Source organism: Indicator indicator, chromosome 1, assembly GCF_027791375.1.
Source record: "Indicator indicator isolate 239-I01 chromosome 1, UM_Iind_1.1, whole genome shotgun sequence".
NCBI classification, from domain to species: Eukaryota; Metazoa; Chordata; class Aves; order Piciformes; family Indicatoridae; genus Indicator; species Indicator indicator.
Window position 1 is genome coordinate 64,146,443 of NC_072010.1, and position 288,358 is coordinate 64,434,800.

A 288,358-nucleotide genomic window follows, 5' to 3' on the forward strand; every position below is an offset into this window, starting at 1 on the left:
GACCTCCCTTTTGGCAAGATGCTGATATTTGCTATTACAAACCCAGTCATGCAAGAAGAAAAGCTTTTCTTGAAACAGAAAGGACACATAAGCAGAGTTGTGCTGCTTTGAAAAGTATTTAGCTTATGTCCAGAGTTTGAAGTATGGTTCATTTTAATTCTTTTAAGTAAAGAAAAAAACAACCAAACAAAACATTTATTTCATAGATCCCACTGAAAAGAGAGACCACCCCAGATATTTCTTTTTTAATCTGATTTAAACTTAATCCATACCATTACTATTTACTCCATTCAGTCTTCATGCCACCCTGTTGCCCTCTGACTTTCCAACAATGTCAGAAAACTTTGTCACTGAAGTACTGAAGACAGTGATTTAGTATGCCCTATAGCAAAAAGAGCAAATATTAGCCTTCTAACATTCTGGAGAGAAGGGTTATATTTGATGCCTCATTTGCCACAAACACTATATTAATACAAGCACAATTAAAAAATGTTAATCTTAAATCAAGCATGTAATTATGAAGACTGATGTCACACACCTAGAGTCACGGCACACTAATTGGCCTTTGTAGTGTCAGTAGTTCAGAGGATGTAAAAATGAATGCTGGTGGTATTCAGAGATGTGATACAATATGGTCACAATTTCTGAAAAGTAAATCAAATAATTCCATCCATCCCAATGCCACCAAAGATGTGGTCGCATATAATATACTCAAATGTATTTAGGAATTGAAAGTGAGAATGAATTAAGATAGGAATAGATTGGATGGAGTTTCAGAGTTAGCATTTGTACTGCATATTAAATGGATTCTGTGGTACATTGCAGTGTGATCCACACACAGTGAACAAGTACAAAGTAAAGTTCAAAGGTAGTAAAAAAATTAAACCACAACAACAACATTCCTTTAGCTGGAATTAGCTTTTCTGAAACTTTCAGGAGGTAAATATTGCACTGGCAAAGCATGATCATTCCAAATTCCCCAGGAAACAAAAGCATAAGAGATGTTGATACTACAACATGTTTTTGAAGACTGAAAACTCAAATGTGATCCCTGAAGACATATTTAGCTAGACTTGACATTCAGGACCAGAAGGCTATGCCAAGTCATTTAAAAGTCCAGGACTTCATTTTTAGCCAGACATTCCTACATTACAAATGCACAGATGCCGTTCAAAGTTGACCTAGAAAGAATTACACGGCAGTAATATCGTAACATGAATCTATCTTCAGGAGTTGTTACACAGTTCTGATTTTGTCTAGTACATCATGCTTCTAAAGCTGAGTTTCAGAAGTGATGGTGTAGTAATGTGTTAGCACTAGAGTGAAAAGCTATCTGGCATAAGGCAGGAAAATCCAAAGCTGTGATATTTCAGCCATCTATTAGGGCTTCAGAAATAGCTTGCAAAAATCCCCCAAACTAAATAAAGTCCTTAAACCCTTTGAACACATCAGAGTTGACAGTGTGGATATCAAAGTCAGCAAGGTCAGGCTATTAACTATCATCAAATCAGAGATCTTACAAACACTTTTTCAGACATGGATATGATTCAAACCCTTCAGTGATATAAACCAACCTGATCAGACTCAAGGAGGTAATAAAAGATGTCCTTAAATCATGAAACCCATGCTTTCCATCAGAGATGTTTGCAAATGCCATGGGCTGGCTTCCAGAACTTCTTTGCTAGGCAAAGCCTAAGCAGAGGGTGAACGGAAGTTGTGGGTGAAGGCAACACACATGCAGGTTCAAGCAGTGAGGATTTCCATATGTATCAAGATACCCATTTTGTGTGCCCTTTGCTTCTTTATTTTTTCATTGAGCATTATATGCATTCTACTCAGCTGTGGAAAAGCAGCAGATTTTTGCTGAAGAGACTGTCAGAGGAGATATTTCTCCTTTGGCTATCATTTGATATTACTAGCTCTTGCACTTGCCACATGAATTCTGAAAGCATGCATCCCTTCACTTAGTGTCCTCCAACACACGCTGAACCTTCTGCACTGTTGGTTTGTCCCAGGCTATCCTGTTCAGCAGTTTGCTCTTTCTGTAAGGAACATCACCATCTCCTGGCCCATTATGAGATCACTTTGTTACTAGACAAATCTCAAAATGGAAATAAAACCAGGTTTATCTGACAACAGTGAAATGTTAGTAAGTGTAAAGTATAGGCCACTTACAAAAGACCGTACCTGCTGCCCATGCTGTGTTTTAGCTGGTGTCTTCTTCTGCCCATGCTGTGTGTTAGCTGGTGTCGTCTTCTCTTTATAGTAGCTTTATATCTTCTCCTTATAGCAGTCTTCCAGTACTTAAATGGGGCCTGCAGGAAAGATGGGGAGTGTAGTGACAGGATGAGAGGTAACAGCTTCAAACTGAAAGAGAGTAGATTTACACTAGATATAAGAGGTTTTTCACTGTGAGGGTGGTGAGGCTCTGGAACATTTTACCTGGGGAAGGTGTGATGACCTCTCCCTGGAATCTTTCAAGGCCAGGTTGGGTGGAGCTTTGAGCAACCTGATCCAGCAGAAGGTGACCCTGCCCATGGCATGGGGGTTGGAACTAGATGATCTTTAAGTTCCCTTCCAACCTAAGCTGTTCTATTATTCTTTAGCTGTTCTTCCTGCTTGGCACTTCTTTATTTCTAACAACAGTTTTTTGGTGAGGAGTCTTGACCTTGCCTTGTTTATTCCTGTTTGCATGTCAACATTTTATGGTTGCTCTTGAAGTGCCGAAGCATGCTGCCCTACACTGCCATTCACTATAATATTTTTTTTTTTTACTATATGAGAATACTAATGAGGTATTTTTTAAATCTGAGTAGTCTGAGTATAGAGTCATTGATCAGCCAATTTGCCCCCATCTATTTACCCCTTCTCTCAAGAGTCAAGCCATTTGCAACCATACACTCTAAAACACCCAATTTTTGATATATTTCCATTTGCATGGTTCATGTCATGCTCTCAGTATCTGCAGGGGCCACACATAACTGGGATACCACGGACATCTGACCTGACAGGCCAAGCACGAGGAGATTCTCTCACAGAGCGCTGGCGTTTAACTTCCGTGAGAGAGGCATGCTTTAGGAGGAACTGGAAAAACTAATAAAGCTAGCATCACAATGAGCCTCATTGTTTCAACTGTTTTTTGCCAGGCCAGTCTTGATCTCCCTTGGCAATTTTTTTTTTGTGTGTGTATTTCTCTTTCTAAATTTGTTGCAATAATAGGCTACAAAAGGCCTAAGTGGTGAGCTGTACTACTCTAGCCCTGACCTTTAAAATTCAGTGCTAATATAATTTGAAGATAGTAAACAAAAAGATAAAACTATTTTTTATTTAAAGGGATTTTTGTCCCTTTTGGGCAGTAATCATTCCTACTAAAATGATAAAAATTGAAGGAGCTGCATGTCTCTGTCTTATATTTGGTACTGAGTTCAGAGGCAAGTTCTGCAGCCCTTAGAGTAGACTGCAGAAGAAGCAACAGGCAAAAAAAGAAAGGGGAGGATAAACTGGTCTGTCTGCGCTGTGAAATGCACAGGGCTAACATCAGTTTCCTTATTCTCTTAGTAGCTTCATCCAAGTGGAGAGTAGCTCAAGAAATCCCTCATGCTTCAAGTGCTCCCCCTTGCCACTGGTCATGTGAGACCAGTGATGGACCACAGCCATGTTAGCTGGCTCACTGCAGCATGCCAGCCTGATCCAGGAGCAACAGTGTGTTATAGACTGGGGATGCTACATTTTCTCTGGGCTGGAAATACTCAGAGCTTTTGCCTAATCAAGAGCTGGTCTCCATACTCTGTGCTGAGTGGAACACTGAAGGAGCAGGACCATTGGTCTCTGTGTCCCATGCACGTACTGTATGAAGAAACAAGCCTTGGTCCTTCCTTTATTCTGACTTCCTAGGCAACATATGAGGGAGGTATAGGCTGGAGATTAGGAGGAATTTCTTCACAGAGAGTGTGATTGCCCATTGGAATGGGCTGCCCAGGAAGGTGGTAGAGTCGCCATCCCTGGAGATGTTCAAGAAAAGACTGGATGAGGCACTTAGTGCCATGGTTTAGGGCTGGGTGATGGGTTGGACTGGATGATCATGGAGGTCTCTTCCAACCCGGTTGATTATATGATTCTGTGTTTAACTCTGTCTTGGACCAGGCTGCCCTTGGACTGACGACACCGTGAAGTTGCAGCAGACATTCTCCAGGGGTGTCCTTCCAGGTCCCTGTCTCAGCCCTCTCACATGCCTTTCTTAGGCCACTGCTGGACAGAAGCTGGGGGGTTGACTGATCTTTCATGCGCACAAACACGAGATTCCATGGTATGTCTGCACTCAGAGCGTGTGCAGGGCTGCCCTGGAGCCAGTGCACTGGTGCTCCCTCAGGTGCTGCCTTTGGGGTTTCATGGCAGAAGGGTGTCAGGGCCACTACTGGTTAGGGTAATTAGGGCTAACAGCAGAGAAGTCTTGTGGCTCTAACAAGTCAACCTCAAAGCCCAGGCCTCAGATTCTACATTTCCAACTTTCCTTCTTCCTCCTCTTCCCCAGTTCTCCTGCTCTGCTGCAGTCATGCAAAGGAATTGTCCATCAGGATGCTGACCCACATGGTGATAACTGCACTGTTCCAGCCTCTGTTGGTGAGTAGCTAACTGTCATCTTCTTTTAGAGCTTTCCTAGGTGAGTTATAGGGATGGTTTTCAATTAAAACCTGCAACTTGACCCCATGGAGATGATATATCTCCCCATATATAAAACCATTTCACAAACAGTACAGTAAAAGGCACACAAGTGACACATTTAAACAAACTACCTTCATTTCAGGTAGGTTATGGAGAAATGCTGGGTTTTTTCTAGGCAGAGGCTACCTTCTTTTCCTTAACAAAGTTGTGTGCTTCTACTACCTGCAGAGTAGCATGCAATGAGATTCCCTGTGGTGCTTTCCAGTATGGAACTGGGCAGCCCAGTCTCCACAAAGCAGTATGAATGGTCCTCCATCCTCTCAGAGGATGAGACCATTTCTCCTTGCAGACTCAGTGAGCAGGCACCCTTGTCTTCCCTGCAAGGCACAGCAGTATGACAGCATACCGTGTAGCTTAGTAAGGTACAGCTTTCTTAAAGGAGGTTTTGTCCCACCTAAAGTTTTTATGTGGAAAGCCCAAAAGGAAGTTGCCAGGCTTAGAAAGGTTTCACTGATGTAATGCCACTTCTCACCTATCCCAGTGAAAGCAACCTCATACCAAGTATTTGTATAGACTTCATTATTTGAGAAAGGCCAATTGCATGTAGTTTCCTAGTAAAAGATGGAAGTTTATGTTGTGGACATTTTCTGATGCAGACTGGCAATCTTCTGAAAGTCAGAGCAGGCCAGTGGATAGTTCTTTTAGCTTCTTCCCTTAAGTTACACCCACTAACTCTGAAAGATATTTTAAAGAGGACAGATGTTTCAGTGAAGGAGATTTTGCCCATGTTGCAGTGCATCATATTGATCAGGAAACACATGACTGCTCTGAGCAGAGTGGCCAGTTCAGAGCATGGTGGATTTTCAGAGCAGCAACGGGCCAGGAGTGCTGCTGAAGGTAACCAGCCACTTTGGATGGAAGTGTGTGTCGGTATGAGCTGAAATTCCCCCCCCACCGACAATAACCAGGCTAGCTCAGTCTGGAAGCAAATGAAAAGCTGTATTTACAAGCAGATGAAATGCAATGAATATGTACAAATATACAAAATTCACAACACTTACAAATATATACAATCAACAGAAAAACACACCCAAGCTCCCTTTGCTTCCCCCCCAAGGGGACCCTCCCAAAGGGGGCCTCCCTCTCCCAGGAGCTTCCCCCCCAGACCCCCCTGGACAGAGAAGCAGAGTTTAGTTAGAGCAGAAAGTTGTTAACTTAGCTGCCAAGGTCAGTGTGTTATCTTCAGCCAGAAGAGAAGAAGAAACAGCAGCCAGACAGCCCAGCAACTGCCCCCACTGCCGAACGCAGAATGTGCAGAATGCCTACTTTGTTTTGGGTAATAGTTCTTAAACATTTCTATCTATCCAATGGAAGTGTTTAGAACAATCGTTATTTTGCTTTCTTACACCCAATAGTGACTTATTTACATTCTTTCACTTTCTCTGTTCTGAACTTTGCAAGGGAAAATTAAAAAGACAGTTTCAAACCATCACAGTCCACCCCTTCTAAACAATTCCATTGGCTGCTACTATAATTTATCTAATCTAAAATAATATCTACAACACTAGGTGAACAAAGACCATAGTCCATTCCGGCTATCTCAGATGTAGATGATTCAAAAGAGTCAAATCACAGGAAAAACAGCAAACAGCTTGTTTCCTCGCAGATGGAGCGAAGAAAGGAACAGGGACTCTCAGGTGACTCAGGGCTCTCAGGGTTCGTGCACTGTAGATCTCATGAACTCTCCTCTTGGGCGCGATGCTGTGTCTGCGCAACACTCTGAATTTAACCTCTTCAGCCAAAGTTAGATTTCTTTGTGGAATACACTGAATTTCACCATTTTCTTGCATCACCCAATAGGTGTGACCAGGACCTTCAGCAGAAACCACCCCTCGGACAGGTTTGGCCTCTCCTGAAGGAGAAAATACCCAAACAGTTTTGCCTAACAGATTCTTTTCTCTGATAACAGGAACTCTATCACCTTCCTCCTTTCGTAACAAATCTGATTGGGCAGGTCCAGCTCGATTCACTGAACCTCTACTATTCACCAACCAGGTTGCTTGTGCTAAATGTTTCTCCCAGTTTTTCAAAGATCCACCCCCCATGGCTTTGAGAGTGGTTTTCAGCAAACCGTTGTAGCGTTCGATCTTCCCTGCAGCTGGTGCATAGTAGGGAATGTGGAATATCCACTCGATGCCGTGCTCTTTGGCCCAGTTTTTTACAAGATTGTTCTTGAAGTGAGTTCCGTTGTCTGACTCAATCCTCTCTGGAGTTCCGTGTCTCCACAGGATTTGTCTTTCCAGACCAAGAATGGTGTTACGTGCAGTTGCATGAGGAACTGGATAAGTTTCCAGCCATCCAGTGCTTGCCTCTACCATAGTCAGCACATACTGCTTACCAGATCGAGAACGAGGTAGAGTGATGTAGTCAATCTGCCAGGCTTCACCATACTTGTACTTGGACCATCGGTCACCGTACCACAAGGGCTTGATCCGCTTTGCCTGCTTAATAGCAGCACAAATGTCACAGTCATGGATGACTTGTGTGATAGCATCCATGGAAATGTCAATGGATCTGTCACGAGCCCATCGGTAGGTTGCATCTCTGCCTTGATGTCCTGACGAGTCATGGGCCCACCGAGCTAAGAACAGCTCACCTCGGTGTTTCCAGTCAAGATCAGGATCAAGATCAGAGTTTGTGTCCACCTGGGAAACTCTTGCAGCTAGATCTGCCTGATGGTTGTGTTGTTGTTCCTCAGTAGCTTTGCTCTTAGGAATGTGAGCATCGATGTGTCTCACTTTCACTGGGATTCTCTCAATGCGAGCAGCAATGTCTTGCCACAGATCTGCAGCCCAGATTGGCTTTCCTTTCCTCTGCCAGCCATTCTTCTTCCAGTCTTTCAGCCAACCCCACAAGGCATTGGCTACCATCCACGAGTCGGTGTAGAGATAAAGCTTTGGCCATCTCTCACGTTCAGCTACGTTAAGAGCTAGCTGGACAGCTTTTACCTCTGCAAATTGACTGGATTCTCCTTCTCCATCTCTCGCTTCTGCAACTCTGCGCGTTGGACTCCACACTGCAGATTTCCATCTCCGCTTGTTCCCAACAAGACGACAGGAACCGTCTGTGAACAAAGCATATCTCTTTTCATCATCAGACAGATCACTGTAAGGAGGAGCTTCCTCAGCACGAGTTACTCTCTCCTCTGGAGGTTTTGCACAGCTTGTGCCTTCTGGCCAGTTTGTGATCACCTCCACCAAACCAGGCCTTTCGAGATTTCCCATTCGAGCTCTCTGTGTTATCAGAGCCATCCACTTAGACCAGGTAGCATCTGTTGCATGATGTGGTGAAGAACCTTTGCCTTTGAACATCCAATTCAGAACTGGCAATCTAGGAGCTAGAAGAAGTTGTGACTCAGTTCCAATCACTTCAGAAGCAGCTTTCACTCCTTCATAAGCAGCTAAAATCTCTTTCTCTGTTGGAGTGTAGTTTGCCTCTGAGCCTCTGTAGCCACGACCCCAGAAACCAAGAGGACGTCCTCGTGTCTCCCCTGGAGCTCTTTGCCATAAGCACCAGGTTGGACCATTGTCACTCGCGGCCGTGTACAGAATGTTCTTAATGTCTGGACCAGTTCGGACAGGTCCCAGACCCATCGCTTGGACTACCTCTCGCTTGATCTGGTCAAAGGCTGCTTGTTGCTCAGGACCCCATTGGAAACTGTTTCTCTTTCGAGTCACATCATAGAGAGGTTTCACAATCTGACTGTATCCAGGAATGTGCAGTCTCCAAAATCCCACTATGCCTAGGAAGCGCAGAGTTTCTTTCTTGTTGATGGGATTTGCCATGGTGGAGACTCTGTTTATCACATCCATTGGGATGTGACGGCGACCATCTTGCCACCGCACTCCCAGAAACTGGATTTCTCTGGCAGGTCCTTTCACCTTGTCTCGCTTGATAGCGAAACCAGCTTGCAAGAGAATGTCAATGATTTTGTTACCTTTCTCGAAGACTTCTTCAGCAGTCTCACCCCAGACGATGATGTCATCGATGAACTGAATGTGTTCTGGAGCTCCACCTTTCTCCAAAGCATCATGGATCACTGCATGGCAGATGGTTGAACTGTGAATCCACCCCTGGGGCAAACGATTGAATGTGTACTGAATGCCTCTCCAGGTGAAAGCAAACTGAGGCCTGCATTCCTCTGCTATGGGAATAGAGAAGAAAGCATTAGCAATGTCTATGGTAGCATACCATTTGGCCTGCTTGGATTCCAGCTCATATTGGAGTTCCATCATGTCTGGTACAGCTGCACTCATGGGTGGAGTTACTTCATTCAAGGCACGGAAATCAACTGTCAGACGCCACTCTCCATTCTGCTTTCGCACAGGCCAGATTGGACTGTTGAAAGGTGAATGAGTTTTGCTGATGACCTTCTGACTCTCCAACTGACGAATCAAGTTTTGAATGGGCACCAAAGAGTCACGGTTGGTTCTGTATTGTCTGTGATGCACAGTTTGAGAAGCAACCGGCAGCTTTACATCCTCTATCTCATGTTGTCCCACAACTGCAGATTCATCTGAAAGCTCAGGTCTGATAGGACAACTTCAATTTTCCTCCATCAATTTCTACAGTTGCTATTCCAAAAGCCCATTTGTAACCCTTAGGGTCTTTAAAACGCCCTTCTCTCAGAAAGTCAATTCCCAAAATACAAGGTGCATTAGGACCTGTTACAATAGTATGTTTCTTCCACTGCTTCCCAGTTAAACTTATATCAACCTCTATCTTAAACAACTCTTGAGATCCACCAGTGACTCCCTGAATAGTTATAGATTCTCCCCCTTGATAATTTGATGGTATTATGGTGCACTGAGCTCCTGTGTCAACCAAGGCCCTGTACTTCTGAAATTTTGAAGTGCCAGGCCACTGGATGTACACATCCCAATAGATTCTGTTATCTCCATTATCCCTTACCTCCCCCTGGCGGAAGGCAGGGCACCCCTAATGGTGGGGATTACCTCCACATGTACAGCTGGCACAACGTCCAGCACCAGAATTAGGATCACTGTTGGAGCTATCAGAGTTGTTCTGGGAAACTGAGGAAGCGACAGCTACCCTCCTGGTATTGCTACCTCGGGATCTGCCCCTCTGCAGCTCCCGTAACCTCTTGAAAAGATCAGAAGTTGGTTGACCATCCCATCTGTTCATGTTCTCACCAAACTGATCACGCAGAGTTATCCAGATACTGCCACGTGATTGCCTCTGCTGTCTGTTTTGGTTTGACCTATTCTGGAATGGCCTCCTTGGAGCACGTCTGTTCCTAACAGCTGAAACTTGTATCCATCTGGAGGAAGAGGAATCAGAATCATCCCCCTTCATCAAGTTGGATATGGAGGTTTTAAGTTCCTCCTTCAGCTCTTTCATGCAATTCTCCATCTTTCCAGACAAAGTTTCAATGGCTGAAACCAAAGAAGTACGTGCAAGACTATCCTCCAATTGCCTCATTTGGTCAGTGAAATAGCCAACAGTGGGAGGCACTCCACCATAATTTCTTGCCACAATCCTGCTTGCCAGAATAGTAGCATAATTAGGAGGAGCAAGCTTAATGAGCTTTTTGGCAAGGCCTGTTCCAACAGGAATTTCATCAGGATTCAGAGTCTTATGATCTCCATACATTACTTCTCTCACAGCAAATTCTCTCAGACGCTTGATTCCCTCATCTATTGTGGTCCAAGGCTTAGGGTTCCATGGTAAATCATCTCTGCTGGGGTACCTCAGCGAGACTGCCAGTAGGAGGCGTGCCCACAGAGAAGCTTTACCAATGCACTTGCCTAGATGCCTGTCTATGCCTGTATCCTTTGAGAGCATCCCCAACTGAGAGGCCGACTTGTCGCCTACCACCAATGCTGGGGCTCCCATATCAAAACACCTGGCTAGCCAAGACAGGACTGGCTCGTTATCTCCTCTGATGTAATCCTTCCTCACATGTCTAATTTCCTGTCTGGGTGCATTAGCTGACTGTATGTCATCCTCATCATCATCATCATCATCATCCTGAGGTCGCTGTCCCCATAATCCTATTTTAATCCTCCGTTGAATTTCCTTGAGTTCAGAGGCACTGCCTGCAGTTGCTAATTCAGCAGGGTCTACATCTCCATCATCCATGTGGGGTCTCAAGAGGTCTGCCAGAGTTTTAAGGCTAACCTTCTCTTCCTCACCAGAAGGATCTTTCTTAACAGAGGGACCCTGAGTAGAAGGACCCTCATCTCCATCTGCACCATCTCCTGCAGCATCTGCATCTCCTCCTGCAGCTCCTTTGCGCTTTCTGCTTACAGTGGCCACCAAATTTACTGGATTGGCTTTCACATTCACAGCAGAGTTGGAGGGAGTAGAGGAATTTTGTGCAGGGTTAGCAGGAGCAGAGGGAGTCTGTGCAGGGTTGGTAGGAGGTGTGCTTTGAGATCCTGCAGACACTGCTGCGTCCGTCTGGGCAGCAGAGGGAGGAGGAGGAGACTGTGCCTCGTTAATGGCGTCTGCCTGCACGGCTATGTCTGTCTGCGCAGCCATTTCTCTCTGTGTAACTATGTCTGTCTGCACAACCATTTCTCTCTGTGTAACTATGTCTGTCTGCGCATCCATTTCTCTCTGTGTAACTATGTCTGCCTGCACAACCATTTCTCTCTGTGTAACTATGTCTGTCTGCACAACCATTTCTCTCTGTGTAACTATGTCTGCCTGCACAACCATTTCTCTCTGTGTAACTATGTCTGCCTGGACAACCATTTCTCTCTGTGTAACTATGTCTGTCTGCACATCCATTTCTCTCTGTGCAGCTGTGTCTGTTTGTGTACCCCTCTCTGCCCGTGTACCCCTCTCTGCCTGTGTAATCGAGTCTGTCTGTGTCGCCGAGTCTGTCTGTGTAACTATGTCTGCCTGTGTACCCGAGTCTGTTATCTCAGATTCTGGCAAAGGTCCCGCAGCTACTGCTGCTGGCTCTGAGTCAAAACTATCGGCAGCTTTCTCACAAACCTGAACTGTGATTTCCTGGTCACCGTAATCAGAATCAGAAACCAATTCCGAACCTCTCTGAGCTTTTCTATGTTTCCTCTTACATCTACGCAGGTCGGAAGAGTGAGTAGCCTTACGTCTTTCTTGACACAGTGCTATCAGCAGCCATATGATTATTCCAAGAAACAACAAAATTAAGGCTAGCACAAGATATCTAGGGTACCACTGGTTCCAAAGACCCTCTGTAGTTGTAAGAGGAGTAACAAACTCAAATGTGTCTGCTAGCAGATTCATAGTTGAGTTACCATATCTTCTAAGCCCAATAAGACCACAACAGAATTCAACAGCATTCAGTAACTTGTTCTTAACCCAAAGAAACGACTTATATGCCACATATCTCACAATCTTGTCTATCATGCAGGAAACAGCCCATCTGTAGACAATCACACTGATAATAGATAAAATAGAATGACTCAGAACCCAAAACAGCTTCATTTTGCTTCCTAATCTGAGCAGAAATAAATCATACAAGCAATCGAGCCCCACGTTGGGCGCCAAAAATAAAAAGTGTGTCGGTGTGAGCTGAAATTCCCCCCCCACCGACAATAACCAGGCTAGCTCAGTCTGGAAGCAAATGAAAAGCTGTATTTACAAGCAGATGAAATGCAATGAATATGTACAAATATACAAAATTCACAACACTTACAAATATATACAATCAACAGAAAAACACAACCAAGCTCCCTTTGCTTCCCCCCCAAGGGGACCCTCCCAAAGGGGGCCTCCCTCTCCCAGGAGCTTCCCCCCCAGACCCCCCTGGACAGAGAAGCAGAGTTTAGTTAGAGCAGAAAGTTGTTAACTTAGCTGCCAAGGTCAGTAGTGTTATCTTCAGCCAGAAGAGAAGAAGAAACAGCAGCCAGACAGCCCAGCAACTGCCCCCACTGCCGAACGCAGAATGTGCCGAATGCCTACTTTGTTTTGGGTAATAGTTCTTAAACATTTCTATCTATCCAATGGAAGTGTTTAGAACAATCGTTATTTTGCTTTCTTACACCCAATAGTGACTTATTTACATTCTTTCACTTTCTCTGTTCTGAACTTTGCAAGGGAAAATTAAAAAGACAGTTTCAAACCATCACAAAGTGGGAAGCAGTACATCTCTTTCCCAAGTACGTACAAACACATATTCTCCAGAGATACTGCAATGCATCTTGTGATAGACCATTTGTTACTTTATAACTATTACAACAGCAATTAAAAAAAAAAAAAAAAGAAAAAGAAAGTGCTAAAATATACTAGACCACATCCCCATTCCCTGTACCATTCCCAGCTCCCAGCTGCATGGTATAGTTTTTCCACCTGAGGATTCATGTGAAACAGATGATGAAGTGTCCTAAGTCATAGGATGCCCATGTGTACAGCTTGCTAGAGGGTACATCAAAGTCTCATCCAACTTGGCCTTGAACAATTGCAAGGTAATCTGTTCCAGTGTCTCGCCAGTCTTGCAGAAAAGACCTTTTCTCTTAATATCTAATTCAAATCTATCCTCTTTCAGTTTAAAGCCACTAACCCTTATCCTATTACTATATGCCCTTGTAAAAAGTCCCTCTTGCTATCCTGTAATGTGGTCTTCCTGGAGACTTCTCTTCCCTATGTTGAACAACCCTGACTCTCTCAGCCTGTCTTCATAGGAGAGGTACTCCAGGCCTCTCATCATCTTCATCACACTCCTCTGGACTTGCTCCAACAGATCCTTCTTGTGTTGAAAGCCCCAGAACTTGATGCAGTACTTCTTGTGTCTTGTGGAGTCTCACAAGACCAGAAGGGGAGAATCACCTCCCTTGATCTGCTGGCCACACTTCTTTAGATGCAGCCCAGGATATTGTTTGCTTTCTGGGCTGCAAATGCACACTGCTGGGTCATGTTGATCTTCTTGTCAACCAATAGCCCCAAGTCTTTCTCTGATTTCAGTCCAGCCAGCCTGTATTTGTGCTTGAGGTGGAGGTGTCAGACCCCTGTAATATGTCACCTAATGGTGAGGTGAGATCTTCTTGTGCAAGGATAGAGTTGGTTTATGTGGTACCTCTTTTTAAAATGGCTAGTCCAGAGATCATGGAAATGAGTTGACCTTCTGGAAGACAGTGTGGTTGTCAGGCTAATGAGAAAGAGAAGTAGGAGACACATGGATGAAAAGGACATACATGGAAGAATCAATGTGTATTTTGTAGGGGGAGTAATCCTGTTTAATCAGGATCACTTAATCAAGTAAATTCTTTCAAAGTTTCTTGATAAGGCCCTTTATGCAAGATCTTTGAAGAAATGGGGATACAAGAATGTTTTTAAAGTAGCTTTCAAACTAGGGAATAAAAGTAGGGATAAACAAGCAGCTGGAAACAGAATATGGGTGAAGTCAGAGATAAATTTATATTGTGACCTACATTATCATATACAGGAGTAGGGAAGTGATCATGCCCCTGTACTCAGCCCTGGTGAGGCTGCCGCTTGAGTACTGTGTACTGTCTTGTCTGCCACAGTGTAAGAGAGACATTTAGGTGCTGGAGCAGGTCCAGAGAAGGGCAACAAAGCTGGTGAGGTGTCTGGAGAACATGTCTTATGAGGACTGGCTGAGGGAGTTGAGATTTTTTGGAGAAGAGAAGGTTGAGAGGATATCTTACTGCTTTCTATGACTACCTGAAAGGTAGGTGTTGCTCTCTCGAGTAACTAGCAGTAGGACAAGAGGAAATGGCCTGAGGCTGTACCAGATGAGGTTTAGATTGGGTATTAGGAAAAATTTCTCTACCAAAATAGTGAAAGAAGTGGCTCAGGGAAGTATTGGAGTCACCATCCTTGGAAGTGTTAAAAAATCCTGTACATGTGGCACTCCAGGACTTGGTTTTGTGGGCATGGTGGTCTTGGGTTGCAGCTGGACTTGATGACCTTAGAGGTCTTTTCCAACCTCAATGATTCTATGATTATTCAAAACACTTTCTTACCTGGTGTAGAAAGAGAAGTATTCACTGTGAGGTGAGTGGGTTTGTTAGTATATACAACATCACCCATGTTTGTCTGAACTGAAAGGAGCTGCAGAGTTTCAGAACGATCTCATGGTAGGAATTAACTGGAAATACAGTCAGAGATGAAATTTGGTGTTCTTGCATTCAAGGTAATTCACATGGGGAAAACAATCTTAACTACATACATACGTATGACAATGGGCTTTCCATTTCCTCTAACCACATAAGAAAGATCCAGTAGTGCTTGAGAACAGCAGTTCATTGTTAAGTAGCAAAGAGATTCTTGGTAATTACTAGGGAAAAAGAGAGTACCAACCAGCGTGCATCATTGCACTATAAATTTATGATGTGTTTTCTTTTCATATGCTGTCATCTCCACTCAAAAGGTTATAGTCCAAATGAAAAAGAGGTACGGAGAATAACTAGAATTTGCTGTATGGATCTGCTTCATAAAAAAGTAACGAACAGAATATGATTCCTCTGCTTGGAAAACAGATGATTGAAGAGAAATATGATAGAACTCTAAAAAATTGTGTGCTGCATTAGAAAATTAATTCACTGTTTCTCACAGAACCAGGGGTCACCAAATGAAACAGTCAGAGACAGCTAACAAAACAGAGTACTTTTTCACACAGTGTATATTGAATTTGTGGAGCTCATTGGCAAAGGATGTTGTAAAAGTTGAAATTCAGGTTCAAAAATAATTTAAGAAACCAATGGAGGGGAGGATGTCAAGGGCTATGGAAAACTAGCATGCAGATACATGCTCTGGCTGGGTCAGTGAGCTGGGAAGGATCTGGTATCAAGCCATGGCAGCAGAGATAGTCAGCGGTATGTGGGGCTGCTTCAGCAGGAGCATTGCCAGGATCTTGGGGCACGGGTGGTCCCTTCTGCCTAGCACTTGTAGTTGGACCACATCTGGGTGTTGTGGACAGTGTGACACCCTTCAATGCAGAAAGACACCGATAGCCTAGGCTAAATTCACCAGTGCAATGTTCAGGGCTGGAGCACTGTCCCATAAGCAGGGGCTGGGGCTGTGGAGCTTTTCCAGCTTGGGGCAGAGATGACTTCAGGGGCACCTCACAGCCACCACAATGCCTACTGAGAAGGGATGGAGAAGAGCCAGTAAGGCCCTTCCCAAACATGTGTGGCAGAACAACAAGGTATGGCAGACATGAACGGAAGCAAGAGGGGTTCAGGCTGGACACTGAAAGCTCTCCTCCATGAGGACAGGCAAGGTAGGAGGCAGGCAAAGCAACAGGCTGCCCAGGGAGGCTGGGCAGACTCCATCCTTTTTGGGTTTCAAGACCTGTCTGGGCAAAGCTCTGAGCAACCTTGCCTGAGCAAGCTGGCCCTGCTTCTAGCAGGGGTGCACAAGAGATGTCCTGAGGTCCCATCTAGCCTGAATTACCTAGTGATCCCACCTTCTTTCTAATCCTCTGATCCTAATTCCTTTAGGGAGAAATTGTTAGAAGTGAGAAAGATCTACTGGGAAAAAGATGATACTGGGTAAGATTGTCCCTGAGTCACAAGCAGTGTATCTGTTTATGGTTTGTGTGTGTGTGTCCTTATGAAGAAAGAGGAGATCTTGCTTGCCTAATCTGGCAGCCTTCTATGAAACCATGACCAAATGGGTAGATGAAGGAAGAGTAGTGGATGTCATATACCTTGATTTCAGTAAGGCTTTTGATAGTCTCCCGTAACGTTCTCATAGAAAAGCTGTGGAAATGTGGCATAGATGGTTGGTCAGTGAGGTGGATTGAGAACTGGCTCCACAACAGAGTTCAGAGGGTTGTGATTGGTGGCACAGAGTCAACTTGGAGGCCAGTGGCCAGTGGTGTTCCCCAGGGATCAGTAATGGGCCCAGTTTTGCTCAGTATCTTTATCAACAACCTGGATGAGGGCATTGAGAGTACCCTCAGCAAGTTCACTGATGATACAAAACTGGGGGGGTTGGCTGACACCTGTCAGGCTGTGCAGCCATCCAACGTGAACTGGACAGGCTGGAGGGCTGGGTGCAGGCAAACCTCATGAAGGACAATAAGGACAAGTGCAGGGTCCTACATCTGGGGAGAAATAACAACAGGCACCAGTACAGGTTAGGGACTGCCCTGCTGGAAAGCAGATCCACGGAGAAAGACTTTGGAGTCCTAGTGGACAGCAAGTTCTCCATGGGACAGCAATGTGCCCTTGTGGCCAAGAGAGCCAATAGTATTCTGGGGTGCATTAAGAAAAGTGTGTCCTTCTCCTCCACTTCTCTGCCCTCGTGAGACCACACCTGAAGTATTGTGTTCAGTTTTGGGTTCCCCAGTTCAAGAGAGACAGGGATCTGCTAGAGAGAGTCCAACAGAGAGCCACAAAGATGATTAGGGGACTTGAATGTGTCTCCTATGAAGAGAGACTGAGAGACCTGGGGCTGTTTAGTCTTGAGAAGACTGAGATGTGATCTGATTCATGTCTATAAATATCTAAGGGGTGGGTGTCAAGTGGAGGGGCCCAGGCTCTTTTTGGTGGTGCACAGTAATAAGACAAGGAACAATGGGTACAAATGTGAACATAGAAGATTTCACCTCAACATGAGGAGAAACTTCTTTACAGTAGAACAGGCTGCCCAGGGTGGTTGTGGAGTCTCCTTCTCTGGACACTTTCAAAACCTACCTGGATGCATTCCTGTGCTTAGGACTCCCCTAAGTGATCCTGCTTTGGCAGGGGGGTGGACCTGATGATCTCTTGAGGTGCCTTCCAAGATCTAACGATATGTGATACTGTGAAATAATAATGGACAATAATAAAATGTAAATTTAATTATAAATCACAAAATGTTAGGGGCTGGAAAGGACCTCAAAAGATCATTTAGTCCAACCGCCCTGCCAGAGCAGGATCACCTATACCAGGTCACACAGGAACTCATCTGGGTGGGTCTTGAATATCTCCAGAGAAGGAGACTCCATAAGCCCCATGGGCAGCCTGTTCCAGTGCTCTGCCACCCTCACAGTGAAAATTTTTTTCCTCATGTAAACGAGATTCTGGAGTCCCTGTGAAGAAGTCCTGAAGCCTGAGAGTGACCTGAGCTTTATGACAAAAAGAAACTGTAACCACACTCGACTCAGAGCTTTTCTACAGAGCTATTGCAAGGAAAGGAATGCAGTTTAAGGCATCCACTCTATCTTGGGCATCCTTGGCTGGTTCCTTTCACAGCATTTGCTATTACATGGCCAATTAATCACACCTGCCCCATGGCTACAGAGGTGCCAATGAAAAACTTCATCACCCTGCACAGTCCTCAATGCACTCAGTGATGTGTACGGCAGAAAGAAAACCAGCTCAGGTTGTAGGGTTTGTAGCTGAGAAGACCTAGCACAGATGTCTTCCAGAGTGTCTCGAGCTACTGGATCTGTAGTGCAGCAGACGCAGGTCTGGCAAGGCCATTTTCACCTGTTTTCAGACTGGAATCAAGTTTTGATACTGAAAAAGTCTGACAGAGCCTGGCAACTACAGTGAAAGAGCTGTTGGTCTTTCTGAAGTCCGTGGTGGCGTTTCATAAAGGTCCAATGTGCTGGGAGTGTGCTGGTGGCTCCCAGCCCTGGCACATGTTACAGCACACCTGCTGGTGTAGAGCAGTCACTATGTGAACTGCACATAGGGAAGGGCATGAGAGATATTCCCAACTCTTGATTACTGAGAAGGCTTTACAGTTCTCACTTCTCTTTTTAGCTTCTTCTGGTAGAAGAAGGAGAAACAATCTCCTCCATCAAGTACTAGCCAGATGCCCAAAACAGTGTTGCTTTGCTCATGTAATAGGGCTCTCTAAGACAGCTCTGTTTTCATGAGCCATTTCAGGATGATGCATAGTCAGTTTTAGCCCCAGGTAGATTTTAGCACAACTAAGGCCTTCACTTGCAAAGAAGAAAACATAGGTGGCATTGCACCTGAAATCTAGACCTAGGGCTGCCATCTGTTATATCTCAGTCAATGCCTTGTTCCACTTTGTGTAAGAGCTGAGGAACAAGCTTAAAGCATCTTATTTTTCTATCCCTACACAGCTATGCCTGATTCCCTAGGGCAAAACTTTACCCTATCAACTTAATTGGTATAGATGTTTCCAGAGTTTGGTACTACAAATCAAGCAAGAAATTCATTTTAGAGCACTGGAGCCCTGTACTTTCTCTCCCTCTCAAGTCAATTCCAAATGCTCCGCTCTACAAGTTTCTCTTCTTTTAAATTACACTTCTCCCATGGTAGTAAATAAATTTGTTTCAAGCACACATGCTTCTCTTCTTTTCAATTACAGTACCCTCTCAAGTAATTTAATTTCTTTCAAGTCTTCAATTCACATCCAACTTTCTCTCCAACAAATGTATACATCAGGTAGCAGAAATACATCCCAGGCTCTATCTTTACAATGGGGGTTTTAGAAGGTGAATTTTGTCTCCGTTACCTCTAAATTGTCTAAAACCTTTTAGGGTTCAGCAAGAGGTACACAGACCAAATGACACACGTGAAAGCTGCACAAATGGGCTTTTGTTTGAGCCATCTCCTTTGGTTCCAGCAGCTGCCATAATCCAGCCACAGGAGTGATGGGAGCACTGAGTGTCTGAGCTGCAGACATTTAGATAGAAATGTATTCATTTTAATCTGCAGCAAAAGCTGACACGGCAGTGAAACCCTATGAAGGCTCCATCACTAGCTGTTGAGGGCTGGTATTTATCTCGCTCTTGTCTTCACAGTGTTAAAAGGTGTGCTGAAGGATAGGGCTTTAGATGCACATCAAGGATGAATAGAGGGCTGAAAGAACTGGGGGTCAAGGACAGCCACAGGGTTGAGGCTGGAATGATCTCTACAGGTTCTATACAGAGGCGTACATGAAAGCCTGGAGGGCAAAGCAATCTGCCAATATGTGTACTCCATCATTCCTGTGAATAAATACAAGACTGAGGTGACCATTTGGGTACCTTCTGCGTGTACACTACTAAGATTAAAAAATGAAACATGGAGAACTATGGACATAAACTCATTACAGTAGAGGCTGACTTAACTTACACACATAATGATAAGGGTTTCAGACAGTCAGGCAATGCATGGTCCTCACTTACTATAGCAAAGAGATACATGGTTGGACTCTGGCAGGTGTGTAAATCCATCCAGCTGAGTTAGTAGCTGGCTGAACAGGCAAAAATATTTCTCTGATGCTTTACTACAGCCATCTGTCAGAAGATGGGTAGAGCAGTCAGTAATCCATGAGATCCCCAAGGAGCTTTCTTCTGCCTTTGCTCATTTAATCACAACAGTGAGAAAAGATGATTCAGGTTTCACAAGAGATATATAAGGGTTATGAAAGTGAGAAAGACTTCCTCAGCCACCTGTCCAGAGCTGACATGACCTGATCTCTTTGGCTTGTACCTGTGGACTGTGGTGTATTGTTGCTCCTGCTCAGCCTCAAGCCCCTGCAGATCACTGGGCTTGCAGGCCCTATCCTCTTGCAGGGTGCCAGACAGGTTAACTTCAGCACCTCTGATGAAGAGCCATTACTGATTCCTGGTGGCTGTGGGAAATAGGTGTTCACACTTGCTCTCATTTTGGACATTAAAATAGAAAGCACACTTCTGTCTTCAGTCTGCTCAGCTAACTGCAGTTCATTTCTCTCTGGATGTGGCTTTTATGTGCACCCCAATGGACACTTGCTGGGTTTGATTATTGACTCTGTGTTAGATGAGATTCTGCCTTTTTCTCTATTTTCCCTCCCCGTGTCACTGTTGTTGCAGTTCATTCAGTAGCTGCCTAATTCGATAGCTCTGTCCCAGGACCTGGCACCATGCTTGTTCTGTCTCTTTGCCAATACACTGCTATTTCTCTCCTCACAAAAACGTGTTTTCCTAACACCCAAATAGTGCAGGGAGGCCCATATGTTCCCATAGCCCATGTGCTCTAAAGTATAGCAAATTACTGCTTAGAAAAAGCACTCTGTGTTCGCCTGTGCCAGCCATGGCACAATGCCATTCCCTTTTGCAGTACAAAGAAGTTGCAGGTAGGAAGTTCACAAGAGGAGATCAGCACTAATGTGCATATTGGAAATACAGGTGCAACTAGAGACCAACTCAACTGGTACGCTCAGTATGTAGTATTCTGTGAGACAAAAACTTCCCACATTTTAAATGCTACACAAGGCACACCCTGAGCTCCCCTTCCTGCACTCTGATGATTAAAATCTTTCAGAGATCCATAAATCACTGAAACCCACCTTCTAGCCATTTGGAGAAGGCAAAGATGTTGTGCAGGAGTGCACAGACATTTCTGCTTGAGTGAAGTGTTTGCTGAGGCCTCATTAAATGCCTTCCCCACTTTACCTTTGTCCTTCTGCATTTTACTTATGTGTCAAACATCATTCCTTGCAACCCTCTCCCTATTTACTCCCCTCACCGTTTGAGCAGGCACTTTGACTTCACTGTACCTCCACAGCTCTCTGAAAGCCTAAGTAGTGGAAATTATAGGAGTAAGTGGAGCTTGTTTCTGACCTACTTCTCACCTTGCTCTTCCCTGGCAGCCCCTGGCTCCGCTGAGCAGAGGAACTATTCCTTCTTAGCAGCCCAAGGAAGGGCTGAGGTAAATCTCCCATTTGCCATGTGCAACTTTGAAGAAGCAGCTGTGCTTCATCTTGCTAGGAAGAGCCACATGACTCTGCTCACCCTTGTGCACAGACACTCCAAAGGGACCAAGAGACAAAGTATTTGCTGAAAGGCTTCTCTCAACGTCATAGGTGGCTATCCTCTATTTCAGTCCTGTTTGATACTGTTAACCCTTTTTGGGTGGGAAATTGAATGTGGAGTCTGCTTCTTGCTCCAGTCTTCCTGCAGGCTTCTACAAAGAAGTGAATCTCCAGCCCTCACCAGGACTGAGGTCTCCTTCCCATCAGCTGGCCTCCTGTGAGCCCTGCACCTCCAAAGCTGTGCAGTTTGGGGTTTATTTCACAAGTATTGTTTTCACTTGTTTTGTTCTGGGGGGGTTGTTTCAGTTTCTTTTTCCTAACAGATTTGGAATAATTAGGTTTGGTTTCCCTCTTCACCTTCACTTTTAGGGTATTGCCCATGTTCTGTACACCCTCAGGAGTGGCAGAATCAGAGGTCTGGAGGAGGATAGGAATGGAGATGGACTTCTGCCTGCAGACAAGAAATAGTGTGAGGAAGAATGGATAGCCTATTTGTGTTGACTGGGAGACTGGAAGTAGGTCTGAAAATGAGACCTGAGATAAGGTAAAGGAAGGAAAGGAAGGAAATTCCTGACATAGTACAGGATCAGAGTGTGAAGGAGGCCTGTTCTTAAATGTATAAGAAATCAACCTGTTCTTGCAGATAATCACAACAGGATACCATCAGCATTATTCATATTAGCTGATATTTTCAAATATGTTTCTATGTAACAGGAGAAGAAAAGAATACGTTGCAGTTACTGCCACCAGATGTTGGAGCTACTGCTGTGGCTTTTGGTCCCATCATGAGTCCCAGATTATATTCTTAATTTATTAGTCCTGTTGCTGCTGTTGTCATCATCATTTCTGGAAGACAAGAATTTCACCTCTCTAGATGCCATCTAAGCACTTGACTAAAAACAATCAGTTCTTGTCTCAGAGTACATGTAAACCACTTCTAGGACAAGAGATGACTGGCAGATACAGGTAGGTAGTACAAGAGGGGTGATGCTGGTCAGCATGATAGGTTTTAATATCAACCCACCAGTGGCCCCAGAAACCCCAACCACACAGGGAAAGATGATATTCTTTTTTAAGGTTTTAAAGTAAGTTTTTCAAGGGAGCAGGAAGATCACATCTTAGTAGACATGAAAGAGGAGCTTCTCCAAGCATGGCGGCTTGTACAGGAAAAACATGAAGATGTTTGCTTAAAAATTCAGTGAGCGAGTGAAGAAGCTCGCAGGACAGTCCTTACAGAGTCAGCAAGTTCAGACTGTGATGAGCAGTGCATGGTAAGGGTCTGGAAATAAAGGAAAGGCTTTGGAAATCATAGGAAATTGCATGTATTGGACATGTAGTGAAGGAGCTCAAGGAGGAGAGAGGGAAAGGGGTGATACAATCAGACCAAGAGGGTAGGAAATTGTCTTGCAGCAGCAATTTGTATGCAGTTCAGCTAGGCTAGGTTTCATTTATCACCACCACAGATACCAAAGTCAGTGAAAAATAACTGAGTAATGAGGATATGAGAGAATCTTTTTAGTAGGAGAAAGAAAAGGCTTTCCACAGGAGTGGTAGCAAGTTGAGTATATGAAATGGATGGGAAAGACCACGAGGAGAGGAGACCCAAAGAAGCCAGGCAGGCTTCATGTGGATGACCAAGAGGCATGCAGTGCACAAACTTTTAATGCACAAAATGTGCTGGGCTGAGTTATGGGCCCACCTGTGAGGAGGAGCTGGGCAGCTCCCACCCTTACAGGGGGGATGTCCTCAGCATTGTACTGATGGTGAATATCAAAGAAGATGCTGAAATGCTGGAAGGCAATGAATGCTTGAAGAAAGTTCAGATAGCAGCAAGTATCCAACTGTGTAAACACACTGAGAATCTCCTCACACTGTTAGCAGGGGTCACTTATGTCCTTATGGTAGGACACACAGGCCGATGAAGAGGTGGGGGTGCAGGAGAGAAGGAAGCCCAACCTGCCCTGATGCTGCCTGAGCTTGGGCGGAACACCTGCAGCATCATGACCAGGCCTCAACTTCCCAATAACTTTCCCAGGTGACATTTGCCAGGACTCTGAGGACTTTCCTGTCCTGATCTCCTGACCTCTGCATGAAATTCACACTTGTATATGCAGTACTTTGTGTATCTTCTTTCAGACACTTCAGTGGTGCACTGCACATGCTGACAGATCACTTGACTGTTCAGAAAAACCTCTGATACCCATTAGTCTCCCATAGACCTCTGCTCCTGGCCATCAGGAACTGCCATTTGCAGTTCCTCAAGCCAACGTTGTGCTTCGATTGGGCAAATTTATTTGCTCCTTAAGCAAAAGGGAAGCCAAACATAACCAAACATTTGTGTCAGGTAAAACAGGCACCATGTGTCTTTTGCATTAGATGCAGACTTTGGTCCTTTGAAAGTATATGGCTGTGAAAAATGTAACTGCCCCAATTCCTGACAGGTTGTGTCTTACCATCCATAGCAGACTTTGGCCTTTTTATTTACCTTTTCTTTTTTCCTTTTTTTTTTTTTTTTTCTCCTTGTTGCTTCTTCTACTGCTCTCAGAAGCAATATATCAGAAGATAGAGGCTGGAGAGCATGTGCATAAACTGGTGTCAAGCATTGTCCTGGAATGCCATTAAACTAAATACAATTCCTGGGAGCATTTCTCTTCATTTAAAAATAGTTTTGCTTTATGCATATTTCAGCTTTTGCAATTTTAAGTGGTTTTGCTGTCAGAACCAGGGTGATGATATAATATGTCTGAATTTATTCAGTAACCATATAAATTGCCCACATTAAGTATAAATTAATTTTGAGCCTAGCATCTGAATTTACACAGCCTGGGAGCTGTGTAGTATTTCATCTCTACTGAAATCCTTCAACATGATTCCAGTCCTTGTGAAGTAAGGACGGGGGACATACGACAGCTAAAGGATGGATCACTTTATTCATAATAATTTAAAAGCTCATTAACAATAATAAAATTGTTGGTGCCATCTGTGGCAAAGAGATTGCTAATTCATTCTCAGACTGACTATATTCATCATCTCGTTTCACTGCTTGGCCTGTGTTTCTCTTCGCATTCCGGAAATCTCTGGGTTTGCCATCGCTGGATCTCATCTCATCGCTGGATGTTTGGATATAGTTTTTGGAGGATGCCACCTTTCTGCTCCTTCTGCTTTACTACATGGCTAGTTTGTTGGTCATTTTCTGACCTTCACAGAACTTTCACAGAATCATTAAGGTTGGAAAAGACCTTCAACATCAAGTCCGACTTGTTTCAGGATGCAACAATTGTTTTCGTGTTTACTGCCTTTAGCCTCACACTACCCAGCTGCCCGGCAAGAGGTCACATGTGTGTATTCCAGTTATTTCACTTTGCAGATTGGGTCTGAGGGATGATCTTATTCTCCTGTCTTTGGGTTCAGCAGGATTATACCCTCAGCTGTTCTGCCTTTTGCTATCGAGGTCATGGCAGGCTTAACCTCAGGCAGAGTACCAAAGACCTAATAAATAGGGCTTATTATTTTGGTACCATGCTAACCTGGTTACAAGCTTCCAGCTGGTGCATGTCTGACTGGAGGCTGTGCAGTGTTGCTCTGAGCAGCATCTCAGTCCTGTGAGGAATACGAGGCAGCTGATGTGCCCACAGAGACTGCATCATTCCCAGCAAGTGAGGCATGGTACCAGGCATGGGGAGGGGATGCAGGTCACAGTGTGGAGAGGGGTCTGCGGGAGCCATGGCCATTCTGCCACTGCCCCTTTTCTTGCATCTGATATTAAACAGAGCAGGATGTGACCTCTACTTTGAAATTAGTCTTTCAGAGCAAAACTCACCCTGCACAGTGGCTTCCAGGAGCATGGTCTTAGCATGTATCATAGCAATGTCTTGACTGAAGATCACAGTGGGCAGTGCTCAGGTGCTCATCAGTTCCCCTCAGCCCTTGCTATCCTCGTGCCTTGTGAAGGTAGCACTGGAGTATAGGCTGGACCACAGCCACAAAGTGATCCAGCAGGGCCCTGACCATGAAATCAGGGCTGTAGGTTGAAACAGGGAGAACATGTTCAGCATGAAGTTGAAAGACCCTCATACTTAATGATGTAGTAGCCATTTTGGAGATGCAGGTATACAAAATTACATGCAGTAGTGAAGCAATATAAGAGGCTCCATTAAGGCATGCTGCACACCTAAATGTGCATGGAAGTCACTCATCCTGCCCTGCAGCTATGGCAATCTCTAGTAGAACTGTTTGATGTATCTTTTTGGCAGATCAGCTTAAGTTACCCTCAGCTCGTGTCCTGAAGTTCACTTTCCAACCAGGGCAAAAAGGCTCATTTTGTTCCTAAACTTCCTAAAGTTATGGAAACACTTAGCAGATAAAGCCCTTTATCAAGAGTTACACAAACTTCTCTACCCCATTCCTCCTGCAGACGGCTTGGCAAGTCTAGCATACCAGCTGTGCCCTGCTGATGGGCAGGCATAGCCTGCATTTGCAAAAGGCAGCTTTGCACATGCCTTGAAAATATTAAGGTGAGTGCTGCCTCTTCAGATCTGATCCTCAATGCTTTCTAGATCACATGGGTAATGGCTGATGCTTTAGCTCCAACACAGTGGTTGGAGTATTTCTGTCTCTTCTAGAAGTGCCAACTACCAGAGGCCACAGGACAACTGCCTCTACTGATGAACACAGCACTGCTCATGAACACCACACAAGAGTGGGGTTGCATTCAAAACCAGCATCAATCCCCCCTGCCTGCTTGAAAGCAATTTCTTTACACAAATGCTGTACATGGGTACCGTCAGCGATGCCAACCTGTATCTGCAAGATGATGCTCTAAGAGTGAAAATCTTTCTGGCAAACAGTCACTGCTTATAGTTTGACAGCGTCCAACCCATCAGCTAATGGAGAACATGTCTGTGATTTATTAATACTAGAATTTCAGTTGCATGCAGATTTTAAATGTTAATTATAAATACAATCCAATAAATAAATCTTCAGGCATTTTAGCATCTATGCTATATATTTAAAAATCCTGACATTTTTATATTTCCTAGAATATACAGAATTTTCTGGTTGGACATCTTATTGTCAGGAGAGCTGTTTGATCCTAGGAACTGCCATTTAAATAAGTGCTTCTTTGCCTCGTGCATCTACTTTTTGCTTAGTTTTTCTTACATTGTGTGCCTACTTGATTTTTGTAATTTGTCTTCTTTAGCACTGACTTTCAGAAAATATGCTTTGTTATACAAGTCAAATATAAAATAGAATCAGCTGAGTGTGATGGTTTTAAGACTGTGTCTTTAATTTTTCCTCACAAAGTTCAAGCAGAAAAATGAAAGAATGTAAATAAATCACTATGGGGTGTAAGGAAGCAAACCAATGATTATTCTGAATACTTCCATTGGAGAGATAGAGATGTTTAAAAGTCAGTACTCAAAACAAAATCCGGGTGGTCGGGCAGTCTGTCCTAGAATCATAGAATCATAGAATCAAGAAGGCTGGAAGAGACCTCAAAGATCATCGAGTCCAACCTGTCACCCTAAACCTCACGACTATCTAAACCATGGCACCAAGTGCCACGTCCAATCCCCTCTTGAACACCTCCAGGGATGGTGACTCCACCACCTCCCTGGGCAGCCCATTCCAATGGCCAACCACTCTCTCTGTGAAGAACTTTCTCCTCACCTCCAGCCTAAACCTCCCCTGGCGCAGCTTGAGACTGTGTCCTCTTGTTCTGGTGCTGGTTGCCTGGGAAAAGAGACCAACCCCTTCCTGGCTACAACCTCCCTTCAGGTAGTTGTAGACAGCAATGAGGTCACCCCTGAGCCTCCTCTTCTCCAGGCTAAACAGTCCCAGCTCCCTCAGCCTCTCCTCATAGGGCTTGTGCTCAAGGCCTCTCCCCAGCCTCGTTGCCCTTCTCTGGACATGCTCCAGCAATTCAACATCTTTCCTAAACTGAGGGGCCCAGAACTGGACACAGTACTCAAGGTGTGGCCTAACCAGTGCTGTGTACAGGGGTACAATGACCTCCCTGCTCCTGCTGGCCAAACTATGCCTGATGCAGGCCAGGATGCCATTGGCTCTTTTAGATCATAGAAGGAGATCGGGTTGGTGAGGCAGGACCTACCCTTCCTAAATCCATGTTGGCTGGGCCTGATTCCTTGGCCATCCTTCAGGTGCGCAGTGATTGCCCCCAAGACAATCTGCTCCATGATTTTCCCTGGCACTGAGGTCAGGCTGACAGGCCTGTAGTTCCCAGGTTCTTCTGTGCGTCCCTTCTTGTGGATGGGTGTCACACTGGCCAGTTTCCAGTCTTCTGGGACCTCTCCAGTGAGCCAGGACTGGTGGAAAATGGTGGAGAGAGGCTTGGCCAGCTCATCTGCCAGCTCTTTCAGCACCCTAGGATGAATCCCATCAGGTCCCATGGACTTGTGAATATCCAAGTGACTCAACAAGTCTCGAACTAATTCCACATGGATTTCAGGAGTACAACACTGCTCCTTGACCCCATCAACCAGCTCAGGAGGCCAGTTATCCTGAAGTCCTCCTGCCTTACTGTTGAAAATGGAGGCAAAGAAGGTATTTAGAACCTCAGCCTTCTCCTCATCCTTAGTTACAATGTTACCCTCCACATCCAATAAAGAGTGGAGGCTCCTCTTGCCCCTCTTTTTAGCATTAATATATTTATAAAAATGCTTTTTGTTTTCCTTCACAGAAGCGGCCAGTTTAATTTCTAACTGTGCTTTTGCCTCTCTAATTTTTCTTCTACATGATCTAACAACATCCTTAAACATATAACTAGTTGCCTCCCCCAACTTCCAAAGGCGATAAACCCTATTTTTTTCCCTTAAATCCTTCAGGAGCTGCTTGCTCATCCAGGCCGGTCGTCTTCCCCGCTGGCTCGTCTTACGGCATGTGGGAACTGCCAGTTCCTGTGCCTTTAGGAGCTCCTGTTTGAAGTAGGTCCAACCATCCTGGACCCCTTTCTTCTTAAGGGCTGTTACCCAGGGAACTTTCCGAATAAGTTGCCTGAACAACCTGAAGTTTGCCCTCCGGAAGTCCAAAGTGAGGGTTCTGTTACTGCTCCTCCCTATTTCCCTGCATATTGAAAACTCCACTACCTCATGGTCGTTGCACCCTAGACAGCCTCCGACCATCACATCTCCCACCAGCCCTTCTCTATTTGAGAACAGCAGATCAAGCAGAGCCTTGCCCCTGGTAGGTTCACCTAAGAGCTGCATCAGGAAGTTGTCATCCATGCACTCTAGGAACCTTCTGGACTGTCTCCTCTCTGCTGAATTAAGTTCCCAGCAGATGTCTGGTAGGTTAAAGTCCCCCACAAGGACAAGGTCTGATGATCTTGAGACAGCTTCCAGCTGCTTATAGAATATCTCATCGGCCTCCTCGTCCTGGATGGGTGGTCTATAACGGACTCCAACCAGGATGTCAGTTTTGTGCGGCCTCCCTCTGATTTTAACCCACAAGCATTCAATCCTTTCTTCTGCAACCTCAAGTTCTGAGGCATCAAAGGATTCCCTAATATACAGGGCCACCCCTCCTCCTCTTCTCCCTTGCCTGTCTCTCCTAAAGAGCTTATAACCCCCCAGTGCGGTACTCCAATTATGAGAATCGTCCCACCATGTTTCTGTGATGGCAACAACATCATAGTCTTCCTGGTGAACCAAGAGTTCCAGTTCATCTTGTTTGTTGCCCATACTGCGTGCATTGGTGTACATGCACTTCAGCTGGGCTGTTGATTTCACCAGTTTATGTGGTCCTCCCTCCTCTCCAGGGAGACTGGTTTCCACACCCACCCCCTTCAGACCTAGTTTAAAGCCCTCCCAATGAGTCCTGCCAAGCCCAGTGCCAGCACCCTCTTACCCTTTCTAGTTAAATCCAACCCAACTTGGTCCAGCAGGTCGGGTGCAGTAAGAGTTGCCCCGTGATCAAAGAAGCCAAAATTCCGCTGCTGGCACCATGTCCTAAGCCAACAGTCTGTCTGCTCCGTTCTTCTTCTGGATAGATATAACACACACTCACATACTGACCTTGACAAGCTAAGTCTAACAAACCTCTCGGCTTCTTGGCTTTTCTTTCCCTTTGCATGCCAGCTCTGGGAAGGGGGGAGGAAAAAAAAGAAGTGGGGGAAGAAGCACGGTGCCTCCCTTTGGGGGGCCCATGAGGCTTTGTTGTGTTTTTCTGTTAATTTTACATAGTTGTCAATGTTGTGAATAGTATATATCTGTACATATTCATTGTATTTCATCATAGATTGTACTTTTGCCTGTAAATACAGCTTCATTTGCTTCTGGACTGAGCTAGCCTGGTTATTGTCAGTGTGGGAGGGGGATTCCAGCTCTTCTCTGTAACAATTACATATTTTGGTGCCCGACATGAGGCGATTGCTTGTATGATTCAAAATGAAGCTGCTTTGGCTCCTGTGGCATATTACATATTCTGTTCTGACTGTGGTGATTTATAAATGGGCTGTTTCTGCTATGATAGATAAAATTGTAAGGTATATGGCACATGAACTGTTTCTTTGTTGCAGAAAGTTGTTGAATACTGTTCTGGTTTTATTGGAATAGGGAGTTACGGCAACTCAACTGCAAATCTGCCAGCAGAAGCATATGAATGTGCTATTCCTATTGCAGAGGGTTATGTGAACAAATGGAACCCTAAATTGATTATTATGCTATGTTTGAATCTGGTGTTTGCTGTAATAATCATATGGCTACTGGTAGCACTGTATTGAGAGAGACATGGAGCTACTTGCTCTAGCAGTCTGCACAGATGTAAAAGAAAACACAGAAGAGCACAGACAGATCTCGAATTAGGTTCCGATTCCGATTACAGCATACAGGAGATCACAATTAAGTGCAGAGAGGAGAAGGCTTATGAGAGAGCTACTCTGAGCACCAATAGCTACTCTGAGCACCGACAGCTTTGGCTCTGAACCAATAGCTGAAGAAACTCTGCCAGAACCTGAGGTAGCTACTGTGGTAACACAGGCAGCCGCCATGAATGAGGCGCAGTTGTTTCCACCCTCTGCTGCTGAAATGGAAGCAGCAGTGGCTGCAGGGTCTCAGGGTACCTGCTGTCTCTGCACAGAATCTCTTTGCCCCTATTGATGCTGCTGTGAATGTAGAAGATAACCAGTGAATTTAGTTGCTACTCTAACCAGAAAGCACAAGGGAACCACAGGAGGAGGTGCAGAGGGTGCAGAAGGAAGTCAGGATCCTTCTGTTCAGGGACCCTCTATTAAGAAAGATCCTTCTGATGAGGAAGAGTCTGTCAGACTTCTTGAGACCCCACATGGATGGTGGAGATGTAGGACAGGATATGGGCCCTAGTAAATTAGGAACTGTTGGAAGTGCCTCTGAACTCCAGGAAATTGCACGGAGACTTGCAGCAGGAGCATGGGGACAGCGAGTTCAAGAAGATGAGGAGGAGGAGGAGGATGATACACAGTCAGCTAATGCACCCACACAGGAAATTAGGCATGTAAGGAAAGATGACATCAAAGGAGACACTGAGCCAATCCTGAGCTGGCTAGGGAGATGTTTTGATATGGGAGCCCCAGCCTTGGTGGTAGGCTACAAGTCTGCGTCCCAGTTGGGGACACTCTCAAAAGATACAGGCATAGACATGCATCTAGGCAGGTGTCTTGGTAAAGTTTCTCTGTGGGCATGCCTCCTACTGGCAGTCTCGCTGAGGTACCCCAGCAGAGATGATTTACCATGGAACCCTAAGCCTTGGACCACAATAGCTGAGGGAATCAAGCGTCTGAGAGAGTTTGCTATGAGAGAAGTGATGTATGGAGATCATAATACACTGAATCTTGATGAAATTCCTGTGGGAACAGGCCTTGCCAAAAAGCTCATTAAGCTTGCTCCTCCTAATTATTCTACCATTCTGGCAAGCAGAATTGTGGCAAGAAATTAGGGTGGAGTGCCTCCTACTGTTGGCCATTTCACTGACCAAATGAGGCAATTGGAGGATAGTCTTGCACATGTTTCTCTGGTTTCAGCCATTGAAACTCTGTCTGTAAAGGATTGCATGAAGGAGCTGAAGGAGGAACTTAAAACCTCCATATCCAACTTGATGAAAGGGGATGATGCTGATTCCTTTTCCTCCAGATGGACACAAGTTTAAGGTGTCAGAAACAGATGTCTTCCAAGGAGGCCATTTCAAAATAGGTCAAACCAAAACAGAGAGCAGGGGCAATCATGTGGATTATCATCTGGATAACTCTGCGTGATCAGTTTAGTGAGAACATGAACAGATGGGATGGTCAACCAACTTCTGATCTTTTCAGGACACTACAGGAGCTGCATAGCGGGCAGAGCCCGAGGTAAGAATATCAGAAGGATAGCTGTCGCTTCCTCAGTTTCCCAGAACAACTCTAATAGCTACAACAGTGATTCTAACTCTGGCACCAGACGTTGTGCCAGCTGTACATGTGGAAGTAATCCCCACAATTAGGGGTGCCCTGCTGTATTGGGTTTGGCCAAGCTGGAGTTAATTCTCCAGTGCTGTGTTTTGCAGCAGCAGTTGATAACATAGCAGTGTTTTGGCTACTGTTGAATAAGTACCCAGGCTATGTCTTTTCAATGTTTCCCTGCCCCAAGAGTACATTGAGTGATGGGCAGGATCTTGGGAGGGGACATGGCTGAGCTGGCTTACCTGGACTGGCCAAAGAGGTATTCTGTGCCATATGACGTCAGCTCAGATATAAGAATGAAGTAAAAGAAGGAAGTGGGAGGATTGGTCCATGGCGTCTATCCTCCCAAGCAACTACCAAGCTTAGAGAGCCCTGCTTCCTGAGACCGACCATCGTCCTGCTGATGGGAAGTAGAGACTAACATCTCTCTCTTGCTTCCGCACGGTCTATTGCTTTTGACTATTATTGTTATTAAATTCGCTTCTATCTTATTATTAGCTTTGGTCAATTTCTTTTTCTTCTTCCTCCCCTCTTCCCCTGTCCATTTAAGAGGGGGAGTGATAGAGCGGCTTTGGTGGGCATCTGGCCTCCAGGCCAGAGCCAAACCACCACACCTGCCTTCTGCCAGGGAGAGGTAAGGGATAATGGAGATAACAGAACCTATTGGAATGTGTACATTCAATGGCCTGGCACGTCAAAGTTTCAGAAGTACAGGGGCCTTGGTTGACACAGGAGCTCAGTGCACCATAATACCATCAAATTCCAGCTCTCCACTGTAACGCTGGGATTCCTTGAGCTCTGCACCTGACATCATTGAGGACGTATCCAACTTCCAACACCTTATAGAAACACTGGGAATAAAATAAAAGCAAACAATCTGACCCCAAACAAATCTTGGCAAAAACCACAGACTATTAAGTTTGTGATTGTCACAGAAAAGTACAGACATCTTTGGTGAGAATAAGCTGCCAGCTAGCACCAATGAACAATGCTTGACCTTTTGGTAACATCAAGAGAAGAGCTCTATTAATACGTGGTATTTCCTCTGTAGTAAGGTTACATCCTGCCTTTGCTGGAAGAGAAACTCAGACTAACTTTTGTTCTTTATCTTACAATTCTAGCCTGGTAAGAAGAAATACAATTAATGCTGTGTAGCTTGGTATTGTGTTCAGCTTTAGATATTAGGTTATTTTCCCTGTGCAACACTGCTCAGATTAATGACTGAGCCAGGGGACTTGTCTTCAAGTGTCAAATACGAGTCTTCCCTGCTTGCACTTCAGCCAGTTGAGGCTAATTCCTACTGATTTGGAAATGATTATCCAGTCCTGTATGTGCAGTTGAGTCTCAAGAGAAGCAAACAGAAGTTACTCATTAAAACTTGTGCTTTTTGGAGGAAGAGAGGATGCCTGACTTTTATGCCTATACCAAAGCAGCATTCATTATGCTTTTTTTGGGGGGAGGGGTGCTATTTATAGAAAAAAGTACATTTTTCTATAAACTGCACCTTTAGTGTGGCAAAGCTTTTAATTTGAATACTCCAAGAGCATGGTACTGTTATGAACTATTGTAACGTATTTTAAAAAATTGCATTACAGCCAGATATGCTTTTAAAATAAACCATCTGCTTTAAGCCACAGTTCTTTTGATCTTTGCCTGTAAACAGCCAGTCACCACTTCGAGACAACAATCTCTGGGAATGGAAGGAGAGGTGTGAAATATCTGGGAGTCATTAAGCAGTGCAGCAGACATGTAGTTACAAGTTGCCAGGAACGGTAAACCCTGCTGTCCTGTGGATCTGCATACCCCAGGCCAGCAGCAGTAACAAAACAGGATGCTCTCGGGGTGCCGTATTCCACCACTGCTCCCAGGTCTGCTCATCACAGGAAGCTTCCCCTGCCCTTCCTCTCATTTTATTCCTGTAAAAAAATGCAATGCTGCTTCATCCCCAACTCAGTTGCTCCCTAACCAAGGCATCCAGGACTTCCTCCTTGGAGCATCAAGAAATTAATTTTGGCTGTATCTTTATATGAAGCCATACTTGAAAGATAAAAAAGAAAATTCACATATTACCAGGTAGTAACCACCCTGAATGTATCAGGATATGAAGGTGACAGTGGGAAGATGCAGTACGCATCACATCTACTGGCACAAGCAAGGAAGTAGACCAGCTGCTTTACCCTCTGCTGCTAATGCTCCACGTTCCCAGGAGGTCAAAGGATGTAAAGGACACACTGCACTGACTATGCTAGCATGAAACAGAGAGAGTGCATTTGGGTTTGGGTTGTTTGTTGCTGTTGTTTCTTCACCCACCTCCTGTAAGAGTGTAGTTTTCCCTGACAGGAAGAAAACTGGTTGGACCCAACCTAAGTGAAGAACGGTGCAAGGCTGTGTGCTAGAAAGTGCATGCTACTGGTAACAGTTTGTACTGTAAGTTGGCTCTGGCATGCAGCACAGCAGGAATCCCTTCTCCATTCCAGGTTTGCTTTGTGCTCAGGACTTACTTCGATGATTTGTGAGGTGGCTCATTTGGATGTATTACATTTGTATTCAGAATGGCAGAAGCTCCTCAGCGATTTATAACATGGCTATAAATATTAAAATGGAATTCAATTTCAGACTGCAGAAGGATGTAATCTGTTAAATAGGTTTAGTAGAAGAGACTTGCAGAGTCTTTTGCTAGCTTATGGAATGTGGGTCTGAACAACGATCAGGATTTGACCAGTTAGTTGCAAAACCGATGCTCAGGCAAGCTTGCAGGGTCTGAAAGCTCTTGCAGTGGGTGTTGAGGTTGAGCAGCATCTAATAGTAATTTAATCTACATCTTAATCTAATTGCACTATAGATCTCTTTCACAAATGTGTTAAAGTTTAGACTAGTATTTTATCTAGGATGAGGGGATCGATTTGGGCAAAAACAACTACATAAGCCAGAGAAAAAACAGCAGAAATTTAACATGAAATCGTGTCTCAACCAAAGAGATAACCAGGGGGATGATGAGAATAACTGGTTAGTATATTCCATATGAAATTTATGGTGGCGCTGTTCAGTTAAAGGTTGATAGAAAGCAAACTTTTAAGAAAACTCACTTCCTGTCAGGGTGGAATGGTCTCGTAACACTGCCATACACCTGAGCGCATATCCACCAACCTCAACCATGCTGAGAGTCTATGACTTCCTGTTTTGTGTTCTATTGACGATTTAAGGAATAATTTAAAACCAAGACTTTAGGTGGCCTTTGCTCTAAATCCTTTTCTCAAAAAGCACCTGGTAAAGAGGCAGGCTTAGAATTCTTATTAAAAAAGTTATTTGGTGCTTTAAAAACTATACATCTCTGCTGTTGGTTGAGGCACTCTGTCACAGGCTTCTGTCTTTTGCAGCATTAGTTATAAAGGAAGCTACCCAGCAAACCCCCAGTGTGTCTACATCATCAGGCCTTCACTGTCCTTCTACACTTCACTATAATTTTATAATTAGCTTCCATGGGGCCTAACAATAGATGAAGCCCTTGAAATCTATCTCTCTGCTAGCATGTGGCTAAACACACATGCATTAAAGTGCTTTTCAAAATAAAGCAGCAAGTTCTCCCTTTGAATTTGAAATAATGCCTTCCAACATTATTTTTCAGGTGAGAAAAGGTAAAAGGCAAGTGAATGAAAACCAAACGTACACAAATTAAAAAAAATTTTGTCTTTTGAACACTGTATAAAATCTGGTCATGCTAAAATTATGTACCTAAGAGTTATGTACCATCACAACAGACACATGCAGACTTAGTTGCTACCCAAAGAAACCCCTTCAGGAATCAGTTTAAAGTCACGTGTGTAAGATGGGAGTGCTTACTGTAACTGTGAGTTGCTTTATTTGAAGAAGCACGGGAAAGCATTTGCAGCAAGCTTGGCAAACACTAAAAAGGTCCCCAAACCCAATGCTACAACAAATTTAAGTTAATATCTCATGTTAGTATGATGGCAATAGCACACATGCTTCTGGGCACAGCCTCAGCAAATTAAATTGGCCAAGAACAGGGCCCAGATGTTGTTGTTCAAGCACAAGTGTGGCAGAACAGCCTGTCTCAGGTGAGTTTCAGCTTTCATTAATGGTCTCATTTGCCTCCAGAACACACAGGAGTTTTGTTGGTCTGGTCAACTATTTGCAAAGGGACTGGTCAATTTTCCAATCACTGCTACTTTCAACTTGAATACACTGAGTATCTTGTACGTAGATAGTTAACTGTGTAGAGTGCAGAGTCTCAAACACCAGCTTCTCTGCAGTTGAGCATTTTGCCTGAAAATGTTCAAAGGGGACTGTAACATTCATGAAAATCAGTGAGCCAGTATTTTAACCCCTTTTTAGAGTTCAGGGCTGACACAACCTTCCAACACAGAACATCCAGTATGTGATTCTGTAATTCAGTCAAGGAGAGCTTATTGGGCTGTTTCCATTTGCTTCTACATACTGATAAAATCAAGAAATTCCATAGTCACACTGAAAAAGATTATGGAGAAATGTGATTTAAAAATTACTACAGATTTGCTCAAATCACCTATAAAATAATAGTGTCTATACAAAATATTCAGATACAATGTAATATGTTTTTTTATTTAAATCCAATTTGTAAAGGTCCCTTTTTGAACAAAACAAGAACAAAAAATCCCCAACCAACTCAACACAATTCAGAAGGCTTATCTCATTTATCATATTCTTCCCCACTCTTCATTTATCAGAAGACAAAGCAGCAACTTATATTATTAGTGCTCATATAGTGCACTTATATGAATTTTGGACTTGTGTATTAAGCTTTAAATACAATGTATTTTCTGTGAGCATAGCCCGAAAAGTTCACAACATTACATTTTCAAAGCATGTGTTAAAGAAACCAGGACAATAAATGTATATCCAAGACAGTCAAACTCAAATATTTTGACTTGGCAAACTCTATAACAAGTAACAGCAATTTTAAACTGCGTACAAAGCAGAACAGTGCCAACATGCCTCCAGTCTGTGAGCTATGGTAAAATATCAAGCACACATATAAAGGAGAGAAGCCAAAGAAAAACTGCCACAAATTCAGAACTAACCTGAGGCACACATCCAACGAAGGCAGCCCACTTTCCCACTCTAGAATGCAAAGAGTCCAACAACAATGAAAAGCACTTCTACGCTACAGGAAGTCAAACAGCAACGTCTTCCAATTTAGTCTCTGCGCTTTTAAACAACTCGTTCAAAAAATTTAAAGATGCACATCTAATTATACCAAAGAAATGTACAAACTAGAAAGTCAGAGAAGCTCCAGAACATTGCCACTTTCAACCTTGCATAGTGATAGCTGGCATTGATATTGCTACCATAGCTTCAGCAGAAGATATGGAAAAGAAAAACCTTACTTCTAAGTGATGCACATAACGTAACATTTTCTTCACAAAATTCAGTTAAACGTTGTTTTAATAAAAGGGAAAACAGCTCTAAAAAGGGATAGTGTTCACAAGCTTAGAAATAAAAAAATACAAAACCAGAACATCCCATAATAAAAAAACCTAAAGTAATAAACATTCCATTGTAACACCACCTATTTTGTCACTAAATAAGCCCCATACATGCAACAAATTACAACTATTGTATAAGGCTGTCAAATTAAAGGTTTACTTTTCGTATAAACAAAGTGTAAAAATAGCAATAAGTTGCAATCTTCAAATTTAATGCTATGTGAGGATTTCATCCCCCCAGTTTCATTTGGTAGCAATTTCAATATGTGTTTGACACAAAGGTCATTAATCTAGGAACCATGATACAAATACATTGTGCCTAGGACAGTGTTGTCATATCTCTGTTCGACCTTGACAGAATTGGAATGCTCAACAACACTACTAAGTTCAGGGATGCTTTCAGCAGTATCCCCAAAACCGTGATAGTGTCCATAGTGTAAAGTATCTCCAGGATCTTCCACCCACGAGGGTCGGGTAGAAACACAGCTGCTGGGGCTTCCGTTCAGATGCAGAGATCCACACATATCGGTGGAATTATTCATGCCTTTTTCTGGTTCCTCGGTGCCATTACTGGTATGAATTCGATGCCTACTGGGAGAAGTTATTCCAGGAATTATTCCATTAGGTGTTAATGTTAAACACTCCTCACGCTTGACATCCATTCCACTGAGCTGTTGTGCGGCGGTGAAATCCAAATGTCCATTGATGGCACATCCATTTGTCAGTGCATTCAATATGGAGCTACTGCTATTCATATCTGCATTAAGAAATACACCTGTCACCAACAATTAAGAATAAATCAAAACACATCAAAATGTCTCCACTATACTCTGCTTATTTAAAATATGTTTCCATACATGGCTTTCAGAATAATCTAACCTTTTTATTTATAACAATATAGGTAGTTCAAAGTAATGACAGCTGACTGATAAGCTTGTAGCGTGGATTCTTGGGTTGACAATGCAACTATCCATCTACATTCAGTGTGTAGTATGTCTATAATAATCTTGGCAAAGACAATATTGGTTTCTTAGTTTTCTTCATTTAACTCATAAAACTGTAGCAGACAACATTCTGGGCAGTGCTTTGTAAAGGTGGAATAAAAGGCATCTTTCCACCTTAACCATAATGCCCTCTTGCAATGAAAGATTATGTACATACAAGACCTAAGGATCTGTGAGAGCATAAAGGGTTGTGTTTTGGTTTTTGTTTTTTGTCTGTTTTGTTGGGGTTTTTTTCACCTGTAATTTATCTCAGCCTTCCCTCCCCCTTTCTTTCTAGTGGTAACTCTCATAAGATAGTATGGAGCGAAATAGGCCAAATGAAGAAGTTTGGTTGGTTATTGGTTAATGGTTGGACTCAACCTTAAAGGTCTTTTCCAGCCAAAACGATTCTATGACTCCATATTATGTTTGAGTGGCAATATAAAAAGTTCCAGAGTTCCTTTAGCAGCAAGTACTTCAATTTATCTAGCAGCTTGCTAGGTAACATACCAGGCAGGTTTGTATTTAATGGTTAAGTTTATAATAGCATCTGTACAATCCACATGCAAAATGCCATAAAAGAGCAACAGCAGAGTGCACAGAAGGCTATAAAAGATTAGTAGTAGGCAACAAAATTCTAAGAATGTGCATGCAAAATCCACTGACAACTGTTTTAAGGAAATTTCTCCTTTAAGTTTAGTAATTAGTACAATAGTTTTTATTTCCATAAACAGGTTTCAACACATTTTTGCAGTGGTACTCAGAGTACTAGTGCAAAAAAAAAAAAAAAAAAAAAAAAAGGGATGATGTATTCTGCCTTAAAAACACCTACTGGTAAAGGACATCTAAAATTTACATCTATATTGGTAAAGATGAGCAAGGCAAACATGAAACTACAGACTCATACAGTGACATCTAAAGCTTTTACATTCTGCTCTGAGCCTTGGATATGTGCACATATGTTTATGTATACACGAATGCATAAACTTACGTGCAGAATAGGATTGCATTTACTGTGCATTTCCAATTCAAGTCGGGAAGTCTGTTGCCAGCTTCCCCCATTTGTAAAACATTGGGCTCCTGTGTAAGTGACACATAATGAGTACCACTGTTCGACAAGGAAGAATCGCAAGTTCTGTTTCTCTTTCGCATGGATATTATTTAAAATATGAGTTATGATATTGACACTTCACACACAGCAATACACAATGCCGAGAAACACATTCCATTTGTAACTCATTGAATGAATTAACTGGACTTTCCTGTTTAGTTCCTACACAAGTTGAAAATAGCCATGTCATCTGAACTTACTAACCACAAATTCTTATTGAAAGTGGAAAAAAAAAAATTCCAAACCCATCAAGACAGCAAAGCTATCATTTCAGTGATAAAAACACACTGAAATAATTTAACCTAATATTTATTAACTGAAAAGTGCAAAATTTTAACTGCTTAAAAATAGATCCTTATAGGCTGGGCTTTGCCAATTTAATAAAGATGGCACTACTGTTAGTATGTAGAAGTAGGTAATGAATAATTCTAATAATAAGATGTTATTAATTGTTAAAAAGTAGCACCTATAGTAATAGAGTATATTTATCAAAGACAGTAATTTTTCCATAAATAAGAACACTTTCTAATTTTAAAGTACTGGTTATATATATATATATATATATATATATACACACACACACATTATTTATTTCTAATATATTAAAATATCTATTAATTATAATTCCCTTTGGTGAACCTGATCTGTGGTACAAAGCACAAACACGTTTATCACAGAAAAACTTAAAGTAAGGAATTGATTTTTTTAATGTAATAATGCATTATCATTTCCATGCCTTCAGTTATGAAGCTCATGGAAAAAGCTGACCCAAGACAGTTTTAATCAAAACACTGCACATGTCTTGGGGTTACCAAAAGCATTTCCACTAAGTAGCCCTTAAAAAACTTAAGAGCATTAATATCCATTAACACTAGTAACTTTTTGACAGTTTCATGAAGATCAGTAGGAAACACAAAAATTGTTTTCCAAGATACATTAGATGCAAATACTAGTTTACGATCTGTTATATGCAGCCTTATCGCCATTTTAAAATCTCACAGCAGGATCTTGCACTTACGTCACTGTGTCTGAACAGATTCTGGACACATAGCAAGTTATCTTGACTATTCTTCATAGTATCTGAACTATTTTGAATACAGTTGCGTCGTAACATGTTAATTAAGCACTAGGATATGTTTTCCTATCAAGTCTTCTTATAAACAATTAAATCTATTTAATGAAAATTAAATGACTAACCTAAATTATTTCTGAATTTCCTTTAACCTGAAATTATAGCAACTAAAAGCAAGGCACAATGTAATACAAGCCTGAAGTTAAAAAAGTTAAAAGTGGAACAGCCACCGTGGACTCTGTTATCTGAAATAATAATAAACTTTCCCTTTCACCATTACAAAGTATTGTGTGAAACAGCTAATTTTAGATACCTAATAAACCCCCAATATAACGGGTCTTACAGCAATACAATAGTTTCCAAGACTACAGACAACAATGTGCAAAAATAAAGGACTAAGTTTTATACTTAAAAATAAAATGCATATTGGTTCTTGCAACGACAAGGAGTTTGCATTGCAGAAACAGTGTATATTTCAATTTCTTTGGGTCCAACAGAAGAACTCTCCTGTTGTTTGGTGTCTTCAACCATTTGAGTGTTGTTGTAGTTAACAGGAAACTGTCCACTCCCACCTGATACAACAGCAAACTCTCTATCAATGTGCATATTGTCAGCATCGTCCTCAACTCCTCCATTCATCATTGGTATTAAGCCATCAAAGCTGTAAGCTGATTAAAAAAAAAAAGGTCAGGTTTAGTCACTGGTGCACACTTGAAAACACAGCAAACAAATAGATGAGTACTTGTGTTATTAAAGCAAAAGCTTTTGGCGAAGAATTTGGCTTGTTTTGTAAAAATGCTAGTTACAAAGATGTACTGATGATCTTTCATCATTCAGCTCTACTGTTTACAGAGCACCTCAAGAATAGTGATTCATTCTCACCCCAGTACACTTTTTACATTGATATGATAGTTATTAGTGCTGCTGATACATTTGAGAGCAGACATGCCAGATTAGAAATTTCAGCTTCTGCAGCTGGGATGTGTATCTTCGTTACTATAAAAACCTTCAAGTGAACAGAGCAAACCTTTTGGCTTTGTTTGCAAAGGTCTTAGAAAGTCATACTGGTAAAAAATACTCTGCTTCTCCAAGAACTCTGTAATTGCTTAGATCTTGTTCAATTAAAACATATTGTCCCAATTATTTGCTCGGTCTAACTTAACCACTGGACGAACCGTTCATGCTGAAAGGTAATGCAGCACTGCTGTTTCACAGTAACGTATGTATGAACAGCTAGCCCAGTGTCACTCCCACAGACTGTGAGTAAATACAACCTATGGAGCCATTTCATGAAACTAAGAGATTGCTAGTTATGAACAATGAGAAGAAACAGCTCTTCAAAACAAAATGCATTATCTTCGACTTCAAGCAGTGCCTCCTTGCAACAGAACATGAATACACTGAAGACATCTTTATGTAGCTATTAGGAGCATCTGCGTACCACTTAATTTTCTCATTTGATGTAGCTATTTATGGACATTATTCCTGAAAAGCAGTCTTGCATTTACTTTCATAGGCACTCTTCTCCATCATGCAATTTTTTAGTTTAGACCCACTACATGAAGTAACATATTCACACCGTTATAGAATGGTTTAGGTTGGAAGGGACCTTGAAAGTCATCCAGTTCCAACCCTCCTGCAATGGGCAGGGATACCTTGCACTAGACCAGGTTGCTCAAGTCCTCATCCAACCCGGCCTTGAACACCTCCAGGGAGGGGGCATCCACAATCTCCATGTCAACCTGTTCCAGTGCCTCACCACCCTCACTGTAAAGAAATTCTTCCTAATGTCCAGTCTGAATCTTCCCTCCTCAAGTTTAGAGCCATTCCGTTTTTTTCCTATCACTAGAAGCCCTTGTAAACCCAGTCTTCTTGTAGGCCCCGTTTGGGTACTGGAAGGTCACCATATCCTGTTTGTGATTGGCTATGGAGTATCTGTTATCCTGGTATAGTGGAATGGTGGCTGGTTACCAAGTACTAAAGCAAGTATTACAGAGCTTTGATGTTAATGTAATTTATGTTGTCTATGTCATGTTTAGACACATTGCGTTGGTCTCAATTTCCCTCTTGTTATCTGGAATTAAGCACTATTTGAACCCATTTCATTTGGCTTACTGGAAGTTACATCTGTTAGAACAATACACACTTTTAACTGTGAAAAGCATCTTTAATTAAGACCTTCAAAGTCCCTTTCCGGATGCTAGACATAGGAGAAAGATACAAAGTTTGAGTGTAGAATGCTGCATTCTTTTTAATATGAATTTACTGGGATGACCAACAGAAAGAAAGCAGAGAATATTCTTTACCATGTCATTCAAGGTGTTTATAAGACATAAAAGAAAAAAATTCATATATAGCCACTAAAATAATGTATTTCAGGTTGTACTATTACACCATTGCTGGCAGAGGAAGAAGCAATATCCTTTGTGCTGAATAGAACTCCTTAAAGTTCATTCTATTCTTCCATCCTCATGTGAAGCATCAGTTGGAACATGATCCTGGAAACTCAAGGTATGTTAACTTACTGTCACAGACATAATCCCTCTAGATTTGCATTAAATTTCTTTCATCCATCTTAGCTAGCAAACAGTTTTTGAACTGTGAAGGAGAAGGAATAGAAGCCAATTTCAGCAACTACTCCTCCACATATTATTCTTGGCATGTGTAACTTTAGCACTTTCTGGAAATAGAAATTTCTGAACACACCAAGATGGAGACAGGGAGAATTAGAATCTTGTGGCACAGAGTAACCGTATTCATCTGCTTCTCATATTAATATGCAACTTCCATTTGTATGTGAGTTTGTCAACAGTGCTCAACATTCACTCTGAAAAGCTTAAAATGTTTATTTTCCTTTCTTGTCCACAGTTATCACCCCACCCGTTACCTCTAGGGGTCTTACCTTCTGTTCTAGCCTTCTTCACTGCAGCAGACTCTGTATCTTCAAAGGATCTCTTTCTACTTGGTCCACCACTGAATGAATTGGGACCTGCATTCTGATGAACCCCATTTAAGGTACTATTGCTATAGAAACGATTCAGGTGACAGTTCTGGAGGTTCAAGAGAAACTGGGCACATTCTTGGAAGCCCTGGGTATGAGCAAGGTCTGCTGCTGTCAGGCCACTGGCATTTCTCAAGCTGTACAATACAAAGAAACTGAATTACACTCATTCATCAGGCTAGCTTGTTGCTGCTGCTGCCCTTACTGACTATCTATCTGTTGGTGATGAGAGAAAACATACACTTAGCAAATTTCTATCAAGAAATTAGTTATCAATCTTAATTTTATAACTAACATATATCTGGCTTCTAAGTGAGATTTGGGAGACAATACACTTTAAAACAAAATCAATACGCTATGTGCCTTAAAAAAAAAAATCTTCCTATTTAAACTTCTCAAAATGCTTTATTCTAAAATAGTCTGAAGTACCTGATATTTACATAAACTTCAGACTAACTTAAGCCTTGATTATTCCCATCTTCTGCAGTTTATTCTGCAATCTATTGCAAAAAATTAAATACTCAAACTTAACATGACTTGGCAATTGTCCATGGCATTCCAGTTTCTAAAGTAACAACATCATCACTCTTCTTCCTAACAATAAAATATATACATATATAGAAAAAGACAGATAGATAGATCAAGACGCTATACTTGTTATGCTTTGCTTATACTTTTTTCCTGGTTTGTTTCTCATTTCAAAGTGTGTGACATCATAAGTGCTGGAACTTGCGTTATTATTTGAACCAAGACTTCTCCAAGCACAAGAGAATGGTACTGGGTTTTGAATATTCTAATGCATCAAGAAGATTAGAAATGAAATCAGGCAAGAGATGTGGAGATGTAGAGGTTAAATTTGAAGGATTGCTGTATCATATGCATGTACATGAACATACGGTATGCCCGTGCTTAGAAATACAGAATAACTTTTAAGTGCATTGCAGTGGAGACAAGAGGACTAGAAAACTAGACTGTGAAGTGAAAGATGCCAATAAATCTTTCCTAAGCTTTTCCTGCATTTCCAGACAGATGTAACTAGTCAGAAAATAGTTTTTGTTTCTTGGCTTCAGTAGTTTAGACAAGTCCATTACTTAAAATTCAGAAGCAGACCAGCCAGCAGAATAAGAATTCAGATTAATAGACCTGATTCTATTGAAATTCATATGGAATTGAAAACAACTCACTCCAGCTCACAGAGAGAACAAAGTCCAGTTTTGCTTCCTAGATCACTGCAATTTATTTGCTATAAAAATGAGACCAAAAAAAATCTTTAGAAAGTGAGTATGACAGAAAGACTAATTTCATTAATGGACACAGCTTAACTACATGAAATCTGGACGAATAAGTCAAAACACCACAGAATCAGAAAAAATCATTAGGCTAATTTCATTCCATCCCACAATATTCTAAGTCAGTATTTACTTGGACTATTAGTGAAAATCCAAGGAATAGCAGCCAAGAGTGGTCCAGAAAATGAGACTTTAGAAGACTGTGAAAATCTAGTTAGTCAAAAGAAATAGACCTATCAGTTTCAAATACCTAAAAGATAGCTGCAAAGAGAAGAATCACTTCTGTGTGACAAGCGTAAGCAGTATATGAATGGGACTAATATGAACAACTGGTATTTCAAATTAGGTATTAGGAGAATCTTCAGAATACAGAACTTGCTGAATCTTCAGAAGGCTCTCTTCCTGCCCCTTCTGCCCCCATTTTAAGAGCAGATTCTGGTTTTAGAAAGTCTGCAAAGTAATAACAATCCTTGTCCATGCTAAGCTAGACAGCCTGGTGAGTTCCCATCTAGCCAACACTCAATGCTCTTGTAGTAGTTCTAATTGCATAGTATATGGACAAAACACAATGCAACTGCAACTTAAATTACAACATACCCATTTTGGTCAAAAAGAATAGCTCACTTCTCTGAAATCCTTTTAAATCTGTGAACCTCAAAAGGACAGTAAAGAAAATCTAACCAAGAACAAATTAAAGTTACGCAAAGATAAAACAATATGGTGTTGCCTGACCACCTAATTTAATAAAACTTCAAGGACTAAGTAATTCTGTAACTTAGTAAATATTACTGAGTAACAACTCTGCTTTGAAAAATGGTTTGTAAGAGAGACTATAGTTAAGTCAGTAGTTCCTGAAGGAATGTTGATTTGATAGAAGCATCTGGAGATGTAGTAAGATGCAAGTGTGTAAGGCTATACGTGACCAAACTCTGGGAAAGAGAAGTCATTTCCCAGAAATAAACAAACCTTAAATTAGTGTTTGCCAGATTTTAAAATGTAATAACCTTTGCTATTTTTAAGATCTATCAACTTCCCACCTCTTCCTGAACAGCTTACTTTTAACAGGTACAGAAAGCTGTACTTGTTCTACAGGAGTATCTTGGAATCACTGCACAGGTGGTTGTGGTACTCAAGCACATGGATATAATGGAAAACGATCAGGGGGCTGGAACACCTCCCCTATGAGGGCAGGCTAAGGGAGCTGGGGTTACTCAGCCTGCGAAGTTTCCAGAGAGACCTAAGAGTGGTCTTCCAGTATGTGAAGGGGGCCTACGAGAAGGCTGGAAAACGACTGTTTACAAAGGCCTGAAGGGATAGGACAAGGGCCAATGGTTTTAAATTAGAGAAGACTGGATTTAGGTTGGATATTAGGGGGAAGTTCTTTACCATGAGGGTAGTGGAACACCGGAACAAGTTGCCCAGGGAGGTAGTTGAGGCCCTATCCTTGGGGATATTCAAGGTCAAGCTCAACAGGGCTCTGGCAACCTGATCTAATGGAGGTGAAGAGCAGTTCAATCTCTTATGTATAATCCCTCTGCCAGCCCTTGGTTAAGAACTGCAATTATATATAAATGATTAAGTGAAAAGAAGGAGCAGCAACTGAAGATTCCTTTAGCGACTAAATAAACTATATAGGACATGGACTGTATGGTTAAAAAAAATAAAAATCGCAAGCAGGAAACTCAAATCCAAATCACTATATTTAAGTAAATTTTCAAGTACTTCAATTATTAGAGATGCTCCTTATAAAAAGGTTTCTCTTCATTTCATACAGCTGACTATATAAAGAAAAAGGATTTAACTAGGTAGAGGATATTACATTTCAAAATAACTTCCAAGACCTGAGCTGTGAAAGAAAAGCAGTGGGGGGGGAGGGAGGCAGGGAAAGAAAGTGTAAACCATTGGACAGCATAGATGGAAACAGCTCAAAATTTCATGTCTCTTGGGGGGGGGGAATATATTTTTTTCCAGCCATCCTCTGTTTTTTTTATAAGTTAAAAACCCTTCAGTACTAGTTTTGATCTTTTACCCTAAATAACTTGAAATAGCAGAAGGTGCAAAGCTCAGAACACACTGTTTGATATTAAATCTTCAGGCACGCAGCCCTTTCGTTACTGGTAACCATACAGCAAGTATGACAGCTCTATTTCTGTAACTGCCATTACTCAGAATTTAAAAATGAGTAAGGAAATCTCCTGCAGTTTTGTGGGTAGGGTTGGTTGGGGTTTTTCTGGTGATTTTGGTTTTTTGGGAGTTATTTTTGTTTTTTTTTTTCCTCTTCCAACAAAGACGCTGAACTTGAGAACAAACTTATGTTTCTTTCAGGGTTTTTCTCTAATCTAGGCTACCCAGCTGAAATGACTAGGCAAATAATAAGCTACGTAGATTGGTATTTTTCAAAGACAACTTTATGAGGGAAGAAGCTACCAGTAAGGAAGGTGTGGAAGAATGGAAAGAAAGTCATACTGAAGAAATGAAAATCAGGCTAGGTCTTGAAGAGTTACATGCATTTTATGATTAATCAGTCTTTTATTAAACAGTATTCATTGACTTGGTACAGTGTTTTCTAAAGGTTGGCCTAGTTACTGTTGAAACAGCTGTGCTCAAAAAAGTAAAATTTCCTCTGTCTTCAGTAAAACAAACAAACAAACAAAAAAAAAAATGAAGGTGTCTCTGAAGACAATCAGTCCAGCTACAGGAACAAATGGAAAAACTGAGGAAAGGACATGGAAAACTAAAGCTCTGAAATTACAATTCTGTTTTTGGAACCTACTCCAGACAGGAACATACATGAAGGCTTGAAATGATGAACAGGAGAAAAATTCCTTACACAACCCCACCCAGAACTAAATGGAGTTTTGGAAAGTGGTCAGAAAGTCAATCCACCCTACGTTTAGAAAACACATACCCTGCATCTTTTCCAAAGCAATACAAGTACTTGAAAATCAAGAGTCCTGTTAAGATTCTTTCACTTGGCAGTAGTTCTTCTGCTTTATAGTTTATTCACTCTTTCCATGTAACCCTTATTACTAGAAACAAATGAGAATTATACAGCTTCATTTTATTACTCTCAGCCTTGCTGTAGGATAAATCCAGGAGCTGAGAATGATAAAGTTGTATTGCTTTTCTTGAAGTACAGAAGCATGAGATGCTAATTCCAAAGCAGAAGAAAGACAAATGCAACTGGAAAGATGTATTTTCATATTAAAAAGTTATTCTAAATAGAAAAGTATCCACCAGAAAAGTTGAAGAAAGCCTGGACTTTGATGGGTAGACGTAGGTGATCTTAGAAGTTCCTTGACAGATTACATTTAACACTTGAATTGTTCTGTAGTGACAGGTGTTTTATAAATAAACTAAAAATGTGCACTGTTAAAGTGTTTAAGCTATGACTTTTATATATACATTTATTCACACACTTTCTACAGTGCTTAAAACAACACTCTCATAACACATTTTTCTTCTTCCATCAAGCAATGGCCACAGGCAGTCTTCAAAACTGACTAATCTTGGCATGAAGACCTTCATTTAAGAAAAAAAAGTTTTTCTCCCTTAGGTTGACAATCAGAATTCCCATTTTAAAGGCTCTGTTCATCTGAAAATCCTGATATCAACTTACAGCAGTTATATTGCTTCATCAGTGTCTTCTTTATGTTTAGATTTCCTTCTTCTGAAATGCTTTTCAAAATGCTCTGAGTGTAATTAATTTGCTGTTCAAAACCAAAGGAGATCAATGTTATCTGACACAACAGAATTGTTGTACAGAAAGATGAAGTTAACTTGCAGTTCAGCTTCAGTTTAGGAGGATATTTCTATTATTTCAGTCTATCCACAATTTGTTTTAAGTCCACTGAAGGAAGAAAACAATCTGAAGCAAGCTCTCAAAAAATATTCAAAGACACTTCCAGTATGCTTAAGTTACAGAAAGTAAAAAATGAAACAAAAGCAAAATGAAGCAAAACAAACGAAATAAAATAAAACAAAACTTAGAATTGTTTAAATGTAACTACCTTGGTTTGAAAGATTTACTTCAAGATAAGTTACAAAATTTAATCCTAGAAGGCTTTGTAGGAAGAAAAGATGAAGACTTGCACTTCTCACACTGAATTACCAGCTATATGGAATTGACTTAGAAAGAACTTCATTCTTAGTTGATTCAATTGTTTATATTTTTTATACTTATTGGAGGGGAAAAGCAAGTACATTTCTATGTTTCTTTAACATAGAAATACATTTGAAATATACTACCACTTATAATGTCACATACCTTGAAAAACAAAACAAATGTTTACTACAAAAAGTCAACAGTAAATATTTTTGAAAAAGCCATTCATATATGTAAAAAAATTCCCCTATTTTAAATAGTGATTACATCACCTACATCTTACTGTGTTTTTGTTAATGCCATGCGACAATCTCAGAAAATAAACCACAGTTTTCGTACATCAATGTAATATCTGTTAAAAACCACTGATCTCAACTTATCTATTGTTAGTTTACAAATAAAAATGTAGATAATTGTAAATTAGGGTAAGCAAAGCATGCAAATCTATAGATTCTATATCTGAATTCCTAGATTAGCATTAAAACCAATCACCGCAACAAATACCTCAACAGTATGCCTTGTGTGCAGAAAGGAAGCGATACTGAACATTCAATGCCACAACTGTAAGGTTTTCGGAGAAGCACCTGTGGCAGTTTCAGCAGTTTCTATATGGAATGCTCCCCCTTTCTAGGATTACTTGAAAAAATCAAGTCAATTCGAATTACGTAGCTGTAAAACATTGACATGTGTAGTTTTTACAGTTTCAGAATCTTCTGTTTGATTTAAACGGGCAATGGTGCATAAACAGGAAACTTATATCATAAGGGATCACATATTTGCAGGCAACATTAAGATTAAAAGTTACATTAACATACATACAGTGCTGTAGCACGTTATTCAATATGTAAGCCATTATCATGTGACCACCTTAACAACAAGATACTAAGCCTTTTATGCCTTTAAAGCATTATTACTTTCATCCTGAAACCGATTTGCCAGTTCTTCACTGAAATTTATATAGACTGGATTAAAATTACTGGTCAACTCATGGCTTCAATTACTTTAAATTTAGTAGGCTGTATCTCCAAAGAATTAGTAACTATTCCTATACAAAAATTAGCAGATACAAGGATTAAAACAAAACAAAGGAAGAAAGAGAGAAAAAAAAAAATCAGAACACTAAAATGCCCACAGTGAGAGAAAAAAAACGTTTCCTAAATAAACATCAGTATACTAGTCTAAAATTTCTAAAGCAAAATGATTTTAAAACACAAAACTTTAAGTGTTTTAACCCTTTGGTGTCCAAATACAAAAGTTGGGAAATAGTTTAGAACGTTTGTTTTTTTTTTCCAGAGACCAAGAGGAAAATATTCTTAACTAAACAGATGTCTGTCACTGCTGGGGAGAGGTATTAAAATACATGCTGGAGAGTGACATATGGGCATCTACAAAAGCACAAGTTGGTGCCAAGTTTTTATTTCACAACAAAACTTATTGCAGCTGAAATTATTTTAGACTTTTAAAAACAATGGTACATTTTCTCAGAACATCCCCCAAAATCAGTACAAGTTGAATACACTAGAAAGAAGGAAGCTCTTCTTTGTGAAGCCACTTTTTTCAAATAAAAAACAAGGTTCACTATGAATTATGCAGCTCTAATGAGTTCCTAGATACTTCAACTCACAACTGAGCAAATGCTGGCAGAAGAATGAACTCATTAGCCATAGCAAGCAACATCAGAATTACTACAAGCATCACCATCAGGCAGTGATTTATTGCTATAGCTGTACTCCAATTTATATGCTTTAAGAAATACTTCAAACAGTAGACTTTAATTTTCAGTATCTCTTGTATAAATGATTCACAAGTAAACTCCTGCCTGAACTATATAGTCGTGTCTGACTTTGCCTGTTATCAGCAATCAACATTATTTAAAAAATCAGGTCTGATTATGCAAGAAATGATTCCTAGACAACTTACTAAAAGGAAGGTATGAAAGATGATAGTAACTCTTAGAAGACAATCTGATTGCAATGCAGCATAACTGAAAAGACCTTCCCTATTGAAATGAGTATTTCCTTGATTACTAGCAAAAATTAAGTCCCTTATTTTAGTGCTGCAGGCACTTTCAGTCCAAAGACAATGTAAGAGTTACTTCACTAGCCAACTTTATAGAAATGATTCATGTTTCAAGAAACAGACCAGGAAATGCAGATAATGTTGCTTACAGTGAGAAAAGCACTATGGCAGACAATTAAGGAAAGGTTCAATGCAGACTCTGACTTGAAAAGATGGAACAGCCCTGCAAAGCAGTCTGCAAAGATGCCTCCTAGTAGCCAATAAAATCATGTTATTTTTTCTCAATATACCAAATGAAAACCACCAGTAGCCTAGAATTAGAAAAGCTAAGAAAGCTTCTATCAAATGTGCCAATTGTGGAAGATAGTTTGAGATCTTTAGTACAAAAAACATGTATAGTAAGAGCATGGCAATAAAACTAGAGAAAAGATAAATTAATTTTGAAGCATTTATGTACTAAATGGGAGGAAAGAAAAAAACCAAGAACAAAAGGACTAAAGGTATTAGATGGATTTATTATTTCACCATAATAGGCATGGAGAGGGAGACTATTAAACTACCGAAGATTTTATTTCTTGTGACAGAAGTCACTCGATGCTCTTGCTTAAGCAGACTGAAGATCTTCTGGATTAAGAAACTGCTGAATTGCATAAAACCACTTTAAATGAGCTTCACACAAGACTTTCTTCAACTTGCAATTTCCTCCATTTAAAAGAAAAATTTACCTGCCATATACAAGCAACACCAAGCAAAGCACAAAGTAAACAGAGGCTGAAACAGAATACCATTTTCCTAAATTAAAGCTGCCAAAGCTCTTCTAGAGTTTACACTTCCATGCAACAAAGTATAGGTGGTACTCTGTAGCACACATTAGCAAACTTTTCTGACCAACTTGAACATATTCTGTGCCATGCCACAGTTCCTTAACGTTTTTTGTCCAGGTTCAAAGGTTTTAGTTGAACAATGACCAACCTTTCAATAAAGACACTATCTAGAACAGCAAACAAATTCCAAATTAACACAGCAGAAACAAAAGCAAATGGGTTGCAATTAACAATTCTTTCATCACATACCCAGTCCAAATCTATCAGCAAATCAAGCACTTATACGTATCCTCACCACCATCCATGTCAGGACTAACCATCAGCACTAACCAGAATACTGTATTTGGGAATACACTGCACCCTCCTGTCTTCCACTGTATCTAACTTTTGCTCTCGCCAAGTTCTATTTTATAACACTTCGGTTTTTACATCTGACCTAACCACACCTGGGTTTCTGTTGCTGGTAACGGCTTATCTTACAGAAAAAAAATAGCCTGTCTGAAGGTGCACAATGAACATTAGCACAGTATAGTATGTGAAGGCAGATCACTCCCAACAAAAAACCCAAATCCTAACATTCCTGTCAGAAATCTAAGCTATCCTCATTTAAAAATCCTGGCAACACTTCAGTGTTCTTTATCCAGCTCTGTTGGACTGAAGCTGAGAAACAGTGCTATTAAATCACAGATGAATAAGCTCCCCTACTGAGCTGACCCACCATACCCTGTGAACTTTGTGTTCCAGAAAGGTCACAAAATACGAAGAATTTATTCATAAAAAGTACAACCACTTACACTCTTCTCTATTTCTGAACTCATGTCAGCAACTAATGTTGTTACTCCATCCCCACTAAGAATAAGCCACTCTCAAACTGAAGAGGAACTCAGTGGTAAGAGCTTGCCTCAGGTTCCTGTAGATATTCAAGTAGCTGTAACTGAAATCTATCCTTTTTCATCCTGGTTTACTCTAAGACTGAGCCTTTCTTCCACTTTTTACCAGTTATCCATCATGCATGTTCTGCTTCAGTATTTCCAAACCTTTCCTTGATACTAAATCTGGACTACTGCCTTAGGTTCACAGTCACAAGCATAAAATCAAACATGGAAGAAATCAATAAGCTTTACTTGCAATTATTTTGTAGGAGAGTTTCGCCACTGAAATATACAGACCACTTTGACTCTGCCTTTCTGAAAGGATTTCCCTAATGATTTCCAACATCTGTAGCCTCCACACTGCAGAATGGTCACTACAAGAATACTATGCTGACAGCCCTTAAATGCTTGTAATATATACAATGACAAAAGGTTTGCCATATAAAATGAAAGAATAGACACACTTTCCTCAATGATACTGCACTATCTAGTAATGCAGCAACAGCAGTTAATTCAGCAGTTTAACTGCTACCTGGAGAGCACACAATCAGGTTTTGCAAGCATAATAATGTATGAAGTGGCCTGAGAGTTTGGAAAGTACCAGATTATGGAAATATTAATAATACACTAATTAATGGGCAAGAACCACTCTGTTGAAAAAACAATTAATTCCTATTCCTAAACAAAAACTATTAAGAACCTGAAGCATTATTCTCAAGATGACATTAATGACCTTAAAACTAGGATGTTGATTCATCTACACTGAATCAATACAGCAGTAAAGCTTCTGAAGTAAAAAGGTGACACAGTCATCGCAGCTGACAAGAATGTTAACAACAGAAATGGACCGCAGTTCAATATTAAGTTTGACAGTTATGGTAGCTAGGTATGAAAAGCAAGGAAATTTTAAGAGTCTACAAATATCTACTAAGATTTTTTTAAAATCAGGAAGAAATCTAGAAACTAAGGGAAGAGATCTCTGAACCCTCAGGTCTGCCCTTCAAGAGAACAGGCCATGCAAGTTTCCTTTCCCTACTGGAAAGAAAATGAGGATTTAAGCCACCAAAGAATAGCTGATTTTTGTGTTATCATCATGAAATTTACATATTATTCTTATGTCTCTTCAATAAAGGTGACTGAATTTCAAAAAGTCAAGACATCTCAGAGATATCCATAGGAGTGGTCACAATAAAACATGTGAAACAGACTTTGCTTCAGACAGAAATTATGACAAGAATGTCACAAAGGGCTAATCCAGTTGCATTAAAACAAAAATCTGTATTGGAGAAGTTTCTGTTATGGAGGATGGAAGTTATGAAGATAATGATACTTTTTTTTAATTATTTTACAATATGAGAAATGAATTTGCAAGGAACAATCAAAACTAAGTCACTCTCGAAGAACAAGAATAAAGTGTTTGCTAAAAACTAAATGCCAAAGACAGGACATTTCTGGCATTATAGAAATGGAAGCAAAGGAGTGAATTTATGCATTCAAATGAATGCAAGACAGCTTTAATAAGAAAGTGGCTGAAGTGTCTGCCTGAACTAGATCAACAACATGATATGATTCTGTCATCTAGTAGAAACAGATGTACTAGTATATTTATCCCAGCATGTCACATTCTCCTCAAGCCTGGAAACCAGAGTATAAGAAACCAGAAAGGACCCTTGTCTTGTAGCATCCCATCATGGTATGCCAACTACTTTTTCCAAAAACCTTAAGTTTTCTGGCAAGGAAGTTGACAGTTTTCTATGCTACTATTCAAGCGTCTTGATAACAAAGCCCTGAAGCAAGCAAGTATTGGTGCTCAACTGAATGGGTGCATATCAAGCAGCATCCTGTCCCACAAATCAACACTTCCCATTATCTTGGGATAAGAAGACTGTTTGAAACTTCTCTCTTAGCTTTACATCAGTCTCTAAGGAACACGCAGATGTTCAAATGGCAGTTGCAGAAGCATTTTTGCTCAGAAATAAGCAGACATAATACACAACTGCATGAACATGGACATGGAACAGAAGAGAATTCAAATCATTAAAATTAACAGCTGCATCTGCTCATGTTTTTTTTTTTTTTTTGATTCGACAGTATTCTCTCTTTATAGCTGAATTTTATATTTATATATATGCTGTAATGCAATCTATGTAACTATATCAAGACCCATTTCAAAAATAGTGTGAAAAAGTAAATCAAAACATGGCACCAAGAAGGCTTTTCCTCCATTAAGAGCTGTGGACACTTGTTTGCCACCACAATAAATAATACACAATTAACCATACATAAATAGCATAATTATGCTTTTTAGTGAAAACCCAGCAGTTATTATGGATACTTTAAAAGGTACTATCCACATTAAAAAGTCAGTTACACAGCAAACCTTTTCACTCATATGAGGACATTGTGACCACCTGCTTCCCCCTCTTCAAGGGTCCATGAATACCATAGTTAGTGGAGCAACCATTTTTATGGCTGTAGGACATACTGTGCACAGAAAATGCTTCAGCTAAAATGAGAAGGTAAATACCACAAAAAAATCAAAATATTTTCACTAGGGTACAAGTATTATTTTAAAGTATTATTAAAAATTTACACAGGAATAGAGACCCAAATTCTCTCTCATCAATTAGGAAAACAATGCAACAACTTAATGAAATTTAGAGACTGCAACACACTGTATTTCTATGTAAAAGCAATACACTATCAACCCTGAAATGAAGTAAACTAATACAATTCAAATAAGGCAGTTTTATTCAAACTAAAATTCTTCCTTCTAACTTTAATGGACCTACTGTAAATATTCTTTGGTTTCCAATATAACCAAAGGGGTGAATAAAGTAGAAATAAGGTAAACAGCGATATCAAAGGCTATACTAGTCCAAGTTACTTCATTTTTAACAGCAGTATTTCAGTAATCACTCTAATAGAAAATACATTTCCTCCAATATTACACTACTGATTACTAGTGTAATAGTGAAAACTTTACATCCCTGTTCTACTTTCTATTAAAAAAATAGGGAAACTGCAGTATTTACAGTATATACTGTAAATATCAGGTATAAGCAGTATATTTGAAGATTTGGAGTCACAAGGGATATTCTGTGCATCTTCATGTAACCAGATTTTGATACATTAACTGTATGAAAAGTTGGATTAGAAGATTAAATCTCCATCAAAAAAGGCAATATTCACCAGCATTACAGATCAGCACTTTAGTTCCAGATAGTGCTTAGTTCTGTATTTAATAAAATTCTTGCCTTTGTCCTATATATAGTCAATTCCAATTTCCAAAAATATATACAAACTAGGGCTTGAGTATATGGCTACAATCCCCATACTTATCTAAGTGAAGCCATAAAATAAAGGTGCATCTACAGGATGTTACAGAAATCAGGAGATGAACGTAATCATTATAGATTTGGGGCTAGTTTTCAAACCTAGATAAACCAAAATTAATCAACATAAAAACTGTATACATGGATTTTGCCTAATTCAATATACTGGGCCTAGAAACTACATTCTATGGAAAGAATTCATCACTAATCAGTCACTAGCTAGCTTACTCAGGTGCTAGGGCCAAGTCTAAATTCTCTAAATGACTAAACATGGGTTGCTCCATCAGCCTTTTGCATTTGCATCCCTGGGTTGGTATTCAATTACCTATACAACTTATGGCAAGTCTATCCTGTCAAAACACAGATGGAATTCAAAGTTAGAAAACTGAGAATTTAAATTATCTCCTGTTCACTAAAACTGTTATAAACCTACGCTACTTCTGCTGCAGGGAGTTTTGGTCAAAGGCAGATAACACTCTCACAAGTTTTACAGAAATGTTTTGCCTATGGCTTGCAAATATGATGTTTAAAAAGCAAAATTTAAGTTCTGTAAGTTAAAAGTTGCAGCCTTAATCTTCAGCCTGTTACTCAGCTACATATTTTTAAAGTCTTATGGATGTTACACATCCTCTTCTTTCCAGCAGACTCTTAACTGACTCATTTCACATTGTTTATGCAGTTCCCCAACTTCTCTTTTTGTTGGATGCTCTGTGAAAATCACAAAATTACATACTAATTGATGATGATAATTAAGGTTTGCTCAATTCCACTGTAAATTTAAACCCAAGTTTATCTTAAGCTAAATGAATGTGAGTGCAAATATAAGACTGATTTTATGAATCTACCAAGACAACTGCCTAAGTTATTTCCATGTCATTTGTCTATGAAGCAACCTCTTCATGTAAAGCAATTGGTTCGTCACTATTGTAACAGTGTCTTGCACAACTATTAACTTAAAAGGTACTCTACTTCCTGAATACTCTATGGTATTATTGAAAGAGTTAAATTTTATGGACAAATAGATTTGTCAGGGCAGCATTACAAAAACAGTAAGATGGAAACCAAAGGGTAAAACAAGAAATTAACTACATGATTCTTATTTCACTTACAACTTAGAAGTTTCATATTGCAGGTTAAAATACAGTAACTAGTTACCATTTAAGATAAGGCTAGTTCTCATTAAAACAAATTGCTAAAGTATTTACATTATTATAAGCCATAGAGCTTATACTCAACATTTCTAGGTGAAAACTGCATCCATTTTGTCCATGCTGTAAGTTGCAAAAGTTTGTGAGATTTTCTGAATGTTTTTGCAGTACATAAACCTTTAAAGAAAAAAGTTAACAGGGCAAATACACAATATACTAACAAATAGTACTTAACTAACTGTGAAGAGTGTGAGAGATGCCATTTTGCACATAATGTTGCTTTTGCATTGTTTTCTTTATTTATTCACCAGTGCAAGGTGTAAATTTGTTGTAAAGATAACTAGAGACTAGATAAACTGTAAAATTTGAGGTCATCTGACGTAAGTGCAAGAATTTTAATATATCAGATATATATACAGTATTAACATAGCACACTGGTATCACTTAAACTTTATTACTAGATAGGCAAATATCTTGGGCTTCATTACAGTTGAACATGTCTAGCTGTTTTTTTTTTTTTATCAGGTGCCTGCTGTTTTGATTTTTCTTTATGACATTAGGATATCTATGTTCACTGGTCTAAGTTAGTTAGCTTAACACACAATAATCAACAACAACAAAAAAATACCTCACTTACTCTATTTGCGCACCATGAGCCACAAGGGCACTTATGGAATCCATACTACCAGACCGTGCTGCTTTATGAATAGGAGTTTCACCAACATAATCCTGTAAAGACAAACTACATTTTGTCAAGCATAACCTTTATAAAAATTAGAAAGTAGATACATAAAAGCAACATTTATTAGCTAGCAAAATGCCTCAGGTACTTTAAAGTTTGCAGGGGGCAGTCATGTACATTAGGTATTTGACAAGAAATCATGCTGAAGGCATATAACTCATGAGATAAACCTTATCCAATAACTAGGCAATCAGCATGGTCATATTCAGCAAAAGTTGTTAAAACCTCCAATAACATACACCACCGTAACAGGTTATTCTAACACCTTTGTTTTCTAGCACTTTTGTTTCCTAGTGTTGGACTGAGCGAGCCAGCTTGAATTCAGAAGTAGCATGGCTGAGTTTGTGGGACTACACTACTTTCAGATCTTGCTGACATGCGGTACTGTACTGCATCATAAATACTTGCCAGGTGAGGAGTATGTATGCATAACTTTGCTGTAATAGAAATATGCTCAGAGTTCACAGGACAGACCAGATCTCTCCTGACACAGACACTTTGACTTATGTCCTATATGCTCTTTTTTTTGTATCTTAATTTGTTTACATTCTATCATGCTTAACTAGCACAGCAAATCACCTAGGTCTTCATACTACATGCAAACATACTCGCAGCAACCTACTGCTTTTCAGGCAACTCCTCTCTACAAACTACCTTCTCAGGTAACAAGCAGAATCTACAGCAACTTTACAAATGCAGCTGGCAAACAGGTGGTAAATTCCATGCATCACAATCTACAGGCTCCTGCTCAAACTCAGTACTTGTAATTAACCATCAGTATCAAGAAGCACAGAGAAGAATCTGTAATGACATAGGCGCTTGAAGTAGGAAGCAAATGTCCAGTTACTGACTTCCCATATGACTTAATTATCATAATCTTCAATTCTCAATGCATATCAAGTTTGTGTATTTTTTTCCTTTCTTCCCTATCCTTTCTCTTTCCACTTTTTTGACAGACATTTTTCAGCTCCACTAACACTAAACATGTTCTAACTGTACATGCCTTTTTGCTTCCCCATTGTTTTTATTACATTATCAGCAATAGCTATTAAAGTAACACAGCACTTTTACTGACTCACCAGTTTTCACACACAACACTGCTCACACCTAGGTCTACAGTAATGGTTACAATTTAGCTCTATTTGAAATGTGTATATATTCAAAGTATGATCATACTACTGTCTTGATAGAAGGTAGTGTTTTGAATTGTCTGCCAAGCATCTGTGAAATTAGAACACATCTTTTTTAGACCATGTAAACATAACTTGAAGATTAGTATCGGACTATGTGTTATACACTCAGTTTTCTACTTGTCAAATGTTTCACATGGTAAAGCATTTTTCCAGCAAGTTACAAATCCCCTGAGAGTAAACCAGTTTAGCAGTGCTTAAAGATATATATTCAGCCAAACAGTGAACCACCTGGCACCCCCAGGAGGGAACAATAATGGTACCAGACAAAATTTACCTTCTTACAGACTAAGGAAAATTGCTGAAGCTGACACAAAACTTGGAGACAGAAGAGAGCAGAGAACTCCTTGGGGTCCCTTACTGCCTAGGAAAGAGCCATACAGCCCTTCTTCCAAAATGGCTTGCTGTAGCTGATGAATAGAAGACTATTCATCAACTTCCAATAAAGTTTATACAATTTCTCCTATTTGCAAATTTTCTTGAAGCTACAGGAAGACAGAAGTATTTAACAGAGAATACAATTAAATTATTATTTATACCTGGAAATTCACTTGACACACATTTATCCATGAAGGCTTTCTCCATAGTGTAACACGCTTTCCTATCACGGAAGCTGTCTGCGATTCATCATTTAACTATTATGTACTCCTCCCTGCCTCCCCCTCTGCTTTTGCTATAGAGGTGAAAAGTGCAAATAAGAAGCAATTTGCCTTTTCTATTTAGCGTTACTATTTACAGACCCAAACCTACTTAAAAGGATAATCACTCCATATAAAGTTAAGTTTAGGGAGAGTTAACTCAGCTAGCCATACATATGACTAAGAGGAAAAAAGTCACTACTAGCTTCATAAACCTAACACATCGGCCACAGTAAGATCTATAGAACAGAATTAGGAGGTATTGCTGTGGGAAAATGCTAGGACTGAAACAGACCTTTGCAAAAGCAACCCTCTCCACTGTATTATAAGAATAAGCTACGTTTATAGTGGCAAAAAATCCTGTCACCAAAACCCAGAAAGTTTAGTATCTCTGAAGAGAATATATCTGAAAACAGGTTCTTTCCATCACCAGTCCAGGGAAGTTTTTCTTCTACGAAGCTAAGGAATTGAAAAAAAACTTACAGAATGACAGACTATGAAGATTAATATTTGGATAGCATTTGGTTTAACTAAAGCACCTAGATTCTAGTCGTTGCTAATGTCACCTTCTTTGGAAGTTCTCCTATCAAACTAAAGCTTTTTGTTTTGAAATAGTTTGTACATAGTTGCCTAGCTCTACAAAGGAATTCTCTCTGAGTTATGTGCTGGACTGAAAGAGAAAAAAAAAGTCTCCAACTGAGTTCACTTATTTTTTTCAATACATCCAAAATGAAGTATACAGAGGAAAATAAAGTACTCTATGAGTCTCATAACAATTCTGTTTTGATTCAACAACTGTAATGGATACCACCAAACAAAACAAGCAATATAAAACAGAAGTTTTCCCAAGAAGTTTCTAGAGGAAATTGTTAGATATGATTGTAGAGTTTGCTAGTACATTTTCATGCATAAGACACCTTCCTGGTCTTTTTTTTCCTGGCCATGCGGAGCAAACAAAGTTGTTTTATTTTGAGGGGTCTACAAATTCCCAATATATTTCAGTTTGATACAATGCCTTCCGTATTTCAGGATGGGACACATCACTAACTTGTATTGTCATTTCACATCTACAGCAGAATGTTTCAGGGTCCCATTTACTCTTCTGATGATGTAACACTGCACCAACATCTCAAACTCATCTCATAGTCCAGAAACCACTTAGTAAATAAATGAGCAAAGACCAATTGAGTTTTATGAATTTAGCATCAAGACAACACAAGTTTGTTCACTTGTTTTTGTGGCTTGCTGTTTTGTACATAGTGCTCCTAAAGAGGTGGTAAGAGCCATGAGGTATCATGAGCACATTTCTTGCAACTCACTGACACTGTCAAATGCCTTCCTCTTTTCCCTTGGAGGAGGGCCTACCCTTTTGCGAAGACAAGGGCAATCTTTCCTAGCTTGAGGTCACAGCTAGATCACCTTTGACTTCCATTTCATTTTACTCCTTAAGTATTTAGCTTCCTTCCTTATTCCCTTTTCTATTTATGAGGCTAAGAGTCTTGCTTTTTTGGCTAGATTTCCTCAGTAAATCTCTCAGCTTGATTTATCAGTTTGCTTTCCCTCACTATGCTGCTTAACCTCAAAAGACATTTCCTCTACTGATTAAATATTTTTCTCAAGCTCTCTTATTCCCAAGCTTCTTTTAGATGTGGTTATTTTTCCACTTCAGTCTAGAGTTATTATTTACTCTATTTTCCCTCTTTTTTGGCATCAAAATTTCTGTTGGCTTTAGGATCTTCAAGTTGAACTTTGAACAGATTTCCTGCTTTGTTTTGCAAGTTCCAAGTCTCCAGATATGATTCAGTTAATTTCACTGGTACCTTTGTATCTTTTACAAACAAGGATTACTTACCTGAAAATACTTATTTTTAAAACAAAAAGCTCCATGCACATTTACATTGAAAGCTTTCAATTATGTGTACTGGGTTTGGCTGGGATAGAGTTGATTTTTTTTCATAGTAGCTGGTATGGTGCTGTATTTTGAATTTGTACTGAGAACACTGTTGATAATATGGGGTATTTTAGCTCCAGTGGGCTAGGGGTACACAAGCAGCTGGAAGGTGACACAGCTGGAAACACTAACCTAAATTATTTTAGGAATATCCCACACCATATGACAACATGCTTAACAAGAAAAGCTGGGGTTGGAGAGGGGCGGAGGGGTGGCTGTTGCTGCCTGGGGACTAGATGGGCATCAGTCAACTAGTGGTGAGCAACCGTGGGAATTTTTCATTGTGTGTGTGCTTTTTAACTTAACTTTTTATTTATTTTGTCATCACTTGTTTTGCTTGGCTTTATTTTTCTTTGTTAACCTATTAAATAATCTTTATCTCAGCCCATGGGGTTTCTCATTTTTCCCTTCCAATGATCTCCCTCAACCCACTGGGGGCTGTATGGTGCTAAGACAGAAACACTATTTTACCTGATAAGAATACAAGGTAACTCCATTCTTTAACTCAACTGACTGAATTTCAAAGTTGTATCACCTGACCACATTTACCAAAGCTGTTTAGACCCAGTATCCTACCCTTTCTAAAGCCAAGAAGTAGAGCTGGAGAACACAAAATATTTTACCCCATTCTTGACTAAAAACGCTTTGAATTCACAATGGTTTCTCCTGAATTTTGAGTGCAGATGATAACTGATGAAGTAGTTTATCCAGACTTAGTCCAAATTGATGTTTAAAGTACAAAAATATAACATACCAAAGAAATAAGCATTTTCTTCCTTCCCATCAAGTGTATCAGTGTTTACAGTTCTTAATAGCATGAGTAGTCTAACCTTCCTAAATCTATTTGCCATCACTGCCACAGGATAGGAACTGGTTGGATGAAAAGTAAGTTAGCATAACCTGCAAGGATGCAGTATTTATCCCTTCTCCTTAAGGCAGGCCACACAAAACTGGGGTTTTTTTAGCCAGTCAACACAGGCAACATACAATATAAATGTTTCCTAAGCTGATGCTAGAAGGGAAGTGTATTTAAATGAAATAACAGGCGTTTTAATCAAATAACAGGCTTTTTAATCAAAAAGCACTCATGGATTACCTGATGTTAACACCCTGGAATCAATCTGCATTGTGGCAAGTATATATAAAAAAAGCAACCTCATGGAAAGCAGCAGTATAATTGCTTTGAACTGTTACAGTGAACTAGGCATGTAGGCAGATGCAGGTCTGGAATCACATTATTAAAAACTATTAGCAGGTACTACCCATTGAAGGGGCAAAAAATAAAAATAGTAGGACTTTTTCTGAAGGTCACCGCTGAATAGGAACAGGTGGATGATTGCTCGGCTCTTCAGCTTTGCCCTGTTAACTTTTATAGTGATCCTAGGCAGGGAAGAATTGCTCACAGATCATAGAGACTGATGGTTCTAGCCAGCACATATAGTTATTACATAAAGAGGGCTGAGCATCACAGCATATACTTATAGAACTCATTTGGGGGACAAGGTGCAGTTGGGACAAGCTGTTGCCCAAGAAATATCCTGGACAACTGTCACCAGCACTGAGATAATGCATTTTCAAAGTTTTCCTAAACTTCAGGGCAGACATGGGCTACAATACAATACCTCAGGGTAGGTATGAGAAAGCATGCAAGCCAATTCTATGGAGTTCCGGAGGTTTATGGTAAGATTGAGAGACTTGACTGGATTCCTTTTTGGAAGCTATCCTTTTCTTTTTCCAGAGATGATGGGTTAGTCTGTAGCAAATAACCAAGAATCAGTTTGGAAGGAAAGTTTTACTAGCTTAAATATCAAGTATTCCCAGATCTTTCTCAGCATGTGTTTTGTATCCAGTGTGTCCATGGAACACTTGTCCTCACACAAGCATTAGTCAGTGACTATATCTGTTTGAAGTACAGCATCAGTCAGCGAGCTGGAAAGAATAAACAAAATACGCATCAGGAAATAGTGCTCCAAAAGCTCAAAAGTGTGGGTGGAAGCCCTAGATGGTTACTTGGAAGTGCTTGGAAGTTAAGTAAGGAACCAAGATAATTTATTAAGGAGTTCAAATCAAACAAGAATAGTAGAATTTGACTGCAATTCAATAAACAGTTGGAAGGAAGTGGGGAGGGCAAAGCATGCACTATGCTTTACATAGCCATGTAAGAAAAATTCTAAATATCCATGGGATGAGTTTGCTGCTGTAGGTACCACCAAGGTACATAAACATTCAGAACTCATGCATGTGAAACCAGTGTGGCAGACCAGTGGTACCCTAACAAAGAATTTAAGAAACTTTTTTGTCTCTATTACCATTTTAATTAACAAGACCTACCCTCCTGTCATTGAACTACATCTAAAATACCTCTTCCTGTATGTTCCATCAGTATTTTGTGAGGGCAAAGAAGTTCTTAGATTCAGGTGCAATCTGAGCCTACCATTAACACCACACAAGACTTCCACAGTGTCAGCTCTCATCTGTGTTTAGTGTCCTCTGTCTGTCAATACCTCAATCTCCCCTTAGAAGTCTACAGGATACTAGCATCACTATCTGATCAAAAATTTTAGAAAACTAGAACTTTTCTTTCCATGGAGGACCACAGACCTATTATTTGGATTTGGTCTGGTGACAGGCATCGATTTATAATGACTCCTGAATCACTGACTAGTCTTGGCAACTTCTTTAAGATGGAATGAGTTTCCTGCCTGCTTTTAACTGCATATTATACTGTCTTCTGCTTTACTTTACAGTCATCTGAATGTTGCCCTCTGCCCATGGAGAGATCTCTCTCTGCACTCTTCTCATCTTCTTTTGTGTGCTAGCTGCTACTTTCTTCTTTGCTATAACCTCACTTACTAGAAGTTCCAGGACATCAAGCTTGCTCTTCAACTTCATTTCAACCTCACTGGTGAGTTCTTCTCTTTATCCTCCTAGTTGGAAACTTTCATTCTTCTCATTCATTCATTTTCATTCATTCTTCTCTTCTCATTTAGCAGATATTTGTACATCTTTATTCTGTGCATGCCATGTTTCCTCTCTAATCCCCATTTCTTTATATTCTTACCTGGTCTCCAGATGCATTTATAGTTCTTGTATTTTCTCTTCTGAAGATTCTACCACTATGCAGCAATAACTTATTGCGTAAGTTATGTTTGTCAGGTATCAAGGAGAAGATGCGATCTATAGCCTCTGCATCCAGTCACCTTCATTGTTTCTACAATTCTCCTGGTGTCACACAGCTGTTCTCAATGCACCAGCCTTCTTTTCTGAAAACTCAACACAAACTTCCCCATTTTTTTTGCATAGCTCAAAAAATAAATAACCAAACTCTAGAAATGCAAATGTTCAAATTCTTCAGCAGACTTAACTCTATTGCACAGAAAAGAGTCTGGCCATTAAATATTTTAATAAAAGTATGATGCAAGATTTAACATACCAGACATTTTATGGATACTGTGCTATACTACAGCTTTAAGTAAATGCATATGCTGTAGTATTAATTACTCTCATAGAATACTACAAACAGTAACTTTCAGTACTGTTATAAAGGCACATATTATGTACACCCAGCATATATAATAGATCCATTCAGTACTGCAAACGTTTTCTCCAAAATCATGTTAGTTTTAAGCACTTGATTTTGTTATTGTACCAGAGTACAATAGTTCTTTACAGGAATTTTGCTCTATTAATACACTCTCTGCTAAGAAATAAGTCATCTTCCATACTAACAGTAGAAGTAACAGAAAAGTATTTTTTAAAAACTAAATAATAATTCAAAAAACCCTAATTCATTCTTTGTTAGTAAAGTACATGCTTCTGATCTATTTGCAGTAAGTTACTAGAAAAGGTTTGGAAAAAAAAAAATCTAAAAAGGGTTACAGTATGAAACCAGATTCACCTTAAAATACACCATGGCAGACCTAACTAGTTAAAGGTATGACCAAATCATCGAGTACTGCAAAAATCTCACGGTTCTGTAGGTTATGGTGAATTTTTCAGTTCTTAGTGTATATAATGAGAAACGTGTTCCTCACTAGTCCTTTCTTTCCCTTACAGAGGCATTACAATACCAGAGTGTTTGCTAATGCTGCCAACACCAGAGCAAACCATTTTGTTCACAAAGTAGCAACATGTCGAAGTCCTAAAACAAACGTTCTCCAAACCTTTAGTGGCTTAAAGGACATTTATTAGTCCTATATCTACTATAATGAAAAAGGTCTATAACTGATAATGAAGTCTTTTAACTTCATCTGATATTAAAAATAATATATCTGTATGTGAATTTAAGGATCACACATGTAGTAAAAAGGGACTGACACTCTATTTCCAAAACTAGATGCAGACATAAAATAGACGTGAATCCATACCTGTTTGTTTATGTTGGCCCCCACTTGAATCAACCAATTCAGGCACTGTGGATGTCCTCCAAAAGCAGCAATGTGGGCTGGTGTTTGAGCAAAACGTGTTGTACTGGCATTTACAGAAGCTCCAGCTCTTACTAACTGCATTAGGCACTCCAGCTATAAAGACATGAAGAAGTAAATGAAAACATGTTACACAGGTGTGTCATGACAATTGGCACATGTTAAAATAAATACATACACATATAAACCCTAGAAAAGCTAAACTTACTAATAAGACTATACAGAAGCAAAACAAGAAAGAATATGAACATTAGGATTTTCCTCCTTCTTCGGCCTTACCTTACAAGTAACTTTTTGGAATGGGGGAAAAGAGGGCATAAATATCTCAGATGCAACACAAAAGATACTTAGTCTGCTTTTGTTAAGGAGGAGAAAGAAAGAAAAAAAAAAAAGGCTCTGACCCAGCAAAGCTGCAAACATGATACTACACAGACATTATTAGATAATGTTTGCCAAAACAAGACCGTTGTTAGGAGATACATAGATGAATTCTCAGAGAAGTTTAAAGAAAAGGAAGCCAGGAAAAAAAAAACAAGAAAGACTAAGTTTCTTTAACGTTTTCTGCATAACAGAAACAGATACTAGGGAAAATTACTACTAAGGCTGCATGCTTGTGGCAATACCAAAAAAAGTAATTTTTCTTGAGAAATATTTTTTAAATGCAGTATTTTGTCACACTATATTTTATTTTCCAAGCATACTAATCAGAATTGTCAGATATCCAGTTACTATTTTTAAATGTTCATAGCATCACTTTGTAGAAGCTAGGAAAACCACAGCCACAATGACCTCAACTTTCAAAAATAGTAAAAAAAAAAAAAAAAAAAAAAGCAGCTCCTTTCCTGTCACACAGTAACATTGCCTTTTTGTTTGATAGGAAAAGGAATGCATTATGCTAAAATAAACAATTTAGTCTAGGCTTCCACTTATTGTGGTTAGAAAACAAACAGCACTGCACACATGCAACAGTGAAACAAAAACCCACCATGCTGACTCAGGGCACTGGTTCATATAAAAACAAAAACCTAAGGGTCAGTCTCTCACAGTTAATGTTTGTTACCTACATCATGGCTAAAGAATAATCTGTCCATAAAAGAGAAATTAAAAACTATCAGTAAGTTGGGCAGCAGCTTGATTCATATGTTCTTCCCTATTGCTGTGTGTCAGTCTTTTAGTTTGTTTTTTGTTTTTGTTAATCTGTAAACTCCTGATCTTGATGAATTACATACAGAAGGTAAAAGTACCACCTGCTGCAGTGAAGTATTTTGTATTAATTTTGCAAATATATTGTGAACTTCAATTGCTTACTCCCCCCCCATAGTTCAAGCAAACACATATGAACTCTATTCTTTAGGATATACAAAAGTACTTTTTTGGATGGTAATGGACTTGACACTAGACACGGAAGTACCATTAACTCACTAATTACAGGAAGTAAATGCACAAAGGTGAGGGTAAGTGAAATATTGCAATATTAGTGATTCTACCTCCATAAACTCCCAACATTACCAGAAACAAAATACCTTTTCAAAAGCAAACAAGTACTTTTACTACCAAAAATATTTACATCAAAAAATATTGTAAGAAAATGTATAATTCTAATGACAGACTACCCAAATACATTTTGTATTGTCTAATCTCAGACTTTCCTTGGTGTTCACATGCTAGCAACCCTAATATTGCTGCTAATACCTAATAATTGTAACATAATTGTTAATAAGCAATGTGATGGAAAAAAACAGCCACACCAAGAGATTCCTCTACTATAACTGGTGGGAAAAAAAATCAGCCAGTTTTTAAACAAAAATACTTTTAACAGAATTAATTTGAAAACACTTTCTGACAAGCACTGTAACTTCAGGAAAGTGTAATATTTCCTGCACAGAAATTGGGCTGAAACAATTTCCAGAACCAGACAGGCATTATAGCCCATCAGTTGAAAGGGGAAAAACATTGGAATTGTTTCACCAGTGTCATCTTGCACTGTTTGAATCTGTTTTGTAAGACAGCTGCATGTCATTAGTGGTGCTCCCCAGGGCTGAGTATTGGGGCCAGTTCTCTTCAATAGCTTTATCAATGATCTGGATGAGGGAATTGAGTGCTGCATCAGTAAGTTTGCAGGTAACACTAAATCGGGTGGGAGCGTTGATCTGCTTGAGGGTAGGAAGGCTCTGCAAAGGGACCTGGACAGGCTGGATCAATGGACAGAGTAAAGGCCAAGAACTGAGTGCTGCACTTGGTTCACACCAACTACAGGCAACACTACAGGATTGGGGTAGAGTGGTTGGAAAGCTGCCCATCACTAAAAAACTTGGGTGTGCTGGCTGACAGCCAGCTGAACACGATCCAGCAGTATGCTCAGGTCACCAAGAACGCCAACAGCACCCTGGCCTGTCTCAGAAACAGTGTAGCCAGCAGGTAGAGGGAAGTGATTGTGCCCCTGTACTTGCCACTGGTGAGGCTGCACCTTAAATACAGTGTTCAGTTTTGGGCCCCTCACTGCAAGAAACACATTGAGGTGCTGCTGTGTGTCCAGAGAAGGGCAACAAAGCTGGTGAAGGCCCTGGAGAACAAGTCTTAAGAGGAGCAGCTGAGGGAACTGGGATTGTTTAATCCAGAGGAGGCTGAGGGGAAACCTCACTGCTTTCTACAACTCCTTGAAAAGTTTTAGTGAGGTGGAGGCCAGTCTCCTCTCCCTAGTATCAAGTGACAGAATGAGAGGAAATGGCCTGAAATTGTACCAGGGGAGGTTTAGATTGGGTATTGGGAAATATTTCTTTACTGAAAGGTGGTCAGGCACTGGAATGAGTTGCCCAGCAAAGCTAAGGAGTCACTATCTCCGGAGTTATTGAAAAAAGCATAAACATGGCACTTCAGGACATGGTTTGGTGACCATGGTGATGTTGGGTTGATGACCTTAGGGGGCTTTTCCAGCCAGAACAATTCTATAATTCTGTTTCTATAATTCCGTATTTGTATGTTGTTTTTTTTCTCGTATGCAATTCTTTCCCCCCCTCCCTCATTGTCTCTTACAGGATGTTTCATCCCATTAAAAGCTTAAGTATGTGTCTTTTGAATCATACTGTCAAAAAGACCTGCATTATGGAAGAACAGATAAATTACTTGCATGGATAGAAAAAGTCACATAAAATCCAATACCTCACCTGATTTATGCTTGAACTCAGGACACACAAGTCTACTTCCATTAAAGTCTTCCAGAAAATATTTTCCATCGTATTGTTTTATTTAAAACAGAAGTTGAACTAATTTAATGAAGAAGAAAGACAGGCCTCCACCTAGGTCACTATACTGGCAAAATTCCAAGGAAGAGACAGGCATTTTTATCTGTAATACTTTTGTTCCAAAAGAAACAGAATGTACTTATGACTGTTTTGCTTCCTATAAGGTAAACAGTCAAACGGCAAAGCCAAAAGTAGGAGAAGAGCACAAGCAAATATATGTGGTCAGAGAAAATAGAAATACACCCATAAGCAATTAAAAGGAAAATTTAAATTAAGGTTGGTGGAAGATGAAGTGAATTAACACACTTTTTTTTTTTTTATTCAAGTCCTTTATTTTCTGCCTCTGGTAGCTTTTTGGATTGTTAACAATTTTACATTCTGACCAATCTTCTCAGAAATCTACAGAAAGCAGGGTAATTTAGGGCACTATATAATTAACTCTAATTGGAATACAACCATTCTAATGGGAATTAATTTCCATCTCAGAATATGATCGCTTCTCTACAGTCATGGAATGTCCTGAAAATTCAAAGTTCACCAGTGATACTCAACACAGCAAGTACATTTGGGCTTGCTACTACCTCTAGACAGAAGTCCATGCTGTCAGTAAAACCTGGGACTGCAACACTTGAAACCATTACAAGACTAGAAGCCCCAGCCTTCAGACTTCATCTTTATTGATACTATTGTTGTATCAGTATTCCCCACAAAAAAAAAAAAAAAAAAAAAAACAACACCCCACTCTTTCCTCATTCACATATTCATTTCTAACAACTTGACTGTTGCTCCTACTGTCTTACTGTGGCACAATCTACAACAGCATACAAGAAGATAGGCCTACATAGTTTTATTCTAAAATTATTTTGTACTGTCCTTTGATACAAATGAGGGCTTTTTTCTATGTTGAAACTGAGCAATAGGTAAGGGGAAAGAAACACCTCTCTTTTGCTGAAGTTCCCCAACCCTAGATTTGGTACTGTATGCGTGTGCACCTGTGTGGGTACACATAGGAACTTGTTTAGATTTTGCTGCTTGCAACAAGTTGTTCCACAAGGACCTTTTCTGGAAAGGAACTGTATCCGTTTTGTCATTTTAACCTCCTACAGAGCTGCAGCTCGAACTAATATGTCTGGTCGACCATGCTGCTAAATGTCAGGACAGCCATGAAGTTCTGTCACCACCACTTTATTACTTTCAGGGAAAGAAAAATAAATTAATGAAAATCTCAAAAAAATCTAGGGGAAAACAAAAAGGTAGTGAAAAGATTCCTGTTCAGTAACTATTAATGAACATTTAAAATTTAACATTTTAAATCTGATACTTTGAGAAATAGAAGGAACTTCTCCATTGGAAGTTTTGATGAGTTTGGGGGAAAAAAACCCATGCCATAAATAAGAATATAAGGCATGCTTATGAGTGTCTAGTAGGAGCAGCTACTGTTTCACTGTTGGCAATTGCTCATTAACTGGTAAAAGTATAACTATGCCACACAAAACACAAACGAAGTCAAGTTTGGGATCTTTTTCAAGCCTTCTGTGTAGTCTGACTCAGAGAAAGGAACACTACCTAGTAAGACTATAAAACATGCAGATAACTTCCCTCAGTTACAACTGCCTGGACCTTGTCACAAGGTTTCCTAGGAAGTATATATACACAAAATTCATAACCCATTCATAACCCATGTCATTTTCTGAAGTCTCATTTCACTTTACAGGTTTTTTCCCCCTTTAGAGGAAGCAACAAAACCATACATCCAATTTTCCTGATACCTAAGCATGAACATGACAAATTGTAAATACAGTATCTTGCAAGCTGACTTGTTCCATTTGTTAGCTCTTTCTGCAAGTCTCTTCAACAGAAAGTAGAACGTACACAAAAAAGTCACATAACCTGGCATGGTTAGTAGAAAGCTGAAAATGCTTAAAGGAAAAATCACAATACAACTCTCACACTTCCAAGACAAAAAGCAAGACTGCCACATGCAGAGAAATTTCTCTTCATGCTAAAGAGAAATTTTTTTTGAGATGGAAAAAGGTTAACAGAAGGCTTTTAACACCCAATTAGTATCTTCACATTTTCTATAAGCATACTTCCAAGGTAAAACTCAAGGCACTCATAGTAGTCTAGACTATTAGCACAGATAAAAGGCTGCTTTAGGTTTTGTTTGTTTTTTTAAGGACGACTTCACTGAGTTTCAAAAATATTTCTCAAGCACTGATGATAGCACTTTACATATAGAAACAACATCTTAATGTACTTTCATAAACAATGACAACTGCCTGAGTAAATTCATTTTCGTTCTCCAGAACACCAAAAATAAGCAAACAAAAATATATTGGAAATGGGACAGAGAACAACAAAAAAAGCCCCGAATAATCCAAACTCCGACAAATCGTTGAGAAAAACAAACAAACAAAAACCAAACAAAAAACAACACAACAAACTGGGACTCTCTAGGCTGAAATTCTGCTACATTAGAAACTGGAAAGGCCTACATAAAACAATAGTTAAAATACCACTCATCTTAAGACATAAGTTCGCGTAGCTACTTATGTTTTGATGTTTTCTGCATTGCAACGATGCCAACGCAGTTAATTCCGTACTCGTATCTGCGCGCGTACAAACCATAATTTGTTTTTCATACTGAAGGCAACAGAGGAGTACTTTACAGGCACAAGCATCTTCTTCCCGAACTCCTAATGAGCCGGTAGTCATAACACAGGCACCATAACAAAGCAGTCTCCAGGTGTGGAGCCAGAGGACGATAAAGGACCATGACTAGACTCTGCAGACAAAGCATGCAGCACGACGACAGGGTGGGTTAGAAGGGACGCTTGGAACGGACCGACGCCCCGGCGTTCTCTCTTGCCTCGGCTGGTCGGCGCCCGCCGGGAAGGTCCGGAGAGGACCAGCGTGGGAGGAGCCCCCTGCCCCTTCTCCTCCCCATTGGCTCCCGCCGCCCTGAGACGGTGACATTGGGTGCCTTTTGAAAGCCCAGCTGTGAGACCCAGGGCCGCTTCTGCCAGCCACTTTGCCGGCAAGGCAGCGGAAAAGAGAAGCCGCTCCCACTGCCGGAGAGAGGATGAAAGATTTGGAGAGAGCAGGTGCCACCAGCCTCTGTGATCTTCCCCACCACCGCCTGGCTGACCGCGGGGGGCAGAAGAGAAGCTCTGGCCTCCCGCGCGATCCCCTCAGGAACAACGCGCGGCAGGACAGGGCAGGCAGCACGGCGGCCGCCTCCCGGCAGAGCGCGCGCAAGGGGCTAAGATGGCGTCGCGTTGCGCGCGAGCGGGACTCGCGCCCTCCTTCCCCTTCACAACCCCCCACCTCCGGTTCCCCCCGGCCGACCCGGGCCCCACCTTGCCGAAGTGCGCGGCCCAATGGATGGGCGTCCAGCCGTAGAAGGAATCCTCAGCCGCCAAGTCGGAGCGGGGCGAGCTCTGAAGCAGAGCGCACAAGGCGGGCAGGTCCCCATCGCGGCAGGCGCGGTGCAGGGGGAAGCGCAGGGTCAGAAGCTCCTCGCTGGAGAAACCCGCCTCCGGGCCGGCTCCCAGCGACATGGCGAGCGGGAGGGCAGGCAAGAGAAGGAGAAAGCAGTGGCAGGGGTGGCAAAGGGAGGGAGAATAGGATAGGAGGGAGCGGAGGGGAGGGGAGGGAGAGAAGAAGCAGGCAGACAGGGACGCGCTGCCGAGAGTAGAAGCGACGGCGACTGCGGCTACCGCTAGCTGCCCGAACACAAAGGAAGCGAGGCGGGCCCGCACGCGCCGCTCCGCCCCTGACGGGCGGGCCCGGGCGCCCCTTGGGGCGCTGAGGAGGGAGAGCAGAAGGGGAGCGTCGGTGGAGTAGGCGCGGAGCGGCGAGTAGTGCGTGGTTGCCTGCTTCTCTTCTCTTCTCCCCTCCCCTCCCCTCCGCTCCCATCCCCTCCCCTCCTCGCCCGCGGCTGTTTTCTTTGCCTTTGCCCGAGGCGTGAGGGCTATGCCAGCCGCCTGAGGAGCCTGGTTTAGCACCACCCTACGGGGCAGGGCGGGAGCGGCCTCCTCAGAGCCGGCGCCAGCGGGCTTGCGGGCGAAAGCCAGTCGGCGCGGCGGTTTTTGCTCTGCTGCAGGGTTATCGAGCATTCCCGAGCCTTTGCTAGGGGTGGCGGAATCCTGGAGGATGAACGCGCTGGTGGCTTCCAGCGCGCCGAGTTGGTATTTCCGGTAGGATTATTAATTCTCCAGAGCGCCTGTGCAGTTAGTGGTAGTTAAGGAGACAGGGTGCTCGTCTGTGTAATAGCACGCACGAAAGCAGATTTGATGGAAGCCAGCCCTACCTCATCCAGACATCAAATAATTTTGTTTGCCTGAGCAAACTCCTCTCAACTCCAAAAGGACTGGTCATATGTGTAACATGTTTCATTGCTAGGAGCCCTGAACTAGTATCTTAATATTCAGCTGTGATGTTTTTATGCACCATATAACTGCTTTCAAGTCGACTTTAAGCACTTGGAGATCACTATGGGTTTATTGCTGCATAGTGGATTGCATCCCAAAGGGTAAGTTTACTAGTGTCAAATTAAAATGATGCTGCCACGTTTTTAATTTCAACTCGAATGTTTCCACAAAAACTAGGAAGCTTTTGTTGGTTACCCCTTACTTCTATCAAAAGTATTTGACAGAATCACAGAATGTTAAGGGCTGGAGGGGACCTTGAAAGAACTAGTCCAACCCCCTGCCAGAGCAGGATCACCTATACCAAATCACATAGGAACACATCCAAGTGGGGTTTGAGTATCTCCAGGGAGGGAGACTTCACAAGTCCCCTGCACAGCTGTTCCTATGTTCTTCAATTTCCACCCATTGTCCCTTGTCTTGTCATTGGGCATCACTGAAAAGAGCCTGACTCCATCCTCTCGGCACTCACCTTTTACATATTTATAAACACGAATGAGGTCACCCCTTAGTCTCCTCCAAGCTGAAGAGCCCCAGCTCCCCCAGTCTCATAAGGAAGATGTTCCACTTTCTTAATCATTTTTTGTGTCTCTGGTGCTGGACTCTTTCAAGCAGTTTGCTGTCCTTGAACTGAGGAGCCCAGAACTGGGCACAATATTCCAGATGTGGCCTCACCAGGGCAGAGTAGAGGAGGAGGAGAACATCTCTCAACCTACTAACCACACTCCTAATACACTCCAGAATAGTGTTGTCCTTGGCCACAAGAGCACATTGCTGACTCACAGTCATCCTTCCATCCACTAGAACCCCCACTGTTCTCCAGCAGGTCAGTCCCCAACCTATACTGATAAATGAGGTTGTTCTTTCCTAGGTGCAACACTCTACACTTGCCCTTGTTGAAGTTCATTAATTATATTGATGGTAATGTGTTTGCATAAATCTCAGTACATCCATTTGCCCCTGAAAATTAAGGGATATTCCTTTTTAAATATACACTCTTAAGCAACATTACCCAGGAATTATAGAATCATCAGGGTTGGAAAAGACCTCTAGGATCATCAAGTCCAACCATCAACACAACACCACCATGCCCACTAAACTATGTCACAAAGTGCCAACTCTACATGCTTTTTCAACACTTCCAGAGATGATGACTCCACCACCTCCCTGGGCAAAGAAAGTACAAAATAATCTGATTTAAAATACCTGGAGACCTATTCATTTAAAAAACTTTCTTTTAACTAATTTAATCAGGTTAAATTGATCATTAAGGTATGAAATACCTTTTCCTTAATATAGGATTTCTAATTTCTCAGTATGTTGTTTTTCTCTCTTGTAGAAGAGAAAGCAGTAATTGTGGAAAATAAAGTGTTTATAACTGATTTTGGATTCAATATTGTCCGTGAGAAATGTCTATTTTGTGGTGGGTAGAAACTAGTATCCGAGATTATTTACTTCGTTTGAATGGTATTTTAATTATTTTTCTAATTGAACTAGTAGTTAAATGTATGAAGATTGTACATTTTTTTTCTAAATCGTTGTTGTTGTTGTTTAATTCTTGGGGGTGGGAGGGAGGGAATGGACATGAATTTGAACTCTTGGACTGACAATGCTATCACTTTCATTGAAACTGTCATTGATTGTGGATTTATATGCTGGTCACAGCAAGTATTTATTGTGGTTCCATAGAAGTTCCTCATGTTTATCTGGCTTCTTTGGATTTTGGCAACTGTGTAGGCACAATATCCAATTCTCAGAGGTAAGATTTCCACAAAAATTAAAACACCTACCTGCAAAGAGAAAGAACTGCACCCTGGAACACAGCCCATCATAAAAAACCCTCTTGACATATGCTTCCCAGCGCAAATCACATCAAATAGTCTTCTTGTGCATATGTAAAATCATAGAAAGGGAATTAGACATACAGCATATGGAGTAATATTTTAGTCTTTAGTGAAGTGATTAGCAAATTCATCCACTGTGGAGGGGTGCTGATACTGAGTGGGTGCTTGGTTGGATTGTACTGCTCTCATGCAGAGAAGGTGCTTTCCAGAAAGCTGTTGCAACAGCAAATAGAAGATTTGGCTTAAGATTTTCCTTAAAGTATCACAGTGATAGTCGAAGCTAGAAACAGTGGATTTAGACTGTAAAAATTATAGCAAAACAAAATACCTTTCTTGTGTTCTCAAAGTTCTGTTTTGACCTGGAGAGTCAAATAATATGGCTCTGTGTACATAGAAGAAACAGCACAAGTCTGGTATCCAGAACTATCACTCTTAACTATGAATTTATAAAAAATTTTGAACCTATGTTTTTATAGTACTATCAAGATAGAGAATATGAAGATAGAAAGTGTGCTTTCAGAAATTTTTGGGTTGACCATGGCTGTCTTCTTCATTGTGTCCTTAATTAAACTGTAGAGGCTTGTTTCATTAGGGTTTTTATCTGCAAAATGGGAATAATTAAATCGTGTGAGTGGAGGTCAGAAGCTCAATCAAAGTGCTTTGAGGTAAAAATATAACACTATGACGTTAATATACAGGTGAGAAATTTAAACACTAAGAGTTACTACAGCTAATATTTGTATTCTCTAGGTTGTATTGTATCTTCACCAAAACAAAACAATACTTAGGTTCCTATAAAGCTGCAAAATTGTAAATCTCAGATTCGTGCGTAAAGAAGGATGACTTACAAATAAGCAGTTCTATAGACGGTGACACAGAAGCACGAGAGAGCTAAAGGCTTTGGCCAGGGGAGGGAGTACTTTCAGCAACACCCACTTTTCAGTTAATTTCCTTACTCTATGCCTGACGAAACCGCTCGTCTTAGATTGAATCTGGCCTTTGTTTTCACAAGTAGTAAGAGTTTAGCATCCTAGATGTATCTCTTTCTGGGTTATGTGGATTTATCTATAGCTAGGCAGGTGCTAACACTTTACATCAGTGTGCCTCGTTTGGGGATTAAATAATGAAGATCCGGTATGATAGAATGGTTAAAGAAAGAAAACCCAAAACAAACAAAAAGTCCCAGCCCACAGTTTATGTTATAAAAATGGTTACTACCGGAATGCCTGGCATTAAAGAATACAGCTTGTTAGACTGAAAACAGACAAACTGTTCCTTACAGCGTTGTGTAGAAGCACGAACGTAGTTGCTCACATGCTGTTTGTAGCTATCATAAGAAAGAATAAATATTTAAAACATGAGGATTATATTGAAGATGAACAAGAATTAAATATTCCTGAGCTTGAGAAGATTCGTATTTAAGATTTCCACATGTTTTTTATCTTTTACTAGGACATAGAGACTGCCATACCAAATAACGGCAGGGGCCTATTTTGTTTCCTTATAGGCCCTCTCTTTATCTTTTAGCACTCCCTGCAACATAGAGGAGTGCTGTTGTATTCCTTTTAGAAAGGGGGAAGGAGAATGCAGAGAAGGGAAGGGGCTGTAACAATGCCATGCACGAATTCTTCATGTGGAGCTGAACCTTGGCATCTTAAGTTTTGTGACTGGGGTTCCTCGTTAGGAGATCAATGTTTTTTATTTCCTTGCTAATGATCATTTCCAAAAGTTCCAAAATAGGCAAACTCTCCATATGAGACAGATGCCATAGTCAGTCTGTAGCTGATATATGACTTGGAGAGTCACACCTGTGTCTATTTTTTAAATAGTGAATCCAGATAATTATAAAAATGTATATGGTTTAATATTTGGCTTTTCCATTGACTTCCTTGATGTGATTTGGGCTTTACAGATTAATTTGTTTTAAGAGAAAGTAAATGAAATTTTAATTTTAAATGTTTTCTTTAACTGCTATCATATGTGAAACTGAGGATATGGAATTCTGGTTTTAACTTTTTATAACATTTAATTTTCTGTATACTTTTATCACTATTGTGGTTAGTTTCTGTACAGAACAGTACAAATCATTAAGATATTTTTGACAATCCGTTTAAAAGATCAGATACGTATAAATCTGTTATGTGGTTCTGGCTTGTTTCTAGATGATAGGTTTGGTTTCACTAACAAACACAGCTGCTATTATGGTCTGTTTGCACATAGGTTATGTCAGGAAATTGGCAGTCAGGGGTTAAACTGTAATTCACAGTGTTTTAGGAAAAAAAAGGAAGCAGTAATACATAACATTTATGTTTTATGAACTGAAATTCTTTAGTAGGGTGCAATAAATAGTATGCTTACAGTATTGTTTACACACACACACAAAAATGTATTCCTAATTTGTTTACAAATGAGAACATTTCACCTATTAAATTTAGTAGCCCACATTTTTGCAGACCTATTTGCATTAATTTTCTTTTCCATTCTATTCCTGGTCCTTAAGGGAAGTGAGAGGTTTGGTTTCTGTTTCTGTTTCTGTCAGATCAAGGAGGTAGATGTCATGTTTCATTGGGGTGTTTAACAGAACTAAATTTCCCCTAAGAAGGAAACACAGAAAGACACAGAAGAGTTATAGGCACAGCAGGGTAGAAGAGATTGGCTTTATTTTAGTCAAGTTTCCTTTTATGTTCTCTTTTGGCTAAAGGATGAGAAAAAAAAAAGATCTGTAAATGAGGACTTCTTGAATTTCAGTAGAGTCTAACAAGTATAGATTTAGAAACTAAATACATTATTTTAAAGATGTGTTTCGTAAAACAGAATTTACTGGCTTACATAACTGTAATGTACTCAGCTTCTTCTCTGTGCCTTTCTTTACATAATTCATTCAAATTCTTCCATTCTTCTTGTAGCAATCTTGCATTAGTTACAACTGGGCTTTATTTAGTTGCCCATACATACGTGTCTTGTGCCATTTGAGATGCCCAAGAGTATCCTTCCTCCCTGTTGTCAGCTGCTGCTGCAGAAAGTTATCAGTTTACATAGGTTCTCTGTTGTTATCTTCACAGAGCTAAGAGATATGATTGTAGTCTAAAGGGTTCCTAGGCTGCATTTGGTGTCTCCTACACAAATGATGTCTCCTATATAAATGTCATTTGCATGGATGTGCCCAGTCACATAAGTAGTTTCTCACGTTTTCTATGTTCTATGCCGAAAATCTCCTGTCGTTGGAGGAGGTTGTCACAGAGTTGCTGGCTGCCTCCTGTTTTATGCCTGAATCCATTTCTGGATCTGTGGGATATTATGCTAGCTACTTGTGTTTTGTTTTATTTTCCTGTCTAGAATCTTTGGGGAAGAGGTTGCAAAAAGGCAAACACATTAAAACATACATTTATTTATTAATTTATATGTTTGTTTGTTTGTTTATTTATTTCTGAAACAGTGACCTGCGATGAAAATATAACCTTTCTTTAGATGTCATGAATTTACTTTGGCAATGGTGGAAACTTCCCATCATTTTCCTAGTGTGCATGGAGGCTGACTCATCATTTCAAGGGACTTTAGGTTTGTTTTCTATTTTTGGTCGAATTCAACAAGTGAGTCATGTACCACTTGAAGTATTTGGGTTAATCTGGATTTTTTTTGCTGTATTCACCTTTCTTCACTGAAGATCGAGTGTTCTGTTGCAATCATTCCCAAAAGAGAATGGGAAATATACATTACTTTTTCAGATGGAAGTTATTAGGAGAAACAACTGAAATATTTTGTAAAAATTGATTTAATAAATTTAAAAGCATCAGTACTCAAGTGGTAAAACTAAGTTTGTGCAGTATGTGAGGCCTCTGAAGGCACAAAGATCAGAAACTTCATAGCAGCAGTAGCTGCTAACATGGAAAAAATGCCATGAGTGGAAAACCAGTAAACTGAAAGTCTTTCATCCTCCTTTCCAGTCCTCAGTTCTCAGAGTTTTGTCTGGCAAGGAAAGCAGAGAAACTGTCTGACTTTCAAATAATTGCTGATGTATTACTCCATTGCAGGCTAGTAGCACAGAGCAGCTGCGCCCTGTAGCCAAAGCCAACTTCTCTCTTTCCCATCCCCCATTTCTGACTGCCTTCCCTGGAGAGAGCTATCTCACTACTAAATAAACCAGGGTTGGGTTGCTGGACAAACCAAGATTTCATTAGAAAAATATTTACTCATGCATAAAGAAGCCCTTTTTAAAAACTTCATTGCTTAGGAAACGATGTGATTTCGTGAGTAATAAATAAAAACAGATTTGTTACGCTACAGTTGTAAAACTACCGTCTTTTATGAGCCTGGGAAAAGTGACCTTGTTCATTATAAGGCTTTGTCAATTCTGCCTCCATGCAACTATTCTCTTCTTGATCCATATGAGCCATCTGGACCCAGCTTAACTGAGAGGTCTAGTACCTAAAAAGTAAGTTAATTATAGTTGTTGAATTTTTGACAAAATACCCTTCTTTCCTGCAGATTCCTTACCAGTTTTAAGTGAAAATTTGCATTTATCAAAGTTTTTACTTTGATTTTTACCCGTATTTTTTACCCATGTTTTTACCTGTATTACGGTAAAAAATTGTCCTGTAAGAAATCAATACCAGACCATTTCCATTTATATTTAGTCTGAACTACAGCCATAAAAAGGTCTTTCAATGCCCTCAGCTTCAAATTCTATGTTTTGATTATTAAAAAAAAATAAAAAACAAAAAAAAAAGAAAAATTAGGTGTTCTCAGCAGAGCTGCAGGACTGCCAACAGTTTGTATCTCCACTTAGCTTTACATTTAAGATTAATGTAAATCTGACCTCCTGACTACTTGTGTTCAGTAGATAACTCATATCTGAAAAATCACACGAATGTGTGTAGGAGTCTTGCTCAAGTTTCTATTTAAATAGTTGGCATGCTGACTCCCTGAATTCCTCCTGATATTTCATTAGAGATGCTGTCTTCCTACGCTGTCTTGCAGTGGTGAGTAGTTGCCATGTTGTAGCCCACTGTCCAGTGATGAGGGAAGTGACATGTTCACGTCATTTGTGTTGTGCTCTGAGTATTTAGAGTTCTCAGGAATGCAAAGCATGTCATGAAAATGTCAGTGCTCTCACACCCTGAGGAAGAAAGACTACCATGGGGCACTGCATGTCATGACTGGGAATTCATAGCTGCTGGTATGGAATCTATGTAATTGAGTACAACAGATCTTTCACAGCAAAATAGACTTTCGTATGTTAACAACCACATTACCCATAACTACTCTGTGTACTGTTTTGTTTTGTGCTTGGATGGAAGCTTGAAGTGGTATGTTTATGTAATATTTATTCAAATGTTAAATGAAATAACAACCAAATCCATAGCTTGATTGTATCTACATGGATGTGGGGTTAATAAATCATGTAATAATTTTACAGTTCAATAACATGTAAATCTTTCCATGAAAAGAAACAACATTTAATAAAGGAGAAAACACCATATCCTCTTTGCTAGTGTTTGGGGAGGTTTAGTCCTCAATCATTTAATGAAGGGCATGCTCCTCCCCAGACTGTGATTTAGTAAGGCAATTGTACCACAATCAAAGAGAATGGTGCCTGGTTGTTTCAGTTGTTCATGAAAGAGCTTGAAAAGGCTACACAGCCTTCATTATCAGATTAGATTTCTGTTTTAGCTAGCATCCTATGAAAGGAGCCATCTTGTGGTTGTCTCTTTTTCAAATGTTACTGTAATATTGTCTTGAAAAAAGGAAGTTAAAGACACAGCTATGCTTCTGTGATAATTTTTCTTACGCTTGTTTAGAAATGCTGCCTTTTGAGTAAGACTTGACCTCATACCTGTTTTCACTCAAAGAATTTTTTTCAATCATGCTTCTGATTCTACCAAATCTTCAGAATTAAAACGCATCTCTCTATTCATAGAGGATTAAACCTGATTATGTTTAGTCTGTGTCCCCTACTAGTTAATCCACCCCAATGTTTGCTAGTCCTCTGAGCTCTTGCTTAGAGCTCTAATCTGCACTCAAAATTTTGCTTTAAACTGCAATCAGCAGCATATCCTCTGAAATGTGACTTTTAGTAGAACTGTTTTCTAAATGAATGCTAAGTGATTTGTAAAAATAGAATCTTCATGAGAAAATAATCTCTGGGAACTCTGGATTCCACGCATGAAACTGAAGCATCCTCACCCTTTCCTTCTGGGCTTCAAACTTGACTTAGAGACGCAAAGTTAGGTAATACCACAGTGTGATTTCTTCACCTCTTTGCTGATACACAAGGACACTTAGCAGATTTAGAGTTTGATTAATCCACACGGTCCTGAATAGGTGTCAGCAAATCTGTTTTGTGTAGATTAGCTCACTAATGCTTGTATCAATTTAATTAAGTACTTTTTTTTTAAGGCAACCATAGCTAAACCAAAGTTACATATAAACACAAGCCTCTGTCACAATTTGTAAAGTTCCATTTGCTTAATAGTATTCCATATAGTATATATGATTCCACTTGGATAGACATACGTCAGCTGCAATTGTTAGTAACTAAATGTAACATCAAGGCCAAGGATCACTATCATTTTCTGCAAGTACAGAAAAATGGTACAAATTTGATTGGATTGCTACATGTTTAGAATATTGATTGAAGGCAAAAATATATGAACTTTATAGTTTCTGGTAAATTTGTTCACATATTACAGCTAACATATAAGTGAAGTCTTACTTCAGAATGTGCCATTTGAGGTTTATTGTATTTCTTTGAGTGTGAGGAAAGACTGTTCTAGAAAAAATGCAAATCTGTTTTGGGGTTTGAAGTGAGACTAATGCTTATTCCTGCTGCAGTGGGAGGTAGACTTTAAAAGAAGGAAAGCTAGGATTAGTAATAGTTTTTACTACAGCTGGTTTGGGAAGGCAACACAAAAAATTATTTTAGGACATCATTTGAGTCATTGGATTAAAATTAGACCTGACAGAATTTTCAATCAGAAAATACCAGTTAAAGGGGTAAAAATACAACTTTTGACTGAAAATGTGTGTGTGTGGATTAATTTAGACTATGCTTTCTTTGCCTTAAAGCAGGCAGTGTAACATTTTAAATTTGAAACCTGATTTCTTTAAAATAGTCAAAATAACTCAAAACATCAAAATAGAAATGAAATGTTTTTAAATTGTTAAACAAGATGCTTAAGTTGCTTTTTATTTATAAAACTGATAGTTTTATATTTTCTCTCCAATTAAAAAGACTTTTTAAAACTACATTTTTCTTGAGATGGAAAAAAATACTTCAAGTGTTGCTCCAAATAAGATCAAAATGTGACATCTCACTATCTGAGAGAACTACTTCCTTGAACAAAATACCATGGTTGCAGAGAATATAAGTAGAGAAATCAAAAGTATACAAGATTTTGGCATAATCTTTCTATAACACTGTGTCTGAACTCATGTAAGCACCTCAACAATAATTCTCAGGCATAAGTATAGATATTTACTTTTTATTTTAATCACTGTTCTTTATGCTGCATTAAGTAAAGGAGACACTATCTGTGTAATGAAAGAAATAGGAGAGGATTCTTGCTTGGGAAGTCAGTTAAAAGCAAGTGAATGAAAGCATCTTCCATCCAGTAGTGGTGCTGGTATGATAGAGATGATTATTCTGAGCATTAGAAGAAAAAAGACAAAATATATATGAGATCATTTTTGAGAGAATCTGCTGCTGTATAGGAGAGTAAGTCTTTAAATGTATAAGGTTCTGAAAAATTATTGATTAAATATGACAACTAAAATAATAACAGTTGCATAGTTAACTTGCCTCATTTCCCTACCTGTTAGGATGCAAAAGCTCTTTAAAAAATTGGATCTTTGAGGACAATCATCCCAGTTATCAGGAACCACAGCCTGACCTCTGTTTCTGCATGTTCAAGAGGGAATTGAAGCAAAAGCTTATTTTTTTTGTATGTTTGCATAAAAAAAAAGGATTTACTTTCATGAAACTAAAATCAAGCACGGATCCCAGACATGTAATTGTCTCTTTAATTTCTTTTTCCTTTTTTTTTTTTAAGTTAAGAAGTGTGAAAGTCAATAATTTCGGCAATTGTAGTGTATTTTGAAGAGAATAAATATGCATTCTAAGAAATGTGGAATGTAATGACGTTAAAAGAGGATCAAATATGAAAACAGACTGGTTAGAAGAGAGTCCGTTTTTAAATGTTACATTCCCTCAATTGTCTAAACTCTGTGAAAACTGTTTAAAAGTGTCAGTGTATCTTCACTTAAGAGAATTGAACTGAGTTTATTAGAATTACCTGTATCCAACTTCCAGTAATTTCATGTTGTTAGGTGAATTTGTAGTCATAGATACGTTTTTACCTAGGTCAGCATTTCCATGTTAATGAGTAAGATTTTTTCTTGAGTATGTATCACTGCCATCCACTGTTTATGGAAGCTTATAACAGATCAGCCTTAAAGCTATCTTAAAGGTAGTTTGTATAGAGTATTTTTGTTTCTATGAACTAGGATTACACTGAGTTTGCAATCTTTTTTAATTGTTATTTTTAAACAGTAGGGAAAGAATTTTTAAATTGAATTTGGGAATAGTTAAATGGCAGAATCTGGAAGAGAATGTAATGCTCTCATCTGGAAATTCATACAAACAAGAAACTTTTAGTCTCCCTGCTGCTTTTTCCACTTTGGCATGTTGCGTGAGCGTCTAATTTGCTGATTGTAAGCTTTTGCTTCAATAGTAAACTACTGGCTTGCTAAAAATAAAATCCTTTTGATACAGAGGGAATTTTTATACATCTGTGCAGGAATATGAGCTGTATTTGTGCATTGAAAAGCTTTTAGATGTCATATGCATGGTACTGAATATACAGTGTGAGAGTCTGGTATAATCAGTGATGCTTCCTGTGAATTCACCTCCAGAAGAGTGTTGTCCCTTTTTTCTTTCTTTTACTCTGGTATTATAACAAGTGAGTAGTTATTCCATTTTCTTTTTATTAAATCTTAATCTTGAGAAGCCTAGTGTATTTTTTACCATGCCCAGTAGATGTTAGACATTTTTTAAAGCAGCTAAACACTGCTAAAAGCCTTGAGCACCTCCGGTTCTTGCAGGCACCAGCTTGTGTTCATCAGTGTCATCTCTTCTGCAATATCTAAGTCCACTTCTGATCTAATTGGAAGGAGGTGAATTTTCACTGACCTTGCCAAAATAAACAGAAAAGGTTCAAACTAAAATACTGACTTTGTTAATTAGATTGGTAATTTTGCTAGATAAATCTATGGCAGCTAGTTGGCTGGCCCGAAGAAATGGTTACAGCCCAAATTCAGCTATGTAATTGTTAACGGTGAAGATCTTGCCTTATGTGCAGTTTCAGTACATGTTTTCCTCTATCTGCTAGGCATATTGCAATGCCTTTTTTTTTTTTTAAATAACACACCTCTGAGCAGAATGCACCAAGAGTAAACAGTGGTCTGAAAGTAAAAGCTTTTGGCAGTGCAAAGCAGCGTGTTAACCTGGAAGCATCTTCACGTAATAGTTTCTATTCTCCACCAGTAGTAGCAACATTCTTATATCAAAATCTAGTATCCTAACATGCAGATATTCTTTTATTGACCAGACTTTTTTCACAGATACACAAGACATTTTAGGGAGAAAATAATATGTGTTTTATTTAATTTTGGTGCTGCCATTCTGAAGAAGTTTGTGAAATTAGACCTAACAAGCTTTATGGAGCATCTTACAAGCATGAAAACCATTATTTTTATAAACATAAAGGAATTTTGTAGCCCCAAAGGAATGGCAATGTGTTATTTTAAGCAATCAAGCTATAAGAGACTGTCTGATGTCATATGTTGGCATAAAAGTTAAAGCTGAATCATGCCAAGTTTTAAAATGACAGATAGTACTGTGTCTAAAATGTGTTACCTTTTTAGTTCCTCCTTGCATAGGGAATAATTGCTTATCACAGTAATGAAATAGATGGCAAAACTTACAAATCAACCTTGACTTTCAAGCATCTGGTGAGCTAAGATATATCCGAGTAATTAGGATAACAACCTGCATTATGATAGAAAAGGTTTAGTTCATCTGCTGTTACAGATTTCTTTTGTTATCCTGGATAAGGCATACTAGTCCAAATCCACAAAGGCTTCTTGCTCCTGTTGGTAGCAGCTGAAACCAACTTCAAATGCCTGTTGCTTTCTTTAGAAGTTTAATGACTCTGCACCTAAGCCCATATTCACTGGGAAAATCTAGGAGAACTGCTGGGACTCCATGATTCTCCAAGATTTGTGAGGGTAAGTAGAAGCAGAGCTACTACAAAAGATAGGGGCATAGAAATACATAAAGAAAAGCTTACAAGTTTCTTTAATACATCAATGGTGAAAAATCTTTGATACAAAAGCTCTAATATATTCATAGCATAAGGCACATTATCACTGAAAAAAAAAACAAGCAAGCAAACAAAAGTATAAGCTACAGATCTGTTGTATGTTTAAGAAATGCTTTGAGATTTTTTTTTCTCAATGAAATACTTGGAAAATAAAGCTCTGTGTGTGGATAAGAGCCATTTGGCTCAAATAATCCCAAAATTTGGTGCTATGAGCAAAAATACATTGAAAGAGTTCCAGGCAGTTGTGATACATAGTTACACAGCATAATAATTCTTTGCTTTCCACAAGTGTAACATGTGAAATTTTGGCAATATGAAAACACATTTATTAACATGATTTCTTAGCTTAATGCAATTTATGATTTGTATTTAAGGTTCATAAACCATAACCAAAATAATTACTTGCTCATCTGTATGTCAGAACCAAGCAGGAATATTTTTCACTTTTAAAAATCATATTTCTGATTTTTTAATGTGTGGCCTTGGACTTGTGGATTCCTGCTTTTTTACCACGTGATACTTATTTTCCAAAGGAAATAACACTGTCACGTTTTTCTCCTCAAGTTTTTCTGCTGCCTTTTGAAGGAGCAATGTAGGTGACTAATTACTAGCATTCATCTCATAGGAGCCCATCAGTTTCAGAGGTACATATGGCATAACATGTATGTGATGCTTTCTCCCCCAGCATCACCACTGGCTGGTTCAGGCAGTCCACATTCAGCATACCATCTCTTTTGAATTCCAGTCTAAACAGATTTACACTGTGGCAGTCTTTTGGCCTACATCCTGCTTGCTCTTCTCCAGCTGCCACCACCATGGATCAGTTGGATCCATATCCACTCCTGGGGGAGAGTAAGGAGAAAACCTGCTATTTTAAACTAGTTGCTCTGGCTTGGGTTTCCCCCTCCACTCTAAGATGCACTATGTAAAAGCCAAGGCATGTATTTGGGTTTTAAAACATCCAAGGGCAGATGTTGTAGTGCTCCATCTAAATCAGTTTGTAGAGGTAGCATATAATGTTTTTGATGGTACCAGACAGAGCAATCAAGTTTTCGTCCGTTGTATAGCAAAAGAAACATCAAAGACAGCAGCAGGAACAATAGTGTTAAGAATCACTGCCCTGCCAGCACGTCTGTCTTAGCCTTGACCAAATCTTTATGGATCATTGTCAATGTCTATTCAGCCTTTACTTCTCATTAAAAATGGTAGGGAAAAAAAGATGCATGCCATTGTTGATATTTTTAAAAATTGTAAATTAAATGTACATGTGTGACTTCAGGATATGTACATACCATCAGTATTTGGAACCTTGTCTGGGCATCTGCATGCTCTCCAAAACGTTTAGAGCTTGGGGTGAAAAGACAATATATTTAAATGTTGCAGTCTGGGGGAAAAGCTGAACTGAAACAGGAATATTAATTCAGAAATTCAGTGGGGAATTGTAAGAATATTCAGGGACCAGGCATGTAATGAATTTAGAGCTTCTGAAGGGAGATGTAGCTAGTGGACAGTTTGGGAATGGGCATAGTGCTAGAGCGTCAAATGAATGGGATGTTTCCTGGAAATGAGAATCAGGAAGGAAGGAGAATATTAATGATTGTTTGAACCTAGCTTATTGTTTCTCAGCTCTAGCTACCTATTTGGACTGTTCTGACCAAGAGCTAAAGAGATCTGCCAGGACAGGTTTTATGTACTAAGTTCCATTATTTGAGATTAATTCAGTAGTATAGATTTGGGACATGGTTATCTACCTCTTAGAAGTGTTAGCTCAGTTTTATTCAGGATTTCCATGGTTTTACTGCCAGGCAGTTTAACTGAGAGTAACTCAGTTCCCCCCTGTGTCTTATATTATTGGAAAGAACTCGTAACTGTCAAGAATTTGTATGATGCTTTATGATTTTTTTTTCCTTGCGTAACTGATGTAATTCTTACGCAATATATGTGCTACAGTGTTACCTGGGCTCTACACTGGCCTACTGCTGGCAATGTAAATGGGAAACCCTATCATTCAGAACCGTGTAATTATCAGAGCAAGTATGTCAAGAGTAGAAGCAGTGAGGGTGCTGAGTCATAATTGGTGGAGTTCACCTAGTGATGGCTGTGACAATTCCTGCTCCCAGCTGTCCTTTCCATCCCATGACGTGCAGTTTTCCACCCTGAGTGCAGAGATGGTTCAGCTGCTCATGTAGCAGCTGCTGAATTTCTGTACTTGGCAGCCAAGCATATTAAAGTAACCCCAAATACTTTTTGGCTTACCTTTAAACATTGCTCAGCCAACTGTAGTATTTCAGCAGTGGTTCTCCAACTAAGACGTGGCTGCATGGATCCATAAATGTCTGGGGAAAGGGAGATAGGACTTATATTGGTGTCGTAAAAGAGTCAAGATGTTGGATGGAGGAACTTAAGAAGAAACTTCTTTACTTTGAGGGTGACAGAGCACTGAAAGAGGCTGCCCAGAGAGGTTGTGGAGTGTCCTTCTCTGGAGACTTTCAAAACCTGCCTGGATGAGTTCCTGTGCAACCTGATCTAGGTGTACCTGTGTTAGCAGGGGTGTTGGACTAGATGATCTCCAGAGATGCCTTCCAGCCACTACGATTCTATGATTCCATGAGAAAACAGTTGTATTGTATTCTGTGCTGAAAAGCTCAGAAGCATTTCAAGGCTCTTTGGTGTGAGAATGTGCCCTAGCTTTAACCCAGCTACAGATTTGGAGGAACCATAAATCCAGGACAAGTCACCTCTGATTATGCATCAGAACTCTTAGAGTGGGAGTCAGCTTCAGCTTCAGAGCTAAGGAGATGTCTGTTGTGTCAATTTCTATATGTGAGTCACATGCTTAATGCACAAAAGGTTAAGCTGATACAGTCAATGGTGCTTTGAAACCAGTTCTGTGTCTTTCTGGATTATATCCTCTCCTTCGATTGACCATTCCAGGAATAACAGTCAATAGTACCTTATTTCTGAAGGTACTAACGACTCCTTGATGATCTCTGCCTCTGTGCTTCCTTTGTTGTTGTTTCTCTTTCCCATTTGTTGGTAAGAATCCTGAAGTCTGGGATGTAACTGTCAGAGACTTCACGTTCTCCTTCAGGAATCTCATGAGTGTTAGTGTATTGAATAGTTTTTGCTATATATTATGGACTCATCTTCTTGATGTGCCAGTTTCGCTCAGCATGCTAAGGCTGCGAGTAGAAAAAAGGCAACCTGCATCATCTGGTGTCCCTCCTTCCACAAATAAACTATCAAGTGTTTCACCAAATCACTAAGACCTTTTAAGAGTACATAATGACTTGCTTGTTTCTCTGTCTTTCATCCACGTGGGAAGGCGTTATCGTATTAGTCATTCATCTGTGCCTTGCCTCTAGTGTTCTCTTTAGGGCACAGCTGTTGTCTTGGTCTAAGTTATAGTTAGTCCTTTGTGATTAATTTTATCCCTTGGTTACTTCATTTACTATGAGATTGCCTTTATAGCCAGAGCACCTACAATTTTCTCCCAATATTGTCATCATTTTAATACTAAAAGAATTCTCCATAGATCTGTGAAATGTCCTTTTATGCTGACCATCCTTACACTTCCTTGCCAATACTTTCTAGGGTTTTTCATTAGTCTTTTAAACACTGTTCTTCCCAAGTGTGTCTGAAATTAAACAGAAACATTGTTCAGAGAGAAAAGGGCTTCTGGTAAAACAGATGTCACTTGCAGGACTGTAGATCCTCTCCCTTTGGCAACTGAGACAGATTCTGGCTAACTTATCAGTGGGCATCCTGCCCTCTCAACAGATGGCCAGAAATGTGCAGAGCCAAAAGCCCATCTATAGACACGGAATGTTGAAGAGTGTATGCCTAGACACAAATGTTGAATGAGCTTTTTAGGCTGAACTTTTGTGCCTGCAAACAATCTAGAAGAAAGGGCAGCTTTTTAATAAAGGAACATTCTGTGTCAACATATGGCTGCTTTGGTGTTTAGAGCAGCTGACAGTTACAGGAGAGGGAGATCATTAAGTGATCAGCATATTAGACAACTTGCTCTAGTTTTGGTTTCTTTCCATTGGGGATATCTCCTAAATTTCACAAAATTATTTGAGGAAATCGGGGAAATCTGCACTACAGTTACTCAGATAAACTTATGTACCCTTAGAACATAATTTCACATATATTTTAGTAGAAACTCATTTTCTTATGGCTTTGTCATATTTGCCAACAACTGTAAGAATCAGAGACATTTTTATTGTCACAAAACCATCTCACAAAATACAGAAGTTGTCACATGGATGAGTGAGAAAAGTTTGTGCAGCTTCTCACAGTAATATGTAGGAACACCACTAGTTCTTAATAGGTTTTTAAGGGAAAGGCAGTGACCTACACTACTGTAGTTGGGCAAGGAAATGTGTATTGCAACAAAGAGATATATGCATATAATTAGGTCAAGACTTTTGCCCTACATTTTCCTACAGCTAGGAACACTCACTGATACAATGTCTGTATACATGGTCTGCCTTTGCTCATGTCTGTTGAACTCTCACTTGTCTGAACTTCAATATCAAGCAGGATTGAATCAATTGCCTGGCATGTTAGATAAAGGCAGAGCAAACTGTGGTAAAACACTTATTATGCCAATATACTGGATAATACTAAGAAATCAATGGAGATTTTTATGTGTCAAAGCAACTCAGCTGCAGGATTCATATGATTTTTGTATGGATGTAAGCGAGGGGTTGACTTTAGCTTTGGAAGAAAACAGAGGCAGGGATTAATGAACTGAGGGAAGGACCCAGTATTTTCATGTGAGATGAGAACTGAAGGAACTTGTTGTTTGCTTTACCATGCAAAGAATGTTACAGGTGCTTGCATGCGGTGGAGCATGAACCAGTACAAAACAGAGGCAACAGAAAGTCTTAAGTCTATATCATCAGTGTATTCAGACAGCTTCTGAAGATTGTTCTTTTGTGTCCAAAGGGAAAATTCATGTTTAGGTAGTTTGTGCTCTGGCAGAAACAATAGCAAATGCAACAAGAATTTGGTAGTGTATGCATCTTCCCATGGAGGCTTGGCTAGAGACTGTTGAGGTGGCTCATTTACAAGTTGTAATAAACAGCTATCACATAATAATTATTTTCACTCAATACCAAGCCTGTTTTGGTGATTGACAGCTGAAAAGTCATCTATCACATTGGTATTCACCTATATTGTTTTGATCGAGTTCCATCCTACTTTCACATTGATTAGCCCTTACACCTTTTGCTACAATTCCTGAGTAATTTAGATTCTGTCATTTTTTTGAGTGGCCAGAATTGTACATCCTGATGGTTTTTTTTATCTTGATTGTCTATGGATGTCAACTGCATATGTGAGCTTCCATAGCTGATGATGATAAGGTCAGCCACTGAGTGAGCTCACTAGCAGCATGCATTCAGTAGCACTCCTCGTAGGCTACTTCATAAAAGCATGGGGTTTTCTTTTCAGTTCTTTGTACGTCGTACCGGTGCAAAGTGCCTCGTGAACTCAGCACCAGCTTTCTGCTATTTACCAACCTGTTTTCTATTCTCTTTTAGCTCAGCTAACAATTACTTTGACTAAATACTAGCTGATGCATAGTCTCATGAGCAATGTGAGATTTGCTTATTAATAGTATTTTATTTAAATAATGAAATTCACAATGGTGTTGAATTATGGTGCTTGCTTCAGAAGTGTTTTCAAGCACCTTGTCTTTCTAATATTTTAAGCACATGCTGAGGGTGTAAGGAAGGGGAGGACATAGCCTAACTCACTGGGTGGAAAAAGTACATCTTTGTATTAGCACTGTGAGAGAGGCCTAATCAGGGACCTAATCAAGAAGCTGTAGAAGCCAAAGGCTCTCTAAGATCGACAGGCCTGGTATGAGGCTATTGTGCAATGTTTTAGAGCTGAGGCATTGTGTTTGCTATTCTGACGGAGCCCTGCATGAGTTGTGAATGGGAAAATGGAAGCCAATACCAGTTCCTGTTAAAGTTTCTTTTTCTGTATGGGAGTCTGTCAGCAATTTGGCATGCACCCTGAAGCCCTACTGTCACATGGGCTTGTTTCCTGACCATATCTCTGCCACAATGTTTTCACTATCCTTTGTCCATCATTTTGTCCTGGCTCTTCTGCTGCACCTGTGTGCTTTTGAACTGCTTTATGCATCTGCAAGAGTTTGTCAGACTCTGGGCAATAATTTTTCTCCCTCGGGAAATCCATGTTTTCATACTGTATGAAGCTATCTGGCTGTGTTCCAACCTGCCTGAAAGCATGGCTTTGAACAATAAAGTGTGTACACACAAATACCCTAGTGAGCTCTCAAGTAAATCTCTAGAACCAATCCATGGGAGTGCTACCTGGGAGTCTTATGATTGGGGAGTCTTACTACACAATGCACCAATTACCTGCTACCAGATTGGAATCCATCTAGCTTTTAAGGGGCTGATGAATTTTAATTTTTTTATGTTATGCAAGAAAGGAAGAGCTTTCATTCTTATTTCATGCTCTAAGTTAAATACTACTTTCATTATCAGAGAGATTCATGGGTTTAACTTAAAGAAAAATTAATCTCATAGCCATTCATACTATTGCCAGGTCATTAGAAGGAATCTCACCACATGGATTTTTGGTAGTTACAGCACACACATCATAAGCTGCAGATGCAGGTGCATACTGAGAAGTGTTTTATACAATGGGCTGTAGGCCAAGTTGAGAGTTGAATGTATTCACCATTCTTGTTGAAGCTTGGCCACTGTGTAACATGGGAAACTTGGGGAGAATCTGAACTGCTATACTTTCAATTTGGAGACAATGGGAAGAATGGCCATTTCAAAAATGTATGGTTCAGATTTGCACTAATCCTGGATAGAAAATAAACTGGCCATCTTTGAGCCTGGATATGTAAGAGCAGTGCTCACAGGACCCTGCTTCTGTTCCCTACTTAAAAGCTTTTGGCTTATCAAGTTATCATATAGTCATTCAGTTAGCAAGTGTGTCGTGTCAATGAACAAGTATTATTGAATATACTTACATGTGTTACCATGGTTAATTCTACATACTTAGCACAGAACTACTGGGAAATGAGGAGATTATTGGGACAGTTAATTTGTATTCCACATCTAATGCATAATACGGAATTTTGCTTTCTCATTTGTAAATAGAACAGTTGGGAGCCAGGGTGGACTTGAGAGAGCCAGCAGGCACTGCTGTCAGTTTAGTCTTGAGTTATTGCTCAGGTTAGAGTTTGCACGATTGCTAACCTTTGTGATTCTGCTGCAACATTTGGCATTTTCCTTAAATTTTTAGTCCTTTGTTAGACTTCAGCAAAGCATTCAATGCTGTTTCCCACGGTGTTCTATGCAAACTGGCGAGATACAGATTGGATGGGTAGTCTGTGAGATGGGTAGGAAATTTTCTAGCAGGTTCCACTCAGATGGTAGTGATGCATGGCTTTTACTGTGGCTGGAAGCCTGTCACAAGTGGGATCCCCCAGGGATTGACACTGGGCTTCAGGCTGTTCAACATAATGATCTGGATTATGGGATTGAAAGCACCCTTACCAAGTTTGCTGATGACAGTGAGGGCAAGTGAGGTAGATGCATCAGAAGGGACAGCCATCTTACATAGAGACCTGGACTGAAAGAGTGGACAAGCAAGAGCAGTATGAGGTTTAGTAAAGTGAAGAAACTGAACATGAGTCAGCAATATGCCACTGCAGCAACCCAGGCAAAGAAAATCCTGGGCTGCATTTGCAGAGGCTTTACTATCAGAGACAGAGATGTGATCATTCCACTCTGCTCAGCTCTTGTCCAGACACTCGTGGAGCACCGTGTCCAGTTCTGGTCTCCTTGATTCAAGACAGACACAAATAGACTGGAGAGAGTCTGAAGGATGGCCAGAAAGATGATCAAAGGGCTGGAGAACCTGCTCAGTAAGGAAAGGCTGAAGGAGTTAGGTCTATTCTCCCTGGAGAACAGAAGGCTCAGGGGGACATCAGAGTACTCCAGATGCTTAAACAGTGGCTACAAAGAGGACAAGTTGAACTGGGAGAGGTTTCATCTTGATATAAGAAAGAAATTTTTTACAGTGAGAATAACCATTTACTGGAGCGACCTTCCCAGCAATATGGTAGAATTCTCATCACTGGATGTTTTCAAGATGTGACCAAATGGGTGCTAGATGATTTCAGCAAGGCTCCCTTTCCACACGAAAGATTGGGGCACATGATCTTTTGAGGCCATTTCCAACATGGGCTGTTCTGTGATTCTATGACTGTTTAGAAACCTGGGTTTTTTAAAAATAAAAGTAAAGATTTTAGCCATAGATTTTGGAAGCTGGTGCCTGAAAATGTTAAAAATAATGTAGAGGGTAAATAAAAGGAGCAGAGAGTGAACTGGAAAGTGAATCTGAAACTTTCTGCAAATCAGCCCTCTTTATGTTTGAATCAGTTTAGAACTTGTAAAGGCATAGAGTGTTCAATATTGTAAAAGTCTCTCTTTGCTACAGTTGGTTGTTATTCATGTTTATTGAGAAGATAACTGAACTGAAACACCAAGTGACCTGCTAAGTTGCTCCCTAAATTTTAGAGTTTATATTCCTTAGCACCAAAGGAATTTTTTTGCCCAATCTTTTCAGAAATGTTTATACATTTCTAGGTCTTCTGCTGTCAGTTTGGCTATTTTCTCCTCTGATACATTTCTAATATTCTGCTGTATTACTATCCATGTAATTTTAGGAAACTCCACCTTTCTGTACTGGCCTTAGTTTTGAATTCTTACCTTTATGCATGTACCTCCTCTTTCATTGGAAACAAAGTATCTACACATTTCAGTTTCAAAGGAAATGCTTGAAAATATGACTGGAGCACACTCTAGAGGCTCAAAATTTCAATGGCATATAAATAACTCCAAATTTATTCATATTTCAAATCTTGTGATTTTAAAGCCAATCTCCTGATTTTTTATATGTCTTTTCCATTTATGGTGAAGATCTGAAGCATGATTTGTGAATGCTATGGATTTCCTTATCTGCCTTTCTTCCAGAGAACTATCTTTTATTACTCTTAATCTGATGAGAGGGGGCTGGGTTTTCTATGTTCTGCTGAGTTTTACATCTAGGTCAAAGATTATTGAAACTCTGCCAGTTCATAGAGATGCTGAGATTATTTCTGGAGTGTTTTGCAAACTAATGACATTCATCTTGGTAGTTTTATAAAAGGATTATCTCTGAAAAGGACTAAGTGCTGCACTTCATAATATTAATTAGAGGGCCAAGACACCAAGTATACATACATTAAAAAATTCTAAACAGGCCTGTGGGTACCAGGAAGTTGTATTAAACTTACCATGCCAGTTAAAAGGGGTTACTACCATATATGAAGGCTTGTGTCCTCTTCTGTTTTACATCTTGTCACATGACTAGGAAACTTGCATGAAGAGGAGGAGCAAATTTGATAAAACCCCTGACATATGTTGTTTTGAATCATCCAAGTTTGACCATGTGTCTCCACTTTGAAGATCTTTTTTTTTAATCTGTATAATATCTCCAATAAAATGTACAGCTTTTCAAGTGCAGCAAAAGGACTAGTGTATTTTTTGGACTGCTGACACTGTAGGATCATGTTTAGTAATGGGTTCACATTACTATCTTGAAGGATGGTGCAGATAGGGCTCCATGTAAAACTGAGTGACCTAGACAGCTGAATGTTGTCACTGTATCTTAGCAGCAATTTGTAAAATCATTCATGCTTCTAAGGTGCCAAACAGGCAGCTATCAACACTGTCACATTTTTGTTATTATTTTCAGCTATTTATTAAACCTACATATTGCCTTCTTGGACTGTGCTGATCATATATTATTTTATACTGACATTCTAGACCCTCAAAGATGAATCAAACTCAGGCATCCCTGCCTGTCTGGGTGTGAAGGCCACATCCAGTAATCTCAAGACCTTTCTTTTTTTAAACTGCAGTTGCTGTCTGCATTCCCACTTCTCTGGCTGGTCATTGCTTCATTGCACAGAAAATATGCCCTCCAGTCCTACATTGCTTATGCTGCTTATTTGAAGACTCGGGGCAGAATCAGGCATAACCTGTAGCAACCCTGTTGGGTACAGCTTGCAGGGATGTGCTGCCCATTTGCAAAGGATCTAGCCTGGAACAAAGCCAGTTGGCACACTTTTGCAATCAGAACTCTGCATGTGCTCAAGACCAGGAGATGTGGCCAAGGCCGCTGAGGGATGTGCTGATTCAGTGTGTCCATCCTGGGGCAGGGATTTCCAAACTAACCTGTGAGCTAACATTTACATTTGGGGTGGTTTGGTTTGGTTTTGTTTGTTTGTTTTCTTCTGTAGTTGGTACAGAGCCTTTACATTTTAGAAATGGTTTGAATGACTGTTTAGGCCCTCAAACTGCTGTCATCATAGTTACCAACCTATAGCAGAAACCACACAGTTGGAAGTCAGGGATAAAAGGACAGGGAAAAAATCAAGGATAAGAGAGACTCAATTGGACCAAATCCATAAGCATTTATTCCTCTTATATGAGGAACAACTGAGAGCATGTCTGAGCCACTATATCAAAATAAGACCATTAATAATTATTAAGAGAAGGGAATGCCATGGCAATAAAAAAACAGTGGGAACAAAAAGCCTGAGGTGCTTTATTCAAAAGAAGAAATGTTCTACATATATCTAGGGTAGGCTGGACAATGCATCCAAGCAGATTTGCTTTCCCTAAAAATTATAACAGTAAAACTTTTAATTGAAAAATGCAACATGATTCTGTCTTAAAAGTTGAGAAAGCTGAAATATTTTCATTTGAAAAATCAAGGGAAATTTTGAAAACTTCTGGTATCATTTGGAGAAAGGGAGATTTCAAGGGAAATTTGTACTTGGTTGATGTCACACTTTCCTGTCAGAAGACAGTTTTACTGGTCTTACTGGTTAGTTTTCAAGAGCAGACTAAACCAAGATTGTCTCCCAGCCAAAACATCTTATTTCTATTAAACATCCTTTTAAAAAGTGGTTGAGGTGTTCCTTGTCATTTGATCCTTGCTGGCATTCTCTATCCCTTAAATCCTAAACTTGGCCAAACTCTGGATAGAAAAATGATTTTGACAGTCATAGAATCATAGAACTGTTAGGATTGGAAGGGACCTCAAGGATCATCTAGTTCCAAGCCCCCTGCTATGGGCAGGGACACCTCACACTAGATCAGGTTGCCCAGAGCCACATCCAGCCTGGCTTTAAAAACCTCCAGGGATGAGGCTTCCACCACCTCCCTGGGCAACCTGTTCCAGTGTCTCACCACCCTCATGGCGAAGAATTTCTTCCTAATATCCAATCTGAATCTACCCATTTCTATTTTTTTTTTCCGTCCCCCTAGTCCTGTCATTACCTGACACCCTAACAAGTCCCTCCCCAGCTTTCTTGTAGGCCCCCTTCAGATACTGCAAGGTCACAATGAGGTCTCCTCGGAGCCTTCTCTTCTCCAGACTGAACAGCCCCAACCCTTTCAGGCTGTCCTCATAGAAGAGGTGCTCCAGCCCTCTGATCATCCTGGTGGCCCTTCTCTGGACACGTTCCAGCATGTCCATATCCCTCTTGTAATAGGGGCTCCAGAACTGGATGCAGTACTCCAGGTGGAGTCTCACCGAGTGGAGTAGAGGGGGAGAATCACTTCCCTTGACCTGCTGGCCACACTTCTCTTGATGCAGCCCAGGATCTGGTTGGCTTTCCGAATGGCAGTCCTCACTACTGATTTCTATGTGCATGTAGTGAAATCCCTCTGGGAAGAAAAACTTGTTTTAACAATAACTGCCAGTAAGGAAAAAAAGAAAAAAAAAGAGGAAAAAACCCACAATGGGTAAATAAAGTAAATATGAAGGAAGGAGAGAGCATCAAGCCAGAGAAAAGGAAATAACATGCCACGTGACTGGAGTCAGAGAGGAAAAGATCATACTTGGGGTTTGATCCTGAGCCTTCACTTCATTTACTGATTTTGGTGCCTAGCACTGAATGCTAGGTAAGACATCTAGGACAATTTATATATATTACCGCATTACCGTCCAATTAAATAAAATTACTTAATAGCTATACATAAGATAGGATATTCTTAGGGAAGACATCACTCATATTTGTATCTTTCGGTGAGTTTGCTACAACTCTATGGCTTTTATATTTTCAAAAATTGTTCTGATTGTGCAAATGCAAATAAACACATGCAGTAATTTCTGCTTGGACTATAGCCTTCATGCATGCAAACAATACTGCCATATATATATATATATATATAGCTAGTGGCTAGGGAAAAGGTCAGCATGAAATGGGCTTGTTTCTTTCTTACCTGCAATTTAAAAAATAATATTTGTTCAAATATGACTGACTATAAGTGTTATTGTTTCTTTTAACTGTAGTTGACTGTTTAAAAAAATAACAGCTTTATTTTAGTAATTTTTTTAATTGTTCGTTATGTTTGAATGTTTTGTAAGACCTTTATATAAAGATTTTTTAAAAGTTCTTACTATTTATTTACTCTAGGTTAGCCTTCAGATACACTTAGAACCATAGAATCATAGAACTGTTGAGGTTGGAAGAGACCTTTGAGATCATCAAGTCCAGCTGCTCACCTAGAGCTCACAATCCCAGCTCTACTGCTAATACCTCCAGGGATGGTAACTGTACTATATTCCTGGGCTGCCTGTTATCTTTAACTGCTTGCAGAGATGCCTTTGTCCATTGCTAAAATTCAGAGGGACAATTGCACTACAATGAATTCAGAAAATAATGCGATGGCGATATCATTTTGATCTACTGTTACGCACATATATGTGTCAAATCAGTCCACGTGGGCTGACAAAATTCATACTGCCTAAATAAAATTTGCATGTATACAGCAGTCTGAACTCTGCAGTTAAAGCTGGGGAGAGCCTTTCATGGACAGGAATGTGACAGGAAGCAGAAGCTGCTTCTGGTAAAGACATATAATGAAGTTAACTCCCATTCATGGAGCTCATCTTACTGGTAAGGGAAGGCACTGTAAAAGTTATTATTAAGAGACAGACCTAAGAACATCAGTGACCTCAGCACACTGTGCTTTACAGCTTTTGTGATTTTATTAGCTATATGGATGAGGTCACTTCTTGAAATAGCTGAGGGGAAGAGAAAGAAGAAAAAATGCCCGTTGCCTAACATCATACTGCTAAAGAAATCATGGAGCCTCTTGCTGACATCTGGAAGTTCATTTTGTGCTGCTGTTTTCTGTATCTTGAAGGATATTCTAACAAAGTGGGATTCTGCTGTTTTGTTTTGTTTCTGTGAAAATTCTTGAGGAGTAAATCTGAGCCATTCTTTATGCAAATTCTCATCCTGGAAAACCATAAGCAGTCACTGTAATTGTTTTAGTCTTTCTAGTCTTAAATGACCAAAGTAAAAGCCTATTTTATGCCTGCATTTTAAGATCAGAAGTGAGAGTGATGATTATTTAATCTGACACAATCCATAATACAGGCCACATCCTAAGTCATAGTCATGGAGGCTCCATTTGATAACTGGCTGCTGTCTCATCTACTTATTCAGTGCAAAGTAATAAAACGCCTTGAGCTTATTCCTATATAGGGTTGGGTTTTATTTAATGTCAATTCCCATTAGCAAATACCATCACAAGGAAGGATTAGCTTTTTTCCCCTAAAACTAATTGGTTACTGATATTTCATTTATAGCTGCAATTCTAGTTCAGATTGTATTTTAAGACTGTAATTTGGACTTAGTGGTATTTCTTTATTCCTATTTTTTATATATAGAAGCTTTTGTATGAAATCATTGGGCTTGAAAGGACATCAGAGTTCATCTAGTGCATCTTCCTGTTGCCAGGGAGGAACATGTGTAGATGTATCACTTCTGACAGGTACTTGTCTCATGTTTACTTAAAGGTTGCTAACAATGCTGGGGTTATGGCACCTCTTCAGAAAAGCTGTAAAGACATTTCCCAGTGTCCAATCTGAATTTGCCTTGCTGCAGTTTAAATCTGTTCTTTCTCATTTCGTGCACCACAGACATGGAAAACACATTATTTCCATATGGTTTGCAGTAGACTTTCTATGTATTTGAAGATTTGTTCCATCTTTTCACAGAGGTCATATATTTTGTGAACTGTGCTGTGTTCCTGCCTTGCATTCTTCCTTTCCATTTGCTGGTATCAGTAGCTTCACTAGCACATGTATCTGTTGTTATTCTTATCATTCTTTTGTTGCCTCAGGTACTTAAAAGTTAGAATCTTCGCAGTGAATGACTTTTTGATAGTGAATCAACAAAACTTGCTTTTATATTTTAGCTAGATTATTTTGTTCATTCATTGGTTGGCACATAAGATTTTTGAAGCCAGTACATCAAAAATTTTTGCTAAGTCAGAATTTAAGTATTTCAGTAGCTTTTTAAATACTGCTTTTTGTTTTCAGCGCTCCAACATAAAAATTCTCTCCAGCTGAAAAGCAGGTAGGTATCGCTTGCATTTGCCTCTGGTTTTGTGTTGTCAGACTGCACAATTTTGTGCAAGTACTATTCATCTGAGGGAAACAGCTTTGGGCAGCAGGGCTATGTATTTTGTGCTTCAGAAAGCTATAGCTTTGAATTAGTTAAAATAGAGGTGCTACTGGCTAGTCTGACTAGTTCATCCCTGGAAAATGGACCATCATGCAGTAAGGGGTTAATATAATATTTTCCTTCCACTCCCCTCTCTCTCTCCCCCACTGATGGGGAATAACAGAAGGAAAATAGAGAGTTTTAGTTGAGATACACCAATGATTTATGACTCTATTGCAGGAACATCAGATTATACCACAAGAGACGGGGCGGGTTGCGGGTGGGGGTGTGTGGGGAAATTAAATACCTGACCAAACTTGTACAGGAACCCATGCCACATCCCCCCACAAAAATTGAAAATCAGAAAAGAGAAAGCCCAGCCCACGCCCTGGAACAAGGAATTTTACCAACTGTGTAAGATCCCATGAGCCTCACAAATCCCGGCAATGCCCACTTCTGTCATGCAGCAAGCATGGCTTAGAATGGTGTAGGATCTATCTATCTATCTATCTATCTATCTATCTATCTATCTATCTATCTATCTATCTATCTATCTATCTATCTTTTATATACACACACACACACACACACATATATAAATTATGTATATATGGTTTGGCTCAAACCATTGCACAGTGGTACTCTCCCTCCATGCCCATCTTCCAACATTGAAACATCCATGCTCCCTGCAAAGCCAACCTGGATCATTTCACTTCACATGATCCCAAAGCAGAATCATGGAATAACTTGGGTCAGAAGAGACCTCTGGAGGTCTCCAGTCCAGCCTGTGACTCAAAACAAGGCTTATACAGGGATTCCTCTAGTTGGGTTTTGAATAATTACAAACCTCTGGTCTTATCTCCTGTACATGAGATAAATGGAGACAGTTCTATGCTAGGCTGCATTGGACAGGATCCAGACTGACAGCAAGTCTTCAGTACTGGAGAGGTCAGGACAGGAAGCAGTATTTCAGATTTAGCCCCTCAAGTGGAAAGAATGACTTTTCAAGAAGGAAAGCAAAAATCACTTCCCTTGGCCAGCTGGCTACACTCTGAGTACTTAAGGCAGCAGTGGGTTAATGAGGCTGATACAGAGTTTCTGGATGGGTTTAAAACTTTTATTTTTATTTTTTCCCCCATTTTGCTTCAAGTTGCTTATATGAGTTTTCTTTGGAACAAGTAATATTTTTACTTGCTCCCCATGCATGCAACCTTTATTTAGAGTTCAGCACCAGTCTGAATGCTTCTCTCAAACAGTCCTTTTCACTCCTTTGTGCTAGCAGTGCCACATACTTCCTGTGTCTTTAAACAGATCATGGTAACTAATGACCATGCTGGACATGGATCCATTTGCAGGTTTTCATCACTTAAAGCCTTTAAAGCAGTAGCTTTCTGCAGATCCCCTTTTCTTCTAGAGTATGTTTCAATATTATTAACTGAATATTCAGATTATTTGCAGCATTCCGTCTGTCAGTGTATTAATATCTCCCTGCCTGAGTAGAAAGCTGATGCTGTGGTTGGCAAACTCATCTGTGTTTTCAGAGCTCAACTGGCTGTAACGGAGGGGCAGTTTCCGTTTCATCTAAGCACATCCTGTGCTCGTGAAATAACTCCATCATGAACATATGTTACAGGAAAAACAGTTGTAGCACATAGGGGGATTTCCATTTATTCTTAGACTAATGAATAAAGGGCAATGTCAAAGTTCATGGTCTAAAAGCGAATATTGTTTGGCAGTTATTTTTAGGTCCTTTAACTTGAAACAAACTTGATCAAAATATATACAGCTGCAATTTACAGTAAACAAATGCCTTTGTTGAAGCTAAATTTACTTATGTGAGATACTGGTGTTTACAAACCTAGTGAAAAAAAACATTTGACTACAAAAAGCTGAATTCTTTCAAAGTTTGTTTGCTTAGGTTTTTTGAAGTTTTCATTTCCTTTTGGAAGAGGAAACTAAATTATATCCAGCTTTGCAGTCCTGCAGGCATAATGAGTCATCATTTCTTCTTCTTATTCCCTGAGGTTATTTTGCTGAACATTGTGTTTACACACATACACACACACACACGTATTTTAGAATGAACTATACCATAAGTAATACACCCTACAATGTACTTTAGAATAAAACAGATAACCCATTCTGTGCTTTGCAAATCAAAAGATAGAGAGTCATAAATATAAATGACTTAGGCACAAATATTTATCTTCTTATAGTATAGTAGCTGGTCCTCAAACAATCCTGCTGTGTCTTTTTGACAAGTGAAGTCCTTTTCCATGTGAATAAAATTGTCCAACTTTGTCACACAATATTTATTCGTGTTTCATTACTACTACAGAAGATCTGCCCTCATAGTTGTTTAGGCAAAGATCTGAGTGTATTTATCAGGGACTGAATGAAAACTGAGGGCACCTTGTAGTTGCTATGAAGTCAAATGCATTATGGACTGGTTTTGTTTAATGCTTACATAAGTATATATTTTGTTGGACTACTAGATTGATAATTCTCACCAGTTGGAGTCTTTAAAGGCTTAAGCCTACTAGGTGAAAGAGCTAAAGATTTCAAGTAACTGCAGAATTCATTACTTTACTATTTTCACTACTTATTTTTAAGTATGCAAAAGTTTTAGCTCTGGTCCAAACACAATTTTGCATTTATTAAATTAATAATTTTTTGCAACTTCTGTATAAAGGCCAACTTTTATTTATATCAATATTCAAAATCCAGAGAGATTCTGAACAATTTTCCCTATACATTAATTATTTCTTTGTGCATTGGCATCAAGAGAAGAGAGTAAGGAAAATCCCTATAAAGTTCCCCTTGGAGTTCTCTTCATTGAGTTTTAATTTGGAAAAATGAAAACAGTATTCAACAGAGTCTGGAGTCTGGAAAACCTACAGTCTTTCTACATCAGTCTTTCTTTCCTCATTTTGCACTTCCTCCATACACAGCTGTGTCTCTGGATCCAGTCTCTACACAGCAGGAAAGTGCAGTGGTGCATGATCAGTCTTCTATAGCAACTGGAGAAATACTAAGTGCAGATTCTCAGATCTGCTCCCTTACTGGAGCCAGTCAGCAGTCTAGTTTCACTGTTAGGGAAACAGCAACAGTAACAGTGTCTCTAACTTTTTATTTGCTATTTGAGAACATTATGAATGACAGGAAACAGCAGTGTTTGCCTTTTCTCTTCAAATACTTCATGCTTGTGTGGAAGATGTTCAAAAGACTTTATGTTGGTTTGAGTAGAGGGAGTGCAGACATGAGAGGGGCTGATTGCACTTTTCTCCTAGATGGTTTTACAAAACTACCCAAGCTTTGGGTTAACCTCTGAACAGCTTTAATAACAAGGACCAGAAGTTGAAACTGGCACAGGGAAGCCTGCTTGTGAAAGATCTGCTTTCTGGTGGCCCAACCTTACCTGTGCCATATTGGTTGAGTTGTCTAAGGTTAATATCAAAGATGTATGAATCCCAGTGAAAGTCTATGTCCATGAAGATTTCCATGATCAATACCACAGCTAAGGAAAATGCTCCCAAGAAAATAGGGTGTTACCTTTTAAATATATTCACCTACAAGTTTCATGGAATGATTTATTCTCATCAACAGAAGTTGCAGGCAGAAGTTGCCACAAATGAAATTTGTTTGCTGCAATATCCTTTGAATAAAAGATAATATAAGATTTAATACTTTGTGTTTAAAATAGTACTTTTCCTTTATTTTGTACTGAAATTTAGGATAGAGAAAGAGCCAGAAGTGGGCTTTGAATATTTTTGTCTCTCCTTTCTCATGTAAAACTTCTAGTTAGTTCATATAAACTTCTGATTATTCAGATAAACTTATTAGTTCATACAAAGTCAAACAGCAAAGTTCATGCTCAAGCAAATTCTCTCAAAGAGCTTGATCAGTAGACACAAATGTATATTCTGATATGCAATGATGTTCAGCTAATTATTATTAGTTCAGACAGTCCTGTGAGCTTGGATGGGACGGAATTATGAGAAAAAACAATAGTAGTTTGAATCACAAAGGCTACACTCAATGTCAGCCTTTTTTTGTGTGTTTTTTTTTTTTTTTTAGGCTTTGTCTCATTTCATAGTACATGGAAGGTTAAATAGCTAGATCAAGTTATTTTGGTGGCACTGCTTCTTCCCAGTGGCATTAGGCTGTGACATTCAATCCACAGCAGCAGAGCCAAGCAGCACTTCAGGATCTCTGTTTACGTTAGTCATGTTAGACATCAAACTGGAAGGCTCAAATTTAGGTCTGATCCCACACATATTATTAAATTTAAAGATGATGTCGATACCGTTGTGAGGTACACATCACCTATAAATTGGCTACAAAACATACTGAATGTTAAACTCTACCTCAGATTGCCTCACTCGATGTGATTAGACAGTGAATGTAATTTACATATTGAGCAGTGGAAAAATTCTTCCTTGTACTAACAAGGATACATTAAACAATGTCTGCAGCCAGTTTCCTTCCCTTAACATCCTTTGCTTCTTAAGTCATTGTTCAATACACTTCCTAATCCTAAATTGGTGCAGGTAGTACTGATTTAGTGCTATCTGGCACTGATGTCGTAATTGCACATGTTTTTTTTCTGACTGACATGCATGATAAGAAGCTTTTAATTTCTGAACTGAACAATTATAAACTTGTTTTGCTGTTGAACTGCTGTTGAACAATTATGAGGAAAATAGGCAATGCTCCCAGGAAAGCCTCTGGTTTCCAAGTTTAGTCCAATTAGTAAAGATGGAACCTCTCTTATACAGTTTTTATCATGGTCTGTTTCACTGATCAGATAGTGATTATTAATGGAGATGGGGCCAAACATTCTCCATATGGAAAAGTAATCAGGTATGGAGTCAATCCATTATATCAATTACTGAATAATGTAATACAAGCTTATAAATATCATCACATCAAGTCATGTAACATGGTGAAAATACATAGAAATCTGCAGTGCTTTGGAGGTACCCTAAATTATCCAAGGTAAACCCTGAAAAATTTATTTTGCTCCATTGAGAAGGAGACTTTATCTTACCTATTCAATGTCTTTCCTTTTTGTAGCTTTATCTGATAAGGAGCTGGAACACCCCTTCTGGAAACTGGCTCAGAGATGCATCAGCATTGACTGCAGAGCTGTCTTCAGAACATGCTTTACATGAATACAGAAGCGCTACACTGGGAGCATAGCAAACATGGACAAACAAAAAGGAGAAAAAAATTTCAGGCACTCTTCAGTCCAGGGTTCTCACAGTGCTTTATAGTTCAATACATGTGTTTAAAAGCAGGAATATCCTATTTCTTTGTTGGAAACATCAAGTTTCACACAAGGCCACTTAGTAATGAAAGCCTGACACTATCCTTACAAGGGGCATTTTATGTGGTAAAAACTTCAGTGGCATTACACCTAAAACATGCCAGGAGAATATGGCATAGATCTTCAGTATTCAAGGCCTCTAGAAAACCATATTTGCTAAGCTGCTTGGCCAAAATTAAAAGCACTGAAAGTGATAATCACTGCAAACAAGCCTATAAAATTCAAGAAAAAGTACACAAGATTGGGGTTCTTAAATGCTGAGAGCTTAAAGAGAAAAAGGCTGAGAGCTGAGCCAAATAACTGTCTCTTGGGTGGCTGCCATTTTGATCAGCACAAAAGAGATCAGCCAGAGGTGCCTAGAGATTCTGGTGTGAAGAATGAAATTCCAGCTACTGGCATCTCCTTGTGTCCTGTCTGACAGGGATCAGCTTTCCCAGCTGGCCTTCCATGCTTCTCTTGGTACACCTGTGCACACCCTTTGGTCTAGGGAGGTAAAGCTTCAATAATCTAGGTAAGCCTTCAGCAGGGCTTGAGCTGGAAGAGTTTATTTAGTATTTGTTTCCTTTCAAAAGAAGCACAAGGAGAACATCTTCCTGCTAATTGGGAGTGTCAGAAGTAAATTCGAAGTGAACCAGTGATGATACAAAAATCTGCAACCTTAGTGGATATAATGAGGGCTGGAAGGGTGCAGATGCTAACTGTAAGGCAGATGGTGACATTTATTGACTGTAACATTTACTGACAGTAACATTTATTGATGGATCATTAAAAGGCTTCTATCACCTTGGCACTTCAATACCTACTGCATAGGAAACAGATATAGTCCACAAATTGTACTGTAGGACTAAAAATAAAAGCTCCATCAGCTCGTGTGGTCTGTTGCAAAAATAGTCCAGAGAGCACTTGAAAGCTTGATCAAGCTTATAGATGTTATGCTGAGCCTTGCTGTGTGCCAGACTGGAGCCCTGGCCAGGTGCCAAAGGGAGCAAATTCCCAAACCCCTCCCCTGAGCATGCCTTGCTGTCATTACCAGCAAGTGCAACCCCCGCACCCAAAAAATAGTAAGGGTGAGCCAGCAGGTGGTAACACTTGCTGTGCCACGAGGAGACTGATTTCCCATGTGAATGGAAACTGATCCAGTTTTATAGTTTTATCAAGTGTACCCAGTATATTGACCAATTATACAACTGTGAATAAGAATCCTCTTGCAAACCTCACCAATTAACCAATCTTGTGAAATTACCTCTTCAGTCCTCTTCCTTTTTACCTGAGCATTACATTATAAATATGCTGGTGGGAGAGTTGTACATTTTCTTACTCCTGCTCAATGCACTGACCAAGAGCTTCTAGCATCTCTGTGTTCTCCTCCCCTTTCTAATCTCATGTTCTTCCTTCCATCCTGCAATACTTCAGAAATGTCCTGAAAACTCTCTCTACTGCCAAAGACTTTGGAGTAAAGTGGAGGACAGGCTATTCACACCAGCATCAGCATGCTGCATCACTTTGGTAACAGCTGCATGTTTAAAAGCAGAACAGGCACAGATCTGTGACCAACTTTTATAGTATTGAAAGTATATGAACAGAAAAGGACTCTATGAATTCAAGGGTCCGTATGTGTAGCTTCCAACCCAATGGGCCTGTATCTCAGAGTATTTTCTTCCATTAACCTAGTTTATACTAAGTGAATTTACCATGCAGCAATGAACAAGTGTCATTAGCATTCACTCTGAGTGAGAGAATGGCTTTGTCTGTGGTTCTGCTTATTTGACTTCTCACTAAACTTTATCCATCATGCTGAATGCTTGGCCCACTTTGATTCTAGAAAGCACACCGCAAAGTCTGCTAAGGAAGGGAGCCTGGGCAAAGTCCAGTCCCTGCTACTGCAGTCAATCACTTTAACCCACTCATTACGCTTGCCTCTGAAAACAGTTGCATTATTTGTCCCACTGTTTCTGAATAAGTATTGAAGATTTTCCTGGCTAGAAGAATCAGATACCTTTTTCTGATTTCCAGCATAAATTTATTCAGGACCTGTTTATTTCCCTTTGTTCTTGTGCTAGCATTGTCCTTAAATTTAAGTAGCTTCTTGCCTGTCTTTCTGTGATATTTACCCACTTTGTATTTATAGACAATTCTGTACCCTTTCTCAGGCTTTGTTTCACCAGGGCAAACAAGCCACACTCCCATAAGATCACTGTCAGTCTTCTAACAACTCTGTTTCAGTGTGATTTAATATTTCTGGAACATGAGTGTCCAAGTCTCTGTGCTATACTCCAAATGAGGTTTTACTGATGACTCTGTAACACTCTTTCTTACCTTTAGACTCCTTGAAATTCTTCATCAGATATATCCTAAGTCCAGTTTGCCCTTTCTATGGATGGCCATTTGGTCCTCTGTAATTAGAGGTCTTTGCAAAAGTTTTACAGCTTGCTGTTTAAAAAGTGTCACAGATTCATCAATTTTTAAGGGAGCCATGACAAATTCCACCAGCTGGGGATCTACATCTGATATTTCAGCTTGCAGGACAGCTTTCTCTGTGGTTGGCCCAAAATGGTGGAGCTCACTGCCAACTCCCCTCCCCCAAGACCTTCCCCAGGGGAACCTCTGATTTGCTTCCACCCAGCCCACAGTGTAAAAATAGCTCTTATTTTATCTTGTAGTAATGAAATGCAGGGAAAAAAATGTCAAATACTATTGATTAGGTATGCATGTGTTAAAAAAACCCAAATAATCTGAAAATTTAAGCTCCTTTTCTTTTGGTTTAAATTCAAAACATTTTCCATCATTTTAGCCACTTTGATTTGTAGCCATCCAATTCTTTCCTTCATTTCTTTCTCTGACCTCATTAAGTGTGAATAAAACTTCCAAAATGGCAATTAAAATAAATTTCTTTCCATGAGAAGAGCCTGTGTATGACTGCACTGCTGCCTATTGTCCTCCTTCGTTTCTTCCTTTCTCAGGTCTATCCTTCATTTCTATCATCCGTGATTTAGACTAAGCCCTTCACGGCAAGAAGCTTCGTTTTATATTCAACTCTGCCTAAACCAGAGGCACGTTTTATGGGTTTCTGAAAGTACAAAGAATGTAGCAGATCAATGCCATTATCCTGAACGGCACTTAGTAGACAAAGGCAGCGTAGCTGTTGAACTGATGCTCTCGGAAGCACAGAAGCAGAGCTGCATTTTGGGCTATCACAGACTTGCCAGGGAAGTCTGTGGATATTTCCATCTAAAGATCTAAAAGCTGTAAAAGCATCAGTGACTGAAATCAAGCTTATAATGCACAGGATTGCCTTAGCTGCCCTGTCACATGAAGCAGATGACAAAAATTTTGACTGCTAAGACTAAGCTAGCTGAGGATCTGGCAATAAATCTGATTCTGAGCTCTGTCAGAGCATGGTCTTAAGAGGCTGCATGTATTTAAAATAAAGACGTGCTGAAAATATTTCGACTTTTGGATAGACCCTAAAGGCACTTGCCCAGGAAGTAGTAAAAGAAGTGGGCTAGATGCATGAGAGGTTTGAAATACATGTCCAAGGGAAATAAATCAGGGAGTTGAGCTCTGGGGCACCTCTCTTGCAGGTGTAAGTCCTAATCATGCCCAGCATCCCTGTCTTACCTCAACTGCCTGCAGCCTCCATGAGAGAAAGAGCACATTTGTGGTTTTTTTTCTTTTTTTAACCTTTTCTTGTCTTTTCTTTTCTTGTCTTTTCTTTTCTTGTATTTTCTCTTTTCCTTTCCTTTTCTTTTCTTTTCTTTTCTTTTCTTTTCTTTTCTTTTCTTTTCTTTTCTTTTCTTTTCTTTTCTTTTCTTTTCTTTTCTTTTCTTTTCTTTTCTTTTCTTTTCTTTTCTTTTCTTTTTTTCTTTTCTTTTCTTTTCTTTTCTTTTCTTTTTTCTTTTCTTTTCTTTTCTTTTCTTTTCTTTTATTTTCTTTTTTCTTTTCTTTTCTTTTCTTTTCTTTCTTTTCTTTTATTTTCTTTTTTCTTTCTTATTTTCTTTTTTATTTTTTCTTTTCTTCTTTTATCTTTTTCTTTTTTTGTTTTTCTTTTCTCTTCTTTTCTTTTTTAAATTTTTTCTTTTTTTCTTTTCTCTTTTCTTTTTTCCTTTTCTTTCCTTTTCTTTTTTCCCTCCTCTCCCCTCCCCACCCCTCCCTTCTTCACCCTTCCCTTCCCTTCCCTTCCCTTCCCTTCCCTTCCCTTCCCTTCCCTTCCCTTCCCTTCCCTTCCCTTCCCTTCCCTTCCCTTCCCTTCCCTTCCCTTCCCTTCCCTTCCCTTCCCTTCCCTTCCCTTCCCTTCCCTTCCCTTCATTCAGCACACTGCATTCAGCACAATGCATACTGTGTGTGAGCCTATTTGAGAGGCCTGGCCACCATTCATGATGCCCTGGAGCTTAGCCCTGCAGCCTCCAGAATCATGCTGCTGTCACCCTTTGCTCAGAGAGTTGTAGATTTTAGCTTCTGCATGACTACTTTAGCTGCACTCCCTATGGTACTCATTTATTTATGCTTGATTGACAGGCTTCTTAGGAAGAAAAATTTTGTGTCTGCCTATTAAATATTTTGCAACTTGTAAGATAATAAAATAATTGGTTCCCCGCTGTGATCTTTATTCCATTGTCACCTGTGCCAGTACTATACAGCTCATGGATCTGCCTTCCTGAGTTCACCAATGCCATCTTTGGCATATAGATTTCAAGTAACACCTTCAGCTGACAGGTAGTCTATCAACAGCAAAGAGAGATGGTGATGCTGAACTTGAGATATCTGGTTTCAGCAAAAGATCAGCTTCCCTAGAAGACTCAGGATACTTTTGAAAGGTAGGTTTAACTAGACATAAAAATATGTCTCTGGGTTTAATACCAAAGTGTTGGTTTGTTGGGATGAGGTTTTCACTCAGAGGGATGTAAACCTCCCTAGGCTAAAACTGCAGACATAATTATGTATTGCATGGGAATCCCAGCAAAGCAATTGATCTAATATGACCCCTGTGTAGCTAATTACAGATTACCAAGGCAATTTTCATTCAGGTCAGACTGATATTTGTCTCCTCCCCATTGAAATCCTGACCTTGGTTTGGCACAGGGAAGGAAGAGATTTGTGTATCTGGCTAAAGCATCTCATTGCTGCTCTGGGGGAGCTCACAGATGAGATAGTAACAGCTGGAAAACAGAACATGGCAAATGAGAGTCCAAAATGAAGCAGCACCTTTCTTGACCTACCATTCCCTTCCTCTCTGGCTCCCTTTCTTCTGAAACCTGTTGCTCAGGGTAAAAGACTAAATAAAACCCATAGAACTACAGTTGCATTTTGGTGACTTTCAGTTAATTTATAGTGCAGAGCAGAGGAGGTATCTCTACTGGTAACTTTTTGGACAGATAGAAAACTGGTAATTTATTCCTGCTGCTTTGTCTTTCAACCACTTGCTAGTCTGTGGCAGACATTTACCTTCTACCTCATGCCTACTAGGTTTCCTTAGTAACTTCTAAGAATATGACAAAAGCTTGGGAAAGACCACATAAATTTGCAACTGCTTAATCATCACAGAAAATGATGCACTGTTAAATCTAGATCTCTGTTAGATCTCTGCCAAAGTTAGCTGACATATTTAATAGACTACTTCTCTCTATCTTGTTAAAAAGAGGGTCCAGATATTGTTAAAATGAAATACAACAAACAAACAATTATCTTTGCTTTTGTAAAGAGATTTAAGACCTGAAAGTCTTAAGATTCAGGTTACCTGAACCTATATACATGCTGCATATCTGTCATTTGTTTCTGAGAGTCTGTATCAAATGATTTTTCCAGATATTTTGTAGAAAAAGGTGGTTAAAATTATGCCTCTTGATGCTTTCAGAAAGAGTTTCAATGGCTTAAACATTACCAAAATGTGTGCTTAAATAAAGATGTCACCAATTTGTGACTTAGAAACAAAAGTGGGACTAAAGTCAGCACAGAAAAGAATCAGAACAGCTTTAATTGTGAAACACAGAAGGAGGAGGAGTACTGATTGGCACTAATTTTATGTTTCATTGTTTCTGTTACTTCAGAACTCCCACTGTGGCACGGATTCCACTTCCTGGATGGTGCAGACATAAAATATCTGTCTATCCTACAAGCTTGCAGTATAAATGGGCAGTACTGGAGCACGAAGGAGGAAAGGATCAAACAAGGGAGTGCTCCAGAGAGTTTGGGTGGTTTGTTATAAATACCTCATAGGGGAAAGTCTGATAAGGAACAAAGCCACGAAGGAACTGGCGTGCTCCTAAATCTTTCAGACAGTTCCACGTTTTCCCTCTAAAGATTTGGAAACAGTTTCCCCACCTGTGGCAAGCTTCTGTCAAAGGTCTCCAGGTTGACTATCCACACAGCTTTCCAATGGCAAAAAAATAGACATGTGTGTTCTTCATAGCTAACCAGCTATTGTATGGGAACCTGTTGCTCAAAGTATATATGGAAAGGATAAAAGGAAAGACAAAGTTTCAAATGGTGAATGCTAACAAATTTTGAAGAGATATCACACCTCAGGTGCTAAAGAAAATATGCTTCTGTTATGGATTAGAAGAAGATTGAATATTGGAGTTAGATTATCTTATCTCAAATCCAAGGGCACCTCTGTCTCTCTAAGAAACACATGGCATAGCCCTCTGTTTGGGAGGGAGCTCTGGGTCAGGAGACCTCTCCAGAGGTGCTGCTCAGGGGCTGTGGTGGCAGTGGATACAGTGAGCCAGTCTAGAAGCAAACCACAGAGATGAGTTCAGGGTTGGGGGTCTTTGTGGGAGTCAGGTGGGGTATGAAGAGAAGGGAGGAGAGCATGGGCAGCATCAGTGGGCTGATGGCAACAGAGGAACCCTGCAGAGCCCATGCCAAGTCTTAACACTTTGCACGTAGGGTGCTGTCCAAGCGAATCCTTGAGGAATAGGGTTTGCCAGAATAAAAAGTGCAGGAATGCTTTCACTGCTCCATTTCAGGTTAGCCTTCCCAGTCCTGAGTATTCACATTGGAATCCCAACCAGTGCCGTGCACCACAGGGGTGGGAGCTCACGGGAGGAGCAGCAGGGAGGCAGATAGCGAGCTGCGGCATAGTGGAGGGGATGGAGCTAGATGGGGCGAACCAGCGATCCGTCCGATGGGTAAGCAAAAGCAAAAATTGCTCTAACGGGACCAGTCGGGCGAGGAACCCACTGCGGGTGTTTCCAGAGCTAGATGGTATGAATTCAGTCGCCCTGCCGGGCCGAGGACATAAGGGCCCGGGGAATCTGGCAGCTTCGCCTCATAAAGAGGCCACCGCAACCGGTGACCGGCCAGTGGCCTTTCCCGCGCCCCGCTGCGCGCCCGCGGAGGCGCCATCCACCCACTAGGGGGCAGCCACCGCCCGCCTCTGCGGGTGCGGTGCGATAAGTAGCGGTGCTGGGGGGCGCGGAGCAATGGGGTGCGGAGCGGAGAGGGGCGCGGTGCGGAGCGGTGCGGGGCGGCGCGGAGTGGAGCGAAGCGCGGCTCTCCGCGGGCTGCCCCCGCGCGGCGGGGCCGCTCTGCCGCCGCTGCCAGTGATGTCATGGGGCGGCAGCGGCGGCGGTGGCGGTGATGGTGGCGGTGGCGGTGGCGGCGGCGGCGGCGGCGGCGGCGGCGGCGGCGGCGGCGGGGGGCGGGGAGGAGGCGGCACTGCAGCTGCATGTGTCTGTAGCGGCGGCGGGGCCGGGGCGTCGTCATCTGCATTCACATGGGGGCGGCGCCGGCCTCCGCCTGAAGCCCCCGCCCGGGGAGACACAAAACCCACGCGTGGCGCGGGGTGCCGCGACCCCCGCCTCGCCGCCGCCATGAATTCGGCAGAGCAGACCGTTACGTGGCTGATCGCCCTGGGCGTCTTAGAGTCGCCCAAAAAGACCATCTCCGACCCCGAGGGCTTTCTTCAGTCCTCCCTGAAGGACGGGGTGGTGCTTTGCCGCCTGCTCGACCGCCTGCTCCCGGGCACCATAGACAAAGTAAGTGCCTGGCTCTGCCCCTCCACTCCCCCCGCCGCCCTCCGCCGCCCTCCGCCGCCCTTTGTGCAATCGGGCCCGCCGCACCCGGACCCGGCCTCGCCCGCCGCCGGGCCCCCCGCGCCGCCTCCCTCTGCGCGGGAAGGAAGAGGGTACCCTCAGGCCTGGTGGGGTGAAGAGCGCAGTGGGGTGTGTTTGTGGGTGTGTGTCAGCCCCGGTCGGGCGTGTGGCCCGGGGGGCCGGAGCGAGAGCGGGGAGCAGCAGCGGCAGCCTTGCTGAAGAGGGCTTTCTTCTCCGGAGCTACTATTTTGCAAATGTTTTACATAAAAAATTGCTTCGCTCTCTAAATCAAAGTCCTGGATGTGCATGCAAGAAACATGTTTTGGAGAGAGAGGGCTTACGGACTCTTTCTGGTACACCAGGAGCCGGCTGCAAAGTTGTCTACGCAACTGCTGGAATAGTCAGTGTCTCACCTCACTTGGGAGGTGATTCAGCTCATCCCTTCCAGCCTCTGAAGGGCATCTTAATGTTTGATGCTTAGTTTTGTTGAAGGCTGTTTTAGTGTTATTTAGGTCTTCTGCTTTGTAGCCTGTGGAGAAAATTTCAGGTTGAAAGAATGCATTACAGCTCTGTTGTGTGTTATGTTTTGAAGAAAATGTATTCTGTCAGGTAACTTTTATGTATTATATGTGGGTACCCAATTCCTGTCTTAGTTCAGTTGGAGGGAAGGGGTTTGATTTTTCATACTGTGCCTGTAGACTTGGGACAATGCAGTTGTCCCACCTGGTGTTCCGAATTGTAGCACACATTACAACCTGTGTATTGGCAAAACTTTTGTTATGAGCCTATAAAGGTGGTGAACAGAAGATGGATGAAGGTCATCCTGCTATGTTGATGGAAAACTTGCTTGAAAATAGCACTGTATATTTCACCTTTTGCAGACTATTCCATGCATTGGAGCCTGTTGACAGTAGGCTTTTGTTACTTTTTGTGGCTTTTTTTCAGGTAGTCTGCTGACCCAGACTTGAAAATCAGTGTCTTGAGCTTGGTAGGGCACTGGACTGGGCTATCACCCTTCAGTTCTTCAGTTTGCCACCAAATACTGTTGTTAGTGCTTTGAGTTGTGTTGTAGCATCAAGGTCCTAGACTTAGGCTGGAGTCCCTCTCTACTGGATGTAGTAGGTCATTCCTGCACCCTTAAACTCACAAACAAATTAGGAGATGGCATGGGTACAAGGAAACTGTGCAGGAGCCTGTGGTGCTCTTAAGGGGTGATGGAAGTGATGAGAGTGGGCTCAGTGTGTTGGTGGCACTGTTAGTGTGGGTAATGTGGGGTCCACCACTAGCTTGGCAAAGCTGGTTGGCACAGCTGAAGTTACCACTGCCAGCTTTCCTGCCACCATTTTCCTAGAAGTGGCTGTTTGGCAATAGAGCCCTGAGGTGCTGAAGCTTTGCAGTTTTGGAATGCAGTGTGCAAACTGCTGTCCTGTACACTGGGCTGTAAGGTGTCGCTCTGCCATCCAGGGTGATACGTGTGATGCAGGGCTGAGGGCATGGACACCCTCAGTATTGGGATCCCCTGCCTGGCCGCCCATTTGCTTGGGCAGGCTCTGCATGTGCCTCCTTGCCTCCAGATTCTCTTGCCTGGTGGCACCAAGCCTGAGGAGGGTCTTGGCAGCCAATCCCCACCATGCCATTCCAGGCGCTTTCTCTGAGAACCTCACCAAATTCCTGTAGTTTTGAGTCCTGAGCTTTGGGGCAGAAAAAGTCTCCTTGTATGGCTGTCAAGTGTAAATTGTGGTCCTGGACTGAATCTGGGAAACAGGCTCTACGTAACAACAAAATAAATAAAAGAGCACGACAGGAGTAAGTGTTGGAACGGTGTTTACCAACTTAACGTGCTTTTCTGGTATGGTATAACTAGGAGTTGCTTGGTTAGTGTGAATGAGAAACTCTTTTCACAGCAGAGAATCTCTTAACTCTGATGTTTGGGCAGGGGTTGCCTTCACAGTATCCACACCCAGAGGAGGGCTTTGCAGAGGGGCACAGCTCCCCACAGCTCTCCTCTGGAACCAGCCTGGTATGCAAGCGGCTGTCAGGGAGGTTATCATGAACCTTGTGGTGTGGAGGCACGGGTTTGTAGAGAGTGGTGTGTGGGCTGGGATGACAGCCAAGGGTGGGAGAAACACTGGCACTTTGCAGGCTCCTGTCTCCCCGTGCTTCCCCACGTGGAGTAGAGTGCTGGGAGAGGTGGCACCTGGAGGTCCCTGCTGACCTAGTGTGTTTCCTCTGCCTTTGGCTTAGTTAAGTCTGGGGAAGAATCCCCTTTTTTTTTTTTTTCCTTTTTTTTAGATGTTCTTAGTTTTGTGAGGAAAACTGTATTTGGTTTTATGAGCCTTTTATATTGCATTTTCTAACTCACAGATGTGTCCGAGGGACACATTAACTTATTTTTCCATCCAACTTTGTAACTCTTCTTTTTCTCTAGACTCAGCATATACTGCATACTTCTTTCATGCCCTCAGCTACCTTTACAAGTCTGAGCTATTTACATGGTACTTTCTTTTTTCCTAATAAAAACATAAAATTTACACACTTCCCTGTGTGATGTTATTTTTCAATGCCTTTTTTACTACTGTTGTTCGTTATGTCATGTTTTTTATACTGAGTCCCTAAATATAAGCCCTTTTATTCCTTATTTGTCCTGAAAGCCTCCAGTTCAAAATGAATGTTTTTGAAGTTTTAAAGATACCAGGTTTGTCCCACAGATGTAGACTGATTCCAGTACTAAAATCACTTGAGATCATAACTTTCTATAAACACCTGACATCAGTAGACACTTTGAAGACTCACAGGGCTCTTTTTTTTCTGTAAAAACAAAGTAGTAACTAATACCAAAGAGAACATTAAAAAATACAAATTAATGTTTATCAGTGTTTTTTTTTTTTTTAAAGATGTTTTATAGACTGCTGTGAATGTATTTCCTTCTTTCAAAAACTTTAGAAAGAGGATTCAACATGTGCAGGGATGCAGTAATACCTTTTTTGTGTCATTTTGTGCTTTTTAAACCTCTTGGTACCCCGAGAACAAGTAGCAGAAGATTTTTAATAAATAAAGGGAATCAAGTACTTGAGGATCAAATAACAGATTTTTCTTAAGTTCAAAGCCTGGTTATTAAATTCTTCTTTTAGGTTGTTGTGTATTTGTATATATCCTTACAGAGAATAATGTACGAGCTTCTTACCAGGAAGTTTTGGCTAAATTTGTTTACATTACAGTCATCATCTATCTCAAACAACAGTGAAAGACAGTAAATTCACCAGATTTCTAGAACTCTGAAGGGAAATACTTTGGAAAGCAATGTTATTACAGACTTTTTCTCTAATTTTTTGGCTCCCATTTAATGTCATTATGATTATTTTGCATATTGAGAGGGACCATGGCAAGGTAAAACAAAATAGTTGGGTTAGGCAATGTCATGGTACTGCTCAATAATCTTACCCTGAACATGAGAAAGGAAAAAAAAGGAGAGCAGTTATTAAAAAGGCAAACAAACAAAATGCCACAAAACCAATAAAAAACAAGATCAGCTTCCCCCACCTCCACCAAGCCCAGCTGTATCTTAATTTTTTTAAAGCACTGAGATCTGTACTGAAAACACACTGGTCAGTTAGTCTGCCCTAAAAGCATAGTGAATTGCTAAATTCAAGTAATTTGAATGAAAAACTGTGGTTTCAAGTTACAGAATTTCAACTCTCCACTGTAAAATTGAGTTACATGGATAGCAAGGGAGAGGATCCCTGTGGAAACATTGCAGTGTAGTTGTCTGCCTAGATGCTTTTCCTCACAGAGATCATTTTCCAAACAGATTCCTCCATCGTAGACCAGTTTGACCCACTTTTGATGTTGTAAACAGAGATCAGAACTAGAGCAGGAATTTTCCTTGTCGAATGAGGCTTCATGCTCCATTAAGTTTTGTTTGTACTTTCATTTTTGGTCAGCTGTTCGACAGAAAGCATCATTTTGAGGACAGCTTTGTTCTGTTCAGGGAAAATAGGGAAGACACATCAGGGGATGCGATACGGCAGCCATTTGGTACCTCATTGTCCCCTCTTTCCTGTTAGGGGCTCCTGGAGGGGATGAGAGCAGCTGGTTCAGCACTTTGAAGGCAGGGGATGGGGAAGTGTGCTGGCTGTGCGGCTGGGTCTCGCACGCCTTGGCCCCGCTCCATCGAACAGACCATCCCCAGCCCTTGCATTGAGCAGAGAATTAAACAGTCCAGAAGCTGCTGTGCTGTGCGTGGGAGGCTGATCCAGACCACAGCTGCTTCCTCTCGCTGCTCCTGCATCACTGAGGCGTGAGAGGAGCCATGCAGGGCTGGCCCCAGGAAAATAAATATGGCTTTCTCTTGCTGTCTGAGACTTGGTGTGTGGTTCTTGGGACTTGGTTCTTTCTGTGGAGGATTGGGCACTGGTGTTTACATTAATCTGGTTATTTGTTGAGATAGCGTCAGGACTGCTGGCAGCAAAAATGATCTTTTGTCTCGTATACTAGGAGGATAGTCTTTTTAATGACGGAGATCTTTGGCTAAATGGGGTGTTCTAGTTTAGGAAGAAATTAACTCTTTGTGCCTCAGAAAGCAAATGAATTACTGTGTAGGAGTGCAAGCACTGAACAAGAGGCAGACTCCCCAAAATGCAGATTCGGGCTGACATGTGCAGCAGCCATCTCGCCAGCCTTGTCCTTGTGATAAGTGGTATTTTGTGTTGCAAAGGAAGAAGAAAGGCAGAATGTTTGGGAATCAGAGTTAATAACAAGTGGTGATTTTTATAGCCCAGTACCTTTGCAGAGGGTGCAGTGTTGGCTGTGAGCTGACTGTGGAGCCCAGGCAAGAGCTCAGGAACAGTAGTGAACATCTGACCAATGATGCAGAGGTTACTCGTAAGGTAGTAGTTGCCAGGTGCTGGTTGCCCCTGAGCAGTCTGGGAGATTCTTCTGGCAGGATGGCTTGCCCATGCAGCCCCAGTGAGGCTGTCAGGGTCTGCCTGGATGAACCAAAGGGCTGTCCTCTTTCACTCAGTGAAATCTGTTGGGAAGGTATTGCAGCTGCTGGTGTTGCAGCAGCAGGTTATCATAGGACTAGACCTGGGAGGCAGGAAGCAAAATCTGCTTTTTACTCTGCATATGCTCTCTCCCGACAAGCAGTAGTCATTATGTAGAGCCTCCCAAGGAGATTACTGTGCTTCTGGCAAGAATAATCCTCGCCAGACAGCTGTGCCTGCCATGGCTGCATGCTTGGGAAGCACCAATGTGTGTGTGGATGCTGTTGCTCCAGGAGTGAGAGTCAGGTGCCAGGGGAATGTTAACTGAATGAAGTTGTTAGAGAGCCTCTTTGCTGAATGCACGCTGTTCTCAAGTGTTACTGTGAGCAGCTTATGGGATCGTTTGGTCCTGTTGCAGAGTCGTCATTGGCCACATTGTCATGTACCATGTTACTCCTATTGTGAGAGCAAGAGTGCATGGATGCACTGAAGGAGAATACCTTTGCTTTTCCCATCTATGCACTGGCTCAGTAATTGTGGTGTTATCCAGAGAAACACGGTCTGCCTGTGTGCACTGAGGAAGCAGAGGACTTGTATCTGTGTTTGCTGTCTTTTTTCCTCTGAAGTCAAACCTCATTAATGTATACGGGTCTAAACTGAATTAAATAAGGGCATGCTAGACCCTAAGAAGAAGGGCAATTAAGGAAACTGTTGGTGATTAAATTGTTTTTTGTGACAAAATACAGAAAGATAACAGAGTTTTTCTGGTGTTGCTTTTGTTAATGCGATTTCCACAGTTTCTAGATATGTTCTTTCCATGTCTGTGCATAATATGGACAACAGAGAAGGCCCTCAGGTGCCTGCTAAATGCTGTGTCTGTGTGGGAAAAAAGGAAGAGCTATGGGAATGGCACCAGCATGCTCACTTCTTTTACTACTGTGTGCTGGCAGCTGAGGGCACCACATTGTTCAGCTGAAAATGTTTAAGATTGTAAGTCAAGCCCTAGAAAAACTGGAAGTCTGGCTTTAAAATTGAAGTTTACAAATTACATACGTTTGTAAGTGTATTTATACATACATATATATGTATACACATATATGTGCTTAAAATTTGGCTTTGAACCACTGGGAGTAATTCAGTATGCATATTTTTCTTTTTTTTTTTTCTTTTTTTTTACCAGTTTGAGTGAGACATTGCCCAGTGGTTGTGGTTTGAAGAGATGGAACCTTAAAATATTTTGAGTATGACAGAGCTTGCAAAAGTTCTCTGAGCTGGCAGCTTGGAAGTGGTGTGAGTTGTGCACCTTGACTGACTGTGCTTTACTCCCTGATCCTCAGCCAGTGTGACACTGTGTGCTCTTCCTTGACTCTGGTGTGTAAGGCAATGCAATCTTCTCTCCACATCTGTCAGTATGATGTGATTGCTGCCATCACTCATCACCAGCACTGCAGAATCAAGGAGGGGTGGCCATCCTTATCTGTGAGAAGTTCCTGTTGTACTGCCCCTCAACATGGACCTTTGGCACCCAGTGGGCAGAGCCCCCTCTTGGCCCACAAAGTAGTGCTCAAGTCTAAGGGCATTTTGTTCAGGTTTCCATTTTCTTACTCTGCAGTGAGCACCGTTGGACAGTTTGGCAGCTTGCCCAGGAGAAGGTAGAGATTTAGTAATTCAATAGAATATTTTCACACACGGGGAAAAAGCAGTCAAAATCATTGCCCCCCTCCCCACTCCCCCCCACCCCACTTCCTCCCCAACTCCCCCAGCTGGTGCAACTGTGCCTACTGAGAAGTGCTTTTGTTGGTTTTGTTAATGTCACTGGGGGAAGTGGTACAGTTAGACTGGCAGAGGAATTCCCTCTCTGGCATATGTTACATCCACACAGAGGAGCGATGCCAGCATATCTAGCAGCAGAGCTCTCCCAGTGTAAATAAACCCTGAGTGATTGGACTTCTGAAGCCTGAGCTTGGGCTGCAGCAAAACAGTGACGCTCTGTGGGAAATGCTGCAGGGTTTATGTGAGAAAAGGGTGCAAAAAATCCCTACTCACCAGCCCCGCTTCACAGGGTAGGTTTTCAGCAAGCACTGCCTGAATGCTGAACACTGCCCACATCTGGATCTGCACTTCATTGGGCTTTTTCTTCTCAGATCTTCCTGTGGGCACCAAATGCTGTCACCCCCGGAGCTCTGCAGCATGAGGCTGACAGTTGCACGCTATCTGGTTTCCTCTTTTTCTTTAAAATAGCAAGAAAATAAGAAAAACCACAGGAATTATGACTATTAGTTCTCAGCATGTAGGAAACACTGTAAAGAAGATAACTCCTGTAGCTGCAACTAGACCCTCATATGCGTATGTATAAAATTCTTGAGGCATGCTCCTGTGTTCCAATAGACCTCCTGCCTAGTGCACTTCACAAAGTGAGTCTGCAAGAGGATTGTAATTGCAGTTGTAAAGGCAGCTGCCAGTCTTGTATTTGCTAAGTTTTACATGCTTGGCATTTTCAATGTCTTGATGCTGTCTAAGTATTTCCTGTGTGTGTGAAATATTAAAATATAATGGAATATTGAGAAAACAATACTGTCTGGAATGTCATAGCACCCTTAATTTACTGTGTCCCAGGACTTGGTCAAATACTTGCCCCCTTGGAGTCAGTTTGTAAACTTTGATGGGAATTTTATCAGGGTCCAAGGGCAGTGACAAAGGCACAGTACTTCCTCGGCAAAAATCATACTGTTTCCCTGAACGTTGTTTAATACAGGTGCAAATCAGAATGGATGAGCTTAAACAGGTGTATTAGTTTCACAGCATAATTTTTGCAGGACAGATTAAAGAAAAAAGGTGTCTCTAGTTGTTGTGTCAGACTCAAAAGAACCAGTTTATCAAGGCTGCCACAGACCTGGCTGGCACTTTAACCAAACTAAATTGTCTCTGCAAACTTAGCTGAACTTAGTTTTTGAGTGCTATCACAGAATCAACCAGGTTGGAAAAGACCTCAGAGATCATCAAGTCCGACCTATTACCTAATACCTAACACCTCCTGACAACTAAACCATGGCTCCAAGTGCCACATCCAATCTTTTTTTTGAACACCTTCAGGGACGGTGACTCCACCACCTCCCTGGGCAGCACATTCCAATGGCAGATCACTCTCTCTGTGAAGAACTTTCTCCTCACCCTGAGCCTAAACTTCCCCTGAGACTGTGTCCTCTTGTTCTGCTGCTGGTTGCCTGGGAGAAGAGACCAACCCCCACCTGTCTACAACCTCCTTTCAGGTAGTTGTAGAGAGCAATAAGGTCTCCCTCTTCTCCAGGCTAAACAACCCTATCTCCCTCAACCTCTCCTCATAAGGCTTGTGCTCCAGACCTCTCCCCAGCCTCGTTGCCCTTCTCTGGACACATTCAAGTGTCTGAATGTCCTTCTTAAATTGAGGAGCCCAGAACTGGACACAGTACTCAAGGAGTGGTCTAACCAGTGCTGAGTATAGGAGAAGAATGACTTCCCCACTCTTGCTGGCCTCACTATTTCTGATGCAGGCCAGGATGCCATTGGCCTTCTTGGCCACCTGGGCACACTGCTGGCTCATGTTCAGCCTACTGTCAACCAGTACCCCCAGGTCCCTCTCAGCCTGGCTGCTCTCCAGCCACTCTGACCCCAGCCTGTAGCAGCCTGGGGTTGTTGTGGCCAAAGTGCTATTACTATAATTAACTGAAGCAGCTAAGGCACACTATCAGTGTGTTTGAAAGAAGGTCGCTGTTAAGGAAAGCTGGTCAAGCAGGTGAGCATTTCTGAACAAGTGCAGAGGAAGAACTTGAAGAGCTGCAGAAGTCTTAATTCAACCAAAGTGCTCCTGGTTCCAAATGCCTTAACAAGGTGGAAGTTGAGGAAGCATGGAGCCGTAGCTGATGAGTTGGTATGGCCCATAGGAAAGTAAAGAAAGGGTGGAGGGATAAGGGTGTGTGGTAGAAGAGTAGGGTTAGTTGTGAGATTGGAATTGCTGGTCTGGAATTGTTGTGTGGTCTGAAATGGAACAGGAAGGATGGAATACAGAGACTGATGTGGTGATGTAGGATATGCAGCAGAGGAGTGTCAGATGTATGGTTAGCTGTACTAATGTCTATCATAGAGGATACACTGTTGAGTTCTTCCAAAGGATACCCAAAGGACTCTTGTAAGTTCAGGAGAAAACTGGAGTTTGGGATGCCAAGCAGATGAAGGCTCACTGTGTTTAAGTTCCACATGGGGCAAAGAATGTAAATGCACTCTTGCCGCCTTCTGTATCTTAGCTCTTGGTTAATTTCAAGGCTGGGTATCCTTTTCAGTATACAAGAAATTTAGAGGATGTCTTAAGGCACCTGCCTTTCGCTTCATGCTGCGTGCAGAACCTAGGTGAATTCTTGTGTGAACCATGGAAATTTAAAATTTGGGCACTTCAGTTCATGTTTTCCAAAAACTTCAGTCTTTTACTGGATCTAGCTCATATTATCTCTACTGACTGACTGCTCATTCCAAAATACAGGCATCTAGCACATGGTAACTACTATTGAAAAGTTTGTGTGCAACAGGGTTCATACCTTGGGAAGAAGAGGTATTAAAGAACCACAATACTGCAGAAGTGGTAAGATCTGGTGTTCCATCAAGACACCTGATTTTAAAACAAAACTGCACCCTGCTGAGAATCCTGATCTTTGTTTTTAGTCTATTTTTAGCATCCTGATAATGTCATCGAATGTCACCAGCAGGATCTGTGATCCATGAAGTGGGTGGGCTCAATTTCAGGGCGTTCTCCATTTAAAGAACTGGAAGATGCAACTGTGTAAAGTGCAGCTGTGACTCCTGCACTGGACTCCTGTGGGAATTGTGAGGCTCCATCCACAGTCCTCGAAGTGCAGGTCTCTTCACTGACCGTGGAGATAGCACTGCACCTGTCAGTGGTCTCTAGCAAGAAGCAGATGATGTCCTCCTGTGTAGCTGTTGAGAACATTACTGTGGTGCCACTCTTTCCATCCCTGCTGGGTGCAATTTGTGAGAGGAGGTGCTCTGGAACAGAGGCCAGAGCGGGAAACCCTAACACCTCAAGAGATAGGCCCTAGTGCAGGAACTGGGAAGAGGTACAGCTGGGAGTGGTGGTGAGGGAAAGAACCTGCAAGAATTGCTGGACAGTGAGTCACTTGCAGCTTCACAGCCCAGGTTAGTGTGAGAATGGCCTAGTGATTTTTTAAAATCCCATTTTTTTCCCTGAACACAAACCTTGTTGACAAAGCCCAGCCTGCAGCACTTGTGCTGGAGGTGTTTTCCTCTGTGCCACCATGCTTCGTTGGAAATCAGTTGCCCTTGATGTTGTGCCTTAGCCACTGAAAAGGGCTGGACATAAACCACAGCAGCTGTAGGACCAAATGTGATCAATAGGACCCTTTCATTAGCTTGGCTGCATTGTTCATTTACAGTATGATTGCATTGCAGTAAACTCTCTGTGTCTACAACGTGTTTAGAAACCTGGACAGAAAACTCCTTCTGTGAGGCAGATACAGACTTCAGGCTGGATGAAGAGGATAAGGGCAAAAGGATGTGGCATATTGTGACAGAGGACAACACCCTTGTCCACCTTGTCTCTGCAACACCTCCTTTTGTGTTCTTCTCTGATGGTCTTCACAGTGCAGGGCTGCCTCTTTATGGGATTTTCCTCTAGTATCTCTACTTGAGGGCTGAGTCTTTAATCTTCATACTAGGGCAGCTGTGTTCCTGAACAGGACATTTTTAGTGTCTGCTGGATATGCCTACTAGTTTGCAGCTACCTGTTATATTCTCTATTAGTGTCTGTTTTCTAGTAACTGAGATAGTCTTCTTACATAGTAAATCATGTTGTAGTATTGTATGTTGTGCTAGATAAATGACTGACTATTGATTTTCTTTGTTTAACTTATATGTAGCCACTGTTGTCAGTCAATTTCTTTCTGAACTGGGGAGCCCAGAACTGGACACAGTACCCAAGGTGCGGCCTCACAAGGGCAGAGTAGAGGTGAAGGATGACCTCCATCAACCTGCTGACCATACTTTTTAATGCACCCCAGAATACCATTGGCCTTCTTGGCCATGAGAACACATTGCTGGCTCGTGGTGTAGTTGTCCACCAGCACTCCCAGGTCCTTCTCCGCAGATCTTCTTTCCAGCAGGTCAGCTCCTAACCTACACTGATGCATGGGGCTATTCCTCCCAGGTGCAGGACGCTACACTTGCTCTTGTTGAACTTCATGAGGTTCACCCCTGCCCAACTCTCCAGACCGTCCATCTCAACCCATGGGGTGTTGCCTTTCTCTCTGAATTCTCCTTCCCATTCCATTGGGCATGTGTGGGGAGGCTGTGTGTGCAGCTTAGCTGCCAGTTGGGTCTAAGCAATGACAAACTCCTTCTGTTCCTTGCATATTTTCCTCATATACTTTCTCTGTCCAAATGAACTAATGGCAGCCTTTTAAATTTTCTTTTCTGACCACTTCTGTCGTATCTTTTCTTGATGCAGCCTCTCTCTGCATCATAATTTTTTATATATTTGTTGTGGTAGACTAAAATCACAGACATCATAAAAAGGTATGTAACATTTAGCTAGGTAGCATGTATTCGCTTTGCAGATTGTTCTCCATCTTTTCTGGGTGGCAGAGAATGTATTGCATTCCTTGACAGCTGCAGAACATCACACAGATGTCTTCAATGAACTACTATGGTTTTCAGAACTATTCCCTGAGAGATTAAATCTTAATCAGTACCTGTCCCTGTTACCATAAAGAAGTGGTTTAAACTGTTGCTGCTCTATGTATTACCTTCTACTTGCCTCTTTTGGATTCCACTGTGGAGCCCTGGTCCATAATTAAGAATCTGACAGGTCCCTTTGGAATCCCTGTCTTTTCTAATTACTATTAACCTTTTTTATTTGTATTACTAGAGCACATAGAGGTTCCAATTGGACACTGATGCCTCTTTGTACTAGGAGTTGAATGGACATGTGAGATAAAGACAGCCCCTATGAATGAATCAATGGTGTTGGTTTATGAAGCAAATACTGTAGAGGAAAATATGTAACTGCTTTATTTCATGGGCTTTCTGTGTTACTTTTTCTTAAAGTAATTTTGGAGTATGATACATTAATTTTATTATGTTTACTCTTTCTCTCTGAATGTATTTGCCATTATTCAGGCAGACTAGAACTTAACCGTCTGTGGTCTGCATGTATTTGTATTCTGTTAAATTTTGAATAGTCTGTGAGGTATAAATATAATCTATGAGAGAGAAGGGTCACCCTCCTGACCTTCCTATAACTGTTTGTAAAGGATATCCTATACCATGTGATTTTAACATGGGATGGCCCCCACATAATTGCATTTTGAGATTCTGTCAGCAGTGTTTAGTTGATTACTCAGGTTCCTTACTTTGTTTCTTAGCCCTCTGTAGGAAAAGGTTGCCAGAGTCACATTAAGATTTCCCAGCTAAATAACTTAATGAGTTTGTTTTGCGTTAAGGAATCATTAACACTTTAAATTTCTAGCAGGATACAAATGCTAACATATTTTTAGATTTGTTACCCATATGCTTCTGTCTCCCATTAGATAGAAATGCCACTGTAGCCACAGAACTGAGAAAATGCAGCCTGCTTCTCACATTGCCCCTGAAGTTCCTTCCCTTGTTTTTATTATGTGAGAGAAGAAATGGCATTTCTAAAGATTTACTGCAACTTATTTTATTCTTTTGAAGGAAGGTGATTTTTAACTGTAAATATGCATTCGAATGCTGGTATGGCTGCAGTCTCACAGATGTATATTTGGCATGTATTGTAAACTTCAGATCTGAAAGAAGAGGCTGTGAAGATGGTTAGAAGGCTGGAGCACCTCCCCTGTGGGGACAGGCCATGAGATTTGGGGGTGTTTAGCCTGGAGAAAAGAAAGCTGTGGAGAGACCTTATAGCGGCCTTCCAGTACCTGAAAGGGGCCTACGTGAAAGCTGGGAAGGAACTTTTTACAAGGGCTTGTTGTGATCGGACGAGAGGGAATGAACTGAAACTTGAGGAGGGTAGGTTTAGACTGGGTATCAGAAAGAAATTCTTTACAGTGAAGGTGGTGAGACACTGAAACAGGTTGCTCAGGGAGGTTGTGGATGTCCTGTCCCTGGAGGTATTCAAGACCAGGTGGAATGAGGCCTTGAGCAACCTGGTCTAGTGCAGGGTGTCCCAGCCCATGGCAGGAGGGGTGGAACGAGGTGATCTTCCAGGTCCCTTCCAACTCAAACCATTCTGTGACTCTGTGAAAGAGAACTGTTTATGGGGCTGGTTTTACTTTGCTTGTTGTTTTTTTGAATCTTTCATCTGAAGGTTTTTGCCCTCCTTTAATCATATGTCTCTCCTTATCTCTTTTTGGGAGTCTATTTCCAGGTATTGTGCAGTCTCTTGTGAGGTAGTAGTACCTATATCTGGGTTTCTTACAATTATTGAATTCTGTGCTTAATGTATGGAGACTTTAGGAATAAGGAGTGTTAATGTGGATTATATTATGAGAGAAGATGTTTGTTATTTCTTGTTAGAGGTTATTCTTATTTGGGGAGTAGAAGTAATTTTGAAGTTCCTCAGACTGAAAATAGGCCTTGATGAAGCAGAAGCAACCAGAAAAATTGTGGGTGCAAAAAAAAGATGAGGAAGTCTGACCTATAAAGGGAAATAACCCCCAGTTATTATTCAAATAATTTAAGAAAAAAAAGTTATAAATGGCAACTGTGTATTTGTAAGTATAAGGAATATGGAGAAGGAAGCATGTCAGAAGCATCAATGTAGAAATATTAATAGGATTGTCAGGAACCCTTTCTAGCAAGGGATGTTGGCATGATTGGCTGAGCTTGAGATTTTGTACTAGAATGAAGTAAATTAATCAGAAAGTATAGCAAGCAAAAAATGAGAAACCAGCAAAAAACAAGCAAGAGGGATGAAGCTTTTAGTGTTTCCAGGAGGCTTCTCTCACTGCTTGTATCCTTTCTGAATCTCCTGAGATCGTCTTTTGGGTTGCTGTAGCTATGTAGGATTTCTCTGGAATTCCCTTTAAGTGTTTGTTTAGTAAAAAGGTTATTCTTAACCCCCAGCAATTTATCGTAGTACCAAATAATTTGAGGAGTTTAGGGCTGTGTGCATGTGTGTGCTTGCTTGAAGAAAGGAAGATTCTTAACTCATATTGCTATCAAATTCCTCATATTAGGGCATAATGGATTTAATTTAAAACTCATGTGAATTTTGTGTCTAGAAAAGGTTAGTGACTTGTGTTTTAAATTTCTTTGTACCAGGTTCACTCTGTCATGCTGTTGTATTTGTTAATTTTTGTGGTGTCACAGAGATCTTTCATGTGATCTTTCATGGGAAGGCATTACCTTGGTTTGCGCTTGATGCAACGTTTGAAGTGAACCTGATGTGAAGTTCCCAGTGCTATGCTTGTGAGTTTGTGTGCCGTTGACAAACATGTTAATTTAACACATTTTCTTTGTGAATGTAATGCATAGTTAAAGGACAAGATGCATGTGTTGCCACCTTAGCAACTTACGGTGCACTTCGGAGCTAGGCTTTCTCCTTCCAAAAGAACAGGTTGCAGGTCTGCTTACTTCTCAGTCTGGGCAGTGGTTTGTTTGCTAAAGTATTTAATAGAAATTAATGAATTTATCATTAAATGATGCTTAGATGTACACAGAATTTGAGGTAAGCTGTGGTAAAAGTTAAGCCTCAGCCCTAAAAGCCTGTGGGGTTGGCTGCTTTACTGAGGAAGGTCTGCACTTTCAGGGTAGAGGTTGAACTGAAGGCAGCATCAATGTGGCTGCAGAGAGCACATGGCAGCGTTGTCAGAGGCTCTTTTCTCTCAAGTTCAGTCAAAATTTTCCTTTTTGTGAAGTTGCTTCTTTGCTGAGGTAAGGTGAGATTGCAGCTGTTTAATAAAATACAGATAACAATCACAGAGTTACAGAATCGTAGAACAAAATTCATTAGTCCTGGAACTGGCAGATTATTAACCCTGCGTACTGATTATTTTTCCACTGAGGCCTTTGCAGCATTCCTGATACATCTCCTTGTTACAAAAGCTTAAGAGTGAACGTAAGTTAAAACAACGGGGGCACTGGCAGCCCCGCAAACGGCATGGGTCACTCGCGACCTGGGCCTTCACCCTTTGCACGATCCTTTCTCACTGCAGCCCAGGGCGGGCCGCCGTCCCGAGGAGGAGCTATCCCTCGGCTGCCCCTAGTACAGCCACTCAGTCCAGGGCCCGAGGAGCCGCCTCACCTTGCTCTACCCGAAATGGCAGAGGGGTGTGCGTATTATTAATTTAAATTAAAAAAATTAAAAATACTCATCGGGGAAGCCTGGGGGCGCTCCCACCGCAGCTCTCCACCTTCCCACCGCCGGCCGGGACCTGCGGCTGCGGCTGCAGCTGCGGCGGGGCGGGGCGGAGGAGGGCCGAGCCAGGCCGCACCCCCATCCCCTCTCCTCCCCTCACCACCCGCTCCGCGGCGGGGCAGAGCTGTTCAGGGCCGTGGCTGGCTGGGGTACCTTTGCTTGTGCTCCTGCCCGCCGCCCCCGTACTGTCCACGCCATTTCCTGTTCTCCGTGTTTACTTCCCGGTTCAACCCCTTCACTGGGAGCGATCGTCTCCGCCGCCGCTTGAGGAGGGAGCGGGAGGTGAGGGGAGCGACGGGTCGGGGAAGGGAGCGGGCACCACCGAGCCGTGCCGCTCCCCCGCTGAGCCGTCCACCTCTTCTCTTGCAGGTTTACCCTGAGCCGCGGACGGAAGGCGAGTGCCTGAGCAACATCCGCGAGTTCCTGCGGGGCTGCGGTGCTTCCCTCCGCCTGGAGGTGAGTCGGGGTGGGGGTAGAACAGCACACAGCGGGGCTACGAGAGGGGTAATGGGACTGAGGGATGCCCGACTCGCTCTCCAGGCTTGGGGGGTGGTTTCTCTCCCCGCGGGGTGCCGCGGGAGGTGGCTGTACCCTCCCTTTATGGCCAGCGACGCGGGGGCGGCCGGTGGCGGGCGGCTGACAAGATGGTGGCGGCCGCCCCTCCCCTGGCTGCAGGCCCGGGGGGCGGCGGGGAATGCCTCCTCTGCTTCTCTGCGGCTTCTCCGCTTCCCGATGGGTCTGGGTGACGGCTGTGCCCCGGCCGGGCCTCCCGTGGCCGCGGAATGGCATGACTGACTGACTGACTGACTGACTGATTGGCGGCGTGAGTGTAAAATGTGCTGTACCGCGTGGAAAGGGCAATTGAGGACCTCGCTTTTTCTCACCGAGCGCTGAGGGAGTGTGCGCCCCGTCTTCTGCCAGTGTAAGGCGGGGAGACGCTGCTGGCCTCTGTGTCTTGGGGAGGATGCGTGCCCTTACCTGGCTCAGTTACAAGTAAAACCTTTGCTTTTCTGTTCAAGTGGATGCTTAATAATAAACGTATAAATTATATTCGATTTATTTGGTGAAACTGCTTCTAAACTGGCTTTTAGAAGTTAAGTTGGTAACAGCCAAATTAAATGCTAATTAAAGAAAATGGTAGGTGTTGTTTCATCTGTTCAAATATACGTTACATAAAAACCCATCAAACTGCCATCTTTTCCAAACATGTTCACAGGGTTGCAAATTAGGCAGCCATGTGTCACCAGTATATTTAGCTATAGCAAGTACATGCTGCTGTTGAGTTTACTTGGTGTGTGTAAGTGGGAAGGAGCCAAAGCGATTAAAAAAACAGGTTGCAACTTCTCTTGTTGGGAAGTGAGGAGTATTGTAGTTTCAGTTCTTAGAGGCATTTTTTAGGTAGAAAAAAAATGGTTTCTAGTGCTTCTGAACTTAATGTGTTGCTTTAATTAGTTCTCAGGTTCTTATACTACCTCTGGTCCTGCATGTAGTTTTGCTAGGCATTAACAGAATATCATAAAGAAGCTGACTGCTTTCCCGAGGCCTCTAAATAATGAAGCATCATTAGTGAAATTAATGATACTTGCAGGACTTGTGTTTAATCTTAGGCTTTGTCATAAGGAAAGGTGGCAATTAAGATGGCTTTTAGCACTGTTCCTTGTAAAAGGAGACTGTACATTCTTACCTGCCTTCCTCCCCCAATATATAGTGCATCTTGTGCAATTTGTTGTGAGACAAAAAAGCAAAAAAGTTCTAAAATATCTGGAAACCAGCTTCTTGGGTGAACTTTGTGTTTTCTCAGGCATTCTGTTTTGCCTTAAAGCAGCTGTCTCTCTGTTTGTGTTTTCTAGGGTTGCATGAAGGTTTTCATGTTTTGAACATTTGTGTAAGAGCTGATTGAAAATTGAAGTAATGCACATGCGTATGCTACAGAGAATTGCAGAGGGAGGCACTTCAACTCTCAATTCAGAAATAGAGTATTAATGCAAAAGGGGGAATGAATGTCATTAATTTGTCCTCTCTTGACTCACTTCCTACAGCAGGTCTGTCACTGTTTTTTTTAATTTTTTTTTTTTAAATTTTAAGTTGTGACAGGCTGGAAACTGTCATAATGTTGCAACTTTGTTTCTTCTTTTGTAGTTGCAGAAAGCTTTTCTTTCATTTTTTTTACCTGGGAGTGACAAGAAAGGGGACAAAAATGAGTAAAAGAAAAGATAATTTTGGGCTTGTTATCAGAGCCTGAATATCTTTGGGCATAGTCAAATTGGTTAACCTGGCCTCAGGGGCTTCTCAGCAAGCTTGGCGGAAACTCCTTTCTTACATGGAGGTAACTGGCTGCAGTAGCTTCCAGCTCAGCATGTTGGAACAGGAATTATTCCCAAACTACCAGAAGAGTTGAGAGGCTGGCAGGAAGGAGCACAAATGCTTGGGCTTACAGAGCCTCTTGTGTGTATATTTATGGCTTATATGTTGGTTGTTCCCTGGTGTTTTCTCATTAATTTTTTCCAACCCCCTAGCTATGACCAAAGATGAGGGGAATGGCAATCTGGGTTCAACCAGGGTGTAGCTGGCAGGGGCTTGGTGGCCATCCGCTAATCCTGGGCTCTTTCTCCTGTTTCCTTTAACAAGTGTGAGTCAGCCTTTATGGATCTCTGCCTTCCTCGCAGAGATGTCATAGCTCCTCTATGCAGTGTCTATGTAATGCTTCCTTAGTTGTGATCAGTTTTAGAGATTGAATTGAATGAAGAGTGTGAAGAACATCTTTGGAAGTGGTGAAAGGGAATTTTTTCAGAGAGCACAGATTAGTTGATCAGGAATTAATGGTGAGTAAAAATATTTGACAAAGTGGTGGATACCTTTGATGTGATACCTTTAAATGGTAGAAATATTTTGATAATACAGGTATTGGAGGAAGCTGCTGTGGGGATACATGACCTTGTTCTGTACATGAATGTCATGGTTTTCCTAACAGGAATTCCACAGTGTGGAGTTTTGCTTTACAAGGGGTGCACTTGAGCCTGTCATTGAGTTATGTGTGGTTGGATCAGGTGACTTTTGTGCCTAAGTTTGTTGTGTGGTAAAAACATGGTACTGATTTGGTTAACCTCGGCTTGGCATTGCACAAGTGCTTTTTGCTCCTAGATCTGAACTCATCTTGGAAGTAGTAAAATTATATTTTTATGAAACTGAGTCAGAGCTCTTTGCCTTGCTCTGGGGGTCTGTATGATTTCAGCTTTGGAGACATTGTTAGAGAACTTGATTAACTGCTGTGGTTAGTGAAAAGTTACACAGCTGTAGATGGCTTCTTTGGGCTGTTGTCCTCTGTACTGTCCTTTTATTAAAGGATACAATATCTGTTGTCTTTCTGCCCCAAAAAAATGAGATGGAGGTGAGAAACTGTTGGTTTGGAAGTGTTTTGGTGTCTGACAATAGTACTTGTCGTCTTCCTCTTACTTCCCAGTAAGTTTGGGCTGTTAGAAAGATAATAAGATATTCATAAAGGATATTCCAGATTCTAATGAGAATGATAGCTGTTCCTCTAAGGAAAGTGATGGCTCCCTCCCCCCAGCATTTTTTTGATGTTGAAGTTTTTGAGAGCAAGAAGAGTACTTAATATGGATTTTGCAGCAGTCCTTTGTAAGATGAAATCTGGCTTAGTGTAAAGCAGAGCAAATTAAATAACCAGAAGTATGCAAGTATTTGTATTATTTTAAGACAGTGTTTTTGTATGCAGATAAAAAAGAGTCTGAGAGCTATGAAGGGAGAAATGTTTCTAGGACCTCAGCTAGAGATTGAATTTGCAATTCCATGTTTTTTCCTCTCTGGAAACTGTAGTTGACACTACAATTATTTGAAGTAAATGTTAAGTAGTTTATTCTACTTTAGAGCTTCATTTCCTATGATGAGTGTGTTTGTAGATAGAAGGAACTGTGGAGCAGCTGCCCATGCAGTTGGCTCACAACTTAGAGCATGCTATTTCCTTAAGCAGAGGATATTTACTATGTACTGCTCCTGCGGTTTTTGCTTGAAAGGCTGTTTTTCCCCTGAGTTTTATCTTTGAGTGGGTAAGACGTTTAACTGTACTCCCTTCTGAGGAGAATTGACCTGCTTTTCGGAATAGGGTCCTAAACGGTTGCTGTACCTGATGGACTCTGTTATAGAAGAATATAGGTGGACATGTGTATCTGAGATGGAACTCATTGTAGGTGTACAGTACCTTCCACAGAAGTCTGGCAAAAGGGACAAAGAAAAGGTGATGGTCACAGAGCATTTGTTCCTATCCAAACCCTAATAAGGTTTGCCGAAATAATTATCTTGTACCTGTGTTGTGTTACTCCAGTTTTGTTCTCTCAAAGTAGTTTCACCTTCCTCAATACAATATAATGTTTCCTCACTTTTTGACCAGAGCTGCTTGACAGATTACAGGGCCAAAAAGAGGCTCTGGAGAAACTGCTGTATGTTTGAACAGAAGAGAAATTTGTTTGGACAACAGTTAAATACAGACTAGTAGGCAAAAATTGGTTAAGAGAAAATCATGGTAGTGTGTTCTGTTTAAATAGTAGAATGTTTGATGTACTCTGAACAATGCCAAGCTCTGTGTGATCAAATTGCATGAGTAGTGTCTTGCAGCATTTTTCTGCTGGTTTTCAGCAAATAAAAGATTATGCCTGCTTATCTGCAGGTGTCTAATGTTAGTGGGTTACTTGAGCTTAAAAATGTTCTTTGTTTCTGACTTCCATACTGATGGGAAAACCAACAACTGACTAATGGAAAAGGACAAGCCACAGATCTGAGAATCTTTTCTGACCTGCTTGCCTCTGGGATTAGGGTGGTCATTTTACTACAGAGGCAGCAATGCCAAACCCAGGATTTTATTTCTGCAGTAGATTAACCAAAAAAGAAATAAAGCAAACCTGGCAGTCTCATTCTGTTTAAGAAGATCCTTTGCTTATTTACTATTCAGTCTCTTGTACAAGATGGTTTTGCCCTTAAGGTTCAGAACACTGTATGCAAATTTGGGAAGTATAATTTATAGCTTTTGAGATTTAATCAAGGCACACAAGTGTTTGTGAATGTTTGTAATACAGCTCTAGCCTTGGGGAAAAGTTTGTAAGGGATGCCAATGCCATTCTGTTAGACCAGCTAATCGTTTGGGAGCAAGCTTGCATTTCACATGACTTTGTGAAATGCATGTGTAACAGACACATGAATTTGTCTGTTAGGCTATGCTTCTTTTCTCTGAGCTTTATGTACTGCTTTAGACTATTATGGTTACAGTCCTACTGCCACTGTGGCCTTGGAAAAGTATTCTGCAAGTTGGCTTTTGAAGATCTATTTGTTATAAGGAATGTTTACAAAACTACTCTGAGCAGATCTATTCTAGATAATATTAACAGCAAAGTGCAGTGTGTCACTGAAACTTGTCTTGTACATACTGACCTCCAAGACATGACTGTCATCTTTCCCCTCATCCTTTTTCTCCTCTCTTAATATGACAATTTTGAAAATTTGTTTCATGCAATTTGTTCTCAGGTCTTTTGGTCTGTTTTGCCTATCATATAATAGAGAAGTACAGCCTGAGTTGTGTGATTGAAAGGCCACTTGGCACATCTTGGAACCTTGCTAAGATAGAAAGGTGCTGTTACTTGAATACTTTTCATATAATGCCTTTTTATGATGTGAAGGATAACTAGGAAGAAGGCTTTTCTGTAGTGTAGTATATGTTTAAAAGCACCTGATAGTGAATAATTTTTAAAAGACTTAAAAAACCCCAATAGGAAGCAAATAACAAAAGTGAATTGTAAGCATATACTTTTGTAAGGAGTATTGTGTCAAACATGGTTTGGAAATGTGCTGGTATTATTTTGGCTACTTAAGGGCTACGTTCAATATATCTCAAGTTAAAACTACTTCAGAAAGTTTTAATTGTACCATAAATATTTTAGTTCCTGCCAATTCTTTCATATTACATGCTGGTGCGATACTTTGAACACAAAAATGTAAGTTAGTGTGTTTGTACAGAGTCTTTCTGGCACGATGGATCTGCCATGGGTGCAGATCTGTTTGTCTTTCCTGTGTGGACCGTATGTGAGGGTTGGTTAGATGTAAAAATACATCCAAAATGTTTCAGTCATGTTTTGGAGGTCAGTGTGTATGTAGCAGGTTGCTACACATTGTACTTTGGTGTAAACATTATACAATATATATCTGTTCAGAGTAGTTTTGTGAATCCATTGCTCTGTGATTTGGGTGAGGCTTCCAAGTGCCTCATTTGTGGTGTTCATTTGGATCTTAAAAATAAAATGAATTTTCAAGTAGCAATTAAAATGTATTGCACTATTAATCTACAATGCACAGAAGATTTCAGCACTGTACTTTAATGCTCAAATAGAGCAAATTTTTCACAAAAGGTTTTCAGTGCTTCTTTGCACTGAAATTAATCATGTGAGGGAAAGTGGGAAAACTAGGAAAACAGGGAGAAAAGGGTAGATAAAGAGGGCTGGAGGGAAGGAGGGTTTTGGGAGAGTTTCCAAGTCCCTGAAGCAAAAAAGGGAGAAGAGGCTTTTTGTTGACTTGGACTGTTTGCCTGGCTTGACAAAGGAGTTGCTTTAATTTCTTCAGCTCTCTCCTGTCCTCCAGCTCCTTGGCATGATGTGTAGTAAGGGTGGTCTCATCTGTTTGCTTTCTGAAGAGTGAGGGTTGTGGGAAGAGTGGCTCCTGATTAGCACTGACCAAGAAGCAAGCTGTGCAGGGTGTTGGGGATGCCAAGTGTGAAAATAGCTCTTGGGAAGAGATTAGGTGAGCTGCTCCATCCTTCCCAGCAAGGAGCAATGGCAGGTACAGTAGGTTGGATAGTAAGGGACAGGAATGAAGATAGCACTGGGGCAGAGTTGCACCTGCTGTGAGATAAGTATGTTTCAGGAGGTAGGTCTGTGTTTGTTTGGCCCTGCCTACATTTTTTCCTTCAGAGGATGACTGGTCTTGATAATGGTTCTGGTTTTTATGAATTACTTGTGAAGCTGGACTTCAGAAGTTTCAGAAGGGACTTCATACTCCCTTCTATGACACACACTGTTCTTGAATGGTTTTGAAGACTTGCTTTTTTTTTTTTTTTTTTTTTTAGCTGGCATACATACTGGAAGTAGGAACGTGGATAAAACTTGCAGTCAGCATCTACAGTTGTGTGTACTGAATACAGTTACCTTTTTATTAGATGTCAGATGAGTTTCCCAAGCCTGTGTGACAGAGGGCGCAAAGATCTGCCACTGTACAGAGTGTGTTAAAGGTGGTGATACTCTGTGCAAAGAAAACTTGAGTACCTGCAGATCTAATGACTTAGCAGTGTCTTGTTTTTAACAAATGCTTTTGGACTAATGATGTGAAGTGCATCCCTACAATACAGGACATGGCAGTGATTGGTCCCTGCAGGAACGTCAGAAACTTTCTCCTCTCATGATAATGACTATGTTGCATCTGTTTGACGGTGGAGGAATTCCAGCAGAATGGTTGCTGAGATGACAGCTAAGCAAAAGAGTCCAATTGCGCAAAACAGGCTCTATAGCTTTTGTGTATTGATCTTGGCAGAATCTTCTTTTGATTTTACTTGGGATTTAAGAGTCAACATAGGCTGTCTTCATCTGTGTCACCTCAGTCTATGCCCTATCTGAAGCCAGCAGCAGCTAGCTGGTTGGGTAACTTGAGGGCAGGAGACGAGAGAAACTCAGCTGTGAGGGAAGATGATGTGATGTTTCAGTAGGTGGCAGTCCTTCTCTGAATCAGTCCAGGGCCAGTGGTGAGTGTGGTGTCAAAGGGAGGCAAGGAGGGAGGAGAAGAGGGAGCAAAGTCTTTCTGTCAGTGCCATCTTGTGGGCCAAGTGCACATACACGACCCTAAGCACTGGTGGCTCAGAAAGAGAGAGAGGTATTCCTTCTAATGCAGGGCAGTACGCCTGTTGTGTCCTGAGGTGATGCTGCCATACTGGCAGCCTTTGCTGGGGAAAGCCTGTCTGGGCAGCACAGCAGCTGCCCTAGTCAGTTGACTGTATGGGTTAGTGTGGAGAGCTAGTGAACCTGGGAGAAGCAGGCAGGCTGGCATGACCTCGTCTTTTGGGGCAAGCAGGGAAAGTGTGAGGTGTTCTCAGAGTACCCTACACTTCCTGAAGGGCTGGGACTAGAGGCTCATATTTAGCAGATGACATTCTGATTAAACCTTCTTCCTTCTTCAGCTGAAGTAAAAAAACTTCTTCCAGTATTTTGATTTGTGTGTTTCATGCAGCATGGAGTGCTGCTCTATTTCATCATCCAGTTGGCTGCACTTCTTTGAAGTATTTAGAAACTGTTAAGTAGCAGATGCTTTTGAGTCCAATTCAGAGACAAAACATTAAAACCTGAGCCAAGCCCCTGTTCTAGTGCAAATTCTGAGTGGTACTTGCTTCACGAGCCTTAAGAAATATAAAGTGCAGTAGTGAAACTGCCTTTTCAATGGTAAAATAATAAAGGAAAAAATTGAGGGTGAAAACTGCCCAACAGCAATGTGTCATTACTAGCTGGTGTGCTTCCTGGCTGTGAAGAACACCTTCACAGATCCTCTTCTGGTAGTGGCTGAGTTACTTGATACTATTATGATGATTATTTTTTTAATAATGTATGTTCTTTTAAAATTATTCTTCCACTGTCCTATTTTTCACCTGTTACCCCTGGTTTGTTTTCTGTAAGGAGGAGGGTATTTAAGTGATTGAGAGGACTAGTGGTGGTTAGTGAGAACGTGGTGATAACACGCTTAATAGTTTTTTCCAGATATGTACTTGCTCAGTATCTTGTGAAATTCTTACCTGATCAAGTCTTTTCCCTGAGATTTTTACTCTTGCTTCATGAGAACCCCTAGTCTGTTTTGCATGGTGATTTTAGAGGATTGTTAGATACAAGCACCAGCAAAAATGGTGGCTCTTGTCATCTTAGGCTGGTACTGTGGAAAAACAAACCATTACCCTAGCTTTAATTAAATCATCTATCCCATTTCTCTCATCTCCCATTTCTCCAAAAAGGGGCCTTAACTGGTTTGATTCCTTCATTCATATTACTATTTAGATGAATGGAAGGGACGTGTGTGACAGACTTAGGGACATGTGTGACAGACTTTTTTTTTTCTTTTAATGGCATTTGCAGTGTTGGAACAAATTAAATAGTCTTCAGATTTTAGGATGACTTAAATGTGCTGAGTTATTTCTAAATGGGACTCTGTGCTGAAAGCACTGACACTTGCTACTTTTATCTTTTTTTTTTTTCTTAGAGTTCCCCTCTGAAAGGAAAACAAAAAAAGGAGACTCTTGAGTGTCCCAGGGTAGGGTTTGAGTGCGGGTTAAAATTCTTTCCCTTTGCTTACTCACTTGCCAGTCACCAAGCAGAGCTTCTTAGGGGTGCTGTGATGATTCTTGGCATAGCTGTGCACTGGACACTGCTTCTGAAGCCAGGAAAATGAAGTTGAATTGAAATGGCACAAAAATACTTGGTAGGATTATCGGTGGCTCAGTGCAACGTTAATTGGTGGTGAATTTATGTGTAACAGAGAGCCAATGTAACTGGTCACTGTTGCTGAAAGAGGAGGTCTGCTCCCACCTTTGGGACCTTTTCTTACTTTTCAACCGGATCTGTCTATTCTTTAAATGCTTAAAGTTCATTTAAGTCAGTACAAATCAAAGAGACACTGTGACATTTTTTCACTGCGAGCGTGATAAAACACTGGAATGCTCTGCCCAGAGAAGTTGTGGAGTCTCCTTCTCTGGAGACATTCAAAAGCCACTTGGGCACATTCCTGTGTGACCTACTCTAGGTGATCGTGCTCTGGTTGAACTAGATCATCTCTCGGGGTCCCTTCTAACCCCTAGTGTTCTGTGATTCTGTGAGAGGGGGTGGAATTTATCTTCCCCTGTCTCCCACTCATTCATTTAATTAATGCATAAAAATGAAGTTGAAAAAAAAGTTCCTTATTTTAAGATCTGTCGGCAGAAAGTGCCTAGAAGCACTGTTTTAAACCAGAAGGCACAAATACTAATTGCTATTTGTTAGTGAAATTGCTTTTCCATACAACACATGCTGAAACCTTTTCGCGTGCTCTGTATGTTTGTTACGTAGTGCCTGCAAAGTGTACACTTAAACTGCTTCGCATATTGTAACTGAAAGGAGCCTTAGTGCAGAAATCATGACATAATTTTCTGTCACTTGATCTAATTGTTTGTTCTCATTTCAGTGTGTGGAGATTGAGTATCAATCTTCAGGAAGAAAAAGTGGGAGATTATCTCTAGGAAAGTGCTTGAAGTACAGCTAAGTAACAGGATGTTAGTCTATAATAACCTAGTAATTGTTGGAATACGCCATGTAAATCCATCCACCCCGTATGCTTGTGAGCAAACGAAGTAAATTACGAGAAAATACATTTTCATGCCCTTTGCCTTAGGCTAGTTCTTCATCCTAATGTTGCATGAACATTTTGCAAAAGGCAACTTTCGTGTGTAAGTACAACTGAAGTGTTTTCTGTAGTTGGCAGTTAACCTGAAAGAGCAGTTCTTTATTGTTAAGATACAAAGTTGTTGTAATTAACTTAATTTGATGTTGTAAACTCCTGATAGTTAAATTGACCACATATAGATATTATTTATGTCCTAAATTAATTACTTGGCTTGGAGGGCTCTGCAGTTTCAAAAAAGCCTGTCAGCTTGTTGATTTTTCTTTCCTACCTATACTTGCTTATGAAGTTGGCTTATTGCTTATTTTTTATTATTACTTGCTAGGAGTATCTCATTTTCAAATGTCAATATATCATTAAGAATTTGTTGAATGATTGTGACTTCATAGATACTGTCAGCAAATAGAGAAGAAAATGTAGATGTGCTTTTAAAGCAGACCAGAAATCACAGATTTAGTTGAAATAAAAGAATATTGTGATTTAAAATGTTGCTGCTTGTTTTTGCTAGTTGAAACACTCAAGAGTGTCTAATTTGGGCTCATTTTGCATGGATGTAAGTAAATAAATTTGTCTAATAGTGTAGCTGATTAGTAGGTATGTGGTGTACTTATTTTTGTCTGTACTGTAAAAGCATTTCTGGGTCATAACAACTGTAAACTTAACTTTTCTAAAATCCATCTTCATGGTAGATGCTACTAAGGCTTTAACTGAACAAAAATTGTGATGCCCCCTCTGTATGTGTGTGGTCAAAGTAGGTAATTGTTTTGATTTTCTGTAGGAAGGTTGCTTGGTGTCAGCTGGAAGGCTGCTCAGTGCTCTTCCTTTGTTCCTTGGATGGTCTCACACTTTTCTTGGATATGAGTGAAGTCTTAGTTTGGAAGCTGAATTAGTAGCTTCTGTGTGGATGTTGTGTGGCACTTTCCACAATAGTGTCAGATATTTGCAAACTTCTTTTGGTTTGATTTTCAAGACTATATATGAAGGAGTGGTGTTACACCTATTTCACAATGCTCTGGCTGCAGGCTGAAGTGTCAGTAGTTTGGTGCAACTTCTGTGGACCTCAATTGCAGCTGTGAATGCTAAACTGTGAGGGCAGAGAGAACTGAAGTCAGGCTGTGGTCTGAGGGTAGTTTAAACCCTCTTCAGCAATGCAGCATCAGTGACTTGGAATATTGCTTCCACATTCCTTGCTCTTCCCTCTTCTAGCGCCATTTCTTGGCAGACTCCTGGAAGTGTCTGCTAACCTGCTCTGTTATCCACCGAAGTGGCTCAGGAGGGTGAGGGTCAGGAGAGAGAGCTGGGTCTGGCACAGAGTTGGGAGATAGTTGCAGTACTGCCTTAAATTCATTTAAATTCTTGTTTAACTCAAAACCTTGGCTTTTGAGCATCTGAGGAGTCAAGCAATAGAGTAAATAAAATGATATGAGATGGCTTTTTTGGTAGTGATGTAGCAATGTGGCAGACAGAAGGAATTTGTCTCTGCCATAGTTTGCTGGTTTCTTACCATGCCTTTTGATTTCAGCAGTGACATGAACATCTGAAGGAGTAGGTTTCATGAACTTCTGTCTCAGTGAAGATGTTAGTTTAGCACTGCCTACCAGCTCCTTGTTTCACAAACTCAATTTATGTCAGAGCTAAATTGCAATCAGGGACCCATTTTCTGAAACTGGTTTTAATCCAGGTAAGTGAAATGATTTGTCTTAAGTATTGTATAGAATGTGGTGGGTAGAGGGATGTCTTTTTTTGCTTGTGATTTTTTTTTTTTTTTGTTTTCTTTTGTTTTGTTTCCCTAAGGTTTCCTAACTGGTCCCTTGACTCACCTTGCCCTATGTACTGAAAGGTGGCAGAGATGTTGAGGAAAACGGTAGTAACTGATCTGCACATTCACTGTAAAATAATCATCTTTAGATGATGCTAGATTTATCAAAAGGAGGAGAAACAAAAAAAAAGCTCCTGGTGACAGCATGCTGATATGTGGGAGCAGAATTGCCATCTCTCCTGCTAAGCCTCTGCACCTGAACTGTCAGTGTGTCTCCTAGTGGTGAGCTCATGTTTCTTCTTTGTGCCAAGCTGGGAAGAGATGGGTATTTTTTCAGCTGCTGCGTTTTCTAAGTATATGTTGCTAGAGGGATGACATGATTTGGCTTCTACATAAAGCTGTTGACAAGTGTTTCTGTTTTTTCTTTCCCATTCTCTTTTAACTATTGGCATTGTTTTCCCATTTGGGTTTTGAGTCCTAGTCGTCCTTTCTACACGTTTCTGACAAGTGATTTGCCTCACTGTATCTTCTCTCCTGTCATTCCTAACCTACCATTGGGTATCTCAATTTCTGAGATCTCCAAGACAAGTCAGTGCCATCTCTGGTCAAAGAGAAAGGTGTTTTTCTGTCTGTTCCTGCTATTTACTATAGATGAGCTCTAGTGCTGGTCAGGCTTCTGATGCAGCAAACAACTGCCACAGAAAAAAAAGAAGTCTTCGTTTGTTACAGTGAAGGAGGTGATGGGCTGATGAGAATGGGAGGATGCCAGCTTTGTAGCTGAAGATGTGGCTAAGGAGGATTTCCAAAGGCTGCAGTTCTTTGTAACAATACTCTTCCTTTGTCTTGTTTTTAGCTTTTTCCTGAATTGCAATTTGTTAGAGGCTTCTGTTTGTAGTCAACAGCAGTAGCCTCTCCAGAGGATGAACTATGATGGATGAGATGCATGTCCCTCCAGGGATACAAATGGAGGGAGTTAGTATGAACCCAGGCATCTGAAAAATAGTTTCTTTCTAAAATTAAGTGATTTCGTTCTTCCATCCCCAGCTTTTCAGTTCTCTATCTAGCTTTCATTTTCCAGCCTTGAATTGGGCAGTTGCTTTCTCTTGAAGGTCCTCTCCTTTGATGCTAGCGTCCAAACCAATGAGACCTCTATGAAGCATTCGACTGTGATTTGCAAGTGGACTCCTGAATCTGTGACGTGCTCTGTCCATCCTAAGCATGTATAGAGACTAATTTAAATGAAAAAAAAAAAACCAAAGCCTGAAGGGTCTTGAGCTGGTCAAAATTCAGTGTGGGGTTTTTTCTTCCCCTTTTTTTTTCTAGAGGACAGTGTCTGGTACATTTTGGAAATGAACTTTTATAGGATATCCTTCAGAAATTCTGTCATTGGTTCAAGGTTTGGATTTCCTGAAGCTGACTTCTGGCAAACATTTTCTGTGCAATTTCTGATAATGACAGGAGAGGGAAGTTCTGTACAAAATGGGCTTCATGAAAAATGCTACTCCAAATGTTTGAAGTTTAGGAAAGCTGAAGAGAAAATGCAAGATCTGGTAATGGAAAGTGTTAGCACTGATAGGGCTGCCAGGTCCTAGTCCTGCAGACTGCTAATCTGTAATAAAGCCCATCAGATATCTACTAGTGTCTCTTGAAGAGACTTGTACTGTTGGTGTGATGTTGTAGTATGAGGCTCAGCCCTTCAAATATGTTCTTGGTGGTTTTGTTCTGCCACTGGAAGTCCTGGATTGAATTGCATTTAATTGCTGCCTGTAATTGCTCTGAAATTTAAATATGTTCTTGAAAGTCGTTAAGGCAGATCTCATCAAGGTGTGACCTCACTGCTTGCTAACAGCTTCACTAGATAAACTACCCAAGTGAAATTCTACTTTCTTGGCAAGGTCTACCCTCAGGTAACTGTGGTGATGCTTGAAGTGAGTTACAAGGTTTGTTTGAAATAACCCTGGGTTTAATATTAAGACAATTTTTTCATTTTCCTATGTTTCTCTTCCTTCTGTAGAGTATGGAAGCTTTGTAGTGCTAAAGAGGAAGCCTCAGGTGCCCTAATGAAGACATAAAATTCCCCTCACAATGTGAAACTCTGTTTTGTTTCCCTGCCTTTTAAAAAAGTCACTCAAGGCAGTTTATGCAAGCAGATGCAACGTGACTGTGGAGGCAGTGAGCTGTGGCTTGTTTGACAGTTGAAGAACTTTTCTTGAGCAGCTTGCAGAGAGCACAGCTGCACACCTGCTTTCTTGGCTTCAGACACATTTGGACAGAATACCTTGGCCAGTATTTGGGGTGGCAGGGTGGCACTGTAAACGAGATAGTCCAGCACTGGAAGCCAAAACAGCTGCATGTAGCACTGTGTAGGTTAAATTGTTCAGGAAGCACTAGGATCATGGAGTTCAGGTTGGTGAGTTGCTGTGAAACAGAACTTGCATTGCTTTGGTACAATCTGAAACGTATTGTTAATAGCTCCATTTTAAAACATGGCATAAAGTTAGATTTTGGTGTATGTCTGGGAGGAACCGTTTTTATAGCTAGCAAAAGATGTTGTGAAAGCTACTACTGCATGCTTTAAAAGCGCTCTTCATGGCTAGGTTTATTGTCTAAAACTAGTTACGTTGCAAGGCAGCAAATATGAGCTGTGTGATACTGGACAACACGCCAACCTTTGTACAAAATAAGGCAGGCTATTCTAGAAACCTTGCAGAGGCTTGTGTAAAACAAATTTGGTTGACAAACTCTACCAAACAAGTGTTTTTCAGTATGTTTTTTTAAAACAGTGAGAAGTTTTGGGTCAGATTTGTCTAAAAGTTCTTTTTGCTGTCAGAGCTACTCTAGTTCTAATATTAAAAAATGTGTTCACTTAGAATTGTTTGCTAGGAGTTGTGATCTTTGGAAAACTTCAGTGTTGTCTTAACTAACTTGTTGGCTTTGCATTATGTTTATTACAGAAACTGAAAGGGTTTCTTACCTGCAGAACAACTTAAATACTTTTTTATACGTCACGTTCATGTTGTCTATAAAGATAGCACTCTTGTGGCACCAACTTTTTGAGAGAATGTGTCTGGAGATTTGTAAGTACTTCTGCTTTGTCAAAACTGTGTCTTTGTTTTCTAAATGCTTCTGGAGCATCCTATTGGAAAGATTCACTTAATTTTTCATCCTGCTTCTAGAATACCACAATTTTCTCCTTTCTGCTTGTAGAATCTGCTTTTTTTCACATGAGAAGAAGCAGGAAACTCTGTTTGGAAAACAGTTTGCAAACGTTTATTGATTGGGAAAGAAGAGGATACACTTTCCAGGATTTACCAGGAGAGATTTGGGTTAGCCAGAGATGCATAGGATACAATACAGAAAATGACTGTTCCAGTAGAGGGAACGATCTGGTGTGCACATGGAAGCTCTTGTGCTTCTGAACAGGTACCAGTAGTTTTTTAGCTATTGTTTCCTAAGAACAAAATCTTGCTATAGTTGTTTTCTCTGACACATTGCAGTTGTTGCAGTCCTAATCTGTCTTAAAAACTGAGGCAGTTGACTCCAGCTCCAAGAGCAATCCCACAATGCACAAACAGCTCTCAGTGGCACCTTGGGGGCTTCAGGGCAATTTCACTGTTTCCCATTCTCAGTTGAGGGAGAAGTTTTTACTTTTATTTGATCTGTTGAAGACACTGTATCCGCACTAGGTTTCTAGATGAAGCATGATAGAATGTGGTACCTGGGTAACCTCTTATCTTGAGGTCATAGGTGGTGTGATTAGACAACCAGGTAAGCTCTTAGCTGTTGCAGTTAAGTTACGTATAAGCAACCATTATGTGTCTTTGCTTTAAGAAGCCAGGAAATGAAAGGGCATCACCTCAGGCATTGCTGCTCTGTGTGATACCTGCTTTTGCCATATGCAGAGCTCCTTGGTAGGTTTTTGTGTGTTGGACTCCTCAGAGGCTGGATCGTTGCCATTGCTGCCCTAGTTGCTGCTTCTAATGCTCAACCTATACCTTTTTTAATTTTTTGTTTTTAAATCTAGTTGGCAACTTTATGCTGCATTGCTGTTTTCTGTGTTAGAGCAGTGTATTTTGCAGACTTCATCCTTTGTACAAATGATATTTCCAGTGCAGTGTGACTCTGGTAATAACAGGATGTCTACTCTGATCTCATAGCTAAAAGGTTGAGGGTGTCTTGCACTTCACCGAATTCAGCAGGAGGTTGTTTTTTTATGTTTGTTTGAATTTTGTGAGTGTGTTTTTGTTAATTTTTTTTTTTGAAAGGGGTGCAATGGAGATCGCAATCTGAAAGGGGTTTATATGTGCTCTGACTTTGGCTTGTTCTGAGACTTGCCTTTACTGTGATACCAATGATGAATTGTTTGAGAATGCTGTAGCTTCATGTGATTTGGTTGACATAATTTCTTCTTAAGGTATTGTGTAAATGACAATTTAAATGCTTTGCTGTCAGCGTTTCAGTTAAACTTGGAGCCTCATCCTTAGCATGCTTAACTTCAAATCTGAGAAAATTGTGAACCCTCTGCAGAAGTCCCATTAGTATAAACTCCACAGTATCAGCTGTGGATACAGGTCAATATAGTGATCCATAATGCATTCTTGTAGACTGGAGCTGACTTTTGTGGCATTTAAATAGTAAAGATTAAGGGGGTGGGGGGGAGGGGCACATGTAGGGTGTGGAAATCAACGTCTTAGTATCATATGGAATTTTTGTAACATGTTATTTCTGTTCTGTGCCATAACTTGAACACTGGTGTAATGATACATGCTACTGCTTCTTCTTGCTAGTCTCCTTGCTGTCCTTTAAATCTAGACATAACTGCTAGCTAGTTTTGAAGAGGAACAAAGTTCATAGTGGTGTGTAAGGGACTCATTTAGTTATATTAGCATTATTAATATTGCTACAGTGTTTACATCTCTTAATGGTGAATATAGGTTGTTGTACATATACTGTAGCTGTGGGCTGCCCTTGTAAAGGGAAATTCTGGTAGTCCACAGCCATAGGGATCCTGCCACTTCCCCAGTGTTGGATCTACAGACTGCAGTTGCAGAACAAGTTGCTCTAGTGAGCTGACATACAGAAAACTAAGGCTGAATAGGTTTCTACAGCTGTGCTGTCTCACACCTTGATTATCCTAGCCAGGTCCCACATCGGGGAGGTGTGTAGTAACATCTGTGGGAGGTGTTGAATAATAATTGCCTCTATAGGTCAGTGCAGCTGCATCCTGTTATCCAGGTTTTGTCAAATTTCTGCCAGGTACTTTCTCTTGTAATTTCTTTTGCATCTTTCAGTATGACTATTCAATTGTTTAACTTAGTTTAAAAATTTAAATCCCATATTAGTTGTAAAATTGTCTGAGGCATGCTTTGCAGTATTTTGGGAGTAAAGGGTAATTACTGTTGCACAAGCAACATTTTACCAAGGGGTTTTCTATAGTGACTGAGTTAGTGTGACTAATTAACTTAGCTGGTCGTTAGTGACCTGAAGAAGACACTGCCAGTTCAGGTCAAAGGTCCGTTTACCTTATCCTGTGAGGTAGCCATCTGTAACAGATGTTTGGGAGAAAAGGTGTAAAAAACCAGTTAAAATAGAGCATGACACCTTTTGTTAAATTTTCCCAGCTTCTGACTCCATAGCTGAGGAGCATCTAGAGGAGTCAGGGATGATATCTGTATCACTGTGTATTTAATAGCTCAGTGGACTTTCTTCTATGACAACACAACTCTTTACAAAGCTATTTTATGTTGGTGCTTTTTTTTTTTTATCATGACAGCATGCTATGACCATAACCTCCAGGGTTAATGTATGGATTTTATACAACCTTCCTATTGTTTGTTCAGCTGCTTCAGCTGGTGGTCTAAGCAATGGCTAACCATTGTCTTTTCACTTGTCATTGGGAATACTTAATTTATAGCTCAGTTTCATGCAAACATAATGATGGGCTTTGGGGGTTTAATTAATTTGAGGGTAGGTTTTGCATTTGTTAGCCGTGGATTTCACCTGCCATTTCAACTTTTGATCATCTAGAAGATCATATGGTAGCCTTTTTCTAAGAGTTCAAGTTTTGACTACTTTGAATAATCTTGTATCTTTAGCAAGTGAAATTCACTCCTCTTTTGTGGAATCGTGTAGTATGTTGAGTAGTGTGGCTCCCAAGTCAGATCCCAGTGATCTCTCTTTGATACCTCTTCCATATTGATAACAAATTGTTTGCATACAGCTCCCTTGTACTTCTTTAGTACTTTTGAATCTTCAAAGAGTCCCCTAGATCTTATTACTTTCGTTTAAAGCAAAAGCAACCCTTGATGAGATGCTTATTCAAAAGATACCTGGATATGGTGAGTTAACTGAACTACCCTGTGTCTATGGCTGATTGTTCCAAAGAGCATGGATGCATTTTGGAAAGATTAACGTTGTGTTGGCTTCAGAAGGAAGTAATTATTTTCTGTTTCCATGTTTATGCAAACCCCATAAATTCTGTTCTTTATTATAGCTTTTATCAGTTTACAAGGTTTAAGCATTACTGGTCTGCAGTTTTCTGGATCTCTTCCCTTCTTCCTTGATCTCTAAGGGCTTGGTTTGTGTGTGCTGCCTTCAATTGCTCTGCTGCTGAGGCTGTGCCAAGTACTATGTTGCACGCTATTGTTAAAATTTCAATTTAGTATCTGAATGCTTTGAACTGACAGGTATCGTGTAGTCCTGGCAAATCACAAGGCTGTTACACTTGGACAATCAATCTTACTGTTCTGTTAGTTGTAGCATCCAGATTAATTATTTTTTTATAGCAATGCTCAGGAGAAATGTTGTGTTTAAAGGAAATGGAATAGCCTGCCATTTCAAGACTTAAAGATGTTAGTATAAAAAAGGAAGAAATGGAGTCCATGTGAGTTGCAGATGAATGTATTAACTGCTGTTTACAGATGATTATTTGAGGTCAGTAGAGTCTCAGTAATGGACATGGAGAACGTAGGAAGGTTGTTTTGTTTCTCCTAGCATATAAGCTAAGGTATACTCAGAAAAAGCAGTCATTGGCAAGGTCATTATAAAATGGAAGAAAGTGATTCTTTGCACTGGTACAGAGCCGTGCAAATTTCTGTGGGCTTTTGTAGAAGTTGAATTCACACAGGCTAAAAAAAGCTATGTAAGGCTTTTAAATGTAGGTAGTCCCTGTTGGAAGAACATCTTGGTTAAATATTTCTATGTAATATTTGCCTTTCTATTTTCTTCCATATGGTCGTCTCGTTGATGCAGGCTTTGAGGATGAATAGGCTGTCATTGATTGTTCTCAAGTGCTTGTCCTGATTGCACGTAAGGCATTTCTGGATCCTCATGGGAGGAGTGTCAAGGGGAGCAGCTTTAATTCCGGGGTCCTGCTGCATGATCAGCAGTTAGATTACAAGAAGAGCTCAGAATGAAATCTTCTCTGCCAATCACTGTGCTGTTACAGCTTGTAAAAGCACATGGTAGCATAACTGAATCTTCATCAGGAGATCCCAAGTGCTGGTGTGTCTTGATGAACATCTTCCTAACCTTACAAGGCAACTCCCACTGCAGGCATGGACTCCTTGACCCTGGCTGGCTGCATGGAGGTAATGGGAATAAAAAAAACCTCCTTATAGATAACCAGAGATCAGATGGTGGCCAAAGCGTGCTCTGTTCAGCGTTTGCTGCGAAAACACAGGACCTGTGTTCTGGATCAGGATGCTAGATAGGGCCCAGGCAGCACTGATGAGGTAGTATGTGTTGCAAGTGAGAGGCTGGGTTTAGGACTGTTTATTTTGTGAAAGTTGGAGAATGAATAGCTCTGTTTTGGAGAGGGCATCTGCAACGGAAAAGGTGATAGCATGAGGCTAAAAGAATCCTGGCCCGTGGAGATGAGAATATTTAGAAGAAAAAGAGGAATTGGGGTAGACTGTTAGGTCTGGCTGCTTAACCTCTAGCTGCCCTTGCCAACTTGGCTATCCAAATCCATCATGTACTCTATCAGCTAATAATCAGAACTAGAATTCTTGCAATAGCTGTTTTCTGGGAAAAGGTGTCTTTATTTCTTTCAGCTTGTATCCTCAGGTATTACTATGAATAAGCAGAACTAGTATGGATTTAATTTTTGTTGTTGCTTGTAACCAGGTGGGGGTTACTTTTTATTAATATTTTGAACATGGAAATGTTTATAGATCTTCCTTTAACTGCAAGTTTGAATTTCTTACAGAAACTTATTACCAAACATCAGCATGATGCTGGATCATTACAGCTAAGTGTGTGTGGGTTTTTTTGTTTGTTTTGTTTGTTTTTTTGTTGATGTGCTGTGTGTGTTGGTTTCTTCACACCTCCCATTGTAAAATGTCTGAACTATGACATTTCTCAGCACCTTAAGGCAAGATGTTTCTCTTCCCCATGTTGGCTCAGGTGCTAATCTCATCCAGTACTGACCTGGTTTAGCTTGTGAAACTTGTAGCAAACTTCCTGCCTTTCTGCCTGCTCAGCTGCTAAACTGAGTTCCTGTGGGGGTTTAATAACCCCATGAGTGAAAGGAGTATGAGGTGGAGTGGGAGACTTTCCTCCTGAAAGCTTAGCCTGATTGGTGGATTTGTGAATCCTTTACCTAGGTGCAGCAGACACCTAGGAGCAAGACACAGCCCAGACTTTTTGTAGGGATGACTCAACTGCTGGTCTGGGAGCTGCTGAATGCTCTCAAGTTACAGGCCATCACATGAAATTGGCTTCAGTTTTGTCTTTCTTGCCTGAAAATGCTAGGACCTCCAGCTGACCTGATACTGCTTAGGCAGCTCCACCAGCCCCTCAACAGAAGGAATGGTCAGTTGCCAGAGCACAGGTTATCATCCCTACTTCCTAGAGTAAGTCCTATGCCTTCTCTTTCAAAATGGGTTTTCTGAATGTTGGAAGATCTTGGATCACAACATTTCAGGTACCTGGGAGAGAAGCAGAGACCTAGCCTAGGCTCATTTTTTAACAGCATTTGTGCTGGCTGAAGTCAAAATCACAATATAATCAGAGACTGGAAGGGACCTCAAGAGATCATCGGGTCCCACCCCCTTTGCCAAAGCAGGATCACTTAGGGTAGTCTGCACAGGACTGCATCCAGGTTTTGAAAGTCTCCAGAGAAGGAGACTTCACAACGCCCCTGGGCAGCCTGTTCCAGTGCTCTGTCACCCTCACTGTAAGGAAGTTTCTCCTCATGTTGAGGTGAAATCTTCTATGTTCAGGTTTGAACCCATTGTTCCTTGTCACTGTGAACCACTGAAAAGAGCCTGGCCCCCTCCACTTGACACCCACCCCTCAGATATTTCATAGAATCAACCAGGTTGGAAGAGACCTCCAAGATCATCCAGTCCAACCCATCACCCAGCCCTATCCTATCAACTAGACCATGGCACTAAGTGCCTCATCCAGTCTTTTCTTGAACATCTCCAGGGACAGCAACTCTACCACCTCCCTGGGCAGCCCATTCCAATGGGCAATCACCCTCTCTGTGAAGAACTTCCTCCTAACATCCAGCCTATACCTCCCCTGGCACAACTTGGGACTGTGTCCCCTTGTTCTGCTGCTGCCTGGGAGAAGAGACCAACCCCCTCCTGGCTACAACCTCCTTTCAGGTAGTTGTAGACAGCAATGAGGTCACCCCTGAGGCTCCTCTTCACCAGGCTAAACACCCCCAGCTCCCTCAGCCTCTCCTCATAGGGTTTGTGTTCCAGACCCCTCACCAGCTTCATTGCCCTTCTCTGGACACATTCCAGTACCTCAACATCTCTCTTGAATTGAGGAGCCCAGAACTGGACACAGTGCTCAAGGTGTGGCCTGACCAGTGCTGAGTACAGGGGAAGAATAACCTCCCTTGTCCTGCTGGCTACACTATTCCTGATGCAGGCCAGGATGCCATTGGCTCTCCTGGCCACCTGGGCACACTGCTGGCTCATGTTTAGCCTGCTATCAACCAGCATCCCCAGGTCCCTCTCAGCCTGGCTGCTCTCCAGCCAGTCTGTCCCCAGCCTGTAGTGCTGCTTGGGGTTGTTGAAATGGTTGAAAATGGTAAGCTGTGAATCAAAATGGGTTTTCTTGGGAGGAACTGTAGTTCAGGGATGATGCATGCAGTTTTGTGCTCTCCTGTGAATTTTGAAAATAAAAGTATTGAAATTAATTCACTCTGAACTGATAAGTTCTGCTATTCTGGAACTACTTCTTTCAGTTGGTGATTCTAAATGAATGCTTTAGCAGGCTATATGGAAATTCAGCAAGCCTTTATTCTTAATTTTGGCACTTTCCACAGCATATTCAGGAAGCAATTGAGATTTCTGATAAATTCTTTCCAGAAGGGTGTAACAATCAATTTTTTCTTTCTTGCATTTCTATATTACTTTTTTCCTTTTCCCGCTTCTTTCCACACATCTAATCGTGCTTAGTCAAATTCTGACCCAAGCTGGAAGTCTCAAAATACCAATTCCCCTTTAGTCTTTCTCCTCCATCAACTAATACCTATTTAATACTACAAACTTTATGCTGTTTCTTCTATTAATATGTTTATTTTAAAAAGTGTGTGCATACAATAAAATGAGCCTCTTAGATGTGCTGATAAGCAATAGGTGAAATAGTGTGTTTGAGGTCAGTGGGGCAGTTTCTGTGACTCATGCCTTTCAGTTCATTCTCCATTGATGCTGAATCTGTGCATCATCTGATCACTTGGCTTTATGCATTTGTTCCAGATGAAATGGGAGCATGTGATAGCATTTAAGTTGTGGTGGGAGCACGTGGTAGTGTAGTAAAAGAGCCAGCAGGCTATTTTAAGAGGGCAGATGATAACCTCATGTAGTATAAAATCTTTTGCAGTGAGATGATTCCTTCCTCCTGCCCCCAGCTCTTGCTCTCTGACTTGCTCTGCCTATGTCTATGAACACCACTGTTTTAAAACAAAGTCTATTTCAGCAGTCTTGCTATGTGTCTGTGATACTTGGATTTGGTGGTAGTGACTTAAGCTGGTATTTAGCAGCTATTTTCCCTGTTTTGCAAATGGAGAGCTAGGTTTCAGGTTACATATTTTGGGCCCAGAGAAGTTGGTGTTCCGCTTGTTTTCTCTTTTTTTCATGATAGAATGAAGCAAAAAAAGCTTAATTTATATAGTTGTTTTCTTGTTCATACAACATGGCTTTTGAACATAAGCTGATGCTTCAGAAATTGGTTAAGAAATAATGGCAAAACATGCATCTAGACAGAAGGCATCTGAGATAAGTTATGGCAAGCCATCCTTCCTGTGTCTTTTGGGTAAGAGCATGTAGATATTCTCAGTTTAGCTGACTTGTACTGTATTCACGTGGAAAAAGAAGTACACCTACTCAAGGGACTGGCCACTCCCATGACTTGAAGTTGTTCATATCTAAGTGCAATCATAGTCTTGCAAATGTGACCAGTTGATACTGTTACAGACAGAAATGGAATTAGAAGGTCAGAGTCTTCCATTTCTCCTCTCCCCGACCCCCCATTTTTTTTAATTATATTTGCAGATTATTGACAAACTAATTCAAACTATCAGCATCTGTCTCGTAGACCTAAAAATGACTTCACAGGCCTTCTCCTGCTACATTGATTTTCAGTGAACTAGTTATAAAAGAAGAAACCAGTTTCCTTAAGTGTCTCTCAGAACCAGAGACACAGTCCTTGAATAGATGTTGGCCTTGTCCTTGAGGGGAAAAAAGCAGGACCTAGACACTGTTTTCTTTCTTCACAGCCAGTTTCTTTTGGGGAAAATCCCCTGTTAGTTCTGTGGGTTTTGCTGTGGGTTGTTTAATGTTGTTTCTAAAATTTGTGCCGGTGTTTTTATTAACTATGGTACTGTATCCAATCCTCATGGCAGATTTGGCTTTTGATCTACTCACACCCTTTAGTGCTGAGTAGTGCAGTTTTTCTGTAATATCTGTGCGGATAAGCAACACAAGTAAGTGTTTCTTTCATTAAAGTCACTGTCAGGGAAAAAAGTTCTTTGACCCTCTTGAGAAACTTACTGGTTTCTTGAGGCAGTTCTGTCAGTGCAAAGACTCGAGCTTTGATCTCTAGAGTATTGCTAGGATATGTAGCTGGCTTAGAGCACAGAAGATTAAGTAGAGCTCATCAGTAAATTTAGGAAATTCATGTAACTTGTAGTTAACTGAGCACCTAGTCTTGGACATTGGAATGTGTAATTTTTTTTTTCTGCACAGCAAGTCTTTGTTTAAGCAGGTGGACATTGTACTTCAAGGTGAGTGAAGTAATTAAGTCTAATTTTTACTTCTCATTCAGATGTCTTTGTTCTTAGGAACTGGGCCATTGGGAGAAGGAGGATAAGTTTTCAGCTCTTCTTTGTACAAAGAAAAGCTAGTTAGAGTTCAGTAGAACATCCTTCACCTTTCTCTTGTGGTTTTCCCCAGAACATGTAACTATTTAACCATGATCTTGTTTATCAGATGCACTGGCAGTCTGTCATGGCTTGTGCACCTATTAACCAAAAATTAATTTTTACCATTTTTAAATCACTGACTGCTTACTCCATAGCAGAGCTGTCTGTATTTATTTTGAAGTGCACACTTGATGGATTTTTTTTTTGTTCTCCATTTTGTGTGTCTTCTTACTTACAGTATTATCTGAGCATTTTGGCCTGGATTTCCACAGCTGTGTGTCCTGATGTATTTTAGGAGATTAGTTTATATAATTTTTGTCTCTATATATGAGAGTGGTGAATTTTACTGGTCTGAACATACTTTTGGGTATGTTTCTGACAGTTTCCCTGTTGAGTGTACTACATGGTGCTTACGCAGTTGCTTTGTTTCAGCTGAGAAAGTAGGTGTAACCTGTTGAATTTGCAACCAAGGCATCTCACCTTCAGTGTCCCAATCAAATTTTACGTTCATTAATTTAATTAATATAAAATTTACTTTTGTCTGGAGTTTGGGAAAGTGAGCTTTCTTAAGCTGTAGTACTCGTGTGAATATTTTTTGCTGCTGGATATCTCTTGGTGGTAGTTGAGACTATCACTGTGTGATATCACCTTTCAGATTCAAAACCTACAAAATAATTAGAAAGTCATTTAGGATGAAGGGTGTGATAGGTCTTGTTTTACTGTGCAAGTATGCTTATACAAGTGTAGAGAGTGCTAACCTTCCTGTTTATTTTTTTTTAAACTACATGTATATTTGCTACTAATAGAAGTTCATGGTTAAAAATATCAAATTGTACAACTTCATATTAAGGAACTTAATTTCAGGGTAACAACTTGCTGTGTCACACTCTAAAACCAGACAAATTCGGAAGGCTTCTTAAATTGTATGGTTAATTTCATAGAATGGCTTAGATTGGAAGGGACCCTGGAGATCCTCTTCTTCAACCTCCCTGCCATGGGAGGGGTGCCTCTCAACTAGTCTTAGTTGCTCAAGCCCTCTAAGAACACCTCTAAGAAGGGGACATCTGCAACATAATTTAAAAAAAACCAAGAAACAACCAAGCTTAATCGTGTATTTTTTTTAATGCCATTTTTTCTGGGATTGGTGAAAAATAAATTGTATGTGTTTACTTTTGGCAGTCTTCATATGTTGACTTGGAAACAGTGGCTTAGCTAAAATGTTATTCAGTACTTGAAGTTAATGCTCTGCACAACTGCTAGTACTTTGTTGCAGCTGGTTTGGGTAAAAATCTGGGAGGTGGAAAGCTTGTACTACATCTTCAGGGATGCTAAAGTAAGGGGCTGTTCTAACCTTTGTCCTCTTTGGATTTGTCATAAACATGTAGTTGGATACATGCATGGGTACACAGACACTACAAACTTCCATCTACATTTTTATTGCTGGCTGTGTCTGCTTCTGTAGATAACATGTTAGGTCTTAATTCCTACCGCTACTAATACTTTTAAATATAGCTTTCTAGGTGATGTAGTGGTTTTATAGCAATTAAGCTTTTTACTTATGTGGAACAGGTTTATATGAGCCATAGACCTTATTCCAGATCTTATTCCAGATCTTCTCTTACATTTTATGTATTCTTCACAGTTCAGTTTTAATTTCTGTGGTGAACTGTTACCAGATCACACACATCTACACTGCAGATTTGTTCTCCCAGTTATTTTCAAACTTTCTCTTCTTGTCTTACTCTGAATTTTTGAAACAGAACTAATTTTTTTTTAGCTCTCCCTTATGCTGTGCATTACTACATTTGGGCAGCAGTTAGCTTCATAGAGATTTCTAGAACATTTGTAATCATCTCCTCTTCTCCCTCCATTCCTTTCCCCTCTCAGTTGTCATAGTTCCCTGCTTTTCTTATCTATCCTTTTAGTGCCACAGCTTTCAGATGATAATGTTCTCCTGCTCTAGGAACAGCTGCTGCATAATAGCTGAATGAGACTTAGCACCACTTACAGCTGACCTGATGTGAGAATAAATTAAGAAATTTCTACTTTGTGTGCAGAATTACACCCAAGCTGAAAAAAAAATCTTATAGGTTACCATGGCCTCTGGTTTCCCTTTTCCAGCTGATCCTGGAGTTAACTACCCTGGGAGTGGTGCTGCAATGAAGCAAGGTGTTTCTGGAGATTCTTAGTGTTTTTCAAGGTCACCCATTTCTAACAATGAATTACGTTTTTTTTTTTTTTTTTTTTCCTTTCTCTTACACTTGTTTGTTTCTGCTCCTGTGGCCAAGAATGCTGCAGCCTGTGCACTAGGAACAGGTGGATTGACATGTTGTTTGTGCTCATGCTGTGCTTTGCCAAGCTACCCCACTCGTTTCCTTTCATTTCCTCTGTGTGAGCAGGCCAACATTCTTGTAATCTTTTTGCACTATGGGTCCGAGGCTGCCAAACTGAGCTGGAAAGTGTCCTGCCAGGTTAGTGCACGCAGCCTAAGGGTTACAGCTTATTTTAGGTCTAGCTGGTGAAGTTAACAGTGGCAGCCCTATCTGAGCTGCACAGATGTCTGGGCTGCCAGTAATTCAGCTTCTCATCTGCTACAGTTAATGGTGCAGTGCTTTAAGGAAAGATGCAATCTGTTTTTATTGGACATATGCTTAAAATGTTAATATCCACTAGGAATACTGTACCTGTGTATATTCAAGGTAATAGTCTGGCAAGAGAATATTCATTATGAAAATTTCTATTTTCTACTTAAGCATTTTATGAACTTTTCTTAGTATGACTGTTAGGTGCTCAGAAGCTCTGGTGGTTTAAGGATACAAGCAATTTAAGAAGGTAGAAGGCATTTGAGGAAAAAGCATGGATCTGGAAGCTTGGCTGAACCACCCTCAATTAAATTTTTTTTTTCCCTCCCTTGTCTCCAGTTGTAGAGGTTGCTGTATCAGGAGAAATGCTTTAATTAAAGTAGTATAAAGGGTACCCGAGACCTTTAAATTGACAAATTTGAATAAAAGAATGCTGCTGCAGGCTTATTTTGTGTTAGGCTGCTCTCACCAGGCGTAGTTTCGACCTTACTAATTATTACCCTTTTCACTAGTTCCTCAATCAGTGTTTTTCCAATTTCAGTAGATACTGGTTGTTTCAGGGATATGAGGGATGAACGTTCTTATGTTAGTTTTATTTCCTTTTTGCTACTAGGTCACAAACACCGTTTAAACGGAAGGCTTCATCCACTGAGGCTTAGTGGCTTGGGTGACTTTAAATTACCTGAATGTATTACCATGACCGTTTTGAATGTGGTGGAGTTTAAACAGATGCATATGAAGGTCACTCTTGTTTTAAAATGAAAGGATGGTTTTGGTAGTTGAGCAACTAGTATGTGCTTGAAACAGATCTCTAAGGGCATTTCATTTGGTGTTTTAAGAAATGTCAGTGCTGGAAAGATCCATGTGGCTCATACAAAATGAATTTTTAAAATGGCTTATTAATAGGCTGTAATACAATTACAGATGTGGAGTGAATATACAATGTGTACATTGCTATAGGAAATTTGCCACCATTTGTACTCACACGTTATTCAACATTTCATTAATGACCTGGAAGAAGTCATTAAATTGTTACCACAAAGTTTGCAGCCAATTCAAATCTGCGGGGCAGAAACTGCAAGCGTAATTATGGAAAGCCAGGCTTGTGTATTTTGAATTGGTGGGGACTGTGGAAAGGGAAGCCATGGGTCAGGGCAGTCAGCAGACTTCAGCAGTTAGTGTCTTGTGACCAAAAGGGTCAGTATGCTCTTCTGTGTATACTTAGTGTTATAGATCACATAAGACTCCTTGTTATTAGACAATTTGGTCTGTTCTGCTTCTAGAATACAGTATCTGCCTGGGATATTGATATGTCAGACTTTGAAATCCAGGAGAAAACATAAGGATGTGAGAGTTGTTAACCAATAGGAAAGCAGGCAGATAATAAGAGACATAAAAGGATGGATGAGCTTGATAATCTTGAAATTAATTGGTTGTTAGTTATGTGTTTATAAATTGTCAGGTATTTCTGGTGTTAGGCTCCTAGTACAGTCCTGGTCTCTAATGCATGTGCTTCATGTTAGTGATCATAAGGCATATCTGCATGGGGTCAATTCTATGGAATTTAAAAACAAAGGAATGTTCTAAAATAGTTTCTTTGAAAGATCTGGTTTGGCTTGGTCCTCATCTGAGGTGATTTATGATGGTTTTATACTTACGTCATGACTAATGTTTTATCTGACCGTCTTGGTGGAAGATAGTGGATGAACGTGGGAATAAACTTCATCACAAGTGGAATCTCTGTGGAGTTAATGTTATTTGCCTGAAAAGCAAGGGTGAATTGGAAATGTTTTTCCATGAAGACTTGTTTAATGTCTATATATGCTTGTCACAGTGTTTGAAAAACAAATCTCAGTATTTCCAAGGTAATACTTTTTTAAGCGCTTGCAGTTTTAGCTTTAAGAGCTGTAAGCATGTACAAGTTTAAGTTCACGTTGCTTTTTTCACATGATTTGAAAGATGGGTTATGCTAGTATTATAGAAGATACTTTAGCACACAGACCTTGTTGTTTGGTAATAGTTTGCAATGTGAAAATAACTTTGCTTGATACTTGGAACTCAAAGTTTACTTTTGATTATTGCAGAGCTGGGATGTTATGAGGGGGGTGTTTGTCATCCAGTGATACTGAGTAGGGAAGTTACTAAACAACTCTCATATCAAGATACAACATTTTAAAAATTCCGTTCTCACTGCTGATCTGTCTGTGATAAAAGAATTAAGGAGCATAGTCCACGTGCAAATGGACTGTCTCTTGAAAACCTGGAGCAGACTTGGTGGTTTGTGGGTTTTTTTTGGTTTTTTTTTTTTTTTTCCCTTCCCCCCCTCTTGCAATCTCATGGAAGCTTCCCTTAAAGCATCTTGATGATTTTACTTATGTCAGGGTTCTCAAATAATACGTTGTGACATAAGCAAACTATCACTAAGATAGAAGGGTGTGAGTGGTAGGGGGTTTTTGGTGGAGGTTTGTAGGTTTTTTTTATTGGCTTTTTTTGAAACAATGTATAATCAAGTAGTTGAGTTTGCGATGAGTTTGCCTCAAAACCTTTTCCCCCCCACCTCAATTTTTATCTCTCTAGGTTAGTTTATTAAACATTTCTTGTGTTAGCAGAAAATCTCTGGAGGGTGTCACATCCCTCTTTTCTTTTATCAAACGTTACTAACCAGCAGACTGGCTATGAGTGTGCTGAGGATAGCTTCCTGTCAGAATTGCTTTATGTAAAATGGCAAGGAAACAAATGTTTCTTGTATCCTCCTATTGTGTTTTCTGTGAAGTAGCAGACTGGATCTGTGTCCTGGATACAGGCTTTTTTTTTTATGGCACTATACGTGTTGAGATGATCCAATCAAATCGTTCTTAGTATCCTCTATATAGTCTCAGCATAGAAGGAAATGAGGCTTCTTGCATCCTGTTGTTCTCCAGTTAGCCTGACTTTGGTGAGCTCTTGACTCTATCATAATCTACAATGAAGGTGAGCTTAAAAGGGATTTAGGATTTATTTATTTTTTTTTTTAATTTTAAGGCATTGTTTATGACCTTACTCTTAAACATTCCTTTTTTAAAATAGTTTTATCTCCCCTACAGTACCTTTCTGATCCAGTTTTGGCACCTGTACAAGTGCCTATGTGTCATGTTTTGTGGTTTTTTTTCTGTTGTTGTCTGTTTTGGTTTTTTTCTTTCCTTTTTGTCCTTGTTTGGATCATGGCTATTGTTTCATGGTTCTGTTCATACTTGTAGCTTGGTTATTTTAGAATTACCATAATAAGCTTGTAGGTAGCAAGGGAAATTTTACGGTTCTAATTCTTGCTTGTTTTTGTAACACTTCCCCCCCCCCCCAATTTAAGCAGTGATTAGACTCATCTGGCTTAAATGCAAAAACCAAATTGGAGGTTTTACATATTCTGCTGTCACCATTTCGGTGTTATCTGTGTTCATTATAAATTAAGCTCTTGAAACTTCACAGATCTTTATTTTGGTAAAGTCAGATTTCTTTCTTAACACAACTTTTTTTTTTTTGTGTGTGTACAGCCTTCCTCATGTTTCAGGAAAACTTTGTGAAAATTTGCATCTAGGCACTCTCTTGGTCCCTCTTCTTAGTGTTACACCTTCAAATACCTGAGTCATCTTTAAATGATCTGTAGCCTAGTGAAACTTGATTAAATAATTTATGACAGTGGTAACTGCTTGGAGTATATTAGTGTTTGCCTCTGACTGCTTGAATCTGTGTCTGTTTTGTGACATTCTCTTCTAAGTTCTACATACTCTACCTGTACTTCAGAGATGTCAGCACCTATACATCTGAGGTAGACCTGCTGCTCACTGGGACCACAGATTATCCTCAATCTGAGGAGGGGGGGGAAACTGTGTATTTTAACATTCAGGGACCTCAAATATTGTGAATGGCTTGTGAGATTTTAATTTTTTTTTTTTTAACTGAATAATACTGTAGTTTCCTAAATCTGCTCTACCTTTTGTCAGTGTATCACATAAACCAGTCACAACTCTTCCAGCAAGCCCTTCTGTGGTTACTTCAGTTTTCATAAAAAAATTTCACTTCTCCTGGGTTCAATTCACATTCTCTCACTCCTTTCCCTTTTCTCCACTGTGAATATGGGTTCTTCTGTCTCTGAAGGCTGCTTTTCTGGGGTACGGATTTTCTGACAGTGCCTGTGGAATGGGTCTGTTTCCAGGAAAATAAACAGGGTTTTTTTGACTTTTTTGGATAAAACATGCTATGTTCCAGGAAACTAAACCTCTTACTGTTTGGTGTGGTGGTATGGGTTGTTTGTTTTGTTTTTCGTGTGTGTTTTTTTTTTTTTTTTTGGTGTTGTGTTCTTATTGTTGCTTTTCATGTTGGTTGGAAAGCTGTCTTTAATTATCCTTTTACTAACCTTATGCAAGGGAATACTGTGATGCCTTTCAACCTATGCAGGATCTATTGTGAAGAGCTATCATCATGAGACTTAGGATGAGTTTTCCCATTACGTCAAGCGAATATTTTTTGGTTTTTTGAATCTCCTCTTTCCTTCCTGAAAATCCAGTTGTTTAATGTCATGACCAGCACTTAAAAGTTACTGCAGTATTTTCTACAAGGTAGTTTGAGGTTTGGATCTCCTTCCCACAGTTAAAGTAAAAGTAATGTAACCCTTAGATTTCATCCCTCCCCTTTTCAAACCTCCTTTGCCAGCTAACCTATCCTACAACTTCACTCTTTATAAAATCCATTAATTTTCAGGAAAGCTCTTCTCCTCTGATTTGTAGAATAAAGAGTGTGTAGGTTGTTGTAATAAGTTTTAAAGTATTTGTGGTAGTTTTAAAAGTACTTTATGAATAATTAGGTACAGTGCTTGTGAGCTGCTACAGAAGAAAGAACAGTATGCCAAGAGTAGTGATACCCAGTAAATTTTTTGGCCAAAATGTCTGAGTGAAGGTCCTTTCTTGTGATAATTACATTTTATTCAACTTCCATGAAATTTTAATGGCCTTGGTATTTATTTGCTTGTATTCTTCAGTTTTTCTCAAATGAAGCTGTTTATATATTCTCTTTAAAAATGAGTCATTGGTGAAATTTCATGGTTTGGTGGTGTTGGTTTTTTGCCGTGCCTGTAATTTTTTTGTTTGTTCAGTTTTCTTTCTTTTTAAACAAAACATCTCACCGTTTTACTCGTTCATAACAGGCACTGGAAGACTGATATCTTGGTCAGGCAATAGCTTCTATAGTCATTGTTTGCATGACAGCATAGAAATACTTTGTTTAAAGGTTTGTTTCTATGACTTACTGCGTGTTCTTTTTGTTTCCAGACTTTTGATGCAAATGACCTGTATCAGGGACAGAATTTCAGCAAAGTTCTCAGCTCTCTTGTGGCTTTAAATAAGGTGACTGCAGGTAAGTAGTCTGCTCTTCCCTGGTGCTAGCTTACATTTGCCTTCAACTTAAATATATATGTATACCTGTTGTTACATGCATGATAAAATAAACATGAACAGCATTTTAGAAGAGTTTTTTGTTGCAGTTCATGTTGCTAGGACTTTGGTAGTGGTCTCTCTGGTTCTCTATCTTCTCTGCAGAAGGAAGCTTTGCAGCGGAGCTGGGCTGAGTCTCTTATCTGCCAAGAATTTGTAGAAAAAAGACTTGGGCTTTTCTTGTTCTTTGTTTTTTATATTTTTCACGTGTGAAACACTGAAGTTGACTTTGGCTCTTGTCTGTCATTCCCACATTTGAATAATTTCATCAAGATTCCCCCTGCCCTCCCCCCTCAATTCCCCAGTACCGTCCTTTCTTGACAGTAACAAAAGGAGAACCAACATGTTTGAACCCTTAGCTAAGTGTGTTTCATTTACGTAGCAGCAAGAAATCATGAACCACTCAAGTTCAGCTCTTGGTGGGAGGGAGAGAGCTGCAGAAATAGCATACAGGTGAGATGTGTCCAGTGCTTCATCGTAGGGTGAGGCTGTGCTAAATGATGCCAGGTGAACCCAAGAACAATCAGGAAATGTTAACATCAAGCTACCAGTTGCTGTTTGTAGGCAGATAAGGTGAGAGAAGTTGAGGTAGTGGTAGAACAGAAGAAAGGCTGTTACAAACCCTGGAAATCTTTGGATGGATGGAAGAGTGAAGCTTCTGAGAAAATGATTAATATTTGTCAAACGTGCACATTCAAGAGTTTTTAATAGCAGAGCTGAACTTTTTTCTGACAATCCTACTGAGAAATTTGTTGAATGTTTGTTATTTTAATGGAAACTTTAATGGATACGTGAGGCTGCAAGCCATTTAAATCTATCAGAAGTTCAAACTGATTTTTAAGTATTCAGGTATTACTGGTGAAAATATTTGCAATTTGCACATGCTTTGTTTTGTAGTAATCTTCCTTTTCAGCTCAAACATGCAGTTTCTAATTCAGCCTCAAAAGATGCTTTTGTATTGGTGTATTAGCTCTGCTGTTGCAAGATACAAAATTTAAGGAATCAGGCCACACTTAAAAAAATTTGCTGGTAGTATTTAGGGTTTCTCAGAGGCTGGAACAAATGCATTGCTGTGAAAATAGAATCAATCTGATTGTCTTTTCCTGGATGAGCCTGTGCCAAGCCATAACGGTGGATTTGATGTCTGTTCTTCTACTTGACTGCAGTTAGGAAAAATAGCAAGCTGGACATGGCGATATTTCGAATTACTTGTTAATCTTTAAACTCTATTGGTTACCAATAGTGATGGCTACTTCAAAGTTTTTGGTTAGCATTAGAATTAGCCATAAAGTTAATTCCTAAAGGAAGTCCATGTAGTCCCACTTCTTTCCTGGGTCTGCAAAGACAAAAGATCTTTGTCCTTTCTGTAATGGGCTTTAATCACCAGTGTTTATATTAATACTTTATAGCCTTTTAGTGCTTTTAGGAAAGCAAGTTCACAGTGTGAAGTCTTCAATGACTTCAGTGTATAATCCATACAAAATACACACCTTCGTGTGACTGGTTCTAATGTTGCACTGTTTGACTATGTGTATTTATAGAGGTGGTTTTTAAGGATAGTGATTTTTCAAAGGAAAACAATGGCTCATGGAAAAAGATGTTATGAAGGTGTTTTCCACTGCAGGACTGGGGAAGCTGGTGCAATGGGGAGCATCCCCCATTCTGCTAGTTAGAGTCTCCCAGCAGCTCTGTGAGAGGCCATGGCTGGCACTGAGTATGGCTCTTAGGAGCCACTTCTCGTGCAGCCTGGCCTCTATCTTGCTGTGGTCTGTTCATCTGCACAAGGACACCCCACCCATGAGTGGGCTGGCATCCTGTCCCCAAGGAGGTGGCTGATGTCTAGAACTGGGATGGCCTCAGTGCCCTAGTTGCCCCACTCCTGGCTGGGGCAGTGGGACGAGCCCTTCCCTGCCATTCCCTTGACAACTCCCAGCCCACAAGGACCCCAGTGGCATCCTATCAGCATGTAATGCTACCCTTTGGGTGAACGTCTCACATGTGTGTGCTTCTTGGAGCGGAGTGAAATGGAAAAGGAGAGAGGTTTTGGGAGGGTGTTATTTTTCTGAGCAAGCAGATTTTTCTTATCCTTTCCCTTTAAAGAAGGAATAGCTTAGCTGGCAAAAAACGATGAGACAAAAGAATGTAGGAAAAAGACAGTGGAAGTAATGTTTTAATTGAGAAGATGATGGAGGAGGGAAGAGCTAAGAAACAGATGTGGCTGGCTTTACTTCAAGTTTTATGTGCAGAGAATTCTTGGCCATTAGCTAAAATGATACTGGTTAATTACCTTTAAATATACTGGTAGTGGGTAGGAATGGAGAAATACAACCCTAACCTTCCTCCTCTTTAGCTAGCTGAAATTGTTTTCCTGTCTGTGTGGGGAAGAAACTGCCACAGTCTCAGGATTTCAATTTTTTTTTTTTTATTTTTAATCTTGAATTGTTGAGCAGCTGCAGATACATCAAATTTGCTTTAAGCACATGAATTTTACAGAGGTAAGCAGAAGATATATGCGGATTTCTCAAATCCTAATATATTACTTTTTCCCCCCTCCTTCCTACAGACATAGGGCTGGGCAGTGACTCTGTGTGCGCACGTCCCTCATCTCATCGGATAAAATCTTTTGATTCTCTGGGATCCCAGTCTTTACATAGTAGAACTTCAAAACTCTTTCAGGGACAATATCGGAGTTTGGTAAGTTCTAGAAGGAATGAAATGTGCTATAGTGTGATTAGGTTTGTTTGGTTTGGTTTTAATAAGATTTATAAGTCAACAATAGTGTAGCAAAGTCACTGTTTCCTTTCTTTCATGTCTCTATTTCAAGCCTGTGATATTCTATTTTTGTAGCTTTTCTTATGTTCCAAAATACATGCAGCTTTTTTCCTCTCACACCTGTGTTGTCTGCATGTGCACTATCTTCCTGGATTAATTTCTTTTTCAGTATAAGGACTTGCATTTTCAAAGGTGAAAATCTCATTTTCTTTCTGTCTCTGCCATTTAGCACTGATGATTTTTGAACCTCAACAAAGGCAGTACTTTTAATGTTGGCAGTTTTGGTAGTTATTCCTGTTTTCTGTTACTTTTCAAAGTGACTCCTTCAACTGTCCTTTAGGTAACTGAATGGTAGGTGCAGTTGTGTTTTACAGTACAACCAAAATCAGAATAGAGTACTGTATTGAAACTGTCGCTGAAAGGTGCTTTTAGTGACTGAAAGGTTTGCTATGAGGATTAAGATGGTCTACTGTAAATTGCCTTTTCCATGATTGAAGGAGGCTCTTTTGAACTATGTGGTGATTGCTGTGTGAAACTTGAAACACAATGCTCTGCTTAAGCTTACTTAGGTGTGGTTTGATGTGTTTTCTCTATAGCAGTGCCTATGCAAGTTCTTGCCCTAGGCCACTAATTCCAGTCTCCTACTCAGTTCACAACCCACTTGTTTTTGCTAATGCAGCTGTTTGTGGGACTGGCTGTTAGCTGGCTCACCCCAAGTAATGAGAGTTTTGAGTATTTGTGTCACTTAGGTGATTTGAGCAGCCCTGCAGAAAGTTGCGAAGGGGCAGAGAAGCCCAAGAAGTTGGAAAAGAGCTAGTAACCAAACCTGGAAATTCTTTGCTTGGCTTTGTTGCTGTAGATGATCAACTCGGAACTGTTCTCACCAAATTTGTATTGGGTTTTCCGTACTGGAGAGTCATTTTGGCAGAGTAAATGGACTGTGGGTTGGTGTTGCTGTGCAGTGTTGCTGCTTCTTTTGATGATCAGAGGGCTGGAAGAGACGGGCCAAGAGAGCTGGGGTTGTTCAGCTTGGAGAAGAGAAGGCTCTGATGAGACCTTACAGCAGCTTTCCAGTATCTGAAGAAGGCCTGCAGGAAAACTGGGAAGGGACTTTTTAAAAGGGCCTGTGGTGACAGGGCAAGGGGCAATGGTTTTAAACTAGAACAGGATAGATATAAATGAGGAAGAAGTTCTTTACTATGAGGGTGGTGGAACACTGGAATGGGTTGCTCAGAAGTTGTAGGCGCTTCATCCCTGAAGTGTTTTAATACCAGGCTGGATGAGGCTTTGAGAAACCTGGTTGAGTGGGAGGTGTCCCTGTCCATGGAAGGGAAATTGGAACTAGATTACGTTAAAGGTCGATTCCAACTCAATCCATTCTATGATTTTGTGTATTTCTACTGTTTACTAAGGCAAGACTTTTGTTGTGCAAGCAAAGTACTAAAGCAGAGACACTTGTTTGATAATGAGCTAATCTAATTGTCGAATGTTGTAAATTTGAAAACAAGCAGAAAGCCCCAAGATACTCTTAAGTTACATTTGCCCTCATTTTCCTACAGTTCCTCAGCCACTAAAAGGGTAATTGTTTGCTAAATTGTGTTGTGAAACAACAGGATGATTGCTGTGGATATGAATTAAATGACAGAAGATCCCAGTGATGTTAGGCAGTGTATCTTTTCATTATATCAGCTATACAAACAACATGTCAGTGAGAGTCTGCTACCTGGGTAGTTGACTAGGATTGCTTACATACTCATTCTCTCACAAAGTTACTATTTTTTGTTATACTGGTATTGATCTTTACTTATGATAGAGACAGACTTAATTTATAGTCCTGTTCTCTCATTTATTTGCTATGGTAGAGAACGCTGTCCTCCATTAGCATGCCACAGTGTGAAACTTTTCCTGCCTAACCTTATGGGCTGGGGAAGTTTTAAGCGGCAAGCTTTTTTTAATATCCAGAGTTAAATTAAGCCAAACTCAATTCTTCCACCTAGCCTGGAAAGTTTTAGGGAAAAAGTTCTCTAATGTAAAGCTGTTTTTTGTCTGTAGAAGTTTCAGCTTCTATAGAAAATGGAATTTAATTTTTTTTTGGCACTGAAAATTCTCATTTTAGCAGTGTTGCTGCTTTCTCATTTGAAGAGGCTGTAAGACAGAATACATGACAGTAATACTGGAGATGGCAAATCATACCTTGCAAATGCTTAGAGTAAAAATGTGTACGGAGTGTTGTGAGGAGGAGAGGCTATTTCCATTTTATGGATACCTCTGTTTTGTTCATGAAATAATTGTTTAAATCTTTAACATGATGGTTTTGTTTCTTCTATTTTTCACTAGGACATGACAGATAACAGCAACCATCAGTTGGTGGTGAGAGCAAAATTTAATTTCCAACAGACAAATGAAGATGAACTTTCTTTTTCAAAAGGAGATATTATTCATGTTACGAGAGTGGAAGAAGGTGGCTGGTGGGAAGGAACCCTAAATGGCAAAACAGGGTGGTTTCCAAGTAACTATGTACGAGAAATAAAATCAAACGGTGAGTTTTGAAGGAGAGCACATCTACATAACTTCTTGCTTTGGGTGGTGGTTGGCTGGTTCACTAACAATTGTAATACTTTTTGTTTAAGCTTGAGTGTACTTAGTGAACTTCAGTCACAGCAATGATTAATGCTGTGGAGCTCCTGCAGTCTGGAGTGCTTTAGGACTTGGGGTTTAAGTCAGCATGCAGAAAATACCCCTGTTCTGTTTGCTTGTCTGTCTGTCTCTGAGTTTCTTGATCTGAATTCCTCGAATGCTAGATTTTGGTTCTGATGCTGATGTACTTTAACTTGGTGCTTCAAGTTTAGGTAGCAAGTGATTTCCTGCAATTTTCTTTTAAAAAGGAAAAAACATAAAACCCAAAACAAACCCTCCAAAAGCCAATTAAAAATGACACTAAAAAAATCTCTAAACACATCCCGTTACTTACAAGCAAACAACTACAGGAAAAGTGCCCAATTCTATGAAAATCTACTAAAAGTTAGAAACAGGTTTTGAAGGATAATTGTAATTTTTTTTTATATTTATTGTTCATATACCTTCAGCTTTGCTTTATATAGGCTTTGCTCTTTCACTGTACTTCATGCAGTGAAGCTGCCCTTTGTAAATGTCTTCATGATTGAAGATCAAAACTAGTATCACTTTTAAATCCACTTGGTCTTTTTGGAGTGGGGGGAGGGGCTGTTGTGATGTGGGGTTTTTTTGGTTTTTTTTTTTTCCTTCTTTCCCCCTCTCCTGCCTATGCTTACTTTCAGAGACTAGGGATAAACCTGCTAGGATAAAACTATCCATGGATGTTCTGAGAGTCTTTACCACCCTTCCTTGTCACAACTCCAATGAATACAGACACCTCTTGAGCCATGCTAAAATCATTGACATGACTTTTGTTTAGGCAGCCATAGATGTTGCTTTTTTTTGTCCTCCAGTTGTATCCTCTTATTTTCTTTTCTTGCAGAGTGCCAGTCTTAGATCTGTTGCTGCATTGTCATTTTTGACTAGATCTTCTTTGACATAGTCATGATGTAAGATTTAGCTTTCATTTTCTTCAAAGATCTCTGGGATGCAACATCCTGAAAAGCAGTTAACAAAGCCTATTTTTTTTCTTATCTGTAGTGTTGTGGCAGCCTTCATCAGCCATTATGACACTCTTGTCCCATCATTATTAGTTTTAAACACTGCTGCAGAGATCCTGTTTGAATTTCATGACTTTTGGTCTCTTTTCACTCCAGAGACCAGAACCTGCGTCAGCAGTTGGGCTTCAGAATGGAAGTAGCTTTTAACAGTGAACACACAAGAACCAAAAGTTGCCAACAATTGAAATTAAGGTGGTTGATGTTTCTTAAGCATACTTCACTTGATTAATGTAACACTCCTAAATAGGGAGTTGGCTCCAACAAGCTGTGGGGCCAAGGTTAGTATCAAGTGGTCCTTGCAACCCTGTCTGATTCTTGGGGGCTAAGATAAAATGCTTTCAATCTGTGGTTTAACTAACTTTCACTTCTTACCACCAGAAAAGTTTTCTTCTAAGCTCTTTTTTTTCCTCTGCTGTATAGGCATGTTCCCTGTGATACAAGGGCTTGCTCCTTTTGGCTTTTGCAAGAATTGCATTCTTGAAGTGTGCTCTCATATGCACATTTCCTGCTGTGGAAGGGAATATGTGCCTGTGCTTTTCTCAGGAAGTTGAGTTCATTGCTTAGTCAGCAAATGCATAGAAAACCACTGTTTGGCCTTTTCCAGTACTTCATAGAACTTCATGTCCTGTGTGGTTTCCAGCATTGTTGTGGCTAGTTCTTTTTACTTCCAAATCAGCACAGGAGGTGCTGTTTAATTTATCAAAATGCTAGTTTTAGCATGGCTTTTATGCCTTTGTAAGTATGTTTGAGTTGTCTGAATTTAGCCTTTGTATAATGAGGATGGAAGGAAGTATGACAGAGTAAGTTCTTGATGTCTGTTGATAACTCTCTTCTGAGTTGCAGACAGATTTTCTGCTTGATATATGCTATGCAATGTTTTATTTCTACTACCTTTATGTTCATGTTAGTTGTATTTTAGTTGGTGACCTGGCTTTTTCTAGTTACTTTTGCTTCTTTTAGTCTGAGGTCACTGCAGTGTTTGTGATATTTCATTATGTCAGTTTGCATCTCCTTTTTGTGTTTTTCCTTTCAGATGCACCTGAGACTTGTCATTATTTTGAGCCTTCCCCCCCACCACCACTCTGTAGTGGAAATATTTTATTTTCTTAAATTTACTGAATTCTTCTTAGTTGAAATTAGTTGTTCTTATTTTGCTGATCTCTATGTAGGTGTGTATCATTTTTTTGGGTTATTTTTATAAAAGTTGTTATAAATGGTTCTGTTTTTAACTGGTTTCTGCTTTGTGGGTTTTGTTGAAGGTGTCGGAGAAGGGTTTTTCTAAGATTCTCCTCCCTGCTATATCAAAGCACACTGACATTGCATCCTGAGATTGGATTTCCTTTGTTCTGCTGTCCTTGTTTCAAGAAGAATGTAGTTGATCAGAAGGGTCAGATAGGTTATATCATATAATATACAGGAAAGGGCCTTTAAAGGTCATCATCTGTTCCAATCACCCTGCAGTAAGCAGGGACATCTTTAACTAGATGAAGTTACTCTGAGCCCCATGAAGCCTGACCTTGAATGTCTCCAGGGATGGGGCCTCCATCACCCCTCTCAGCAACCTGTTCCACTGTCCTCATGGTAAAGAACTAGCCACACCAGCAGATGATGTATGAGCTAACAGTCACTGTAGCACTCCTGTGCTCCTGTTCTTTTTTGCTAGTCTTCGTTAGACCGGTTGACAATTCTTCAGTTGATAATCTTATGTTGTCGATTTTTCTTGACTCCCTGGCAACTATATATAACTCACTTCAAGATTTCCCTAATGAAGGAATATTTTAAGTACCTTCATATTTTAAGCATGCTGTTGAGACGCAAAAGTGTTGCGTTTTTGTTTTCCTTTTCCCTGGTGTATTTTAAAACAAGTTAGTAGGACTTGCTGTGTTCCAAGTTCAACACGCCAAAATACGTTTCCTGTCAGCACTAGAATGAATTGGTGTTCGTTTTTTTGTTTCTTTTTTTGTTTTTTTAAAGATCAGCATCAGGATATGATTGTTGAATTACTTGCTCTTGATTGAAGTCTCCTCATGAATGATACATTCATTTTGAACATCTTAACAGTTTTCCAAATACTCTGTAAAATATTCTGACATGAACAGTATGAATCTATCCTTTTCTCAAATGTGGCTGAAAATACTGCAGCTGGTTAGAAATGCTGTCCAGGCAACATGATTTGTTAGATTTTTGGTGATGGTTATTTGGAGAGCTCCTGGGAAATGGTGGGTTTCATTAAATAGGTTCCAGCAGACTGAAGGCATTGGACTGCCAAACTGGATGACAGAAGAAACAAGTTCGTTATGTATATGTGTTTTTGTTTTAATTCTCACAGAATTCATAGTCATGAGATGTTTAGATAAATGGGGTTTTGTTTTAAATTAAAATCCTCTGTCAGGCAACTGACGTTTGTGTAGTTTTAATCTTAGCTTATATAGTTGCTCTGGAGTTAGATATTCAAGAAAAGGAAGAATGAGCTTGCTTAGTAATGGGAACTACCTTTACCCATATTGGTTTCTGCAACATATTGCACAAGCACAGCATGCTACATGATCTCGGAGTAGCTACAACATTGCAAAGGTGTGCCTGTGTTGGCTTAGCTGTGCCAGAATGAGTAGTGTTAGCACAGAACTCTGATACATGTGTGTGACAAACTATGAATGGTTGTAGGACAGCTATTGAAATTGAACACAGCATTTAGTTTTCTTAGGCTGGACAATGACCCTGTATTTCTAGGGAAATAAATTCTTCTGAGATGGAAATTGTTCTTATTTTGCTCTTGAATATGTTTATTCTTTCCACTCCCACGGCCCCAACCCAATGGGAAAAGGAGATTTGTCTGAAATTGCACTGCTTGTGATCAAACTTATAGAATATAAAAACTGGAATAGTAGTGTCTTTACAGGTACCTACATTGTAAGGACCAAAAAGTCTGTTTCTCTCTCTCCCCCACTCCCTGTGCTCTTTTTCATTTCCCTTTTTAAACACTATAACATCTTGCCTCTTTTTTTAGTGTTCTTTGATCACTCTTCAGGAAGTACTCTGAAATGAGAACTTTATTTTTATTCTGCTGTACTGTTACACATGAGAGAGGATGAAAGATTTGTACTGTGTAAACTTGTTAGATATTTGACAGTGTGGCCTTATTGAGGTTTTTTCCTTACATAAAATGGAGCAGGGAGAGGTGAGGTCTTGCACGGTAGAGAGATTTGGAGACTGAGTTCTGAGAGGTCCTTCATGATCTGAGCACCAGTGGCCAGCCAGAACAGGGTGCACTTGCATGGCTGCCATTAAATGTTAGTCAGATTTGAAGAAAAAAAAAATCACATGATCATTTGCTGGGTTTTACCAAAGTGTAATCCATTCAAATGGTGTCAGATTACAGAGAAGGGAATATAGCCTTAAAAAACATCATTTCATATGCCACAAACTTTATTTTGATTCTTGACAGAAATCCATGTGTTACTGACCTAGCTTCTCTTCTGCTATGCTTTCTTGATAGTTATGTTAGTATCACGCCCAGTGAAAATTGTTGTTAGTGGTTCTTCTGGCTGGATGTTAGAGGATAAAAAAATTGTGTGGGAAGAGGCTGTAGTATAATAGAGTAGAGTATCTGCTATTTCCATTCTGTGGTGCATAAGGGAAGGGCAGTTTTAGCTTTGAAAAGGAAGAAGGAGGTAGGAGGGGAAACAACTAAACCACCAAGAAATGCTAGTTTTCTTCTCCCCAACCATGTAGACATGGAGGGTTATTTTGTTCTCTTGTCAAGTATTATTCTACAGGCACAGCTAGACTAGAGGTTGGGACCAGTGAATATTACTAAGAAAGAAATGTTGGTAGTATCAAAACCGCAGAGCGGAGCATGTTACAGTGATGCTTGAGCCAGCTTGAGAAACTGCAACAAGTATAGGTCTGCCCTCATGTTGGAGTTGAGCTGGTTAGTCATTAATCTGAAGACAGAGCTTCGTTGTAGCACTTCACTAGTACAGGGTGGTAGGATCACAGTCCCTGTAGGTGTTAAAAAGAAGACAGTGCAGATGTGGCATTTCAGGACATGGCTTAGTGGGCATGGTAGTGTTGGGTTGATGGTTCTTTTCCAACTGAAAAGATTCTATGATCCTTTATTAGGAACTACATAGTTTTTCTGTTGTCCTAGTTGGCAGATCTTTCCTCCCATAATGTAGGATGAAGTAGCCCAAATCAGGTCTTTGCTTCTAAATTACATACCATAGCCCAGTAATTACAGACATACATGCAGATGTTAGTGCAGCAGTAGGTTGGAAATGCTTTAGTAAAATATGTCTTGAAAGAGTGCTTTGTGGAGTATCATAAAGTAGACTTGTATGAAAGTGAATATGGCAGGCTGGAGATATGACAGAAGAGAGATAGGAGATAATGTGAGGCTGAGTAACTTGCAGGCAAGCGAGAGAAGTACTTGTATGTAAATGAAAATAAAATGAAACAGAATATTGAGAAAGATGAAGTAAATTATCTTTTTACCGTCACTTGAAAGGTAGATGCTTGTAAGGGATAAGATAGCTTCATTTTAGGGAGCTAGTGGCATCTTATGTACTACTTTGACAAATGTAGCAGAAGATGATGTTTTAAGTTTTGGTTTTACTGAGAACAATTTACTGAAAGCCTGTGACAGCTTCACTCTCCATCCAAAGACGATCTGTCAAGTGAGTCCTATCTGTTCTGTCACTAGCCACTAGACACTTCAAAGCATTACCAACCACAGCTGCGTGCAGTTTAATGCAGTGCTTTCATCAGGGAAAGAACCAATAGTGGTAACTTACCTCATGGTTTCAGTCATCAACTGGATACAGGCTCTTCCAGAACTTGAGCAGATGCTTGTTTGATTTGAATTTGATTGGAAGCTGTGCATGTTTTCATTGTTTTCAGTGTAACGTAATGTAGTGGATTCACACTGGGGAAAAAAAGCAGGGAGAAGGGAAGAATCTTCTGTATGGAAAAACTTGGTGTCTGGCTCAGGTTGCTCTTTTCCAATGCAGATCTTGTATGTTGGAATGAGCAAGGTGCCAGGGTTTTGCTAATGTTTCAGAAACCTGTGGACTTAATGAGCCTGGAAAGACCTGTATATGGTGGCAAAGGTTGTAATAGAACAGGAAGGGCTTCTTCAAATAGATGAGTGGTGAAAGGAAGAGTAGGGAAAACGTGAGCCCACTTCTGAGTGAGGTGGAAACCGTGATGTCAGAGGATGCAGGGAAGTCAGAGTTATTGAACGTCTTCTTTGATTCAGTCTTTACTGCTATGGCCAGCCCTCAGGAATCCTATATCCTGAAGAGAGTCCCTGGTGAAAGGAGGACTCTCCACTGGTCAGCAAGGATTGGGCTAGAGATATAACTTGGGCAAACTGAACGCCCACAAACTCATGGGCCCTGATGGGATGCACCTATGACTGAGAGAAATGGCTGATGTTGTTCTACCACTCTTCACCATTTTTGAAAAATATGGAAAATGGGAGAGGTGCTTGAGGACTGACAGACAATCCGTGTCACTCCAGTGATCCAGGAAACTACAGACCAGTCAGCCTCACCTCCATCCATGGAAAGGTGATGGAGCAGCTCATTCTGGAGGTCATCTCTAAGTGCATTAAAGAAAAGGTTATCAGGAGGTCAACATGGTTTTACTGAGGGGAGGTCATGTGTGATTAATCTAATGGCTTTCTAAGATGGTCATGGTAGGTACAGGCAGAGCAGTGGATGTTGTCTGCCTTGACTTTAGCAAGGCTTTTAACACTGTCTCCCATAACATAACCTATAAACCTAGGTTAGAAGAGTGGATGGTGAGATAGATTGTAAATTGGCTGAATGATAGACCACAGAGTGGTTGTGATCAATGGTGCAGAGTCCATTTGGAGACCTGTAACTAGTGATGTTCCCCAGGGGTCAGCACTGGGTCCAGTCTTATTTAACATGTTTATCCATGGCCTGGATAAGGGGATCATGTATCTTCAGCAGGTTTGCTGATGGTACAGACCTGGCAGAATTGGCTGATACATTGGGAGGCTGTGTGGCCGTTCAGTGAGATCTGGACAGACTGGAGAGCTGGGCAGAGGTTAACCTCATGAAGTTCAGAAATAATAAGTGTAGAGTCGTCCACTTGGGGAGGAAGAGTATAGATTAGGGTTGACCTCCTGGAAAGCAGCACCACAGAGAAGGACCTTGGAATCCTGGTCAACAGTAAGTTATCCATGGGACAGCAATGTGCCCTTGTGGCCAAGAAGGTTAATTGTTTTCTGGGGTGCATTAAGAGGAGTGTGTCCAGCAGGTCTAGGGAGATTCTCCTCCCTCTCTGCTCTGGTGAGACCATATCTGAAGTATTGTGTCCAGTTTTGGGCTCCCCAGTTCAAGGAGGACTGGGATATACTAGAGTGTCCAGTGGAGGGCTATGAGGATGATCAGGGGACTGGAACATCTGTCTTAAGTGGAAAGGCTGTGAGACCTGGGGCTGTTTAGTTTGGAAAAAAGAAGACGGAGAGGATATTACAAGTATCTGAAGGGTGGATGTTAAGAACAGGGTATTAGTCTCTTTTCAGTGGTGTCCTGTGATAGGACGGGCTGATGGATGCAAACTGTACCACAGGAAGTTCCACCTCAGCATAAGGAAAAGCTTCCTTGCTGTGAGGGTGATGGAGCACTGTAATAGGCTGCTCAAGGAGATTGTGGAGTCTCCTTCTTTAGAGGCTGTCAAGACCCATCTGGATGAATTTCTGTGTGACCTGCCCTAGGTGATTCTGCTTTGGCAGGAGGGCTTGGACTTGATGATCATCTCCAGAAGTCACTTCCAACCCCTTACCACTCATATGATTCCCTGTGTGCTGAAGGAGAATGACACCTGCTTGAAATACAGAATGAAATATGCTGTATGTTTGCAAAAGCACTCTAGTGTTCTATCGTGCAGGATGATGAAAAATGTACCTTATGCTAAGAAAGTGATTTCTTGCATCCAAGATCAGGATTTTCTTCTGTATAATGTGTTGTGCAATAAGCTAATTGCAACAAGATTATTTCTTACTCTTCCTTATGAAGTAAGGCAGTGCTCGAAGGCAGAATACCAGACATAATAGACAGCTGGACTGATTTGCTGTGTCTAATTCTGTGTTTCTGCAATAGAAACAGCTTCTGTATTTTAAAAGCTGGATGTTGATTTTTGGCTGCTCAGGCCAGGCAAAATGATTTGAATGTGTGATTCTGTTTTGTATCCTGTTCTTAAGTCTGACTTGGTGTTTCTCTGATGGATAATTGAATCAACTGGTAATATAGATGATGATGTATTTCAGCAAAACATCTCCCACTTTCTTCAGTAGCTTAGGAGAAGGAAAAGTTAGGGGAAGAGAAGTATTTTTATACCCTTTAAGATAAGAAAGTAGCAGGAAGAAGAGACAAATTTCTGTGACCAGCCAACTTTCTCCATATTAACAGGAGTGAGGCAACTGTATTATGATAAAAATTACGTTTTTCCTTAAATCACACTGGTTTCTTCTTTTGTGATTTTTGACTGATGATTAATAAACTTTTAGGTATTTAGTGAACCTTAAAGTCACTATAAATTGTAGAGTAAGTCAAGAGCTTCCCCAGAGAATGAAAGCAAATTGCTAAGATTGTATGAACTACAAAGAAACAAATTGTAATTGTCTCATGGATTAGGGCATTATATATAAATATGTGATCAGTCATACATACAGCTTCTGGTGCTTCTTTCATGCAGTGATGATAAATCTGCTTGGTTTTATGGCTTTGTTCTAAGGAGGAGGGAGGAGTCCTGTCATACAGAGAATATTGACCAAAAGGATTTTACTGTAATCTCTGAACATGGTAAAGAGAAGTGTTTTTGCCCATGTTTGGCAGTTTAAAACCATATTTAATTTTTAGAATAGCTTCTTTGAGGGGAGTTCCAGTGCAATACAAAGAAAATCCCTTTGAAGATAATACCACTTGAGTGTGTTTGGGGTCTGAGCTGCTCCTTAAGGGCTTTTAGCTTAAGCCTCAGGTCCCTCTGGACACTTCTGGAATGGGAGGCAAAAGAGAGGGTTGCCTGCATCTGTAATGAGTTCCTCTGAGATTGCAACATCTGAGGGGTCTGCAACTGAGCAGCCTGAAGAAGCTCTGAATTACTTAGATAACAGTCCAGCAGAGGCTGTGGTACCACATGGGTTATTCTGCTTATGGTGATGTTTCCCTGATCAGCTTTATTGCTTATGGGAATTTCCTGTAGATAGCCCAGTTAGTCTGACTGACCAGGCTTCTTCTGGAAAGGCAGGTCTGTAGTTGAGACTTGTATAACTTACTCTTAGTGACCTTGAGATATCAGGTAAACTAGAGTTAAATTATTCATATAACCTTATTAAAATGTGTTTAAAACAGAAGCTTGCTTTTAAAATAAAGGCAAAACTTTCAGTAGGTGTATTGTTTTGGGGGTTGTGGTTGTTAAGGGTATATTGTTCGGGGGTTTTTGGTGGTAGTTGTCGAATTTTTTTTTCTACAATTTGCCTTTTTGTTTGGATGCAAATCACTCAAATGTTTATTTTAAATTTGCATACTAGACAAGCCTCCTTATTTAAAAACCAAAATGACAACAGCAACAACAGCAAACAAAACCCAAACAGCCATCATGTCCTAATAAAAAGATCTCACAAACCTTCTCAATTGCTTGTGTACAAGCCAAGTGTGAGGGGTCAAAAAAAGACTCTAAATTTTACTTGCAGTTTCTTCAGCATGCATCATAGTGCTTTTAATTCTCTCCCTTCTTTGTTCCTAGACTGACAAGAGGTGGGAAGGGAGACTTTAGGAATGCTTCTTGTGCTTCCTCATTCTGGGAGTCAGCACCTAGATAACTCCTAGGACTGTTGCTTTGTGCTTTCAGACTTAAGGTGTCCTTCCAGGGGAAGTGTGCATTATTGAGGGGTAGAAACACTGTGGGATTGTAAGAATTGCATTTATTGTTATGATGGACTCTGTTTGCCTGTCAATTAAAGTAGAAGATAATTTGTTTTAGAGTAAGATTTTTCTGGGCTAGGCGTCTGGTAAGTCTCTCAACTACTTGTATAATTCTTTGATTTTTGTATTTCTACCAGACTCTGTGATGTCCCACCTCTGGTATATTCAGCCTTTGGTCACAATTTTACTGAGTTCATCAATGATAAAACTTATACTACTTTTGCTTGAGAGTGTTTGGTGTTTGAAAATGCCTGTTGCTTTCTGTAGTCTGTGATAAGATTTTGGTTTTGAAATAATAATTTCAGAAAAACTATTTATATTAACTGACTTTATGGTTCTCAGAAAAAGAGTGAATTTCTCTACTTGCCTTCATCAAGGCTAGTTTAATTCATTGTGAACATACAAACCATTTTTATTTTTTACCAGTAATTTCAACCACAAGTATGTGCATTGCTTAGTGAAGCACGTTTTTCACTGTCTCTTACAATAAAAATTTTAAAGCGGTTTGTTTGACCTCTAGTGTTGAGCAATGAAATTGCACCCCATTGACCCAAAAATATCTTACATTTCAGAAAAACCGGTCTCCCCCAAATCAGGTACATTGAAGAGTCCACCTAAAGGCTTTGATACGTCTGCAATTAACAAAAGCTATTACAATGTGGTGAGTGATTCTTTTTTCTCCATGTGAGCTGTTATATACAGTAGAATGTCATTTAACTAAATAGCTTTACCTGCACACAAACTTGCAGTCTTGACAGAGCCTTAGTGCCAAAACTATCTAGTGTTAATGAATTCTCATGCAAGCAAGATTATTATTAGTTCGGACTATTACATGTACAAGTTCTTAAATATGATGCAGATTTATAGTTTACATTAATAAGTTATTAATGTAATATATTATGCTTATTTTACTTGCTTTGCTAGTTGTTAATTTCACCTTTCTCCCCATCCCGTAAATCTGCAATCTTTCTTCCTCAGTCTCTGAATTAATGAAATTCTGCGCAATTAAAACAATTAAGAATACTTTTGTCCTTTTGTTAAGCAAGAGACTGAACATACTGAAATCTTCCTTTTGTATTCATGCTCATAAATCAGCTCAGTTAACTTTGAGAACCTCTTTGTTACTCTGATGGGTACATTTCACAGCAAAGCAATATAGCCAATGAGCCTTTAAGACATCCCCAAGGATCCTTGTGTGTAAGGAACACACCAAACTCTTTAAATGTGGTGTTGTAAACATTTTGAGAATCCTTTATTTACTAACAGTAGATACACTGGCAAACAAAAAGTATCTTACTGTTTCTGTTAACCACTGCTCCCTGCTGGTGTGAAACCAAAACACAACATTTCCTTCCCTTCTCTTGAAGCAGCTGTCATTGTTTTTCATTTTGTCAGCTTTTAGCAGGGATCATAAAGCATCCTCTTGCACTTTCATCTTTTGCGCTTGTGGCAGGAATAACACCAACCACCTGGAAGAACAGAGCTTTTATACAAATAGTACCCTAACTGAAAACAATGAACCTCCTGCTCTTCCTTCTGCCTTGCTTGGTGCCTTTGTCAGGCTGTGATTCTTTGGCTACTGTATCCTACAGTATCACAGTGTAAGGTACCTATGCAGACACAACTTCCTTCACACTACAAGTTATGATCTTATAGTAGTACATCTCGCAACAAAATACCAAATTTTGGTTTTCTTTTTTTCCCCTATATCTTTTGGTACTTTTTTTTATTTCCAAAGTTGCTGTTGTCTGTAGTAGCACATGTGTTGTCACTACTGTGTTGATGTTAAAAATCTATGCTTTTCAGTGCAAGTAAACTGAGGTGAATGCAGCCAAGAGAAGATCTAGTTCCTTCACTGAAAGACGACTGCTCTTAATTGTTTGGTGTATGTTAAATTTTTAATAAAAATAAATCGGTAGCTTTCTTAAGCACCAGTCCTATAGATTTGAGTTTATTTTGATTTAATTGGGTTTTTTTGTTGTTGTTGTTTGTGGGTGTTGTGGTGGTGTTTGTGTTTTTTTTTTTTTTTTTTTTAAGTTAGTGGTAAATAATTTGGGCTTAACCAAAACTCTGGTTTGACTGTGTCCATATCTAATTGAGTCTTGTGGCTATTACATAAGGAAGGGTGACAGAACACTGGAACAGGCTGCCCAGAGAGGTTTTGGAGTCTCTGTCTTGTGACATTCAAAACTGACCTGGATGTGTTCCTGTGTGACCTACTCTAGGTAATCCTGTTCTGGCAGCAGGGTTGGACTAGATGATGTTTTGAGATCCCTTTCAACCCCTAACATTTTATGATTCCATGTGATTTTGGGGGTAATAGCGTACATCACTGAAAATAATAGGAAATAAATGTTTGTATTGTGTTTGCCTAAACCTGTATTTTAAGTAATTAAAGATCACATATCACCACCTTTGGCCAGTGGGCTTTTATAATTGTTTCCTGGATAACTTATTACTGTAATCATGGAGATTCGGGCTGCTCTATACTTTGAGAAACTGCTGTAGCTGGCTTTTGAAGTAGTATAATTAGAAAACAAACAAACAAAACCAAACAACAAAACCGAAAGTGAAACTGGTGACTGTCATGCCTGCTCCTGGAATTAGGTTATTTTTATCTTGCTCAAGTGCAACTTTCTTGTTGCACTAAACTGATGTAATAAGATTCCCACTGTTTTGACTGCTAGCTAGCTATTAACTGTTCATTATATACTATACTGTAAGGAGAGGAGAATGACCATCTCATAACATATAGTAAATGAAAACACTAGTCCTAGAGTGCTGTTCTTAATTCTGTCTGTAGTGAATTGGATAATTGTCTTGTTCACGTTTTTCCACGGTATGCAAATATGCCACTTGGTTTTTTTACCCCCCCTGTTTTATTCTTTTTGTGTAGAGTGAGACTTTACTGCTGTGTTTAAAACCTAAATTAGGCTAGCTGGCATCTAGGTTTTCTTGAAAAATATGAAGTGCTCCTGATGGCAATATAACTATAAAATGACTGGAACAGGCTGCCCAGGGGGGTTGTGGAGTCTTCTTTCCGGAGACAGTCAAGACCCACCTGGCTGTGTTCCTGTGTGTCCTGGTATAGGTGGTCCTGCTCTGGAAGGGGGCTTGGACTAGATGATCTTTCAAGGTCCCTTCCAGCCCTTAACATTCTGTGATTTTGTGCAAAAAACTACAAAATAAGTATTGAGTATATAATTTTTTTACATGTAAATAAGACAAACAGCAAACCCATTGATTGAAGTGAAAGCAGTTTAACATATGAATTGAGTTTTCGTTCTGTCTTAATATGTAATCTGCAGACTTGAGGTTTCCCTGTGCTAGAGGTATCAGTCTGCACTGATAAGAAAAATGAGCCCATAGGAAGGTAAAAACCCAGGTTTGAATAAACCTTTGACAACTGGAAACTAAAAGGATGTAGCTTGAGATAGAAAAAGCTTGTGTTAAAGACCTTCTTGATAAGCAAGCATGATTTGAAGCTGGTACATTGGGAGTACTTGCTATTTTTAAGTTCATAGAATCATAGAATCAACAAGTTGGAAAAGACCTCAGAGATCATTAAGTCCAACCCATCACCCAGCACCTCATGACTAACTAAACCGTGGCTTCAAGTGCCACGTCCAATCCTTTTCTGAACACCTCCAGGGACGGTGACTCCATCACCTCCCTGGGCAGCACATTCCAATGGCAGATCACTCTTTCAGCTGTGTCTGTCTTCCACCACATGAGTATGTAGCTGAGATCCTGTAAACCTCATGATTGTTTATTACTGCTTTTGCTAGGGAAGAATTTGTGCAGGTGCAGGCAGCACCTGTGGGTGCATTCATAGGACTGAGGACAGAATCAAAGGGCATTTAAGAGGAAGTTTGGGAAGATATAGGGGCTCTGCTCATCTCCCTTTCTGGGAGAAGGGCTAGTATAGACTAAGGGAAGGATGCTTAATGTAAAGAGGAGGCTGCTTTCACTGCTTTTCTCTCTTCTTAATCCCCTTGTAAATGTGTTCTTTATTTTTATGGATTCACAGAGCTCCCTCTGAACTTCATAACACAAATCAAATCACATACTTTCTACTCTCCAAGTGCTTTTATTAGCTGTACTTTGTACTAATGTTGCTGAGAAGACAGCATATTTGGCTTACGCTTATATTTTGCCTGGCTCAGGAATGCAGGTTAGTGGAGAGCATAGTGATACAAGGTCTTGTCCTCTATGAAATGATGCAAGTCTACAGCAGGGTGTAATGTGAACCAGACTTGTGATCAAGCATGAAGCATTTTTCATGTAGAAGTAATTTAGTAATGTGTTGCTGAAGAAGTGGGCAGAAATATTGTAGGTTATTCGCTGAAGACAGAGCAGGCATTACTCAGAGTTTATTTTTTTTTTCTCCTTGCTTGAGATTCCTTGAGAATTTAAAACTTTGTGTCCAAAATAAAATTAGGTTGTTTCTTCTTACAGGACAGTTGCCTTGAGATTAAGTAGCTGTTCTAAAAGCATGTAAAGGAATGGGCAAATTTCTCCATAGCATGATTATTTGGATGACCTAATTTTTGTTTAAATGTTTGAGAAGTGATGAAAAATAAGCACTCCTTTTGAGGCCACATGTTTGAAGTTGGGTCAAGAGTTTGTGTTTACGGAGGCTCATAAAAATTCTTGAGGACATATGGTGTATACTTGTGTGGTGCTTTACGTTGCCCCTCCTGAGGGCCTGTTTTAAGGGGTTGATCTCTTACATTCTTGTAATCCAGGAAAATTAGGCACTGATCACCATTTTGGTGAAATGTGATGTTTCAGTTGAGTGCCATACTGCTCTCATAAAATGAGAATGTGCTACAGGATAATGCCCAGGCATAGATGTGAAATAGACTTTTCCTCTTCTGGTTTGAAGGTGATCAGCTTCATGTAGGTCATTTTAAATCCCTTTTTTGGGTGATAGTTTGTGCCTTGGGGAGATGGCTGGGGTTTTGTGTGGCAGAGTTGTTAACCGTGCTTTGAATTCAACCATGCTTGAATTTCATGTGATTGAGAGAGCTTGTGCTGTATGAGTTCAGTTGTCTGTGCCTGCCATTCATCAGTGTTACAGACTGCAAAAGCTGCCGCTTCAATGCTGCTCTTTTGGTACCCGGTCTTATCTGTGCAAATGTTGTAGTGGAGTTGTGGAAACAAGGTCTCATGGGGTCTTGCAGCAGCCAGAACGTGCAGAGAGCAAGAAAGGAAAGAAAGGTGATTATTAGAAGCATGCGGGTGAGCTGTGGACATGAGGAATATAAAGGTGCTCTGGTGCCAGAACGCTGAGTTGCAGTACCAACTACTTACTGCTTCAAAGCACAGTCCCAGCATTTAATCCTTCTAGCTTCTTGGTGAGGTAGGTAAGTCAAGCTGGAAGGATGTGACATTTCAGATGTTTTTGAGCTATGTAAGCAAGATTATTTGTAAAGATGTTTAAAGTAAAAGGATGTTGTATGCAGTGAAAACAGTACTTTTATTTACAAAAAGAGGAGAAAATAAGTGTGTTTTAGGAAGTGTCTAAAATTATGTGCATATGTAAAGTACTGTGTAATGCTGTGAACTACTAGAATAATGTAAAACTGTATGTAGTACTACTATGCGTAGGCTTTGTGGGATAGTTTTATTTACAGTTGTATTTAATCGCCTTTTTCCAGTAATTCACCAGGTTACTAGATCCTGCTTTGTGAACTTCCCTGTTCTTCTGGGTTTTTTCCTCCTTGAAATGTTTTTCTTCCAATCCTGTATTTTCCATATTGCAAAAAAAAAAAAAAAAATCCTCAAAGAGCCAAAGCATCACAGAAAAATGGAGTGTTGTCCAACATGAAACTAGTTTTATTTCAAGCTTTTCGGACAGCTGGTTAAAGCGAAGTATGGAAATATGCTTTGAGAAATTGGAGAAGTGGTGCTGCCTTTCTTTATCTTTGAATGTCTTACTGCTTGTTCAGTGCTCCATCAGGACACTTGTATTTTTGTCCTTGGCTTTCAGTCTCCTGTATAATGACTTTGGCCTGGGAGGTTGTTGTGGGAAAAGCCATACTGGGGAATAATTGGTCCTGCATTTAGTTTTCATTGTTATGAATCCTATGTATTTCTGTATTTCTGTTTTAACAGTTGAGTTCAACTGTTCTATGTATGTAGAAGAGAATATAGGGTTTAATTCGTGCTATAATAAAGGGATATTTTTTCTATCCCGTCCTGCCCTGGGGGTTAAAACAAACAAAATGGGTTTTTTTTTGTGGTTTTTGTTTTTTTTTTTTACACAATTTATGTGCCCATATTGTACTTTATACTGTAGTTAGTAGCCATGACTTTTCCTTTGGCATTCCTCTGTCATAGTATTTATCAGAGAATGGAGACATTTTAATCTTCAGTTCAGGATTCAGATTTCCAACAAAAGAATGAACTCAGAAGTGGTCTCTCTCCCTCTCTCCAAATGAATAGAAGCATTCAAGGAATAAGCAGAATCAATGACACCAGTGAAAGGAACAGTGAATTCTTCATTGACATACTGAGCTATTTAAAGTTATTTCATCAGGTTTGCATTTAGGAATGAATGGCTTTTTTTATTTCCTAAGAAAGAGTATTGACTACAACAGTGAATAATACACTCAATTACAGTGGTTACTATAAATGCTGAAATGAGATATTACTGTAGGCTTGACAAATATGGCATGTAGCAAAATGAGAAGATTTGTGGTGTGGCTTATGATCAGTTCTCAAAGCTTGTCTGTATTCATTGAACTACATTTAATTCTGATTATTTTCTTTCTGAATAATTAACTTTTTGGAGGCAAAACATAATTTGCCGGTAGAAGCACAGTAGAACTTGATGTGAGTATACTGCAGAAAATGCTAAAGCAGGCTCCCAGGAGATGGCCCAGTAAAATGTTTTCTTGTACATATTTGGGCATATTCCAGTTCTTCGATTTATATTCAGCCAGAAAACAAGTGTGTGCTGTGTTTTAGAAATTCTTGGCTCTGCATCAGAATTTGTTGTAATTTTCTTGTAGTAGGCTATGCAGTGGCACTCACTGGAAGGTTAGGCAGCCCCATTCAAAAAGAATGCAATAATACTAATACTGCTAAGTTGGCAGTTACTTGGTATTTTAAAGTACGTTAATGTTCAGGCCTTGTAGGTAGAACAGCACCTCTTAAGTAAATACTTAGCTAGCATGATTAATTGCATTGTAATTGAGACTGAGAAAATGACAGTGTTCATTCCTCTTACAACTTCTGTTGTGCTTTACCAAACTCGGATGATCTCTCCCTCTTCTGAAGTACTTAGAAGACATAATCACCCCTAGCTTTGGAAGAACACTCTTGTGTGGGTCTTGGATTTTAAAATTTGAATTGTAGTGAAGTTTGTTAGTTTACCACTTAGTTTTGTGTATGGCTAAAGGGTGACTCCTGTATGTGGTGCCTTTTCCTGTGAATTTCTTAGGTGTCTGGTATTCAGTGCTTTCTTGCTCATGTTTGAATTTTTAATATAGGAACACTAATTTAAATTTACCTAGTTCTCAGTAAGTTTTAGCATGCTTTAAAACTAGTACTGATTTAAACATTTTGAAGTGTCTTAAATACCAAGCTACAACTGTTATTTATTGTAGGTGCTACAAAATATATTAGAAACAGAAAACGAATATGCTAAGGAGCTACAAACAATGCTTTCAAACTACCTGCGACCATTACAAGCCAGTGAAAAGTATGTGAGTTTGGTTTGGTTTTTTGTTTTGTGGTTCTTGTTTGTTTGGTGGTGGGGTTTGTTTGGGTTGGTGTTTTTTTTTTTTTGTATTAAGTTTGAGATCTCTTGTGCATTGGGGAGTGTTTACATAGACAAAATTTCAATTTTGATGTCTGTGCATTTTCTTGTGTGGCCTGTGATGTTCTTCAGGCAGGGCTTTCTGCTATTCAGCTTGCCTGCTGCATAAACCAGTCTGGTCCTTCATCTAACAACTAGGAAGCGTTTTTGTTTAAGATTGTAGCTGTTATTAAAACACAATTAATCGATGATGGCAAACTTAAACACCTTTTATTTACTTTCACTTCAGGTTAAACTCAGCAAATACTTCATACTTACTGGGAAACTTGGAAGAAATAAGTTCTTTCCAACAAATGCTTGTACAGTCTTTAGAAGAGTGCACCAAGTAAGTACTATGCATACCAGATGCTGTAAAATTCTATGAAGAAAATACTTTTTATTATTTTACTTGTCATTTATGGTGTTTGACATTTTTATTCCTTTCACTTTAATAATAATTGCTACAGCAGTACAATGGATGTTTGGATAATACATTGATTGCTTGTGCAGGTAGATAGTGGCCCTAGGATACAATTGCAGAGGTAGGAATTTTGACGTGGTTTGAAAACAATTTATGAATTTCTATGATGCAGTTGCATACCAGTTGGGAAGTGGTACAGTAAGTGGGTTTGTGTCTTGAAGGTATGATTTTGAAGTCTTTAAGTAAAAGAAAGAATGATGGGAGCTTACTTTGTGATGGAACAGTGGAGAGGGAGTTAGTGACTCAGATGAAATATGCTGTATGAGAATGCTTGTGCTTGGTGTTCTCCTGTCCTGAACAACGGTGGTGGCAAAATATGCTGGGAGAGGCATACAGGATAGGCAGAAAGCGCAATCTATATTGGTGGGGGTAGGGGTGAAGGGGTGGGGATTGTCTTCCTTACATAGGTTAGGCTGAATTTGTAGCTTGTACCTCAGCATCCCAAGGTGTAAGAAAGAAGGTGACCTTATTATGTCTGAATTGTCCTAACAATATCAGTGTTCAAACTTGGCTGAAAGTGTAGCTCCTGTTCCTAATCTTGGTTATATCATAGAATCAAGAAGGCTGGAAGAGACCTCAAAGATCGAGTCCAACCTGTCACCCTAAACCTCATGACTATCTAAACCATGGCACCAAGTGCCACGTCCAATCCCCTCTTGAACACCTCCAGGGATGGTGACTCCACCACCTCCCTGGGCAGCCCATTCCAATGGCCAACCACTCTCTCTGTGAAGAACTTTCTCCTCACCTCCAGCCTAAACCTCCCCTGGCGCAGCTTGAGACTGTGTCCTCTTGTTCTGGTGCTGGTTGCCTGGGAGAAGAGACCAACCCCCTCCTGGCTACAACCTCCCTTCAGGTATCCTTTTCCTTGCTTACCGCAAGGTGACCTAAAGCAACTTGCTAATCCAAATGTGCCGCTGTTTCACCAAGTTAATAATTTGAATTGCTTCTGAAGGCTTAGACAAGTTTCAGTCTGCTGGGAGTACTTGGCTATGAGAGAGAATGAATGTCCTGAAGGAGAAAATACCTTTTTTTGGCAGCAGTGATTTTGGATAAGCTGAATGTCTTGTTTTGACCTCACCCTCCTCTCTTCCTCTGAGCTGCTCTGTGCGAAGAGGAAGCTTTGTCATCGATAAGTATAAGCTGTGCTTCTACTATGCAGTAACATATGTCTGGATCTGTTGCTGACTTGGGATCCCACGTACTCCTACCACTTGGCTTCTCTCCTTCCTATGCTTCTAGACAACCTAGACTGGAGAGAATGGAAAGGAGGATGGTGTAGTTCAAATTACTATTCAGCAGTGAAATGGAAACATTCTTGAAATGGCCTTTCTTCCACACTGTTTGAGAAAGAAGGGCATTCTTTCTAGCAAGTTAATCTTGACCAGTTAAATGTCTTAAGACCCTGAGAATTACCATTTGTCCACATACGTAAGTTTCGGTTCCTTTCTTGCCACTGCACTTTGTAGCTTTATTCTGCTATCATGATTTTGTTTCTGTTGAATCATAGTACAGGGAAATGAAGTAATTCACATCTTCTAAACCTTTTTATTAAAGTGGTCTTGAGAACAAGAATGGAAAAGTATGTGCCTTTAAACAAGTATTAATGGAAACTTTGTTTTAACTTGGTTTGTAGGCTAATGACTATGTAGCTTCATGCTCAGAAGGCTTGTTTAGAACTCCTTCCTTGATTTTAACACTATTAAGAACACTTTCACATAATGTCCTTTATTTCTTCTTCCTGCTAAGTGAAATGTTGCTGTGTAATAAATGAGGAACATAATGGATGCTAGTGGGTGAGCAGAGGAAGAGATGCCCTGGGGTTACTGAAAAGGTTACTGCAAATGTTTTCTGTTACTTTCATTTCATAAATACACTGGTCGTGCCAAGTTCTATTTTCAGTTTAATTTTCAGAACAGTGTGTTGACTTCAGGGTCCAGCTTCCTCCTGTTTCACATCTAATCCATCATAATTCCCATCATGTAAAGGGGTGATTGCCTTGCTGCCTTTGTTGTCATTTTGCCATGTTTTTTTGGCTAGTGAATCTGTTCTGTATCTCTCAGGGTAGCTTCTGGGCTAGAAGATAGATTTATCAAGATAAATCTATCATCTTATTTTTGGCAGAGAGCTTATTTCCATCATTCAGGCGACTTCATATTACAGCATCTGATGGGGTGTTTTAGTCTTACTTGACATGTTAGAATGACCAAATCCTGACGTCCTGCCAGTTGTAATGCTGCCAGCCTACCTTGCTTGACAAATTCCTGTTCTCGAGTGTGGGAATTTAGTATTTTTCTTAATTCCACACCCCTCTCTGAGTCAGTTTGATTTGAGTTTTCTCTTAAATCCTAGCATTCAATTCAGTGACAGGAACTTTCTGGGGCTTTTCTTCTTTGTCTTGACTGCACCACTTTATCCTATTTAATCCTCCTGTTGTTAAGTGGTGGGTAGTGGTTTTTTTCAGAACACACAATGCTGTAGTGGTGCTTTGTGTATTTTGGTGGAAGTAATTGTTTGGATGTTTGGTTGGATTTATAACAGTAAAATGAAGCAAAAGGACTCCAGGCTCCAGTTTCTTGAGGACAGAAAGTGGTCCAGTGCTGTAGATATCTTTCAAGACGTGTGATCCAATGCCAAAGATGAATTCTGCAGTGTTTCACACAGCAAAGGAGTTTCTGAAAAAAAGTCAGTGTATGTCAGGTGATCTCTGGGCTAACCTAAATGATCACTGTTGGGAATATTGCTCTTTGTTCTATGGGGTGAGGGTTTTTGTGTTGTTTTGGTGTTTGGTTTTTTTGGTTGGTTGGTTGGTTTTTGGTTTGTTGTTTTTTAGCAGGAGATTGAACAGATGTCTCCTGCTGGGGAAAAAAAAAAACAAAACAAAACAAACAAATGAAAAAACAACCCAACTTCCATTTAGCTAGGAATAGAAGCTCTCAGGCTATGGCTGCAGTTCACAGTAAGGGGCACACAACACACAGGCTGGCTGGATAAACCATCCTGCATGGACTGGTCAGGTACAATGAATCACCTGTGTATCAAACTGAGAACATTGGCTGCCTTTTAGTTATAGACTTATCTCTCTGCCCCATAAGGGTCATAGCTGGGGTTTTCCCCTTCTCTCTCCCTGTTGCAGTCACAGTAACTGCTTTGTTTTTCTTCATCTTGTTCTGTGTTTTGAGTACAGGCAGATAATGCATGTTCAGGTTGATTCTGAAGTGGAATGTGAATTTAAGAATTAAAAAACAACAACAAAAAAAAACCCAACACCACCAACAAAATAAAACCCCAAACACACGCACACACACAGAGGAAAACCCTAAAGCAAAAAGAGAGAGACACCAGGGTGTGAGAGGGAGATTGCTGAAATGTAATTCAACACTAATCACTTTCAGGTTTATTTCTGGAATGCAGATGCAAATTAAGTCTCTTAAAGGTCTATCTCAATATTGATCTTTTGCTTTAGGTTTTTGTGAGTATCATCAGCAATAATCCTATTAACCTTAAGTAAACTTGAACACAGTGGCTGTGTTCAGATTGGCTGAAGTTATTGTGCATGTTAACCACAAGAGTAAGGCAAATAAACAAATAGTGAAAGGTATGGTTGTGAGAAGAGCTTTGAAAGCAAGACGCATGGTTTATGAGTAAGTTGAATAGCTACTCCCTTTGTGTAAACAGTAGCTCAAAGTTGCCAAGTGTTTCCCTGATTTCAGTAACCTTGCTAATTGTGAAGCCTCAGGAGGCAACATCTAATCTTTCGTATTTCTTCACAAACTGCATCGATTTTGGAGTCCTGAATCATGATTATTCCTTAATTTTTGCAGATGTTCACTTGTCTGGAGTTGTTTCCTATAAGCTTTTAAGTTGCAACATGTTCTCCATACCTATATTATGCGAACATGTCAAGCTTATCATTGATGCTCCTTCAAGAGACAGAGGGTGACAGGAAATTTTGCTGGTTCTCTTTCTTTAGGAGGAGATAGTGAAGAGTAGATAATGCCACTCAGATAATTGAACGTTTCCAGTTTGTGGCAGTTTTCTGCAGGTGTGTGTATAAATTATTTATACATACACATCTCTACAGCAATACAGATTACCACATGACACTCTTACAATAACCACAGAGCCAAGCAGAGTTTATAGACATCTCATCTTTTCCTTGCAAGGAAAACATATATTGCTGATGAAATTTTGTTACCTACTTTTCTTCTAAAATTGCTTCTCTTGATTTATATTTAAATTTGTCTGGATTCATCACAGTCAGTTCTCTGGCTGTCAGTTTAGCTTTAGTCTGGTTCTGATTGGTAAGTTTGGATCATAATCTTGCAGTAAGCATGACTCAGCAACAAGGTATTTCCTTTCTTCTCTCAGGTTATGCAGTGGAAACCTATTTTAAGTGGAAACCAGAGCTGATAACTATCAGATGTAACTCCAAGAAGCAGAGAATTTGACGTAGTTTAGATGTGATTCTCTAGCATGTGTACAACAGCAGAGGCTTTGGTTATGGCGATTTTTCATGCTGTGAATAGAATTAAAGCATGTCTTCGGTCTTCTTACTGCTGAAGTAACTATAATTTTTATATATGTACAAATACAGTATCTGATTACTTTTTAATTAAAATCAAATCTAAAAAGAATATTTGGATGACAAGAATAAATTGTAAAATAACTACTCTTTATTGAACACTTTAATCACTGAAAGGTTTGTATGGTGTGATGCTAGACTTTAAGTTGTTGGGTTTTCAGCAGTTAGAGGAGATACAGATAACTTAATTGTGCCTCTGAAAATAGTACAACACTTTCAACTAGTGCATGGATTAGAAAAGTAAAAGGGGATGAGTTGCCACCCCCTCATGAAGTCTGATAATTTTCTTCAACAAAGTGTGCAGTGTGAAGTTGCAGTGCATGTGCAACACATAGAAGAGAACATAAGTCTTTCATTCTGCTAAAAGAACAGCAGGCTGAGAAGACACAGACATCTGCTTGGTGCCATAATTTGCACAATACTTCTCCTCTTCTTTCCCCCCCAAGTATGAAAAAAAGGAATTTTTCACCAACCTTTTACTATTCAATACTGAACTACATGCCTTGAGTCTTCAGAATTTTGCTGCATCTATTACTCCCAAGAGTGCGTTATTAGCTCATGCTTAGGTTTATTAAGGGGCACCAGCTGCTTGTCAGGAAACGCTCTTGGAAGACTCTTAAGAATTGGCATTCCCTCGGTGCGCAGAGGAATGCTCCTGGTTTTCCCCTAAATACCTGAAAAAACAGCCACTCTGATTTCAGAATTCAAGCTTCCTTTGAAAGAGAAATGAAGACAGGTAGTAAAATACAGGACTTAGCATTTAATGAATGGAATATTATGGTCAAATTGTGTCAGGTATGATGCACTGTCTGGGACTCAGATGCCATTTTTTCGGTGTCTGTAATGAATGTTCCTTTCAAATAAGGAAGTGTGTCTCCTGCCACGCGTTTGGAAGACATGTGCAATAGGTTCTCACTTCATATTGTGTAGTTCTTACCACACTGTACAGAGGGGACCAAACAGTTTAGTAGGAGACAAGATGAGTTTTGAAGTTCAGGGATATATTTATTGGGATGAACTTTAACTACTGTGAGCAAACCTAAAGAGCGGGACAAGAGTGTTTGAGCAGGATGGGAACATCCCATGCCTGGAGGAGCAACTGTCTTCGAAAGCTGAACTGAAGTTCATTGGAGCATCTCTCACCTTTTCAGATGTTTGTTAACCAATGATGTTTGCTAACTTTATGTATGTGTTCGCGACAATTACAGAAGATCTTTACCTCTAAAAACTTTTTTTTTTAAAAAATATGTTCTTCCAGAGAACTGTTGGAACTAATGTAAGTATGAAAACCTTTGACAGTGCTAACAGTATAGCTGTTGAGTACTTACTGAGAACTCATGTAGCTTTAGAGCAGTGTGAACTATGGGTTTTAAGAATAGTTAAATGGGTAACAACAACAATTCACTGCTTGTCTCATCTTGTGAAGAAGCAAAGACTTGGCATGTATGTTAGGAGATGCAGTCTTTATGCAAGGAGAGTAAAAGGAGAAATGGAAACTTTTCATCTTGCACATGTTGTGCAGTGGGTTTAGACAAGGTGTCAAGGACAAGCTTTTAATGAGGACTAATGAAAACTTAGTGCCCCATCTTCTGGTGGACTTTAGTGTAGGTTTTTACAGTGATCTATTAGCCATACAACCTACTACTGAAAAGGCTTAATAATTCAAATGGGAGTTGCTCTTACAGAAAAATGACAGTATTTCATCCCTTGTGGCATCCTTACAGTGTTGTTCAGTTTCTGTCTCACATAGGAAACAATCTAGTATGTATATGTTGAGTGGTTCTGAGTTGGTGATATGGTAGCATTAAGGAAGCCTGCCTGATTAGAGTATATGTACTATTTCCATCAGTTTGTTTAACTTGATAATTATTTTGGATGTAAAAAAAAAAAAGTAGTCTTGAGTGTGCTTTTCATTTGCATATAAAGAATGCAGCTTAAGGAGAATAAGACTGGAAGAATTGAAGAACTGAAATTTTGAGGGGGTCTGTGTTTGTTAGATTTTTTTTTTCTTGTTGTGTTGGGTTTTTTCTCCTACTTACAAGATACAAAATCAGAGTCAGACTTTTGCTTTCTGCTGATTGTAAGAGTTCTAAGCTGGTGCCTCACAACTAGTTTTGGATATTTATACTCCACGTATTTTCTTCCTGCAGTTTGAGATTACAGTTTCAGTTAAAGCTGTTTGAAAAATACTGTGTATTCATACTATTTTTATTCATATCCTATCCTCTGTTATGTGAATAAATGTGTGTATATTCCTCTGACAAACATGATCAAAAGTGATTAGGTTTACCAAGGTTGTGTTAAAGTCAGCTTTTATTGCAAATACTGCTGCTTGTGCTGAGTTACCTTTTTTTTTTTTCTTTTTCCAAGTCACTGATGCTGCTGTTGTTTAAGCACCATTTTATGCCAGACAAAATAAGCTCTTCTGAATGTAATTGTGCTTATCTTCTCTGCTGGTGAAGGGTAGAGGGAGAGAATCCTTCTTCTGCTCCATCCAGTTTTTACTTAAGTATTGAGAAACTGCTTTTGAGATTTGGCTTGATGCATGCATGTATAATACACTGTTCTAATTGATGTATGTTGACCAAAAATCCAACTCCTAAAGAAGGTGCTAATTACCACTAATTCTTGAAAAATTTTGCTGAATGACTGTCTTATAGGTTTGTACCATATTTTGCCTCTACTGTCTTGATATATTCAGGCCTGACTGTTAAAGGCTTGAAGCTGTAAAGAAGGCAGAGAAAAGCTATAGGTTGCTTGTCAGTGACCATAGAAATCTGACTTCATAAATATAATAACCAATGCATACAACAACAGAGCACAAACAAAAAACCAGTATGCACTATTTTTTCCAGGCTTTCATTTATTTCCGTATCAGTATTATTCTAATTTCATCTTCATTACTTGTTTTTCAGGTTGCCTGAAGCTCAGCAGAGGGTTGGAGGATGTTTTCTAAATTTGATGTCACAAATGAAAAACTTATACCTTGCATACTGTGCCAACCATCCATCAGCAGTAAATGTTCTCACAGAACACAGGTACGTTAACTTGGTGGTCTTTTAAATGTGATACAAAAGTGCATAAAATACACTTAAGTTGTAAAGCTGTGGTATGTCTCTTCACAGGCTTCTGGTATGCTAGAGCTTTTCTAGGGGAAAAAAAGTAGTAGTACTTCTGGTGGTTTGTTGTTTTTTTTTATTCAAGACAAGAAGGACCCCCACAACTGTAAACTGTTCTATATGGTCTGGACCAGCTTGTCATTTTTGGCAGCATGTTATCAACTGTTTGAGAGCAGTTTGTCATTTAAAGAACATATGCTGAACTCTGAGTATGTAAACCAAAGTGTAGTGATTGTCATCTTTGATTTAAAAAATGCAGAGGCAGAACAAGTTTGTGAAGTTGTGGCATAATTGATATGATTACTAATAGATAGTTGGTGAATTGTAACTTAGCCCTATAAAAGCCTGTACATTTGTATATACCTAAATTTATAATGTTATATATTCAGCTTTATTTTTTGAGTGATGTGAAAGGAGTGTGAGCTTTTCAAATTCACAAAATCATTATTTTGTGTGTAAGGAGTAGGATGATGAATTATAACATGATGGAGGTTGCTAAGCTTTGGGACTGAATGTGAGTTTGCTTAGAAGATGCCCTGTATGACCTTGAGAGAAGAGAGTGGAGGCCAGAATTTGATCGAAGAAGTCTGCTTTCACAAACCTGCCTTGTGTAGTCTACTGATGATGATATGCTGCAGCAAGCTCTGAGTTTGGAGTGATTGCTTGTTGTGCTGGACAGAACCTTGGCCTTCTCTTGAAGGTTAGATATAGGACAAATGCTAGCAGGTTTGCTTTTTTTCTCCACATTTTTTCATCTTGTGATGGACTAATATAAAGATACTTTGAATATTCTGAGCTCTTCCAAATCAGAGGAACATAATTGCTTTGTTTCCTGTAGCTTTAGCTTCTACCAAGAGCTTGCATTTTAACAGTGCCTTCTAGCTACCAAATATTATGAACTATTGCTTGTATTACTGAGACATGTAACTGTTTTCCAACCCCACTTTGAAAAATTAAGCTGCAAATTCATGTTGCAATATGGGCAGAAATTAAATTAAACAAGAAAAAAATGTTTAAAATCACCTCATGAAAACTCTATTTTCTTTTGAATTACTTATTCCTAGTAGCATTTTCTGTAAATACCAAAATATTTAGGTGATCCAAGCTGTTGTTGGTGTTTGGTGTTTTGTTGTGTTACAGTGGAGAGCTGAAATCCCCCTCCCACACTGACAATAACCAGGCTAGCTCAGTCCAGAAGCACATTTTGCTTGATTGTTTGGGGTTTTTTTTGTGTGTGTGTGGTTTTTGTTGTTTTTATTTTTTTACCTCAATACTCCTATGCTTAGGTTTTGGTTGGTTTTGTGTGTTTAAGCTCTTTCCATACGGAGGTCTAGGATTTAATCTATAGATGGAAGGTGGTAGAGTGATAGTGAAGTGGTCATCTACATTTCTTAAGACCTGGCCATATTTGTAAAGGATTATCCTAACTTTTAGAAGTCTTGGAAAGCACAAAGGAATAGCCATGCCTGAGAAATGATGATAGAAGTGCAAAGGAGGAAAGCTGTCTGTTGTGCAAATGGAGAAGAGAAGCATTTCTTCTTCTCCATGCTGCTTCACATATAGCTTGTTCTAAAAAAAAAAAAAAAATTAAAAATAATTCAGTTTCTGGTCTGTGAAGTCAGCTTTGCTATCAAATCATGGTGAAGTCCAGATAACTGTCTAGAGCAGTTAAGTAATTTGGATGTGGAAGTAGATTCGAAAGAATAGTATTCTTTGTAAGTGATAGCTGAAGGGAAGGGAAGTGATGGTAAATGGCTTTTCTTTTAATGCTGTTGTATTACCAGGCATGAGTCAACAGAAGTAAATTCTGTTTGTCCTTTCAAAATTTTATTCTATTTTAATTCTATTTTACTATTCTAAGCCCTTCATTTTTGTTGACTACTGTTGCTATAGGTGGCAGGTGGCTTCACTAAAAAGTCTGCTGGAGACAGCTGCCATGAGGAAGGTGGCTTTAAGCAGTTCTGAACCTTTTTCTCTCAGAATGCCAAAAAGCTTATTCAATACATTGGTTTAAAGGTAGGAAAAAGAGAGGAGTAAAAACTGAAGGCATGACGAAAAGGAAAATGATCAGAACTGTCTCCTTCTCTGTGTAGTTATGTTATCTTTGTGTAAAACCATCCCTTGTGCACCGTAATGCAAAAATTACTTAGGTTTGAGGATAGTCATGATTATTATAATAATGAAATAACTACACTGTGGCTAATAATAGATAATAATGAATTGGGATTTTTTTTCCCCAGGTATAAAAAGTCAAGAATATTTTTTAAGATTTAAGTCTTAAAGGTTAAGGAACAGTGATGATTTATAGGGTTTTTTTTGTGGTACGGTGTCACCATTTGAGTTTCCAGGGCAAAAAATGAATGGGACAGAAAGTAGGTTACCTCCCTCTTCCCATTCCCATAGGGAAAAGGTAGGCAGAGGAGGCAAAAGGGCTGACAAAAGAACAGAAATTAGAAGTGAAGTAATTTTTACCCCCCCAAAAAAAAAAAGGCATTTAGGGAAGAAGAAGGTACAGAGCTATTAAGGAAAAACATATAGATAGACAGACACACACACATATAGGTATATACAGAACCAGGTTGGACAGCCATGGATTCCCTGGGATGCAGGCCCCGACAGGAGGTAGCAGGCCTGGACAGTGTGGCAGGTAGGCTTGCCCCTGTGGTCTCCAGCTCTCAGCAACAGCACTGAGCTCCACCAGGCAGGGAGGTGAAGCCAAGAGGCAGTGAGACCAGAAATTGCTCCCCCTTTTATAGAGGGGAGGCAGGAAATAGGCGGGAATAAACATGACCTGGGGACCCCTTCCCTGGGGGGGTGAGCTTTCCCACCCACCTTGGAGTCTACCTAGGGAGTTGAATTTCTGTCTGCCCCTGCAGGCCTTAAACCACGACATGGTTTCAGCTGAGGGTCCAAAAGCATTTCATGTGTTTTAATACCAGCAAAAATAGAGCAGAGAAATAGATACTTGCTGACTTCTTTGATTTGAATATCCTGTTTGTAACAGCTGTGCTATCTGGTAATGTTTGAGAGAGAAAAAAGGAACAGCCTCAAGTGGTTTGGTTTGGAACATGAATTCTTGCTGTCTATAGCAGATTCTTTCGTGCCATGAGCTCTATACACTTCTTAAACTGAACGCATATGCATTAATTGTGCTTCTGAAAGCCTTTCTTTAAAAAAAAAAAGGTAAAATTATTTTATAACAAAATTAGTGTTTTCTACAGTTTATAAAGTTTATTTGCTTTTGGTGGAAACCATACTAACAAAAAAAAGAAATGAAACCAGTCTCCTAGATAATTGCTTGCGGTGAAACTTGTTCTGTAGAGTATACTACTTTTATTGTGTTTTTACTGACACTGACTAAAAATAGCTCATTGTAATTTTGAAGTGTTAATCATGTTGTTTCTTTAACCAGTTGCATCACAGTATCATCAAAATTGCAAGCTGTTACCTGCTTTGGAGGTTTTTATGTCATTTTCTGAAATATCAGGCCTGTTTCTTGAGCAGTGTTGTAATCTGTTAAAGTGTCCTTGAGACCTGGACTCTGTATGTGTGCATAAAGCATGGTGGTATTATTATTTTAGACTTACAGTGAAAAGCTTCTCTTTCAAATAGAATTTTTGGTGACGTCTCTAAATAGCAGTTCTTGAGGTGAGGCTGTAGTTGTAAAAGATCCATTCAATTTGAATGTCATTGTCTCTTTTTGATGCCATTCAGTATGAATGCCAGCCTGTGTTTCCTCTTACTCTTGTCTGTCATTTGCTTCTTGATTGTACGCAGCAGCAAATGGGGGCTGTTACTCAGTTAGGACAAAATAAGGAGTGTGCATATATGTGCTTATATATACATATACGTGTTTTTATGTAAATAGTCAAGGGTGAGCTGGGACAGTTATATTGCTTAATAGATTTTTTTTTTTTAGTATTTCCAATCAGCTGCAAGCATACTTCATTTCCTTAAATTAATTACTAATAGTCAAGCTATTGAGATGGATTTCACTAGAAACCTGAGTGTATGTGGATATGCAGAAATGGAAATAAAACCTGATAGAATCCACACAGGAGTTCAGGTTCCAGAGCAGCATGTTTCTGTGGTTGTATTTTCTTTTGACAATCAACTACAACAAAACAAAGTTTTCTGTAAAGTTTGGAAATAGGTTCTATTCTTGTTTCCAGATGTGGCACTGTAGATTTTATCCAGACGTTAGCAGTGGTACTCAACATAATCTATCGATTTTATACAGTCTTGAAACTTGAAGGGAACTGTTTGTATTGAGAATTGTTTCAGAGCCTTTTAAATTTTTTTCCAATAATTAAAATTCTTGCAGTGTAATGAATCAAGAGATCAGAGTTTTGCATGTTTCCACCACTGCCTCCTAGCTTGTTCTAGCTCCTAGTTCGTTCTCTCCTTGTGGAGAGAGTTACATACAGTGCTGCTGTATGCAATCTCTGGTTTATTTCCTTTATTCTATAATAATCGTGCCTCTGACGGCAGTGTTTGAGGTTTGAATTTCGAATGTCCTGTAGGGTTTTTTGTGAACCCTAGTTCAAGGGTAGGTGATCCCATGCAATTAAATGGTGTTATTTTAGGAGAGAATGTTACTAGCTGATGAAAGCAGAACTGCCTCGAGGGCGTAGTGTTTAGACAAAGTAGCACTGATTGCTGTGTGCTTCTGATCATAGACGTATGCTTGATTTCAGAGAAGAAACATGATGAGCATCCTAAGACATGAGAGAAGATTTTTCCCTTGAATAGATTTAAAACCCTGTTTGGAGGCAAAGTACAGAAATGGATAATTGCAGTAGAGTTAAGGAGTCCAAGGAACATGAGATGTTGCTTACCTGAGGGGGATCACCAACCATAAAGTTCAGTGCAAGGGCAAACTCTAGCAATGAAAAAGGGAAGGTGGAAGCTAGGACTAGGACTGTGGGCTCTATCCCAAATAATAAAGAAGGATATTTGAGTATAGAACTCACTGGAAGATTAATAATACTGAAAACAAACCAGAGGCCTCAGCGATTAGTGAACATAAAACTCTTTCAAAGAAATATTGGAGAGTGCAGACCCAATGTAATCATCATTTAAATAGGCCATTTGGAGGGGGTTGGATTAAGCTTTTTAATATTTAAGCACCACTATATGCTGCTTCTAAAGAATATTCTTTTAAATAAGTTTCTTATAAAACGGAAGAAAAATGATTCCCAAAAAAATCCTCTAATTTGATGAAAAGACAAACAAAAATTAGTAATATTATGCCTACTTTGTTTTGTGAAGTGGCAAGTGTTGAGCCAGTTCCCAGCTGCAAGAAAGCTATTCACAGATCTTTGCTTGTTCAGACATTAATTTTGGTAGATTCTTCTGATCTGTTAGATAACATACGCTAAGTATATTCTATGCTTGCATCACAGTCTGGATAAAATGTGTGGAGTTGAAACATCACAATTACAGTGAGTAACTGGAGCAGAGAATACAGATCAGTTTGAGTTAGAACAGTCTTTGTGCCTCCTCCTCTTTGGTGCATCCCTCAGCCTGCAAGTGTGCATGCTGATGTCATACACCAAGCAACATTTCCCGGGAGAGGAGCTTGACTGGGGAGCTTAGCAGTAGGAAATTAAAAGCTGTGGTTAAGGGGTTGTTGAGCCAAGCTGTGCCACAACGCTCTCAAAATGAGGTGCCTATGTACAGTCCTCAGACCCCTCAGCAGTGATAGCTAGTGTTCCATCTATTACAAACAGAGACCGGCTTCAGAAGTGTAAGTTGTGATTTTAAACATGTTTTACTTCCAGGATGTGCTTCCCTCGAGTTTAAGTGGCTTTCTCCTTTTCTTTTGTTACGGTAGGCACATCTGAACTTGTTTTCTTCCCTCTCCCCAGTCTGATTTGCAGCTTTTGAGACAGCTGTACTAATAAAAATCAGAATATGTTAATAGAGCTTAAAAACGCTTTTCATGGTTACCTTTAAAATATTGCAAGCTGTGGACTAACTCTGGTCTGTAATGGGGAGAACTCTTCAGCTTGAGATTTCAGCAGAAATGAAGGACAGCACTTCTGTATGCAGCTCTGCATTTTAGTCTGTAAAGTGACATAAGCAGTGAATTCAGATCTCAGCAACCTTGTTCTGAAAAGCTGGTTGCTTAGGCAGTTGTGACTAAATTGGTGATTTCACTGTTCAAAAGTTTTTCCTGTTCAGTGAAATGATACCTTTTTATAGAACATACTCTTTAGCTGTGGACTGGAGTTTTATTCAGCATATACCACTTATGAGAGTGTGGTACTTGCAGGCATCAATTCGAAGTGTGACATAAAAGAGCCATTGTCTTTGGCAAAGCAGCTGCACTCTGAAGCTAATGACACTGACTTTTAAGCTGTTAGTAATTAAAGAACTGTTGTGAACCATTGTGGTATTCAGATAGTAGAAAAGCTCACTTTCAATAAAATATGAGTGGGTCAGAATACTATGTTCTGTATTGTATTTGTAATTTGTGAATAAATGGACACTCAGTTTAAAGATTAAACTGAACTAACATCCATTTTGACAGGTATTTTTTGTCCACGAGGCTGCAGAGGTAGCAGGTTGATTTAGCATGGGTAGACAGCCAATGGAGTCTGCATGATGGAAGTACTCAAACAAAATTTTGGGTTGTATTGTATTAAAAGTGTGTGTTCATACTGAAGTTTGAACAAACTGTCATGTCGAGGGGGAGCACAGAAGTGTTTGAAAGAAAATGTCAGCGGCTTGGAAACCTTGGAGGAAAGCTATGTTACTCAGTTTTAATTAGGCCTATTAACACTGCTCCCTATAAAAGGCTTCCTGATGATGCCATTTCTAAGCCTGTTTTTCAGGACATTGTGTACATTTCAAGTGAGCTGAAGTATAAACTTGCTCTGTAGGTTCCTACACTGTGATTAAGTAAAAAAGAAGTGATAAACAACAAAATGTCTTGGGTGGAAGAGCAGTGAACTGCTGCAATATTTTGTAACCACAGAGTGTTTAGTTGAAGGCATTGCAGAGTAGAAACAAGTAAGATATTATCTGTTGTTGGTTTTTTGGTTTTTTTTTTTTTTATTTCAGGCTTCCAAGAACTCGATTTTAATTCAGGCTACAACAAGGGTTGGTTGTTTTTGTTTCCTTTTTTTTTTTTTAATATTGTCTCCTATTTCATATTGAAGTAGAGAAAAAGTGTTACAGTGATAATGAAAATTAAATGTGAGTGTGGGTGAAACAGTAAGCAGTGCTCCTCCTACTGTAGAGGCATAGAAAAAAAGGGATGGAGGAGGCGAGGAAAAAATTGCAAGCATTGTGTTAGCGGATAGCTGAGAAAATGCCATTTATGTAATGCATTTGTTTCTACCAGCAGCATGGAGATGGCCTGAGTAATTGGGTATGAAGGAGTTTGTCTCTTCCCAGTCTGAAGGCAAAAATGAGCACTGGTCGGAACACCCTTACGTTGAATGGTCTGCGGTATTTGTAGTTGACACATCCTGTAGAACATACTGCTGTGTTGGGGAGGAAGGAGAAGCTGTGTAGATAAGGAATATGGATTGTGCTGCCTGGAAGCATAGCAGATAATGTGAAAGAGTAGTTGCTGAAGTTTAACAGACAAGGCTGGGTCTGGCTGAAGTGAACAAAAGGCAAAGAGTGAACTTGAAATGTTTGCTATTTGTTGATTCTTGTAGCAAATGTTTCATTTACAATAAAATAGGTGAAGATAGTTACCAACTACCATATGTCATCTAACTTGATGTTGATCTAGATGATTGCACAGAATTAATGAATAAAACAAAAATAGCTGTGGTGTGCAGAGCATCAATGTCATACATAGCAAATTGAAATTTAGAACCATTGAGTGCCTTCTGACAGAAGGATTTTCACATATTAGTGTTAGTAAAGCTTCCTTTGAAAACTGGGCACTGTACCTTCATTTGTTTACCGTTATCACCTTGCTGGAAACACCCTCTTCCTTTTTAGCTGAGTCAGGAGGAAAGATGAGCCACCACACCATAGCCTTGCAGCTTCATGTTTCAGCTAATTGCCTCAGTCCTCAATGAACAAGTAGCTGGTAACACTATAAAACCAAAACATGACTCAGTCCTTAGTATTGTTTAGGGTGCCACCAGGATCAGTTGTCAATTAAGTTGATGTTTATTATATTCTGAGTAAGGGCGGTGACCAAGAAGGCATAAGACAAAGTATGTTTTCAGGCTGTAGGTATACAGACTTCATCAGCTTTACTTCTCGAATGTAAATTTAAACTAGAAAAGTACTCAGGTCTACATACTGAATTATAATTTTTCATGAAAGGTATTACAGGAGCCTTTTAAGTGAGTTTTAATTTTGGCTGAAACCTGATCACATCAAGAGCTGATTTTTAGGAGGCCTGGGGGTTTTATTATGTGCTGCTTGAGTGTGATGTAGCAAGGCCTGCCTGGTGGAGCTGTGGACATTTGCAAGTGTTCCCAGCTCTTGTAGTGTGGTGGGCTGAAATTCCCCTCCCACATTAACAACTCCAGACTAGCTCAGTTCAGAAGCAAATGAAGCTGTATTTTACAAGCAAAACTACCATCTATAATGAAATACAATGAATATGTACAAATATACACTATTCACAACACTTATAAATATGTACCAAAAAAAATATAAATATTAACAAAAAAACCCACAACAAAGCCCCCTGGCCCCAGAGGGGCCCTGCTTCTTCCCCCGCCACTCTTCCCAGAGCTAGCAGGCAAAGGAGAAGAAAGCCAAGAAGCAGAGAGGTTGTTAAACTTAACATACTGGCATACTGATCTTGAAAAGCTATCTGCAAAGGACAAAGTGCAGGAAAGAAACGCAGACTGCCCAGCAAAGAAACACCAGACAGACTGAGAGACTGCCTGTACTTTGTTTTGAATACTGACTCTTAAACGTTTCTGTTTCTCCAATGGAAGTGTTTTGAATAATCATTTTTTTTGCCTTCTTACACCCAATTCTGATTTATTTACATTCTTTCACCTTTCTGCTCAAACTCTGTGAAAAGAAATTAAAGGCACAGCCTTAAAACCATCACACCAGCCCTTCTCTTTGCAAGTCTGAAATGCAAAGCAAGTGTTGGGATATCCCCTCATCCACTTTCTGGACTTTGCAGTTGGGTAAAGCAGAATTTGCACAAGCTTATGCAGTGAGGGGTGCCTGGGCCTGGCTAGAATGAGGATGGAGTGTTCTAAAAGAGGTGGTGTAAGGTTATGTTGGACCTTACCATTCAGAAATGGTGCTGGATATATTTAAGCAAGGTAGTGTAAGTAAATGCCAGTTAATGAACCTGAAGACAAGTAAACGTTGGAATAAACTGTCTGGAAACCTTCTGTGAATGAGGAAGTTTCAAGCAGGTGGGAGGAGAAAGAGCCAGGTCGGATGGTGGGTAAAGCACTTCCAGTGTTGTGGGAAAGTCACAGTTCATATTCTTGTTATGCTCTCCATTTATTTGGACAAGTGACATTAATAAGCTAAGTGTCACTTTTTCTGAAGTGGGAAGGAGTGTATCTACAAGGGGGTGAGGTAGGGAGGTCTGTTTTGTCTAGATATATATAATGCTTTTATGTAGTGTCCCACTGAAATTGAACATATGTATTATGGCGGTGTCTGATCCATGTTATTTTTCTGTAGGGAAGCCAAGCAGGTCAGGATTTGCTTTCAATTCTGCATGGAAACACTAAGCCTTATTGGAGATACTTGCTCTTCCCTTCTTGTTAATGTGGCCATAAAGAGCAAGTCTGCCTCTTTCTATTTTTTTTTTCAATGTTTGACACTGTTTTTACACTCCAAAAATGGAATCTGATAGCTGACTGAGGCTTCCTTTTGAAAAATGAGACTATGCCAAGAAGCAAGGAGCAGAAAAAAAGAATTTAAGCAGTAGTTCTGACTTACGGGGGCACAATGCTATTAATCAGTATGAGGTAAGGAACTCCCAGATTGTCTTAGAGTAGAATTCACATGACTGTCACATGAGAATAGTGTTTTTGTTGTGGATTTTTTTTTTTATGGGAACCAGTTAATTTGCTGTAACAAGGGCTCAAAACATGAGCAACTCCATGTGTGGACATCAGAATGACACAGCTTGAATGCAAGATCATGTTATCTTTTTAATGGGTGGCTTTCTGAATTTTCCTTTATTTAGCTTTTTTGTCTTTAGAATCCTGTGTTCTTCTGCAACTTCTATTTTCTGAAGCCTGGAAATCAGCCCAGGTGTTGCCATACATCCTTCTCCCCATGAAAAGGCTGCAAAACCTCATTTTGCTCCTGGTTATTTAAACTTGAAAAGCTTGTCCTTCACTATAGTCTTCTGAAACCTCTGTTTTGTAAGTAATTAGGTGTAACTGTTTAAAGTTTCTTTGATGGTAGAGTGAGCTGAAATTGCTGCTTTTTAAGTGAGTTACTGTAGAAAGTTGAGGGGCTGGGCTGCTTCTTGGAAATGATTAAAAAAATCGGGGAAATTGGTAGTTCCCGATATTTGGAGAGCATGGATTTGTTATAGTAGCTTTACTGTCAAAATAAATCTGTTGTGTAAATACACCTTCGGTGAAACTCTAACTCAAATTTGAGAATAGATTGCATGGTAATTATTTTTACGGTGGTCTACCATTGGCTCTGTGTTAGTATGGTTAGTTACTTTGCAGGAACACCTTGGGTGTGTGAGATGTAAGTATAGGAGGAAAAAAATTTTGAAATGTCTCTTAGTTCCTGACACCTTTAAAATATCAGAGCTTCATTAAATAAGAAGCTGTTGACTCATTTGTCAAGCACTGCAACAAGCTGCCCAGGAAAGTAGTTGAGTCACCATCCCCAGAGGCGTTTTAAAGATGTGTAAATGTGGTGCTTAGGGACACAGTTTACTGGTGGACTTGGCCTCGCTAGGTTTACAGCTGGACTTAATGATCTTAAAGGTTGTTTTCAACCTAAAGGATTCTGTGATGATTCTGTGATTTATGCTCATGTGCAAACTACCTCTAAGGTCATATGTCATTTTACTAGAGTAAAGAGATAAGTAAGAGAATAAGTAAGTGCAAATGGCTTTGCTCAGATGGCAGGAACTTAGAAGCTGTCTTTGCCTTGAGGGTCAGTTGCCTAGAATAGTGGGTTTGATCCTGTGTTCGTTGTTCTCTGCGTGGAATCCCACATCTGCAAACGTCTTGTTCCCATATTTTATATAATGCAGAAACTGTTCCCAGCATGTAAGTTGTACTCAAGTTACTTCCTGGCCTCTTGCTTTATTGGCAGAATTCCTTGTGGATGAAAGACTTGAAGCGAAAAATCCAATACAATTTTAATTGTCCTGGTAACTTGCTCTTAATTTGTTTAAATATCTTGTGTACACAGTGAGGAGCTAGGAGAATTCATGGAAATGAAAGGTGCCAACAGCCCCGGGATCCTTGTACTGACCACGGGCCTCAGCAAACCTTTTATGCGTCTGGATAAATACCCCACGTTACTCAAAGAACTCGAAAGACACATGGAGGTATATCTTATCAGCATTTATGTTCCAGCTTAATGATGATTTGACAACAATTATTTTAAAGGTACATGTCAGACACAATGGGACACAGAATTACATTTGCTTACTCTTCTGTCAGCCTTCTAAAATACGGGCTGCAATGGTTTAAAACTTGTCACAGTAAAAAGTCCTGTAAAAGCTAAATATTTGAAGTAAAACTAGCCAGAGAAGCTAATCTGCACTCCTAGAGCAGTCTTGCAGGGTCTTTGGCTGACTTGACATTGAAAGTGTCTCCTGCATAATAATTGAGGCACTTTTTTAGGAGTGTTGCTTCTCATCTTAGGACCTCAGCATGTTGAACACATCACCAAAATAGCCCCTTTGACTTTTCCTGAGTGCTGTCGAAAAATGACCTTTCCAATATGGGAAGGTGTTTGAGGGGAGCTACTGTTTCCATCTTTGTATTTTATAGGATAGGTTTTTGGAGTGTGAAGGAGGGAGAGAAACAAAGCGTACGGGTCTTTGTCTTGTCACACAATTTGTTCTGTCAGTGAATGACAGTGGAACATGGTAGTCTGTAAGGAAACTAGTTGGTCACAAAGCTAACTTGCCAAATAAAACTCTTTTAAAATAAATGCTTTCTTACTAAGATTTCAAAATCTCTTGTCCACTAGGTCTTGTACAACTTTCTTGGCTCTATTTTAAGTCTAAGTAGGAATGTTGTGACTCCGTTTTTACTACAAGCGAGACCACCAGTGCTTGATTCTAAGATGACTGTGAAAAGATAGCAGATTGGTCTACAAATTCTATTTTACAGAACTGTTAATTTCTGTTTTCTTAATCCTCCAATGTTTTTCATCAATTCTACCAGAACTAAAAGATTTGTGTGTTTTCTCTGTTTAGGATTATCATCCAGATCGTCCAGATATTCAAAAATCTATGACTGCCTTCAAAAATCTCTCTGTAAGCATGATAAAAACTCTTATATATTTTGAATGTGTTGCAATTTCACCTCCCTCTGCTTTAGAAAAGTGAAGGGGTTTTGTTTGCACAAGAAATTTGAGAGCTGGGATTTTGATGCTGTCTGTGGGCAGAGCTAAGGATTTAATTTGCTAATAATTTGCTGGAGATTTAAGCAAACAGACTTTGTGTAAGGGCCTTGCGAAGCTTTCTGCCCTCTTGCTTGTGCTTCATCTTCCTTTCTACTAGTGCTAGTGTATCTAGTCTCCTGAAGAAGGGCTTTTCAGAGAATTTTTTTTTTTTACATGTTGTTGAAGTTAAGGGTGAGAGGATGAAGGGGGAGTGCTAGTGAGATTTGGAAGATAGGAACTTTCCAGTACTAATTGGAGCAGGAAGTCTAATTTGAACAGATGAGCTGTCCACATTACTATCTTTTAAAAAATAATGTGTACTACAAAAAGACTCTACCAGAAAATCAAAACCAAAATAAAATATCCACCTCAGCTGCAACAAGCTTAATGTTTTGAGCTTACTGTTACGAACTGCTGGTGGTAACCTGGTATTTTCTGGCTTTTTATCTTTTAAAGCAGAAATTTTAGTGTTACTCATGTTCAGAAGAGGTTTGATGTTCCTATTCTGTTGGGTGCTTTACGAACAGGACTCGGAAACGATTTGTTCAAAAATTCAAATGAATGGGAGTACAGCTAGTAGAGCATGTTGGAGACATTTAATAAAAATTGGAACACTAAGTTATTCACACACAATTTGTGCAATTGACACAGCTCTTTCTACTAAAAAGACATGCTTTGTTGTAAAGGCATGTTTATTTGTGACAGCTGTATACTCTGCTGAGCTTAGCCATTTTTGGTTGGAAGTACAAAAAAATCAAAGTATAAAAAAAGGAGAAACTTGAGAAATAGGCATTTTGTAGTGGCAATTGAAGTTCATGTATTGAAAGGAAAAGTAATAATAGTGAAGTTAGCAAAACTAGTTTCATAAGACATATTTGTGCTAGTTATCTGAATGAAAATACTTAAAGCTAGATGCTTTCTTCTGTATCACAAGCACAACAGTAAATACAACTGTGGTGGTATTTCTACCATTAACCTGCTCCAGACTGATAGAGAAGGTCTTTTCCCCTATATTTTGTTAGGCACAATGTCAAGAAGTACGGAAACGGAAAGAGCTTGAACTACAAATCCTGACGGAAGCTATCCGTTGTTGGGAGGGAGAGGATATTAAAACACTTGGAAATGTGATTTATATGTCCCAGGTCATGATTCAGTGTGCTGGAAGTGAGGTAATGTCCTTCTCATCTTTACTCTTGGTGGGTCTATACATTTTGACTAAAATCAATTGTAATCATTATGCAGCAGAAATAAATAGAATACTTGAGAGTTACTAATGTAGATTAAAATCTTTCTGTACTGATATAAGGCCTTCATTAGAAAATTTGAAAACAATTTCCTTGAAGATGAGTGGTCTCATCAGTAAAATTTCTTGAAACATGACAGAATCCAACATTTAAAAGCATTCTAGGATGATCTTGCGGGACTGGTTTAAACATGCAGATGTAAACAAGGTTTTCCATTTGTAGTTATGTTACAGGATCATTTTACATAGCAGTTATTACAGCACATTTTGAATAATGAAATCTTAGAAATTTCCTGTTTTAAGGTGTTTATGAAATGTTTTTTTCCTTGCTGGTTTGGGCACTTCTGAAGTAGTGAATTATAAAATGCAAGCTTGAGAATAGAATTTTGGAGAAAGAAAATATAAAGAGACAAGAGAAAATTGAAGGTGACATTGCAGTATGGGCTGATTTATTTATTTAATTTCTAATTCCCTTTTTTAAAAAAAAAAAAAACAAACATCATCTGTTGTTTTGAAAACTCACAAAAGGTTGTCCTACTAGAAATAATGTTCAAATCTTTAAGGTGCCAGAAAGGAAATGTTATACATATTACTGATATGGTTTTGCTTTAAGTTGTTCCATTGTGAAATCAATTAAGCTTTTGAATATGGTGGGAGCTTTAGAATTGCAACCTCATGCAGTCAGTTTCCTTGCTTAGAACAAAGATGTCCTTAAATAAGAATATTTAGAAGTTCACCACCTGACATTTTTCTCCAAGATATTTTGTTAGGTGTTAAAATTAATAAGATTTATTGGATCCGATAGTGCCTTTCCTGCAGTCACATTTCTTCTTGTAGTCTTAAACAAAAGAAAACACCACCCCACACTTCACTCATCATAATCTACAATGTCGAAAGTAATGGACTTGTAGAAGTTTGTGCAGCATTGCATCTTTTTAGATTTAATAGAACATTTACACATCTATGTTATATAGAACAGCTTCACTTCCGCAAATGCAATCGGTTTTGTTTTTAAAATTATATATATGTTTGCAAATGTTTACTGAAGATCAAGTTGAAACATTAAAATTTGATAAGGACTTATTTCAAAAAGATGTTTGAAATTGAGACAGTGGCTTTGTCAAAGGATATGGGCTTTTTGTCATTAAAATTAAAAGGCTATGCCTTAATGCCTCTCTCTTGTTGCCTGTAGTGGTAGGTTAAGAGTAAATCTTTTTTGGCGATATTTTTATGGAACACAAAACCAAAAAGAACAACTTTATAAGTGAAATAAGCAAATTAAACCCAGAAGGAAGTAGTGACTGCTCTTGTTGCAAATATAAACATTATTACTTCATTTTTCTACTTCAAGGTATAAACCAATATAATTTGAAAATCTGTTCTCTCTAATTTGAGAGAATACGGTCTTGACACTACTGTAATAGCGTTCATCTAAATTGCATTAAAAATGTCCCATGTTTAATTTTGGTTTTGCTCAAATTGACAAAACAGTTACTACCAGTGTTTCATCCAGGCCAATATTTCACCCAGACTGTAAAATTTCTGTTTTAAAATATTAGGCTGTATTTTCCAGGAAAAATGACAGGTATATGTTACTAGCACTTTTCAAATAGAAAATTGAATAATTCTGGTGCCCTTTCAAAAAAAAAAAAAAAAAAAGAAAATTACAATTCTATGGAGACTTAACTTTGGCAGGAGCAAATAGTTCTGGAGTAGTTATGGAGGTGTATGTAACAGGGCTAGTAGTTTCAACAATATAAACCAGGGAAAGGTGTGGGGGGGGGCTTGTGATACTGTATTTACTACTTAGTTTTCTTTTTTCTTTTTCTTATGATAAGGAGAAGAATGAAAGGTACCTTCTTCTTTTCCCTAACATTTTGCTAATGTTGTCTGCCAGCCCGAGAATGAGTGGATTTATTTATCAGGTAAAGTAATACATGTACATATGTGTATAAATGTGTTGGGAAGTGTTTTTTTTTTTTCTGAACGATATTTCACAGGAAACTGAGATGGATTATTAAACTTATTCTGTATTTGTACAGGTAATAGGTTATCTGTTTTATTAAATTCCAAGGTAGAAAGCCAGGGCTTGACTTTTACACCTGTGACTACCAGCAAGTATTGGTGGTTTTGTTGTGTGTGGGTTTTTTGATTGTTTGTTTTTGTTTTGTTTTACACCTTGTTAATAGTAGTTAGAGAGGAAACAGTATTGATAGCTTTTAGATCTACGTAGGAAAACAGCACAGTTGCGTGGCTTTTTAAGTCCTCTTTTCTGCTAAGGTCTTAAAATTACACAGCACTTTCCTTTGGTGTGAGTTAGGCTGTTACCATCTATTTCTTTAGGAGCAGCTATATTGGTGTTTTATCATTGAATCAGCAGAGCATTTTTGAAAGGAATCTTCCATTTTTTTTTTCCTGTCGGATGGTCTTTGAATGAGTGTAGAAGTCATTTTGAGGCTCATGGATTAGATATCTGTGTGAAGCTGAAGTGGGAGGCATGTTCCCAAATCACACCTGATCTGCTCTAACTGCTGTAACAGATCAAGTACATGGACTGACATTTGGTCCCTGTGAGCACCCTAGAGCTATCCCAGTGTAACACCACCCAAAGTGCATAGGATGTGTCTTTCAGGTCCTGAGCACCAGGTCTTTCACTTCACAAATCCTCTTCTTTCTCCTGGTAGGCACAGCCTTTGGGCTCTCAACCAGGTTTCTTAGCTGAGTACTTGTTCCTGTTTCTCTGCTACAAAAATAGATCAACGCTGCTGTAGTGCAGGAGGATCAGTGCCAATTGAGTTGGCTCCCCTGCAACTCTAGGACACATTTGGCAGAAGCTCTTGCGATTTGGGTGTGTAGTTCCAAAGACCCCTGAGAGGCAAAGTTAAAGCCAATGAGTAGTCAATGATATCCTGAAATCTTTTAAAATGTTCAAGCATTGCTATATGGTTTCCAGACATCACAGTAAAATACCAAAAGCAAGGGGAAAACTTGCTTGCACCAAAGTTCTAAAGGGAGACAGAGATTTCACCTGCTGTAAGTACTCTGTAAATCAGGCTCTTGAGCAGTTTGTTCCTTTCTCCTGAACAGTGGCTCACCTGCTGTGAGGCAATTGTTGAAGCTTAGTCGTTAAGGATTCCTATGTGAACAACTACAGCCAGTCAAATTTCCTTTTTTTTCTTTAGAGCAATTAAGTTCCGAAATTCATGTTTGTATTCATATCTTACTTGCTGCATTAGTGGCTGGATTTGTCTGAGACAGTGTTTATATTAGGTGCTTCAAGTGGACAATCAAGTTTCTGTTAGGTTTGTGCTGTTCTTATTTTTTAGCCAGTGCTTTATCCCAGCATTGGTGTGGAAAAAAAAAATCTCAAAGCAGCAAATGAGCTGAGGTGGCACATCCAGAATTTCTGAGGGAAGTTGATTGTTATATACTGTTTAGGTACAGGCAACTGACTGGAAATTCAGTATGCTAATAAACAAACAATATGAAATTTTAACATCTGTTAGGCTTTATTTTGCTTTCCTGTTTTACATCACTTGTACTTCTTCTTTCCCACCTTGTCCCACAGGTGCACAGCATTGTTCAGTAAATAAGCAATTTTCTATTCATTTGTCTTCAGCTTCTATTTAGTATGGCCATAACCCTTTCTTAGAATTCACCATCCAGCAACCCTCTGTTAAATGCAAAATTCTTAATTTCCTCTCAACCTCTTGTGTTCCAACACTGAGAACCTCTCAGTTTTTAATGACTGCGCATTCTCAGCAAGGCAAAATTATTTCATCACTGTATGTTTGAGACAGTGGCTTAGAGCTGTGTCTGGGTTGGTAATAGGGGGCACCTGGAATTCTGTTCTGAGGTTATTGTCTCAGAACTGGGATAGATATGGACAGAAGATGATGCAGGTCCCTGGAGGCAGTATGCTAGACTACAGTGTCTCTGTATTTCTGGATATTCCAATTATCAGCAGGCTTCAGATTTTGTGGTCGGTAGTGCTGGTATCTGCTGCATGGGCTCATGGGGAGAGTGATAAGTCACAAGGATCATAGACTGTACTTCATAGGAAGGCTTCACAATTGCTTGTTGAAAGAAGGGGAATATAAATTATTCACAGGTTCAGTTCCATTTTCTCTTTTTCAGACTTTGTACTTTTTCTCTCTATATGGTTCGGGTGATTTTTGTTCTGTCACCAATCTTTGCTTATTGTATCCCTTCTGTATTCCCTTTCCATCTATGTCAGCCCTTCTTCCATATCTCTTTCCTTGTTGTATACTATGTCATTTATGAACCAGCAAATGTGGAAAAACAGAAGAGAAAATATTATGCTGTATTGTAGTGCATAATGCCACCATGTTTCCTCCAGTGAGGAAGCTATTGCAAGAAAATTCTTCCGTTCTCTTCAGCATCTTGGGATTGAGCATGCTCTATGCATACAGAATATGAAGTGATTTTTAGTTTCCAAACTTCTAAGAAACCTTTGTCCATTCTGCAGTGATTAGGAAAGAAGGCGGGGAAGGGAAAAAAAAAAACAACCAAAACACAAAACCCAGAGAACAACAAACTTGAAGTTCATGGGTTTTTTCCTTCCGTTGGAGCCAAAATTCCACGGTACATAGTATTTGTGCTTTTGCCAGCATGTCCTGAATAGTGTTTTTGTGACACTGTCCGTCTGAAAGAACTTAAATAAAAGTTGCATTTTTGGTAAAGTCTTTCATCTTGACAATATTCAGTCTTCTTCATTCTTCTGTGTTTCTAAAGGGTCAAACAGTTACCATGAAGTGAATTTTTATCTAGCTTGACTGGTTTCAAATGAGAGGTTATCTCTTGCAAAATAATGTTTTTGAAACTTGAAAAATTTAAAGGTGTTTTTAATGCTTTTGGTTTATTTCCCCAAATATTTCTGCCAGTGAATTTAATAGTACTGTTATTAGAGAGACAAATATCCAGTAAATAAGGCATTTGTTTAGTGAAATCTTCCTTTCTAAACCTACTTGTACCACTATTACATTTCCATGGATTTCATAGCCTGCATAGCTATAAAATACTCATTGAGGCCACAGGTATCATTTTCAGAAGTTGGACATATTACAAACTTCCTTTACAAAATATTTGTGTATTTTTACAGCATGTGTTTGTCAGTTTACTGTGTATGTCTTTGATCAGAGCTTGAAGTTGATATGTTCTTTCCTTGGCCTTGTTTTTGTGTTTGGATTTAACTTGAGTTTCTGCTTTGTTTTCAGGGAAAACTGCCCACGACAGGAATGACTATCACAAAGCTGGAAGACAGTGAAAACCATAAAAATGCATTTGAAATATCAGGTATCGACTACAAATTTTTATCTACTACTTACTCAAGGATATCTGATGTCAAATGTTCTGTCTTAACAGAGGGAAAAACCTTTTCATTGTGAGGGTGACCTAGCACTGACGTAGGTTCCTTGGAGAGATCTCAGACCTTGGGGATGCTCAGAAGTACTCTGGCCACAGTCCTGGGCAGCTAGCTGTAGGTGTCTGTGCTTGAGCATGGAGGTAGATGACTTACAGAGTTCTTTTCCAGTATCAACCACCCTGTGATTATACAAATTTTGTAAGGCAGCTACCCAGTGCCTCTCTTGAAACCTGCTTTTGGCTGCTTGTCTTAAGCAGTTAAATTGTCTTTGCATGTGCTTAATCCCTAAATTTATGTGGTTTAGTTAATAGGGTAACTTTGGGGAAGGTGCTTTAAAGTGAAACAGTTCAAAGTATGCTACTCGCTGGAAGAAATGGAATTTCAGAGACTGCAAGAGCTTTCGTATGGAAATGGTCAAGCACTTTACTGAGACACCTTTAGCATCTCTAATGCTTGTGATGCTTCCCATCATGCTTACCTTGGATAATTTCTGTCCAAGCCACTTGTTTCGGCATATACTTTGTATCCTCAGGCTGTTTAAAAGACAGTGGGAGCAGGGCCCACATAGTGGAACTTCATACCTTCATTCATTTCCTGGGTCAATTTTGCCTTCAAGCAGGTTGCATTTAAGTAATTTTGATGCTCTCAAGTGGCAGGCAATATCACACAGTAGTGCTATGTGAGTCAGAGGGGAAAAAATGTTGGTGGGTTTTTTTTTTGTTGTTGTTGGTTTTGGTTTTTTTGTTAGAGAGCAGCTGTGAAACTGACCTCAGATGTGAAATATGCTGGGTTAAAATGGCGTTAACTGCAAAAATTAATCTTTGGTTAACATTCCTTTCCCAAGTGACTTTTGCCTCAGTTTTAGTACTAGATCCAGACCAACTTTATGCCTTTTTCTGAGAGAAGATTCGTGAACTGGTTTGTATAACTTCTTCTGTATTGCAGTATACAGACTCAAGAATAACATTTAATCTATATGCTGACCTTTCTGTGGAAGATGAAGAAGCATAAGGCTAAGGCTACTAGATGTACTTGTCTCCAACATCTATTCCTTGTCATTAAAGGTTGTGTTTAACTGTTAGAGGTGGGGAAAAAAGTAGAACTCCTATGATTGGCACAAGAACGAATTCATGAAGCAAATGTCTGTGACAGTCTGCTGTTACACAGGAAATACAGAAGAAAATTTTTGCTAGTACTTAGCGGGTATCGTGTTTCAGCAAATCATTGCTTTTGTAATCATGTCAGGTGGACTAAGTTGTACTTCTGTGGTTTCCTACATCTTCTGTTTTCTGTCACCTAGGAAATATGATTGAAAGGATACTAGTGTCTTGTAACAACCAACAAGATTTGCATGAATGGGTGGATCACTTGCAGAAGCAAACCAAAGTCACAACTGTTGGGAATCCCACCATTAAACCACACTCTGTGCCATCTCACACGGTAAGAAGCTCTTGCTTCTGGATGGAAGTGAATGAGCAGTGTATGCAGAATTAGGTTATCTGACAAATATACCACCCTATGAAGCATTTCTTGGCCTTTATTAACTGAATGTTATAGCTGCAGTTTAATGGGTCAAAAGAGATTTCTGTTTTTAATTTTGTGAACAAAGAACAGCATGTTTAGATCTTGGTGCAGTAGTTGAACAAGGTAAAAGAAAATTCATTGTCATTAGTTTTTCTATTTTGACTATGCAATGTATCACTGTCTTCTAAGTATCCCTAGAAGAGCAGGTTTTAATTGGTGATGTACTTGACAGGCTGTGAAGAAACAGTTTCTTTAAGTACTTTTGGGCTCTGCATTTGAGATGTTGGATAGGAATGGGTCTAAATTTGGCTCTGTTCTTAGTGGTGAGAGAAGTGGGAGCAGGGCTTCTCATAGCTGTTCTTTCTTCTGGGTGCTCTCTCTGTGGTATACAATAAAAATGTCTCCTAAGCTCTGCTTTTCCAAATAATATTTTAGTGTAAAAAAAAATTCAAAGGCCAGCTGTAATTCACAGATTCATAGACTCATAGTGCATTGGCTTGGAAGGGATCCTCAAAGGTCATCTTGTCTAAGCCCCCTGCAGTGTCCAGAGACACCTCCAACTCAGGCTATCCAGGACCACATGGAGTCTTATTTTGAATGTCTCCAGGGATGGGGAGGCAGGAGATAAGCAACTGAGATTTTACCAATGCTTGATGATAGTATGTGTTTAGTGTGGTAACATACTTTCTTTCCTTTCCTATCACCTTTGTTTCTTTGACAGCTTCCTTCCCATCCAGTAACACCCTCCAGCAAGCATTCAGACAGCAAACCGATACCATTGACTCCTGCATACCACACTCTCCCTCATCCATCACATCATGGGACACCACATACTACTATAAACTGGGGACCTCTGGAACCTCCGAAAACACCCAAGCCTTGGAGCCTGAGCTGCTTGCGGCCTGCACCGCCATTACGGCCTTCAGCAGCTCTTTGTTATAAAGAGGTGAGATGCAGCAGCCAAGGAACGCAACTGTGCCATCAGGCCTGCAATGGGAAGAGCAACTTTTTTTTTGTTTGTTTTTTATTTTTTAACACACCACCATTTTACCATTTTTGTGCATGTTTTTATATAAAGACAATTTAACAGCCAGTGCTGAGTCAATGAGGTAATGGACTAGTGAATGCTGTTTACTTCAGAGATCTAGTCTTGCAGCTCAGAAAACACTATGACTTGTTAGGAGAGGCTTTCCCCATCTCCTTACATGCCTCCACTTGCGTCCAGGCTTTATCCAGTTAAATAAGAATATATTTTTTTTTTTTTTTAAACAACAACAACAAAAAAGATTTGTGGATCATCTGGCTTACTGCAAAGTAAGTTACTTTCGAAGTGCACTGCAGAGATCTAGGATAAGGGGTCCTGTGGTGCTTCAGAATGCAGTATAAATTCATCCTGAACAGCTGTGGTGATACGATTGACTCTTGATCCTTCAGTGTTTACCACTCTTACTAGGTAGCAATAGCATATTTTAAAATGAATGGTAATTATTAAAATATATGTAATATTTTTGCACTCAATATAATAACTAATGTTAGGGGGAAAGAAAGAGAGCTTAGATTTTAAAATGCTGGTGTAGTTTTGTTTAATGAGCATATGGTATGAAATAGGATCTAGTTTAAGAAGAATAAAACGTGGTGGCTTTAACCACAAAAAGATAGCGGCAACAGATTTAATGTAGTCCTGTCATTGCATTTTGCATCTTTTTTTTCATCAGTGAAAAAGTGTTAGGTTTATGTTAAAAGTCTGTATGTAAGGAAGAGAATGTTGGATGCTCTCTGGCTTGGTGATACCTTCTATTTCAATGTCTCTGTCATGTCAGTCTCATAATGCTAATTTAGTGTGAAGTAATAGGGCCCAGAAAGTGTCAGGCAGTTGCACCTAAGAAGATTTTGTTCTGCAATTGTGAGATCTGACAGAAAAATCTTATTTTGCAGACATATAACTTTATAGTTTCCTAGAAACCGTACCCTAAACACTGAAATTCAGTGTGGCCTGGCCATGTGGTTTTTACAGTGGCTCTGTATTTGTGATGGTTTTCAATTTTCTTTTGCAGGTTCCCTGAACGGGGAAAGAATAGGTGATCTGTAATTGGAAGTTTAGCATTTGGGCTTAGTTGCTAAAAGAAGTTCTGTTTGGCTGTTTTACATTCCCATTTTGTAATTTTAAGTTTAAAGTCCTTTCATATGTAGGGCACTAAATTCTCCAATGTGTTAAAATTTATGTTATGTTTGACATACAGTGATGCTCAAAACCTGTCTTATCTTCTTTTGGTCTGTCCTGCTCATTCACCTTTTTACTTTCTCATTCTGCATTTTTGTAGAGGATGACTTATATCCTTGAGGTAAGGGTAGAAAAGTATATTCCTGTTGTTCCTGTAAATCAGCATGACCATGTTTTGAGCAGAAATGCTGAGTTTGTTGCTGTACTTGTAGAGCTTTGTTAGAATAAACCTAAACATTCACAGATTCTGTTTTTAAGGAGTATACTACCTGCCAAGCTTCCTTGTTAGGTCGTTTTTTTACCTGCTTCCAAACAGACTAACGAAATGGGTTGTCCCTTCAAAAGTTAAGGGAAAAAAGCCTGTGCCAGTGAATGCCTGTCTCTTTGCTCTAGCTCCCAAACAGCTTGCATGCTTTTGCAGCAGCTCTTCTGTATATCTTTGTTAATAGAACACTTGAAATATCAGAATTTGTGTGTAGTTGGAGAAAGGGTGAAGAGGAAATCAGCCGCTTCAGGCAAATCAAATATGCCAAAAAATACTATTAAACTGGATTTTGGTGCTATTAGAGGATTTCAGTTACCAACTCCTGTATGCATCTTAGAAGTGGAACTATTTGAAATATTGTAGAGAAGCTCTACTCTCTGTTTTTATTTCCCCTACACAGGATCTTAGTAAAAGCCCTAAAACGATGAAAAAGCTGCTTCCCAAACGCAAGCCAGAACGGAAGCCATCAGATGAAGAGTTTGCACTGAGAAAAAGTAAGACTTGAACAACTGTCTGCATAATACAAAGGCTGGAATTAACATGAACTTAAATTTTGTGGAATTTAGATGTACAGTGTAAGCAAGTTATCTTGTTTCCTCTCTCCTGTCGGGGAGAAGGGGGTAGGTTTCTCCATAGAATGGTTTGTTTTATTCATCTTTGGTGTTTGTCATAATGGCATTCATTGCTTTCTGGAGCTTTACTATTGACTGCTGTGGCTGTATGCTTGTCAGGTGCCTATTCATGTCTGTTTGCTATGGAGGGGGGTGAGGCTAACTATTGAGCCCATGTAAAGTAAGGTAAACCTTTCTTTTAATGCTGTGAACAACAATTCCCACCCACCATTGTAGAACACTTAGTAGCTATTGTTCTTAAAAATCGATCCTGGTCGGAGCTTGTGCTGAGATGGGCATTGGAAAGCTGGGTGTTGCTGCTGTTTCAAAGATTAGTTGTTTCCATGGTCACTCTTTCTAAGATCCAACAGCATGCTTTAATCTCCTAGAAATAGTCACTTGCTAGTGTCTGAATAAGGTGCCAAAATTTAGACAGTTTGAAGAGGAATGCTGAACTGAGACACTAATACATGTATAGAAAGAGAACAGTTTCAAAGTCTGGATGTTGGGATCATTAAGGGTGGAAGGGGAACATTAATGTTACCAAGCAAACAATTTTCAGTTAGTTATGAGTGTCACTCTAATTATTCTTCAGAAAGTTGTGTGAATGAGCAATCCATTTACTTGTATCGATAAAATACGGAGTACTTAAAGTTGTAGTCAAATCCTTCAGCTTTTGATTCTCTTTGTCCTTTGCTCATGAGCTTTCTAAGGTAGAAACTGTGCTTTTGAGTGGGTAGTTACTTGTGTTTTTTTCCCAAGCATTTGAAAGTAGTATTTTGCCTTTTTATGCAGTTACCTTTGGACATTAGAAAAATCAGAGTTCAAAGTGAGACTGTTAAAAGTATTTTAAAGGATTGGTTATGTTGAACTTTGTATTCAGCTGAAGTGTAGTGATTTACAATGGCTCTTCTCCATTAAGAAATGTAACCATGTTTAAAATTCTGTTTTTCCCATTGATTCTAGGTACAGCTGCTTTAGAAGAAGATGCTCAAATTCTTAAAGTCATTGAAGCGTATTGCACAAGTGCCAAAACACGTCAAACACTAAATTCAAGTAAGTTAGAAAGTACTGAAATGGCGAAGTAAATTAGGTAGTTTGTGAAAGAGAGGGGTGTATATTCTCAGGCCCTGGCAAGTAGCAAGCTGGACCTGGAAGAAATAACAACTTGTTTCTGGCTTAATATCAGTGCTGAATATTTAAGTATTGGATGCCAAGGACTGTGGTTAGAGGCTACAGTTCTTTCAGTTCATAGGGGGAAAAAAAATGAAAAAAAAAATTGATAAATTGTCATGGTTTAAAATTGCAAAAAGACCTTCGGCAATTAATGAGAGATGTCTGAACGTAATATTACAGTTAGCCAGTATGGTTTTTGATAAATTTCAAGAAGCTGATAAGTAGAGAGGGAGAATGAGGAAGTCATAGTTTTGGAGGGTTGTATTTTTGTCTTGTTCTGTTCAACAAAGATTTCCACTACAGAAAAGTAACCTAGACCTATTAAAAAAAATCTTTTCTTTTATTGCCACTAGTTGCTTTTAGTATTAATTACAAATTTTAATTCCATCTCATAATTTCAGCAAAGTTGTTCTCAGATCTGTGTGTTGCTTAAAGCCATTTTTAGTTTCTCAGATCAATATCTAGCTTATTGAAAACCTGTAACGTGCCTCTGGGGTCCTACTTCATTTAATCCAAATCAAGGTTGCCATGTGGAGTTCCTCTGTGTTGTAAGTAAAACGCTGTGCAGAGCAGGGGAGTCCACCAGCATGTTTCATTTACACAAGGAGGGAGAAAATGCTGTTGCCTGTGTTCTGATTTGCACAGGTTTTGTATTGTTAATTCGGGGATTCTTGGAACACAGTATAATGATCCTGAAATACTTTACTCATTCTGTTGTTTTCAGGAACTAGAAGGGTGGACTTCATAACTTTTGTCCACTAAAGCTGTTCAGATTTGCAGTGTTAATAGCTATTATTGCTACCAACAGTGCTTTGTGCCCACTTTGTTTCTGAGCAAAAGCACCTTATACTGACAGTGGAAGTCTCAAAATGTGAATGCTCAATTCATGCATTTTCCTAACAGATGTTCTCTTACTTTTATCACCTTGAAAAAAATCCAGCTACTTTGTATTCATATGTAATTAAAAATGAGAATATGGCACTTATATTTAGACTGCAGAAACTTTTGAAATAACAGCAAAACCCTTCATTTTAAATTGTGTCTTGATGAGCTATAGGTCTCCAAGGTGATAAAATTAGCAGCTATTACTTGATTTTGTATTAATCTGTTTTGTAGCCCTACAGTCATTACAGTAGTGTAATGATAAAAATGAATTAATGTATTTAACATTATGAATATATACTGTTGTTCCAAAAAAAAAAAAGAGATGGTTGCTATTTGAATGTTCTGTTTGTGATCTATTGATTATTTCCAAGGATAATGTGACAAGAAATGTTTGGAGAAACATTTGCACTTGCACAGTAGTGTGTATGTGTGTGTGTGTGCAGAAAAAACGTGGGGTTTTTTTGCCTTTTTTGCCTATTTTTTGTTTCTATGTATATTAAAGAAATATACATAGTGCTATGGGTATCATTGCATACATCAGAAGTCAGCAGCTTTTATATGCTCTTAATTGCAGCAAGAACCAAATTTTTAATTGATAAGCACACAGCTGCTTTGTTTTGAAAGAATAGTGTCATCAGAGGCTTTAGGTTCCAGAAGATCCATTTGTAGACTTGAATTGGAAATGGAAAAAAAACCAAACAATCATGTTGGAATTGCTTCTATGGAAACAGTAGTCAGTGTAGAACAACAGGATGGAAGTGCTGGCTGTTGTTTGTTAAGTATGCCCTTTTTACATACTCCTTTCTTACCTCTTAATACTCTGCCTATCCCTCACAGCACTCACTTGGCAATTCTACCTGCACCTTAATCCAAAACCCAAGGGGTGCTGCTTTTCACAACATCAGTTCAACAAAGCTGTGGCACCATTGCACATTGGTGGGGAGTGGCATTTAAATGTAGCAGAGAAACTTCTTTCAGTTATTTGGGTGGGAAAGATGTGAGCAGACATACAAACAGAAGAAAAGTGTTTCAGTTTTTCCTCCTTTTTATATACTGAGTTTATTTTGCATTTTGGCTCCAAAAGATTTTAATCTTTTCAGTATCGTGTATGGTGTCTCATAGCATGGCTGCCTCAACGGTTTCAGTCCGTGATGTTTAATTACCCTAATTTAATTGGGAAGATAGACTGAGATAGAGGCATGTAGGAAGAGGTATGTGAGGGGTTGGAATGGACAAGGCTGCGTTGCTGTTAGTCTCTTGACCCTGTTTTTATATGAGTTAATTTACTACATGGTTAAACAGATAAAGAGTTACAGGCACAAAAAAGCTGTAGTTTGACAGTCCCCTTGAGTGGCTGCAAGGTGTTGCTGCTGATTTAGAAAATCAACAGCTCTGCTCTGCATGAGAACCTTTTGCTTTTTCCCCTGCATTTTCCACTATACAGTGGTGACACAAGCACTTCTGTGGCTGTGTTGTGAGCTGGTGGGGAAATGACTTTCCTGAAAAAGAATCTTGTAGGGTTAGTTTTCATCTGAAACTGTTCCCTGACCTGGCTCACCAAGCAGCTGTACAAATGACTGTGTCATTGCAAGGGAGGGAAAGGATAGAGGTACGGTTTTGTGATGGGGAAGGGCTATTGCTTTTCGCATCAGTGCTGTATCATGCTGGCTTATTGTGTTTAATGCTCTGTCCCCCATCAAATCCCCTCAGACCAGAACTGACTACTTCAAAAGGACTTAACTCCCTCTTTAAAAAAAACAAACAAGCAAACAAAAAAAAAAAAACACTTTCAAGCAAGATTTTGGTTATTCAAAATTCTAAACAGGGGCTGTTTAGAAGCTTAAAAACCACTTAACATTTGTATTGTAACAGTTTGAACATTATTATATGCTGAGTGTAATTTGTACCTAAAACCCAAACAAATTGAAAAAAGAATGGAGGGGGAAAAAAAAAAAGAAAAGAAACTTTGGTGCCTTTTTAACAATATTTTCTCTTTTCCTTCTCTTCCCATCACCTTTTTGCTTTTATTTCATGTGTTTGGTTGTGGCTATTCCTTACGTTCTCTTCCTCATCCCACCTCTGCCTATCCACATCTACCATTTCATTTCACCTATACATCCTTAGCATGGCAAGGCACTGACCTGATGCATAATCACGTCTTGGCTGATGATGACCAATCAAGTCTAGACTCCTTGGGTCGTCGCAGTAGTCTTTCTCGTTTGGAGCCTTCAGACCTCTCAGAAGACTCTGACTATGACAGTATATGGACAGCCCATAGTTACAGAATGGGGTCTACATCTCGTAAGAGCTGTTGCTCATATATCTCTCACCAGAACTAATGCACTTCTGAGCTTTTTCTTAACAAATGCTTGTTGTATCACAGCCTGCTTTTCTTAGATGTTTTCTTGCTGTTCCTTGTCTCTTTAATGTGATATTTTAACAACCTCTGAGGGAGCTTCTGAAACTTCAGTTATACCTGGTGGAAGGCTCTATTGCCATTTCAATACACATACAAATAAGTAATTCTAAAAAGTGTATATCCTGTTAAGGATGACATTTCTTGAGGGTTTTTTTAACTGGCAGATGTTAATTTGTAGCTCTGAATGGTATTTTAAATTTTTTCTTTTGACTTGGTCAGTGTAGCAACAGATCCTTTTTTTCATTTTGGATACTGCACATTTTTGTATTTTATACTGAAACCATACTGTTTTGTGAGCTGAGCGCCAGCAATATGGAAATACCTTAGCAGTAGCAGTTGGATTTTCTACATACTACTAACAAAATACATAGCTGGTAGCGTAAGAAAAATGCAGTGTTAACTAAGCAGTACAAGAGCTGAGAAACCATTCAGATATTCATGTATCTGGCTCATTCATTTGGAAGAGCATTTGCTAATCCATGAAGAATTCTTGTTTTATACTGCTGCTGTCTTTTCCTCATTGCTTAAATGTCTATATGAAGGACCACACTGCTCTCCCCGTACCCCAGTCTAGCAGTTGTCATGAAAACCTGGCAGTCCATGCTCATTACATGCAGTGTTTTGATAATCTCATGTTATCTCTGGTCACACTGTCACTTTGCTGTATGCAGTAGTGTGACAGAAAGCAGGGTCTAGATGCTTACTTGCCTGTTAAAATGCAGAGCTGTCAACTGTCAATTGACCACTCTTCTTGAAAAGATGAGATGAAAATGGTCCCCCTGATGGAGGCTCAAGTGTTCAGCATCCGAAACTCTAGGTACACTTGCAATCACATTGGCTTGTTTGAAGTTCTGAATAATGCTTGACTTTTGAGTTACACTGTTTGGAGCATGCCTGTGACAGATTTTATTGTCTTGTAAGTTTTCACGAACAGGTTTGTTTGCAGCAGCAGCTCTTTGCTTACAGTTGTGTTGGCTTTTCAGAGAACTGTGATGTGCTGTGCACAGCTGAAGGTCTTGAACCTGCACCTGGGGCACTGCTGGGGTGAAGTGTATGTGTTCTGTCTTGTGGATGAAGTAATTGGCATCAAAACAGAAATGATATGTATTCTAAATGTTCATTAGCATTAGAGAAAAGCATGAAAGCACAGAAACAGTTCTAATTTTCACCAGGGTCCCCAAATGCAATTCCCCTATCCCTTTTCAAGTAAGCATGTTATCCATTGTTGAGGTATTAGTCTATGAACAAGTTCAGAAGGATTATGATGCAATTAACTGATGCCTAGGAACTTGATCACACTGTTTAAAACATAATCAATACCTTTCTGCGGGTTACATGATCAGAAAGTTAGTAATTGCTAGATGTGCATGATTCCAGAAAGTGATCAGCGTGGAGGAGCTATTTCAAATCAGTTCATTTCTGCAATTTGCATTTGGTCTTGTTCGATCACCTGCTTTATCATCTCTCACTATTGCTGGCATTCTGAAATATGACTAACAAAAAGCAGCAGTGCTTAGAGAGGAGAGTGTTCAGGGGTACGCTTCATGACTAGATGTACTAACATAATGATCAGGAGCTTCTGTATGTTGAAACTCTTTGTAAAGTGGAGGAGTGTTCGTAGAGAAATAAGATAAGTATGTGTGCTCCATACCATTCCACAGCACGTTTGTAACCTGCTTCACTCCCCTCTTCCTTTCAGTCAGTTTCTGTTTTGTTTTGGTTTGTTTTTTTTTAACATATATGGAAAGTATGGACTGTTTCGGTTTTTTTAACCCTGTTTCTTAAACTGTGGTGGTCTAGTTGAATAGTGTTTCCTGCACTGGATAAAAAATAATTATTTTTTTGTCTGTTTCATGTTATATAGTATAAATATGAATTTGTAATACGGTTGTTGCACTTAAACTTTCCTTATCACACAGAATGTTTTGTTATCCAGACCTGAAGATTTTGACTTTCTATGCACCAAAGCTTTGACAGTTTACCACCATTAATTATTGTAGCATTTAAGTAATTAATTATTATAATTAATAGAATAGCTTATGTTTTGTAACCTCATATTAACAACACCACACGTTTTAAATCATTTTGTGTTCAGTGTTACAGGCTGTAAGATACTGCGAACTGACCAAGGGTATTAATGCAAAATGCTTTTTAAAACAAAACAGTAAAAGGCAGATGTGGAAATGGTGGTATTCAGTCCAAAGGTTCAGTGTTTCTATTTTTGTGGAACTTTCAGTCATGGTAATGATAGTACCTTATGTTTATGCAATTCTGTAAATTGTGTGTACAGTTACAAATACACTGGAAGGATGGAGAATCTGAAATGGAAGGTAGGTTCAGGCCATTGTCAGCCCTTCTTCACATGGCTTATGCAGTGTTTCCATGAATTAGTATTTGCCATCAATTGAGACCAACCAGTATTAATTGGGTGTTTTGCATAATCTTGCCAAAACACACTAATGTGTATATAGTGACATAAACATAGGAAAAATAATATATGGTGCACTTCATTTGTGAATGGGAGAAGCCATCTTCAGGTGACTGCCTTTTAAAAATACAAAATGGATGTATATCTGAATGTTGCATTGTACTGTACAGTATGCATATTGTTTGTGCTTGCATATATCAATTAAGTGTTTTGTTTTATATGAAAAGGACATCTGTTATGTACAGTTGAAATAAATTTTGCATTTGCTAGACTGTGACTTCAATATTTAATTATTGCACAGGGGGAAAGGACAGCATAACTTAACACTTAAGTTTCTCTTCTCCTCATGCCTCCTTTCTCTCTCCCTTCTTCCTGGAGGAATCAAATGTTCAAGTGAAAGAGCTTTTTTGGCTTACATGTGTAATCCTTGTTTAATGTAGTTGACAACTACAGGAAATTCAATGTCATGTAGAGTATGTTCCCTTCTGTATCCTTTTTAAAAAAAGAAAACAAACAACAAAACAATAAAACCCAACCAACAAATTAAACAAAACACCCCCCAAAACACAACAAAATGAAACCAAAACAAAACCACAAAAACACAAAGATGAAATCGAAACAAAAACCAAAGGCATCAAGAAAAAACCCTCTTCAGAGATATTGTTAGCTATAGTGTTTTTCTGTTGCCTCACTATCCCTTTAACTGATTTTTATTTTTTTCTGTTTCATTTTTTTGGATTGGTGTATTCTCAGATAAATGCACAAACTGAATTATTGTAACAATCTAAAACCTACTTCTACAGGTCCTGTTACCAGAAGGACATTTTATGATACTGTTTTCTATAACCTTACATATTTTCAAGATATAATATTACAATACTTTTCTTTTTAATAAAAACAATCTATCTTGTAGTGTTTCTACTTAAAAGTGCTCATATTTGAGTGATTTTTAAATAAAACAATAAGCTAATATACACAATCAAGTGTTTACACCAGAATAAATGAAGTAATCACCTACTTCTGTGTTGATGTCAGTCATCACTGTTTGGTTTTTTTTCACTATGGTATTAGCAACTTAAGTTTTAGCCCTGTAGCCCTCTGGTTGGAAGGTTTTGTATTGGTTAGTGAAATGTAAGAATTTTAGTGGGATAGCTCTTTCCAAATGTTGTCTTGGAAATTTCCTCCTTCTTCAGATGTATCCGTCTTTCAAACTCTTCATTCTGTTCTTATGACTGATGTTTATATATGGAGTTGTATGTGTTTCAGTCCACTTCAATTACTTTCATTCTACTTGTCAAAACGTTTTACTGTAAACTGTGTGGGTCTGCCATCTGTGTCGTGGGGGTTTTTGCCTGTTTGTATAACACTATTACTTAAAAAAATCCAAACAGCTTCATGCCAATCCAGCAACTTTCAACTTTTAAAAATTTTCTCAAGAACTTGCAAACAATGATGGATTTTATGCAGTGAATTTGTTTGACTTGATGTTTGGATTCTGATTGATTACCTGCACAGAGGTATTAAAGGGCTCCCTTTTGACTTTGGCAGATCCATAGCACAAAGGATTTTTTTTTTTTTTTTTTTTTTTTTTTGCAGTGCTTTAATCTCAATGCATGCAGAGTCTTGGGAGCACAGGGGTTTGGATTCTTCATATAAAGACCTCATTAAAGATACATTGAGTAAGAGAACATTAATTTGGCAGGTCTGCTCGTCAACTTTAACATCTTTAATATAACTAATGCAATGAAATACTAAATATTTTAAATGACAGGTAATTCTTACTTTTTGTCTAACTTTTTTTTTTCAGGAAATTTACAAGCCTGCACCTACCAGTGGCTAACAGTAGTTCTAAATTGTTGCCTGTGCATGTAATTGTTTTTCAGTGGCAAAGGAGACTCCTGTCTCTGAAGCTCAAGGAGGTAATTTCAAAGAGCTGCTTAGATTGTGAAGAGAGCCTAGGAACGTTGGTGAAAAAACAAATTGTATATTTACAAGTACTCTTTCTAACTCTCTACCTTTGTGCCTTATTTCTCTCCTTATCTCTACTAATTACAAAGTTATGAAAATTCAAAGAAAACAATAATACTTAAAAGATGTGCAACAGAATCATTGCTGATGGCCTGAAATTATACCGTGTATTTTTTAAAATTAACCACCATCGTCACATTTGAGTGCCATAGCTTAAACTATGATCCTCGTAGTCACTGGAAGAAGACAAACTCTTCAGAGTATCGCTGTGAACATACCTTGGTTGAGCCTTCTTTTCCAGATGGCTTACCGGAGGAAGGAACTTTGTTTTTTTTCCTGCCTGGGTTGAGGTGGTTTTTAGCTGAGGATAGCTAGTCTTAAGTATCTGGTGTGAATACCCACCTCCATTTTACTGTTGGCTTAAATGATTCCTGAACAGATGAGGTCTTTGGACACAGAGACTTAGTATCTGATTAAAGTGAAAAGGTATCTGAATTTCATCCTACTTTTTCCTCTTCCTTCCCTTTTGACTGATGTGTTAAGATCTCTGCAAAACGTCTGAACTGTATTCACATGTGTCTGCTAACATTCAGTATAAAGGACCAGACTTATTACCAGTACAGCTGCTTCTGATACCTGACTTCTGTCAGGAACCAGCATAGTACCATATCAACCTTTTTTTTTTAAGATGCCATGCTCCATTTGGAGGAAATCAAACAAAAGGCTGGGGTTGTGTGATTATGCTTGCAAAGGGACATCACTGAGAACCTGTCATTCAGTCTGCACTCTAGTTTCTTCCCATTGTGGTGTTAAGACTGTATTCCGGGGCTAGGAGTGATGTTCTACGAATTTCAGATAGGTATTAAGTGCATGTTTGTCATGAAGTCTTCCATAAATAATCAAACAGGTTTCATCTTTCCAGTTTTCCAGAAATGCTCAGAACTGTTTTCTGGTTTGCCTGACTGATGAGGCAGGGCATCAGACACTGAAAACTGGAAGTAGGGATCTGCTATCCCTGGGCCTGTTCTTGTGTCTCAGGTGTCACATAACTTTACTCATTGGATATTGCAAAGGTCTGTAGCCTTGGTCTGAATTCCAGTTGGGCTGTGTTACTTGGTTTGCTTTGGAGGCTAGATTTGTTAAACCTGTAATTTAGCGTATGGTATTCAAAAAGCACTGTGATGCTTTACTCTCCACTTTAGTGTCGAGAGAGAGAAATACTGAATAGATACCCTTACTGTCTCGATAGAATATAAATGAAAACTTAGTTGAGTCTCCATCAATGTGCTCAGTTGGCTTGCCTTAAATAGGCAACAAATTTCTAAACAGTGAGGAAATTTTTACAGGGCCCTAGCTTTAGGAGTTCCTCATCGAAAAGTTATGACAACTTAATCAGCCTTATCATTTGTTTTCTATTCTTCAAGTAGTTGTCTGGGTCTGCTAAACATCCTTTCTCCCATCTACCTTACTTCCCCTAATACCCCTAAAAAAAAAAAAGAAAAAGGGAATAAAATAAATTGCTGTTTGTAAAGCTTTGGGGAGGGTGTTTGTTTTGGTTTGGTTTACGTGTTGTTTTTTCTTTTAATCTTTTGGTTGTATTGTCTCAAGGTGATTTAGGGCTAGAGTTGTTGGAGATCAATGTAAATATTGGCTTTTGTCCTCTTTGACTTGAAACAAGACTGAGTAGTGTCTCAATAAAATTCATTGTGAAACTTGGATGCTTAGGATTGAGAAATGACAGATACGGCAACTGAAATATTGCTGTATGCTGAGTGCCAGTAATGACATGACTGCTTGAAGTTCCCTCTAGAAGTGTGATTGCCAGACAATGTGTCTTTAAAAAAATTAAAACCAATTAAAGACAAGCTTCTGGCATAAATGGTCCAGAAAAGCAGGACAGCAAAGTAACTTGACTGTTACTGAGTTCATACTCATGACAAGGACTTTCATTGCAGGATAGATGTGCAGTGTGTTTGTAACTTCGATATGTAGCAAGTGCTGCATTTAAGAGGAAAAAATATCCATGGGGAACAGAAAAACATACCAAACAAAAAACAACAGGACCCCTCCCCCCAAAAAAAAGAAAAAAACAAACCCACAAATAAACACAAAAAAACGAACAAAACCCCCTAACCTCATGGAAAGCAAACTGAGGTGAAGAATCAAGTGGGAGGGTTTGTTTTGTTTCTTTCTTAAGTAGAAACCATAAAGAGCAGCAAGGGTTCTGAGATACAGATCAAAATTTGTGTGACCAACAGTACTGGGCAATGATGTCCTCAGTTCCATGATAGTTAATGTTTTGTGACACAGGTCAGTGTTCACAGCAACTGTTTTGCATCCTGTGAGTGTGTGTGTGCATGTACTCTGTGGTCACTTTGTTTATAATGTTGGTGAATGTTTTGGTTTTAGTGAAACTGCACTCTGTCTCTCAGTAGTGCTAAGTATTTACTGTGCTATGCTGTACAGACATGAAGATAAGCTGGTCTAGACTTCTGGTTTATGTACATGTGTGTATTTAGCTGTAAAGCTGTGATTTTTTTTAAAAAAAAAAAAGCTTTTTTTTTTTCCTCCCTATTTCTGCTTTGCAAGGACCCATGTCACTCTGACCAGGCAAAGACAATTGGATGCAGCTCTACACACAGATAAAATACAATGTGGTGTTCCATTTGGTGGAAGGGCCATGTGTGAGTGATGTGTGGCAGTTATCTTCCTTTGGTCAGTGTCTCACTCAGCACATGCTGCACTGAGGTACTCCACATTGATAGATCCAAAAATGTAGTGATCTACTAGCAGCTGTTGCCGTTTGATTCTTAAAGTAACAGTTTAGCTCTGTGTTACCTCCTGGCCTAATAAAGCAGAGTAGCAACCAATTAACTGAAATAAACAACTTTTTACAGTCAGAGATTGACAGCGCAAATGAGGAAATGTCCTTGAGCTTGGAAAAGAAGTGGGAGTGGAAGAATACTAACCCTTAAATGATTTCTTCACTCAGTGAGGTGAAGAACTTGCAGCTTTCAAGGACAAGATTCTGTTCTCAAATCTGCAGGTTTCTTTATTCCGTAAAATTTTGACCGTCAAGTTCTGATATGTATGATCTTTACTGTCAGCTGAAGAAACTGTTTTCTTCATTGAAGGATGTGTCATTTTTTGCTAAAATAGTTTAAATACCTTAAAGCTTACTGCTAAACCATGGTCCCTGAAACCTTGTTGTTCAGATCTCAAGACTGCAGCTGTCAAGGAAGTCGGTATTTTTTTGAGCTTCATTTCTTTCGTCTTTTGTGTGTTTAGCTTATGTATTTTATCATGACCTGTAAAAGAAAAGCACTGTTACCACAAAGGAGCTGTTCAGCAAGAGCTAACTAATTTCTCCTGACAGCTATGCACCCTGTAGTACCAAACTGTCAACCCTGTAGTCAAACTGTACTAGACTTAAAACATTGCTGGTTAATGAAAGTTCATTACAATGAATAGGTAGTTTCTTAAAACTGGTATTTTGGTTAAAATATGTAAGAACTTCAGTGCTTTCTCTTCTGTTTGAATTGTGAACAAATGCTTAGACAGCAATTTACTTACGCATCAAATCATACAATCATAGATCTTCTTTTTTAAAGTGCTTCTAATTTGTTCCACCCTAATTAGTGTTTCTAGAAGACATACTTAATGTATGAATGGATGCACATCTCTGAGCTGTAGATCTTTCTATTCAGAGCTACTTTTTTAGAATCCATGTGTATTATCTTGATGTTAGAAATTGTAATGGTTGTGGGAAATGTTTGGAAGATACTGAAATATTTTGAGGTTCTATTGTCAAGCCGTTAACTGCCTTGAAAAATATTTATTAAATACAATGTGTGTATTTCATTATAGGACAAAAAAGCTATTTGGAAGTGTACATGTACGTAGATGTGTGCACATGACTGTTTATGGTGTTTCAGGCAAAAGGAGTTTTAACTTCTTTTTTCCTATATCACTATATGATTTGATACTACTGTTCTGCTCCTTACTGAGAGAGTAATTGGTTTGAAGTAGAATTAGTTCTTGGATTTGTATCAGTGTGAGATCAGAATCTGTTCTTGAGGCTTAAATCTCTGGTTTTTAAACATGTGTAGCATCCTCATCGATGACACAGGAATAATGGCAGCAGCAGGGTAGGAAACATCAGACAATTTTTTGCTGTTGTATGGCTGTGGTTTTAGATATGAAAAACATATCAATAACTTGTATGGAGGGACTGGGGAAATGGAGAGTGATATACTTTGGTCTTGCAGATGTATAGTACAATGAATGAAATAATTATCTTTAAAACGCTCCATCAATATTTGTGAGTTGCTCATTTTGTAATTTATTCTTACAACAGGTTCTCGTAAAGAATCAGCTCCTCAAGTCCTGCTTCCAGAAGAAGAAAAAATAATTGTAGAAGAAACTAAAAGCAATGGTCAGACTGTTATAGAAGAGAAGTAAGAGAACATTTAATCAATGATGGATTAAATCAGTAAATTTTATACTCTTCTTTCTCCTCCTCTCTCCCATTATAGTAGTGCATGTATGGAGTATTTGCAGTAGGGAACAGAGCTGTTTGGAGTATGCTGCCAGTCCTTTTAAGTGCCTTAATTTAAATAAATGCATGTAGTGTGGTTTCTTTGTATGGGCTATGCAACTTACCACTTCTTGGAGTGGAAAGAGTATGTTTCACTTCATAGGAATTTTTCTAAGTGCTATAGGATGTCAATATTAAGTTGTTGTCATTGTTAAAGTTAGTGTGTTGTCATTCTATTTCATTTTTTTTAAGGTTTATGTTGGAAATGTAGTACAGTTCTGTTCCAGTAAGCTGTAACATAGAAACCAGTATAAGTCCATAGGCTCAAGAGGTGTATTCTTTTACAGAAGTCGGTAACAGGTCCTTGCCTTATTGAATCTAAACCAAGATGAATACACAATTTTTTTTTTACCCAAGTTTGTAATGACCTGCTAGCTGTGGGTTTGGGGCTGTGGGGATAATGCATTTCATTTAGCAGTTTTATCTAACAGATTTAGACATGTATTTCTGAGACTGGTTGTAACAGATCATCTTTTCTCATTTTAGAAGTCTTGTTGACACAGTATATGCGTTAAAGGATGAAGTACAGGAGTTAAGACAGGTTGGTAACTTACTACATTTATAAAACATGGAGAATGGAAAGGAGGAAGACTTATTGTAAAAATAAATAACAGCTTGTAAGTTGATTTATTTTGACATGGATGAACTTGAATTGTGGACTAGATTTACTTTTCAAAGTTAACATACTAATTTGATAAAAAGTGGTTGCCATCAGTCCTTGGAACACCAATGTTTGAGAATAGTGTTAAGTATCTTCTCTCTGAGGTGACTTACTAAGATATGTTTTCATTTATTTTTTGATTTTTACAGCTTGTGAAATGTTAAAACTTAAGCAAATTCAGTTTTGCTGTGTCACTAGCAAAATAAGCTTGTAGAGACTCTGTAATGTGTAATTTTACTAATATAAATGTCTGGATCAATTTAGGCCTTCATTAATGGTCTTTCAGAAACCTGAACACCTTCTACAAATCAGTTTTTGAAGCCTCTCATTTCCAGAGACATTTTCAGGTGGTTTGCTTTTTTTTTTTAATGGGGACTTCAGGTTAGCTCAAGGTACTGCCTTGTCATATTGGGGGAATTGTGTAAAATCTCACCTGAGCTGCTACTATGGAAGCTGCAGCTGATATTTTAAGTCTCCAGCATGAGGTGTTTTTAAAAAATACTTTTTTGTTGTCAGGACACAGCCTCTTTAAACCGTATTAATGCTGCTGCACATAGTCATTGCTTAATGTGTAGGTGAAAAAGCATTGAATTTGTCCTTGCTCTTCAGTGTGTGAATTTGCTAACTGACCCTTAACAGTTGTGACTCCAGAAGCTGGATAAAATCTCCTGTATTAATGTAAAATGGACTTGTATTCAATTTACTTCAGGTTTTGGTTTATAAATGTGAATCCGAATTCTTTGCCTTTCTATAAGTGTACCAAGTATTTCTAAGGATGCTGTGCATTTTCCATGAATTAGAATAGTTAGTGTCTTAAATACTCAAATTCTGCTGTTTTCAACATACAAAGCATGTATATCCTGGCTTTGATTCAAACTCAATAGCTTGGGGCTTTGGGGGGGGGGGGGGTGGTGGGTTTTTTGTTTGGTTGGTTTTGGTTTTTTAATATAATTCACATAATAGAAGCAGCTATACTAACCCGCTAATATTCCTGGCTGGTTTTTTAGAAGGGATGCATGTGCTGCCTCACTGAGGCCCTGCAGATCTCTGTTTTGACTTTAAACACCTTTTCCTTCTCCAGAGCTTCAAGCAACAGGTTTCTTTTCTGGTGCCTTTCCAAACAGATAGTTTCTTCAGAACTTTTTATCTTCCAAAGCCAAGATGTATTAAAGCCTCAGTTAATTTTCTTTTATATCAGAATTCTCAGTTTAGAAGCTTTTATTGGTTTGCTTCTCTGATGGTGTCAACTGGAGATGTAGCAGAAGTAATCTTTGAGCTGGGAAGGTCCCAAGTGACCAATGACTATGAATAAAAACTTTCATAGTGCATTGGTTGGTGTAGATACCAGACTGCCTGTTGGTCAGTCACCACACAAGAGAGATCCCTTATGTAGTAAATTCCATAAATTATTCACAGCCTTGCTCCACAGCCACTACCCTTGAATACTACAGTCATGAATTGCCAATAAGTAAGTAAATTAGAAGAAATTAAGTCTGCATCTACAAGAAAAGAATGAAATTTTGGGATTTCTTGACAGACTTGAGGAGAGTAACGAGATGGTAGCTGTTGATCTTGTTCTGTTTCTACAAGTGTCTGTAAATGACAGCTGATGGGAATCCAGTGGGATCTGTAGACTGCAGACCTATGTTTGTTGAACACCTGTAGGCTTTTGTCTTGGGGCCTTAATATAATGTTGTCTTATCTTCTGGTTGCTTCTCAGCTGTTGCCAGCATCACCTCATACAGGATTAAACAATGTAAGCATTACTGTGATTTGGTCAGTGGCATCCTTACGGTCCTTTTGTTCATGGTATTCACTGCTACCTGAGGGTGCTCAATATCAAGAACTGACTCAACTCACTAATATACTTTTGGAGTGGTGGTGTTCCTTGGAATTCAGACTCCTCTTAGACTGTTGGCAGTCATCTGTGGGGTTTAAGATTTAGGCACAAAATCTTTCCAGTGAACTTAACAGTTTTCAAGATATTCCTTTCAACTATCTACTTTCCTAATGAAGCAAGTTAATTTGCATTAAGTTTCTCTGAGATTGTGAAATTTGTTACAATCACACACTCTGGAAGGGATACTTATCCTACTTACTGCTCCATTTCCCTTCTCCATTAACAACAAATATATTCTACTCTTCATTGATGAGATTTGAGCAGAAGAATTTGAGGTTATTTGCCATCTGTTACTAGCAGTTGGTTTTAAAGGACCCCTAAGTATAAACAGGTAATAGCTCAGTTTCCATTTGGTGGTTTTTGTTGCATTGTGTGAAGTAACCGTGCGTAACTGAAAAGTTAGGTGGTTTTGCTTTTGTACAGCTAGTGGCAGTCATACTGAGAAGGCCTTCAGAATTTGTAATTGACAGTATGTATATATATATAGTCAGAAAAGACAGGCTGGGGGGAAAAAAAAAACAAACTAGCCCACAAACAAAACAGTAATATTTCTCTCTGTTAAACAGGATAACAAAAAGATGAAGAAATCATTAGAAGAGGAACAAAGAGCTCGCAAGGACTTGGAGAAGCTTGTTAGAAAAGTTCTGAAGAACATGAATGATCCATCGTGGGATGAAACCAACTTATAACTACATTTTACCTTTTTTTTTTTTTCTTTCTGTTGAAAGTCCAGTTGTAAAACAGAGCTGGGAAGCATTCTGACATTAGTCAGTGTTGCATCAAGAACACTACAAAACAGGATTTAACTGGATCTAGTGATTTCTTGCTCTGAACATACAGAAACGGTCAAGCCATTTACTGAAGCAGTCTGTACTTTGTGTGGAAACCATGGATCCTGAACTCTACTAAACTTAATTTGCATCTAAATTACCTCATTTTGCAGAAAGTCCAGCACCTGACTCAAAGTCTGTGTTTTTCAGTGGCTTTTTAATTAAATATATATTTTTCTTGTAAATATCTGTAATTTTGAATGCATATGTGATTGTATCAGGGCTGATAATGTTTTTTTTGGGGGGGTGTCTCTTGTTACTACAGTGGTCACAAGTGTTAGAAGTGACGGCAGCACTGTCTTGCCTAAGAACGGTCAGAGTTCCTCATGGATAATCACGGATTTGTTGCAAATTACCCACTCATCACATACACAAATACAAAACCGCATTTTTCCCATTGACCACTGTATTTAAGTCCTCACAGTAATTTATGTCTGTGCATACATTTTTAAACAGTTTACAATTCTTTAATAACAGTATTAAAATCCAGAAAGTTCTTTACTGACAGTGGAAACGCTTTTTAACAAAACTAATGCCCGTGATTTACATTTACACACGCTTGTTCAGCAAACTAATCTGTTGTGCTTTGACCACCAAAAGACTGATGTACTTGCCTGCTTTTCATGACTGTGACTTTTAGGTGTTTTATGTACTACATTTTCTGGTTTTGTGCTTAAACATACAGCTGGCTGATAATTTAATAGATCATACAGTTTGTTAAAGCAAAAAAACAATAATCAAGCCAATCCAGAATTTTGTGAATAAATTGTTGCTATTTATATTTTATGGTCACAACAACTAAATTTTAGCTAGCCTTTGTGCATAAGACACGTGGGCTAAGGTAAACTTGATTCAGAATTTCATTTTTCATGCCACTACGTAAGACTGTTTGGATTTCCCACTGTAGAAGCGGTTATTCCTTTTGTACTCTGGTTTCTCAGCATGATGCTGGTTTCTCTTCTACTTAGATTTAAATTGAAACAAATCTGGAAATAAGATTTTTTTGTTCTTTTTAAAAATCATACTGTAATTCATAATTTGCACTGCTGACAGATTTGAAAATACATAAAAGCACATTTATTCCCTAGTGTGATAGGTGTAATTACTGCAGTCTTTTCTTGTATTTAAAATAAGAGATGCTACATCACTGCAAACAGCTTCAGTTGGAGCACTTAAAACCTAATCCATTAAAGCTCATTGTTTTTCATTAATTTCATCAAATTTTGGATTAAACTCCAGATGGTGCAGTTTTGAGGGATTTTTCTTCATCTGACAGTTAGAGATGCAGGTATAGCACAGACCTGAGTCACACCTTTTGTCATTGTCTTGTTCTGGTGACCTTTAACTCCCACTAAATGTAATGGTCAGACTTGAGCAAATGTTTCTGTGAACTTTAATGAGTTGGAACCAGCATGATTAGATCAGTAAGAATTCTCATGCATGTTTTGAATCTAATGAAAAATATTTTTAAAACTATCTATTTTTCTCAGCCAAGAACAGGGTTTTTTTTAATAGGGAAGAATGTCAGTGATTACCTACTTGAGAAACAGTTCTGTGGGAATGAAAACTAAATAACCTGGATAGACAGTTAATTGCGTGATTTAAAAAGCTCAATATATTTGAACGTATTGTAATTTGTTTCTACAATTTTAAAATGTCTTCCTTTAATTCTAAGGGAGGAGAGTGGATAAGAAAACTAAAAATGTCTGCAGTATCAGAATTGCTTCTATTGACTGAACCTTAAAATTAGAATTCTTGATACCCAAATCTTTTCCTGATGTTTTCAGTTGCAAAAGAATGTGGACTGACATTTATATTTGTCTTCATTTTTAGAAAATACTCTTGGTAAGAGCTAAGTGGCACTAAATCCTGCAAATTCATAGCACTTTGGCTAAATTTAGTTTTTTGGAATGCTCATGTAATTAGAATTTTGCTAGCATTTTTGCTTTCTGACATTTGGGCTATTTTCAGAGAGAATTTTAATTTTCAGTTGAGTGTATGTGAAAGGACATTCCAGAGCAAGAAGTATAAAAAAGAAAACATTAATCTTAGCAGTATTTAGCAAATTTTAACTCAGGAACAACATCCATTAGAACAGTTTGTTTTACTTTGTATTGTAAAGAGTGGCATTGCTATGTAAACGTGCTGACTCTTCATACCTGTGATTATTATCATTTCTGACAGTACCCCTGTACTGACACCTAATGAACATGCCTTAAACACTGGGATTAAGCAGTTGTTAAATATGATCAGGACGTAGGGACTGATTTTATTCAAGGTGGATTGGGATGCTTAATTTTTACAAAACAAGGGAAAAAATGAAGAAAAAAATGAATACTGTAGGTAGGTTTGCTTTGTTTGTGTTGGGTTTTTTTAGTTTGTGTGGGGGTTTTTTTTGTGGTTTTTTTGGGGTTTTTTTTTGTTTTTTTACCTAGTGCAGAGAATGAGCTTCAGACTTTCGGGAACCAAGGAGTATCTGAACTTTTGACAATTTGTTGTACTGTATATAGATTGTAAATTTCACCATGGACCTTCTGAATTGTTGGAAACTTTATGTAAGCATGGATAAATGGGGCACTGTTTATTTAACCTATGAAAGGGTTATTTCTTTGCTCTCATCATTTAGGGATGAGGAGACGAAGCCATTTCTTATCCTGTAGATGTGAAGCACTTTCGGTTCTAAACTGTCCAAAATGTAGCATAACATTTCTCTGTACTTACTGATGTGTATGTGTGTTGTCTCACCGTGTCATGACATCTTAAAGACTGAACAACTGACCACCTTTGTATAAACCTTCTTAATGCCAATCATGTAGGGAATTTAGAGTGTTTGTTTACGGGATCTGTGGAGAACTCCAGTTTAGTTTAGGCATCACAATATCTGGTATTGACTACTAAAGTGTTTATGCTACATTGTAATTAAACCATAATTTTTCCCCTACCCTATGAAGTGTTATGTTTCATCTAATATGTGGATTATGATAGTAAGAAGGAAAACGGTTTCAATTTTCTTTTGCCTTTCATATAAATGACTTTTGCTATCTAATAGTTGATACAATATCTTGAAAGGGCTTTTTCCTGGGTTTGTTGGGCTTTTGATTGTTTAGGGTTGTTTAGGGGGGTGAGAAGGTGGATCTTAACTGTCTTGCGCTGAGGAATTTCAGCTTTCTCTGGCAACCTGACCTGCTTGGGCAATACAATCACAGAATCAACCGGGCTGGAAGAGACCTCCAAGATCATCAAGGCCAACCGATCACCCAACCCTAACTAATCAACTAGACCATGGCACTGAGTGCCTCATCCAGTCTCTTCTTAAACACCCCCAGGGATGCTGACCCCACCCCTGGGCAACCCATTCCAGTGGGCAATCACTCTTTCTGTGAAGAACTTCTAAGATCAAGCCTAAACTTCCTCTTGCGCAGCTTGAGGCTGTGTCCTCTTGTTCTGTTGCTGGTTGCCTGGGAGAAGAGACCAACCCCCTCCTGGCTACAACCACCCTTCAGGTAGTTGTAGACAGCAATAAGGTCTCCCCTGAGCCTCCTTTTCTCCAGGCTAAACAACCCCAGCTCCCTCAGCTGCTCCTCATAGGGCTTGTGTTCCAGATGGAGGAGATCAAGGACAGTAGATAAGAAAGCAAGAAACATTAGAAAATCAAATCACTGCATAAGTAAATTGAAAACTCCCTACATACACAAGTCATCTGAATAGACCTGGAATTTGATTTGGCCCTGCATAGCACAGGGGTATTATTTGGTTGATGCTACCTGAAATATGGGAGTGGGATAGTGCTTACTATAGGAACATCATTGGTATTGCTTTATGCAGCATGATGGAGTGGCTAATGGTAAGCATAGGGAGTAATTTGGAAAGATGGTTTCAGTCTTTGGACAAGGCATTTTAAGGGGTTTGTAGTTTAGCAAGGAGGTATTTGTGAAAAGAACAGAGGACTTGCAGCATTTTGTAACTTTTACCAGAAGAAATCTTATTTTCCATTTTTTTTTTTTCTTGGTTCATCACTGTATAGACAATTTTAAATAATTTGTCACCTGAAGTGTTTGGGAGATTGTCTTTTGGGGGTCTGTTTTATTGTGGCAGGTTGCCTGTCTGGCTGCAGACCCTACTCAGCTGTTCTACTGCTCATCCACAGGAGATGATGATGGATGGAATAAGATGGAAAAGCTTGTGTGTTGAGATAAAAGACACTACCTTCTTGCCATTTAAAAGTAGAGTTGGATGGTGAAGAACAAAATTTGAAACAGTACCTGCCAGGAGCCTCTCCCAGGGTGGGCTCTGGACTGCAGTTTCCTTCAGGGCACTTGCTCCAGTATGGAGTCCTCCACAAGCTGCAGTGTGGGTATCTGCTTTCACATGGACATCCATGGACTGCAGGGGGAACAACCTGATTCACCATGGTCTTTTCCGTGGGCTGCAGAGGAGCTTGCTCAGTGTCTGGAGCAACATGTTCTCCTCTTTCTTTAACCAGGGTGCTTACAGGGTTGTTTCCCATAATTTTTCCTTGCTGACATGCTCTGTGGCACCACTATTTTGGCTGAACAGCTTGGCTGTATGCTTAACTGCTGCTGCTTGTCCGAGGGGTCTATCTTTACATCCTGTAGGAGCTGCTACACCCAGTAGTCTCAGGAATTTAGGTCCAGAACCATAAGGCAAGATGTGGGAAAGAGCTTGTAAGAACTCTTGGTTATGGAAGTGAGAGGCCTAAAATGAAGATGTGGGTGAACATGTGTATCTGTATGTATGCCACGAGTCCCACAGTGCTGAAGCTTTAAGGATCCCAGTACTGTGAAGTTTGTACTTTGGGGGAATGCTGAGATGAAATTTGAGATAAATTAGCTCTGCAAGGCATGCTTCATAATCTGGAAAGGGGATGTAAGTTTGCTATAGTTCATCTTGTGTGCTCTGCACTTGAGCTTTCTCTTTAATTCATGTGCATCAAATATCATCTTGGAAGGAGAGCTGAGCCTGGATCTGGAACAAAAATTAACCTCCTGAGCTTTTCATTAATTTGAATGGCTGCCCTCAAGCCACTGTTCAGGCCCAAATCTAATTTGTGAGTAGAAGGAAATGAGAGCTGCAGTTCAGTGAGTTACTGTGAACAGAAGAATGGTGTTACTATTTAGGTAGTGCAGATTTTAGCAGTCTGAAATTTGCTCAGATGCTCCTCTTAGTTTCTGAACATTCCCACTGATTTTATTGCCTTCCTCTGCTGAACATGTGCAAGCTCTCTCATAGGCATGGCAGAACTTCTGTGCTTATACCCAAGAACAGCCTTGAGGTCTTAAGTGGCCATGAATCTGTCCCATTGCCCAATTGCCTGGCTGTGCCATGTACACCTCCAGGCATATCTGCTGGCTTTTCTATTAACATGGCAGTGCTAACAAGCCTGGATAGAGAAAGTTTCAATGTATCCTTCTGATTCTTCTCTAAGCGGTGAGTCTTATGAGGATGGTTTTAGGCTATCATCTAAGAGGCAGTGGAGACATGCAGTAAGAATTTTTTTTTTTTACCTGCTGCTACACACCGGTCCAAGGGATGTGGCATGCCGTATGTGACACCTAGGGTCATAGAATATCTCAAGTTGGAATGAACCCATAGGAATCAAGTCCAGCTCTATGCTCCTCATGAAACTACCTAAAGCTAAACTGTATGACTAAGAGCATCATCCAGACACTCCCTGGACTCTGACAGACTTGGCGTCATGACCACTGTCCTGGGAAGCCTATTCTAGTGACTTATCTGTGAAGACTATCTGTAAAGAACCTTCTCCTCATGTTCAGTCTGATGTTATATAGGCCTGGTAAGATTCCTCAGTTTATCTTTTTTTCCTAGCTGGTATATTGCTCAGGTTTTGTTAGACATCTTGCCTGTGAAGCAGCCTGTGTTTCCTGTAGACATAAATGAGCACTACAGAAATGGCATGTTTTTATAGGATTTTTTCAGCAGAGGACTGTGTTAGCTTCTGGTTTGTCAGAAACTACTCACAATTTCCCTGATTTTGTCAGTATTTATATTTTGGTATACTTGTATAACCAACTGGAGTTAGCTTTCGGTATGTTTTGGAGCTGCTTTTCAAGCTTCAGGAAATAGTCCATTAACCTTTTGTCCTATAGAACAGAAGTAGACAGTCACAGCTGAAAGTGTTCATACAGCATTTGACATGGCCATTGGTATGGGGGTTTTGTAGCACTTCCCAACGACGTGTGTGACTTACAGCATCTGCACATTGGGCATCACAAGGCCTCTTTCAGCACTAGGCAGTGTGGAGGTTACCCAGGACCAGGTTGTTAATGTGAGGTGAAGATAAGCAAGGAATTTGGCTGTGATCACTAACTTGTTTAATCTCAGAGGTGTTTACTCTAAGGCAGGCAGAATCTCAGAGGAAATGAGAAACATCCACTGCTACAGGACTGGTCTTGCCAATTCTCACCAAAAAAGTCTCCTTTCTGGGATTTGAAGTGAAGAACTATGGTGGGTGCCATGTGTGACATGCTCTACCCACTGCATTCTCATTATCTACTTCACCAAGCAAGATTTTTGCTGGTAATTTAAGCTATGGTCTCAGAGGGAGAGTATAGTGACTGCTTTGAATGTGAAGCTCAGTGTTTGAAAATGTAGGTTTAGGAAGGTAACCTTGCCCTGCCCACCACATCAGATCTTCAGAAGGATTTGTCTCTTAAACATTCAGATCTGGTTCTCTGTATCTAATGGCTGTCCAAATGACCATCTTTGCTGTCTTATGGAATAAAGCGTGTCCTTTAGACTGTCCAGAGCATCAGGACATTTCAAAATTATGAACAGGAGTTGGCAGCCTAAGATGCTTTCCCAGTTCTTGCTGCTGTCTTAGATTTCTCTCAAAGGATCTTTCTTGTCTCCGTGGAGTCATCCTGTGGCCCCTTTGTATCCTTTAGGTTTAGTAGGAAATAAATTGACTTAATCCAGTATGATCCCTAGACACCCATTGAGATTACTCTAGGGTTCGTATCTGATAATACCTTGGGTTCGTATCTGATAATACGTTTCCTCTTTGTGATCAGTTGACATTTGTGACAGTTGACAATTGTGATAGGCTATCATGGAGTTGGATGGAGTCCAACCGTTAACCTAGCACTTGCCAAGTTCAAGGCTAAACCATGTCACTAAATGCCACATCCACATGTATTTTAAATACCTGCAGGGACGGTAATTCCACCACCTTCCCTAGGCAGCCTGTTCCAGTGCCTGACAACCCTTTGGTGAAGAAAGCTTTTCTAATGTCACATCTAAACTTCTGATGCAACTTGAAGCTGTTTCCTCTTGTCCTGTCACTTGTGACTTTTTGAAGAAGAGACACCCACCTTGCTACAACCTCCCTTCAGGCAGGTCTCCCCTGATCCTCCTCTTTTTCCAGACTAAACAGTACCAGTTCCCTCAGCCACTCTATAAAGACTCATTCTCTAGACTCTTCACCAGCTTCATTGCCCTTCCTTGAACGTTCTTCAGCACCTCAGTATCTTGTAGTGTGGGCCCAAAACTGAACACAGTATTTGAGGTGTATTCTCACCAGTGCCAAGTACAGGGGCCTGATCACTTCCCTGCTCCTGCTGGCCACACTCTTCCCAACACAGGCCAGGACACTGCTGGTCTTCTTGCCCACCTGAGCACACTGCTGACTTTGGTTCAGCCAGCTGTTGACCAACATGCCCAGGTTCTTTTCAGGTGGATTTCCAGCCACTTCTAGCCTGTAGTTTTGCATGAGGTGGGTGTGACTGAGGTGCAACACCTGATGCTTGGCTTTGTTTAACCTCATGCAGCTGGCCTCAGCCCATTTATCCAGCCTGTCCAGGTCCCTCTGTAGAGCATTCCTATCCTCAAGTAGACCAACACTTCTGCCCAACTTGATGTCATCTGCAAACTTGCTAAGGGTGTACTCAGTCCTGTCGTTTTTGTCATTGATAAAGACATTAAAGATAACTGGCCCAGTACTGAGCCCTGGGAAGCACCACTTGTGATTGGATGCCAGCTGAATTTAACTCTATTAATTAAACCTCCTTGGGCTCAGCTACCCAGCCAGTTGTATGTAGCAAAGCACATGCTTATCTGAGCCACACGCAGCCAGTTTCTCCAGCAGGTTGCTCTGGGAAATGGTGTCAAAGATGTTACTAGAATCCAGGCAAACATCCACAGCCTTTCCCTCATCCACTAGCTGGGTCACCTCGTGATAGAAGATCAGGTTAGTCAAGCAGGTGCTGCCTTTCATAAACTCACACTGATTTGGCCTGATCACCTGGTTGCCTTGTATGTGCTGTGTGATGGCACTCAAGATGACCTGTGTCATAACCTTCCCTGGCACAGAGGTCAGACTGACAGACCTGTTGTTGCCCAAATCTTCTTTTTGGCCCTTCTTGTAGATGAATGTCATGTTTGCCAATCTCCATTCAGCTGGCACCTCCCCCATTACCCATGTCTCATCACAAATGATGGAAAATGGCTTGGTGAGCACTTCTACCAGCTCCTTTGGTATCCTTGGGTGGGTTGTATCCTGTCCCATGGACTTGTGATTGTCTAAGTGGTGCAGCAGGTGTTCAGCTGTTTCCCCTTGGATTATAGGGGCTTTATTCTGCTCTTCATCCCTGTCTTCCAGCTCTCCTGCCGAATTGGAGGGTTGAAGGTAAGCTCTGTCTGCAAATGTTGTAAGGTAAGAACATTCTTCAATTTTGAGTGGTTGGGTGTACGTGCATAAATGACATATCTTGAGTTGCCAAAGGTAATTTTTTCTGTTTCTGAAAAAGAAGACAGATGACTGTAATGGCCAGATTTATATGTTGTTTTTGTTGGAAAGTAATAAAGAAAAGGACTCAAAAATCTTGAATTGTTCTCATATGACAGACTTGGCTGAATGGAGAACTTTACTTCCAAGGGCTTAGTGCATGGAAATATTGCCAGGCCTAGTTTTTAGGCTGTTAACCACATTTGTAAATGACCACGTCTATGGGTACAGCATACTTGACTATTTGCTACAGATAGCTGCATAATTTGCCTGCTGCAGGTTGTAAATGGGGAAGTTGCTCTGAAAGGAGATAGGAAGCACACAATTTGTAGGCGAATGTCAGTCTAGTCCTTTGAAAAGGTTTATCTTCTTGGCACATGCCTGTTATTCCGAAGACAGTGAAGACTCCCAGCATAAAAATTTGTATTCAAAGTATTTTTGCTTCTGTCAGTTTATGGTTTATTGGAATCCATTTAAAAGTGCCTTTAAAACAATTTGGATTGACTGAGCTTTATCAGGAAGCAAATGGAAATAATGTTTTAATGCATTTCAATGCATTTTCTGCTAGTAGGGAAGCCTTAGATTAGAATTAAAAGTATGCCGTTCTCTGGATGTTGTGAATGGCTTCCTACTCATTAAGAGTGTCAGATTTTTCCACCATGGAATTCTCAATATGGAATTACGCCTTCTGCAAGGCATAAGAGAGCTCAGATGCCTTTTTGTAAGGTGGGAAGCACTGGTGTATGGCAGCAGGAAGAGTAATTTCTGCCTAAGTCATTATATGTGTCTGTAGGGCTGGATTCATCTGCACAGCCCTGTTTGGTGTGTGCCAGGAGGATTCAGCTTGAGACTTGCAGAGGCCTATCTGACCAGTCTGTTGCAATCATCATCCTTTGTGCCTCTCTCCAAACCAAAAGGATGGCTTCAGTGGCTTTGCATGCAGATAAAGCAGGGGAGCTTGTGCAAAGGTGCATTGCAGGGGACACAGAAACAACAAAGGAAACAGATGTATGACATGAGGCTGAGCTCTGAGGTGAGAAAAACACAGTGAAAAATGTCCTTTTTTTCATTATTCTGATAGGGGAAGTGCTGATGTGTTCTTTTGGCAAGGCAGCATGTTCTGTGTGCTATACACACTGTGGTGAACAGGAGTGTGAAAACCTGAGTGGGAAGTGACAGACAAGGAGTGGTTTGGTGTTGCTAAAAACCTTGGCATGCAGAATGCCAGGGAAGCACTAAACAGGACTGCAAATACTCTGCAACCCACAGGTGCCATCCCAGTTGAGGCAGAAATTTTGGGGGTAGCTTTTTGTCCACGGAGCATGAGCTCTTCATTCTGCTGTTTCCTGCTTGTTTTCTCCTCTGTGTTACACCTCCCACATCTATCCACTGGCAGCTGTGATGGATTGTGGAACACCATGTGATGTTACCAGGCATTGGCCCACACTGCAGGGGAAGCAGGTCAGGAGGCAGCTCCTGAGCAGCTGGAAAAGCCACTACCCCTGAACTTGAAGTTACTGACCTGGGCTGCCCCGGATGCTTTGGTTATCTCAGCTGGGTTAGATTCTCCCTCCCATTTCCCCCTTGACTTCCAGATGAAACTGTCTTTTCAGAAATTCTTCTTGCAGTATTGCCAACAGAAAGACAGCAGATGTGACCATGAAGAAGCATTTTGATTTAGCATGTTTCCTTACAGCTTCCTTCCAGACAAGGGTTTGGCCTTTCTTTGAAGTCACACAGCATCATGGACTGTAAACTTGCTGTCAGCGTTCAGGTGAGACCTCCAAGCTGTCCCCAGGAAAACTTTACAGGTAAAGTTAGAAAGCAATGATGTAGTTTACTTTGTGCACCATGTGTTTTGCAGGCAGTGGCTGTGAACATAATTTTTAAACTACTCAGTGAGCTATTACTTGGTTCCTAGGCAAAAATGTGCTGGTGTGAGGCTGTTCTGCCTCTTGCTTAGTGTCTTGCCGCGTTTGGCAGTTCTCAGTGATTTGCTTTAATGAGGTAGAATCCAATTTTAATCTTGATTTAAGGAGAATCATTTACAGAGCTTTCTGGGTTAAACAAGTATTGGTTTATAGGAAATTCAAGAACTCAGTTTCTTTGTCAAAGATGGCTGAAATCTACTAGGAGGTTCAAAAGCCATTCAAATTGGGAAGGAGTATGGGAAGCAGTGGAAGTGGCTATGTGATTTTTTTTTTGGTAGTGTTTGTAGATACCTAGGCAAGTGAAGCAAAACAACAGTGTCTACAGATTTGCAATTTGCCTTGTCACTCTTGAAACAACTGAAAATAACATGACAGAATTTAGCTGCAAGAGACACTGATATTTTATGAAGTGCTCAGGACATGGGTGCCTGTGTGGCAGTGGTGGGTGCCTGTGTGGCAGTGGCTGCTGCCTGGCACAGCTGAAGCCTGCCAGCTGTTGGAGGTTGTGCCCACAAAAAGACATAAGGTCATGTGGATGTCTGCAGTTTTGCTACAAAACACTTTATGAAGCCAGTAGTGCTTTGTTTCTTTAGTTTCTACACTCTATATTTAGAACAGTTACTCAAAATTTTGGGATGGTGTTGCTGGACTTTATTCCTCTATTCAGTGTGAAGTGGTGCTATGGGTAATTGAAGAAAAAAAAGTTTAAAAGTTGGAATACTGATAAAGGGAAATTCACTGACTTACAGATATCCTCTGCAAACTGAGCAAAAATTACTAGAGCAAAAATTAGCTTTCTCACCAAAACCCGATTCTGTGAATTTGTCACAGACATGTATCCTTGTGTCTTTCGGGCACTTTCTCTGTCCTGCTCATGGACTGAGGTCTATTACTCTTCTTAAAGCCTTTATTCTTTTGATTACTAAGCTTTGACCGCACAGAGATCATGGGGTTTGTGCTGGCTGATGTGGTCCCAGACAATTTCTTTTCGTCAGCTCAATGGCTCTGCGAGGGCTATTCTTCCGGCAGACCTGATCAGACCTGATCTTTGTGAATCTGTCCATGAAAGTCCCTAGCCTGAACCAAGCACTCCCACTGGCTGCTTAGATGCTCTCCTGGAGCCACAACTGTGGAGGATTGGAAGGGGATTGTTTGGATGCACTACTACAGTTATTTAAAGAAAAATATTTTAGATTAATTTGAGTAAATGGTTATGAAACTAACATGCCTGTCCATATTAAGCTGACATGGAAATAAAAAATTGTATGAAACAAACAAACAAGCAAAAATATCCCAGATGACAGATCTCTTCCTCAGCCCCTGTTTTGTGAGAGACTAGTCAACCAAAGTGCTACCAGTACAGGTGAAAACTGCAGAAAGGGAATTCTTGAGGGACACAAGTAGGTAGGCTGAACGTAGCAATTTGCTGTAGCTGAGACTGGTAGACAGGTAAGTATTTGCCACTCTTTTGTCAAAACTGGGGTAGGGAGGCTGAGGAAAATATATTAAAGTGTGTCTTGGACACAATGACTGACAGGTCTGTGTACTTCTACTGCCCTGTACTTCTACTTCCCTGCCTTGTAATAGCCCTGTCAGGCTTTGGAAGGTAATTCAATGTAAGTTATTTTGGAACATTTGCCTTTGGAATAGTGGTAGGTGGGGCAAATTATTAATTAGAATCATAGAATCAGTCAGGGTTGGAAGGGACCAAAAGGATCATCTAGTTCCAACCCCAATTACATAAGTTGCAGTATAGAAAGCAAAATGCTATGGCTTAAATTTTTTATTTTGTATTTATATACTTAGAGTATGAAGAGTAAATTATTTATTTCCATTATCTGAGGCCATAGGGGAAGACACAACCTGTTGTCAGGGCTAGGAAAAAAGCACGTTTGATGAAAGATAATTTTGAAATGTAAGCAGTCAGTACTGTAGTGCTTCACTGCAAAATTATATGGTGTTGTAAATGAGACATGCCACTACTTTAAACTGATAAAGCAGTAAACAAGACTCAGAAGTGTTAATGGTATAGTTCAGTCCTGTAATTGTCAGAAAAATACAAAACGGGAAAAGAATTTTGGCAAAAGCTGAGTGCTTTGGAAATCTGGTGCAACGTATTAGATTTTGAAGCAGGATGAACAGCTAAGGTTTACACCTCACTGAATTCCAATTTGTCTCTGTTCACTGTACAAGACCTTGTATTGTAAGGAGATTGTGTGGTTTGATGACTAATCCTATATAATGTATTTGTCAGTACAAGTGAATTTGTAGAAAAAGAAAATGGGATCCAGAGGAACTTATCATAGATATATATTATCTGGAATAGATATTGTATCTGGAACAAGCACAATTCTAATAAAAACTGTGCACAACCTTGATGCAGGAGTACAGAGTGTGCAAGTCTGAGGTCTGATGGCCCTTCTTTCTCATTTATGTTTATCCTGATGTCATGTTACTTGTGTCTGAAGTAGATGATGAAACATGGGTTCTGCACGATGTCTGAGAACAGTGAGCCTGGACTCGAGCTCAAACAATGCTGAATTTGTTCTTGGACACCTGCTTCCTCTAAAGTGCAATTTACCTATGGTTCTGCAAATGGTTGCAGTTAAGAGGTGACTCTGGAGGTGTATGTTCACTTACTAGGGTATCTCACTATTGAACACGTAGGAGCAGTGGTGGGATAAGTAGAAATCCTTGAAGAAGGTGTAAATTAAGGACTGTTTAGAGAGTAAAAGTCCAATAAAGAAACATTTTAGGAATATTGACTTGAGTCCCCAAAGAATAGAGAACAAGCTCCTGTTGGCAGGGTTTTTGCTACTTGACGTGTAGGAAAGAAGCTACTTGGAGCAATCAAAACATCAGTCAGGAGCCAGCAGAGCAGCAGTGCTTGTAGGAAATCCATACTGGTGTCTTCAAATTAAAGGCAGAAGGCGTTAAGAAACTCTGAGCTCCAGGGAGGCCCCTTTTCATCTATCTTCTTCTCCAAAATACTATACAATCCCACCTGGTGTGCTACGACACAGCGTCTTTATCATGCTCGGTGGAGGGAACTGTGCTCTCTGCTTTTTATTGCGGTTTCCTATGGATTTTTATCACTCCTCTCAAGGAGAGTAAAACCTGCAGTGAGCTGTGGACCTTGGCTTGGTGTGTGTCTGTCTGTCTGCCGGCGAAGGAGGGTTAGCCGGGGAGCTGCAGGGTGCCATCAGCGGTGAAGGGGCTCCTCCTGCTGGCAGCGGGCTGCCGGGCCTCCCGCCCGGGCCTCCTGTGCCTTTTGCCCGGGTAGCTTCGTGACTTTTCCGTTCAGTATCCTCTCCTCACCGCGCAACGTCCCACTCCCGCCCGGTAAATTATGTGGAACTACTCAGTGAGGGAGTATTTGTTCATACCAGGCTGAGACCCCCGAGTCTTGATGCCCAACCAGGCGTTTCAGCTCTGCAGTGCATGGTAGAATTCAGGGCAGCAATGTGTGACGGGGGATATAGTTCAGGAGAGAGCAGGGCAGGTGTTTTTTGGCATATCTAGGTGCATACTGGCTCCAGTGCGTTGACAGATGTGTCAGTCTATTTGGCACCTGACCCCACATCTCAAGGTAACTAGTCTTTCAGTCCCTTGCTAGTTACATGCTCATGGAATGCTGCAGCAATCCATGAAAGGAAGGTTTTAAACAGGACTATGACTAAAATCCACGCCCCTCCCTCTCCCCCGCGCCTGCCCCATAATCCTTTCTCTCAGGACCTCTTCCTGTTGCCCTCCCATTTTCTTCATTTCTACTGCATTAGCTCCAGCAGGCAGCTGAGCCCCACACAGCTGCTCACTTATCTGCACTTAATGGGACAGGGGAAAGAATTGAAAGGGTGGAAGTAAGAAAACTTGCGTGTTGACATAAAGACAGTATAATAAGTAAAGCAACAGCCACGCATGTAATCAAAACAGAATAAGGAATTCACTCTACTGCCCATTGGCAGGCAACCACCTCCAGGAAAGCAGGGCTCCATCATGTGTAACGGTTACTTGGAAAGATAACATAGCATCATAGAATTGTTAGGGTTGGAAGGGACCTCAAGGTCCATCTAGTTCTGACCCCTCTGCCATGGGCAGGGACACCTCACACTAGATCAGGTTGCTCAGAGCCACATCCAGCCTGGCCTTAAAAACCTCCAGGAATGGGGCTTCTACCACCTCCCTGCGCAACACGATCACTCAAAATGTTCCCCCGCTACTTCTTCCCCCAGCATTACACACTGAGCATGATGTCATACAGCGTGGAATATCCCTTTGATCAGTTGGGGGTCAGCTGTCCCAATTGTGTCCCTGCCCATATTCTTTTGCATCCCTGCTTACGAATGTTTGTGTTCTATTAATATTAGTGCTGCAACTGGGATGTGTCCTCTACTGTGGGTTCTTTTCTGTTGCAGGCATTGTCTTGTGTGAGCCCCTTGATGTGCCAGAATATAGCTTTCTTCACATTTTTATGTTGGATTTTTTTTTCCTAGTTGTGATGATTTTGCAATTTCATTTCCACTTCATATTATAAAAAGCTTTCTTGGTGAAAATGTTGAACTACTTGTAAATATATTGAAAATGGCTAGTCAGAGAATTGGTACTTTTCTTTCATCGTCTTCTATAGTACATCTTCATTATCTTCCTTCCTTCCTGTCAAAATGGGAGTAAAAATTTCTATTCTATTGCACAGTCTTTAAATCCTAAAAATCCTCTGATGTGAATAATTTAAACTTACAATGCAGTAAATTATGGAATAATTATATGTTACAAATACAATCTCAACATTTCTATTGTATTCAGTCTGTCTTCTGTTTTGCTGGACTATTCAAACTGGCATCACCAGGAGTCTTCCACTGAAGTGTATTATGACTTGAAGACTCTGTTACCATGAATAGTAATTTCTACCTTTATTTTGTTTGCTTCAAACTTTAATTTATTCTAGATATGCATTACAGATTATGAAGATACTGCAGCTACTTTCAGTAAAATCAAGTGAAAAGCCAATGTTAAATTAACTGCTTTTTAATTTAAATAAAAATTTATGAAATACATCACCAAAAAGTGACAGGACAGGTGTATGTAACCATAGACTACTTTTTGTATGGGTAAGATAGTTATCTCAAACTTATACCATGTGAGTATTAAAGAAGATGTAAGATAACATTGATCAGATCTCAGATTTTGCTTCTTATTTTTGTGTTTTTTTTTTTTTTTTTTGGACTATATTCATGGTGCTCATGTTTCAGGCAGAGGAGATGGACCTGTGCCTGTGGATGCCTGCCACAGCCTTTGTGTTTTTATTTGGGGTCAATAGATGCCCTTATGCCCCTGTGTCCTTCTCTAGTGCCTGGCATCACATTGTTGATATTAAATGAACCAAGTGAGCTTCCTTCAACCATGCAGTTAATATGTGACAAAAATTTGCAGGAATAATACTCAGATTCCAATTAAAATTTATTTGAAGGTTCATTATAAAAATGGTCAGAACAGGCTATGTACGTTAATCTGTGGGAAATCATCCTGTTTGGAGACAGCTAAAAACTGACTAATACTTCAGTTCTGTGCAAAACATAAGCTCATGTTTGTAAGTTGACTTGTCCTTGCTTTTCAGAGAATTGGTTTCAGCTTCTTCTCATAAAGCCACAGGACAAGAAGGAGCTATGTTAGAGGTATAATGCCATAGGTAGGAAGGGATTAAAAAAAATACATATATACTAAAATGAGACAGTATCTCTTTGAGAGTGGGTAAGCAGGTAAAATGAAACTGAAAAAGGGGAAAATTACTGACCTACAACTCTTTAGCTTGAAGAGCTGTGCAAAGGAAGAACTGTTCTTTGCTTGATGGATTTTTAACTCCAGAGTTGAGAAAAAGGTTTCTGCCATAGTGTAGGCAGAAACAGTCAAGGAACAGTGAAGTGAACTGCACATCTTCAGACTGCAGCATTATAAACTTCTCAGCCCCAACTTGCCCCTCGCAGTCTCTTTTCTCCCCCCTAATTCCCTTTTCTTTCTGAAAAATATACACATGCGTGTGTTTCAGCACTCTTTTCTGAGAACTGGATTGCTTCACATTGTGTAAAATTTACTTCTCTGAATTTAATTTGTTTCCATTTACTCACAGTTGATGTAGCAGGTTCATTTTGAGACAAAATGGTGTGTTGTGTTGCTTCTTCTGGCTTAGGACACCTTTAACTCAAACTCAGTATGAGGCTTTGCTGACAGAAATGTTGTGCAGTGTCAGGTGTTGTTTTTCATACACGCCTATTTACCAGGAACTGCTGCTTCATTCAGGCTGCTCAAAGTTCCACATCCCGACTGAACTGGGTGAATAGTTTTTGGCCAAAAGAGGGACAAACATATGGCATTTTGTAATGCTTGATTCACATGACCCTGTAATAAAACATCACAGTGTTTCAGGGTGGCTTTGTGGAGAAGTGCAGGTGCTGTCTCTTCAGGGAGGATACAGTGTTCCTTTTCACTGAGTTGTAGAATCACAGTTGTAGGCATTGGAAGGGACCTCTAGAGATGGAATGCAACCACCCTACCAAAAGCAGGAGCACCTGGGGCAGGTTTACAGGAGTGCTTCCAGGTGGGTTTTGAAGGCCTTCAGAGAAGGAGACTCCACAACCTCTCTGGACAGTCTGTTCCAGTGCTCTCACTGTAATGAAGTTTCTCCTTGTGTTGAGGTTGAACCTCCTGTGTTCTGCCTTGTAGTTGTTGTTTCTTGTCCTATCACTAGGCACCCCCTGAAAAGAGACTGGCACCTGCATCCTGACACCCACCCTTCAGATACTTGTGGATATTGATAAGGTCCCCTCTCAGCTTTCTCTTCTCAAGACTAAACAGCCCCAGGTCTCTCAATCTTTCTTCATAGGAGAGATGTTCCAGTCCTGCAATCATCCTTGTAGCTCTCTGTTGGACTCTCTCCAGCAGATCCCTTTCTCACTTCAATTGGGGAGCTTCAAACTGGATATGGTATTCCAGGTGTGGTCTCACCAGAGCAGAGGCAGGGTAGAACCCTCCCTAGACCTGCTGGACATACTTTTCTTGATGCCATTGGCCCTCTTGGCCACAAGGGCACATTGTTGTTCTGTGGTTAACTTGCTGTCCGCTAGGACTCCAAGGTCTTTTTCCGTGGGCCTGCTTTGCATCAGGATGACCCCTAGTCTATACTGGTGTTATCTACAGTACAACAGTACATTAGAGGTTGGAAGGGACCTCCAGAGATTGAGTCCAACCCCCCTGCCAAAGCAGGATAACTTAGGGTAGTCCGCACAAGAATGCATCCAGGTGGATTTTCAAAGTCTGCAGAGGAGACTCCACAACCTCTATGGGCAGCCTGTTCCAGTGCTCCTCACCCTCACTATAAAGAAGTTTCTCCTCATGTTGAGGTGAAACCTTATGTGTTCAAGCTTGTACCTGTTGTTCCTTGTCCACTTGACACCCACCCCTCACATATTTATACGCATTGATCAGATCCCCTCTCAGTCTTCTCTCCTCAAGACTAAACAGCCCCAGGTCTCTCAGTCTCTCTTCACAGGGGAGATGCTCAAGTCCCCTATCATCCTCACAGCTCTCTGTTGGATTCTCTCCAGCAGGTCTCTGTCTCTCTTGAACTGGGGAGCCTAAAACTGGATGCAGTATTCCAGGTATGATCTCACCAGGACAGAGTAGAGGGGGAAGAAGAACCTCCCTAGACCTGATGGACACACTTTTCTTGATGCGCCCCAGGATAACATTGGCCCTCTTGGCCTCAAGGGCACATTACTTGTCCCATGGAGAACTTGCTGTCCACTAGGACTCCAAGGTCTTTCTCCATGGAGCTGCTTTCCAGCAGGGCAGCCCCTAACCTGTACTGGTGCCTTCTGTTATTCCTCCCCAGACGCAGACCCCTGCACTTGTCCTTATTGAACTTCATGAGGTTTGCCTGCACCCAGCTCTCCAGTCTGTCCAGATCTTGTTGGATGGCTGCACAGCCTGATGGGGTGTCAGACACCCTCCCAGTTTTGTATCGTCAGCAGATGCAGGCCCCTGCATTTGTCTTTATTGAACCTCATGAGTTTCAATAAGCTCTCCAGCCTGTCCAGATCTTGTTGGATGGCAGCACAGCCTTCAGGTGTGTTAGTCACCCCTCCTAGTTTTGTATCATCAGTGAACTTGCTGAGGGTACTTTCTCCATTACTGTGTGATAACTCAGCAAATAGGGAATTTGCCAACCTGTAGGGACGCAGGCTTCAGATGTTCCTTGTCCTGATGCAAGCGAGTCTGTAAAGCAGGGATGGGAATTTCATGATCCTTTGTCTCAGCCATGTAAGTAGACACAGAATATTGAAATGCTTCATGTTTTGTGTAAAAGCCAGTACACATATATTCAGGTGCTTAATTCCTTTGTGGTGAATGAAATGTGCTATAAGGTGCCTTTGTGACCTTTTAATTTATTTTTTTGTTTTAAATGTCATGGAAGCTAGGATAACAATATTATTACTATTTCTTATAAAACAATTGAGGGCATTTTTATTTGACATCCTACTTTTTAGCATAAAATTTCATGACTCTGTTTTTTTTCCCAGCCAGCAAAGCTATAAAGTGTGACTTTGTGGAAGGTTTGAAAGGTAGAATTATCTTTCAGATTGCAGGAAAAAAGGAAAAGTCTTGCAAAAGCTGAAACTGTGATTTCTCTGCATGTTTGTTTCTCTGCATCCAGATTGCCCAGGGAGGTGGTTGAGGCCCCATCCCTGGAGGTATTCAAGGTGAGGCTTGACAAGGTTCTGTGGAGGATGTCCCTGCTTACTGCAGAGGGGTGTGGGCTAGATGACCTTTAGAGGTCACTTCCAACCCAAACAATTCTATGATTCTATAAACTCTGAAAGGAATCAGTCACTTCTAAAGTTTCTGCTTAATTTTCTGCTGTTGCAAGTCAAAGAAGGAGACCAGACTCTTCATTTAAGGAAAACTAAAAGGAAGTCTCATCTAAGTATATAACCTACCCATATCTGTTCCAACAGTACCCTACAAGCGTCTCTAACTTGTGAAAGGGTGGCACATATTGGAAGAGAAAAGCTGTCCTATGATACCTAATGTTAATCATGCCACTAAATGTGTGCTGCTCGTTCCGTTCCTGTATGTAATCTGCAGGCTGCTGCCATTATTATTTAAAGGAAGAGAAAGAAATAACATTGAGGAGCTGAGGATGGCAAAGTGTAATTGTTTTTCAGCTGATGTGAAAGTGCTCGCCAGCTTGATAATATTTCTCCTGGTCATCTTCATTGTGTTTATGTACAGCAGGTGAGTTCTTTCACCCTATAAAGAAAATGTAATTCTATTGACTTCGACAAAATTGAATTAATACCATCTATAACTTGATTTCAAGTCTACAGTGGCTTTCACAGATATTGAACTTCTTTTTTTTTTTTTATGATTTATTTTTATTTCATCTCCAGAAACATCTGTGCTGCCTGCCCAGGGAATACAGAATGAAGCTAGAATATGAGAAGTACCTATGTGGTGAGTCACAACAAAGCTGTTTTGAGGATCCTGCCAAATCACTGTTGGATGGTGATTTGATGTAACTCCTTTTGGATGCAGAAAAAGGATTGAACGCTGATAACAATTTTATCCCACTGAAGGGAGGGTTTGAGAAAAATAATTTGTGCCATCTTGGATGGGCCTGAGCTGCTTAGGCAGCTGGATTCTGCCCTGACTCTGCAATTTAATTACAATTAAGGTATCTAAATGTAGGCACCTCTGTATGTGCTAGGTGTTTAAGCTTTCTTGATAGTAAGACAGATGGTCTGGCACCTAAAGAGTCACCCAGCCACTTGATGTCTGCTTTAAGGGTGAGCTGACCCTTCCTCTGCTGATCAGAATAGAATATAAGTGTATATTCCCAAATCTGGTGCCCTAGGATATTAAGACATCTGTCAGCCTCATGAAGATGTCTTACAGGACCTGTGTGAAATCTCTACCTTGCTGGAGGGCAGGCACAGAACTCAGCTGACCTCAAGTATACTAGATACCCAGGTTTAAGCAACTGAATCCAGCTCTTGAGCCCTGTTTGCTATAATGGCAGCTTAGGTGTACCGCTCACGTCAGCACCAAGATTCAAGTGAGTGGACCTCACACAGAACACCCCTAGACTTCTCTTTCTTAGTGCCTACCTCTTGCACTCTGGTAACGTGGCAATGCTGTATCTTGCCTTGCTCCTATTTGTGCGGTTTATGATAAGCTAAATTTGTTCATATTTGTATAAACTATGAGTTAGATTTCCAAGTTATGCAGAGCAAGGGCAGTCCAATACATCCTTGCAAGACCACAGGAGGTGAGCACAATGTTCCTAGCTCTAAATGCCAGACTGTAATGGTAAAAGACAGAGCTGCTGCCCTGTCATTGCCTCCCATGTAGGTGTGGAGACAATTTCTCTGTCTAGCTTTAGCCTGTGGAGGATTGGGTGCAATTAGCGTCTTGCCTGAAGACAACCAGCCTAGCCTACATCAGATTCCTTACATTAGAGTATTAGAAGCAAATGTTAATGAGGAGGCTTTCACCTTTTTTTTGCAGAAGGAAAGAAGATGGTATAAGAAGAATAAAAAAACCTTATTAACAGTTTCACTGATTATTAAATCTTGTCCATATAGAACACAACTAAACATTGGTATTTTGAATCTTCTTCTGACTGTTGAACTGGCTTCTACCTGCATAGGTCCTAAAATATTCCTGATACCAATACCATCTAGTAAAAATATTTTGGTTTTCCTTATTTGTCTATAAGGTACTGGCAACCACTTTAAAGTGGCCCTATTAAATAAATTTCTGTGGGATTTGTGAGGGAATTTTGTTGGTGATTTGGACCTGTGGTAATACATATAATCTTTATGGAGCTTTGCTACTCATAAATGCAGACAATGTGTGTGTTTTTGTTTTCTTTGTTGGTAGTTATTTATTTTAATTTTTGTTTATGAAAATATGGAGTGAGATGGATATTTACTTCAGCAAAGATTTTGGTGAATTCCTGGACGGGAGATGATGTTGTGAAGTTGGTTGTAACATCATTTGTTAGTGTTAGAAATGCTTAGGGGTGTGAGCTGTAGGGCTGTGGGAGGGCTGGGTGTTCTGCTATTTGCTTGTGACTCAGCAGTGACTGAAGTTACTCTTCCTACTACATTACTTTAACCAAATATTGGCAACAGTGCTGGGCTTCTCCTCACTGTAATTTTTGCAGTACTCTACGGTTTCTGCCTTCCGTAGGCAATACTTGCCTCTTTTCACCCCCTTTCCTCAGGCTTCCACTTCTGTTAACAGCCTCCCTCTGCTCCATGGATATCAACTGCCTCTATCTATTAAATTAACATGCTTAAACTAAGCTGACAGGTGAAGTGCTCATTCTGTCTTTAGTTGGAAGTGTGCTGCTTCCTCAGACCTGAAGAAAGGTTTCTATGTCTAAAAGCTCTTCTCTTTCTTTTCCAAATATATCAGATAGTGTTATAAAAAAATATTACCTTTCCCCACAAGCTTTTTCTTGGTGAAGCATCCAAGAGACAGCAACCAAATTTGGTGGTATTTCTAATGCCTTCAGGTCAGACATGATTTTGATATAGTATCTGTTTTTCTAAGGGAATGTCTGCTATTTTTTCCTAAGGGAATGAACTGCTCTTTTGTGTTGATGAAGATGATACTACAATATTGTATAAATTTTAGGATCTGTAAGGAGGAAAATACCATATGTAGAGGGCTGTGTTGCACTTCTGTCCCCGTTCTTGCTCCTTTGAGTTAGCTTTTTGAATGATGGCCAAGACTCTTGTTCTGTAGTGGTGTTTTGTGGTTCTTGCACACACACACGTGGTTCTGGAGTGTAGTGAAACTTCAGTGTCTTCTCCCATGCTGCCTCCTATCTTGACACTCTCATTCTTCAGGTCTCCTTAAGGTTCTACCTGTGTCCTCATTTTCCTTTTCCAAAACAAAAGAACAAAAAGCTCCTGACTTCTTTAAGCATTTTTTAAAAAATATTTTTTCCAATAAGCCTAAAGATCTGCAATAATAATTAATGATAATAACCTCAGTAAAGAAAAGAGGCTTTCAAACTGTCTGGGTTTTTTTTTTTTGGCATTGGAGGTAAATAGATTTTTTTTTTCCTCCCTATTTGACAGACACAGTCTAAATTAGAATTCTGTAAACTGATGTCATAACAGGACTGATTTTTATCTTCCTTTTTGTTCATACTCTTATTTTCAGTATTCATATTTAAATATTAGCAGTTCAAGGTTTATCTTTCTCCTGTGTAGTTTTTTTTCCTCATTCTATGAACCACTGCAGAAACTGACTTTTCACATTTCTGATTTGTAAATCACTTTTCATGTGAGGTGTCTCTTTGTTGCTTCAATGGTGTTAAAAAGAGATTAGTTTTAAGAGCCTACTTCAAAGTCCAAGCTCCTCCTAAGAAAAGTAAATTCTGCTGTCTCTGGACTTCACTACTGCCCTTGCCTTGCACATCATATTTATTGCTAGCAGTGACAACTTTTATCATCTGTGACCCTAGGGTTCCCTCCTTAAACTGATCCCTTGATAAAAAATCTATAATAAATATTCATTTCATAGAGGCAGACCTTAGCAATCACAAAAATTATATGCTTTCACCAAATATATTTTGACATAGAAATAATAAAATTCTCCAGATAAACTTAGAACAGTATCAGATCTAAGCCAAATTAATATGGCAACTTTGGTAGCATGATATTCTCTCATAATAAGCTGGTCCTTAATGCATGATTAAATAATCTATAGAGACTTTGAACATTTGTGCAAATAAGCTGTTGGTTTTGAAGTCAGTTAAATGATATCTGGATAGAATTCCAGCTGTGACTGCTGTTAAAACAGTGACTTATATTCATGAGCTAACAGCCATGCTGATCACACTGCCTGTTTACCTGGTGAATTTCAGGATTATTGTTTTAGTTAGGAAACTCACGTTCCTTAAAGATGTGGTGATAGTATCAACAGAGAACTCTTGTTAGTATGTCAAAAGTCACAAGTATTTATTGTCATTAGAAATTAGAGAGGACTTTTCAGTATTTTCTTAAACTAAATGTTTCCCAGTATCTGTCTGCCCAGAATGCTCCCCACAACAACACATCTGGATGATATAATTTATTTTGACAAACAAGATTCCAGAAAAGGAGGAGCTTTTCTAGTAATAAGCATGAAAAATGCTAAAAGATACTTGATGGTCCATGTTTCCTTAAAAGCAGGAACTCGCTCAGAGCTAGCCATTTCTGAATCTTCCAGTTCTGTACCTCCAAAAGAGATTGTGTTTTAATAACAATAAGACCTATTTGAGAATCAAGAACTGCTGGGAAAAGAGATCATCCACCTTGCCAAGAAAGGCAGAAGCATCGTAACCAACAGGCTATAGCTAAACTGATGTGAAGACCTTTAGGAATGAAAGGATTGAAAAAGATGGAATATTTGAAGATATAATATTAATATTATACCTAATTACTTAATATTATACCTAATTACCTAATATTAAAAATCAACATAAGCTTTATTTTCTCTGAAACTTGTAGCCCCTAAACTTCCTGCTGTACTAAGAGTTTGTGTTGTGACAAAAATGTTTGCTTTGGAAACAAATTTTCACAGCCCATGTGCTACTGCTCCTCTGTGCTGCTATACCTGTTTCCATTTCATGCAGGTCCCTCTGTGATCCCAATGAGATTGTAGCCTCATGTGGACCTCTGGCTTCTCGTTTCTGTCTCCCTTGCTTTAAGAGTTACTGTCCAGGCACTTCAGTACCCACTTGTGCTGATCACCCAGAAGTACAATGTGCTGTGACTCCATTTCTGAACTGTATGCTTGAGTTCCCCTTCTTAGATATAATTTAAGCAGTTGAAGGCCAATGTGATGTAGAATCATAGAATCGTCCAGGCCGGAAAAGACCTCCAAGATCATCAAATCCAGCCATTTTTCACACTCCACCAAGTCTGTCACTACTTGTCCTCAAGCACCAGATCTATATGGCTTTTAAATATGTCCAGGGATGGTGACACAACCACCTCCCTGGGCAAGCCTGTTCCAGTGCTTGACAATCCTTTCCATGAAAACATTTTTCCTAATGTCCACTCTAAACCTTCCCTGGCACAGCTCGAGGCCCTTCCTTCTTGTTCTCTCATTAGTTACTTTTGAGACCAGTGCCAACCTCTCTACCACCTCCTTTCAGGTACTTGCAGAGAGCAATAAGGTCTCCCCTTGGCATCCATTTTGTAAACTAAAGAGCACCAGTTCCCTCAGCTGTTCCTTATAGAACCTGTTCTCCAGGCCCTTCACCAGCTTTGTAGCCCTTCTCTGTGCATGGTCCAGTACCTCAATGTCACTCAGTTACCCCGAGGTCCTTTTCCAACACACAGCTCTCCAGCCATTCTTCCCCAAGCTTATAGCGCTGCCTGGGGTTGTTGTGGGCCAGGTGAAGGACCTAGCACTTGGCCTTGTTGAAGCTCATACAGTTGAACTCAGCTCATCAGTCCAACCTACCCAGGTCTGTCTGTAGAGCCTCTGTACTCTCAAGCAGATCAACACTCCCACCTAATTTTATGTTGTCTGCAAACTTACTGATGGTGCATTCAATCCCCTCATCCAAGTCATTGATAAGGAAATTGAACAGGACTGGTCCCAATACTGAGCCTTGGGGAACACCACTTGTGACTGGCCTCCAGGTGGATTTAATTCCATTGACCATTACCCTCTGGGCCTGTCCATCCAGCCAGTGCTTTACCCAGCAGAGCATGTGCCCATCTAAGCCATGAGCAGCCATTTTCTTTTTAATGAGAATGCCATGAGAAACTGTGCCAAAGGCCTTACAAAAGTCCAGGTAAACAGCATGCATAGCCTTTGCCTCATCCACTAGGTGGATCATCTTGTCACAAGGAGATATCAGGTTTGTCAGGCAGGACCTGCCCTTCATAAACCCATGCTGACTGGGCCTGATCACCTGGTTGTCCTGTATGTGGTGCACAATGTACCTCAAGATGATCTTCTCCATGACCTTCCCTGACACCAAGGTCAGACCGACAGGCCTGTGTTCCCCAGATCCTCCCTTCAGCCTTTCTTATAGATGGGAGTCACATTTGCTACCTGCCAGTCCACTGAGACCTCCCCACACAGCCAGGACTGCTGATAAATGATAGAAAGAGGCTTGTCAAGTAATCTGCCAGTTCCTTCAGTGCCCTTGGATGAAGCCCATTCAGCCCCATAGAATTGTGCATGTTTAAGTGGTGTAGCAGGTCACTGACCGTCTCTTCTTGGATTGTGAAGGTCTCATTCTGCTCCCTACCCCGTCTTCCAGCTTAGGGGGCTGGGTGACTAGGGAACAACTAGTTCTACTGCTAAAGACTGAGACAAAGGCAGCATTAAGTACCTCAGCTATGAGAGAACATGAAAACTAGAATTTTTAGGTCTGTATTTATAACAGTGTGACAGCTCAAATTGCTGTCCCACAACGACAATAACCAGGCTAGCTCAGTCTGGAAGCAAATGAAAGCTGTATTTACAAGCAAATCTACAATCTGTGCGTGTAGTGAAGGCACCATACACCCAGAATTATGCCCTCAGATACCAGCTAACTTGTCCCAACATGTTTTGGTAAGTCCCCCCTTTCCACCCAGGCACCAACTTGTCTCCTAAGGGCGAAACAACTGCATGCACCCATCGCATGGCATGCTCATGCTCATGCTCTTTCCATCTAAGGGCATAATTCTAGCTTCACCCTTTCTATAGGTTGAAGCAGGTTGTTGACAAGTGTGCCCATTGGCCAGATCCAGCCTCAAGAAATCTAAAAGTATTCTCCATTGTTTACCAACTTGCTCTCTCCTTTTGCTTTCTCTTGCTTTGGTCAAGCTATGGAAGCTCGCAACCCCTAAGTCTTCTCACTCCCACATGCAAGCGTACTAGAGGCCTCTGCAATACGGAAAGAAGCCAGCTCACCGAGCTGCTTGAGGAACCAGCAAACAGGATGGTCCCTTCTCTGAGCTAGAGAGAAAGCCAGTGTCGTAAGCCCAGTTGAGAGGACTGCAGAACACCCCGAGAAGGGTAAGCTTTAGCCCAGAAGAGGAAGGACTAGCCTAAGCCTGGCAGTCCAGATCTGCTGCAGCCATAAGCAGAAATGCATCTTTTGTGACCTCCCACCGTCTGCAGGAGAGAAAGGGGCCACCTACGTCGCTGTTCCACAGCCCTGTGCTGTCAGGGTAATGCAACCCAGGATTTCCTTGAGAGAGAGAGAGAGAGAAAAATAGCCTCTCCTTTGAGATCAATCAAAGACTGCAGCATTGTCACCTTAAATGGGAGCAGTCGCCGAGATTCAGCATAGTCAGCTTGAGCCAAGCCAGGGGGAAAGCGCCTCTTCACCACACCCCTCCCCCCAAAACCCGTCTCCGGAATTGGAGGTGGCTGACCCTGCCTACTGGGAGCCATCACCTCGATCGCAAGGGCCGACCCCCGAAAGAACCTGGCCCCATCATGCGTAGAACTGCTCCTCCCCACCGGCCCTGCCAGGCCAACCCTGCTAAGGGAAGCCACCGACCAGCGGAAAGCCTTGCCCCTCCTCGCAGCCACAGGAGGCGAAAGAAGCCTCACCCCACCTGCGGAGGTGGGAGGAGAAAGAAAGTTGCTGCCCAAGTGGGAGCAACCCTGGGCAGACAGGCAGCCAGCAACCAGCTGGCAGCAGCGAGTAGCTGGCATAACCCAGCAATTTGCCTTGCTGGAAAGAAAGACAGAATGTATCTTTTCATTTGTGCAACATTCAGTAACATTCTATTCAAAGTGCCCGTGCGTAGCCGTGTGATATTTCTAGCTTAACTTGCCTCGTGATAACATTATAAATATCTCCGTACAGAGCTGCAGCCACGAAGCATCTTGCCAAGTCTCCATCTAGTTGGACAAGTGGTGGAACCGCACCTTTCGTTCCCTTAATTAGAAATTGATTCTGTAAATATTATAATTGAGTATAATTGTATATACTGAACCAGTTAGGGACTATATTTTTACAACTGTGCATTCGAATCAATATATATATGGTGATTAGTAGGTGATTTATAATATTAATAATTAATAAATAATAGTTTTCATAATTCATATTCCATAATTCATAATTAATAACCATCATCCCCCATCCCTAATCACCCCAATGACAATGAGGAAGTGCAATGAATATGTACAAATATACACTATTCACAACATTTACAAATATGTACAATCAGCAGAAAAAGCACAACCAAACCCCGTTTGCTTCCCCCAAGGGGCCTCCCCCCCAACCAGAAGGAATCCCCCCAGACTTCCCTGGCAGAAGGTAGAGAGTCAAGAAGCAGAGAGGCTGTTAGACTTAGCTTGTCAAGGTCAGTGTGTTATCTTCAGCCAGAAAAGAAGAAGCAGACAGAAACTGAGCAAGCCAAGCTGAGACTGCCCAACTCCCCAACCTTATTTTAAGTAGAGATTCTTAAACATTTCTATCTCTCCAATGGAAGTGTTTAGAATAATCATTATTTTGCTTTCTTACACCCAATAGTGATTTATTTACATTCTTTCAATTTCTCTGCTTGAACTTTGTGAAGAAAAATTAAAAAGACAGTTTTAAAACCATCAAAGTATTACACCTTGTAATGCCATGTCATGCAGACTCACTGGTACACAGAAGCAGAGAAGTTGTATTTGCATGGACTTTGTGCAGGTTAATAACTTCCTTCATTTTGATGCAGCAAAAAGTTCACATAACTCTAGCTTCCAAAGTGGGCTGGCTCACTTCTAGATATCAGCCATGTTTGCACAGAGTTTCTGAGCATCTCCAGTTCTAGGGAGTGAGGTTGCAGTGGATCAGATGTTTATGAATCCAAATTGGTAAGGATACAATGAGAAGCTGACAGATACTGCAAGAGCCAGTTCTAACTTGCAGATGCCTTGTCCCCAACATAGAAAGCTTAATTTTTCTTTTAGGAAGCTAGGTTGGTTTATATCAGGGAAATAGGGCCAGACACAGCAGCCCAAGAGAGGCAAGGCTGCAAAAACTCCTCCTTGATCCAAGGCCCAACCAAGTTTGCACTTCTCGTAGAAAATAAACACTCTTTCCTTGCACCCATAATGTGTCCCACACTCAGGCAGCATTTCCTCTCAGTCCAAAAGGTGCTCAGGCACTGACCCGTCTCACTGGGTTTCGCTCCTGAACTCTAGGGCTGAGGCAGTCCCAAGACAAGGTTTTTGAGTCCCTAATTTGGGTTTCCCTTGCTCACTGTTGCATCTCTGTGCTCCTCTGGTCTTGTGGAGGTGGATCTTTGATGGGCTGATGCCTCATGGATTGGGCCTTTGAGTAGTCAGGCAAGGTACTGTTTGGGTGCTTCCAACTGACATATTTTTTTCTGTGGTCCTTTGTGAATGCGCAGAGAAGCTTTGTAACCTAATTGTTTGTGTCTCAGACTGGTTGTAGTGGCTTGAACTGCATAATGTTCCCCACTACCAGAATTACGAATTTATGTCAATTACAACATTTTCTGGCTGTAGGAGGTTGCTACCTGGGGACAGGAGACTCTTGGGCTCTCTTGCTTTTCTGGGTCTTGAGTGGATGGGTGCGTGCTTCGCTTGTTATGGGATCCGGACGGTATTCCTTCCCCTTTCTGATATATAAATATATAGACGTAATTGATAGTTTTGCAGAGGAGAAGTAAAATATTCTGTGTGAACCAACAGAAAAACTCTCCCTCTGCCTTTTCATTGCCCCCTTCCTTTCTTTTGGTAAGAATGGAGGGAGAAGGCTGGAGAGGAAAGGGGGGAAGTTTTCTTTGCTCTCGCACTAAAACCATTACACTAATTTTAGTCAGGTAAATCACTCTGTGTACATTCCCGTCACCCTGGGGAAGGAAGCTGGAGGAGGCCAACAGAGCTTTTGGCACTTCCAGGTGCCCACACTTCCAGGTGTTTCAGACTTCATGAGAAGAGCTGGCTTCTGGGCTGATGGTGTACTAGGAGGAGACTCAGACCAGAGTATCCCAAGAAATGTTTACAACTGAACGTACTACTTTGTATGTTGATTTGAACTGACTTCTCAGGGCTTCCCTTCACCTTTGCTCTGGCATGTCCCTACTGAGAACTAGCCCAACCGTTGTCCACAAAGGAGAGCTGCTACACTTTGCTGTAGTGTTAACACTTAGAAAAGGGTCACTCTTTTGCTTTTTAAATTTAGTTAAAGATGTTTTAAAACAAATAAAAAAGGTAATCTAATACTTGGCACTGCACACTAGGACATGGCCCAGGCCTTGACGATTGTGAAGGGAGAGATATCTAGTTCTGGGCATTACATGGTTTCAGTCTTCTTTGAGGGCTTCTTTGAGTAAGGGCAGGCTTGTCACATTAGGCTTCTAGGAACTTTATCATGGAAAATAACATGTCCATGGCCTTTGCCCAGATCAGGCAGCAGTGAAGAGAATTACGACACTGGTTGAAGTCTTAAAACGGTAATTTTGGTCTTTAAATGTCAAATTGTATGTTCTGTAATGAGTGACAGGAAGTTTCTGTCCTTAAATACACCAGCCTTACCTTATTTTCCAGGTATGCTCTGGGAAAGGCAAGATACAGTGAGTAGGGGAGAGAGAGGTTCCTACTTGCCATCCCCAGGTGCTTGGTGAGCTCTTTTTCTGAATGACTCAGGACTGTACAGGTGATGAAGTAGTTTCTAAGGAAAAAAAAAAGTGATCTATTGTTCACCAATGTATTTTTCAAGGAAAATCCCTTCTGAGTCACCACAAATGTTCTGTAATAGTTACTAGATGACCTATTTTCCACCCATAGTTTCTTTCATACTTAACTTCAAAAGCCGGTATCTTTCCAGCTTGAAATTAAAGTGCTGTTTTATCAAACCTTTTGTTGTTGCAGTAGCTGGTTGATTACAGATGTATTTTTTTATTATTATTATTTTATTTTCTGGTCTTTTTAGAGGGCCAATCACTATGGTAACCACATTAGAGAAAATTGCTTGGTCTTCTTAAAATACCCTTCAGAAAAAGGTCATTTGTTATTAACATTTTCTGACTAAACTCCAACTGTTAACAAGAATATTGTTGCTGTTTCTATACTTACATGGGTTTTCTCTTTACCATGCACCTTTCAGTTAACTATCAAAACAGGACAAAATATTGATACTTCAAAACAATTGTAAAGCTGCAGACTTTCATGTATGTTTTGAAATATCAAGATTTGCTCATGTTGCTGTGTTTCAGCTGCTGGCATACACAGCTTTGTTTCATTGTTTTTGTTTCTCCAGTTCTGAGAAAAACCCAGGCTGAAGTTATGCTTTCAACCTCTGCACACCATGATTGACAGGAAGGATGAGACACGTGACAATTGCAGACAGCCATCCATTGTGGAATTATGAAATAGCTTCTCTGGATAGTAATTTGAAGGCCTGGAAATAGCTGGTTAAGGTTTCTACTACTGAGGGTAAAATGCATCCAAGGGGTGTTAGATAGGAAAAATCAGGTCTGATTGTAATAATAGGGCCCTAGTCTGTGAAGTGAGAACACACAAAGTTGTCCTCATTCTGGCCTATGCCACTTGTGTTCTGCTTGATTGGACATGTTGTTTCTTTGCCATTTTGAATTATCTACATTGCTGGCAAAGGATTCTCACATTTGTATAGATTTCTTGTTTTGCAGATAGCTATTTGCAGCTTTTATCCAAGCCCAGTAAACAATTAAAAAAATAAAAAATCCACTCTCTTGGAGTTCCATCATTTTGGAATTGACAAACAAGTTAAAAAGGCTGCCAAAAGAAAGCAGGAATTGGAAGAAGTTAATTCGCATTGATGTGTGCATGCCACTGATAGCAAGTTATGCCTATGACATTCTGACATTGCCTCTCAAAAAAGAGAAAGAGTGGAGTGGAGTGAAAGACTAAGAGGATGTTCATTTAATTGGAAAGCCTACTGAGATCTGAGGCAGCTGAGGCAAAGGATGCACCCTTTTTCTGCACAATGGCATTGGCTGAAGGTTGTATATAAGGTGGCCTTATTAAAGTGACAAGGCAATTTAGTTCTTTTGTGAACAATGATTCTACTTCATTGATTTACAATGGGAAGGATATAATTTTGCTAGTGTTGGCAAAAAGCTCAAATGTCAGGCTTTTCAAATTGCCATACTTGCCTTGTTCGGGATGAATAATGAATAAGTCACCTTTTGTCTACAGTTAAATATTCTTGAATAAATACAAAGAACATAAAGGACATAAATGATTGCCTGATTTATATTTAAAATAAAGATCAACATTGTGATAAATGGTTGAAAATGCTTAGTGTGAAGTAATATGACTGTGCTGATAATTACATTATCAATTAAGGGGCAGCCCAGGTGTGGAGAGTTATAGAATGGATGGCAGAGAGAAACCTCCAGTGTGTGGAAAGGGGTGGGAGGGTGCAGAGTGAAGAGACTCTTAGTAATGCAGGGGATCTCATGTTTAAAAATGGACTATTTAATGTACTGAAACATCCTCTCTCTCAGGAATCTGTAGCTGTTGCTTCTTGCTTTGTCATATCTGGGAACAGATTTTGCTCCATTTTTTCCTGGTGGTTTATGTGGACAGAGAAAGCTGCTCATAATTTCTTAGGATCTGTCTTTATTCAGAGAAGAATAGATTTAAAGACCTGCTAAGTCCGTTTGTAAGCGGCAATGCTGTCAAGGCCTTAGTAGATGAGCTGCAACAAATTTGAAGAAGATGCAGAAAAAAAACCCCAAATACTTTTCAACATCTAATTCCTAGACCATGAGCAATAGGTCTTGCCTCTGTATGCACAAGCATACAGCCTCCAGTTTGGCTGCCGTAATTATTACAGCAGTGGCTACTCTTGATCTGTTGTTCTTCCTCTTTCAGGAAGCTTTGTTTATCCTTAATAAACTTTTCTTGAGTATCTTGAATAAGATGATCAGAAAGAATGTAGGTTATCTTTTTAGAAACTTCTGTTATATGAAATGCATGCATTGAACTTGTAGGGCAGCAGGCAGTCTCAGAAGTAGTAGTGCGGTATGGTGAAGAACCCAGGATGCTGTACTTGAAATGCAAGTCAGAGTACAATGGAGTAGGTACAACATATGCCTGGGTCCTACAGTATTTAGGTCATGATAGAATAGAATATACATATGGTTGGATGAGACCTCAAAGATCATCCAGCCCAACCCTCCACCCAGCACTGAAGGGTCAACAATAAACCATGATGATGGAAGGACAAATCACAGTGCTTACATGCAATGATGTCTTACAAAGGCGCTGTAGGCTACTACAACGTCCCCATAGTATAACAGGTGCAACTTCACTGATAATCATATACTTTAATTTTACAATGATTCTATGTCTGAGAGAGGTTGAGGGAGGTTCTCCTCCCCCTCCATTCAGCCGTAGTTAGACCGCATCAGGAATATTGTGTACAGTTCTGGGTTCCCCAGTTCCAAGAGGGACAGTGAACTACTGGAGAGAGTTCAACAAAGGGCTATGACTGAAGGACTGGAGCATCTCCCTTATGAGGAAAGACTGAGACAGATGGGGCTATTCAGTCTGGAGACGAGAAGGCTGAGAGGGGACCTTATCAATGTCTAGATCTATCTGAAGGGTGGCTGTCAGGAGGATGGAGCCAGTCTCATTTCAGTGATACACAGTGATAGGATAAGAGGAATGTATGTCTCAGTTGCAAGAAATTCCACCTCATAATGAGAAAAGTCTTTTTTACAGTGAGGGTGATGGAGCACTGGAACAGGCTCCCCAGAGAGATTGTGGATTTTCCTTCTCTAGATATCCTCAAAACCTGCCTGTATGTTTCCTGTGTGACCTGCCCTAAGTGGTCCTGATTTGCAGAGGGGTTGAATTCAATGATCTCAGGAGATCCCTTCCAACCCCTAGCATCCTGATTCTATGATTTCTGGAAGTCTTATAAAAACCCAAACCAATCACCCTATAAAAACGTCTTCAGAAATGTGCAGTGTGACACTAAATTGACACCAACAGATCATCAGCAGGAATAACTACATCCACTATCCAAGCACTGTCCGTTGAACAAACCAAGTATTACACAATAGCAACAGACTGTGGCTATTACCCTGATTCAACAAAGAAGACTAGCTCGAAGGAAAATGCTCTTGCCTTATCTACCAGCAGTGTGCTGTGGGCTTATCTACGCACCGGGTGATGGCAACGGCCATATGCTCAGGAGCACAGGCTAGCTTCTTCCATTCTGTGCTGTAGTGTCAGGCCAGATGTTGAGAACAATTATTTTTTTCTTGTTGCTTAGAGATCTTGTAGATGTCCTCCAGCCTCTCTATCACAGGTTTCACAGAATCACAGAACAGGGACACCTCCCACTAGACCAGGTTGCACAAAGCCCCATCCGAGCTAGCTGTGAGCACTTCAAGGGCTGGTTCATCTACAACCTCTTTGGGAAACCTGTTCTAATGCCTCACTACCTCTACAGTGGGTAGAACTTCATCCTTACATGAAATCTAAATCAGCCCTCTTTCAGTTTAAAGCTATTATGCCTTGTCCCATCACTACATGCCTTTGTAGAAAGTCCCTCTGTGGCTTCTTGTAGGCCCCCTCTAGGTACTGGAAGGCTTCTATAAGGTCTCCTTGGAGCCTTCTCTTCTCCAGGTTGAACAACCCCAACTCTCTCAGCTTGTCCTCACAGGAGAGGTGCTCCAGCCCTCTGATCATCTTTGTGGCCCTACTCTGGACTCACTCCAATAGGTCCATGTTCTTACATTAGGGATCCCAGAGCTGAATGCAGGACCTCAGGTAAGATCTCACCAGAGTGCAGCAGAGGGGAAGAATCATCTCTCTCGACCTGCTGGTCCCATTTATTTTGATGTAGCATACTTTGTGACTACTTGACTGTTTCCTGAAACAGTTCTGTACTGGCAGCTGGCATGTGGAATCTTCAGGTACAACTTGTGTTTCCTGCTTTTTATAAAGTATTGCTGATTGATGATTCTTGTAGTACCTGTTGTGATGTGCCTTTTAATTCCTAGAACTGAGTAATTTTAAAGTTGCATTAAATGTGATGTTAATTGATTCTTTTGCAGTAGGTCACTGTTAGAAAATAAAATCTAATATCCTATGATGTTATCTGAAAATCTATATGCATTGTCAGAGACTTACTCTGAAGCTGACAGATTTCTTCTTTCCTTTGTTTTTATGCATATACCATTGAGTAGGGTGAAGTCCTTGTGTTATGTTATGAACATTATGTGCTACTTTTAGAAATTCTGAATAATTTCAGTATACAAATGGCTTTAAATCATCTATTAAACAAAAATATATTAATTGTGTATCCCTATTTAGATTAATAGAATTATTTAGGTTGGAAAAAGGTCTACGAAGACCACCAATAAGCCATATCCCCAAGCACCACATCGACGTGGTTTTTAAATACATACAGGAATGGTGACTCAATCACCTCCCTGGGCAGCCCATTCCAATGCCTGACAAGCCTTTAAGTGAAAAAAATTTTCCTAATGTTCAGCTTAAAGCTTCTCTGGTGCAGCTGGAGGCTATTCCCTCTTAGTCAATCACTAGTTACGTGGGAGAAGTACAATTTATCCACATTGCATTAAATTTCATAGCCTTGACTGTACTTTTTTTATCTGAAGTTAATGCTATGGATCTAAATGACCAGGAAGCTCCTGTACTTCTGGGTCTGTGAAACAAATTGGTTGATGATTTCTTTGAGTTCTGTGATAATAGTACAGTTACAATAGTTTTACTTGCAAAAGGAGTCTGTTGTATGAGTGTAATGAGCTACACGGGGCAATGAAAGTAGGTAGGAAAATATAGGATGTGATAATGTCTCCTTTCAGACCCTCTGCAGAATCAAACAAGGCTCCTTCTACAGCAGTTAGTAATCAATCTCCCAACAAGGCTTAAAAGGGCCAAATTCTGCTCAAACCTTCTTTCTGTGGTTTTGTTTCAGGTCTATACGGGATCTTAGGTTCTTCCTGAATGAAAAACAAAGATTATGGTAAATCTTTTTCACTAATAATTTGTGAGCCTTAGCTTCTCAATATGGCTGAGACATACAAGTAAGGTGTGTTATTGGTGCAAGAAAAGCATTAGCCTTTATGGAAAGGAGCAAAAGACTGAAATCAGGCGTCCTTGTTTACACATCTATTAGCTATGGATAATAAGAACCTCTGTGCCATTTGGTCTTCATTCTTTTTCTGTTTATTGGGCCACCTGCTTTCATGATCATGTAATCACAATGCACCTAGTCTGAACACTGCCCCTCTGCAGAGGAATGGACGAGATGTACAACTGCTCAGTGCAAACCAGTGGGCACCAAATTCTCATTGTCACTCAAAAGGAGACTTGCAGAAGGCAAAGATTTCCAAATCAATATCTGCTAAGCAAAAGAAATCAGTATAAAATAGACCCCACCTGGAGTACTGTCATGGTAGGACCAAATGAGCCCAGCACAAAAAGCAGACAGACCCTGATGTGTCTGGTGGTGTGATGGTCCCCCTCTCCCTGCTTCTTCCTGCAGAAAGTCAGGGTAACGCAGGAAAAGGAATAAAGGGGACAGCACCATACGTGTCTGGTAAACAATTTCCCTTCTGGGGTAAGAGCAGGTGTACTGGCCACTGCTCCTCCCTGACCAGGCCTATGTTTCTGCCATTTATGGCCACAGCCTGGCAGAACCCCTTTTCACTGGGTAACTATGTGCTGGCTTCGGTTTCCCTATTGGCCCAGTTGAATCTCAGGCAAGATATATATACAGGCTGATTTCTAGTCACCTTGCCTTGCTTGAATTGCCTGCTTGGACCGATCGTGCTTGAAGCTGCTTCAAGCTGCCCTGCCTTGCCTGGAGTTGCCCGGTTCAGAGCCTGGGATAAGAGCCACAAGCCTACACACTGCAAGCTAGAGAAGCCACAAGCTTAGGAGCCAGAGCCAAACCTGCTTCCCCTTGCAACTAGAATTTTGCCATGCCTCAGTTTACCCAGGACAATGCAAGTGCCCATCATGATAAGTGTTGAAAACTGCCCACCATCCGCTGAAGCCAGACCAGCCCCTTTCTTGCTGGCAACCTGCCGTGCCTAGTGCATGAGAGCACCCCAAAGCCTCAACAGCTAATACACAGCAGCAGCACTCCCTGATTGGGTGGAATCAGCTGTGAGTAATTAATTCATTGCCTCTTTGGCTTAACGGTTCTTGTTGAGTCTCCTCCCCCGTTGTGGTTGAGCCCCATTTCGCTCCTGGGGATTCTCTCTGTCTGTTATTTCCTCCCAGTTTGCATAAAATGGTTAAAATTGTTATAGTTGCCTAAATACTGTACATTCCCATTGTAAATATATATTCTAACAGTACATTGAACATATTAAGTAAGTTTTTGGCATTTTTTTCATATGAATTAAAAGTTATTAATATTTTAATTAATATCAATTTGCTTAAAGTTTATAAATTAAGCAATTTTTGTAACAAGTACTGTGTCCAATTCTGGAGCCCCTATTACAAGAAGGATCTGGGCGTGCTGGAATCTGTCCAGAGAAGGGCCACAAGGATGATCAGAGGGCTGGAACATCTATCCTGTGAGGACAGACTGAAAGAGGTTGGGCTGTTCAGTCTGGGGAACAGAAGGCTCTGAGGAAACCTTATTGTGGCCTTCTAGTATCTTAAGGGGGCCTACAAGAAAGCTGGTGAGGGACTTTTTAGGGTGTCAGGTAATGATAGGACTATGGGGAATGGAACAAAAAATAGAAATGGGTAGATTCAGGTTGGATGTTAGGAAGAACTTCTTCACCATGAGGGTGGTGAGACCCTGGAATTGGATGCCTAGGGATATGGTAGAAGCCCCATCCATGGAGGCTTTTAAGGCCTGGCTGGATGTGACTCTGAGCAACCTGATCTAGTGTGAGGTGCCCCTGCCCATGGCAGGGGGGTTGGAACTAGATGATCCTTGACGTCCCTTCCAATCCTAACAATTCTACGATTTAGTAGAATCATAGAATAGCTTGTGTTGGAAGGGATCTTGAAAGATCACCTGGCCCAACCTTTTGCTGTAGTTCAAAGGCTGACAGGAAAAAATGTATAATGCAATTTTTTCATTAATGCCAAGTAATTGTTTTGTATCCAGAAAATGTTGAAAAAATGGACTATTTAAGAGATTCACATAGCTGGCAATGTATTTCAGGACTTGCTTGCAAGGTTGATTTTTAGAAGAATATACACAAAAGAATCTCTTTTAGTAATGTTAGTGTTAAAATCCCAGACCTATGCCAATTTGTCATGGGTTTAGCCCATGACAAACACTGAGTATTTGATACTTGTGGCAGTTCAGGCTGGGTGCCTCCTTTTACTGCCACATAAGCTACACCTCTGGTGTTCCGAGTGTCCAACCCAATAAGGTGGACACAGGAAACAGCGTATTGCTACCCATAAATCCTGCGCCCTATATATCCATCTGAAAAGTCATTCCCTGCCTCTTTCCTCCCTCTCTGCTCCCATGGGAGATGCTCTCTATCGGGTAACAGTGGGGGAGTATCTCAAGGCATCTTAGGCCTGTCTGGGCTAATGCCAGGCGTAGAAAGGAGGGGGGGGGGGCAGTCCCAGACCTGGCCAGCCTGAGACCAGCCTACCAGTGGCGGGGGGGAAGAAAGAGCCCTGGGGGGTTTGGGTATACCCTCAGGTAGGGAGAAGGGAAGAGCTGGGTGTTATGTAAGGAACTCTGTACGCTTTGGGATATTCTTGTCACTATGCTTTGTAGTTTTTTTTGTAGTTTCACCAATTGCTTGTCCATTTAAACTTTCCATCACTCTCAAATCCATTTGTGTGAGTGTCATTCTTTTGTCCCTCTTGGGGCAAGAGAGGATCTGTCTGGCCTCAAACCAGCACAATACCATGCTGATGTCCTGCTACCTTTAAAATGAAAGTGCTGACTGGAGCTAAGTATCATGGGACTTGCAGTTCAGATTGTAACATGAAAAGTTTCCTCTTTCTGATTTGGGGGTGCTGGTCTTTTCTGCTTGGCTGGCTGCAGGCTTGAGGGGTGGACCCATGTAATTTTATTGCCATTTTCCTCTGCTGCTTCTGCTTTTGTTGTGCTTTTCATAGGCTAAGGTAGTTGGGTAGTTGTGCATCATATCATCTCATTAAACTCCTTCTCTCAACTCAGGTTGTTTTTTTTGGTTGGTTTTGGGGTTTTTTTTTGGTGTGTGTGTGTTACTTTCCCTTCTGATCTGTATGTGGGAGGCTTGTGAGAGTGGACTGTACCAAACCAGTATGCAATTGTATCAGTTTCTCCCATCCTCACCTCTCCCAGTTCCATTCTTCCACTATGAGAAATGCTCTGTAAGATGTCTTTTTTTTTTTTTTTTTAATACAAGCATTTATTATGGAGGTACATTTTTCAGAACTAAAGACTGGAAATATAGAGATGAATACTATTTTTTACTCACTTATGTAATTCTAGCATCTCTTTTGTTTTGACATTAGAACATGTCTCCTGAGTAGAAACTGAACGTTATACCAGCAAGATGCCATTTTTAGGAAGGATTTATAAAGCGCTGTTCAGGTAACTGGCTCTCCAAACCTCCTTTGTGTGAACATTGTGTTAGAAAGCACTGAAAGAGCAAGCAGAAAGCATAGTAAATCATCTCCATCCTTCTTTAAGAAAAATTCTTTAAACTGTGCAGACTGCTGGACTTCTGCAAACGGCATCTTGCAGGTTATTCAATTACTGTGATCTGTCAGCATAGTTTAGGTATAATTTGAGGTCTGGGAAGAGATCAGTGCTTGCTGTTCAGAAACTGCCTTGTGTGTGTATGAGGGTTTCTTTAAGTCTGGAAATCTTAGGTTAAAAACAAAAATTAATTCAGATAAAAATATTTTCTGTTGTTGTTGTTCCAGGTGAAAGTAGGTTGTTTTCTTTGTATTTTAAGGGCAGGTTGAACTTAAGCAATGTGTAATGAAATCTGCACAAAAACTTTTCTCAGCAGTTGAGCTAGGTTTCTTCCTTGGTGTGTAATGGAGCACTACATACTTGTGGCCCAAATCTTGTATTTCCGAATGCAGAGCTTTTACTAGCATGAATTTTAAAGTCACCAAGCTACTTTCTCTTTCCTATCTACCCCTGTGACTGACTTACAATAAATCTTGATGTTTTTTTAGAGAAGGAGAGATATAAAGTGTGCAATTACTTCAGGATAACATGTCCCTAGAAAAAAACTAAAATGCCATTGCAGAATATGGTTTTGGCTGGGCTGAAACAGTGCTCTTTGTGCACGTAGGAGATAGGTTGGCACAGAGTGACTGGGAGGAAAGTTTTTAGCAAATCTTGTCCCTTCATTGTCTTGTGTGCTTATACTGGGTTCAGCTTCAGTTTTGGACCTCACAGGGACACAGGCAAAAGGACAAATAGAAGCAGAAGAGGGGTGATGGGCCTTTGCATGGACTTGAATTCCAGTACCTGGGTTGCTGCCGAGTTCATGGGAAAGGAGGGATCAATGAGAAGGGTAATTGCAGAGCACTTCATCATTCTGGCTGTGAGAAAGAGAATGACTGTGGCTGTTGGCTGCTTCTTATGTGAGCACCAGGTGATATGAAGGTGTGGCTTGAGTGAGTGACTTACATCTTTACAGACTTCATGAATCACCTGGAGCACCAATAAGTGATGGTACTCTGAGACATCTGGAGGAGCACAGCTCAAATTCTGGATTCACCTGTTAAGTGAGCTAGGGACTTTTGCATGTGGGGAAAAGTAATTTTAAAGCTGTGTTCAAAGGTTGCCTTTGACTGATGTGATACAGCACACGATCATGCACCTCAGCTCCCTGACATGTAATACCAATGTTTGTTCTAATTTTGCTTTTAGGATGCCCATGCTAGAGTCAATCAACAAAGACGTATCTTCCCAGTAAAATAAAGACCAATGGGGGCAGATACAGAAATAAACAGACTGAGCAGTTGTTTGCTCAAGAGTAATTTGTAAATTCTGTCCCAGGTGCAGTTTTCCCTGTGCTGCTTTTTAAACCTTGAAGTAGAGATTGAAAAACCCAATACTTCTCCCCTTTGATTCCTCAAGGACTGGTGTGATATCTTATTATTGACTGGACATTAATTGTAGCTTTTCCTCCTGGTTTGGACTGTAAAGTCAAGCTGTGATTCTGTTTTCTGAGCATGGTGGCTAGAGTAGACTGTCAACAGGCTAGCCTAAAAGATGGCCACTTAGCAGTGAATTCTCTTCCCTCTTTTCCACTACTTTCCTTGCCTTCTACCTTTTGTTGGATTTAAATGTTTGTGATTTCCACCTCTTTATCCATCATTGCACACCATTGACTGAATAATACACTTTTATTAAGCTGCCCTCTTTCTGTGAAATAAATGCCAGTAATAATCAGTCAATCATTCAATCCATATGAATGTGGAATTTAGATGTGGCTGTTTGAATCAGGTTTATACTGTATCATTTCTTGGTACAGCATGTTCTTTGATAGTATTCTTTTAAATGACTGTTTCCAACTGTATTTGAAAGCACCTATGAAAGAAATTGTTTGTGACGCTATACTTAGTTTAAATCTCTTTTCTTCAGCATTTTTGTCTGTATTTCATTTCTATGCAAATTACATCTTTGTGAGTTAGTAAAATTTTACAAACCAGTTGAAATGCAGCTATGGAATGAATTATCAGAGAAAATCTGGAAAATATGCTCATGAAAGGAAAACTGAGGAAAACATTTATATCTAATTGTGTATTATTCACAGAGAATTTCAGAGCAACTCTTAGGCAAATATTACATAAATGTATACCTATATTAAAGGATTAATTTATCACAGGTAATACACTTGAAGGCTCAGGGACTATTTTCCCATTAGACTGTGCATGTAGCACTTCTCAGCTGAAATACAGCCTAGGTACACAAATGCACTTAACTTACTTACAGGGAAGTACGCAGGAGGAATTGTGAGCGTAATGCTTGTGAACAGCTGGAGAGCAATGATAGTCACTACCAACTGTCCCAATGTTTTGTTTCCATTACAGCCACAGCAAACAAGTTTAACTTTGCAGAGAGTCAGTCCTTGATAACCGAGACTAATTTCCTATCTTCCCAAGTATAAAGCATCCAGTCCTCCTAAATTCATTAACTACAGCTGGCAGATCTGCTCTGAATACTCTGAATAACTATCAGATTCTCAGCAATCGATCTCCCAAATGGGAGACTTGGTAACTGCGTGTTTGTCAGTCAAGAATGATTTCCATGATTTGTGTCTCCATGAGATAGGTGCTTCCCTGCATGAGACAGACTGGCTTTGTGAGTAGTTTCATCCCTCTTCTCAGCTACCTAGGAAGGAAGTGGGCTGAAGTGCAGAGGTAAGGGGACTAAAGGACCTTCAATATTTTCAGAACCTCCTCAGGAGAAAGGAGCTGAATTCCAATCCAAAGGTTGTGCTGGTGTCTTCAGAATCCAGGAGGTACTGTAGCAAAGCTTGACATGAGAGTTTCTTTATATACATTAAAGAAAACGGTAGTGCTACTGATGCTTCCCTCTTCACATATAGTGAGCTGCATGTTCAGAGGGTCTGGCTAGGGCAGAAGACAAGGGGTGCCACTTATTTCCCCCTGCCTGTATCTCTTGGGTTCCTTAGCACATGGTTAACAACTTGAGGTCACCAAGATGTGCCCTTTTGGAACTGACAGCGAATGCGATCCTTTGAAATATCCATACTCAGTTGTGTGAGTCATTAAGATTTATTTCCTTTTACCTTTTTATCTCTGTGCCTTGACACTCCAGTCCCGTCCATTATCTTTCTGTCATTTTCTCTTAATGCATACTGTTCTTTGTTTATGTCTAGGTGCTTTCTCCATCTGGATAGTGTTCTGGGAAGCTGTGTGTCTGGTTGCTGGGAACTTGCAGATCTGCTAACATGGGTGCTATCAACACCTGCTGTTGTGATGGCCTTGCTTCTAGTTTTCCTTCTGGTGCTTCTATAGCCAGACATGCCCATTCACTCTCCATTCATAAAAATCTTAATATTTTTATTACAAATGCTTGGTTTCACAGCTGAGTTTAGGTTTAATCAGTTTGAGTTTTTGCACCCAGCAGAATGTTTCCTCATTCCTTATAGACTGTCAGTGAAAGGCTCTTGTTTCTGTGGAGCAAATAGACTCAAACAAACACTATTTTCTGAGGTACCCATGTAACTAAGGGCAGAATTCAGAAGAGCACATGGGGACATATAAACTGAAATGCATGGAGACTTAAGGCTTTGAAGTCTAAGGTTTCATCCCAATCTCCCTCTTCCTAGTTGTCCGCTGAACCTGAAGGTTTATCTGGTGCCTCCCAGCTTGAATCCCAAGTTTCTTGTGAGTTCCCCAGTTTGAACACATAGCTGATTATCTGGTGCCTAATATGACTGAAGACCTATCAGCTACTGTACATGACCTTGAAGGACAAAGTCTTCAAGGAACAAACCTGTGCAATGCACACTGGGAGAACTCCCTGTGTGAGTACAACGGCACGAGATTTAACACATCTCAGTGCAGGGTTCTACACATTGGCCTCAACAACCCCATGCAGTGCTACAGAGTGGCTGGAGAGCAGCCAGGCAGAAAGGGACCTGGGGGTACTGGTTGACAGTAGGCGGAACAGGAGCCAGCAGTGTGCCCAGGTGGCCAAGAAGGCCAATGGCATCCTGGTCTGTATCAGGAATAGTGTGGCCAGCAGGAGCAGGGAAGTCATTCTGCCCCTGTACTCAGCACTGGTCAGGCCACACCTTGAGTGCTGCGTCCAGTTCTGGGCCCCTCAGTTCGAGAAAGATGTTGAGTTGCTTGAACGTGGCCAGAGAAGGGCAACAAAGCTGGTGAGGGGTGAACTCAGCCCTGTGTGAAAACACACAGCAAAGAATTCTGCCTTGAGAGGCTGTTTTGGAACTGTTTAGGTCATTGCTTGAAGGGTCCCATCTCAGTTTGTGCCCTCCAAATGGAACTGTGGTGCCAAGAGTCCTGGTTCATACTTCAGGGGACAGGTACCATCTGTTGGGTGTCCTCATGAAGCTTCTGTTCTACAGTGAACTCCATCTATGGATCGTTGTCGACTGTAGGAACACTTATGTCAGTTAAAGATGACATGAAGATTATGCATTCCTCTTATTTAGTCAGACACAGTAGTGCTTGCTAGCTGTGGATACAACACAATATTTTATATAGTTCTAAACAGGTGGCAATAGAAATGTATTTTTAATTTGAATCTCCATCAAGGATATCTTAATTTATAAATTATGTGGCTGTGTTGGGTTTTTTAATTATTATTATTTAAAAAAAAATATTTTCTGGTATTATGGGTGTGAAAAAAAATCTCATGTTTGTGTGCTGAATGAATACTTTTGTATATACAGTATAACAGTTCTGTGGTATACACAATACATAACAGCTTGTAGGTATCACATCCTGTTTTCATTTCCAGTGCTCTCAAAATGTAACAGGATCCATTGACTGGATGTAATTCCACAAAATAATAAAAATTGAGTGTTCAAATAGTAGCCAAATTCAGACAAAAATTTTCAGGATAGTAAAAGATATGATTCATCCTCTTTATTTTCAGTAATCTTAAAGTAAATGAGAAAATTCAACTAGTCTTCCAGGTTTCATATATAACATGCTTAGAGATAGACATCTCCAACTGAACTGGGATGGAAAACTGTAAAATTACAGATGCCCCAGAAAGATAAGGCAATTATTATTTACTATTTTTCACAAAAGAAGGGCTATGGAGCACATAGCTAAGTTAACATCATGTCTTTTAAACAAACATGATACATAACTACATCATATAACATGTTTTCACAGGATGGAGTAAAATAAAATAAAACATTTATTGAAAGAGATGTAAAGAAGTTAAAGTATAAGCCTGTTGCTGTGTTATTGAATGTAGTTACTTGACTCTGATCCTTGTCTTGGGAAATCCCTGAGCCTCCTCAGTGAGATGGGGAGGATGTATGGGAACTAAGTGTTTCCAGTTACTGGATAACGTTAGAAACAAGATATTATTCGAATGGACTTTTGCCTTGATGAGTTTTGGGGTTTGATTTTCATTTTGTTTCCTTCAGACTAAAGAGCATCACTGAAGTAACACTGCAGTAATACTGGGTGATGTTAGCATGTTGTTTCTCTTCAAGATTCTTATAACCATTATGTTGCATGAACAATTTTTTTCAGAATAGTTTTAAAGGGCAAAGTAAGACAGTTCTGAGTTAGTTTTTCCAACTCATGGCAGCAAGAGCAAAAGCATGCTTCTTCAGGCACCATGGCACTTAGAATTTAAAGGAAGTTTAGTGAGTTAATTAGGAGAAAATTCAAGTTATTCTTGTTTTTAAGAACATGTGCATAAAAATCTAATCGCAGTATTGACAGCACTTCAGGTAGTTGGTTTGGGTTTATTGGTGTGATAAGAATGGCAGAGAAGAGGAAAATGCTGGGATTTTGATTTTCTGTTTCTAGCAAGGAGAGAGGTAATAAATTTTCCATGGGAACTTCTACAGGACTGTGCTTGCAAAGGGACTGAATTTCAAGCATGAGGGAAGTTTTCTATCCAAAATAAGGTAACTTCTTCTGCCTGTGGAGCTTAAGGAAGGATTTGGCGGCCCAAAATTATGTTGTGATTAGCTAGTGATCTTACTCTGGCCACATATTGTTATTGACTCTGTACTCGTGTGTAGCCAAGATTGAAGCATCTGTTCTATTGTCTTATGCTTTCCATCACTTATGTTCTATGCTACCTTTCTGCACAGAGTATTTGGTCATAACCAAGCAAGGACATCTCAGACTAGTGGGCTGTATGCTCTAATGCATTTGTATTTCACAGCTTGGTTTGTGCTGTCTGAGCTTCTGCATTCTTTGCCTGGCTTAATAAAGCAGAAACACTTCTGGCATGATGTTCTGCAAGCAGGGACAAGGCAAAGCATGGAACTGGGACAGGAGCTGTTTCAGACATCAGTCTTGGAGTCAGTGAAAGTATAACCCAGAATGGATCATTTTACAGGTTGCTATGGAACAGAAAAGGAAGGTTTGGGGAGACGTTAACCAGCACACAAAGCTCCAGGTTGTAATGTTATTCTAAGCGTTTTGGTGAGATCAGATTATCATATTTGGACAAAAGCACTCTTTGTTTCCCACCTAGGAATATGGTCTGTCTGTTGTTAGCTTGGGAGACCTAGCCTTTTTCTGGCCTACCTGGATTTATAATGTCAGTGTATGTGGTGGGTTTTCACTTTTCCTAGTAATATAATTACAAAGATGTGTCGATGCTGTGTGTGGACATCTCAGAATGGAAATGAAAACTGTTGTTCTAGACCCCAAATAATATGTTGTTCATGCAAACAGCTGCTTTTTTCCTGAGAATAAATATTGGCGATTAAGTGGATTTAATATTCTTAGGAAAACATTTAAACTCTGTTTTTCTTAGGAGCATGGTTTTACTATTCTTGAAACATGGACATGTTGGATTCTATATATTGTGCCACAGAATTGGATTAACAGGCTGGCCAAGATTGCTTAGGGAATCATTTCCTGCGCTGTCTTCATGGAGGTAGCTTCACAAAAGTGAAAATTTCAGTTATCTCTTCTCAAAGGTGAGTCTTGCTGATATCACACCACGCTTATACCAGACTACTCGAGGCCTACATCTGGCCAGCTGGCAACATGCTGGGAGGACAAGTGATTGATTCAAGTGTGCTGGGGATGTGCATACTATGGAAAAAAAGAGTGATGGCAGCACTGCTAGTTTGGATGAATTCATCCCCAGAATGAGACCAAAATCAGGACACATTCTTGCTGTGAAGGCTTGAATAGGGAGTCTCTTCACAGTGGCTGAAAGACAAATTCAGACTAAAAGAAAGGTCACAATGAAGGAAACTCAAAACAGTATAGAAAATTAACTATTATAATTTACCAAGGACAGCAATGGCCTTCACTGCACAAATTTCAACTCAAGATGAATTCAGGCATATATTCCAGTTCAAGAAAGGCTTTTGAGCTTGAAATAACACATACAGAGTAAATCTTACAGTGCCCATAATGCATAAGGTTGGACTAGATGACTGTTTTTGCCTTTCAAGTCTGTGAGTTTCAGGTAGTTCTTGTTTGCAAGACAGAGGAACTTTGTTAATATGTGCTAAAGGTATCTAAAGGGAGCACATGTGCAAATGGGAAGACTGTGCTCCGTAATGGTTATGAGGCCTTACAACAGCAGCTGCGTTTTTCTGTGCTGGAATATTAAGACACATTAAAAATACACCTTTCTGAATTAGCAAAGATAAAGCTACACAGGTTGCATGAAAAGAACCTTGATGCAGTTTTGCTACCAAAAAATGTCAAATGAAAGGGCAAGGAGAAAAGCATTAAAAAAGAGGTTTATAAACCAGAAAGGGATTTAGGATAGAGGGAAAGAGATAGAAAGGCAAAAGAGGTGATTGTGGCTTGCAAAAGGTAAAGCCTCTCCGATACAGAATGGGACATGTTTGTGCAGAGTCTCACTCACTGAGAAGAATCAGATCTCCTTTCTTTTAAGTGTATTTTCTTTTCTACTTTTCTTTCTTTGGCTTTACTTGTTTCCTTTTTTATTTTTTTATTTTTTTTTTTTTTACTTCAGAGCATCACGTGCCTGGTACACCACACATTCCTACTCAAATGCCCTTCTCCATGAGAAAAATTGTATCTTTCATCAAGGTAATGTATTTTTTTTAAACTGTCAGAATCATTCCAATGAAATGCATGAAGAAATCAATAGCAGAATTGTATTAAAGAAAAACCACAGCTTTGCTCACAGTTAAAGGTTTCAAGTTCAATAACATTGGACTTTAAAGAGAAGGAAAGAAATTTCCTTCATTTAGACTAAAATGCACTTAATGCACCATACAGAGAAGAATAGACGGGCTGTCCAATAGACTCTTTGTGTTTTCCTTCAGCCTTTGCTATCAGTGTCCTTTTCCATTTCTTTTTAATTCCCCCTGTTCATTTTCAAAAAAGATGCCTCCAGCCTAAGAAAAGCTAGGTCCTTCCAGTGGCACTACACTAGATACCACTGCATCCTGTCACAAACAATATCTGTGACGCTTACAGAACTATTTTTGATTTTGAAATATCAGTAGAAAAGATGTTCCTGGTTCTGTTCTTTCCAAGATAATGCAAAGAAAGATAAAAGAGTGGGCTGGTGCCACAATGAGCACATTTTTTTCAGATGTATTTGTTCTCAGTGTGTTAACAGATAATAAGGAGAATAACCAGATAAGCATGATGTAACTGCCTGCCTAGTGTCACATATAAGACTAGTTACTGAGGATTATAGAGATGCTGTTCTGTCTGAAACGCAGGATTGGCCCAAACCAACTGCTGTTGTTTAGAAATGTTGTTAGCTACCGAGCTATTTATGGCTATAGCTTAGGTACATTGTCCTCAGTATTATTCTCTTTTCACCTCTCTAAGACATCTTCTTCCATTTAAATCTACTTCAGGCAGCCATTTCCCACAACTTTTCTTTTCCCCCTTGCTGTCTCTGAATATTCCTCCCACCAGCATCTAGTCTTTCTTTACGTTCTTTTTACATTGCCTTGTGTGGGTTTTTCTGCCAGCTAATTCTCATGAAGCATTTTGCTTTCTGATTTTGAACAGCATTTCTAATAAATAGTATTTACTTTTCTAGAAGTAAATACTTTTCTGGTGAGGGAGAAAGGATTTCTGCCAATGAGCAGACAATTACTTTCATCCTTTCAAAGGCTTAAACTGGGTTTTAAGTTCACATTATCTGACCATCACTACGCTAATAAAAATGCAGAGTGGGTTATGCACTCTTCCTTGTCCCACTCTAATGGAAAAGCTGGTTACTTTCCACCAGTAACAAATGGTGGTCCACCTGAAAAGTGGAGTCTCTGGCAATGCTTACAAAAATATGAATGTGATCAAGGACCTGATGTCTAGGGAGACCATGGCCAATAACATTGACTGACTATATAACCTTCTCTACTCCTGGTCCCACACCCATTGGCATCTGCCTTGGGCTGTTCACTCCCCATGCCAGAGAGCAGTTTCTGTTTGATCCAGCAGGCTCCCAGTCCATCAGCAGTTTTCCTACCTCCTTCAGCAATGCAAACAGAAATGACAAGGTACTTCTTAGATCTTTCTTCAAAGACCCTATCAAAATGCCCCTCCTCTCAGAGGAGAAAAAAACCCCAAACAATAATGGTGCTGCTGAACACTTGTTTCACATGCCCAATACTACCAGCTCTTTACTGCTTCTTCTCTCTTATACATGGACTTAGACTGGTTAAAGCAAAGTTCTCTGCCAGAGATTCCCAAACTGGTGGAAAGGGAGTAGCTGTGCTGACTGAAAGTCTGCCGGAAAGTGTGGCTGTGGGAAGAATAAAAAAATTGACAGGATGTTTATTTGAGGTTATGGTTTAGTCTATGGCCTTACCTAGGGAGCAGACAAAAAAAAAAAAAAAAAGAAAAAAAAAAAGAAAAGGCCTTTCCTATAATTAATCTAAATTAAATTTACCTACTCCTAGCTGAAGTGGAGATAACACAAGAAGAAAAAAAAGAATGTGTAGTTTGAAGTTCTGCAGTGTCTATACCTTTCTCTTTACCTGTAGGAGTCCTCTGTGATCTCTTGAGTGTAATTTCTCTAGGGTTTTTCTTACTTACTGGGTGCTGAAGTGCAAGGCAACTTGTGATCTGGGAGAGCAGGAGGATGGTGGACAGTCCTTTGGCCACACTAGTAAGACAATTACAAAACAGCAATCTTATCTTTAAAATGACAGGGAGAGCCTAGTACTGGCTGTTTCAAACAGTTTAAAACAGACTGTGAAGCTTTTCAGTGTTGGCCAAGTAGTGAATTTATAGTCAAGTTCTGACAGGTCCAATACTTTAGAATTTTTGGTTGGTTGGTGTGATGGTTTGAAACTGTCTTTTGTTTTTTATTTTGTTTTGATTTTTTTTTTTTTGGCAAGGTCAGGGCAGTTTTCACATCCCCTGTTTGCACCCAGAGAGAGCTTATTCTCCTAGTCTTCTGTGTTAGGTCACTATACTCTCATTGCACTCAAGAGTGAGGACATAAAGGGAAAAGAAGGGTCAGGACTTGCAGAGAGAGTCAAAGTGCAACTTTTTCTTGCAGGGGAGGATGTGATGGGAAAGGGGTGAAGATTGTTGCTGAAATTAGACCTGATGAGGAGGGAAACACTGCAAGGGTCTGTGGAAAAGAAAGATATGGGGCAGGGTATTGTCTGCTAGAAACCCTCTGTTGGTATTGCTCTTCTCTGTGCTTAAGGGCATAGTGATCATGTTTTATCAGAGGATGAAGGTATGAGATGTTGACTTCATATCAGTCTTGTGGAAAGATGAAGCAGGAAGACTTTGCAGAAGCACGTCCATTTGCTTTAAACATCTCTTGTTTGGCAGCTTCTCTTCCTGTCCCTATGCAATACTTATCAAAACGCATCAGTGTGGACAGACCGTGGGACTATTTCCCTTCTTACTGTTGCCTTGACAGAGTGCTTAATACACATCCATGATCTTTGAATTCAAAGATATCTCCCTACTCCACAGCATCATGCTGTTGTGTATATTGAGGGATTGAAATCCATCATGGGTTTCCACCTCCAGTTTCTCTTTTGCTGTCTGCTGGTTTAGCACTGCATCAAACATTGCCACATTTCTGCAGCATGGGCTTTGCCCCAAGCTGGTTGCTGCTGGTTTGCATGGTGCACTGCATGAAGGGGCTTTTCACACCTTCCCTGAATTCTGCCTATCCCAAATGAAGATAGTAGGCATTAAAGAGGAGGAGAAGGAGCAGGATACAGCCCATCCGTTACCAAGAGGGTACAATCCCTGTGTCGGTTGAGCCTTTCAGGGCACGGCAACGCATAAAAATACTATTTGTAAGACTTCCCTAGTCTGTCAGATCCTCTTTGTTTAAAAAATGTGGGAGTAGAGACAAAAGATATTTTCAGAAATCATCTGCCATAAACAAAACTGTGCACGTGTGTGTCACTGAATATACACAAATTATGAGCGTGCTGCAAAACTGGCCAGGCTTTGTATGTGGGTAGGTACGGAGACCACTTTCACAGTCTGCATGTGCACACATACACACATTTAAATATGTTATGCAATGGTATGGATTTCTTTTGATGCTCAGCACTTTCTTCTTCTTCAGGAGGTTTTTCTCACAAAAATGGTGTCAAGATTAGAAGAATCTGCGATTAAAAAATTGTGTCCCTGTGTAGTGGTATTTTACCGGTGCTCTTAACACCTTGATGTGCCAACAGGCCTCTTGAATAGGAACTGAAATTGCTGTATCTGGACAAACACTTTTCACTCGTTACAGTATTCCTCCTTAAATACTGCTATTTTTTGTAATTTTAAGTGGTTCTATCCTTCCTCTCTCTACTGGGGCATACCCATGCAAGCATACAACATTCTCAGTGTGTTATGCATATTAAAACACCATGGAACTGGAAATTTTTGTGCTTGAAAATTGTTTGGGTAATGGTCTATGCTACTTATTTTCTTTTCTTGGTTCTGACAAAACATTTTGCTGTGTTTCCTGCATCAGTGTGATGGTCGGTGGGGGGGGGAATTTCAGCTCACACCGACACAATCAGTTTGCCAGCATTCGGGAGTATCTCAAGGAAATGTACAGCCAAGCCATTGCCACCAACTCTTCAGAGAAGTTTCAAGCACAGTAAAAAAATAAAAGGAAATAATGAAAACACTTGAAGGTGTGAGCAGAATGAGGTTGTGTGGCAAGACCAGCCATATATTGGAATGTGTGTACATTGAATTTTGTAGGAGCTACCTGACTCTGAGAAATAGTTTTGAGAATACTACATTTCAATATTATACTTAAAATTAGTTCTTTTGATGTAAATGCTCTTTCTCATACTGAAGCAGGTGTTTTCTGGCTTCTTTTGCTTTTATAAAGTCTGTAGATATTTTTCAGATACCAAAATGTACAAGAACAAGTTATTTTCTTTTTTTTTTCAGCTTATCTGCATTTCACAAGGGACTTCAGCAATCTGATTATCCCAGTACAGATACTCTGATTCAATGAAGTACACATCAAGAACCAAACCTTTTAAACCTTTAATGGATTTGGACCTAGACATGAACCTCAGGAGCAGCATCTGCCTTTAGCAGCATAGCTGAACTCTTTCTACTCTTCAGTGTGACCTGTGCCCATTCTGCAAGAGAACTAGAAAGGAAGTTCATATTATTCTGCAGTTCCATGTTTGGACTCTGCTATTGTTATAAGTGACCAACACCCAAAGATAGTATTTTTTTTCCTCCTGAAATCTATATGAGATTGAGAGGAATGACTTAAGTGTGAATCTCTGCTCAGGCCAGAAAACATTAAAAAATGCACAATAAATTAAAAGGTAGGAATATAGAATAAGCCAAGAATAGTTGGTTGGTTTGTAAAACTAATTCAGGTTTCAAAGTTTGTTAGTCAAAGAGCCCAAATGGGGCTTATGGTAGCAACTTCAGTTTATTTTCCTGTCTTGTTTTTCAAAAATTGATGTCAAAACATTGAAAACTGAAAATTAATTAATTGTGTTTCTGCTGTAGCTAAGTAAAGAGAAATTGTCTCAGAATCGGTAGTCTTGAGTATGTTGCATTTGAATCGTTCTGATCTCCTGTATATGACTTTTCTAGGAAACTTCTTAATTTAATGACGGAGGAAATTCAAATCATAGTGGTACAGAGGCTCCTTTCACAAGGCAACATCCAGGTGTCTGAGCAAAGTCTGTGTACTAACAGTTCAATTCCACTCTTTCTATCATTCAGGTTATATAAACCTTTTTGTAAAAAAAAAAAAAATCAGTAATTTTGAAATCTTTTTGTGTGATACAGCAAAACAGATTTGTGCCCTTTATGGTCTGACAGCTTAATTTTTATTTCTTAGAGAAAAAAAATTATTCAAATCCTAAAACCAATCTTGAGTTATACAATTGTTAAAAAGCTTCAGAAATTAGCAAGCAGCTTTTGGAAATGTTTAACTTAAAAACAGCCAGGAAGGTTTGGGTTTTTTTTCTCTTACATTTGTTTAAAAAAATTATATTCCCTCAGAATGAGACTTTTGTGCCAAGTTTTATTCTGGAGCACAGCTTTACAGCTGAGTTAAACCCCCCTATAATAGGAGAAAAGTGACAGACCCTTAACTATAGTAGCATGAACAGCACTGCTATAATTCCTGGGTGAACTTTGTCCCTGGATGTGTGTTTTTTGGAGTGTGCCGGGGTGACATTCAGCCTCTACATTCATTTTTATGATAATTCAGAGTAAATTGTGGTGCAATAAACTCTTCAAGCCTGTCTTTCTTGTGAAAGCCATGAATCAATCAGCTGCAGGCTTTTTTGGGTCTTTTCAATGTATAGTGATCATTTAGATTTGACATGCATTGTGAGACCTTGGCTTAGCTCCTCTCTATGGTCTGTCATTAATTCCAGCCTTTACTGTTCTGAAGTACAGTGAAGGATGACTGAGAAATCATTGCCCCTCTTCAGCTCTGTTATTGCACAAAATAGCAGCGCAATAATTTTTTGTCAATGTTTTACTCTAAAAGCTTTCTACATCAGTTTTGAAAAGGAAGCAATAAAGCCCATTCAATGGTATGAATAAAAATCCTTTGAGGTTTAGGCGCAGGGCTGCTTTTCTTCAGCTGGTAATCAAATTGGAGCTAAAATGAAATTGAGTTTTCTTATGAAAATAGCCTTTGTTGCTGGGAAGGCTGGTAATTCATAAACAATAACCTGCTCTTTTGTGTGGATAATAATATATTCATGTTCTTTCAATAGGGTAAAAGCCAGACCTAGTGCATTATGGTACAGTAAAAATAGCAGAAGGAGCTTGCTGGAATAATCTTGAAGAAGAAATGTAACATTCGGTGACTTAAGCTTTCAGCTCCCATCTGAAATTGTACTTTGCTTTTATTTGTGAGCTGGGCTTTAGTTGTTGATTTGTTGCTGCTATACAATATTTGGTTAATTGTGGAAGATCTCAAGCTGTGCTCATCACTGCTCCTGCAAAGGCTGCTGCCAGCTGCTAGAAACAGAGCCTGCTGCTACAGGATGTACACTATTCACAGGAGCAGCCTCTCAGCGCTGATTATCACTGAAGAGTTCCCTGCTCTCCATCAGTCTGCGCCCTGCACGCAACCGGACTGCCGAGCACAGGGAGGTAGGCTGCCTGCCCTCTCTTCAGGGTAAGGTTGAAGGCGTGCAGCAGGGCTGCAGAGAGCGTGGTGGGCGAACTTGGCTGGGGATTTTCCAAGCGCTGGTGGGGAAACAGGCTCCCAGCCCCTGGGAGGACAGTCTGGGCTCAGTCACTTTGGAGTTGACCAGGGGCTGGAGGAGGACATAAGGGGCAAAGAGTGAGGATTTCCAAGTGCACTGTGAGGTGCTCTCAGAAATGCTTCCTTGGGGTTTGGTGTTCTTTTCTAACTAGTCGGGTGATCTCTTGGAGGTTTGATCCGGTACTGGTGCTTGTTGGTTTTTTGGGGAGTACCTTGTTGTCACATCTATGTTTTGTGACTCCATGCTAAAGGTGTTGGTACAGGTGGGGGGTGCTCCCCATATAGGTTGTGTGAGCATGGGCAAGAGGTTGACAGAAAACTCTGGGAATGTGTACTATCTGCAATGACTCTTTTTCTTTGCCTCAGCTTGCAGGGAGTGGAGGGTAAACTTCAGTCTGAGTACC

The 288,358-nt window shown here is 40.1% G+C and overlaps 2 protein-coding genes across 6 annotated transcripts; one reads left to right on the forward strand and one right to left on the reverse strand.

Annotated features, from left to right (window-relative positions):
• Positions 1-36,424: 36,424 nt before the first annotated feature.
• Positions 36,425-72,802, reverse strand: ANKRD10 (ankyrin repeat domain 10). Its single transcript, XM_054390886.1, has 6 exons — positions 72,602-72,802; positions 65,944-66,096; positions 57,693-57,784; positions 43,365-43,600; positions 41,035-41,130; positions 36,425-38,053 (listed from the first exon to the last, which is right to left on the reverse strand). The coding sequence occupies exons 1-6, from the start codon at positions 72,800-72,802 to the stop codon at positions 37,587-37,589; spliced, it is 1,245 nt and encodes a 414-aa protein (XP_054246861.1). The 3' UTR covers positions 36,425-37,586.
• Positions 72,803-113,610: 40,808 nt separating this feature from the next.
• Positions 113,611-233,785, forward strand: ARHGEF7 (Rho guanine nucleotide exchange factor 7). 5 transcript variants are annotated; one of them, XM_054391166.1, is made up of 22 exons: positions 113,611-113,775; positions 129,586-129,672; positions 161,701-161,785; positions 164,426-164,556; positions 166,972-167,173; positions 177,838-177,926; positions 184,882-184,976; positions 185,323-185,418; positions 193,054-193,176; positions 204,607-204,745; positions 205,625-205,684; positions 206,835-206,981; positions 208,894-208,980; positions 212,293-212,371; positions 213,742-213,881; positions 214,687-214,911; positions 216,852-216,945; positions 218,029-218,118; positions 221,248-221,424; positions 230,296-230,395; positions 231,022-231,076; positions 233,663-233,785. In XM_054391166.1, the coding sequence occupies exons 1-22, from the start codon at positions 113,611-113,613 to the stop codon at positions 233,783-233,785; spliced, it is 2,589 nt and encodes an 862-aa protein (XP_054247141.1). The 5 variants fall into 5 exon arrangements, with proteins under 5 accessions (XP_054247141.1, XP_054247149.1, XP_054247157.1 ...); XM_054391174.1 differs by lacking the exon at positions 221,248-221,424; XM_054391182.1 differs by lacking the exons at positions 129,586-129,672; positions 230,296-230,395; positions 231,022-231,076; positions 233,663-233,785 and having other exon boundaries at positions 221,248-221,462.
• The last annotated feature ends 54,573 nt before the right edge of the window (positions 233,786-288,358 follow it).

Coding starts and splice junctions, on each gene's coding strand:
- ANKRD10 (XM_054390886.1), bottom strand. CDS start 72,802: ATGTCGCTGGGAGCCGGCCCGGAGGCGGGTTTCTCCAGCGAGGAGCTT. Junction 57,785..65,943: donor GGGCCAACATAAACAAACAG/GTATGGATTCAC, acceptor TTGTCTTTACAG/GATTATGTTGGTGAAACTCC. Junction 38,054..41,034: donor AGAGTTTGCTGTTGTATCAG/GTGGGAGTGGAC, acceptor TTCTTAATGCAG/ATATGAATAGCAGTAGCTCC.
- ARHGEF7 (XM_054391166.1), top strand. CDS start 113,611: ATGAATTCGGCAGAGCAGACCGTTACGTGGCTGATCGCCCTGGGCGTC. Junction 129,673..161,700: donor GTGCTTCCCTCCGCCTGGAG/GTGAGTCGGGGT, acceptor TTTTGTTTCCAG/ACTTTTGATGCAAATGACCT. Junction 216,946..218,028: donor AGAGTTTGCACTGAGAAAAA/GTAAGACTTGAA, acceptor CATTGATTCTAG/GTACAGCTGCTTTAGAAGAA.